Consider the following 253,931-nt stretch of genomic DNA (forward strand, 5'->3'; position numbering starts at 1 on the left):
GGACAGGGGAAGGCAGCATAGCCTCCCCTCGACAGCCGGGAATGACAGCCGCTGCGATAGCCATCCTCCTGGAGAGGATACGTCCGGGAAGAACCTCACCCGGGCCATATAAGGGCCCGCGGCAACATTCAAGTTTGGCGCTATTTCGCGCGGGGCGCGATAATTCGTCGCGTGGCGCGCGAGGCGCCAGGACCTCGCGCGTGTCGGCCGCTAATTGGCCAGGGGTCCGCGCATCCCCCTGCGCGGCCAACGATTCCGCTATCGACCCTGGATCGAGAGATCCAGGGCTCACTTTGTCGCAGCCGCTCGCCTAAGCCAGTCGCGAATTACTTTTGTGTGCGCTTGTGAGACGAAACGAAACTTGGAGGACGAGACCGAGGATCATCCCCGCAGCCGGGAGAAGACTTCATCGGTGAGGTTGCCCACGAATTATTGTACTCCGCGAGCGTGATCGTGTCCGCTCGCCGACCGTTCTGTCGCCGTCGCCATTACGGCTTATCGCGACCGCTCGAGCCTTCTGCCGAGTCGGTCGATTTTGTGTATTTCGGGCGACCGGAGACAAGCGACCGAGGAAGCGCGGACACTGGCGACGGAAGTGCGTATCGTAGGGTAATTCTCGTCTCTCTCCGGGTATCAGGGTGCGTAATACGCGTAGCATCCGACCATCGGGTATCGACCGCGTGCGTCGTAAATCGCGAGAAATGCGTAGTTCGTACGGGCTGTCGTCTGGTTGTCGAAGCCGTGTCTCGCACCGCTGAAATATGTCTCAGAGCGAGTCGGTGGAACGTCCTTGGTCTTGAGTAATGTGTCTTCGTGTCGTATCATGGTCGTTCGTGAATATTGCGTGGAAAGACGTATTATTGTCGCGTCCATTGTGTGCGTGTGAGCTGTTCGTCTCGAAAAGAGAAACGTAATTCCTAGAACTTGTCGCGGTGTGCGGGTATCGCACGATTCTAAGTATCGATATCGGAGGTCAGGAAACTCCGGGCGGATTTTGCGGCTATCGAAGGAGGCGCGGTGCGGGACTGTCGCCCGGCCTTCCTTATTTCCTTGATACGAGAAGATAATTAATTCTCACGCTGTCGAAGGTATCGGGGGTGTGACTCGACCTGGTCGCATCGTCCCGATTACCAGAAATATTTGAGTTGCAAGCGTTGACGAAAAAGGCGGAAAAATCTCCGACCGCCGCCGGCTATCGAACTTCGCCGGTATCGTCCGTCCATCGTATGCGAGATCTCTCGCGGAATTAATATCTTGTCGCTTATTGCGTAGCTGATCGGCTATCTTATTTCTGGGTTGTCGACTTCGAGCACGCTCGGAGGAAATTGCGAGATACGCAGCTAATTATTAAGATCTCCGCGAGGCTGTCGAAACTGCGTATGATAGGCAGGTATTATCGCTCTCTCTCTCTCTCGCGTAAGATACGACCGTTATCGAGAATTCGAATTATCAAGGGTCCGTAAAGAAATTATCGTTCTCAGGAGCTTCGACTTCCGGAAGCTTCCGCAATAGGCGCTCCTTGGTAGACCGCCGTCGAATATCGCGCGTTTTTCTAGCGTTTCGAGAATTATTGTCGGTGCACGTCTAGTACCTTATTTCTGTTTCTATTCGGTATCGGCTGTTATTTCTTTTTGTTAATCACTTCTCTTATTATTTCCTTTCTTAATAAATTTGTTATTATTTTTATTTATTAAATCTCGCGTTCTTTATTTAATTGGCGATCGTCTGTGATTTCTGTGTCCGTCTTTGTCCGTCAATTTAGTAAGCTCGCTCAATCAATTCACTTTTTCCTGCAAACCCCGCCCCTCTACCGTTAGGCGAGCTAGCCAGCCCGTGGCGAAGCGGGCTGTTGTATTCTTTCGCGTTTTTCGAAGAATTTGTGAAACTGGTACGTGAGAGACCGTACCTGGCGCCCAGTTCTGAGGTAACGAGACGGCCCTCGCTCCGCCGCGGCTCGCGCGTGGACACCCTCCATCCCCGTCCCGCCGATCGCGAGTACATAAACCCTTGTGTTTTTGACGGCGCTTCCGCTCCCCCGCGAGAATAAAATATTTAGAATTGAAAAAGCGTCGCAGTGTATACATACATTTGTGATATTTTTTAATTGTATTAAATTGTATTAAATTCTATATAAATTTAAATTGTATGAAATGTATTTAAAATTATTTTTTCATATAACAGCTAAAATATAATAATAGCTAAAATAGTAGGTTTACGAAAAAAATGCATATAACATTTTTTGTAAAGCTTTTCAGCGGCTTTATTTTTTGCTTAAAATTTTTTTTCTTAAATCAATATTTTCGTAGATAAAAATCATTAAAATTGTAAAATTCTTTTGTTAATAACTTTTTAATAAACAACGACCGCCGACTAAAACCTTCAGAATATTAATTAGAGATATAACTTTGACAACATATATCAATGATACCTTTGTGTGAAGGTAGGTCCTTTTTATGCATAATAACCCCACTAGGTTCTTTGTTCTACACTGCTGATTGCACGCGGTATGTAAACCGCACGCGCTGGCGTAGGTGGGGGCCGACCGACTGATAAATAAGCCGACTCGAACGACGAGTCTTGCTCCTGATGCTGGCCGACGAGTTAGTTCAGAAACCCTCTAATCTGATTCGATCATCACCAGATTATGAGTTTTCCATAGCGATGTCGGACGTTCTCCATTTTTGGTGTCCTAACCGTATCGGATGACGGGTGTTCCCGTTGCAGAGCCAAGCATTCCAATGTCCAGTCCGCTTGATTCACCGAGTGACGGCCGTTGTCGTGTTGAGTGTTCTCAGTTTCGGTGTCCGTGACCAGCTTGTATGTACCATTCATCAACAAAATTATCGCATAGGTAATTCCATGTCAAATTTTCGCATAACTTCAAATAAGTATAACTCCGTCAAAAATAATCATATTTGAAAAAATTTGTTTTCATTCTCAAGCTTAAAGCTTCTATTTTAAAAATCATTCAGATTTAAAATTTATCCTCCTTCCTCTCGTCATATCCTTAAAAGTAAGAACGTGTTTCGTTTAAAAAAAGTTGCATAATTTGATGCATTCTACGGCATGGAATAAATTTTTTCCGCAAATTTCATGATAATCGCAATATATAGACTTTTATATGTGAATTAAAAAATGATAAAAATCAATTTAAAAAAATGATTTGTACGATTTTCTCCCCAGAGTTACACATTGAAGTTACCTATACATTTTTGTTCATTTATCACCAACATTAGCATTACCTGATGCACATCACGAAGAGGTTATGTTAAGTTAGATTAGGTTTGCTGGTCGGATTTGCACACCGCGTGTGTGCGTGCGTGCGTGCGTGCGGCGTGCGGTGCGTGCGTGCCGTGCGTGCGGCGTGCGTGCGTTGCGTGCGTGCGTGCGTGCGGTGCGTGCGTGCGTGCGTGCGTGCGTGCGGTGCGTGCGTGCGTGGGGGGGGGCGGGGGTGCGTGCAGTGCGTGGTGCGTGCGTGCGTGCGTGCGTGCGTGTGCGTGCGGTGCGTGGCGTGCGTGCGTGCGTGCGTGCGGTGCGTGCGTGGCGTGGTGGGCGTGCGTGCGTGCGTGCGTGCGTGCGTGCGTGCGTGGCGGCGTGCGTGCGTGCGTGCGTGCGGCGTGCGGCGTGCGTGCGTGCGTGCGTGCGTGCGTGCGTGCGTGCGTGCGTGCGGTGCGTGCGTGCGTGCGTGCGGTGCGTGCGTGCGTGCGTGCGTGCGTGCGTGCGTTCGTGCGTGCTGTGCGTGGTGGCGTGCGTGGCGGGGTGGTGGGTGCGTGCGTGCGGTGCGTGCGTGCGTGCGTGCGTGGGGTGCGTGGCGTGCGTGCGTGCGTGGCGTGCGTGCGTGCGTGCGTGGCGTGGCGTGCGTGCGTGCGTGCGTGTGCGTGCGTGCGTGCGTCGGCGTGCGTGCGTGCGTGGGTGCGTGCGTGCGTGCGTGCGTGCGTGCGTGCGTGCGTGCGTGCGTGCGTGCGTGCGTGCGTGCGTGCGGTGCGTGCGTGGCGTGCGTGGGCGTGCGTGCGTGCGTGCGTGCGTGCGTGGCGGTGCGTGCGTGCGTGCGTGCGTGCGTGCGGTGGCGTGCGTGCGTGCGTGCGGGTGCGTGGTGCGTGCGTGCGGTGCGTGCGTGCGTGGGCGTGCGTGCGTGCGGTGGCGTCGGCGTGCGTGCGTGCGTGCGGTGCGTGCGTGCGTGCGTGCGTGGCGTTGCGGTGGCGTGGCGTGCGTGCGTGCCGTGCGTGCGTGCGGTGCGTGTGCGTGCGTGCGTGCGTGGTGCGTGCGTGCGTGCGTGCGTGCGTGCGGTGCGTGCGTTGCGTGCGTGCGTGCGTGCGTGCGTGCGTGCGTGCGTGGGCGTGCGTGCGTGCGTGCGTGGCGTGGTGCGTGCGTGGGCGTGCGTGGTGGGTGCGTGCGTGCGCGTGCGTGCGTGCGTGGTGCGTGCGTGCGGGTGGTGGTGCGTGCGTGCGTGCGTGCGTGCCGTGCGTGCGTGCGTGCGTGGTCGTGCGTGCGTGCGTGCGTGCGTGCCGTTGCGTGCGTGCGTGCGTGCGTGCGTGCGTGCGTGCGTGCGTGCGTGCGTGCGTGCGTGCGTGCGTGCGTGCGTGCGTGCGTGCGTGCGTGCGTGCGTGCGTGCGTGCGTGCGTGCGTGCGTGCGTGCGTGCGTGCGTGCGTGCGTGCGTGCGTGCGTGCGTGCGTGCGTGCGTGCGTGCGTGCGTGCGTGCGTGCGTGCGTGCGTGCGTGCGTGCGTGCGTGCGTGCGTGCGTGCGTGCGTGCGTGCGTGCGTGCGTGCGTGCGTGCGTGCGTGCGTGCGTGCGTGCGTGCGTGCGTGCGTGCGTGCGTGCGTGCGTGCGTGCGTGCGTGCGTGCGTGCGTGCGTGCGTGCGTGCGTGCGTGCGTGCGTGCGTGCGTGCGTGCGTGCGTGCGTGCGTGCGTGCGTGCGTGCGTGCGTGCGTGCGTGCGTGCGTGCGTGCGTGCGTGCGTGCGTGCGTGCGTGCGTGCGTGCGTGCGTGCGTGCGTGCGTGCGTGCGTGCGTGCGTGCGTGCGTGCGTGCGTGCGTGCGTGCGTGCGTGCGTGCGTGCGTGCGTGCGTGCGTGCGTGCGTGCGTGCGTGCGTGCGTGCGTGCGTGCGTGCGTGCGTGCGTGCGTGCGTGCGTGCGTGCGTGCGTGCGTGCGTGCGTGCGTGCGTGCGTGCGTGCGTGCGTGCGTGCGTGCGTGCGTGCGTGCGTGCGTGCGTGCGTGCGTGCGTGCGTGCGTGCGTGCGTGCGTGCGTGCGTGCGTGCGTGCGTGCGTGCGTGCGTGCGTGCGTGCGTGCGTGCGTGCGTGCGTGCGTGCGTGCGTGCGTGCGTGCGTGCGTGCGTGCGTGCGTGCGTGCGTGCGTGCGTGCGTGCGTGCGTGCGTGCGTGCGTGCGTGCGTGCGTGCGTGCGTGCGTGCGTGCGTGCGTGCGTGCGTGCGTGCGTGCGTGCGTGCGTGCGTGCGTGCGTGCGTGCGTGCGTGCGTGCGTGCGTGCGTGCGTGCGTGCGTGCGTGCGTGCGTGCGTGCGTGCGTGCGTGCGTGCGTGCGTGCGTGCGTGCGTGCGTGCGTGCGTGCGTGCGTGCGCGTGCGTGCGTGCGTGCGTGCGTGCGTGCGTGCGTGCGTGCGTGCGTGCGTGCGTGCGTGCGTGCGTGCGTGCGTGCGTGCGTGCGTGCGTGCGTGCGTGCGTGCGTGCGTGCGTGCGTGCGTGCGTGCGTGCGTGCGTGCGTGCGTGCGTGCGTGCGTGCGTGCGTGCGTGCGTGCGTGCGTGCGTGCGTGCGTGCGTGCGTGCGTGCGTGCGTGCGTGCGTGCGTGCGTGCGTGCGTGCGTGCGTGCGTGCGTGCGTGCGTGCGTGCGTGCGTGCGTGCGTGCGTGCGTGCGTGCGTGCGTGCGTGCGTGCGTGCGTGCGTGCGTGCGTGCGTGCGTGCGTGCGTGCGTGCGTGCGTGCGTGCGTGCGTGCGTGCGTGCGTGCGTGCGTGCGTGCGTGCGTGCGTGCGTGCGTGCGTGCGTGCGTGCGTGCGTGCGTGCGTGCGTGCGTGCGTGCGTGCGTGCGTGCGTGCGTGCGTGCGTGCGTGCGTGCGTGCGTGCGTGCGTGCGTGCGTGCGTGCGTGCGTGCGTGCGTGCGTGCGTGCGTGCGTGCGTGCGTGCGTGCGTGCGTGCGTGCGTGCGTGCGTGCGTGCGTGCGTGCGTGCGTGCGTGCGTGCGTGCGTGCGTGCGTGCGTGCGTGCGTGCGTGCGTGCGTGCGTGCGTGCGTGCGTGCGTGCGTGCGTGCGTGCGTGCGTGCGTGCGTGCGTGCGTGCGTGCGTGCGTGCGTGCGTGCGTGCGTGCGTGCGTGCGTGCGTGCGTGCGTGCGTGCGTGCGTGCGTGCGTGCGTGCGTGCGTGCGTGCGTGCGTGCGTGCGTGCGTGCGTGCGTGCGTGCGTGCGTGCGTGCGTGCGTGCGTGCGTGCGTGCGTGCGTGCGTGCCGTGCGTGCGTGCGTTGCGGTGCGTGCGGTGGCGTGCGTGCGTTGCGTGCGTGCGTGCGTGGTGCGTGCGTGCTCGTGCGCGTGCGTGCCGTGCGTGCGTGCTGCGTGCGTGGTCGTGCGTGCGTGCGTGGCGTGCGTGCGTGCGTGCCCGTGCGTGCGTTCGTGCGTGCGTGCGTGGCGTGCGTGCTGCGTGCGTGCGTGCGTGCTGGTGCGTGCGTGCCGTGCGTGCGTGCGTGCGTGCGTGCGTGCGGTGCGTGCGTGCGTGCGTGCGTGGTGCGTGCGGTGCGTGCGTGGTGCGTGCGTGCGTGGTGCGTGCGGCGTGCGTGCGTGCGTGCGTGCGTGGCGTGCGTGGGCGTGCGTGCGTGCGTGCGTGCGTGCGTGCGTGCGTGCGTCGTGCGTGCGTGCGTGCGTGCGTGCGTGCGTGCGTGCGTGCGTGCTGCGTGCGTGCGTGCGTGCGTGCTGGCGTGCGTGCGTGCGTGCGTGCGTGCGTGGCGTGCGTGCGTGCGTGCGTGCTGCGTGCGTGCGTGCGTGCGTGCCGTGCGTGCGTGGTGCGTGCGTGCGTGCGTGCGTGCGTCGTGCGGTGCGTGCCGTGCGTGCGTGCGTGCGTGCGTGCGTGCGTGCGTGCGTGGCGTGCGTGCGTGCGTGCGTGCGTGCGTGGCGTGCGTGCGGCGGTGGCGTGCGTGCGTGCGTGCGTGCGTGCGTGCGTTGCGTGCCGTGCGTGCGTGCGTGCGTGCGTGCCCGTGCGGTGGCGTGGCGTGCGTGCGTGCGTGCGTGGGTCGTGCGTGCGTGCGTGCGGTGCGTGCGTGCGTGCGTGCGTGGGTGCGTGCGTGCGGGGTGCGTGCGTGCGTGCGTGCGTGCGTGCGTGGCGTGCGTGCGTGCGTGCGGTGCGTGCGTTGCGTGCCGTGCGTTGCGTGCGTGCGTTGGCGTGTGCGTGCGTGCGTGCGTGCGGTGCGTTGCGTGCGTGCGTGCGTGCGTGGGCGTGCGTGCGTGCGTGGCGTGCGTGCGTGCGTGCGTGCGTGCGTGCGTGCGTGCGTGCGTGCGTGCGTGGCGTGCGGCGTGGCGTGCGTGCGTGCGTGCGTGCGTGCGTGCGTGTGTGTGTGTTGGAGAATGGCAATGTGGAAATAATCACAGTGCTAAATCAAATATAGAATAAAATTCTTCAGGCAATAATTGGAGCAACAATATGCATGAGCAGACGCAGAGAGAAGATGAGGCGGCAATACACATTTTTAAATGTGAACATTTCCACATTCTTATTTGTAGTTATATAGGGCCGGTTCTAACCCAGGTCCTTTCGGGGGGGGGGAGGGAGACGCAAGGGGATCTCAGCGGCACGCCGCTACGCGGGAATGATGTCACGCAGGACAGAGGCGATTTCGGTGGCGCAAAGGACGTTTATATTCGACGCACGTGTTGGATGTTTTATCGCATATAAACAATATTGTATACATAAGCCGATGTTCAGTTGATAAACAATATAAACAGCGGTATCCTTGGAAGAAGATTCGATCTTGAGGCTGACTAATGCGTCTGGACATGTTTTTGCAAACAAAATAGCTCTGTGCTCTCGCGGTACACCCCTCTCCTCCAATATAAGTAATTCTAGATTTTTTTTTAATTATGTGAGTAGTGTAACAGGGCCGAATTCTAACTCAGATTTTCTCAGGAGGGGTGAGGCACGAGGGGGAATCGCACTGGGGAGTGACGTCACACGCGGGGAAGGGGGGATCCGCGGTGCAACCGATGGACGAAGGGGTCCGCGCGGGGAAGGGAGATCCGCAGAAAGAAGACGATGCGAAGGTATGAGAAGGATAGCGCTAGGAGGGGAAAAGAATAGCGCTAAGTGTGTGAAGAGGACAGTGCAACAAAGATGTCATCATCGTGCAACAAGGATGGCGTCAACGTGCGACAAGGATGGCGTCAACGTGCGACAAGGATGACGCATTGTAAGATGGCGCATAAGTAAGAGAAGGATAACGCAAAGTGAGTGAGTAACGAGCATATGAAAGAGAGAGAACGATAGCGCGTACGAAAGAGAGAATGATAATATCGCGAGAATAATGACGAATGTGATAGAGACAACGATAAAGACTTATGTTTTATCTTAACTAGCGCGAGAGAGAGATAGTGCAAGGGATGGAAGCGCAATGGAAAAGTGTGTAAATAAATAAATTTTTGTTTTCAATCAAAATACTTAATATAAAATTTATTTAACTGTGTACATTTGTTGTGTGTCATAGCACATGAGAGAGATATTACTTATTCTATCTAAGCGCGAGAGCAAGAGATAGCGCGAATGAACAGTGACCGAAGATAGAGAGAACTTATGATTAACGCGCGAGAGAGGACGCAACGAAGATATCGAGAAACTTACAACTAGCGCGCGAGAGAGAGATAGTGCAAGGGATGGGAACACAAGGGAAAGGCGTGTAAATAACTGCAATTTTTTATAAATTAAAAATATAAAATTTATTAAAATGTGTGTTATACATTTGTGTATGTGTATGTCTAATAATAAAATAAAATAAGAATAATAATATAATAATAATAATATAATAATAATAAAATATCAAATTTTATCCGTTATACGGATGCAAATAACTCATCAAAATTTACATCTTGATCACCATTTTGATTTTCATCTAGATCCGCATTTTGATTTCCATTTGGATCTCCATTCTGATCTTCATTCAGATTTCTCATCTCTCTTGAAACAATCTCCTACAAAAAAAATCACCTAAAATAATTACTTAAATATTTTAAATTAATTTCACAATTATATTAGCAAAAATTATCAGTTACCTGTACATTCTCTTCCTGTTGCTTCTTCTTTTTACATACTTACATACATTTTGTATATAATTTCGGATGGACATTTACATTTACAAGATTGACATTGTGTACAATACCGCGTTATGTGTAATAATAATTTATAATGATTACCAGGAATCCATTTTCTAAAATCATCATATTTAATATTATGTTCAAAATCGTACCAGAATATCAAATCTATATACGTTTAGTTTATACCAGTTGGGATATGTATATTTATACACGGCGTGCATTCACAGTCATTGATACACTTATCTACCCAACTGTAATCAACACCCTGACATCTACAAACATTGTCCTCATATTTAAATATTTGATTACAATATCCTCCAGTATGGCATCTGATACATTGGTATTGCCAAACATTATCAGAGTCTATAAATCGAATAATTTTACGTTTACTACCGAAATAAGAGTTATCATCATCATCGTCTACATCAAGAGATCGTCCCAATTGTACACATTCCCGATCGGACACGATGACATCTCCCGATCGGACACAGACTCGATCGGACACAGACCTGATCGGACACAGTCTTGATCGGACACAAACCCGATCGGACACAGTCCCGATCGGACACAGACTCGATCGGATACATGCTTTCGCCCTGTGCTTTTAATGCGAAACGAAGTCTATTATTGTACGATTCCACATGGGTTTGCAACTTTACACATGAAATGAGTTCAATTCATACCGCCCTCTGCTTTCAGTGCGAAGAGAGGTCTATTATTGTACGATTTCACATAGATTTGTGTTCGATCGGGACTGTGTCCGATCGGGACTGTGTTCGATCGGGACTGTGTCCGATCGGGAAATGTCGTTGTGTCCGATCGAGAATGTGCGCAATTGGGACTCACTCTACATCAATTGAGACGTGTGTCTTCCGAATTTCACGAAAAATTTTTAGTTATACGTGATTGGACCATTCTGTATAGTCATTTTTATACATAGTAATCTCGGCTAGTTTGAAACGTTGCTTACACATACTCGTATGTCTAATTCTCGATTGCGCACATATTGTGTTATCGACATCTGTTTAGTGTTCGATTTTTCATCGCACTATTGTCATTTTGAACAAGGGAATTATGCGTCTCCATTCTTCTATACGTGTTTGCAGATCCATTGTTGTAATATTATTTTATATGCTATAATCCGTCCATATATATATATATATATATATATATATACAGGGTCTACCAAAAGTGTGGAAACCCCTAAATATCTCGGAAAATATACGTTTTACAGAAAAGTGTTTCCAACAAAAGTTGTAGGGTTTAAGAAGATCTATATACTGATTCTATCAGTTTGACCTTGGATGGCGTCGTCAAGGTCAGGTCAAGGTCACATTGACTTTTTTAAATGACACCCCCTACATTTGATTGCATATTCTTATAGCTTAATTCAAGAGCTTTCCAAAACACTATAATAATGTTCATTTTTATTAAGTACTTTGCGAGTTATGAGGGTTGAATGATAGAGTAGCGCCGGTATTAACATTATCCAAGGTGTACTACATGGAGGTTACTCGCTCGGATTTGCATCTGTTGTGTGTGTGATCCAGCTAACTAAGGCAAGATCGGTCGTGGATCCAGTCAGCAAAAGCAAAGACCCAACCAAATTACAATCGAGCATTTAAAGACCTGGAAAGCAATCGACATAGTAAACAGTAAATAAATTTGTGGATGCTCATTTATCATAATAATTGTTCGAAATGTGTGCGTGTGCGTGCGTGCGGTGCGTGTATACAGAGATCAGGTTAGGTTGCACCAAACGATTGCAAATGTGTTTCAATGTGTTAAAGTAAATGCTGAAAGTGGCTGCCATTTACTTCCTGACAATATGCTAATCTTTGGTAGAATGTAGAAATGACTTTACGATTCGTTTCAAAAGGTATCAAAGCCATTTCATCCCTTATTCGCTGTATCAATTCGTGAATGGTTTTAGGTTTTGTTCTGTAAACCTTACTCTTCAGATATCCCCATAGATAATAATCAAGAGGAGTTAGATCTGGTGACCGAGGTGGCCAATCCTCTCCTCCCTCATTTCCGTTCCTTCTTCCTATCCACCGTAGCGGAAAAGTCTCATTTAAAATACGACGTGGTCCTGCACCAAAATGAGCAGGAGCTCCATCATGCTGAAACCATATTTCTTGGAAATTATTTGGAAAAGTATTCTGTATGGCTGGAATTATTTGATCAACAAGTAATCTCTCATACCTTTGAGCGTTCAAATATTCTTCAAAAAAAAACGGCCCTATTAAATAGCCATCTATTATTCCGCACCATACATTTATTTTTTGTGGATGTTGTGTGTGAGTTTCCCGCACCCAATTCGGATTCTCATCTGACCAGAAACGAAAATTTTGATTATTAACTTCTCCCGTTAAGGTAAAAGTTGCCTCGTCTGTGAAAACAATTTGATAAGGGAAGATGGGCCGGACATCTATTAGTGCCATCATTCTTTCACAGAAATGTATACGACGCTCCTCATCTCCGTTTTGCAATTCTTGAACGTATTGCAATTTATATGGATGGAACTTGTTCTTCTTTAAAATTCTCCAAACCGACATGGGAGCAATATCGTGAGTTTGAGCGACTCTCTGAACACTAGAATTGGGATCTTCAATAAATGTCTGCAGAACATCAAGTTGTTTTTCTTCGTTGGTTGCAGACAATGGTCTTCCTGACTTAGAGCGATTTCTTACGCTACCAGTTTGTCTAAAACGTTCTATTGTTTTTAACACAGTGGACTTATTAATTCGACGGTTCGGATACGTGTCATTAAATAATCGAACGACATCAGAGAACGATCTTTCGTTATCACCCCATCCACGCACCATGAGGATAGTGATTCTTTCACGTTCCGACAAGTCGCCAGCCATTTTTAAAACGTTTAATTTTAATTAATCGTACGTTGTATTTGGACGATAACAATTAATTTCTGCTTGCTCAAAGCTGAAGTTAGAAGGTGCTCGTTCTTTGATAGCTTTATACATTCTTAGTTGAATTTTAAATGCGAGTTAGACTGCATGTAGTGCGTCACATAGCGGTAAATGAAGGAACTAACGAGACGTTTCATACACGTTTTATGGAGCAATTTTTTGGCAATTTGACTTCAGCGAAATATGAGGATATGTTGAGGAATCGATCTTGCCTTAGTTAGCTGGATCACACACACAACAGATGCAAATCCGAGCGAGTAACCTCCATGTAGTACACCTTGGATAATGTTAATACCGGCGCTACTCTATCATTCAACCCTCATAACTTGCAAAGTACTTAATAAAAATGAACATTATTATAGTGTTTTGGAAAGCTCTTGAATTAAGCTATAAGAATATGCAATCAAATGTAGGGGGTGTCATTTAAAAAAGTCAATGTGACCTTGACCTGACCTTGACGACGCCATCCAAGGTCAAACTGATAGAATCAGTATATAGATCTTCTTAAACCCTACAACTTTTGTTGGAAACACTTTTCTGTAAAACGTATATTTTCCGAGATATTTAGGGGTTTCCACACTTTTGGTAGACCCTGTATATATATATATATATATATATATATGTATATATATGTATATATATATTGATAAAAATTGTATTTTAATTAATTAATCTAAATTTAAATATTACCCAGTCAGCAAAGTCTGTTCAAACAGATTTTGTCAATTTCTGCTACAAATTTTTGTCGACAGTATGATGGCAGATTGTATAAAAAATTTGTTATATAAAATAATGATAACAGAATGTCAGCAGAAATATTACAAAACCTGCTGACATAATTTGACAGCAAAAACTGAACAGGATTTGTTTAAAATTATCATAACGCAGATTGGTGGCAGAAATTGAACAGGATCTGTGCGACGCAATTTGACAACAGATTGTCGGCAGAAATCGAGCAGGATCTGCGCATATAATCTCTGATAGCAAATTGATGGCAAAAACGGAAGGAGGGGAACAGGATTTGCATAATTCGATAGTTCATTCTTCATTTATCGCTACGTGAGCTGTACTTTCTCGTAATTGAATTTCTGTCAGAAATATATATAAAGTCGCGAATATGAATAAAAGACTAAAAATATAGTAATTATCATTTTAATTTCTATCACTTTAATTTCTGATATCTGATACAAGCAAATGAGAGTCAGAATATTAAACTAATTGGAATCAATATGATAAATAGAAAATTATTCATGTACTGCCTATTTGAGGCATAAAGCAAGAATTTAATTCTAAATAAATTACATCTCAAATTTTACAAGTTACATTTTATCATTTACTTTATTATTAATTTAATTAAATTGAATTAGTCCTTCGCTATATGAGATACAACTACGATATAACATATTACATATATGTCATTTTCTAATAAAATTCTAATTAACTTGCCGATAATATGTTATTTAACACCTGTAATAATCAATTTTGTTGCATTTATATAACATTAATAAAAGTAAGCGCAAATCTTGTGAAGTTTCTGCTGTCAATTTTCCATCGCAAATGCATGTGCAGTTTCTGCTCGGTTTCTGCTGACAATCTAACATCAAATTGCACGCGCAGATCCTGCTCGAGTTCTGCTGTCAAGCTGCTGTCGGTTTATGCTGACAGATTCTGCTAGCAGAACCCAAGCTTAATGCGGACGCAGTTGATGCCAATCTGCCGCAATATTCTGTTTGAATCTGTTCGCATGCTGCTGGCAGACTGCTAACATTTTACTTACTGGGTTATCTTTGTCTAATACTTTTAACTGTTTATATATTACAATTACACACAAGTCCAAGTTTCTCTTTCACTGTCAAATATAAAACAAAATTTGTTCATAGGAATCACATATCACATATCAATTTGATTAGGCGCGATTTCCACACTCCCTATAGAATTATCGCCGCAAGTTGTGGCTCACAAGAATGATACTCTAATGCGACAGACTGCCTCCTCTTCATTACATATCTTTTAATATCTTTTGTCTCATTCTAACTGGAGCATCACGTCTCATCTACCTTAGCATTTCTCTACATCTTTGACGTGTTGAGAAAAGTATCAACTATTCTTATTCGTATTGAAGGAAAGAAATAAAATCACAGATGCAATAAAAATAATTATTTATTGCATGCATCGTAAAGAATATCATTTACAACGCATGTTAATCATTCGCAATCGATTAATGATTCGCTCTTAAAGACATCACGCATATCGTTTTTACAATATCGCATACAGTAGTAATATTGTTACGTTGTAATACAGTTTTAAACATGTTTAAAGAAGAAAAATCATGTAAAATTACATTTTATCGATTCATACAAATTTATTACATCGAGTCTCAATAAATTGCATCATTTTTAGATAAAGATAAACTTAAAATTTTAAAATCGGAATTTCAAAATTTATCCACCCAACATTTCAATTTATTAACACGGAAAGGCATCTTTCCGTACGAATACATCGATTCCGTTGACAGGTTGCAAGATACGTGTTTACCATCGCGCGAATCATTTTACAGTTTCTTGATGAAACTATATCCGAAAACGATTACGCGAACACTGAGAATATCTAGAAGCGATTCTCCCCCCCCCTCCCATCACAGATATCTATACTATAACTAGATCGCTAACTCCTATTAATTTTGTACATAAAATGTCCCCAAAAACTATGTAATATGGTGGTCGCGCATGCGTAATATTGGTGGAAAATTAATATAGCGGACACTTATAGCCAGCTAATATTTAAGTTTTCACCTTAAAACTTGTACTTTTTACATTATAAACTTTAAATTTTGTAATAAAATAAATATTAATATAAATATATACACGGTGGGCCATTTTAATCGATGCACTCGAATATCTCGAAAACAGCACTCTTCAGAAAGAAATGTTTCAAACAAAAATTGTAGGGTGTGAAGGGGGACATAAGATGGTAGCATTGGTTTGACCTTGGAAAGTCATTTGAAGGTCACATAAAAGTCACCTTCAATTTCTTAAATTGAACCCACTATTTTTCATTACATATTCTTGTAGCTTATCTTGAGAGCTTTCCAAAACACTATAGACAAATGTTTTTTCATTAAGTACTTTTTGAGTTATAAGGCTTCAAAGTTTGCAGTACTTCGATATAAAATGCAAAATATCTCGTAAAATATTTAGTTTTCGGTAGTCTTACCCTAATACTTTTATGCACAGGATAATGAGACAAAACTATTGGTGCAAAGAAAACGCATGATTGTTTATAACAAAAAGTGCATTGCAAATTACACATTTTTTATCATAAACAATCATACGTTTTCTTTGCACCAATAGTTTTGTCTCATTATCCTGTGCATAAAAGTATTAGGGTAAGACTACCGAAAACTAAATATTTTACGAGATATTTTGCATTTTATATCGAAGTACTGCAAACTTTGAAGTCTTATAACTCAAAAAGTATTTAATGAAAAAACATTTGTCTGTAGTGTTTTGGAAAGCTCTCGAGATAAGCTACAAGAATATGTAATGAAAAATAGTGGGTTCAATTTAAGAAATTGAAGGTGACTTTTATGTGACCTTCAAATGACTTTCCAAGGTCAAACCAATGCTACCATCTTATGTCCCCCTTCACACCCTATAATTTTTGTTTGAAACATTTCTTTCTGAAGAGTGCTGTTTTCGAGATATTCGAGTGCATCGATTAAAATGGCCCACCGTGTATATATATACAGGGTCTCATTTTAATTTCCTTAGACAAATATTTCGGAAAATAATGAAAAATCGAAAAAGTGTTTCAAACAAGTTGTATAATTTCTAGGGAGACATAAGATAATACATTGGTTTGACCTTGAAAAGTTATTTGAAGATCACATGAAGATCACCTTCAATTTCTTAAATGGAACCTACATTTTCTCATTACATATTCTTGTAGCTTATCTCGAGAGCTTTCCAAAATACTATAATAAAATATTTTTTCATTGAGTACTTTTCGAGTTATAAGGCTTGAAATCATTTCTTAATTTTACATAATCCGTAATATCTAGTAAAATATTCATTTCTCGATTATCTTGCCTCAATACTTTTATTTTTATGTACAAAATAATGAGAGAAATCAATTGGTGTAAAAAAACACATAGTTGTTTCAAAGAAAAAATATGGAATTGTTAATTGCAAATTAACAATTCCATATTTGTGACAATTTATCCATCACATTTTCCAAGTGTTTAATTCACTTCACAACAGATTGAGTTTTACCATTGAATATTCTAATAATTGTAGTATAAATTTCTTGGACACTACTATTATCATTAACAAGAATTACATTGAATTCAATTGGTACAGGACTTTTTCAGGGAGACTTCTTTCATTTTTTTCACCCCACCCTCTGTCACATAAAAGAGGAATGGTTATCGGCTTGACTGACAGGATTTTTAGACTTTCACATCCGCGTTTTCATAACGATAATTTTTCTTTTATCATCTCAATTTTATTGAACAATGGTTATCCGATACATTTCATTTTTCAAACGATTACTCAAAGACTCAAGTTTTTAATTTTTACTAAGAGCAATGACGTTGACTCGCATTTCCATACTCCCTCCTCTCCTACTCTTTCTCCTTTTTTCACCATTCCTTTTTCCTCAAGTTTTCCCAAAAATTTCATTTCGAATATCAAGAAATATACGAATAGAAGATTAGCTTACTCTGTGAACAACAAACTGAATTCTCTCGTCAGATTGCATAAGGATCCTTTACCTGATCTCCACCATTCTAATGTCATTTATAAGATTAGCTGTCTAGATCGTGATGCTTCTTATGTGGGTCAGATGAAGAGAAAACTAATAACTAAGATCAAGGAACACCGCTCTGATATCAACAAGACATCGGGATCTCTCTCGGTTGTGTCCCTTCATAGAATGGAGGGTCATGAATTTGATTGGGCGAACATCTCCATTTTAGAAGAAGAACCGGGATATAAAAAGAGACTAATTGCGGAAATGTTACATATTTCTAATCAGAATCACGGTATAAACGTCCAGAGTGACACGGAGTTCCTGACAAGATATATTTGCCAATCATAAAGAAATCCTCACAATGATTTCTTCGAAATGTTACCTTTCATCATTTCTTTATCCTTCATCCTGATGGGGATATCTCTCTTTCTCCCTCTTTCCTTTTTTTGGGATCTTGCGTCGCCTCTTTGCGTTCTCGTATCTCTCAGTCCGGCGCTGTCGATTAGAGAGTTTGTGTCGTGCCTGTATTGCTCTCTCCTCGAAGGATTTCCGTATTCTACTTACCTTCATTTTAGGGAAGGGTACGCATTTTTAACTATTTCTAATCGTTTCACATCGTATTATTCTTTGTCTTACTTTTGTAATTTATTCTTTATAACTTTTTTATTTTTTTTATTTTAATAAATTGATTCCCGTATTATCTTTTGGGGGTTTTTAATGTCATTTAGGGGGGTTTACACATTTTTTGCTGTTTTTCTCTTTTATAGTATGCCACCCTAATTAAGGTTTAATCAGAACACATTAGGCTCCATTGCATTTTGGCTGGTCATCGACCTAGGCATCTTTGACTGCCTTGTATTAATGAGATGTTTGTGGACCTTGTGACTGGGTTTCCTTGCCGGCGTGCGTTTTTTCGAGGGTGAAGCGATGGTTTTTGTCATGGCACACCAAGAATTTGGATCATGGGTTTGCTCATCATTGCGTTGCGCTTTTTGTGCGTTTAAATTCGCCCGTTATTTGCGTATTTGACTTTGACTTTTTTGACTCTTTTATCACTATTTATTTTGCTTTGCGTCTTTCCGTCACTTATTATTTGTTATGTGAGGGTTTTAATGAATTCACAATCAGGCTGGGAAGGAATACAACTGATAGTTTTATAAAGACTTAAGTATATGGTATATCCTTACACGTACGTATAACCGTCTATTCCGTCTCTTGTTGTGCGTACTCCTTGAGCCTAATCCACAACACCTCCCCTTTTAATTGCATCTTGCCATACAAACTAAACAAAGTAGTACTTATTCCTAACTTACAGATAGATCACATATTTGCCTACATTATAATTAAATTTTTTTTTTTTTTTTTTTTTTATTATAACTTAATCCTATTGTGAGAGTTATTATCGTTATCGATTATTACTGTATTTATTTCTATTTCATATATAAATAATCTTTAAATTTTTCTGGTTTTTTAACTGTGCGTCCAGCCCTTGTTACATACTGTGAACCTTCCTGCTTACTCCCATTAGATCTGATCTTTTCTTTTCCACCAACTGAGTTATTACTTGCATTCTCAATATCACCCGTTCTCTGTACTGACACTTCCGTTTCATTTTTATCAGATAACTTTTCTCTTGAATTTATGTGAATGTTATTTCTATTATATACTCCTCCTTTCTCACCTTGAACTACATATGATCTTGGAGTGGATCCAATTGCTTGGACTGTTCCTGGAGTCCATGTTGCTTTGGGCATTTTTTGAAATAATATTGGTTCTCCAACTTTGAACTTAGTCTCTTTTCTAGCTGTTTTGTCATAATACTATTTTGATAACATTTTATTTTGCTCTAATATTATTTGATCCTTCTTATACGTTATTTTAGGAATTAACATTTTGAATGAGCACGGAATGTTGGTTCGTAAATTTCTACCCATTAGAAGCGAAGCAGGAGAATGGACTTTATCGCGAGGCGTATTTCTTAAATTTAACAGAGCCAAATAAGGATCCTCTCCAGCATCGAATGCTTTTTTAAATAGTTTCTTTATTGATTTAACCGCACTTTCTGCTAATCCATTAGATTTTGGATAATGAGGACTAGACATAATATGGGTAAAACTCCAATTTTTTGTAAATCGTTTAAACAGTTCAGAATCAAAGCATAACGCTCCATCCGTGTATAGTATCAACGGTATGCCATGTCTAGCAAAAATTGTCTTCAATTTCTCAATGACTGTAGAACTTTTCAAATCACTTAACGATACTACCTCAATAAAATTTGATAATGAGTCCACTACTACTATATAGTATTTCTGATTTAACTCAAATATATCACAGCCTACCTCTGCCCATGGCAGCTTTGGAACTTTTTTGTATCTCATTATCTGTTTAATTTGACCATTTTGAAATTTCTGACAACTTTTGCACGACTTCACATATTTTTTTATGTCCTGATTTATTCCTTTCCAATACATCGTCATTTCAGCTCTTTTGATCATTCTATTTATGCCAGGATGACCTGTGTGCAGCTTAGTCAGCATGTATTTTTTTAAGGCTGTTGGAATTAAAATCCTATCCCCTCTAAAGATTATTTCTTTAATGACCACTAACTCCTCTTTGAATTCAAAAAACGGTTTCACCTTCTCCTCAATCTCTTTATAATTTGTAGGCCATCCTTTCAAAATGTATTGTTTTACTTTTGTTAATAACGAATCCTCTAGATAACCTTGTGAAATTAGTTTCCAATTATCCTTTGTTACCGGTATATTTTCAATTAGCATTGCTATTTGCTTTTCTATGTCTTCATCAAAGTCCTTTTGACTATCACTACTATCACAACTAGTTCTTGAAAAATCTCTGGACAATGTATCCGCAATGTACATATATTTGCCTGGAACATGTTTAATGGTCAGACGAAACGGTTGAAGTCTCAACATCATTCTTTGTAATCGCGTTGGAACTTTGTATAATGGCTTATTGAAAATTCCTACTAAAGGTTTGTGATCTGTTTCCACTAGTATTGCATCTCGTCCCCAGATATATTGTCTGAATCTCTCAACCCCAAAGCATATTGCCAATAATTCCTTTTCTATTTGTGAATATCTTGTTTGTACTTCGGTTAATGCTCGTGATGCATATGCAATAGGCTGACCCTCTTGAATTAATGTAGCCCCCAATCCTATCGAACTTGCATCTACACTTAACGTTAACTTTTTATTAGGATCATAGTATCCTAACACTGGGGCTTGAGTAATTAGTTTTTTTAATAACTGAAATGCCTTCCTTTGACTATCAGTCCATACAAATTCATTATCTATTTTTAACAAATCTCTTAAAGGGGCACAAATTGCTGAGTAATTTGGAATAAATTTTGACATATAATTAAACATTCCCAGGGCTCTTTGAAGTGATTGTTTATTTGTGGGATCTTTCATTTCTTTAATTGCTTTGATCTTTTCTTGACTCACCGACATTCCTTTATGACAAAATTTATGACCTAAAAAACTAATCGTTTCTGTACCGAAAATACACTTTTTTGGATTAAACTTTATGCCTTGTGCTCTGGCTGCTTGTAATACTTTAATTAGAACACTATGCAGTTCTTTTTTTGTACTTGCCCACAGTAGAATATCATCCTGAAAGGAAACCACCTTCTCAATATTTTCAAAAGTTTGTGAAATAATTCTATGAAAAATTTCTGGAGCACAATTTAATCCAAAAGGTAGCCTCTTAAAAGCATATCTTCCCCAAGCTGTTTGAAACGTACATAATTTAGAACTATTCTTATCAAGTGGTATCATCCAAAATCCCGATTGTGCATCTAACTTACAAAAATATTTAGCTCCCACCAATTTAGCTGCAATTTCGTCCATAGTAGGAAACATATAATGTTCCCTCTTAATAGCTTTATTTAACGGTTGAGGGTTCAGACAAATTCTCAAATCTCCATCTTTTTTACTTACTATAACCATCTGACTAACCCAATCCGTAGGTTCGGTAATTGGTTCAATAATACCCATTTTTTGCATTCTATCTAACTCTGCCTTTACATGGGGTCGTAATGCGTATGGAATTCTTCGCGCTGGTAATACTATCGGTGCCACTTTGGGATCTACTTTAATTGTGACTTATGTCGGTATATGTCCCACCTGACCATCAAACAGCTCCTTATATTCCGCAGGAACCCAGCAATCTCCATCCTTTGACACTGTCTCCACTCTGACAATGAATCCTAACTGTTCGCTAGTTTTTAGGCCTAGAATATTAAAACAGTCAATATCCACTACGTAAAATTCAACCAGACAATCAATATTCTTATATCTACACGGTACGTTACATTTGCCCACAACCGGTAGCCTATTTTTAGTAAAAGACGTAATTACTGACTTTGTTTTTACCAGTTTTTTAGGATTAATACCTAGCTGTATACATTGTTTGAGACTTAAGACATTAACCTGCGCACCAGAATCGCATTTAAATTCTACTTTTTGTCCTTTAACTAATAAACTTACAATATACCACTCCTTGGAGCTTTGTTTTGTATCGCAAACAGCTGAGACTTGAAGCTCCTCGACCATGTACTCTACGTCTTCGTCTTCCTCCAAATTTCTTTCTTCTATAGTATCCACCGGTCTCTTCTTCTCTGCTTGGCACACTTTAGCAAAGTGATTACGCTTGTTACATTTTGAGCATTCTTTTCCAAACGCTGGACATCTTCCATACCAATGTTTGTAGCTACAGTATTTGCACTCGATCTTCTTTTGTTGATTGATATTATCTCTTGACTTGTTTTTCATATCAATTCTGGTCTCCCCTGTATCTCTTCCTTTACTCTTCTTTAGCACTTCTATATTTGCTTCTTGTTTGATTGCCAGGCTTGCCTCTTCTTTATCATCTAAAGTTTTGATATTTTGAACTTGACCAGCTACTGTCACATGTGTTCGACAAATCTGAAGAGCTCTGTTAATATCAATATCAATCGTATTGAGTAGTTTTTCTTGGATCTTCTTGTCTCGTATTCCACTGATGAATGCATCTTTAACTAAACTGCCTCTTAATTCTCTTAATTCACATGTTAGACTTATATTTTTCAAAGCAGTCATATAATGTTCATATGCTTCCCCTTCTTCTTGCCGTCGATTGAACAAGAGATATCGTTGATATGTCACATTTGTTGCTGGTACATAATGTTCATCGAATTTTCTCAGTACTATCTCTAGCTTCTTTTTATCTTCGTCATTTAGTTGAAAAGATTCAAACACTTCCGCAGCATCCTCCCCGCCGAATGTAGTAATATGGCTACTTTTCTACTTTCCGTTGCCTCCTCGTAATAAGCATTGACAAATGTAAGAAACTGTCTCTTGAATTTTCTCCAATTAATTGCCATATCACCAGCCGTGCACAATGATGTTAATTCAACACAACGATCCCATTGTAATCGTTTCCATTATGATTATTTTTTAGGTTAGTTCGTTTTCTTTCTCTTTTCTATGTCTGTTCTTCAATTTACACCGCTGTCACCATGTTATATGAGGGTTTTAATTCACAATCAGGCTGGGAAGGAATACAACTGATAGTTTTATAAAGACTTAAGTATATGGTATATCCTTACACGTACGTATAACCGTCTATTCCGTCTCTTGTTGTGCGTACTCCTTGAGCCTAATCCACAACATTATTAATGACCGTTATATTGAATTTTATTTTTGCTTACTGGTATTTTGCGATTTGACATTGATAAGGACCCGAATTGGGTCGAAACGCAGCGTTTGTCACTTGATTTAAATAAAAGTTTTATTAGGTTATTATACTAATATAACCGTTTTTATTTTCGCATCTTTTACCTTTGCGTTGGTCCCTTAAGCCTTTTATGAAATTTTGTTGATTTATCGTACGGACCTTTACTGTATTTAGTTTAATAAAAATTAAGATTGTGACGACCCCCTCGCGTCATCACTATAAATAAGTACCTTGTATATAGTATTGTTAAATTGTTCCTCAGTTATATATTCTATTCACTCATTGTTCATATTATTTTGTTCATGATTTATACTGTTCCTGAGTTTATAAAATAAAGATGTTAAATGGAACAGTTCCCTGCGTGTGAAGTGAATTCCTGACCCTAACTCGACGCCTCTGGCACCCACCCGCGATTCCGCCTATGGACGTCCCCACCTAGTCTCACTCCCTCCCAGATGCACGCAAGCGTGGGAGATCCTCGAGCAGTATATAAGCCGGCTCGCGCGACAGACCGATACCTATTCCTCTCAGTTTCCGACCCGATCAGAACCTCGGGAAATAACCGAGGTCTCTCATCTTGACCGTTCCCGCCGACGGAGACGGGAGTGACCTCTCCGCTGCCTGGGTTTGCCCGGCATTCGGCCTCCTGACCGTTCCCGCCGACGGAGACGGGTGTGACCTCTCCGCCGCCTGGGTTTGCCCGGCATTCGGCTTTCTGACCGTGCACGCCGACGGAGACGGGTTTGACCTCTCCGCCGCCTGGATTTGCCCGGCACTCGGCCTCCTGACCGTGCACGCCGACGGAGACGGGTTTGACCTCTCTGTCGCCTGGGTTTGCCCGGCACTCGGCTTCCTGACCGTGCACGCCGACGGAGACGGGCTTGACCTCTCCGCCGCTTGGGTTTGCCCGGCACTCGGCCTCCGCGCACCGCCGTACGGTGAACTCCGCGATCGCGACTGACCGCCTAGGCTAAGCTACCTGTAGTCGTCCATAGACTAAGTTAGTAATATAAGTACTTGCGCACCGTCGTAGAATAAGCTCTCGCTATTCGGATAAGTTCTCGTAGGATAAGTTCTCGTAGGATAACCTGTGTAACCCTATCTAGGATAAGTAGTTGCCTAATAAAGACTGGTTTCAAATAAAGAGGACTCGCAAGCTTGACTCTCCTACCTACTCCCGAATCTTAGAACCGGCGAGCCAGTCTGTGGCGATCGGGATAGGCCGTACCGTTACAAGATTAAGATAAGATAATCGAAAAATGTGTATTTTACAAGATATTTTACGGTTTATGTAAAATTAAGAAATGTTTTCAAGCCTCATAACTCAAAAAGTACTTAATGAAAACTAACTTAATTGTAGTGTTTTGGAAAGCTCTCGACATGAGCTACCAGAATATTCAATAAAAAATAGGTAGTTCCATTTAAAAAATTAAAGATGACCTTCGTGACCACGTGACCTTCAAACGACTTTTCAAGGTCAAACCAATGACGCCATCTTATGGCCACCTTCAAGCCATACAACTTTTATCTGAAATATTTCTTTCTAAAGTGCATAGTTTATGAAATATTCGACCGTCCCGGAACTTTTAGTAGGCATTGCATAATTCTGTAAACATAATTATGTATGGATTTTGAACCTGATCCAATCATATATATATTGTAGGAACTTAAATTATATTAACGACTCATTGTAACGGTTTCTGACTCTAGAATATTCTAGAGTGTTTATGTTTGCTAAAGAGATCGACTTTAAGGACGAGCTGACATGACAGCGGCAAAGCAAACACGTGTAATATTATATCTTGAGAATATACAAGAAATAATATACTATAAAAAATAGTAAAAGTACATCCTGAGAATACACAAAAAATAATGTATGTACTAATAAGAGATATTCAAAGTATATCTTGAAAATATGTATACAAGAAATAGCGGTGGGCGGGGTTTACTCACCAACGTAATGCTGAAGCGCCGCGCGTCGCCATCATGTTTTGGAGAGCACCCTATCCGCCACTTTTTCACGTGCCTAGTATCAAATTACAGTGGGACGGCTTTTCTCCCGCGCACTTCTAGTCATCACGCGCATTAGCAGACTTTTTTTAATTAATGACTTTTTAGTTCAGTTTAATAAGATTTATTTATGGTTTTTCTTTGTTACACGATACCGGAAACACCCTGTATACAGATTATCTTTTTGTATATCCGAAGTGTGAAAGTAGATCTCAAATTAAAAAAGAAAGTCCTCTACTGTTTTGCGATCTTCACAATAATTAGTGAGAAATTAATTAAAGAAGATCGGCAATCTGCGTGAAGCGGCGACGAGAGTTGTCAGACTGTGACCTTATACCAGGCGCGCGGTGCAGCAGTAAGGAAGGAATGGTAAGTGCGGAAAGCTTTTCCTGCTATGTTTATTTCAGAATAATTTTTCCAAAATAAAAAATATTTTTTTTATAAATAGTATATGAAAAATTTTAAAAATATGTAAAAATAAAAAACTTACTAGCTTTAAAATTTTATAGTTTAGAATAATTAAACGTAGTTCGCTTCTAGCTGAATGACACGGTATCAAAAATCACATTATGTTAAAAATTTTTACTTAGTATGAAAAAATGTATATATGTATATGAACTTGAATATGTTATCAAAATCTGCAATGTATAAAAGTTATTTAAAAACATACTTTCAAATCATAACTTGAAAGACGAATATCTTGACAAATGACGTATTACATATACAGAAAAAAAAATTCTGTTATTCTTATCTGCTCTATGACACTAAAATATTATTTACTTTTCCCACGACAATCTGTATCATTTTTTAAAAATTTGTATTTCACTTTTATACTATTTTTTCTAAGGAACGGGAAAAAAATAAAAATTATTATTAATAAATAAATTTATTTAAAAAATACATCATTAATCTTCCATCGAATTGCATATTTGTTGAAGAACACGCATTCCATCTTCGAATTTATGATATCTGTATGATGACTTCAATGATAGTCCAATAGCAAATTTTTCCACTAATATTATTTTTCCATCTTCTTCTTCTGTAAAATTCCAGATATTGCGAAAATAGATTGTTTGAAGGAAATTATTAATAAGCATCGAATTGGTCCAAACACACACATAAACCTATAAAAAAATGATAAAATAAATAATAAATGATAAAATTAGATTTTATTAATGTAAATATGAAGAATAATATTTGTAGATATTATATACTTTACATATATTCTTTACATGTATATATTTTTTAAATAAAACAAAAAGTTAATATTTTCCAATTAAAATATCATAATATTTTAAATAAAATATTTTAAATAGTAATCAAAGGATCAATAGAAAAATTGTAGTCGACCAAACTAGCCAAAAAATTAAGTTTATTAATACGACGTTTCGACCATGTGGTTGTGGTCCTTATCAAGTATACACGATGTAATAATAATCAGAAGACAACATTAATGGTGAACATGTAAAACCACGTAATCACGTAATACAAAAAACGTTATTTAATTAAATTCAAATTTGAAAGAAGCTGATGCGTCCATGTGAGACTTCGTCAATAAACCGTTTATTGACGAAGTCTCTTTTATTGACTTAACTTTTATGTACAAAATAATGAGAGGAATCAATTGGTGTAAAGAAAACACATAGTTGTTTCTAAGAAAAAATATGTAATTTGCAATTAACAATTCCATATTTTTTCTTTGAAACAACTATGTGTTTTTTTTACACCAATTGATTTCTCTCATTATTTTGTACATAAAAATAAAAGTATTGAGGCAAGATAATCGAGAAATGAATATTTTACTAGATATTACGGATTATGTAAAATTAAGAAATTACTTCAAGCCTCGTAACTCGAAAAGTATTCAATGAAGAAATACTTTATTATAATGTTTTGGAAAGTTCTCGAGGTAAGCTACAAGAATATGCAATGAAAAATAGGAGGTTCCATTTAAAAAATTCAACCATTGACCTTGCCCTGATCTTGACGACACCACTCAATGTCAAATGGATATTACAGTCAAATACATCGTTTTAATCCTTACAACTTTTGTCTAAAGCATTTTGTTCTAAAATGCATTCTATATAAAATATTCGATTGTATCCAGACTTTTGGTCCACCCTGTATATTACATACTATATGTTATATTAGAAGAAAATTATAATAACCGATAGCATCTATAATAATCTATAATAGTCAATTTTGTTGTATTTATATTACATATTTATATGAATGATTAGAAGCTGCAAATTCTGCTCGGGATATGCTGCCAATCTGCCGTCAGATTACGCGCTCGCAGATCTTGCTCGGTTTTTGCTGACAATCTGCTGTCAGATTCTGTAAACAGGTTTTGCTAGCAAATCGTGAGCCTATTGCAGACATAACGGTCGCCAATCTGCTAGCAAATTGCGCGCATTTTGCTTACCGAGTACTTACATTCATTTTTAAAATTCGTGAACATGATTTCATTGAATGGGATATCAAAGCACAAGTTCTAGCAATGTGCATAAATGAAACATTTTTAACAGCTTCATCATTGAAGTAATTATCCAAATCGTCTATCAAAAGCACAGAAGGTACAGCTGCATAAGTATGCAATTTCACAAGTTGTTCTATAAAAGTTTCATAAGCTGGCAGATATCTGTAAATAAATATTAAAATGATACGTACATGTATATATTAATAATTGTATTGAATATAAAGTATTAAAGTTTTTATATTATTTATTCTCAAAAAAGATACATTATATTAATAAATTTCCTATTATAATTTGTATATACGTGTATGTATATATGTAAAGTTTTCCATTTTAATAGAAACAGTTACGTATCTCTTAAACTTGATAAAAAATATAATTAATATAATTAATATAATATTATAAAATATAATTAATATTATATTATATAATATAATATAATTAATATAATATTATATAAAGAGAAAATTATAATTATTATTTAATTTAATAGAATGAATACGCCGGTGCACGCGGTTCAATCGCATTTTAACTCCGTTAAAGAAAGAAATGAAAAATATATCGATATCGATATTAAAGCGCGCAAGATGTGTATAGAGACAGCGCGATGTCCCGCGCGGTATATAGCTGTCTCGCTCGCACTCTCTCGTTCGAGCGCCGAGCGAGAGAGAGACGGCTATCGGACACCACTAACTCGATATCACGTCTCATAGTGCTTTCTTTCTCGCTCTTATGCCGTGCGCGAAGGACGGATTGGAATGCTCCCCACTAATCTACTCCCACTTTCTCTCCCGCTGCCCGGCTCGCGTACATGCGCGCTTCGCTTGTGTGAGTGTGACATCAGTGAGCGTCAACACAAGCATAGCGGGACACCAGTCCTGCCGGTGCGTGTACATGATACCGAAAATTATGTGAAATTCGTAAAACTTCTTTTGTTTATAACTTTTTAATAAACAACGAGGAACAGCTAAAATCTTTTACATGTTACTTAGGATAGTGACCTTGATAACATATGTCAAGGTAAAGCTCATCGGAGATGAATCCCCTAATATTAACCTTTACCTTTTATCTATATATTTCATCTGTTTATATATATTATTAAATAGTAGCGAATTATAAAAAATATTTCATTTATATTTGTAATAAATATGGAACACTCTGTATAGGAAATATATAAATCTTACATAAATCTCATTAGATCGAGAGTCGCAACTGCTGGATTATTTCTATCATGACAAACAACTGGTCGTTTTGCTAGAGGGCTTGGCGTAATATAAACGACACGATGTCCCTTTTCTGCCCAATATATTGCTGCCTGTATAAAAAAAAACCTATTTTTAAAAAATCGAAAATATCAATATATATAAATATCCAGACAGCACATAAATATCCGAAGGACATCTATAAGAGGATCATTAAGGATATTGAGGATATCCACAAATGAACCGTTTTACATTCTTCGGACATTCAATGGACGTCCGTGGTATATTTGTTTATGAAATTGGTGGACATGTTTTAATTCCTAAATAATAATATAATTTATCCATTTTATATAAATTTTTACGTAAAAATTTCATATAAAAATTTTATTTATAATTTATACTTGCATATTGCATTTTACATTTTAAATAGATAATGAACGGATTATTTTCGTTTATTCGCCGGACATTTACTTGTCCGACTTATAAAATCAATTTAATATCTGAAACCCGCGCATTTAGATCAGAAATTAAATTGAACAGTATATTTTTAATCTTATTTGTTACCTTTTGCAAACTTTATATAATTCTCATAACTAAAACTTAAATACGAGAAAGATAGCGCATCGCACGTCGCGTAGCGGTAAACGAATGAATTATTAACACATCTTCGCGTGCTCGCGCGGAACTTTGATCTCCAAGACCGGACATCTTGTGGACGTCCAAATATTCGCCGTTAACGGATGTCTCAAATCGGATGTACGATGGACGTTCATTTTATGTCCATGGACGTGCGGACGTAAAATGAACATAAAATGAACATAAAATGAATGTCCATAGGATGTCCTGTGCTGTCTGAGTGAAAAAATATATAATAGACTGGTTTAATGTTAAAATATTGATAGTTTCATAATTTATATTAAATTAAAATAATTTAACGCCTATGCTTTTTGTCACTCATTGTTTATTAAAGTTATTAATAAATGGAAATTCATGTAAAGTAAGTTTTAAATGTAGATTGTTACATACAGAATAAAAAAAACTTAATATATTGAACACACTCTGACGCAAACTCTGTCATAGATTCTCCCAAATTAGGTTGAACAAAAAAACAGAAAGATTGGGAAGCTAGAGAAACTTCCCACTAGATGAAAAGCATCCCATCTCCTGTAAAATAGTAAATTGCACCTAGTAGTGTCAAACCTCGGATAAAAAAGGCAAATTTTATGGAATAACAACTCGCAAAGACACGAAAGAAAGAAAAATAGAAATCAAACAAATACCTTGACTGCTAGAATATACACATTTTGGAATAATAAAAATTAAGAAGTCCTGATGAAAATAAAAGAAGAAATAAAAGATAATAAACATTTACCTGTTATTTGAAACAAAAAAGCAAAGAAAGCGCTAGATTTCAAGATTATATCCATAATGTAAGAAAATAAGGTGTACCATTCCCGACGATGCGCAGTAATTCAAAATAATGACTGCCCTTTGACCAATTAGAGATTTGCCTCAAATCATGAAATCAACATTTCTATTAGCAATATGGCAGATTAGTTATTAAAGACCGCCGTTATTGTTAAAATACGATATTTTACTTTTTTGAAAGAGAAACAAAGATGAGATTGAAGTATTTGAAGAATCAGAAAGTGAAAAGAAGCGAAAAGAAGGACTCATTTCTTATTTATTTAGTTCAATTTAGGTAAGTAAAATAAAAATTATTTAAATTTAAATTTCTCGGTATAAGAACCAGATGCGAATAACAGTACATCAGGTTCATGGAAAATTAATTTTTCGAAAATAATTAATTATGTACTATTAGCACTTTAATCACTTTAAATAATTAATTACTTTAAAAAAATTAATTTTCGATGAATCGCTAACGCACTATCCGCATCTGACTTTTATTTACCGTGAAATTCAAATTTATATTTCACATATAAAGCCATGATTTTTTAATTATTAAAAATTATTTAAATCAAGTCAACTATGCCAAGCTTTTTTTATGTACAACATATTTTATTTGCAGAAACAATGCCATCGTGTTGCATCAAATACTACACTAATCGCACATATTATACTAATCCAAAAGGTATCCCTCTAAAAATAAACCTTACAAAGGTAAAAAAAATACGCCAAGTATTATATATATATATATATATATATATATATATATATATATATATATATATAATCAATCTGCTTTAATACCGTATTTTCGGTGCAGAAATTCCGATCGATTCGAATTACTTTTTGTTTTAATCGGTTTTAATCGACCATTTTCGGTAGAGTTTATTAATGAAATACGAGTTGGCAAAAGATGTTTAATGCAATTCCAAAAGGATTTTATTATGCAATAGATCATTGCTGGAAATGTTTGTACATATACAAGAAAAATACTCGTCTAAAGCATTTGATGTAAAATATATATTAACAAAAAAATTAAATATAATGAAGATTTTTTAGGAAATTTCTTTTTATATACGATACAAGATCTATGGGAAGTGGATATGATCATCCTACACCTATGGAAATACAACAAAAATTGAAATGACATATCTTAAACTCAGAACACGTACTGTCGATGCAAAGAAATAGGAGGAGGATAATAACTGCAAATCATTTATTAATATGATAGATGTACATGGTCCAGATATACATAGTTTCATTAATTTAAAAAATCAAATAAGTGAAGAAGAATACTTATATATATTCCATACTTAAAACAAATAAAAGAACATAATATATAAGAAAAAGTTGCAGAAAGTATTATAAAAAATTTAAATATTTTTTAATTAATAATTTTCATAATTATTTTTTCATAATTTTTCATAGTTATATTTTATAGATATTATAGTAGGCTGGATCTATAAAGCGTTTCCCATGCTGACTAAAGTCGTAATTTTTTAACTTAAAACTTTAAACTCATTTAAAATTTCGAGAATGCGACTTTAAACAGCAATATTAATAGTTGAAATAAATTGTATTATATTAATTATCCACTTTTCTAGTGCTAAATTTAAATAATTACGAACCTGGTCCTGATAAAATAAAATTACTAGAAGATTTAACAGGTTACTTAACAAGAAATATTTTCTGCCTAAAATCGTGCCATAATCAAATCTATCTTACACGTAAAACTGGTAATCTGAGATTTTATTTTCCAATATTTTTTTACAGGATTATTGATAATTTTCGAATGTATGGCATTTTGAATAATCGTAGATATAACTTATCCATTCCATCTTGTACCATTACAACAGACAAAACATTTGACGTTGGAAAGTATTTCGAAGAAAATCTAAAATCTTTAATTCGTAAAGCTATTCATGAATTTAAAGTGAGAAATTCTCCAAAAGATTGTGGAAAATGTTATCAAATTACAGCAAACTGCCTTATCATTACATATCATTTGCTAACGAAAGCGAGTGAAAAAAACAAGTTCAATTTTGCAAATTGATAACTGACATGTTTCAAAAATGAGAAACTCGATAAAAAACAGAATATTTTTATGGATGAAGTTCATTTTTGGTTTAATGGATATGTTTAAAAGCAATTATTAGTTTTGGGGAAAAGTAAGTCTAAATGTGTAAATTGTTATTCCTCTCCTAAAAAACTGATAAATAATATTAAAAAATACACTCGGAACATTTCTATAAACATGTTTGATAATGTGTTTTAAAGTTTCCGATTGTATAATTGTGTGCTAATTCAGATAGACAACACTTTGAAAACGTATATCTTTCTATAATATGTTACTTAAATTATTAAAATACTATATTAACTTTAAATTGTTAAAATATTATATATTTTTTTCATACATATGGTAATAAAACTGACAAGTTTCTTCTATAAAATGGCGTTTCATTTTGTTAGTCTACTCCTTGTGAAGTAATATATACAAGGAATTCCAGCTATCTCGCAACAAAGTAAAATCATAAGTAGATCTCGCTAAATTAAAAAATTCTATATCATTTTACAAGAACTACGTAAAATTTCGAGATATTAATTAAAAAAGATCAGCCAATGCGCGTGGCTAGAAGCGCGTGGCGGCAAAGGCGATCTTCCTATAACATAATGACAGCGCGTGGCGAAGCAATAATTGAAGAGGAGAAGAGCGATGAGTGTGTAGGCGAAGGCTCTTCCCCTCCCCAATCGTCACGCGCCGCCATTATGTTACAGTGAGCGGTCTCACTGCGCCTTCACCGCCACGCACATTGGCCGATCTTCTTTAATTAATTTTTCATTAATTATTGCGAATATCGCAAAATAGTATAAGACCTTTCTTCTTAATTTGAACCAATCTATCTTCACACTTCGGGACTGCGAAACATTTCCTGACACCCTGTATACTTTAATGCAGAGCTCGGCAAGAACTGCACATTTCGGCCGATTTTCAGCTGGCTCCGCCTAGCGCGTCCCCCCTTACCTCGCCGTCCCGCGCAAAGCCTACGAGTCGCTCGGCGCTCAGGAGCGGGCGTATGGCAATAGCTTTCCACGTCACCCATACTATTATCGACGCGTTTTTTTTAAGTGGTATCCCCAGTAGGCCTAATCCACTGATGACTAAAATGACTCTTTAACTAATTACATAAGACGATAAAGTTTATCACGTCTTATGCGATTCGCTACATGCCGTATGCAAATAAATGTTTCTGATCTCTCTTGTAAAAAATCCCGAAAGTCATAAATATTCATCATATCAATTATTATTTATAATTCCGTGCAATTAGTTAAAGGGTCGTTTCATCAGTGGATTAGGTCTACTGAGGATACCACTTCAAAAAAACGCGTCAACAATAGTACCTCATGGGTGACGTGGAAAGCTATTGCCATACGCCCGCTCCTGAGCGCCGAGCGGCTCGTAGGCTTTGCGCGGGACGGCGAGGTAAGGGGGGACGCGCTAGGCGGAGCCAGCTGAAAATCGGCCGAAATGTGCAGTTCTTGCCGAGCTCTGCTTTAATGACTACCTAATTACCTTTCCCCAAATAGGACCTTCCTTTTTAATTTGAGTCAATCTACCTTCACATTTCGAGAACTCGAAGTTTTCATACACTCTATATACAGGGTGTTTCATTTTAATCCGACCACCTAAATTTCTCGGAACCTAAGCAAGATAGAGAAAAATGTTTTAGACAAAAGTTGTATGGTTTCAAAGGGGATATAAGATGGTGTCATTAGTTTGATCTTGAAGAGCCACCTGAAGGACACGCGAAGGTCAGCTCCAACTTTTTAAATGGGACACCCTATATGCTTTTGCATATTCTTGTAGCTCATCTCAAGAGCTTTCCAAAACACTATAATTAAGTTAGTTTTCATTAAATACTTTCCAAGTTATGAGGCTTGAAATCATTTTTTAATTTTACATAAACCGTAAAATATCTTGTATCACCGTAGATTATCTTGCCTCAATACTTTTATTTTTATGTACAAAATAATGAGAGAAATCAATTGGTGTAAAGAAAACTCAGAGTTGTTTCGAAAAAAAATATGTAATTTGCAATTAACAATTACATATTTTTTCTTAAAAATAACTATGTCTTTTCTTTACACCAATTGATTCCTCTCATTATTTTGTACATAAAAGTATTAAGGTAAAATAATCGAAAAATGAATATTTTACAAGATATTTTACGATTTATGTAAAATTAAAAAATGATTTCAAGCCTCATAACTTGGAAAGTACTTAATGAAAACTAACTTAATTATAGTGTTTTGGAAAGCTCTTGAGATGAGCTACAAGAATATGCAAAAGCATATAGGGTGTCCCATTTAAAAAGTTGGAGCTGACCTTCGCGTGTCCTTCAAGATCAAACTAATGACACCATCTTATGTCCCCCTTGAAACCATACAACTTTTGTCTAAAACATTTTTCTCTATCTTGCTTAGGTTCCGAGAAATTTAGGTGGTCGGATTAAAATGAAACACCCTGTATATGAACAGGGTGTGAACATGTACGCAAAATTGAAAGTTGAAGAACCAAAGAAATATTCTAGTATATGATTATCATATTATAGATTGATTACCAATTTTATTCAAACTGTTGGCACTCGAAAGCTTGTACCTACATTGTATCAGAAAAGTGCTATTAGATTTTTCATTTGTAGTTTCAGTTCCTGAGATATTTTAATCGAAAGTTTATTTACCATAAAATTTCGGCTAAGCTACGATATATTGAAAACAATACTCTCAATGATCAAATCCAGTTCTTTTACATATTTGACATTGCGATGCTATCGTGTCACTTGATAAATTATATTATTAAAGTAATTATAATTATGAAAAAAATATAATTATATATATAAAAAATATAATTATATATATTTTTATATTATAAAATTATGCAAATATTTCAATGCTCTCTCATCATTACAAATTCCCCCCATTTATATGTTATATACATATCTTTTACACACACACACATTTGAATGTTAAACTTTTTATTTATTTCTAAAATAAGCAAATGAATAAGCTTCTAAAGTTATATGTATATTTACATTATTTGATATGTTAATAAAAACATACATATTATATCATAAGTTTTTTTTAAATATTTTTTATAACTATACTTTAATATAATTGATTTTTTGCAATTTTATATTTTTTTTTATGTATTTAAAAACATTATTTTAGAAGGCTATTTATACAGAGAATCTATAGCGAATTTTTTATAAAAATAAACATCTACACAGGATGTCCCATTTTAAAAGTTCCACCCTCATAACTTTTAATTTTGATTGTAGAAAAAAATGTTTCAGACAAAAGTTATATGGCTATTTTTAAGAAAAAATATGTAATTAGCAATTAACAATTATATATTTTTTCTTCGAAGCAACTATGTGTTTTTTTTCTTACACCAATTGATTCCTCTCATTATTTTGTACATAAAAGTATTAAGGTAAGATAATCGAAAAATGAATATTTTATTAGATATATTTCGGTTTATGTAAAATTAAGGAATGATTTCAAGCTTCATAACTCGGAAGGTACTTAATGAAAACTAACTTAATTATAGTGTTTTGGAAAGCTCTCGAGATGAACTATAAGAACATGCAAAAGCATATAGTGTATCCCATTTAAAAAGTTGGATGTAACCTTTACATGATTTTTAGGTGACTCTTCCATGTCAAATTAATGACACCATCTTATGTCCCCCTTCAAGCCATATAACTTGTCTGAAACATTTTTTTCTACAATCAAAATTAAAAGTTATGAGGGTAGAACTTTTAAAATGGGACACCCTTTATAAAAGAATAAAAATCTGTTATTTATGTACATACCTCAAACATAAAAGAATTGCTCAGTATTTTTGAACCACACAATAATGTTGTCTTGACATTTTTCGAGAACATTATTTTATATAATCACCTAAAATATAAATTTCTTTCTCAATATATATATATATATATATATATATATATATTGAGAATAAAACATTTCAATAACTGTCGAGGATATTAAAAATTTACTTTAGAGGAAAGAGTGTCCTATTGGACATAATTGTCAAAAATTATTTAAGGAATAATAAACAGTCAAAATTCTATGCTGATGATTTTTCGCAGTTCTAATGATAGTTCTTGACAGTTCTATAAGAGTTCCATATCTTAAAGACACTTTTCACATAGAATTCCGACTATTTATTATTCCTTAAATAATTTTTGACAATTATGTCTAATAGGGTACTCTTTCCTCTGAAGTATATTTTTCCTCTAAAGTAAATTAATATCCTCGACAGTTATTGAAATGTTTTATTCGCATATATACATAATACATGTTTTTATATAAAAACATCGAAAGATTTGAAAAATAAAATCGTCGCCCGATAATATAAAAAGAATTATTACATGTTAAAAATATCTCTTATAAAAATTAGAAAATTTGTTATATTAATGAAATAACGATATAAATACATGCTGCAATAAAAAAGTTCATGAAATTTGAATAAAAATAAACATTTCCAAGCATTTACTATTTATTGTTTATTGAATTTGTATTAAGTTTATCACCTAATTTTAATGCCATGGATTTCTATGATTATATAATTTCACATAGGTTTAAAACTTTTATGGAAAAAATGACATTCAAATGCTACAATTTTACAAATGTACAATTCTATATAGGTATACCTTTCCATATAAAGCAAAGTCTACTCATATCGACCAGTGCTTTCAGTATGTGATGAGATCTAACATTTATATTATATATCATCTTAATATTTATATAATTCCATATGGACTGCATCTTTTTGTATACTTTAGAAGTTTATTCTTGTATATATTTGAATTTAATATTATATTGAAAGTTGCAAATCCATATGGAATTATATATATATTTTATTTTATCATGCATTGAAAGCATTGATCAATATAAATCTTGTTTCATGTGGAAAGTTACAAACATATCATATAATTGAAATTGTATAAATATAAACCTCATCATATATTTAAAGCAAAGTTGAATGAATTTTGATTTATATTGACAGTCCCAAATCTATATAAGATTCTAGATGATCTAGAATTTAGATATGATTATAGACTTCATTGCATTTTATTGTATGTCACTTTGCATGGAATGTTATAAACTTGTGAAATTATACAATTATGGATTTCATTGCATTAAAATCACCATGATATGAACTTTACTAAATAATAAATAAACAAACAGTAAATAATAAACACATGGAAGTATTTATTTTCATTCAAATTTCATATAGCTTTTCATTACAGCATATCGCCAGTATTTCATTGTTTAGACAAATTTCCTTACTCTTACAAGGAGCATTTTTTACACTTAATGACTGTTTTTATATTGTCAAGTAATGATTATTTTTCAAATTTTTTTTATGCAAAAATGTATCGATTCAATATATTTTTATTAAAATTTAAATAGAGCAGATCAAATTAAGTATAAGTATTTACCAAAACTATGATTCTATTTGAGAAAATAAAAAGTCCTTTTTTTCTTCAATCTTCTAAGGAATCTAACAACTTACTTGTCATATAAAAAATTTTAGCTAATGTAACATCAAAGAAATAAATTTTACATTCAATAATTTCATTTAAAAAAATTATAAATTTATATAATTATAAATGTATATAATTTTTATGACAGCATACTTTTATATTTTTATGTTTGATATAAATTATTTATCTAAAATTTTTAAATCATTGAATTTTTTTCACAGTATTAAGCAATTTTACAAACCTTGTTATTCACACAAGATGTTTTTCATATAAAAAGATGTATTTTGAGGAAGTGCACTTCCCTCAAAAATTCAGATAAATAAATTTATTTTCTTAGATTTTGATCTTAATTAAAATAAAATATCATAATATGTTGTTTTGTATATAAAGGCTGCGGTCGGGAAGATGTTCTGGATGCTTTGAAACATCATTTTATCTTTGTTCTACATTCCATGAAAATAAAGATAGAATGATGTTTCAAAGCATCCAGATCGTCTTCCCAACCGCAGCCTACAATGCCTATGTTCCAAAATTCACTGCCAGCGCTGAAAATGGGTCTGTTCGTTTTAGCTGCACTGCTGCACTAGTGCTATAAGTTAGAAAGAGACAAACATACTTTCTTTTACTCTAACTAATTACATTAGTGCAGCAGTGCAGCTAAAACGAACAGACCCAATATATAATATACGTAACGTGAACTATAGATTTTCAGCGCTGGCAGTGAATTTTGGAACACGCCCAGGGACTACGTTTACACGCATGGACGTAAGAAATACTGGACAGAGCATAAAGTACTCTTTTAGACGAGGGGAGTGAAATCTGAGGGGTAAGGGGTTTATTGTCGCGGCCATCTTAAATGCATCAGATTTAGCGTCTATTTTCACGTCGCACGGACGTAAATCGAATAAAATATGAGAGATTCCGTGAAATCATCTATCATCTGAAATCGCTGTGTTATTCCGAATCATTTTTGAATATTAAGAAATTCAAAAATATCACTCCGTGAAATTAATATCCATCGCCATCTTACATGCCTCATATTCCGTTGCAGTAGACATTTCTTTCCCCTCACCCTTTGAGCTTCACCCCCGCAGCAATACACTTTGTCCAGTATTTCTTACGTCCATGGGCAATCCCCTTTGCCGCTGGTTTCCTTAAGGTCGCAGCACACACTTTTGCATAAGTGCATAACCATAAGCATAAGAAAATTGATTGGTTCATTTTCTTATGCATATACTTGGGGACCAATCAATTTCCTTATACTTATGGTTATGCGCTTATGCCAAAGTGTGTGCTGCGCCCATACATGGCTCATATCATACAATAATTACGAATTGGAAATTGTAAGTCAGAAAAACAAATCTCTCTCTTCTTTCTACTAGTTTATACCACAGTAGGTACCTTCCCAGCATCGACATATACACTGGACTGAGCATCGCGATAGACAGGCGAGGGCCCGCTGTAGAGAGAGAAGTTCTACATGGGAGGCCTATGTCTGTCTCTTTTGCTAGTATCTCATTGGTAATTTTGTTTCCTGCCTCGATGATTGGTCAATTTGCCTACGACTTACGATTTAAGCGGCCTTTTCATTGACGCTAAAGGCCGCAGCACACACTTTGGCATAAGCGCATAACCATAAGTATAAGGAAATTGATTGGTCCCCAAGTATATGCATAAGAAAATGAACCAATCAATTTTCTTATGCTTATGGTTATGCGCTTATGCCAAAGTGTGTGCTGCGGCCTTTAGCGTCAATGAAAAGGCCGCTTAAATCGTAAGTCGTAGGCAAATTGACCAACCATCGAGGCAGGAAACAAAATTACCAATGAGATACTAGCAAAAGAGACAGACATAGGCCTCCCATGTAGAACTTCTCTCTCTACAGCGGGCCCTCGCCTGTCTATCGCGATGCTCAGTCCAGTGTATATGTCGATGCTGGGAAGGTATCTACTGTGGTATAAACTAGTAGAAAGAAGAGAGAGATTTGTTTTTCTGACTTACAATTTCCAATTCGTAATTATTGTATGATATGAGCCATGTATGGGCGAATATTTCAAAAATCTAATCAATCAGAAAAGGAAATGCTCTTGGTTATCAATGCAATTATATAACAGCAAATATATATTAATAATAAGAATTATGTTATTATATAAAGAGGTATGTGCAAATTTATTATTAGTGATTCTTCCATACTTGTATTTTAAAGTTGAATTACTTCTTATTCATTATTTTATTTTACAGTTATATCAATGGAGATAAGTTAATTAGAGGTCTAGAGCTATCATGTTATTTATTATTCATTCAACGAAAGTATATCGGCACGTATCATGTAATTTTGTGCCCAAGTTTTCTATCATGGTTTGTACCATTTAACATTGAAGTTAATATAAAATTTGCTATACTGCTCTATATCACTTAAAGAAATTTTAATTCTAGTGTTCTGGCTTCCTAAAGCAAAAATCAATGAAAACTTTGCATATGGAAGAACAAAAACAAATGATGGATGAAAAATATGATCGATTGCAGATTAGTGCAGTAACAACAGTTCCTTTTCCTACTAAGGAAAAAGTTGCATATGAGGTGAAAAAAGATCCAGTAGAAAAAGTAGGAAAGTCAGAATGGAAATCTATAATGGTCAATTATACTATGCTTCATAAGCATTACCTTAAATTGTCAAAAATTAAATTGACATGTATGTAACAAACATATATATCAGATTTTTAAGCTGTAGTAAATTAAAATGTAACGTTCTAGTTAAAACAACATAGTACAATTAAGTCGTAATTATAATAAATATTTATTAAATTAATTATTTTACTTATAGCTCTTGTTGTAGCAACAACTATGGCAGGATATGCATTAGCTCCTGCACCATTTGATTTTTATACATTTACAATGTGCTCACTTGGCACAGGCTTAGTTTCTGCTGCAGCAAATACAATTAATCAATTTTTTGAAGTTCCATTTGATGCACAAATGTCACGAACGAAAAATCGAGTATTAGTATGTGGTCATTTGACGTGAGTTATTTTAGATTTTTTTCATTTTGAAAGGCTTAAATTTATATAATTAATTATTTAATTATATAATAGTCAATTATTATATATTAAATTATGTAATAATTTAATTATTTAAATGATATTTTAAATAATATAATTGAATATATTATTAGGCCTGCTCACGCAGTAGCATTTGCAACAATATCTGGTATTGTTGGATTATCAATACTCTACTATGAAGTGAACAGTGTGACAGCGATGCTAGGTTCTGCTAATATTATTTTATATACACTCTTCTACACTCCTATGAAACGGATCAGTATTGTTAATACATGGATTGGTTCTATCGGTAAGTATGTTTTCTATATGTATATTCTTCAAGTTGTAATTTTTTTTTTTTTAATAGTAGGAGCAATACCCCCTCTCATGGGCTGGGTAGCTTGCACTGGTGATATGCTCATGCCAGCTGCTTGGATTTTACCTGCTATTTTGTACATGTGGCAGTTTCCACATTTTAATGCTCTGTCATGGAACTTGAGACCAGATTATTCACGTGCTGGCTATCGAATGATGGCTGTTACACATCCAAATTTATGTCGTAGAACAACTGTAAGATATACAATAGCATTAATGACTCTGTGTTACTTAGCTCCTATATTGGATTTAACCCATTGGTGGTTTGCACTGGCTTCAACACCAATCAATGCATACTTTCTTTATTTAGGTAACATATATGCTTTGTATAATTTTATAAAAAATATATATATTAATATTATAATTTCATAAATAACTTTCATATCTAATTATCTATATTTAATATATATGTCACAAACTTTACAAATTCAAATTTTCTACAAAAAAATCTAAGTTTTTCTATGAAACAATAATGCATATTGAAGAATTTTATAATTAAGTACATTTTATAAAAAACATGCTACATATATATATAAAATATATATAACTATGTATATTTGTATGTATTTATGTTGGAGATATTTTAAATATTTAAATAATACTCTTACTTTTAGCCTGGAAATTCAATAATCATTCAGACAGTGCTAATTCTAGAAGATTATTTCGATTTTCGTTACTTCATCTTCCTCTATTGATGGTATTGATACTCTCGAGCAAGAAATATTGGACTAATAAGGAAAAAAAGGAGGAAAATATATCTCTTTATGAGAGGCTAAAAAAGAGTAGTTTACTAACTATTTTTGCATCTATTGCTTCAGCAACTTCTGTGTAATGGTAATTTTACATTAATAGACTCGTCAAAGAAATAGTACAAAGTTTTATTACATTATAAACTTTGGATTTATCTGTTTTTTTATAATTTCTCTCTTTTTCTCATTAATTATATAAAATTCAATTATATAAAACAGAACATAAGTTTAATCAAAACTAGACTACTTAAGTTTAATATGAAATTTAAAAAGTTAATAAAGAAAGATAAAATTATATAAAATAAAATTATGAAAATTTGTTCTTATAGGAAGATAATAACATTCACAGAGAACAAAATATATATAGTTTTATTTGAAATATCTTAACATAGCGTTATTGTATTTCCAATACTTTTACGTTTTGCTTCAAATTCTTTTGCCATTTGTCTCCTTGTTTTGGTTAGATTTCTGTGGCCAGCACAGTCTAAATTTTCTATGTAACATTTGTTTCTACAACATTGTCTACATAATTTATATTCACATTTAAAACCCTGCAATTTAAATTATGTACAATATTTCTCAAAATAGTGAAATGAAATGAATTATAAAATTTATATAGAGATTTAACAAACCAAAGGATTTGGACAAGTGAGACATCGATCTGAACTTCTCTTAGAAACAGAAGTTACCCTATTCGGTCTACGTGCTATTCGTTTAAGCTTTTTTGAACGTTTCCGCGATATTTCATTTCCATCCTCGTCTTTGTATTCCCTCTTTCGAAATGCATCTTCCTAAAAACCCATATTGTTATTTTCAAGAAATATTAAATTATGGCGTAATGAAAAAATATTGCATATGAATATATGCTTGTTTACCTGTGATTTTTGTATATGTTCTTGTGGAGGTTCTCGTACATAAGGTTGACACAACCATGGCGGTAACTTCAAATTGTAATCTATAAGAAATATTAAAAGAGACATATGTATAAATATAAATATAATAAATACAAATCATGTTTATTTAAATATCAAATTATTGCCTGTCTTTTCTGTTTGCCATGTCAGATGTCCTTCATGATATGGTAAATAACGATCTCTTAAGGTATATACAACATTTTTGAAAGCTTCCATGCTCGAGTTTGTTGCCAAATTCTCTCTCTCCTCTCGATTTTCTGTTAAACAAAATCTACTCTCTAATTAAAAGCATGCTGTTTGCAATGAGGAATTATGAGATACAATTCATGATTGCTATGATTAAGAATCTAGTCTACTTTAGAGAGTCAAAAAAATCAATTTTTTTATATTCTCTGAAAGTATGATATTTGAAAAGTGTCTCAAACTTTAGTGAAAAATTCACAAAATTAATGGAGTTATAAGACTTTGAACAAAAACGTGCGCATCTTCAAATAGTAAAACTTTAAGTGCACTTTTCCCAAAATATTGCTTTCAAAGTTAGTGTGTCTGATATCATGAAAATTAATAATAAATAATTTCAATTTTTTTAAAAAGAATACTTTTGGGAATACTAATTAAAATTTTAAAAAATTATTATAATATTTAATATTTTCTATCCTTGAAAAAATAGAAAATTTTCACAATTAAATTACCTAATTTAAAATACCTTTTTTTTTTGAGTTTAGTATCCAAAAATATCTTACGGAATAAAACTAGAATTTTTTTTTCATTTTTTTTCATTTCAGACAATTACTCGAAAAGTAATATAATGCACTGCTGAATTATACATTTATGAGCACGTTTTACACACAAAGATTTATATATATGGTATATATAGCGGAGTTTGTGTATATATTGTATAATATATATAGTAAATTTTGTATATAATGAATAAAGAAAAGCTAAATATCTAAGGTTTAAAATATATGCTGACGTACTGTTTAAATTTCTATGAAAACAATTTCAATCAATTTTTAATATTTTCAAAAAAAATTTGCTTAAATTAATTTTTTATTAATCCGCTAGAATAGACTGTAGAATAGTAGATACTAAAAGGTCAATACGTACACATGATGGAATAACTTAAATAAGTGACCGCGAATATATGAAGCTGGTGCTGGATATTGTTCTACAAGTTCTAAATACTCCAGAGCAGGCTCCCAACAAGCGGGATATCGAGATTCGAATATATATGGATTATAAAGATTCCCTTCGGCTGACATCACACCCTGCACTTGGATCTCTTCAATGCATCTTTGTAAATCTTGCATACATTGTATGTTACCATTAGCGATCACGGGAATTTCCACAGCATCTCTGATTTAATATAAAATAATTTGTTAACCGCTTATAATTATATATTTATTTTACTGTGTCAAGTTAATAATGATAAAAAAAATGATAACAAAAATTGATAAAATAATATTTATGTAAAATATTAAAAATAACATTTAATTAAGAATTTGTTTTATAAAGAAATTAAAATAAAAAAATATTCTTTTTCTCTCTGTCTTCTTTTACTTTTCTTCTTCACTGTTTTTTTTCACTTTTTTTCTTTTCTGTTACATTTTCTTTTGTTCCTTTTATCATTATTTTTTCTCTTTTTCTCCATTTTGCATATATATGAATCATTCTTTCCAGCATGACTAATTATTATAATGATATACACACACGGAAAAATTTATCTAATAGATATTTAATAGATATAAATGTCTAAATTTCTATATGAAATCCATATCATCTATAGATAGATAGATCTCTATAGATAACTAGTAAATGTACATATTATCAATTCTAAATATTTCAAGAATCATGTTTCTCTGAATAAAGACAAAATGCGTTTTAATTCCTTAGGGAGAATTTATGTATAATATTTCTACAATGTAAGATTGATTTTATGGCAAATATTATTTCAAATTTACAAATTGCTTATAAATTACTTTTAAGTACTTGACTAATTGTAATTATTTTATATTTAGTTTTGATATTTTATTTTTTAGTATTTCTTTAGGAAAATTATTTTTTGAGGTTTTATTTTTTAGTATTTTTTATAGAAAAATTATTTTTTGGGATTTTATTTCTTGAGGAAAATAATTTTTTGAATGAAAATTACAGTAAATTATTAAAGACCTTTTTAGTTAATATATATTGATTATATATTGTGGAAAAGAATAAATTTCTTGCTCATTTACGATTTCTAATTTTTTATAACTGTATTGAATTATGATGTCAGAAATCATGGATTCTTTTTATGCAATCTTTTTGACTTATTCTTTTCCTATATTAAAAAAATAAATTATTTTTTTTATATAACATTACATTCACATTTGATAATATAAATTATTATTAAAATCCTTCAAATATTGATAAGTTAATAAATAGTTAATAAATAAGTTAATAAATAGTTATAAATCTTGATCAAAAATTTATTTTTGCTGACAACATAGCAAGCAGATTAAGTTATATTTGTACATTTATCAATATAAGATAATGAAAAAAAGTTTTTGATATACTTTAATTATATTTATATTATCGAATGAGGCACAACAATTATTTTAAAGCATAATGTAAAAAGAAATTTTGTATATTTTCTCATAACTTAATATAACTATCTTTAAAAATTAGAGACTAGTATTGAATCAATGAAGAATAAGAAGGAATACCTTACGGCTTTAATATGTTCCCAAGATGCTAATCCAGTTAATGGTCCCTTTTGCTCTCTCGTACGTCCATGAATAGTAAGTAAGCTAGCACCTGCATCCTGTAGCATACGAGCATATTCCACAGTACGATTGATTTCTGAGAACACTCGTAATTTACAGGTGACAGGTATATGCAATCCATTCTTTAAAGTCGACACTATATACAAGAAATATATCATTATTAACATATGAAAGTTCTTTAAATAAATAAATGCATATAAGTATGCTATAAGCCAAAAATATGCATACCAATTCTATTTAACAAAATCCAATCATCTTGTAAAAAAGCTCCATAATGTCCACGTTTTGCAATTGCCTGTGGACAACCAATATTGATATCTATTGCATCACAGTATGGTTCAGCTAAACGTGCAGCTTCCAATAGTACATCTGGATCATTGCCACAAAACTGGAAAAAATATTGCACAAAAATTAATGTAAATATTTTTCTTTCTTTATTCTCTTTCACACATATTTAATCCTTTGCGTTTCATATATTTCTCATAAAATACAATAATATTATCATCCATTTATATATATATTCAACATTAAAAAGATATATGAAAGATATAATTTTATATTTATTCATATTTATACTTTAAATTTCATAGTAAATTAAATTTACTTAAGAATAAATAGATTTTAAAGATTTAAGAATACAAATGCGTAAGATGTATTTGGAGTTTTTAGATTTTTTTAAGGCTATATATATATATATATATAGCCTTAAAAAAATATATATATATATAATAGATACATATATATATAAAGATTAGATTTTTTAAGGCTATATATACATATATATAAAAAATTGTACTTAAAAAAAAATATTTACAATATTCTAAATCATACATATCTGATTAGATAATCGTTAAATATGTACTATGTGAAATGGAAAAAAAAAAGATTCTCTCATTTTATGTTTAAATAAAGAAATTCTATGAAATCGCGATACAATCTAAAAAATAACGAGAAAACAAAAATATTTCTTTAAAATCTTGAAAAACGCAAAGTCCAATAAGAAATTTATTGTAACATAATTGTAATTTTATGATTAATGTAGACCTGTACAATTAAAGGACGATCTTCACTAGTGCTAGCGAGAGCTTCTCGTCTATACTTGGGATCCCGACAAAACACGGTGGAATGTAGCATCGGTGTATAACAGAGCTGGGCACCGTGTCGCCTACTAAGCAATCTCCATGCCAATTCACTCGCATCTACCATCGGTGCAATTATGCAACGCGGTGAACCCAAATCTTCCCAAACGTTAGTTTTTTTCGAGGAAGTATCCTTCTTGTCAAATGACTCCATTATATATGCAAATGACGATCGAGCGATGTAAAGCTTGTTTTTCCTATCTCTTCGACCTAAACTGAAAAAGAGATCTAATTTGGCTAGTCATCAATAAATAAAAATGAATATAAAGCAGATTGAAAAAATAAGAGATTATTTTTAAAATTCTTTTAAAAAGAGGAGAAATCTCAAAAAAGAGGAGAAATCTCAAAAATAAGATCCAAATAAAAAGTATGCGTATGAACTTACCCCGATAGGAACACATTTATAAAATTATATGACAAAATCTTGCATGAAATTTGTGATTTGCAATTATAAGGATATATTTTTAAAAATAGATGTAAAAATATTGATCTTTTATAAAATATTAATAATTGCGCAATTAATTTCTAAATAATATTTCAACAAAATCATAACGATATGGCGAATCATCTTAGCAGTCTATTTGCAAAATTAAATGTAGAAAGAAATTGTTCAATAATTGAGAAAAATATTTCAGCTATATTAGTTTAAAATATGTCGAAATAATTGCGCATAAAGAAATCAAACTAATCCATATATATATAATATTTATAAAAGTACACAATTATTCCTAAATTTTAATATAGAAATATTGCTATATAAAGATTGCACATCAAATATAGCAAAATTTTAAGTAAAGAATCGAAACGGTTTCCATGTAGTGTGTATGTAATGTTACCAGATTCGAGACACGCCAAATCATAAGGTCTGTTCTTTTTAGCTGCACTACTGCACTAGTGCAATAAGTTAGAAAGAGACAAATGTACTTTCTTTCACTCTAACTAATTGCACTAGTGCAGCAGTGTAGCTAAAAAGAACAGGTCCATTGTGAAGAGGATACAGTACTGGTAAAAAGTTCTGCAACGGTTAAAAATCTTGGAAAATATCGATTTATTGAAAAAATGTTTCAAACAAAAAGAATAGGACTTAAAAGAATCTATTAGATGATGATATCTGTTTGACCTTGGTATGACCTTGAAAAGACCGGTCATGGTCAACGTAAAAATATTAAATAAAAATCCCTATTTTTTATTACATATTCTTGTAGCTTAGCTCGAGAGCTTTCCAAAACGCTATAATAAAATTTTTTTTCATTGAATATTTTTCGAGTTATAAGGTTTGAAATAATTTTTTAATTTTACATAAATCATAAAATATCTAATAAAATATTCATTTTTCGAGTGTCTACCTTAATACTTTTATGTACAAAATAATGAGAGAAATCAATTGGTGCAAAGAAAAAACAGTTTTTAAGAAAAAATATATAATTGTTTATTGCAAATAACATATTTTTCTTAGAAACAACTATATGTTTTCTTTACCAATTGATTCCTATCATTATTTTGTGCATAAAAGTATTAAGGTAAGATAATAAAAAAATGAATATTTTATTAGATATTTTATGGTTTATGTAAAATTAAGAAATTATTTTAAGCCTCATAACTCGAAAAGTACTCAATAAAAAAATACTTTATTATAGCGTTTTGGAAAGCTATCGAGCTAAAATACAAGAATATGTAATAAGGAATAGAGGTTTCCATTTAAGATTTTTATGTTGACAATGACCGGGCTTTTCAAGGTCATACCAAGGTCAAATAGATATCATCATCTAATAGATTTTTAAGCTTTATTCTTTTTGTTTGAAACATTTTTCCAATAAATCGATATTCTCCAAGACTTTTAACCGTTGCAGAACTATTTGCCGGTATATACATGCACTGTATATACAGAGTGTCCCACTTTAACTGTGCACCCCGATTAATATCGTAGAAAGTGTTCGAATGAAGAAATGTTTCAAACAAAAGATGTAGGGTTTTAAGTAACGCTTTACGTAACAATATCGGTATGACCTCGAAGAACTTTGTCAAGGACACGTGAAGATCATCTTGAAATTTTTCAATAGAAACCTCTATTTTTGTTACATATTCTTGTAGCTCATTTTGAGAGCTTCTTAAAACACTATAATAAAGTATCTTTTCATTAAGTACTTTTTGAGTTATGAAGTTTGAAATATTATAATTTTTTAATTTTTACATAAACTATAAAATATCTAGTAACATATTCATTTTTTTTATTATGTTATCTTAATATTTTTATGTATAAAATAATAAAAGGACTCAATTGGTGTAAAAAAATACATAATTATTTCGAAAAAGAATATGTAATTGTTAATTGCAAATTACATATTTTTTCTTCGAAACAACTATGTTTTTTCTTTACACCAATTCCTCTCATTATTTTATACTCGCATTATTTTGCAATAAAAAATAGGGATTTCCATTAAAAAATTTCAAGATTATCCTTACGTGACCTTGACAAAGCTCTTTAAGGTCTGTTATAAAATCATTTATAATATATAAAAGAAACCGCTTTTGCGCGTGCATTAGCGCGCGGTTCGCGCTCGCAGCGGCTAGGTTAGGCTAGTAAGTAAGTAAGTCTTTGTTGGCAATACATACCACGCTGTAAAGTATCACGCACGTAAAGTTATCAAATAATGATATTGAATATTCCATCTCAAGCACACATACAAAAGTTCAAGGTCATATCGGTAATGTTGCGTAAAATATTACTTGAAACCCTACAACTTTTGTCTGAAACATTTTTTCATCCCGAACACTTTCTGCGGTATTAGTCAAGATGCACAATTAAAATGAGACATCCTGTATAAAAGCGATAAAAAAAAAACAAAGATTTAACGGTAACGGTGTTTAGTCGTGACTGCCAGTCTTGTTTCTTATTTTTCAAAGAAAGTGTTTTAAAGAAGTTGTTTAATATCTGAACAGATATATTGATGTATTGATTGTATTATCTGACAAGAAATATATTTGAAGAAGTTGGTGATTAAAGTTTGTGATATTTATAAGTTATAGAGTACGAACAAAGTGTCATTGCAAATGCTTTGAAACATTTCGAGTGAGGTCAATCGGGCACTTCAAAGCATTCTAGCAATAGATATGATGTCATAAATACGTCATACATTTTCGCTTTCAGCTCCCCAAAGAACACATTGTAGTCAAAATGACGTCATTTTGATGTCATAATTACATCACAATAGAAGAAATCAAAATGACGATTTTTGGTTACAAAATTTGATGATTTGTTAACGATTATTAATATACGCTATAAATGGATTATTTCTCATTTATATCCACCTAATTTCTCATTTATATCCATCTAATTTCAAATAATCTGTTTAATATTTTGAATTCCAACAAGGAATCCAGATTATTAAATAAATTATTTTAAATTTGGTTTATTAGAAATTAAACTGATAAATAGTGATGCCAGGAACAGGAAGAGAACATTACCCATACGCACACAAGCAGAGAGCTGCTACGTAGTTCTCTGATTGTGTGCTTGTGAGCATCGTCCTCTTTCTGGCACTATTGCTCACAAAAAGAAAAAAATATACTATAAATCTTATCTAATGTTTAGCAGCACTTTATCTATATCCTTTATATACATTCATGATGAAAAATTGAATACGAGTTTAGTTAAGTTTGGTACGCGTAACGGCTAAATGTAGAAACTCATTGTATAAATGTATATAAAAGTAATGATAATAAAAAGACTATTAAATTATAAAAAATGATCCATTGATGACATCGAAGTGACATAAAGCCATATACATTAATAATAATTTTCAGAACTTTTACGCATACTAAACTTAATACTACTATATTAAATTTGCAAGACAAGCGCAAAGTCATTTTTCCGTCACGAGCAGTATATGTTACTGAAGTCAAATTTTCGTCACATGGCTATTTCGAGTCAAAATAAAGTCATTTTGACTTTTTCTTGACTTTAGTGTGTTCCTTGGGTCGCTTTCAATATTATTGTTGCTGAAGAGTAGTGTAGTTGAAGCATTGGCATTTGAATAGATAGAAGGAGCCTTTTGAGAGGGATAACTGATAAATGCAGTAAGGAAGAGTGCATGAACTTCGGTTAATTCCGTCAACGTTTGACTATTCGGCACAATTTGACATTACATGAAGATTCTATTGACATCATCGATTCTCAAATGATTTGAGAAGACTGATGAAGATTTACACAAAAATGTTTAAAGAGTGTTTATTTAAAGAAAATCGCTAACGCCGTTAAATATAAAAATAATATGAAAATAATAATGTTAAAAATAATATTAAATAATATATAAAATATACATACATACACACACACGCGCGCGCGCCGTTAAATATAAAAATAAAATGAAAATAATAATGTTAAAAATAATATTAAATAATATATAAAATATATACACACACACACACAAAATATTATTTATGTATATTATTTAATATATAAATAAATATATATATATATATATATATATATATATGTATATACAGCGTGTCCCAAAAGAATGGACACACCTGATTTTCTTGGAAAATAAGCGTGCTAGAAAAAAACGTCAATAACAAAAGTTTCGGGAAATCAAACGGTGCATCTAAGAGTGACCTTGAGTTTGACCTTGAGCTTGACCTTCAAGGTTATTTGAAGGTCAAAGTGTTTTTTTTAAACAGGAACCCCTATTTTTGATTGTATATTCTTATAGCTGACCTCGAGAGCTTTCCAAAACACTATAAAAAAATATTTTTCCTTCAAGCATTTATCGAGTTATGAGGCTTCAAATCATTTCTTAATTTTAAGAGTGACCTTGAGTTTGACCTTGAACTTGACCTTCAAGGTTATTTGAAGGTCAAAGTGTTTTTTTTAAATGGGAATCCCTATTTTTGATTGTATATTCTTATAGCTGACCTCGAGAGCTTTCCAAAACATTATAATAAAATATTTTTCCCTCAAGCATTTATCGAGTTATGAGGCTTCAAATCATTTCTTAATTTTACATAAACCGTAAAATATCTTGTAAAATATTCACTTTTCGATTATTTTACCTTAATACTTTTATGTACAAAATAATGAGAGGAATCAATTGGCGTAAAGAAAACATATAGTTGTTTTTAAGAAAAAATATGTAATTTGCAATTAACAATTCCATATTTTTTCTTAAAAACAACTGTATGTTTTCTTTACACCAATTGATTCCTCTCATTATTTTGTACATAAAAGTATTAAGGTAAAATAATCGAAAAGTGAATATTTTACAAGATATTTTACGGTTTATGTAAAATTAAGAAATGATTTGAAGCCTCATAACTCGATAAATGCTTGAGGGAAAAATATTTTATTATAATGTTTTGGAAAGCTCTCGAGGTCAGCTATAAGAATATACAATCAAAAATAGGGGTTCCCATTAAAAAAAAACACTTTGACCTTCAAATAATCTTGAAGGTCAAGTTCAAGGTCAAACTCAAGGTCACTCTTAGATGCACCGTTTGATTTCCCGAAACTTTTGTTATTGATGTTTTTTTCTAGCACGCTTATTTTCCAAGAAAATCAGGTGTGTCCATACTTTTGGGACACGCTGTATATATATATATATATATATATATATATTAAATAATATTAAATTATATATATATATATATTTAAAAATAATATAATAAATATAAAAATAATATGACATTAGTCACAACTTCGCACAATACGTGTGAGCTGAACTTTGATGTTAATGAAAGAAGTTGGAGTCGAATTATTAACCGATCATTATCGGGAATAACCAAATTCAACCGAAGTTCATAAAGTCCCCCCTTACTGCGAATATCAAAGCCCCACTCGTCTTAATCGATAGCTAATGCTCCGTCTATCTATTCAGATGTCAATGAGTTGAAGCGTTTACGATTCAAATTTGCAAGCGCGGTCAAGTGTTTCTATCACAAAATCATCTTCGTCATCATCTAAATACGAAAATGGATTTCAAAAAAATTCATTAACGTACATTAATTATTTCTTTTTTCTACCATTTCTTGTATGCTTATTTAATTTCGACATTAGAAACATTTGTAGCGCCACTTTGACCGTACTTAATGTTTGCAACTTTGATAGTATTCAATGATCGGTTCTATGAAAGCGTTAGAATAAAAATGATTGAAGCATTCAGTAAGATCTGTTTGACCGCACCCTTAAAAGGTTAATATGGTTTTACTTCTCGAACAATAACATATATATTTAATGTTTTTTAAATAGAAGTTTTAGAATATTATCATTTATATCAATATAGTTAATATTTTTAATGAATTACACACACACATACACACGCGCACACACACGGTTATAAGTTATAGATTAAGATTAGTCAAATATTACAATTTGTTTTACACATACCCTAACAGCAATGTAGATACTGAGAATGTTCAAAGAATATCGCAAAAGTACAATGCATATATTCTCAGAATATTCAAAATACATATTATGATATACTAAGTATATACTAAGAATACTCTAATGTCTACCTATTTTGGTTAATAGCAAATACTGAGAATATCTTGTAGTATAATTCATATATGTAACAAAGATACTTTTAATAAATGCAGTAAACGCACACACTATTTCTCATTTTAATTTCAAATAATCTTTTTAATATTCTGAACCCCAACAAAGAATCTAGAACAACTAAACTACTAAACATATGAAAAATTTTAAATTAAGTCAGTTTATTATAAATTAAACTGACTAAAAAGAAAAAAGAAAAAACTTTGGAACTCATGTACCAGTCTTTTATATCCATTTCACCAAAAATTAAGTACGAGTTTAGTGGCGCGCGTAGCGGTAAAATGAGGAAAAACAATATTATAGAATATCCTGAAAATATACAAGAAAGAATATACTAATACAAGATAGCAAAGTATATATTCTGAGAATATATGAAAAATAATATACAACAAGAGATGTTATGGGATTATTCTCAGTATATTACATCTGTAACGTATATTTACAGTATGAGTATAAAATATTCGAATGATATCATGTGCTGTTAGGGTAATGGCTACGTGCCAATATTCATTGCCAGTATTGAAAATCTATAGTCTACGTGATGTACAATATAGATTTTCAGTACTGGCAGTGAATATTGGAATATAGCCAATAATATATCATATATATATATATATATATATTTTTTTTTTTTTTCAGCTTCTTTAAATATAAAATTCTGTGAGAAAAGTGATATTTATCAAAGTACTATTTTTGAATATGAATGTTTCTTTATTCATACATATATAATATTGAAATATCATTGCCTTTCTCATTATACATCAAATACATTTCCAGTTAGCAAAATGTTAGCAGGTTGGCAGTAGATTGGCAGCAAATTCGATAAGAATCCCACACCAGAACCGTAGCCATCTGTGTCTGCATTAAGCTTTTGTTTTGGCGACAAAAGCCTGGTTGCACCAACGTTATTTCAACTTTAAGCGAAACTTAAATATATGTCTGTCTTTATTTATTTAGAAAAAAGATAAAGATATACATTGGAATTTTTTGGAGATGAAACTTGTCCTTACTTTTAAGGAGATGACGAGAGGATAAATTCTAAATCTGACAAATGATTTTTAAAACAGAGGCTTTAAGCTTGAGAATGAAAAAAAATTTTCAAATACGACCATTTTTAACGGAGTTATACTTATTTGAAGTTATGCGAAAATTGGACATAAAATTACCTATGCGATAATTTTGTTGACGAGTGTATAATTTAAATTTTCGATTTTTAAATAATTAATGATTTTAAACTTCAATATCAAGAGTTTATGTTTTTTATGATTTTATATCAAACTATTAAAAGCTTTTGTTTCTTATAATTTTATATCTTATTATTAAAAATTTGTGTTTTATAAATTCATTTATGATATCATCATATATAATTATATGTATAATTATATAAGTTCATTTTATGTTACATATTCTATTTATTTCATAAAAATGAAATAAATAAAGCCTTTATTTTGATATTGTTATTAGCTAAATTATTTTCAAAATTATTTCCACTTTTTGTTTATTTAAATTGATGAATATTAAACTAATTTATTAATTGGAATATAAATCTTTTATCTGAAATACTGCTGCAAATATTGCAAAATGTTTTTGTTACATCATATTGCCACAAATATTAAAGACTATGATTTTATATTTTTAAGTATCGAAATAATTATAAAATATTTATACACTAAAATAAATTCGTCTAATTTTTGATAAATATTATTTACAAAATTTTATTCTGGCAAAACTGTTGCGTTATAACGAATCATCTTAATGCAATTATGGAGAAATTTTTTGTCAAGTCATAATGTGAAATGTTCACACATGTTTTCACAATTTTCCTGTCGGGATATTTGAACACCGATCTCGTTTATAGACAAATTCTGACGTATTATTTGCGGTTATGAGAGAAATTTAGAGTTAAAGTATTAAATGATGAATATAGAGAAATTTGCGAAGAAATTTGTTACAAGCTACAATGCAACAATGTCACTTTCAAGTTTTGCAGTTTTAGTAGACAACAGATTGGGAGCAAAAATCAAGCAGTCTTACTACTCAAACAGAATAGTAATGTATGTAATAAATAATTATCTATGAAAACTTAATAAATGAATTCGATCTCAATAAACATATTTATACTAATGTTATATATAAGTGCAATAAAATTGAACTACAGATATTGAATTACAGATAAATAAATATTATCTCTTAGTTATTGGTTAATTATAATTTTCTACAAATAAATATGACATATACATGGTGTCCCGAAACTCATAATCAATCTTTCAAAGACAGATTCCTGAGATCATCTGAAGACGATTTTTCCTCAAAAAATGTCGAGGCACTAATAATTTTCGAATTATAAGTGATTAGAAATAAGGGGTTTTTCGTAAACTAAACCTTGTAGAAATAAAATATTAACAAAACCACATTCTTCAATTAATTTTAAATAGAGTTTACTTTAGTTAAGTTTTAATTTAAGGCTTAATTGCAAAGATATATGATGACAAAAATTGGGAACATGCAAAAAATGATGGCCTTCATCGACATTTTCGCTGAGGAAAAATCGTCTCCAAATGATCCCAGGAATCTGTCTTTAAAAGATTGATTATGAGTTTTGAGACGCCCTGTATATATTATATCATAGTAATAGTTCACATAAGAAACGATTAGTTCAATTTAATTAAATTAACAATAAAATAAATGTTGATAATTAAATTTAACTAATAAAACTCAAGATATCATTTATTTGAAAATTAAACTCTTGTTTTATATATTCAAATAAACAGTAAATGAATAATTTTTCATTTATACTGTTGATCAGATTTCAATATTTTGAATCTTATGTTGAACTTATCAGATATAAAAAATTTAAAATGATAGAAACATTTACTATACTTTTGATTTCTTTTTATTAGTAGACTCATAGATTTTAATTATTTCTAAAGAAATTTAATTGCAAGAAAATACATCGCATAATGATAAACGAAGAAATTAAATCATTATCAAATCAAATACATATATACAGATTCTACTATTAACTTGTCAGATCACGCGTGCACACTCTGTTCGTTTCTGTTGCTCTGACATTAAATTACATATTGCGCAGATTCTGCTGCCAATCTATTATGATAATTCTTTGCAAATCCTACTCAGTTTCTGTTATCGACCTGCTATTAAATTAGCCAAGAGGTTTTGTAACATGCTCACATCTGCTCACATTTTGTTATCATTATTTGATAATGGATTTTACAATCCATGTTCTCCAAGTCCATATCTCTAGTCTTTCTACTGATAATAATTTGTAGCAGACACTTGACAAAATCTATTAAAACAACCTAACTGACTGAAATGAATTTGTACAACTGATATTATATTATACATCTATGATATAATTGTAACTTGTAGTATCATATTCAATCGATTAATAAAATAAATTTTTATTTACAAGTTAAAACATTTTGCATATAATTAATACATATTAAAAAATACAAAATACTCTTGAATAATCTATTATATAAAAGTCTTCGACAAATTTTGAATTGATTGATATTTATCGCTTTCTCAATGAAAATTTCAATAAATTTTTATTTTATTCAACGTATCACATTTTATATAAAATTAAAGATAAAACATTTTATATATTTAACCGTAAAAATAATATTAATAAAAAAGTAGAAAATATTATTTAATATTATTTTTCAATGACATAGTCAATATGAAAATTTGTATAGAAAAAGTAAAAAAAGAAAGAGAGAAAATTAAGAAAAAAAAAGAATTAAATATAATTATTATTATTTATAATTAATATCACATTAAACTTTTTAATATGAATTATAATTTCATCTTTTTATATGTAAACTTTCATAATACTTATAGTTTCATCTTAATAATTAAAGTTTCGCCTTTAGCGTAATTGTAGTCTAAAAAGATTTTGAATTAAAGAAATTGTTTTTCTTTTTATATCTTTTCATATCATTTAATGTTTGTTTAGATACTGTCTACATATTAAGATACGAATATACTGTTTACATATAGAGATACAAATATAATTATTTTAGTATATTTATATAAATTGAGTGAGAATATAAAAAATATGAAAAATTATATAATATTGCATATCTGAATTTAAATATGTATAATTTTGAATATAAATTTCTTGGAAAAACAACAATAATTATGTAATTTTATGCAAATTTACTGTATTTTATTTTAATACTAACTATTTATTAATACTAACTATTTATATTAATTATTTTGAGAAAACAAAACATTATTTTGAGAATGTGAATAATGCACATGTGTGTAAATGTGTATATAAGAAGTAATAAGAGATGGAAAAAAATATTCATAGATATGCAATATAATAAGTATCTCATTTTTTAGTATGAATATGATTATTAGTTTCGAATTTAAATTTAAAAATGTAAAGTTATGAAAAATACTTCGATGGATAAAGATTCATATATTAAATGTATCTTACTAGTACTATTTCGAGTTTTATATTTCTAACAAACGGCAAAACACTTTCGAATAAAGGTGCATTTTCACACACCGCTGGAACAAATAGTTAAAGCAACAGATTTGTCGCTCGTAATCCAGCAGCTACAATTTTGTAGTTTAGATCGATTCAACTACAAAGCATTATCGCTCAAACGATGTGTCAAACGCTGATACATTGCTGACAGTGCTGTATTAATTGTATGTACTAAAATAAAAATGTAGTAAATTTTCCAGTTGTGTTGATGACATACGAAAATAATTCAGAAATCTTGTACTTTCTAATCTCACATTCGGTAAAATAGCTTTGTAAAATCCATATTGAACATGATTTTGAAAAAATGGTGCAACCTAAAAATTTTTTTTTTTGAATAATGTCTTTTTTGTTTCTGATATGTCAATAGTAATATAATAAAAACGATATCATTTTCAAATTATATTTGACGTTTTCGTCGAATTATTTTATTACAATTTGATATCCAATTATAATATTTTCTTCTTTTGGAAGCTACCATTATTGCTTTCTACAACACAACTATCGCTGCAATCTTTTTTCATGTGCACAAGCTGTCGCTGTAATAGTTTAGCGACAAAAGTCGTCACGTGATCATTTTTGTCACTCAAATGATCAGTTTCAGCGGCACGTAAAAATGCACCTTAACAATGTTCCTCGGATACTGTTGGTAAAATTACTCGCGTAATGGCGGGAAGGCGAAAGCAGGACCTGATCTAGGTGTGGCCGGTTTTGAGAACTCAGACTCTGGTATCGGTGATAATTGAGCGGTCTGCGTAACATATGAGCCGAGTTTAAAACGTGGCCTTTTCCTGGAAAAATTTGTACTTCGTCGGCTACTGAGACAGGCTTGATTCCGTTTAGGCATTAGGGAAGGCGATATCGATTCTAAAACGGAAATGTCTCCGGTATTCGAAAACACTTTTCTAATCTTGTGGACGGTATTTGGAAGATCCATAGCGGGTAATCTCGCCGGTGGATGTGGATGATCCGATGATGTTGTTAATTCTGTCACTAATGTTTCGATAATCCGATTTTCATGTTCAGTTATTGTAGGCGCGATGTTTGAAGGATCATCCGGAATTATCTTGTTATTGCAAGAACGGGCAAAAGCCGATGATAAAGTAGTTGCCTTTGATTTGGAGCTTTTTTTTAGACGAGCCTGCAAAAACATCTGTATCCTTCTCATTGTTCCACATGAACGTTTTGTGGATTCGAGACGGTGACCGGTATGACGTTTTCGATCCTTTGCGTCATGTCTACCTTCAGAATAATTCATAATAGAGAAACAACAAGACACCGGGGAAGGCGTGGATGATGATTTTATGTCTGGTGATTCTTCCTTTTCCAACTCTATCCTGTTGATCGAACGCGAGGAGGAGACTTTAATAGAAGTCTCAATGGTGCGTGAGTCATATGAGAAGCAGAGATGGAAATTTCGATTGTCCTTCGTCGAGGGCAATGATTTCGAACAAACACCCTCATCGTTCGCTGCTTTGTCACTGCTACACATTTCTTCATGCGTTGAGGAAACGTATATATCCGTCGTTGTCGTCATCATCGTTGTATCTACACTATTCTTGAATAAAGAACCGTTCTTGCAGAAACGAGAATAGAGGCTTCGTGCGCCAGCCACTTGATTCATATCCTCCTTGTCACTGGTATCACAGTAAGATGCATCGCACAAATTGTTAGAAGTCATTCTAGAGTTAGTGGCGGCGCTGGTAGAGCTTTTCTCTCGCTTTCTACGTACGTATTCGTATGTGGTGAGACCGAGACAAGCAATATAACCATGGAAAAAGCAGAGATGTATGAGCAAAACGGCAGCAATTGCCGAGAGGACACCGATAAGAGTAACAAGGACAAGTGAGCCGGTACCAGGCACCGGCAATGATGGCGCCGTGGCATTATTCATATTCGTATCGTTGTTGTTACCTTCACCCCAATATTCATCGTCCACAACTGAATGCGCATTAATGAGCACCAGCTCGCCCAGAGCAAGCGCGGTGACTGCGAGTGTAATAATTAGGGTTGATGTCAAGCACGCCAAAAATGCCGGATAATTGCGACCGCCGATACAATTGTTTAACCACTTGCAATGGTGATCGAAGCGTGGCACGCACTTGTTACAGATGGAACAGTGCTTAGTGCACAAATCGCGCGTTGTGATATTGCATAAGTGACATCGGCCGTTTTCGATAACGTGCTGATGCTTCGTACGATCAAATTCCGGGACAACTTCGTTGATCGGTCGAGCACGCACTTCAGGATCGGCCGGATCCAGTAGTAGCACCGTCAGATGGGTTAGCACGTGGAGTAGGAACAATACAGCAAACAGCAATAAGAGAATACGGCGCAGATTAGGTAATAGCAGCGGTGTCGTTAACAACACAGTAAAAGTACCGACGAACACGACAATTAGCAATACCCAGCCGATTACTTGTTGAGGATGCAGCGGTAATTGTAGACCATGAACACGGCGAAATTTCCGTTGTTCTGGTGGTATATGTATCGCACTCTGTGAGGAATAACAGCGAATAGTGCGCTTTGCACAGATCTTATTTAGCATTCCTGTTCTCTTTTTTTTCGGATTATTTATTATTTCGGATATATAAACACATCATATATAGATATAATACAACATTATATAATATTGTTATTACCGTTTTCATTTTTATAATTATTATCATTTTTATAAATATTACTTTCGACTTTTCTTTTCTTATGTATTTATAAAAAACCAAAAGTTAGTGTAGTATAAAAACTATATTTTTCTTTGTTTTTGTAAATATATTATAATTCTCTTTAGTTATAATTTTAAACTTATTTTATTAGATATTATTTAATTATATATATGTGTGTGTGTGTGTTGTGTATGTAATAACTAATATGGTTAAGAAAAACGATTTTACTAAAAATTATTATAAAAAATTTTTAAACGTTATATTAAATATATGGAACATATTAAGCAACGCGATGCCAAATACATAAAAATAAATAAAAAGTACTCTACAATTTTACTTTTACAAATGTTTTCACATTATTAACACTAAAAAAATATAACACTTCATTATTAATTGTAATTGCAGCTCCTCCTGCTTTTCATGTTGGTTTTAATATTTTTTTTTTCAATTTTTTCTTATTCGTCTTCGGTATATATTAATAATTCTTAGTTTAAATTTTTTAATCCTAACCCCAGACATATATAATCACTGTGTAATGTAGGCTTATTCGATATCACCCTTAATAACGATACTAAATTTTTGTATCGATGATTTGTTCCTTTAGCAATGTAATTTCGATAAAAGATTTCTTATCTCTTATTTTCTTGTACATTATTTTTATCGCACGGCACAATCGCGAATGATTTCGAATGAATTATGTGTAAGATTTTCTTGAGCCTTTATCGCCTGGGTAAGGCTAACTGACGATACTTAAGCGAATCGATAAATTGTGGTTACCGCGGAAACCAGTCCAGAATCGTCTTGTCGAAGACCTCATCCACGCATGCGATGAAGCAACGTAAACACGCGCGCGCATACTACAGCATATTTCTTATCACGCGAAAAAAAGACACGGAATCGGATGTGTTTAAACACGTAATACGTATCCTTTATTTAAATCATATTTTCTTCTTTTTTTAAGAGGATTTCTCCGAAGCCTCTTATTTTTTTCATTCTTTTTTGCATTTATTTTCACTGATGGCCAGCCAGATTAATCCTTTTTCTTCGGATCAATGTAAGCCAATTAAATATATAGAAAATAATATATAGAAAATATAGAAAATAATATATAGAAATATATATATATATATATATATATATATATATATATATGTATAGAAAATAATATATAGAAATATAAAGAAAATAATATATAGAAAAAAAGAACATCAGAATGTTTAAAGATGTCATACATGTGGATTTTTGAATTTACTCATCTTTTTGAGAAAACTATGAAATTTTGTGTGTGATACCAGTTATTATCTGTTTGAGTGGAAACCATTTCTACTCGTCCGGTTCTATTATAATTTAGAAGTCAAATCGTCATGTAAAATTCGCGAAAGACAATAAGCTAAAATTAGTAATACAAGTAAATAATAACATCGAAATGTTTATAAAAATTTTTCATATAATTATGATATATTAGAAATTTTACTTTATATATTCTTTAGATGTCACTGATAAATAATAAAGAAATTAGTCTACCTATATGTATAATATTGTCATATTATATAATTTTTATTAAATATAATTCAGAAAAAATATTGTATTTTCCAAAATTTCCATTTTACAATAAATTACGATTAATATAATTACGACAATATAAAAATATTTGTAATTTTCTAGACAGCACACGTGTTCCTAAAAAAACAACTTAAAGACGTTTTAGCTTTTAAACATCTTTAAGATGTTTGAGATGTTTAAAAGAATCTTTTAAGCCCTTTTTAGTCCTTTTGTTTAGATTTAATCAATTAAATATAAATAATATATATATGTAAAATGATTGAAGATACTAACCTTACTTTGCATAACCTAATTTTTGCCAAACCACAAATTGGACATGTAAATCAATCAACATCTTTCGCATTCGAATTAGAAGTTTGAATTAACTGAGAACTACACATAATTAATTGATAACTACACATAATTAACTGGAAACTATACACATATTGTATCACTCACAATTTTTTTTTCCTATATATCCTCGAACTCTATTCCTAGGTTACTTCAACCAATCGGGAAGACTAAGGGCCTCCGCACAAGGTGTTCCGTATCGCGTTACATTTAGTATCGATCGTAAACTTAACTTCGTACGTAAACTTAGGGTGACGTCCCATTGGTTCGTATTGCGTATCAGGCGTATCGAGCTCCGACCAATGACAGACGATCCGGTGTTTTTTGATACGCTGATGATCCGCTGAATTCATTAAGGTGTATTTTCACATACCGCTGGAACAAATAGTTGAAGATTTGTTGACAGATTTGTCGCTCGTAATCTAGCTACAATTTTAGGTGCGTTTTCGTTGCTGCTTCCTCGCTACAAGCGGTTGGTTCATGTTTGATGATATGATGTCACAAATAGTAACCGAGAATAAAAACGTTTCGAGCAGGCAATGCGCAAACACGCTAGCGGTTTGCTTCATGTGTCATGATCATGATGGATCCAAATGTGAGGTTATCTGTGTTATTTTGTATAATGGAAGTGATTGATGACAATTTATCACACATTGTGAATATTTGTCAATTACAAGCAGGGTTGTTCTTTTCTTTTTGAAGGATAGAATAACTCATTTCAAAATAGGAATAATTGCTAATGAAGAGTGGGTAACCTGTTACATTCATTCTCTTTTCGCACTTCGCGCCAAACAACCTACCACAACCGCACTATCATCGTCGAGACGAGACAGCTCCGATTAGACACAATACAATTGGACACAACTGGCTTTGATTGGCTAATCGTGCTTGATCGTGCTGGTTACCCTAGGCATCGGTCGATATGATTGGCTGTGTCTAATCGTACTATGTCTAATCGGGCAATCCCCGTCGAGACCATGGGTCTGTTCTTTTCAACTGCACTACTGCACTAGTGCAATTAGTTAGAGTGAAAGAAAGTATGTTTGTCTCTTTCTAACTTATTGCACTAGTGCAGCAGTACAGCTGAAAAGAACAGACCCCATGACAGCGCGGTAAAAGCTATCACGGCTCACGTGATTGCATCGATGACGTCACAACCAGAAACGAAAATGGTCTTGTTTGCCTCTGGTCACTCGTGGTAGCGAAACGAAAACGCACCTTTTGTAATTTAGATCGGTTCAACTACAAAGCATTATCGCTCAAACGATGCGTCAAACGCTGATACATTGCTGACAGTGCTACCATGCTGTATTAATTGTATGTACTAAAATAAAATTGTAGTAAATTTTCCAGTTGCGTTGATGACATACGAAAATAATTCAGAAATCTCGCATTTTCTAATGTCACATTTGCTAAAATAGCTTTGTAAAATCCATATTGATTATAATTTTGAAAAAGTGGTGCGACCCAGAATTTTTTTTTGAATGATGTCCTTTTTGTTTCTGATATGTTGATAATAATATAATAAAAACGATATTATTTTCGAATTGTATTTGACGTTTTCGTCGAATTATTTTACAATTTGATATTCAATTATAATATTTTCTTCTTTTGGAAGCTACCATTATTGCTTTCTACAACACAATTTTATCGCTGCAATATTTTTTCGTGTGCACAAGCTGTCGCTGTAATAGTTTAGCGACAAAAGTCGTCACGTGATCAATTTTGTCGCTCAAATGATCAGTTTCAGCGGCACGTGAAAATGCACCTTAAAGCTAAAATAACGTTGGTGCAACCGGGCCTAATCCTACTGCCATTGTAGACGACACTTAATCAATTCAGCTAAAAAGAACAAACCTGCTAGTGCCCGTCTGCGTTAGTTTCTGTTTACCTTCAGAGAGGAGAAATTGAAACATTGAAAGACATAATGATTCCTTTGCAGATCATTGCTCGAACGAGTAAAATTGGTATAGTATCAATATATATGATATTTAGTAATTTTCACAATTGTGATAAAATTGACTTTGTTGTATTATAAAATGTAATTTTCGAATAGAATATTTTTTTAAATTTTTATTAAGTTTCCAAAAGCTTTGACATTTTATGATACGCTAAAATTATACATCATATTTGTAAAAAAGATTGCGTTAAGTTATCAAGTTATACATTAAAAGATTGCTATATTGAGGTTATATTTTAATATTTTCATATTTTATAGGAATTTTGGCAGTATTATAATTAATTTCTAATGAATATATTTTTATTATAATTAACTTCTAATGAATATACATTTTATTCATGTTTTTTTGCAAGTAGATTACCTATAGACAAAATTGTATTTATTTTATTATTAAAATCATTGTTTTATTTATTTCATTAATATTATCAATAACTGTATTATGTTATTCTTATGACAGTTTGAAATAAAATGAGTTTTTTTGTAATTGTGCAATAAAATATAACATTAATGCCATACATATTTTAATCGTCAGTTTTGATTAGCTTTTAATGACGATTAGATTTCTTGGTTACAGTATGAAAAATTAACTTTGACTTATTAATGCCCAAATTTACCAATATTGTTTAGCTTTAGTTTTAGTTTAACTCACTCTGTCTTTTAAACTAAGATTACTAAGATAAAATTAAACAACATTAGTGAAATTAGGTATAAAAATTTTTTTTATATTTTATAGAAAATTAATATTTATTTTATCTATGCAAAACACTTCTATTAAAATTCTATATCATATGATACAAAGTTTAAGTAAATTTAATCTTATTAGTAATTGTTCTATACAGAATTGTGTAATTATATGATATATAACTTTTAGATGATTTTCTTGTTAAAGCAAAACAGATGATGTCAAACTTTAACAATTAAATTAATACTCATTGATAAATTATATATATATATATATATATATATATATATATAATAAACAAAAAATATTTTATTATAACATGTTCTGTTTTGTCAATTTAAAAAATTTTATTGTATATATTTATTTATTTATTTATTATTTATTTATTATTTTTATTCAGAGTTTTTGATGAATCATTTAAGACATTGAAATAATATGAATAATGTTTATGGTATATTGATATTGATATTCTGTATATTGATATTCTGTAAGCACAAAGGAATTTTTTAACATACTAAGTCCAGAGATTTTGCATCAATTTTCCTAAATAAATAAAGACAGACACATATTTAAGACACTTGCTTAAAGCCAAACATAGTGCAATCAGGCCTTAATATTACAGAAAATTTTAATTTTCTTATATAAAACTGCAAAGACTAACTAAAGTGCTGCTTCCCTTGAATTTTATGCCACTCAATTTGGTGGTTGAAATAGCTGTCAGAAGAAAGTACTCATTGAACTTACAATAGTATAAATTTCACAATAGTATAAATTTTCTAATATTATGGACCTTTTGTTCTAAAGAAAATGGGCTTTCAAAATTTCAAGTCTGCCACTTACTGCTATCAGTTGCTTAGTAGCGCATTGTTAATTTTTTTTACCCATTTTCTCTGAAATAGCAGATCCATTATCCATGCATCAAAAAATTTATACTATTATAATCAGCTTCAGTATTTCTTTCTAAATCATTTTGATCATCAAACCAAGTAATAAAAAATTGAAGAACCTACGGCCATTTGGCTGCATTATTTATTATTAATTTTAAGAATTATATACTTTTGTCTTATGTGTTTATCAGATTTATTTTCTATGAACAAATTTTTACTCTTTTTTTTATGTTGATGAACTAGCTAATATTGTTATTTTTACATATTACTTTTTATTCAATGTATAAAAGAAATTATCATACAAATTTGAGATGACACATATTGGACAGAATCTATATAAAAACTCTATATAAAATCTATATAAAAACTTTTATTATTATTAAATTGTATCTATATTATTTTATATGATATGATATGTAAATAATTTTAAAATTAATTTTGAATATTTCAGCTCCAAAATTTGGCAGGTTTACTTCATATGGTATAAACATATGTTTGAACCGAAGTAAATATTACTATGTAAATGAGCAAAAAGACAAAACCTGGACAGATATTATGGAAGCTACAACCACACATATGTTTTTTCTCGAAATTATGCGAGGAATGGGTCTTATTGTATCTCAAATATTTAGAGAACCAGCAACAATAAATTATCCATTTGAGAAAGGACCTTTGAGTCCTAGATTTAGAGGTGAACATGCATTAAGAAGGTATATTTTCTATAATAAATAAATATATTTACATCTTTTTAAATATATATCATACAATTTTTATAATATTCTGCATACATGCATATCTAATATATAGCTTTATATGAATTTTTTTTATTATTTAAGTGAGATATTTAACTTACAAACTTTCAAATCTTATAAATTATATCTTGTATAAAAAATTGACAGATGATTTTGAGAGGCTCATTATATAATATATATATTTTTTATAATATGAAACGTTTCAAAGAGTTAAAGGTTTTTTTGTTTAATGAGATATTTTTTATATTTTATGAGATATTTTTTATATTACAGTTAAAAATATATTGAATTTTGAATTAAAAAAATATATTATCATTTATTGATTCTAAACATAATAGACAACGTAATAAAGATATTGAAAAGGTAATAGGGAGAGAGGGGGGGAGAAGAGGGGAGAGCGAGCACGGGCGAGCGAACGAATGAGTGAGTGAGTAAGTGAATAAGTGAATGAGTGGGTGAGTGGGTGAGTTTACAACAAAAGTAATCCTTTTATTTTCAATTCAATATGGAACATATATATGTATATAATATATGTATATAAGTATTGCAAAAATAAAATTTAATAATGATGAAAAAATAGATATGCTTCTTATTTATGATGTACATTGAAAATGCATTAATGTTTAATGGATAACAAGTTTGAACAGCTATATAAGGTGATCTATATTAAAGTGTAATTTCTGTATTAAATTGTAATAATAATATACTCTATTGATAATAATAATATATTAAGTTAGAACGAATAATCGATAAGCCTACAACCAATAATATATTTTTTAGAATTTCAATATATTTAATAACTATGACAAAAAATATAATATATCATTTAAAAAAAACAAATTGATCTTCAAATATTTGAAACGTCTCTATTTATAAAAAAAATATATATATTTTATGTATAACAATTTTCTTGAAATCATACAACTGTTGTATGTAATAATTTTTTATATAACACATAATAAATTATTTTAATTAGATTATTAAATTATGTTAAATTATTTAGTTATACAAGTTAGATGCTTTACTCTATGTATGTGTTTTTTAAATTGATATACATATACTTTAATTTATTACTTTAATTTATACTTTGCATATTAAAATTATCTTATTTTATTTTAATATTTTCATTCAAATAATGATATTGAAAAGAAAATATAATAAATAATTCAACATTCTAAAAAATATAAAATATATATGTCGAATTATTTGTTACTTTCTTTTCACATGTTAGATATAATTTCTTTTTAAGAATTAAAGAAGAAAAGTAACGGCATCTTCTTAATGATAGATTCAACACGAAAATCTTAATACACAAATGTCGAGTACTATAGTATATTAATTAATTCGTTCCTTGGCCCCTCTTACGGAACAAGGGAAATGTAAAACTATGACACCATCAGTCAGTAGCGGATAATTAACGCTGATTAATCGACTTAATTATCGATCGCCGCAAAAAAACACTATTTTTAAATAAAATACTAGGTTTTCTATATATTAATATCACTTTAATGTTATTTCTTATATATATTCTTACTTCTAGCGAACTTCTTTGTGGTGATCGTAATTAAGTCGATAAATCGATATTAATTAGCCGTTGTCGACTGATGATGCTATGATTATAATTTTATCATTCTTCTTATTGCGCCAAGGAGCCAACGAACGAATTAATGAAGAGTAGTATACTTTTTAAGTGAAAAGCGATTATATTTTTCGAATAATAGAGTTGAGATTTCGCGTGCTCAAACATGATGAAATGGTAAATAAAAGAAATACTCTTATGAAACTTCCTGATTTAATTACTTTCTACTGGAACAATTACACAATTTGTATTTCATTGCAAATATTTTAAAATATTCCAAAATACAAGATGAATAAATGGCAAATCTAATTCTATTATAATTTATTTAGCTCGTACAACATAGCAAAATAAATATCTTCATATCAATATATTTTATATCTTCAATATTGATTGATCTTTGACAGCTGAAATTGAAACATGCCGCAAATTTTTACTTGAATCATTTTTATGATGTCGTTAATTCTTGTAGCTATTCGTAAAAAGAAGTACTAATTTAATGTATGGAGAAGCAGAAAATATATAATGACAATACTATTGTAAATTTCTACAATAATTATAATATGATAAAAAGGGCATCTTATTCATAGGAGCATTTCTTTCATTTGTCATTTCACCTAAGCGTGTGAAATCTTAGTTTATTATTCATGTGTGAAATATATTCGCTTTCTATTACTTTATGCTTCTTATGGTTTTGCTTCATTACAAAGAAATATTTTAAATGAAATTTTTTAATTTTTCCTTTATTGTGAATATAAAACTAATAAAATCTATAAATTGATGTAATATTATTTTTATAATAGAATTATCCAAACTAGCTATATTTCTTTATTTTATTTAGATATCCCTCTGGAGAAGAAAGATGTATTGCTTGTAAGTTATGTGAAGCAATATGCCCTGCACAAGCTATTACCATTGAAGCAGAAGAAAGAGCAGATGGATCTCGACGTACTACAAGATATGATATTGATATGTCTAAATGTATTTATTGTGGATTTTGTCAAGAAGCTTGTCCGGTAGATGCTATTGTAGAGGTATCAAAGTACTTTTGTTAATAAAATAGAGAAGACGTAAAATAATATAAAACGAAAGAATTTTATAATTATTTTAAAATCATATTATTAAGAAATCATTTTGCAGGGTCCAAATTTTGAATTTTCAAGTGAAACTCATGAAGAAATGCTGTATAACAAAGAAAAACTTTTAAATAATGGAGATAAATGGGAATCTGAAATTGCTAGTAATATCCATGCTGATCATTTATATCGTTAATAGTTGTGTTATAATGTAGTAACAATTAATAATGTAAGTAAACATAAATGTAAAATAAATTAAATAACAAGGAGAATTTTATTTAAATAGAAATATGTAGAAATATATTATTATATGATAAAAATATATACAATATATATTATTTAAATATAATAATAAAAATGTAACAAATAATTACACTTCTGTGTTTAAATATTTTTTATTAGACATGCGAATTCGCAGGCATCGCCACAGCCTCTTACATTTATATTTCGACGATTTATTAGAGCATTTTGTCTTTCTTGATGTGATTATAAATTCCGTTTTTACCCAGTAAGTAAAATGTTAGCAGTCTGCAGCAGCATACGAGCAGATTCAAACAGAATATTGCGACAGATTGGCATCAACTGCGTCTGCATTAAGCTTGGGTTCTGCTAGCAGAATCTGTCACCATAAACCGACAGCAGATTGACAGCAGAAATCGAGCAGGATCTGCACGTGCAATTTGATGTTAGATTGTCAGCAGAAATCGAGCAGAATCTGCACATGCATTTGCGATGGCAAATTGACAGCAGAAACTTCACAAGATTTACTTTTATTAATGTTATATAAATGCAACAAAATTGATTATTACAGGTGCTAAATAACAATATTATCGGCAAGTTAATTAGAATTTTATTACAAAATGACATACATGTAATATGTTATATCGTAGTTATATCTCATATAGCGAAGGACTAATTCAATTTAATTAAATTAATAATAAAGTAAATGATAAAATGTAACTTGTAAAATTTGAGATGTAATTTATTTAGAATTAAATTCTTGCTTTATGCCTCAAATAGGCAGTACATGAATAATTTTCCATTTATCATATTGATTCCAATTAGTTTAATATTCTAACTCTCATTTGCTTGTATCAGATATCAGAAATTAAAGTGATAGAAATTAAAATGATAATTACTATATTTTTAGTCTTATTCATATTCGCGATTTTATATATATTTCTGAGAAATTAGATTACGAGAAAGTACAGCTCGTAACGGTAAGTGAAGGAACTATCGAATCATGCAAACTCTGTTCCGTTTCTGCCATCAATCTGCTATCACAGATTGTGTGCGCAAATCCTGCTCGATTTCTGCCGACAATCTGTTGTCAAATTGCGTCGCACAGATCCTGTTCAATTTCTGCCATCAATCTGCTATGATAATTTTAAACAAATCCTGTTCAGTTTCTGCTATCAAATTATATCAGAAGGTTTTGTAACATTTCTGCTGACATTTTGTTATCATTATTTGATATAACAAATTTTTTATACAATCTGCAATCTTACTGTCGACAAAAATTTGTAGCAGAAATTGACAAAATCTGTTTGAACAGACTTTGCTGACTGGGTAGCTTTATATGAATTTTTTTATTATTTAGGTGAGATATTTAACTTACAAACTTGCAAACCTTATAAATTATATTTTGTATAAAAAATTATCATATACAAAAATTGACAGATGATTTTGAGAAGCTCATTATATAATATATATATATTTTTTTATAATATGAAACGTTTCAAAGAGTTAAAGGTTTTTTTGTTTAATGAGATATATTTTTTATATATTTTATGAGATATATTTTTTATATTACAGTTAAAAATATATTGAATTTTGAATAAAAAAAATATATTATCATTTATTGATTCTAAACATAATAGATAACATAATAAAGATATTGAAAAAGTAATTAGGAGAGAGGGGAGAGCGAACGAGTGAGTTTGAACATTCTATATTATACATTGATAAAACTGATCATTAGTTGTTATTATTTTGAAATGTCACTTATTATATTCAAAATAACTTACTCTTTATATTCTCTTTATATATGTGTCATTTAGAAAACTCGTTGCATCGTAATAGCGGAAAGATGATTTATTTGTAGGAATACCTGCAGCACTATTCCTTTTTTCAATGCTTTGTATTTTCTTAAAATTCCTAGCACCTATCCGCAGTTTTGTTGTCTAATAATAATAAATAAATGACATCGTACAAATAAATAGAGTAATTGAATTTTAACTACTATAAGTATGCTGAGTTAGATTATAATGTTAATTTAATAATAGAAAGAGTCATACATTTCTAACTAACATTCCATGTACAATATGCATATTGTATATGGAATGTTAGAAATGTATGACTCTTTCTATTATTAAATTAACATTATAATCTAACATAACTCAGCACACATATCATAATTACAATACTTACAGACGACATTACATTCCCCTTTTTTAATCAAAATATACAAAACGTTAACTTTATCATAACATTCTCTCTTAAGTGACAGTTAGATATTTGAATTTACACACACGCCGAAGTCTGTTCCGAAAAATAATTACCATGGGAAACCCAGTTTTAAAAAACGGAACGGAATAATGCCGATTGGTTAGCTCCCCACCTTTCCGATTATTCCGACGTCTATGAGACGGCACCCTAACAGATTCTTTATAACAATGAAAAAACAACAATTATATGAATTTCCAGTTTTAATCGAAGAGATTAATAAAATAATATTGTTTTTAAATAAAAATGATATGAAGAAAGCAAGCCAAGCTAATATTAATATATTATTTTATCTCGATTTATTATTTTATTTATATTTATTTATATTTGTACTTATTATTATTAATATTTATTTATGTTTATATCTATTACTTATTTTTATTTATATTTATTATTTATTTTTTTATTTTATTTGTATTTATTATTTTATTCTATTTTTATCTTTTTTTTTACTATTTGACCATTTTCAAATCTCATCTCTCATAAGACTCATAAGAACTCATTTGAGTGCAGTTTGATTTTAGTTTCTGTAAAAGTAACAAAAATTACTACAATCATTAAAAATGGACCCGACGTGCCAGATTCCATATGAATTGCGAATCATTGTGATTTTCTTTAGTTAAATAAACTTACAAAGCAAAATATATCGATTTTCTTATATATTTTCTTTATATTGTATACTTTTATAGAGTGTTTCCAAACTTATGGAGGGTACTGTATATATATCAAGAGACACGGTATATATATATTTAAATAATTAAATGTAAATACAACATATAAATAGTTAAATTTCTATTCATATTCATAATTGTTATCACAATATTCATCTTCAGATGTCGCATGAGATTCAAGTATCTGTCCAAGTGATATTTCCGTAGATTCAGGTTCTTCTTCGTCAAAATAGTCATCATTATCATAGACTGTAACAGAAATAGAGAATTAATAAAATTTATTAATATTTAACACTATTATTTATTAGTACTTAATAAATATTAATCATAGACTAAAAATGAAAAGATTATACAACCATTTTCGGTCATATTCGCTGTAACTGCATCTACCGAATTAATTTCTTTTTTCGTGAATTCTTCATCTTCTTTTTTTAATGTTTTATATTCTTTTTTTGATGGCTCAGTATTCGGTTTAATAGAACGATATTTTTTCGGTAGAGGAGCGTCTGCAGTCTTCAGTGTAGAATTGATCGTTACTCTAATAGATATATAATAATTATTATGTATTTGTCAAGCGATTAAAATTGATTTATCCAAAACTATGAAATAATATATACTAACGGATTATTAATAGTTACGTTGTCTAACTCTAACATGTTTTTTGTAAGTAATTCTTGATTGTTTTGTTGATTACTTTGTTGGTGATTATTTATGCTTTTTAACACTTCATAATTAATTTTGGATGATATTTTTTTTTCTTGCAGCATTTTCTCAATTGCTTCACCTAATGAGAAGAAGAATATAAAAAACCTCAATATATGTATAATAAATATATCAATAAATAAAAACAAAAAGTAAACTTACTAGCGGTATTCGCAGGCATTTTGTTCTTCCTGGAAACTGTCTTTCTTTTTTTCTTTTCATTTTTACCTTCTTCCTTCTCTTTCAAACGCTTTTCTTCTTTTTCCTTTTGCTGAACAAGATAGTCAGCGTTTACTTTGTTCCAAAGAGCAGATTTAGATTGCGATTCTTTTTCCGAAAGAATGTAGCTATCTAATTCTTCATCATCAATGTCACTTAAGTAAATTTCCTTAGAAGACTAACAAAAAAATTTCCTAATTATTATTATAAATGTCCAGTACATAATATTATAGATTAATTAATTAAAAAAAAAAAAATAAAGACAAGTTTTATATTTTATATTTAAAATATAAAAGAACAAAAACAAAGTACTTATAAAGCGAGGCTACAGTTGACTTTTCACCGATTTTAATCTTCTTGTTGTAGTGAATCTGAATATAGTTAGGCCCTGTAAGAGTTTTTCACCTCCATTGCGCTTTTTTAAAGTAATATTTAAAATTTTAATGATCGGCAATATATGTTGTAAAACATAATGAAAGACAGATTTTCAACTAGTGCTGTATGCTTGTATGCTATAGTGAATGAGTGCAAGATTAGTAACAGAGAACCCGGGAGCGAAATCTATGGTTTCGAGCAATTTCTTTTGTTATTTTTTTAAATAATTTTATATGTAATATATAATTATTTTCAGGGAAAGTTACTTTTTAAAAGTAACTCGTTACCGTTACTCGTTACCGAGTAAAAAAAGTAACTCGTTACCATTATTAGTTACTTAATTTTAAAAGTAACTAGTTACCGTTACCGTTACTTTAAAAGTAACGATTCATTACTTTTAATATTAAAACAAGATAGAATTAAATAAAAAATTTACTTGAGTAATATTTTTTATTAAAATATTAATATAAAAGCAACAAATTCTTTATTTTAAATTTACAAAACTGTAAAAAATTTAAAGAGATATGGATTTTAAAGCACTTAACATGTAACTTCACATGTAAATAAAAACATTTTAATTTCCATTAAATTTATAAATACAGCTAAATTTGCATTCTTTTGTGCTCTCGTCCGATATTACGTCAAACTTAAAAGCTGGCCGATCACATCCATTCCTCAGAAGAATGAAATAACTGTAATTGACCAATTATGTCATTAATCGCTCCAGAAGTGTCTGTGAAGCTGGCACGACAATCTACGAATTTCAAAAAAATACTAAGAGTTCTGATAGTACTTTTCATAATTCTACAGTTCCTGATAAAAATTAAAAAGAGTAAAAAATGTTAAAAAATCGAAATCGAAAAAATGTGGTGTTAACTTCAATAAATTTCGTCCGAAATATTATCGAATTTTATATGAATATCGGTCGATTACTTAAAATTGAATATGATAGAAATAAGATGTCATAAGTATTTTTGAAATATGAAAAGTAACGGTAAAAGTAACTGCTAAATTCGTTATCGTTATCGTTACTAAAAAAATGTAACTACGTTATCGTTACAATTAAAAAAAATGTAACGCCGTTATCAAAAAAGTCCATTACCAAAAAAAAGTAACTATAACGGTAACAGCGTTACAAGTAACGCGTTCCTTCTCAACCTTAATTATTTTATATATTATATATACATATAATATATAAATTATTTATTATATAATATTTAGCATATATTTGTGTCATTTATATAACAATAAAATAATTTATTTATTATAAATAACTTATTTATTACATATTTATATTTTACTATTTATATTATATTTATATTATTATTTATATTATATTTATATTATTTATATTATATTATTTATATAATTATATTATATTATTTATATAATAAAAAATTATAGAAAAGGTGTGAATATTTAAAAATAAAAGTAAAAATATTTCTCTATAAAAATTTCATTTATATTTCATTGTCATTTTTATGCAGACAAATATATTAGAAGATATATACGCGTATTTAAATATATGCCAAAATATTTATTTTTACATATAAGTAATTTATATTACACATATATCAAACAATTATACATATATTACATATAAAATAATTTAAAAAAATAAAAAAAAGAAATTGCTCGAAATTACGAATTTTGATCCCAGGTTCCCTCTATTACCCATATAGCACAAAAGCTTGCAACAACATTGCTGCAATGTTACAACATTGCACATTGCAGTGTAATGCTACAGAAATATTGCAGAGACATTATTTTGTAACATTACTTTGGCAATGTTGCAGCAACATTTTAACATAGCGAAAATGTATAACATGTGTTTCTTTACTTGTCGCTACGTGGCGACACCAAACTTAACTAATTCATATTTGAATTTTCATTTAAAATGGATATAAGCTCTATAAAAGATTAATAATTAAAAGTAATTATATTACTTTTAATTTTAATATTAATAATTAAAAATAATTATATTTCTTGTCTTGTATTAATTTAATTTCTGATAACTTGATTTATTTAATATTCTGAATGACTTGATTTATTTAATATTCTGAATCCTAACAAGGAATCTAGATTATTAAACAAATGATTTGTTTAATAATCTGGATCCCTCGTTGAGATTCAGAATATTAAACAGATTTTCTTTAATTTAAATGGATAAATGGGAAATAGTTCATTTGTTGCACGTATTAAAATATTCTGGTGTCGAGGATATGTAAAATAATTGTATGTATATTGAAATAAATATTTAATAAGAAACATTTAATAAAAAAGACACTAATAGATGATTTTTTAAAAGCGTGAAACTTTTTTTAAAGTTAAATGTTTTTTTCCTATCTTTTTTAAACACTTTTTATATTTTCAAAGTTTATTTATTAAATTTAAAACAGTCTGCATTTGTAGCAAAACGCGTTTTATAATATATTCAATATATAGATTCACACAAAAAAGGAAATCAAAATCGGTGAAGTCAATCTCTCCTTATTAGATTATACATATAAATCTAAGAATAATATATAATAAAATACTCGTACTTTATAAAATTGTAGTTTATAATTAGGATTTTGTAATTTTTGAATTCAAAACACAGAGATTAAAAAAAATATTTACCTCTTCCTTAGTATTATCTTTTTCTTTCGATTCATTTGGACAATTGTTCGCAAACATCATCGATGCTATATCCGGACCTATATGATTCATAAAATTACAAATTAGAATGATAAAATATAATGATATTAAATAATTTTATATAGATAGGTACCTAATCTTCTAACAATTGAACTATTACTCTCATCTCTAATACTGTCTCGATAGTTTTCATCAGGATCATCGATATGATTCTCAACATATTGTTGGATTATGTTCAAATGACTCTCTTGAATAAATCTATCTGCGTCTTCATTCTCTATAGAAGATACTGTAAAAGATGTTTATAAGATATATATATATATATATATATATATATATATATATATATATATATATACAAGGTGTTTCAGAACGACCGTATCAGCAGTTTTTTGAGAAAACAAACGCATTTTCATGAAAAATGTTTCATACAAAAGTTGTAGGGCTCTAAGCGTATTATATAATAATATTAGTATGACCTTGAATAGCACCGTCAAGATCACATAAAAATCACTTTAAATTTTTTTAATGGGACCCCCTATTTTTCATTACATATTCTTATTGCTTATCTCGAGAATTTTCCAAAACATTATAATTAAGTTATTCATTAGGTACTTTCCAAAACATTATAATTAAGTTATTCATTAGGTACTTTCCGAGTTATGAAGCTTAAAATAATTTCTTAATTTTACACAAACCATAAAATATCTAGTAAAATATTCATTTTTCAATTATCTTATCTTAATATTTTTATGTATAAAATAATAAGAGGAATTAATTGGTGTAAAGAAAACACATAATTGTTTCTAAAAAAAAATATGTAATTTACTTATGGTTTTATTTTGTTGCAAGATACCAGAAACACCTTGTATATGTAAATAGCAAGTATTTATTTTCATATAGCCTAAAAAAATTTTTGAGTGATATATTTGATCAAAATCATGATTAAATTATAGGCGATTTTTGACGATAGTTTGGTACATGTACCAAGGTACCAAGATTGTTTTTGGTAGATGCGGAGCTTATTCTGGTATCTAACATCTTGTACCCTGCTGTATTTATGGTATAGCGTGATATCAACCAGCTAGATACCAAAATGACTCGCTTCTATCACAAACTACCAAACGCACAAAAATGTTCTGATAGAATTTGATATACTTTGATTGATATACCACAGTGATGCCAAAAATTGCCTTTTGTGAATCATGATTCTAAAAATTTTTAAAGTTTCAAATTTTTAGTCATCATTTGACGATTAGACAATTTAACAAATATTTCTGTTTGTATTTCATTACAACTAAATTCCAATGCAAAAAGTTTTAAAGCATGGTAGTAATTCGTCTTTTCAAGTATATATTAAATATTGTTATTTATATAGAAAATAAGAAATTTTTATTAAAAGAAATATTTATTATTTAAATTAAATTGAATAAATTATATATTGTAGTAAAATTAAATATTAATAACTAAATTAATAAATAATTATCAGAAAATTGATAAAGATCTAAATTTATTTAATTTATTATTTGATCATATAATCTTCTAAAGATTTTTAAAAAGGAACTGAAATATTCGATTTTTAATTTTATGCAGAATTTTTTTATATAATATATTCGTTTTGTGCCTGAACAAATTAAACTCTAGTTCTTATTTGCCGTTTTATTATTTTTCTTTTAAATATTTATTTTATATATTTATAATTGTTATATACAATTATATCTAAATAAGAAAAAATTAATTCTCTGATATTTATAAAATAATATATGACATTATAATTACCATTCTTTCGTTTTCTTCCTTTCCCTATTCTATAATCTTCCAATTGTCTATCAATTTCCGCTTGCAGTTCGCTTATTTCCACGTCTATGTTTTCTAACTAAAAAAAAATACTTTTAGAGTAGTAAATTTTTATATAAGCCCAGTAAGCAAAATGTTAGCAGTCTGTCAGCAGCATGCAAGCAGATTCAAACAGAATATTGCGGCAGATTGGCATCAACTGCGTCCACATTAAGCTTAGGTTCTGCTAGCAGAATCTGTCAGCATAAACCGACAGCAGATTGACAGCAGAAATCGAGCAGGATCTGCGCGTGCAACCTGATGGCAAATGGACAGCAGAAACTTCACACGATTTGCGCTTTTATTAATGTTATATAAATGCGACAAAATTGATTATTACAGGTGCTAAATAACAATATTATCGGCAAGTTAATTAGAATTTTCTTAGAAAATGACATATATGTAATATGTTATATCATAGTTATATCTCATATAGCGAAGGACTAATTTCAATTCAATTTAATTAAATTAATAACAAAGTAAATGTAACTTGTAAAACTTGAGATGTAATTTATTTAGAATTAAATTCTTGCTTTATGCCTCAAATAGGCAGTGCATGAATAATTTTCCATATATCATATTGATTCCAATCAGTTTAATATTCTGACTCTCATTTGCTTGTATCAGATATCAGAAATTAAAGTGAAAAATTAAAATGATAATTATTATATTTTTAGTCTTTTATTCATATTCGCGACTTTATATATATTTCTGACAGAAATTCAATTACGAGAAAGTACAGCTCACGTAGCGGTAAGTGAAGGAACTATCATGCAAACCCTGTTCCATTTCTGCCATCAATCTGCCACTAAGTTATGCCGGCAGAATCTGTTCGATTTTTGCTGCCAATCTGGTAACTGATTATGTTAACAAGTTTTGTTATATTTCTGTTGACATTCTGCCGACATCACATGATATATCAGAACCTGCATCGATTCTGTAATCTTTCTGTCGACAACAATTTGTAACAGATTCCCTGACAAGATCTGCTTTAGCAGACTTGGCTATTAGGGAGTTTAAAACCTAAATTAACTTAAATTTAATTTTGAACTTTTACAAGTGAGAATATTTTCTTTTCAAGTAAGAAAGTAAGAAATATAATTTAAAGAAAATCATATACCCCTTGTAAACGTTCTCTATCCTTTTTACGTGCTGCTTTAAATGCTGGAGGATCTTCTTCTTCTAAATCCACTGTTTCAAATTCATCTAAGGTCAAAGCACTAGATGGTGTGTCGCCAAATTCCATTAATCTACATATAAGAAAAAATTCTTATTAACATATATCTTATTATGATATAAATAACATATAAATATATATTTTACCTCTTGCGTAAGGTGGATTCATGTACTTTAACAATTTTTATAATATCAGCAGGTGATCTGTTAAATTCGTGCAATCGCGCAGCAATCAGTAAAGCTATGGAATAAAAATATATAAATAAATATATAAATAAATATATAATTAAATATATAAATATATAAATAAATAAATATATAATGTGTGTGTGTGTGTGTGTGTACATATAAATACATATGTAATCGCGTATGCAAGCATAAAGAGTGCACAAAATTCAGAATGGCAAAATATTTTGAAGAAAATATTTTTATTTATAAAGTATAAAGATTTTAGGTATTAAATAATATATTTAAAAGTTTGTTAAGTCCTGAATTAATTTTCAAAAGTCATTAAAAAAATTTTAAATAATAATTTCTATTTTTTTAATTCTTATAGTGATTGCTAAGATATCGGCAGATTGATCGAACAGAAATCAATATCTTTCGGAGACAATTTTCAAAAATTCATTGCAATAGTAATCGAAAACAGACTCTTAATATAAGTCATTGGATCTTATATATCTATAAAGTCATTGGATTTATCTCTTTAAAACTTATCAAATGATATTTTTTTTTTTCAAAAGTCTCTAAAAAATTTATTTCCTCTACTTTGTTCTCTCTACTTCACAAAATGAGTTTCGTAGTTGGTTGCTAATTGTACTGTTTTTACTTTTCCGTTTAAGAGATTACATTTTACATAATATAATTGAAGATTAAATCAAACATATTTATACGGGGCATTCCAATACTCCCAATTGAACTTTTAATAATATATTTCTGAGTAAAAACTGAGTCGAAAATTCTAATACAAAAATATTGAGGCTACAATAGTTTTTGAGTTATATATAAGCGATCAAAGTCAATGATATCGTGTGATATCTTATTGATTTTTTCGGATGATATTGATTTTTATTATGTAGCTGATTTCATTTTTTAAAATTTATTTTATAATGATAATAGATAAATTTCTACAAATATTTCTTTGATTAAAAAAATGTATCTCATTTTCCAAATAAATTAAAACATTAGATTTTATAAAGGAAAGCTCAAAATAGATGAGAGATGGAGAAATATATTTTGAAAGAAATGAAATGTCTATATAAAAAAGATAGAAATTTAAAAGATTATTAAAAGATTAAGAGAAGAAGATTTCGAAGTAGTAGAGAGGCTGAGCGAAAGAGATGTAGAGAATCAAAAACAGGCTCAACAGAATAAAATTCAGAATTCTAGATATAAGATATAGAAAGTTATACACTATAGGAATATCAGAATATTTAAGAAAACAATGTCAGAAAGATTTTCAAAAGATCATAGCGAGATTTAGAAACAAGTTTGTGGAAACAAAGACTCCGGAATAAATTTTGGCGTGAACAGGAGAAGAAATTGTGTAGGATATGTAAGAAGAAAGTAAAAACATTAGAGCATTTAGCAACAAATCGTATAGAATATGAGGAATAATAAAAGAATGAATCAAATTAGGAAAAAGAAGAGAAGGAATGAATTGGATATGAGGAATAATAAAAGAATGAATCATTTTAGGAAAAAGGAGAGAAGGAATGAATTGGATGAAGAAAATTTTAAAGTTAAGAAAGGAGAATAAGACCAAAGAAATTATCAAAGACAATCTAGAAGTAATTGAAATTGTTCTAGGATAAGAAACAACATTGTATAAGTTAAGCATATTTTTATGTAAAATATTATAAAATCTAGAATGTATATTTTATGTAAAATCTCTTTCAATGCCGAAAGGCAAGAAGTAAATAAATCTATCTATCATTAGATTTTATAATTCTGTTTAAATGTAATAATTGAACAATTATTTAAATTTTTATTTAAAAAAATGAAACATTTTCTGTATATTATTTATAATTTTTTAATACTAATTAATCATCATAATGTACATAATAAACATGCACGAAACGACAAAATAACATCAGCTATAATAGAAATCAATACAATCTGACATGAAAAAATCAATAACAGATGAATAACAGATAAATAACAGATCAGTACAGGTTACAAAAACCATTCAATATTTATATAGTAGATAGGACACATATTAAAAAAAACTTTAGTAAACGTAGATCGAAAACTCAAAAGTTTCTGAGATATAAACATTTTTATGTATTTGCAGTAAATAAAATGCAAAATTCGGATTCCAAGTAAAGACAGGAATGTATGTAAAGGAGGAGATCAAATGTGTCTATATGTTCATTTGGCCAACAAGCGGTAGAATTCATCTGTGGCAAAAGTACTGACGCATATATCCTGTATAGAGAACATTTACACATTTTTCAGCCGAACATTTATTAACAAACAATTATTAAAAAATAATATTTGTGAACTAAAACAATATGTGAAGCACAAATGGCTGGATCAGGATTCGAATTCAAGTCTTTCGTTTTAAGGGCAATTGCTCTAAACCACTGAGCTATCTAGATCTCACACCTAATGCCGCTATTTAATAATTACTATTTAATAATTATACAGAGTGGCCCCGAACGTTCTAGCCAGACTTTGAGATCTTATAGGAAATTTAATTCTGAACAAAAAATTGCCTATAAACATGGGTCGAAAAAAATGCTTCCTTAAGAAGTTATCGCTCAAAAATCTCTGATGAAAGACGAGTAAAAGGTGAAAAGAAAATGAAATAAAAAGAAAATAAAACTAAATAAATTTCTTCTAAAAAACGATAAAAATAAAAAAATAAAAATCTTTTTCTTTTATGAAAATAAAATAATTTTTTTTAACTAATATTTTAGTAATAGCACGTAATAGTAGAAAATGAATAAAGACGTTTTTCAAGATAAAGAAAGGGATATGTATGTGAGGGAAGAAATCAGGCATATGTTTACGAAGGTTTTTTTACTTAGTGTGTCCTATTTAGTATATAAATACTGATTTTTTTTAAACATCTTATATATGTTATACATGTAGTATTATGTATGTACATATTTTAAAAAATTATTGCGAAAAAAACTTTGAATCAATATATCTTATTTCAATATATCTTATTTCAATTCATACAATTTAGTAAAATTATTTTGTAAAATCATCTCGAGACTAATTATAAAAAATAGAAAGAATAAATTGCTATTTGAAATTTTTTTTTATAATCATAATCTTTGAAAAACTAACTTAAGATCAAATTATTAATAATGATATCATTAATAATATAACTATTATTAATGATATCATTATTAAATTAAATTATATAATATTTTGCTCATTTTTTGTATTTAAAATTATTTCAATATATCTTTTGTCTCCAAAATATTTTAGCGTCAATTTGATTTTTTCTATCCAATTTTAAAAGCATTTACAACATTTTAAAAAACATTGTTATCAAAATAAAAGAAAACATTATTATCAAAATAATATATCTAAAAAAAAATTTGTTTCAACCTGCACCACATAGACCGGATGGTCTACGACCAATATGAATACTATCCTTATTCATTCTTTGAAGTATTCTGGTGGCTGTCCGAGCTACGGCTTTAGTTTCCTTTCCAAATTCAAGTTTCCGCGCAAACTTTTCGATGTATAAACAAGGATCTAAAAAAAAACAGATAAAAGATATTTATCAATTTGTATTCTTTTTTTTTGGTAAAACTACATATTAGCGACGATCTCACCAATTTCGATGATCTTGACATATATTATCAAAAACATGTACCTGAGTAATTCAAAAGATTTTAGCCGTCGCCCGTTATTTATAACAAAGTTATAAATAATTAAAGATAGTGATTAATCAAAATCGAAATCACTCATCGAAATTGATGAGATCGCTAATATGCAGTTTTATCTTTTTTTTATTTTACATCACAAAAAGTTCAAATCTATTTCTTTAGTTCAAATTTTGAGTTATAGTATTTTTACCCCCAAATGGATAAAAAAATCGATTTTTTTAATTTTTATATTTTCTTATAGTATGATATCTTAAGCATATTTTCCTAAAGTTTCAAGCCGAAATTTAAAAAAAAAAATAAAAAAGTTACAACGTTTTAAAGAGATAGATAATCAGTTTCACGGTTGGCGAGAGAACATTACCTGGCAAGCGTCATATTTCTTTTTCTTTTTGTTAAATGTTAAAAAACATTAGTAATGTGTTAATGTCAAAAGAGAAAAGAATAAATATTGGATACAGAATATTGAACTTTACTTCACGATGATATTTGAGTGTGTGCAGTGTTTGCTGGTATCTAGATAAAATTAACTAGATAATTATCTAGATAAAGAAATGGATCATCTTTATCTTTAACTAGATGAAGAAATGCAAAGTATCTTTATCTTTATCTTAGATAAAAAATATATGTCATCTTATCTAAAAATTGACTAAAATGACGTTTTCATTATGCAAAAGAGTTTTCCAGGCTTCTAAAAATCTATCTAAAATATGTAAAATATATTTTTTATTTGGAAAATAATATTACAAATATACTTTATCTTGTACTTGTTTTACTTAAATGTGTGCAATGCATTAATGTATATTTTATAAAAATGATATATGTATTGTTACACATTGATTATTACATAGCTCCACACAAAAAAATGAAAAAATTATCCACTAACACACCACCCTTACGTAAACGACCACACTGAATCCAAATCCGAGGTCTAATTTGCTCATGTCAGGTTTTTCTCCTAACCTCAAAAAATAGGCAAAAAACGGTAAAACTCAACAATATCAACCCGACAACCTAATCAAATCTCATAACTCTATATCCCTATAACCCCATAACCTAAAAACTCATAATCCCAAAACCCCATAATTCCAAAACTCCAAAACCCTATAATCCCAAAACGCAGTAAGCAAGAGACTTACACGCGTTTAAACCCCAAAACTCAGAAAGTTCGATATGGGTTCCAACCCTATAACCCATTAAAAAATGGCGCACTTCTGTCCAGTGCATCCCTACCGGCGGGGTGCGGGAGAAGGGGCGAAGGCTCCGCCTTGCACTCCCTCGCGTGTGTATGGCCACAGCGAAGAAGTGTCGATTAAGTGTACTTCTTGATTGTGTAGACTGTCAATATTTAATTCCGAGCGTGACCGTTTCGAACGTGGCCATTACGAACGAATGGCCATTACGACCGTTTCGAACGTGGCCATTTCGAACGTGGTCAAATTATATCCACTCGATGATAAATAAGATAGTTTTCACAGTTCATTTTTTTTTTTGATACGTGAGAGGCAAGGGGACTCACGTGAGTCAAACACCCCAAACAGTGAGAGGCAAGGAGACTCACGTGAATCAAGCACCCCAAAGGGAACAGAAGCCTGTTACGTCGTTATTCCTGGGTATGGCTGATGTAGATAATTGCAATAAAGGAAACTTCGACCTTACTGGGTTTTGGGGTTATGGGGTTATTAAGTTTATGGGTTATAGGGTTGGAACGCATATCTGGATCGAACTTTCTGAGTTTTGGGGTTTAAACGCGTGTAAGTCTCTTCCTTACTGCGTTTTGGGGTTATAAGATTATGGGGTTATGGAGTTTTGGAATTATGGGGTTTTGGGATTATGAGTTTTAAGGTTATGGGGATATAGAGTTATGAGGTTTGATTAGGTTGTCGGGTTGATATTGTTGAATTTTTCCGTTTTTTGCCTATTTTTTGAGGTTAGGAGAAAAACCTGACGTGATGGAGCAAATTGGACCTTGGATTCGGATTCAGCATGGTCGTTTACGTATACTAAGGATGGTCTGTGTTAATGAGTAATTTTTTCATTTTTTTTTTGTGGAGCTGTGTTATATTATAAATATATTATAAATATATTAAAAATATAAATTAATAAATAGGGACTTCCGTTTCCGTTGCGTAGTCGGGTGGCACGTGTAAGTGTGGAGCGTATTATGGGAGTAAAAATAAGGGTGAAGTAGAGGAGCGAGGAGAGTGAAAGTGTATGAGGGTGAGAGTGAAGGAGTGAGAAGTAAGGTGAGAGCATAAGGAGTGACGAGGATAGAAAGGAAAAGGAGTGAGAGAGTGAAGAAGAAGGCGGTTAAGGTGACAGTTAGGAGGTAGGCAAGGAATGGATAGAGAGGAAAGTATAGAAAGGAGCAGGAACAGGAATCAGGTTACAGTAACTGTAGAGGGCGCCAAGTTAAGATGGCAGAAGTGAAAGGTAAAGGAATGACGGAAGGGAGGGAGAGAAGGAGGAGTTATGAGAATATAGAAGAGTTATTAAAAGGAAAAGGGAGGGATCGGGAAACGAAGAGGAGAAGGGGATATTCAGTAAGAGTAGGAAGACGGTTAGATTGCCGACAAAGAAGAGAGAGGAGAGAGTAGGAGAGAGTGAGATGGTAGAGGGTCCAAGAAGAAAGTAGGAGATATTGAGGAAATGATTAGGGAGTGGAAGGAAGAGATGAAAGAGGTGTTTAAGGTGATAAGAGGGATGAAGGGATGGAGGGAGGAGTTGAAGAAGATGAAAGAGGAAGTAAAAGAGGGAATCAAAGAACAAGGGAAGTTGATGAGGGGAGAAATAGAAGATATGAGAAGAGAGCTGAAGGAGAGGGAAGAGAAGTGGAGAGCAGAAAGGGAGGAGAGATGAGAAAGAGATTAGAAGATATGGAGAGGAAAGTGTTAGAGATGGAGAAGAGGGAGAAAAAGGAAAGGGCAGCAAAAGGGGGAAGGGAGGACACAGGGGTGGGGAGTGTAGAAAGAAAGATAAGGGAGATGGAAAGAAAGATAGAGATGAAGGAAAGAAAGGGGAAAAAGAGGAATATCCTAATAAGAGGGATGGAGGTAAGGGAAGAGAGGAGGAAGGAGATGGTGGAGGAAACCATGAGAAGGAGTAAAGGTCATTATAAAGGAGATGAAAAGAATATGAAGGGACAGGGAGAAGGACCGGGAGACAGTGTGGGTAAGGCTAGGGAGCGAAGAGCAAAGGAGAGGGAGGTATTAATGAAAAAGAGCAATCTGAGGGGCAGGAGAGAGAGAATCATGGAGGATTGGACGTGGAAGGAGAGAAGAATGAGATGGAAATTAGAGGAGATAGCGAGGAAGGAGGAGAGCGCGGGGAAGAGAGTGAGGATAGGTTATGGGAGGATAAGGATTGGGAACGTATGGTGGAGGTGGGACGAAGAAGAGGAAGTGCTGAGGGACGAGGAAGGGAGGGTGAGAGAAGAGGAACGGGGGGAGGAGGCAGAGGGAGGAGACATTGGCTGAGAGTTGAAAAGAGGGGAGGGAAAGAGAAAACTAAATTAGATTGTAACTCGGGTAGGAGGGGAGGGAGCAGAGGGAAGATGGAAGGCGGTGTTTTGGAATGTGGCAGGAGTGGGGGGAAGGATAAGAAAGGGGGGAAAGAGGGTTTGAAGAGATGGGAGGTGATAGTGTTGGTGGAGACGTGGATGGATGAGAGGGGTGGGGGAGGGTAAGAGGGAAATTACCAGGAGGATATGAATGGGGGGACACAGATTGCGAAGAGGGAGGGGAAGAGGGGGAGGTGTAAGGGGTGAATGTTGATGGGGATGAGGAAGGATTTGGTGGAGAAAGGAGGTATCAGCGAGGGAGAGATGGAGGGGATAATGAGAAGTAGGTTAAAGATAGGAGGGAAGGAATGGTGGGTGATAAGAGTCTGTGCAAGCGGGGGGAATAGGAAGAACATTAGAAGGATTGGAGAGATGGGTTGGAGACAGGGAGAGGGAAGTAAAGATATTAATAGGGGATGATTTTAATGCGAGAACGGCGAGCGAAGGTGGAGGAGTAGAGAGTGAGGAAGATGAGAGGAAGGAGGGAAAGGGTAGGGGGAGGAAGTCAAAAGACAACAAAAAAATAGGGAGGGGAGATTACTGATAGACTTTACAGAAGAATGGGGGTTAGGGATTTTTAATGGAAGAATAAAGGGGGATGAGGAAGGAGAATACACATACACAGGAGGAATACAGTGATAGATTACATAATGGGGGATAGGTTAGTGGAGGAGAAAGTGGAAAGAATAAGGATAGGAGACAAGGTGGATTCGGATCATCATCCGATAGAGGTGTGAATAAGAGGGGAGGTAAGGAAGAAGGAAGGAAAGAAAGGAGAAGGAGGGGGTAGAAGGGGGGTTTGGGATAAGGAGGAGAAGAGGATATTTAAGCGGAAAATGGAGGAGTTAATGGAGGTGGAGAGAGGAAAGGGAGAGGGGTTGGAGGAGGTAGGAAGAAAGATAAGGGAGGCAATGAGAGAGACGGAAAAGAGTGGGGGGAAGAAAGGAACCGGGGAATGGTGGAACGAGGAATGTAAGGAAAGGAAAAGAGAGATGAGGAGGGAATTAAGGGAATGGAGGAAAGGGGGACGAGGAGAAGGAGAATTGTGTAGAAAGAAAAAGAGGGAATATAATAAGTTATATAGAAGGAAGAAAGAGGAGGAGAATGAGAGATGGGAAAGAAAGGCGTTGAAAGTTAGAAGGGAGTATGAGGTATGGGAGATTGTGAATAGGGAAAAAAGAGGAAGGAGGAGGGTGAATGAAGAGATCAGGATAGAAGAATGGAGGGATTATTTTATGGAGTTGTTAGGAGGAGTGGAAGACAAGGTAGTGAGGGATATAGGGACAGAAGAGGGGAAGAGGACGGGGAGGAGAGCATAAACAGAGAGGAGTTTACGAGAGCAATGGGGAGATTGAGAAATGGAAAAGCGGCGGGAATGGATGAGATTCCGGGGGAAGTATGGAAATACGGAGAAGAACTGGAAAAGTGGGCATAGGAATTCTTTAATAGAGTATGGGAGGGAGAGGGGTGGCCAGAGGAGTGGAAAGAAGGGATTGTTGTGGCAATAATAAAGAAGGCAGAGGGAAGAGAGGTGAGAGAATATAGGGGGGTGACGTTATTGCCGACAATCTATAAAATATACGTAGCGATTTTGGCGGAGAGATTGAGGGAGGAGATGGAGAGAAAACGAATGATACTGCACAATCAGACGGGCTTTAGAAATAGGATGGGAACGATGGACAACGTCTATGTGTTGAATTATTTGATAGGGAGGCAGGTGGGGAGGAAAGGGGGTGGAATGGTGGCGATGTTTGTTGATTTAAGGACGGCTTTTGATTCTATGGATAGGGGGGTGATGATAGAGGCGATGAGGGAGAGGGGGGTAAGAGAGAGCTTGATAAGGAGGATGAAGGAGATATTGGGGGAGACAAGAAGTAGAGTAAGAGTGATGGGGGAGGAGAGTGAGAGTTTTTGGACAGCGAGAGGGTTAAGGCAAGGATGTCCATTGAGTCTGATAATGTTCAATCTGTTGACGGCAGACCTAGAGGAAGAAATGGGAAGGATGAAATGGGGAGGAATAAGGCTGGGGGGAGAGAGGGTGTACACACTGGCGTATGCTGATGATATTGTGTTATTAGCGGAGGATGAGGAAGGGATGAGGAGCATGATTGAGAGATTGGAGGGGTATATGGAGAGGAAAAGATTAAAAGTGAATACGGATAAAGATAATGAGGTTTAGGAGAGGGGGGGGGTAGAATGAAGAGAAAGGGATGGAGATGGAAAGCAAGAGAGCTAGAGGAAGTAAAGGAGTTTAAGTATTTGGGGTATGTATTACAAAGGAACGGGGAACAGGAGGCGCAGGTGAGGGATAGGGTAAAAAGAGCAATGGCGGTAATGGGGCAGGTATGAGACATAAGGAAGAGAAGATTTAGAAGAAATTGGGCTAGGAGATTATGGATCTTTGATAGGTTAGTATGGACGGTGCTGGGGTATGGGGTAGAAGTATGGGGATGGAGGGAAAGGGACAGGATAGAAAGGGTGGAGGAGAGATATCTAATGTGGCTATTGGGGGTGGAGGGGAGGACGTCAGGATATTTGGTAAGGGAAGAATTGCAGAGGGAGTAGCTGAGGACAAGAGCAGGTAGGAGGACGTGGGGTTGGGAGAAGAGATTAAGGGAGGGGAAGGGGAGTAAAATAGCGAGAAAGTGTATTGAGAGAGATGTGGAACAGGAGGGAGGAGTTCGAGCTGGGAGAAGGAAAGGAAGAACTTATTCGAGGAAAGAGGATGGAGATAGAATCACTAGAGAGGAGGGAGGAGGGGAGAGAACTGGTACAAAGAAATGGAGGAAAGGGACAGAGAAATGCAGAGGAGGGAAAGAAAGGAAAGAATAGAGGGAGCGAGGTATAATAGGTGATATAGGAAGGTAAAGAAGGAGGGCATACCAAGATACCTGAAAAAAGGATGGGGAAAAAGTAAATGGAGGAGGGTAGCGAGGTTTAGAATGGGAGGGGAGGTAAGAGAAAGCAGATATTGGAAGGAGGAGGAGAGGAAGTTATGTAGGCTATGTGGAGGAGGTGAAGAGACGTGGGGGCATGTGTAGGAGGGTTGTAGAGAGTGGGAAGGAAGAAGGGAGAGCTGGCAGGAGAATGTAAGTAGGATATTGGGGGAGGAGGGGGAGGAATGGATGAGAGAATTAGAGAAAGAAAGAGGTCAGGAAGGAGGGGGAAGGGGTAGAGGGGAGGAGAATGAAGTGCAGGATGTAAGGAGGGGGAGGGCGGAGGTCAGAGATGAGTGAGGAAGAGTGGATAGATGGATAGAGTATGGATGTTGGGGATAGGGACGGAAACGAAGGGAGAGAAAAAATGCGATGGAGGCAAGAGGAAACGGAAGTCCACTTTTTGCGAGAGCGTGTGCGTGTGTGTGTGATGAGAGAGGGAGGGAGGCGGTAGGTGGCCGGATATAACCGGGAGGACATCGCCCAAGCTTCCCCACTGAGTTAGAATTAAGCTTAGATTAAGGAAGTAGATTAAGTTATAGGATAAGAGAAATGTATTTCGGATATTTTTTATAACGAGATGTTTTTGTAATCAGTTGATGTTATATACAGTTTGTAACTCTAAGGAGAACGAATAAATTAATACTACTACTACTACTATATAAATTAATAAATAAATATTTATCATATTTATTTATACAGGGTGTCCGTCAATTTTCGATCTTGACGAAATAAGGAAGTAGATTGACTCAAATTAAGAAGGAATGAGTAAGTGTAAGCGTACGTGTGAGTTCGACGCCTCCACATGTCCGCTCAGCTGTAGTTGCGTGTTGCTGGCGTATGCAATCTGGCAACAGCATGCAAGAGCTAAGACTTTAATAAAAATCTTGTGTTTGCGTAGTAAATTAACAGTGAAAATGAAGTATACTCTGCAGGAATATACGGATATGATTGTGGCATACGGACTAGCGAGAGAAAATACTTATCGTGCGGCCGCAATTTACATGGAATCATTTTCCGGGCGTGCACGAAAATTAAGTGGCCGCATAATTTTATGTGTTATGCAATAATTATGTGAAATTGGGTGCATAATATCGGGATAACTGGTCCAGCAGTGCGCTTTCGTGTACGATATGAAGAAAGCATTCTTGAAACATTTTATCAACATACCATTATCAACGTGTGCAATACATTTTATCGAGGGATTTTCAACCACGGATCAATTTTTATAAAGGTATTGTCACCATCAATTTTTTACATTTAAAATACATTCAGCGTATAGTAATGACATTTTGAATAATTTTCAAATTGAGAGTGGAATAGGCCTATGGGGGAAACCACTATAAAAAAGCGCACCATGCTATCTACCGCAAGGTGGTGTGGAAATGATAGCGCATCATTTTCTCGCCACTAAAAGGATAGGTCATTTTTCGGCGCGGTATTGAGATATATCGCAAACCACCATCATGTCTCGGAGAGCGACCCGCCGACCGCTTCGCTGCGCTCGTAGTATCAGATTACAGTAGGACGACTCTCGTCGCCGCGCGCTTCTATTCACGCAGATTGGCCGATCTTCTGTATTTAATTTTTCGTTAATTATTGCGACAATCACAAAACAATAGGGGTCCTTCCTTCTTAATTTGAGCCAATCTACTTCCTTATTTCGTCAAGGTCAAAAATTGACGGACACCCTGTATACCATTTTGTTATTATTTAAATATTCTTTAAGAAAAGAGAAAGAATATGTGTTTATGATTTTAATATCCCATTTATAATCTGCGTCACATTTTTTACAAATATTTATAGTCTTATAAAATAAACAAAAATATCTGGATTATCGCAATAATCATCTCATCTTTCATCTAAATTAAGTAAAAGCAAAATCATCTTTATCTCATCTAAGATAAATTTACGGATTTTTATCTTTATCTTTATCTAGATAATTTTGAAATTATCTACAGCAAACACTGAGTGTGTAAAATGTAAACATTGTGGTGATGATATATAACATTCAACGCAAAAAGTCGTAGATTCGGACTTAAAATTTAAAATTATTGTAAATCATTTCATGCAAGCAATGAACATCACTGCAGAACTAAAATGCACATCAATATGCTTTTCCAGAAAATTCGCGTCGAATAATAAGAGCGAAGCGCACTGCCCAAGACAACGAAGGAGATAAGATTACGCCGTAGACAAGCTAAACTTGAATTGATAGAGGCTGTCATGTGTCTGCAGAAATGTCTACTATGCAAAGAATTAATTTTTGACCTTAACGAAGTAAGGAGGTAGATTGGCTCAAATTAAGAAGGAAGGACCTCTATTGTTTTGTGAATGTCGCAATAATAATTAACGAAAAATTAAATAAAGAAGATCGGCCAATGCGCGTGGCTAGAAGCACATGACAGTGAAGACAGTCCGACTGTAACATAATGACGGCGTGCGGAGAAGTGGTGATTGAGGAGGGGAGGAGTCATCGCCACGCGCTTACACACTCATCGCTCCTCCCCTCCCCAATCACCGCTTCGCCACGCACCGCCATTACAGTCAGACCGCCTTCGCCGTCGTGTGCTTCTAGTCACGCGCATTGGCCGATCTTCTTTATTTAATTTTTCGTTAATTATTGCGACAATCACAAAACAATACAAGTCATTTCTTCGTAATTTGAGCCAATCTACTTCCTTATTTCGTCAAGGTCGAAAATTAACAGACACCCTGTATATTTAGATGTGACTTTATAATATATTATTTTAAATAAAATCATTAGAAGAAATAGTTTTTGATAGATGAATCTTAAAAGTTTATAAAAACATAAAATAAAAAATCTTGATATAAATAAAAGTTTATTAATAATCATATTCAAGATAAGATATTGTAAAGTCATATCTAAATATAATATATTTAGATATAATAAAATCTAAATATACATATTTAAATATGACTTTACAACATATGATAATTATTTAGCTTAGGAGAGTCACCTCGGATAACCTTGACCTTGACATGAATGTTACTCAGGACAGTGACCTTGACATATGTTGTATCTGTATTCGTCCAATGCGCCTTGTAATATTTTTTATACTTAAAATTTTCATGTTTGTTATAGGCCTTAAATAAAGACACATGTTTAATCAGTGCTGCTAGCGCAATGGAAAAGCATTATTTTGAGAACGTAGTTAGTAGTTACTGCATTGGCCACTCTACTACGGTATGGCGCTGAAATCAATGAGAAATGCCGGTCCAGTTTTTATCCAGGCCTTTGGCTATCTTTCTATTAATTTGTGTCAGCGTCGAATTAAACTGGAAAATTTAATAATGTTACCAAACTATTGAGTCCGCTGAATGTGACCCATTGAACTATAGAACTAACTGGAATGAGCGCTCCTTTATTACGAACCGAGCCTGCCTGTGCGACGAAGGCCATCGTTATTTGGAATCGCTTTCTCTGTTACACTAACATACTAGTATATTTCTCCTATAGTTTCATGACATACTACCTTTGTCCATACCTTAGTCAGTGTATGTCCGAATAATGAATATATAAAAATTATTACTGTAATGAAATGGATTATTTAAGGAAATATAATGACGACAATAAACAAAATAAAATAATGTTTTATTTTGCTAAATTTTTGGTAAAAAAATTCCCCAGACAGCACACATGTCCAAAAGACATCTAAAAGACGACTTAAAGACGTCTTAAAATCCTTTAGACATCTTTAAGACGTCTTTTGGCCTTTTTGTGCTGTCTGGGTCTGTACACAACTTTAATGCGCAGACATATATTTTTAGCTAAGGTAATACATGAAAAAGAGAGATGGCAATACCAAATAGATACTATCTCTCTTGGCTCGAAGTCACCGGGCAATAACAAAGGTAGCGCTCGTTCCAGTTAGTTCTATCCCAGACAGCACAAAAAGGCCAAAGGATGTCTTAAAGATGTCTAAAGGACTTTAAGATGTCTTTAAGTCGTTTTTTAGATGTCTTTTAGACATGTGTACTATCTGGGATAGTTCAATAATGCGGTCATAGATACATATGCCAGAGAGAAGACTGAGAGGCCCGCTTTTAGATGATCCTGTAGCGTCCATTCACCCTTCCAATGGCAATTTGGGGATTTCTCGCGGACAAACCACGGGACGACCAATCACAAGGCGACTCGCGACAATAGCGCCACACTAGACACGACACGACGCCACGCTAAGCTTAGCGTCTCTTATGTATTATTCTTTCTTAATTCTACTTCACTTTTTCTAAAAGGATTTAAACACGCTTAAAAAGACTCTAGTTTATATACCAAAGATAATTGTTATTTTTGAATAAAGACTGATTTTCTATTATTGAACGGCGTGCATAAATATATGTGTTGGATACCCAATTTCTACATATATATTTCTGGTGACCCCGACGTGATCAGCAAGATACGCGAGGAAACGCGTTACGAGGCACACAAAAAGGCCGTTAATACTCGGCGGACATATTGCACGAAATCGAGAGAGACCGATTTTATAATGCCGACAACGCACTCACCGCCGCGAGGCAGAACAACGAGCGAGTCAAACACCGGCCGTGTTTCACGCGAAGATGACGACGACGTTTTGTCCCTCCAGCGAGCAGACACCGAGCACAGCAAACCTGAGGCTATAAACGCAGCACGCCTAGTAAAACTGCCGCCGTTTTGGAAAGAAAATCCAGTGTTATGGTTTACGCAGATCGAAGCAGTATTCGCTATATCCAGAGTTACAGGCGACGAGACGAAGTTCAGGTACGTCATAGTTCATTTGGATCGAACTCTACTGCCCTTTGTCTCAGATATTCTGGCCACGCCGCCGATTGCAAACAAGTACGAAACTCTTAAGCAGAGGATAATAGGATCGTTTGATGAAACCAACGAGTCCAAACTGCGGAGATTGCTACGTGGAAACGAGCTCGCGACCAAAGAAGTCAGAGGAAATTGTACGGCAAGCAAATATAAATTATACGCAGCCAATAATACTCTGATAACCATCTATGGGTCAAGGTTAGTTAATGTAGACTTAGGATTACGAAAGAAGCTAGATTGGACATTCATAATGGCGGATGTCAAGCAAGCCATAATCGGAGCGGACTTCCTGGCACATTTTGGATTGCTAGTCGACTTAAAACACAAACTGTTGCGTGATGGAACTACAAGTTGCAAAGTAGACGGTAAGCTGTCAATTTCGGAGATTGGAGGAATTACCACCTTTGACCATGCTAATCCTTTTGCCGATCTCCTGCGGAAATTCAGCGACATCACTAAACCGGTAAGCCTTCAGAAACCAAAGCACGGAGTAACGCATCACATTATTACTACAGGTCCAGCGGTCGCGGAACCGCCGCGCAGATTGTCTGGTGAAAGATTACATGCAGTACGCGCACAAATACAATATATGTTAGATGCAGGGATTTGTAGACCCAGCTCTAGTCCCTGGGCTAATCCATTGCATTTAGTACCAAAAAAGGATGGCGATTGGAGAATATGCGGCGATTACAGGCGATTAAACAACATCACAGTGCCGGACAGATATCCAATTCCGCACTTGTACGATTTCGCACATAAGCTAGAAGGATGTAGCATTTTCTCAACACTAGACCTAGCAAGGGCGTACCATCAGATACCTGTCGCAGAAGAGGATCGTCCAAAAACAGCAGTAATAACATCATTTGGTCTTTACGAGTACAATGTGATGCCTTTCGGTTTACGAAACGCCGCATAGTCATTTCAAAGGCTTATGGATTGTGTCCTTCGCAGCATCGACTATTGTCATTGCTACATCGATGACATTTTAATAGCGTTACCGAACGTGGAAACACACCGCGTACACCTACTTCAGATATTTCAACGATTACAAGAACACGGGTTATCCATCAATGCAGCAAAATGTGTTTTTGGCAAAGAAGAGCTTAGGTTATACTGTCAATAGTCAAGGCACTAAACCTATGGATAAGAGAGTGGAAGCGATTAAGAAGATGGAGAAACGAACGGACATCAGCGGACTCAGACGTTTCTTAGGGATCATAAATTTTTACAGAAGATTTTATTCCTAACGCTGCACTCACGCAGGGTCCGCTTCATGAATATCTGACGAACGCCAAGAAGAAAGATAAGCGCCCTATAGCATGGAATGAACGTGCAGATAAAGCCTTCCAAGAATGCAAACAACAAATAATAGACGCAACTTTATTAGCACACCCGAGAAAACATGCGGTCCTGGCAATAAAGTCAGACGCTTCAGATGCAGCAATGGGTGCCGTTTTGGAACAATATTACCAAGGAAATTGGGAACCCCTCGGATTCTTTTCAAAAAAATTCAGCCCAGCGCAGAGAAATTATAGCACATATGATCGAGAGCTCTAAGCTATTTACAGCAGCTTCAAATTCTTCAAATCAATAGTAGAAGGTCGCAAACTCATAATAAAATCCGATCATAAGCCGTTAACCTACGCCTTCTTACAGAAGTCTTCGAAAGCATCACCAAGGCAATTAAGGCAGTTCGATTTCATTGGTCAATTTTGCACGGAAATCATCTACATCAAAGGTGAGAACAACACAATAGCCGATGCACTGTCACGCGTCGAATTAATCGACATGCCAGTCGTCGTTACAACCGAAGAACTTGCGCAGGCACAGCATACCGACGAGGAACTCAAAAGCCTACTTCAAAATGAAGCTCAATCACTGCAGCTAAAGAAAATTCGTGTAGACAATTCCGATACCGTCGTTTATTGCGACATTTCCAAGGAAGAGGTACGGCCCTATGTACCTAGAAGCTTACGAAAAAGAGTATTCGATGTCACACACGTCTAGCACACCCTAGTGGACGCGTCATTTGAAAAATTATTGGACAACGATTTGTATAGCCAGCAATGAATAAAGACATTACCGAATGGGTAAGAACTTGTTTACAGTGCCAGAAAAACAAGACCCACAGACATAACCGACTTGAATCATAGCACTTCCCAGTGCCTGATACAAGATTCGATCACGTGCACATGGACATAATTGGACCGTTATCCAACATTAAAGGATACCGTTACTGCGTAACAATGATCGATCGTTTCACAAGGTGGCCTGAAGCAGTTCCAGTTCAAGATATTTCAGCGGACACCGTCGTGGATGCACTTTTTCATACCTGGATAGCACGCTTCGGGGCCCACGACAATCACTACCGATCAAGGAGCACAATTTGAATCGCAACTGTTTAGATCCCTGACTAATCTTCTGGGATGCAAACGTACAAGGACTACAGCGTATCATCCAGCATCAAATGGGATAATTGAACGCTGGCATCGTTCTTTAAAAACTGCAATCCATTGCCATGAATCTAAAAATTGGTTACAAGCATTACCAGTTGTTCTATTAGGGTTACGCACCAGCATCAAAGAAGACATTAAGGCCACAGCAGCAGAATTGGTATATGGAACTACCCTACGTTTACCAGCTGAATACTTCTTCAACGAAGATGTTGCACCAGAACCAGAGACTTTTATACAACATTTCCGAGAGCACATGCGGAATGTCAGGTCTACGCTAACAGCTCATCACAGTAAAAAGAAGACATTCACACATAAGACTTTATATACATGTACCCACGTCTTTGTGCGAGTGGACAAAGTTAGAGGCCCACTAGAACCACCATACGAAGGACCGTACCCGTAAGCAAAAGAATTACAGATCATGTATTTAAAGTTCTTATTAAAGGAGAGGCAGTTAACATCTCTGTGGATCGCCTTAAACCGGCATTCATGGAAGCAGGATTTGAGAAGGAAGGCGAGTCGTCATCCACGCAAGCCACGGAAACCACCAAATTGAGAGTCTACCCAGGCAAACGCGTTACATTCGCGGCTCAGTCTTAAGCTGCACCACTCTAGGGGGAGTGATGTAGCGTCCATTCACCCTTCCAATGGCAATTTGGGGATTTCTCGTGGACAAACCACGGGACGACCAATCACAACGCGATTCGCGACAATAGCGCCACACTAGACACGACACGACGCCACGTTAAGCTTAGCGTCTCTTATGTATTATTCTTTTTTAATTCTACTTCACTTTTTCTAAAAGGATTTAAACACGCTTAAAAAGACTCTAGTTTATATACCCAAAGATAATTGTTATTTTTGAATAAAGACTGATTTTCTATTATTGAACGGCGTGCATAAATATATGTGTTCGATACCCAATCCCTACAATCCCTGAAAGCGATCTCTGTTAATCTAAAAAACGTGGATATGAACTACAAAGCCAATGTCCACGAAAGTTCTCAGAGGGTAACATATAATGTGCACAATTTCTGGTTTTGTTCCGTATTATGTGCGGAGACATAGTTATTTTTAAGAAAAAATATGTAATTGTTAATTGCAAATTACATATTTTTTTTCGAAACAACTATGAGTTTTCTTTACACCAATTGATTCTTCTCATTATTTTGTACATAAAGTATTAAGGTAAACTAATCGAAAAATGAATATTTTACAAGATATTTTACGGTTTATGTAAAATTAAAAAATGATTTCAAGCCTCATAACTTGGAAAGTACTTAATGAAAACTAACTTAATTATAGTGTTTTGGAAAGCTCTTGAGATGAGCTACAAGAATATGTAAAAGCATATAGGGTGTCCTATTTAAAAAGTTGGAGCTGACCTTCGCGTGTCCTTCAGGTGGCTCTTCAAGATCAAACTAATGACACCATCTTATGTCCCCCTTGAAACCATACAACTTTTGTCTAAAACATTTTTCTCTATCTTGCTTAGGTTTCGAGAAAATTAGGTGGAGAGATTAAAATGGGTCACCCTGTATATATATATATATATATATATATATATATATATATATATATATATATATATAGTGTACGCGAGAGTTATGTGAGCAAGCGAGAAGATAATAAGAGGGAGCGAAATGGCAGTAAGAGCGAGCGAGATAGGAATAGAACGAGCAACAAAGACTCGAAGATCGAGTCTTTCTTGCAGCCTGGCATATTATTTCTCTCTCACTCGCTCCTATTATTATCTCGCTCGCTCCTATTACTATCTCGCTCGCTTCTGTTATTATTTCACTCTTACGTACTCATATACTGTCATGTTCATCTCGTTATCGTCTGCCGCTGGCAAGCGGGTGATGACAAATTAAATAATGAAAATTTTGCGATTAAAATAACATCAAACACGATATCAATCGAATAAATGTAGTTAAATATATAATTAAACTTTTTATTATCAGACTAATTAAAAATTATCCGATTTACGTCGTGTTTGATATCATTTTAATCACAAAAATCTCAATAATTCATTAAAATTACTTTCATATCGATAAAATAAAAAATAAAAGTTTCAGTTTTTATTTTATAATCTCGTAAATTGCGAATGGAGAGAGAAAGTGAAGAAGCCAATTGTAAGAGACTTCGGAATTCTTTGATGATAGATCATCTAGCTCGCTCTCGACCCGCTGTCGCTCTCACACTTGACAGGTCGGAAAGATAAGCGGACTCGGCTTCCTCGCGAATGTAAACATCTTATAAAATAAAAACTGAAACTTTTATTTTTTATTTTATTTGAAAGTAATTTTAATGAATTATTGAGATTCTTGCGATTAAAATGATATCAAACACGACGTAAATCGGATAATTTTTAATTGGTCTGATAATAAAAATTTTGATTATATATTTAACTACATTTGTCCGATTGATACTGTGTTTGATGTTATTTTAATCGCAAAATTTTCATTAGTTTGTCATCGGCCACTTGCCAGCGGCAGACTTGATAACGAGATGAACATGACAATATATGAGTACGTAAGAGTGAAAGTAATAACAGAAGCGAGCGAGATAGTAATAGGAGCGAGCGAGATAATAGGAGCAAGCAAAATAGTAATAGGAGCGAGCGAGAGAAAAATAGTATGCCAGACTGCAAGAAAGACTCGATTTTCGAGTCTTCGTTGCTCGTTCTATTCCTCGCTCGCTCTTATTGCCATTTCGCTCCTCCTTATTATCTTCTCGCTTGCTCACATAACTCCCGCGTACACTATATATATATATATATATATATATATATATATTCCGTGCTATGTGCACGAAATATCCGTAACACGAATTCTGTAAGGTGTTTATGTATATTAAATATATTTCTATGATAAATAAATTTTATTATCTCTCTCTCTCTCTCTCTCTCTCTCTCTATATATATATATATATATATATATATATATATATATATATACAGGGTGTCAATTAAGTCCCGGGACGGCTGAATATTTTTTCATGTAAGGTATTTTTGAAAAAGGTCAAGGTCATTTCTGAAGTAATTTTCAACGAGGAATTCAACGGTGACCTTCAATTTGACCTTGAGCTTGACCTTCAAGGTTATTTGAAGGTCAAAGTGTTTTTTTTAAATAGGAACCCCTATTTTTGATTGTATATTCTTATAGCTGACCTCGAGAGCTTTCCAAAACACTATAATAAAATATTTTTCCCTCAAGCATTTATCGAGTTATGATGCTTCAAATCATTTCTTAATTTTACATAAACCGTAAAATATCTTGTAAAATATTCACTTTTCGATTATTTTACCTTAATACTTTTATGTACAAAATAATGAGAGGAATCAATTGGTTTAAAGAAAACATACAGTTGTTTTTAAGAAAAAATATGGAATTGTTAATTGCAAATTACATATTTTTTCTTAAAAACAACTATATGTTTTCTTTAAACCAATTGATTCCTCTCATTATTTTGTACATAAAAGTATTAAGGTAAAATAATCGAAAAGTGAATATTTTACAAGATATTTTACGGTTTATGTAAAATTAAGAAATGATTTGAAGCATCATAACTCGATAAATGCTTGAGGGAAAAATATTTTATTATAGTGTTTTGGAAAGCTCTCGAGGTCAGCTATAAGAATATACAATTAAAAATAGGGGTTCCTATTTAAAAAAAAACACTTTGACCTTCAAATAACCTTGAAGGTCAAGCTCAAGGTCAAATTGAAGGTCACCGTTGAATTCCTCGTTGAAAATTACTTCAGAAATGACCTTGACCTTTTTCAAAAATACCTTACATGAGAAAATATTCAGCCGTCCCGGGACTTAATTGACACCCTGTATATATATATTCAAATTCGTCATTTCTCATTTATATTAAAATTGATTTGATATACGTAAGCACCTTGCTATACAGCACTAGTGCTACCGCCATTTTGTGCACATAGCACCATTATATGTTATCCTCTGAGAACTTTCGTGGACTTAACTTTGTAGTTCATGTGCACGTTTTTTAGATTAACAGAGGGCGTATCGCTTTCAGACATAGACATAGTAAATATAGACCGAGCATCCATTGTATAAGCGTTAAGCATACGAAAAGAAAGACAAAAGATGTAAGATGAGTTTCTTTCTCTTTTTAATGCCGAAGAAGTGGGGAGCCCTTCTCCTTATCTCCCCGCCCCTCCATGACGAACCGGCGCGAGAAGATGTGGAGAAGTGCTCCCCACTTCTCCGGCATTGAAAAGAGAAAGAAACTCATCTTACACCTTTTGTCTTTCTTTTCGTATGCTTAACGCTTATACAATGTATGCTCGGTCTATACTTACTATGTCTATGCTTTCAGAGATCACTTAAAAGCGGGCCATGACACCTCTCAGTTTTCTCTCTGTATATGCATGGCATAAAACTGGATCAATGAGCATTTTTGCATTAAGTTACTATAATTTTAATTTATTAAATTAAATTTTGCGCGTTAATATTTATCAAATGCATGAAACCGCAGTAATTTACCTCGCGAAATGAAGTACTCTATGAGATCTTATGCATCGGAAGAAGGGAGCAATATAGTTGAGAATAGATTTAATCATGCATGCACATGAAGAGAAACCGAACGAAAATTCATGCTTCTATGCACATCATGCATGAAATGGAACGCACTCTATATATCGATGATTATACTAAATCGCTAACAGCGATGTTATCCGTGAAGTTAAAATAGATATTTTACAATTGGGCACAATCACTGGTGGCACAGGCTGTGTACGTTGCGTAAACTATAGATTTTCAGTAATGGCGGTGATTATCGAAACGCAGCCACAATATAATTACTGTGCTAATAGGCAAAATATCAATCTAGAATATTAATATTTATCTATATATGAAAATAGCTTATATTTTAATAACTGTCAAAGTGTGAGAAATATACCTTTCCATTAAAATATAAATTAGTATATTAATCCAATCTATATATTTTGCCTAATTATAAATAACTATCTGTCAATGTTAACAGTCTAGATGTAATATGTAAAAATCTATAGTTTCAACGTATAATATACGTAATTAATTATTAATAAATGATCAAAAAAAAATTTAACGGAAATTTTGCGATATTAGAAAAATAATATTGCCATTATCACATATTATTATTATATTATTGTGCAAGTTCAATGATATCCATATTTTTATATATATTTGTTTTGGAAGTTATATTGTCCTCGTAAAACTTCTTCTTAACATATTCCTTAACTTGAATAAAAAATACTTAAATTTAAAAAAGCAGATTTTATAATTTGACTTTGAAATATTATAAATAAAATAGATCATATTTAGTGTATTTTAACCTACGATTAGCTCTTCAGCTTTTTAAATGTCAATTTATTTTTATCTTATATTGATTTTTTTCCTCAAAAACCATTCTTAGCATATTCGTGCGCGTTTTTATTAATTATGAATATTACAATTATAATAAGATTCTATTTATATTTTGGCCGTAATTTGTAAATTAGAATAGTTCCCAATTATTCCAACCAATAATTTCACACTTCATGTTTCTCTTCGATAATAGACAATAATCTGTCCTTTTGAAAATACATACATGTAAATATAGCAAGAATAAAATATCTCAAAATATGCACAAAATATTTTGCTAATGAAGGTGCGATAGAAAAATAGAGAAATTCGAAGAGAAAAAATAAAGAAGAACGACAGAATTATTTATTTCGATTATTTATGCTTATGACATCACGTGGTATTTTATATTCTTTATCCTAAAATGACACAAATAGTTATCCCGTACCATCCGTGCCATCCTTCTCCTTGTCGTTCAACGTCTATCGACCGACAAGCGGCAGCGCTGGCGGTAGCAGCGCCTCTCTAACAACGCCTGTGCGCGAGAAATGGCGGCTGCGTAGTCGATAACTCTCGGACTCGTTTTGTGTGTATCGTACGCGTCGAGGGTGGATTACGACGTGACGAAAAATTAACATCGAACAGGTTGTTGATGATGGCAATGTCGAATCTCTATTCCAAGATTTCTACTAAGCCGATGAAGCGCTTTCAAGACAATGTCACAGTCAAACAGACTAATGCCTGGATGAACGGTGAGAAAGAGAGAGAGAGAAGAAGCGGGAGAAAGAAAGAGAGAGAGAGAGAGAGAGAGAGATAGAATGAAAGAGCTGTATCTGTATGTCATTTATGCGAATAAGCAAATTTCTTATTTGTATGATGTACTTGATTTCGTGAGTGTGAATCTTTAGAGTTTACCGATCGAAACGCGTAAAAATTTCGATTTGTATGTATGTGGAATATATGGTAGTTCTTATATATATATATATATATATATATATATATATATATATATATATATATTGTTATTTAAATTTGAGACACACACATGTGCAAACATACACAGATGTTTCAGGTAGTCTTATATATATTGTTATTTAAATCTGACACATACATGCAAACATACATAGATATTCAGTCAAGATGAGCAATCGCTCGTATGCATGCAGAGCAAATAAAAATAATCCTATAAGTTCTTATAAAATTTATTTTTATAACTCCTGTTGTTATCATCATTTTATTATCATCATCGTTTACTTTCTATTCGATCAAAATGTGATTTTTTTCAAAAACAACTGGATGAAATGAAACAGCAGTATCCCTTTTTTAGAACACGATATGGAAAAACAATCTAAAAACGTATTTAAAAATTTAAAGGATTTTACCCTCAAAATTTTGTAAATTAGAAAAGGCTTACAGTCTGGTTTTCCGATCTAGTATCAAGAAATCTATTACGCTATATATTTTAATGACTTTTATTTCAGAGTAATTATTATCAATTATAAAAATCTACAGAATGATATAAAAAGTATTTTTAAAAAATGCTTGTCAAATTTTATTTTACCAAATATTTCAGTAGAGACGTTATAGAAAAAATTTTATACAAATTTTCATGGGATTATTTTTATTTGTTCTACATACGAGAAATTGCTCTTTACTGAAAACATTAAACGGAATGTAACAGAAAAACACACATATACGGAGCACACTGATCAGATACAAAATAACAATCCCAATCAAAAAGTCCACTTTTTAACCTGTGTTTTCTTTTCGTTTTTATACAATGTTAAAATTATCTAATTAAATGCTGTCTATAGTCTGTTTATAGCCCGATTATCCCGCTATTCTCTGATTTCCTGTCCTATCTTCCCTGCTTTTCGTTATAGATAAGCACTGATTAACTAACTTTAACATCGTATAAAAACGCAAAAAAAAAATTTTAATCAAAAAGTGTCTCAGTATTTTTCAATTTGGATTGTCCTGTATCTAATGATGTACTCTGTATGTTTTTTTAATTATATTCTACACACATACACAGGGGAAATCTAATAAAAAGTTCACCACATTTTTTCGTTTAGAGATAGGGAAAAAATCCATTATTAAAATTGTAAAATAAATAAGAACACATGCTATGAACCTCAAGTAAGTAATCATGAATATTCTTGGTTTCCATGTTATTAACAATAATTTTTTTTTTCAATAGGAAGCTTACTATACTTTTAAGTCATTTCATCGATAATACTCAGTGAACTTAATAATTTTCATATCAGAGTTTTTTTCAAAAAGTTACCGTTTTGCCAAAATATTTACAAAATTAAAATGAATCAAATCAGAGCGAAAATTTGAATCTGAATGATCTCACAGAGATAATCCACGTCTATCTTTATCATTTAGAAACATTGAGCTCTTACTTTGTAATTATTTGAAAATTAATACAATTTTACGAAATGACTTTGGATGGTTTGGAAACCGTAGCATATAAACGCAATATAAGTTAGCTGCTTGAGTAGCATTACATATTTTTTCTTAAAAAATAACTATGTGTTTTCTTTACACCAATTGATTCCTCTTATTATTTTCTACATAAAAGTATTAAGGTGAGGTAATCGAAAAATGAATATTTTACAAGATATTTTACGGTTTATGTAAAATTAAGAAATTTCAAGCCTCATAACTCGGAAAGTACTTAATGAAAACTAAATTATAGTGTTTTGGAAAACCCTTGAGATAAGCTACAAGAATATGTAATAAAAAATAGGCAGTTCCATTTATAAAATTGAGGGTGACTTTCACGTGATCTTCAAGTAACTATTTAAGATCAAATTAATGACACCATCTTATGTCTCCTTTAAAACTATATACCTTTTGTCTGAAACATTTTTTCGTATCTCACATATTGTTCAAAATATTTGCCTGTTAAGATTAAAATGAATCACTGTATATATATATATATATATATATATATATATATATATTCTTTATTTAATTTTTCGTTAATTATTGCGACAATCACAAAACAATAGAGGTCCTTCCTTCTTAATTTGAGCTAATCTACCTCCTTACTTCGTTAAGATCAAAAATTCCCTGCCACCCTGTATATAAAATATGTATATAAATGATATATATATATATATATATATATATATATATATATATTAATATTAAGTAATATTAAGAAGTTATTTAGATGGCTTGTTTTAAGTATCCCTATCCTGTATATATGTATATACAGGATAAGGTTAAAACAAGCCATCTAAATAACTTCTTAATATTTAATAACAGAAAATGTTTCAGACAAAATTTGTTTTGTTTCAAAGGGGACGAAAATGATATGACTTCGATTGAACGTTGGAGGGACAAGAACATTTCAAAATTATCATTTTTTTAAATGGAATAATATATTTTTTCATTTACCCCTTAACAGAATATTTTATGATGTGTACAATGATATATGATACAAGGTTAATCAAAGTCAACGAAAAAAAAACTTATTTTAACAAAGAGATCATGTACTCCCTTATCTTATTGTTTCAGATACATAATGTTAATAGAGATGATCAAAATGATAATTTTAAGCATCGATTTGTGGAACAAACTAAAACAACTATACGATATCAATATCTAAGAAAAATATGAAAGAGTGTATTAGAAGAGCACGTATTCTACAGATATAAATAAAATTCAAAATGCAGTATTTTTTACAAATAATTGTTTTAGGGCATATATTGATGCTCAAAATCATGATTTTGAACACCTATAAAAGCACTACGTATTGGAAGCAATAAGCTAAAACAGTGTTTAACTTTTTCGTTAAAATAAATTATTTTTTCTTCATAGGCGATTTTGATTAACTTGATATCATATATCAAGATGTTTTAAAATGTTCTATCAAGAAATAAATAAAAAATTACAGGTATGCATAAAATTTGCTTTTATGCATAAAAGGGGCCCTCGAATTTGCTTCATTTTTAAATATGTTATAGAGGAGATCTTTTCGAGTAATTTTGTATATATGCAGGGTATCCCAAAAGTCCCGGACCGGTCGAATATTTCATAAACTATGCACTTTAGAAAGAAATGTTTCAGAAAAGTTATATGGCTTGAAGGGGGCCATCAGATAGTGGCAATGATTTGACATGGGAGAGTCAGTTGAAAGTTACATGAAGATCACCGTCAATTTCTTAAATGGAACTCCCTATTTTTTATTACATATTCTTGTAGCTTATCTCGAGAACTTTCCAAAACACTATAATAAAGTATTTCTTCATTGAGTACTTTTCGAGTTATGAGGCTTGAAATCATTTCTTAATTTTGCATAAACCATAAAATATATAGTAAAACATTCATTTTTCGATTATCTTATCTTAATACTTTTACAAAATAATGAGTAATACTTGTACAAAATAATGAGAGGAATCAATTGGTGTAAAGAAAACACATAGTTGTTTTAAAAAAATATGTAATTTGCAATTAACAATTTTATATTTTTTCTTAAAAACAACTGTATGTTTTCTTTACACTAATTGATTCCTCTCATTATTTTGTACATAAAAGCATTAAGATAAGATAATCGAAAAATGAATATTTTACTATTTTATGGTTTATGTAAAATTAAGAAATGATTTTAAGCCTCATAACTCAAAAAGTACTCAATGAAGAAATACTTTATTATAGTGTTTTGGAAAGTTCTCGAGATAAGCTACAAGAATATGTAATAAAAAATAGGGAGTTCCATTTAAGAAATTGACGGTGATCTTCACGTGACTTTCAAATGACTCTCCCATGTCAAATCATTGCCACTATCTGATGGCCCCCTACAAGCCATATAACTTTTGTCTGAAACATTTCTTTCTAAAGTGCATAGTTTATGAAATATTCGACCGGTCCAGGACTTTTGGGACACTCTGTATATTTAATATAACACAAATTTTTCTTTTATTTTAGTGGAATCCCCAAGCAATACATCAGATTCACCACCGTCAGTTAGCCCACTTTCTTCATCCATCGTATTACAACGCGAAGGAACCAATGCAATAAATCAACCATTGAGTGCTCCTGCATCGCCTTTGTCTTGCTTATCATCGCCTATAACGCAATTAAATTTACCATCGCCCGGAGATTGCACTCAGGATCCCAATTGGCAAGCAACAAAACCTACAGTTCGGGAACGGAATGCGGCCATGTTTAATAATCATCTCATGGCCGATATCATATTTATTGTTGGCAGCCCAGGTATTTATCTATTCTCTTTTTCTTACTTTTTATCACTCGTGGAACAAAATGTTAATGTCATAATTATCATATCACAGGTCACACGCAAACAATACCAGCACATAAATATGTTCTTGCTACTGGTAGTTCTGTATTTTATGCCATGTTCTATGGAGGATTACCAGAAAATAAAAGAGACATTGAAGTTCCTGATGTTGAACCTGCTGCCTTTCTCGCGCTATTAAAGTAAGCATAAGCTCAGAATAACTTGAAGAAGTACCAATCAGAAAAAATATAATATCAGAAGTTAATGAAAATATAAATAAATAATATAAAATACGTTTATATATTATAAATTCTTAAATTTTAGAAATTTTGACTTTTGCTCCAGTTACATTATATGCTGTATTATTTGTCAAAAAAAAATAAATTAAAGAAAAAATCTATCACTTTGATTAGAAGAAAAAAATATATATACATATATTCATATTATTATAATAAACTTTTTTCAAGGTATATGTATTGTGACGAGGTACAACTAGAAGCGGATACAGTTCTGGCCACATTGTACGTTGCAAAAAAATACATAGTTCCACACTTAGCACGAGCATGCGTCAATTATTTGGAAACGAGTTTGACGGCAAAGAACGCATGTTTACTTCTGAGTCAATCTCGATTGTTTGAAGAACCTAATCTTATGCAACGTTGTTGGGAAGTGATCGATGCACAAGTAAGTCAAATCCAAAAGCCACTAAAAGTCATTGCTTTGAATGACAAGAATTTGGACGAAACGCTCGAAGATGATTCGAGTCCCTCCAGCGACTCAATCAATCGCGCTTCAAGTTTACATTCTTATGTTTACAATAGTAAATTTGATAATTTTTTATATCAAAATAATCAATATGGCAACAATGGATTGAGCGACAACAATTGTGAACGTCTCAAGGGCAGATTATCAATAGTGCCACATTACTTGAGTCTCTCGGAAAATGACTGTTGTACAAACATCCTCGCAGATGAGCATTTATCGTTTTCACTTTCCCGAACACGAAGTGAGCCTTACTTTTCGGATAATAAATTAGATCATGTTGAGGTCACGCAAAATATCACATATCAGGATAATTTGATAGATGAATATGAATATAGTAAAATTAATCGCAACGATGTCCTTAGGATAGCAACAAATCCTAATCAAATAATCAGCTAAGCGAAAACGGATAAAAATCAATAGATTTTAATGCATATTGAATTGCTTCTAATTGCTTATGATCATAGACAATTTCTAAAAAAAATATTGTTTTGATTATACAATATATATATAGGGTGGACCAATAACTCTGTCCACCTGGAATATCTCCGTTATTTTTAGAGATACAAAAATTTTGTACTTATAAAAGTTGTACGGTACCAAGAGCACCGTAATATGCTACTAATAATTTTTTTGTAGGCGGAGGTGCTTCAGAGATTTCAAGGTCATCTCCATTTTTTTTAATGGAACCCCCCATTTTTTATTACCTATTCTTATAGTTTATCTCGAGAGCTTTCTAAAACACTATAATAAAATATTTCTTCATTGAGTACTTTTCGAGTTATGAGGCTTGAAATAATTTCTTAATTTTATATAAAATATCTAGTAAAATATTCATTTTTTTATTATCTCACCTTAATACTTTTATATACAAAATTTAATACATAAATGTATTAAGGTAAGATAATCGAAAAATGAATATTTTACTAGATATTTTATGGTTTATGTAAAATTCAGAAATGATTTCAACCCTCATAACTCAAAAAGTACTCAATGAAGAAATACTTTATTATAGTGTTTTGGAAAGTTCTCGAGATAAGCTATAAGAATAGGTAATAAAAAATGTAGGGTTCCATTTAAAAAAATGGAGATGACCTTGAAATCTCTGAAGCGCCTCCACTTACAAAAAAAATTATTAGTAGCATATTACGGCCCTCTTGGTACCGTACAACTTTTATAAGTACAAAATTTTTATATCTCTAAAAATAACGGATATATTCCAGGTGGACAGAATTATTGGTCCTGTATGTGTATATATAAATATACAGGGTGGCCCATTTTGATCCATCCAGTCGAATATCTCGAAAACCAAACCCAGGAGAGAAAAATGTTTCAGACAAAAGTTGTTTGGTTTCGAGGGGGCCATAAGATGGTACCATTGGTTTGACCTTGAAGAGTCACATGAAGGTTACGTGAAAGTCATTTTAAATTTCTTAAATGGAACCCTATATATTTTTGCATATTCTTGTAGCTTATTTCGAGAGCTTTCCAAAACACTATAAAGAAATATTTTTTCATCGAGTACTTTTCGAGTTATGAGGCTTGAAATCATTTCTTAATTTTATATAAACCATAAAATATCTTGTAAAATATTCATTTTTCGATTATCTTATCTTAATACTTTTATGTACAAAATAATAAGAGGAATCAATTGGTGTAAAGAAAACAAAGAGTTGTTTCAAAGAAAAAATATCTAATTGTCAATTGCAAATTACATATTTTTTCTTTTAGTTATAATAAGTTAGTTATAATAATCAACTTGACCTTCATATGATCTTGAATACTTCATCCAAGGTTAAATTCTTATCATCATTAGGTGCATTTTATTTAGTCCTACAACTTTTTTCCTTACATATTTTTCATTATAGTTCATCGTTTTCGAGATATTTTAGCGTTCCGGAACTTTTTGAAGACCCCGTATATATATAAATATTTTATTACGTAACATTTTTTTTATAATTATCAAATCTATACGCGAGCCGACCAATTGAGATCTTAATATCATATAGTATTTATGTATAATATTATTTGGTATGATATGTACAGACTTTTTTGTTGTGTGTATTCTTATATCATCTCGGTGTATCATTATCATATAAATGTGAAATGTATTGTAAATCATATATTAAATTGCGGATATACAATCAAAGAAGAAATACGCAATACATTTCTCAGTTTTGATATATAATTTACATGTCTCATGTTTATACGATGATAATATACCAGTAAATACTATTTGTTACAGTAAAGTGAAATTAATAAATAATATAACGCAAGACTCGTGATATAAAATTATGTATATATATATATATATATATATATATATATATATATATAATTTTATATCACGAGTCTTGCGTTATATTATTTATTAATATAAAAATTATATATATATATATATATATATATATATATATATATTATTTTTTGAAACATTACAATAATAATATAACAGAATTGCACAATAATATTGTTATATATGTGTTTATACACTTGTTATAAACCAGACTAATTCATATTCAGTTTGTCATCATGAAATATAAAGCCTATAAAGGTCTTACATAGATCCAAAGTATATCTATTTTCTGTCAGTAATATTATATATTATAATTTTGAATGGGAAATTGCAATTAATTTAATGGTAATACTTATGTATATTACTTATGTATATTACTTGTAACATTCCACATATTGCTTTTACAATATAACAGTGTTTACTGCATAATAAAATGATATAAGAATATACAACAAATTTGTATGCATTTTTAGATAATACAGTCAGTATGGCTGATGTAATGATAATTGACAAAGAACAAGAGAAAACAAAAGAGAGTGAGAGAGAAATTGGAAAAGAGCGAGAAAAAATAAGACATAACGATTGAGCGAGTAAGAGAAAGAAAAATAAGAAATGTTTGACTACTGAACGCTAACGCAATTTTGTATTAAACACTGCCCATACAGAACATAATTTGTATACTGGATCCAAATGTTCGCCATACGAGATTTCATAAATAGGATATAGAATATTCATGGGGTATCCATGGATATATAGATAATATATACACATCCAGTAGATATCCCCACTAATTCGGGGATATACAGAGTGGCCCCAAATGTTCCAGCCAGATTTTGAGATCTTATAGGAAATTTAATTCTGAACAAAAAATTTCTTATAAACATGGATCGAAAAATGCTTCCTTAAGAAGTTATCGCTCAAAAACCTCTGATGAAGGAAGAGCAAAAGGTGAAAAGAAAATGAAATAAAAAGAAAATGAAACTAAATAAATTTCTTGAAAAACGTCTTTATTCATTTTCTATTACATGCTATTACTAAAATAGTTAAAAAAAATTAGTTAAAAAAAATTATTTTATTTTCATAAAAGAAAAAGATTTTTATTTTTTTATTTTTATCGTTTTTTAGAAGAAATTTATTTAGTTTCATTTTCTTTTCACCTTTTGCTCTTCCTTCATCAGAGATTTTTGAGCGATAACTTCTTAAGGAAGCATTTTTCGACCCATGTTTATACGAAATTTTTTGTTCAGAATTAAATTTCCTATAAGATCTCAAAGTCTGGCTGGAACGTTCGGGGCCACCCTGTAGATATTTTATATATCTAGATATCTACTAATTATCTGTAGTAGACATTGTGTAGATATATAGATGTTCGATAGATATCTATTAGATATATTTTTCGGTGGATTTATACATTTTTTAAATATGGAATGAATTCTTAACAGATTTCTTTATACAAAAATTTTCACATTTTGACTTTCATTACGATATTTCCGTTTAAAAAATATGTATAATAAAAATAACATTTTCTTTATATATTTTAAATTTAAGCTGTAAATTAAACCTAGTAAGAAGTCAATTTATATATATTGAATGGTTATTCAGATAATAAGATATTCTCAACTAGTCGATTCTCGTATAAGTGTCTCACTCCTGCTGCGCGTAATTTTTTATTTTAAAATAAAGTTTTGCTCTAAATTCTACATCGGTTCTTATTTGCCATTTTTATTAATTTAATTTTATATGATTATTTAAAAACATTCGTATTAATATCTATTATAATTTAGGTAAAAGTAAATAAAAAGTAAATAAAAAGTATGATATGTAGAACATCTCCTTTCTATATATTTTAAACTCTTTCCAATAAATACTTTTTAGGAATATAATATATGTAAACAAACGTATGAAATTAAAAAAATTGTTATTACAATATTATTTCAGGCAATTGTGTTAATATTAAACGCGTCACACGTTTTATTTACTTATGAATTTTATCAATATTATAAATTTATACGCTAATGTAATTATATTTAAAAAATTATATAATTATATAGTATATTATTTATTAAACAGATTTTTCATATAAAACATTACATTAAGTGTAATAATGAAATAAGACGAGATAATTTCAATAAAATAGCTTTGTGAAAATAAATAGTTGAAATATTATGTATAACTACACTAAATCAGTCTTGTAGCAATATATGAAATTCTCTCTAATACATAAATATAAAATTGTAGAAGTAATGTATATCTTGTTTTTCTCCATTTTTATGTATCAAATTTTGATATTTACTATTTTACAAATTAAATTTATCATCATTATTTCTATAAAATAAATGCCACACATATAATATCTCAACATTTATTCATAATGTAAATATGATACGATTTATATTAAATTTATATTATATATTAATATTTATATATTAAGCAACATTATTGTAAGTATAATATAAATTAAGACTAATATAAATAAACAAACAGAAATATGTTTTAATATTAATACAGAAATATTTTACTCATAACATTAAATCAATTCTAATGCAGTGTGCAAAAATACCATATTAATTAAAGTAAAAATAAATTAATGCTTATTAATTATCAAAAGATATAATTATTATATTGTTGTAAAATTTTATTTGAATGTGTAAAAAAACATATAATTATATATAATTTTTATTAAAGAAAATTTATAAATTATATTTTTAAATAAATTTTAGATTACAAAAGTGCAAATAAAAATAATCGAAAAAATAAAATTAGTAGCAATATATAAAATTGAGTCTAAACATTAAGTAAAAATTGTTGTATGACAGGCAGAAATGGCACTAAGATCCGACGGATTTATGGACATTGATATTCATACACTCGAATCTGTCTTATCTCGAGAGACACTAAATTGCAAAGAAATTCATATATGGAATGCTGCATTACGATGGGCTTCTGCGGAATGTATACGGCAAGATCTTGAGCCTACTCCAGTCAATCAAAGAAAATTATTAGGTAAGAAAAGAATGCTTTACGTGCACGCACACATATGTTCATATATGTTTATTTTTGGAAAAAAAAAAAACCCGGTTTATAAATAAGAGTTATAAAGGAGATATTTGTATGAGTGATGAACATAGTTTAAGTGCAATAGAAATAATCTTCAGACTTCTAAAACGTTTTTTATATTGACTGCAAGATATCTCTTTTACAACTTTTATTGGCAAATTATTTTTTTCAAAAATAAATAATTTCAAAAATATTAAAAATATACAATATTAGAAGTATTAGAATTATACAATTTAAAATAAGCTCTCTAGTGTATCTGTGTATATCTATATTTTTTTAGGGTCTGCCTTGTATTTAATTAGACTTCCTGCTATGAATCTAGAAGAGTTCGCAAACAATGCCGCACAGATAGGAATTCTAACGCATCAAGAAACAATTGATTTATTTTTGCATTTCACAGCTAGTAACAAGCCACAACTTTGTTTTCCTATCAAATCACGTCAAGGATTAAAAACTCAAGTAAGTAAAATCTAAGTAAATATATTATATAGAAAAATGTAATAAAAAATTTCGTATTCTTTTTCGATCGCATTTGTATTATGTCATTTCAATAGTGAGAAAAAATTATAAAACTTTAAATAGTATCGATAATGTAATAAGTTCTGTAAATAAGACATCCAATTAAAAAATTACTAATGTCATATTAATGTATATATGTGTACACATATGAATCTATTAGCTTTCAAAAATTTTCATAAATTATATTGATGACTAAACGTAACTGAATAAACGTAACAACAAATAATAAATAATAAATACAATAAATGATAAATTTGCTTGCTTGAAAGCTTAGAAAGATGAGAAATTCAATGTCCTTCAAATATAAAAACATATCCTATTCACAGAAAGTACTTTTTTATTTTTGATAAATAACCATCATGTCAAGCAAATTTATATACAGGGTGACCCATTTTAATCCATCCAGTCGAATATCTCGAAAACTAAGTCCAGGAGAGAAAAATGTTTCAGACAAAAGTTGTTTGGTTTCGAGGGAGGGGGCCATAAGATAGTACCATTGGTTTGACTTTGAAGAGTCATTTAAAGGTCGCTTTAATTTTTTTGACCTTCGCATGACCTTCAAATGACTCTTCAAGGTCAAACCAATGGTACCATCTTATGGCCCCCTCGAAACCAAACAACTTTTGTCTGAAACATTTTTCTTTCCCGGGCTTGATTTTCGAGATATTCGACTGAATTAAAATGGGCCACCCTGTATATTGTATTATTAATATAATTAACAATAATCAATAATCCTATATTATTTTAGTTATAATTTTGAATAAATAAGGATATCTGTTATTCACAGGTTTGCCATAGATTTCAATCCTGTGCATATAGATCAAATCAATGGCGGTACAGAGGTCGTTGCGACTCGATTCAATTTAGCGTTGATAAAAGAATATTTGTGGTGGGATTTGGTTTATATGGAAGTTCATCTGGTGCTGCAGATTACAATGTTAAAATAGAGTTGAAAAGGCTCGGGAATGTTTTGGCAGAAAACAATACTAAATTTTTTTCTGACGGTTCGAGCAATACGTTTCATGTGTATTTTGAGAATCCGATACAAATAGAACCAGAATGTTCGTATACGGCAAGTGCAATATTGGACGGTGGAGAATTGAGTTTTTTCGGTCAAGAAGGTATGTCAGAAGCGACGATCGGCAGTGTAAACTTTCAGTTTCAATGTAGCTCCGAAAGTACTAACGGTACCGGTGTACAAGGTGGACAAATTCCCGAATTAATTTTTTATGGGCCACCATCCGATGACTGACAGAAAAGTACAATGGAGCATATTGTGTAATTAATTAATAGCTTGCAACAAAAAATATTCAGATTATTCGTTGCAGATCTGCCAAATTTTAAAACATAGGAGAGAACGTGTATTCCATATAAGTATATTCTCTATATGAATTGAATATTCACATTTCACAAATTGAAATATTTCATTTAAATTATCCCCCAAAAAAGCACTTTTATGAAATTTTGAAAGCCTATACTCGAAAAAAAAAATATAGAACAAGATTGTGTATAATATTTTCAGGAATGCAACTATTAATGTTAAATTAATTCAATACAAAAAGCTATTTCCTTCATCTATTGTAGATATAATTAATTAAAAGTTAGCGTAAAATTATGCAATTATTATATTAATGAACAAAATTATTTTTAATGTAGAAATAATCTAATCTCAAATTTGACATTTTATATATTCTTGTAATTTATTAATTTAATAAGATTATATTCACTGATCTTTATATAATTTAGAATACGTCACAAATCTTATTATTTTATTATTATTAATTGCCTAAAAAAATATGATCAAAGTATAATGCTAAAAGTTGTTTCAATATAAAGAATGGTAACAAATTTTAATGCATTATTCAATATATTATTGTCTAAACGTGACTTATTCAGATATTATATTTTCGTAGAAAACAAAAGTCTATTATGCATATTATTATGCAATCTGGAAAAAATAAAAATAACATTTAAAATTAGATTCGTGCTAGTTAAAGTTTTTTTACAAATTTTTAAAAAATTTATATATTTGAGGTTTAAAATTTGTCACTGGCATCATTATTTGTATTGTATAAACGTTTAATTGTATATAAATATTTAATTGTATAAATATTAAATTGTATATAAACATTTAATTATAATTTTTAAAAAATTTTCGAAATGTCCTACTATCTTGTTCGTAAATTTATGTAAACAATTTTAGAAAAGTTGCTTTTTTACACGTATTTTATATGCTTGATTACATACTTTTATTTGATTTGAATACAAAATTGATGTTTTGCCAAATTGCCTTTTCGGGTAAAAAAATGATTGCTTAAAAATTGTAAATATCTGGAATAATAATATAATGTAAAAAAAAGAAATGTTTTATATCGCAAAAACTAAGTATTTATAAAATTAGTCTCTCTCCCCTCCCTCTCTTTCCTATCTCTTCTTTCTTTAATATAAGAGTTATTATGAAAAAATTAAAGATATAAAAGATATTATAAAAATTTTACAAAAAAATTATTAATACTGTATCTATGCAACTAACTATGGATATTGTTAAATAGCATTCTAGACAGAGAGAGAGGGGGAGGGGAGAGAGAGGAAGAGAGAGACAGATAGTATATGTGAATAATATGCTTCTCATCTTTAATTGAATGACGTGAATAATGTCATAATTGTTTTTAAAAAAAAATATGTAATTTGCAATTAACAATTATATACATATATATTTTTTTTTAAATACCTATGTTTTTTCTTTATACTTATAATTTATTTATCTCATTATTTTGTACATAAAAGTATTAAGGTAAAGTAATCAAAAAATGAATATTTTATTTGTATGAATAACTGTAAGAAAAGAGACGTGAGTTGAAGAAAAGAAAATAGTCTTGATAAATCAATCAATAATAATATCTTTGTTTACTAAATTAATAATAAAATCTGACAGGAAAAAAATCAAATCTTAATTTACTAAAGATAATTCATATAATGACTAAATTTTCAACGTATAATCGATTAAAAAGAGAATATTAATAATAATAAATCAATAACGCTTATATTATCTTAACGTTTATATATTAAACTAATGAAATAAATCTGTTGTTACAAGGTTGAATGAAATAATTTGCTGGAATTATTTCTTTTGAAGTAACTTAAATTAAATACATGTAAGAATAGAATTATAACAGCAATGATTTTGTAATATCATAGGCAGAAATAAATCAAATCCAATGATAGATGAGCCGTACAGTATTTCAAAGATTCTGACCATCGGCTCGAGCACACAAAGAACGTTGAGCGTAATTCAGATAGAGAGTGAGAGAGAGAGAAACAATGAGAGTCAATCTTGAAATGAGAGAGAGAGAGAATCACGAGATCGTTCATTAATCTGTAGTGTGAAATCCAAAGATTGTCTATAGGGTCTGCCTAGATGCCGAAAGCTTTCTAGGAGAGAGAGAGAGAGAAGCCAATGACCCTCGGACGAACACGGCTTAGCAAAGCCTCTCTTGCTTGAATCTTGATTTCACGAACGACACAGTTGAGAGTTAACATCCAGAGGATGTCCTTCGTATCTGTAGTAGATTCCTTCCCTTTGAGCTAGCGAAAATATTCTCGTTTGCGCGATATTCTTTACAAAGCACTACTGCGTATAAAGAACGACTACACGAGAGAGAATCACTTTGTGTTAGGGATGGGCGATGTTTACCGATTAATCGCAATGGTCGATAGTTTTTTTTCTAATAATCGATTAATCGGTTCGATATTTTCCTTATCCGATGTATCGATGTTCGATTCTTTATGTCAGACATCGAAGTTTTATTTTTTTTCTTATCAAAACATCTCATTGTAATAAAGCGTCGTCTACAATGAGATTTTTAAAGGTAAAGATTTAATCTATAGAATATAATCTCAAAATTGTTAATATCATCTTATATTAAACTTACCAAACTTTTTTATAGTGATTGTACAAAGAAATTCATAAAAATGCAAATTGTAATTTTACAAACCAAATATTTGCTTCCACTTACAAATTAAATAGTAATTTTATATTTAAGAAAGTTAAAAGTACTTTGCGCAATGTCAGATTTATGAATTAAAGTGTATTAGATGTATTAACTTTTGATATGGATGATTCGTGTAATTCCTCCTTAAAAAACACTCTTTTTGAAAAATAGTCGATTCATCGATTCTTTTTGTTAATAATCGATTAATGAACGTCGATATATTCAAAAATCGATTAATTTAGCATCGATTTTTTTTTCGTACATCGCCCATCCCTACTTTGTGTTCAAGAGAGGAGAACAAAGAAGAAGGAGAAGCGCCCTCTTCCGAGAAAAAGTCAAGATGGATGCAGGGTTGCTGATTTTGAAACCGCGTAGGCGCGGAATTTCAATATTTTTCAAACATTATTAGATATTTTGTGGTTTATATAAAATTAAGAAATTATTTCAAGCCTTATAAGTCGAAAAGTATTTAATGAAAAAATAATTTATTATAAGGTTGCAAAACGAAACAAAGTTCATTCTTAGTGAGGATTAAGATTAGATGTAGAATGAACTTTGCTTCGTTTGCATAGTGCATGCGTGGATGCAGTAGAAGACATTATTACAAATGTTATGTATAATTAAGTTTTATCAATATTAGTTGAGTGCAGTTTATATTCAAACCGTTTTGTGTGATGTGTTTGTTTTGTCTCGTCACTTTTTAGCACCTAAAAACAATTGTGCTTTATCATTCTTCCCTATTCTCTAAATTTGGTCCCGGCTGACTATTTTCTTTCCTCTAAACTTAAACTAAAGTCCAAAGAAGCCGATTTGATGAAACAGATTCAAAGCACCGTTAGACTATTAAACAGCATCCCAGTTTCGGATTTTCAAAACACCTTATACGAGTTGGAGAAGCGCGCCAAATTCTGTGTAGAATTAGACGAGATATATAGGGTATTTCATTTTAATTTCCCCAGGCAAATATTTCGGAAAATAATGAAAAATCGAAAAAATGTTTCAGACAAAAGTTGTATGGTTTCTAGGGGGACATAAGATGGTGCCATTAGTTTGATCACATGAAGATTACATGAAGGTCATTTTGAATTTCTTAAATGGAACACCCTATATATTTTTGCATATTCTTGTAGCTTATCTCGAATTTGCAATTACATTTTTTTTTTCGAAACAATTATGTGTTTTCTTTACACTAATTGACTCCTCTCATTATTTTGTACATAAAAGTATTAAGGTAAGATAATTTAAAAATGAATATTTTACAAGATATTTTACGGTTTATGTAAAATTAAGAAATAATTTCAAGCCTCATAACTCGGAAAGTATTTAATGAAAACTAACTTAATTATAGTGTTTTGGAAAGCTTTCGAGATAAGCTACAAGAATATGCAAAAATATATAGGGTGTCCAATTTAAAAAGTTGGAGGTGACCTTCACGTGACTCTTCAAGGTCAAACTAATGGCACCATCTTATGTCCCCCTTGAAACCATACAACTTTTGTCTGAAACATTTTTTCGATTTTTCATTATTTTCCGAAATATTTGCTTGGGGAAATTAAAACAAAACACCCTGCATATTGAAAAATAAATGATAATGTTGAAGATATAATGACTATTTCTATTTTTGGTAGAGATAGTACTAAAACTTTATAGCCAGACCGAGTATGTCAACATTTGTACAAGAGTGGGAATTTTGTTATACCTAATTAATCGAATCTTTATATGAATTCTTTATATGAATTCAGTTGGATTAACGAAAATTACATAGTATACTTCTCAAACTTTATAATTTTTGAATAAACAATGACCGCCAGCTAAAACCTTCAAAATGTTAATCAAAGATATGATAACATATCAATGATACACTTGTGAAAGACGGGCTCCTTTTTATGTATAATTACCAAAAGAAGTTGCAGAGTATGAAATAGTTGTCATATTCTCATTTTCTATTTTTCCTACATCATATCTTTTTAAAATATTATGTGACGTATAAAGTATCTAACTACACATGTCTCTGTCCTTCAATCTTGTCAGCTATTGCATAAAAATGTGCAATTTTATACAAAATATTGAATTTATCTGAAGCACTCCAAATATCTGTGTTTTTTCATATTAAAAAAATGTTTTAAATATATAAAAATTGTTTGTTACAAAGGAAAAAAAGATAAAAATTGATTTAGTCTTGAATGTAGATGCCAAAGTCATGTAAAAGTTAATCTTATTTTTTAAATGAAATCCTGATTGTTTTACATAAATCGATTTCCCACAATATTTAGTGTAAAAAATTAGAAAGATAAAATAAGAAATTGAATAGTTTAACTTTTAGTTTGAATAGTTTACGAGATATTTTATACCTTAATTTAATAATTTTGCATAAACTGTGAAATGTTTCGTAAAATATTTATGTTTCGATTATCTTATCTAAATATTTTTTTGCATAAAATAAAGAGAAAAATCAATTTGTGTAAAAAAAATACATAGTTGTTTTTAAGGAAAAATATGTAGTTGCTTGTTTACATTTCTTCATACTTTACCAATTGATTCTTTTCATTATTTTATTCTCATTATTTTACAAAAATATTGAAATAATATAATTGAAAAATATTTTTAAAATATTTTAGAGATATTTCACAATTTATGTAAAATTATTTCAAATTAAAATATGGAATGTCTTATAAACTATTTAATTTTTAGTCACCCTACTTTTATAATTTTTACGTCGAATAATACGAAGAATCGTTTAATATAAAAAAATTAGGTTCGATTCAAAAAATCAAGTTAATTTTTACATGATCTTGATACCTATATCTAAGATTAAAATATTTCTATCCTTTTCTTGAAATCAAACAACTTTTCTTTAAAACATTTTTTAATATGAATCCAAAAATAAAAGTTATTTGAGATGCAAGATAAATGGGACACTGTATAAGTTTATGATCTAGATTTAGCACTAAAATTTATTATATAGTAAAACTTAATTTTGACAATATTCAACAATTGAAATTAAACGAAAATTTTTTCGAAGAGAGTAATAGGATATTTTAATTATGAGCAAGATTGCTATACAGTTGCACTTTAAATATATCGTTAAGTTCAACTATGTCGTCATATATGTCCACACGCCTAGTATTAGGTTATAGTGGGACGGCTTTTCTCGCCGCGCACTTTTGCTCACGCGAATTGGCCGATCATTTTTAATTAATATTTCGAAATTTTACGTCGTTGTTTAAAAAATAGTATAGGACTTTTTAGTATGGATTAACGAAATCTACTTGTGGTTTTTTTTTGACAGATGATACGACGGACACCCTGTATAAACATATGCTTAACATAGGTCTTTATTTCTTTTCTTGAAATTATTTTCAATTTTTAATAATTTTAAATATTGTGCATTGTATAGTGGCAATAATGTGATATAATTGCAAATAAAACTTTTAGATTTCTTGTGCAATAATATATAATTGCAATTGACAGTTACATATTTTTTTGTTAAAAATAACTATTTTATACCAATTGATTCCTCTCATTATTTTAAGCATAAAAGTATTAAGGTAAGATAATTGAAAAATGAATATTTTACTAGATATTTTACGGTTTATGTAAGATTAAGAAATTATTTCAAGCTTCATAACTCGAAAAGTGCTTAATGAAAACTAACTTAATTATAGTGTTTTGAAAAGTTCTTGAGATAAGCTATAATAATATACAATAAAAAATAGGGGGTTTCATTAAAAAAATTCAAGGTGACCTTGTTCTGACCTTGATGATATCCTGATCTTGATTTCAATGCTTTTCCTTAAATATGATAAATTGATATTAGGAACATTGAAGTTTGTATTAATCTATTTATTATTTTTAAACTAAAAAAGTTTTTATATATATTATATAATGAGTAGTTACGTGATCATGTGAATATTCTATTAATAATTAGTATTACTTTGTCATAGTGCATAAACAGTTTTCAATATGTGACAAACAAAATATACAAGTAGCTTATTATTTTATTCCTTCTCATTTCAGATAAATAAATATTTCTAAAATGAAAAATAAATATTTTTAAAGTATTTTTCTTGCAAATTATTAATATTATTATTATTATTTATCAAATGCATGCACTCCGTTCCTTTCTCAAAAATATCTTACTTTCCAAAAAATTTTAACTTAAAAAATCAACCTAACTCATAATTTTCTCTAATCATTTAAGAATTATATAATTCATTTCTTAGAGAAGAGTTAAGTTAGATTAGAATTCTTTTGGAATGAAGATGCACGAGGAGGGATAAAACTTTGGTAAATGTTTATTTTAGGTTACACAGCTCCAAAAATTTTGATTTTCACATATGTTGTAGAAGATACATTCCTAAGTAATACACCGTTTGAATTTGTGGCAGTCTCTTTTCGTTTCTGAGATACACTTTTGAAATTTCATACTTTTGTCATCTTTTCGTTATATCCTATTTATATGTGTTTACATTTTTTGTTTACATTTGCTCATCAACTCATATTATATTTTACTTGTATGTTTATATTTTTTTGTTTATGTTTGCTTGTTGTCGCTTCCATATCGCTAAGCTATAGAATTATTGTTTAGTTTCGCTAGAAATCTTGAAATCTAGAATATATGTATTTGTAAACTTTGCTTTGTCTTTCAAAGTACATGCATGGATATCATTTGCCCCCCCCCCCATGGGAGGGCTCCACTTTTGGGAGATATAACCAAACTAATCTGTATCTAAAGTGTGGAATACCTGGCTTGAAACACATAAATAGGATATAACGAAAACATGACATAAAAGTATGAAACTTCAAAAGTGCATATTTCAGAAAAGAGACCGCCACAAAATTCAAACGGTGTACTACTTAGGAATGTATCCTCAACATATGTGAAAATAAAAATTTATTGAGCTGTGTAACCTAAAGTAAACATTTACCAAAACTTCTTCATCTGTATGTGAAAATCATAGACTTTTTCAAGTCCGAAAAATAACACAGATCTACATGATGTTGCGATCTGGAAAAGGAAAATAGTTTTTTATAATTTTTTGTGCTCTGAATTCGAATCTACAAGCAAAAATGTCTTATTAATGTCAAGTTTACAAAAAAATTGAATTGAAACTCCCAAAAGATGCATTTTTGACTATTTTTGACTATTTTTGACTATTTGGAAAATTCGTAGCTGATGAACCTGATGTTCGAAAAATTTTTGAAACAGCTTAAATTGAAGCTTGATCATTATACATTAATATGAAAATACACAGGGTTAGGAAAAAGTCTGGATACCCCTTAATATTTTGAAAAATACGCATTAAAAAAAAAATGTCTCAAAATCAAGAGTACAAATTAGGCAAAGAAAAACCACACAGTATAGATGTCAAAAACACAAATATTTCAAATTAATAATCGTACAAAAATAAATCAAATTAATTCGAACTCATTAATGTGTCTAAAGAAAAATGTCTCATACAAAAGTTATAGAGTTTTATGTGGCACACTACACAGCAACATTATTATGATCTCGAATAATGTTGTCAAGGTTATGTGAAAATTCAGCTTCAATTTTTTAAATGGAACCCCCTATTTTTCATTGCATATTCTTGTAGCTTACCTCAAGAGCTTTCCAAAACACTATAATAAATTATTTTTCCATGAAGTACTTTTCGAGTTATGAGGCTTGAAATCATTTCTTAATTTTACATAAACCATAAAATATCTTGTAAAATATTCATTTTTCGATTATCTTACCTTAATATTTTTATATACAAAATAATGAGAAGAATCAATTCGTGTAAAGAAAACACATAGTTGTTTCTAAGAAAAAATATGTAATTTGCAATTAATAATTCCATATTTTTTCTTGGAAACAACTATGTTATTTCTTTACACCAATTGATTCCTCTCATTATTTTGTACATAAAAGTATTAAGGTAAGATAATCGAAAAATGAATATTTTACTAGATATTTTATGGTTTATGTAAATTTAAGATATTATTTCAAGCCTTATAACTCGAAAAGTACTTAATGGAAAAACATTTAATTATAGTGTTTTGGAAAGCTCTCGATGTCAGCTACAATAATACCAATTATAAAATGGGGGTTTCCATTTTCGATTTTAAAGTTGACCTTCACATGACCTTCAAATGATTTTCCAAGATCAAATCATTGTCACCATCTTATGGCCCCTTTGAAGCCACACAACTTTTGTTTGAAACATTTTTCGATTTAACGCAGTGTTTCTGAGATGTTTGAGTGAGTCCTTTAAAATGGGACACCTTGTATATAAAAATAGAAAAAAAGACGTAAAAAGGAAAAAATATAAAATGTATAAAAAACATTAAAAAAAACATTTAAAAAGGATAAAAATATAAAAAAGAATAAAAAAAGATAAAAAGTAAAAAACAAAAAAGAAGAGTGTAATGTAGGTGGCTTCCACATTGTACACTTTAGTAGTATCAGCAGGCTGTTCTATAGCTAAATGGTCTACATGATATAATACATGCTATAATACATTGTGCCTGTGATAAAAGATTTGACATTTTCATATTAAAGTATGAAGTTTTAATTTGAGCCATTTTAAAAGTCTTTCGGACATCGGGCTCATCAACTGTGAATTTTCAAAAATGGTCAAAAATGCGTTTTTCGGGGTTTTCGATTTCAATCACATTTTTCTCGTAAACTTGATGTGATAGAATCGATTACATTCGAGAACATTATTGCTTGCGGATTTGGATTCAGTGAACAAAAACTACCAGGAACTATTATTCTTTCCAAGATCGCAGAAAAAAAGTATAAGTAAAAGTATAATTTCGCAGATCTGTATGATAGATTATTAAACTTTACTTTGTTATATAAAATTTTAATTTGTTATATCTTCTAAATCAATGCCATTCCTCACTTGATTTTTGTGAGAAGTTATTCAAAATAATCTTCCAATATATCTAAGCAACGAAAAAATCGGTGAAGTGTGATTATGAATATTTATTAAGATGTGTATTATTTAATTTAAAAAATGTTAAAAGTATATTATATTGCATAATAGATTATTAAACAAACTTTGTTATATCAAATTTTATATAATTTACTCTTTAAACATTCAAATATTGTATATAGTTTTTGCAGTTTCTAAAAAACTAAAGAAACTATAAATTCTCTGAGTAACCTGCATATAATATTTCCAAAAAATCGATTTCTGTAAACATATGCTGCATGTTACACGTTATCTTGCACAAAAACATATAATACAAGTCAGTGAGTCTCGGAAACAAGAACCAGAATAGTGATTTCCTATGTAATTCTCGATGGTGAATCCGTAGAATTACACTCTGGCACGTCAAGATTTCGAAATATCCTAATCTAAAAGTACACAAAATGCTATTTTGGCCGTTTTCAACCATCTTTAAAATCTATAACAATTTTTTATTAGCATTCGAGCTGTAATCGCTTTACAATAAAACCATCCAACCATCCTTCCCCGGTATAAAAGAGATTTATACTTAAAATAAAAGACAATTTTATTTTATGATTCAATATCAATTTATAAGCTTTCAAAATGATCTTTCACATGAATTTGATTATTAAATAGCAACCGCAATAAAATCCGCAATATAATCATTCCACATCACTCTGGCATAAAGGAAAATTAAATTTAAAATGAAAAATATTAATTATTGTACAACTAAATATTGTCTTATATTGCATATTTTACATACTTTAATTTAATTAAAGAAAGAATATATACTAAGATTCATCAAAATAAATTAAAAATATGCATATATTTGATTTTTTTTTAATTTCTGATTTACAAGATATGAAAGAATTATTGAATTATTTTGAACTATTAAAAAATTAATATAGACAAAAATATAAATTTGCGTCTTCATGCTCATCAGACCTGATTTTTACTTATAAAATTATGTGAAATCAATTATTCATTGAAATTATCACAAGAGAGAACAACTAAAAAGAATAATTATTTTGATACTTGAAAAGATAAAAGGATAGAACAATTCATCATGATTTAATTTGTAAAATACAATTTTATATGACAAAAGGTTAACATTTTCAACAATACATATAATTGAACTAAAGAATAAATGTTTAAAAATAGTAATTTTGTTTATTTTATCTTAAAAATGAACTGATAAATAATTTTGATAGAAAAAAGTCATTGTTTAACATTGTATCGTATTTAAAGAACTTATTTAAATAATTTGTACAGGGTATATACAGGTTACATACAACTTGTACATAATATATTGTACTGTGTATATTGTACTTGTATATATATTCAAATTTGTAAATAAATTGCCTAAGAATTTTCCAGATATTTTTGTTCAAAATTTCAAATAAAATTGAAGTAGATGCAATTTTAAGATAAGTATTTATTGTACGTGCTTTTTAACATAAATTAAATATATTTTAATATATTTTAAAGAACCCCGCACATTTTATATGAAAAAAGTGACTTCAAATTGGCTGAAATTGAAATATGTTGTAGTTTAGGTAGTGTTGATCGAAAGTTTCCTGAGGCAAAAAGTCCAAAAAACAAAAGTATAAAAGATACGATGATTTGAAGTTTAAAAAACGTCTGTTTTTGAATACATAGATTAAATTAATATATAAATGTTTTAAAAAATTTATATATAAATTTTTATATATAATGTATGTCAATTCTACAATATTTAATGATTCTAAACTCTTTTTGTCATGCGTGTCTGTTACGCAGTGATTGTGTTACGCGCACATGTATACGCACGCATTCACGCATATACAGGGTGGGCCCGAACGTTCCAGCCAGACTTTGAGATCTTATAGGAAATTTAATTCTGAACAAAAAATTTCCTATAAACATGGGTCGAAAAATGCTTCCTTAAGAAGTTATTGCTCAAAAACCTCTAATGAAGGAAGAGCAAAAGGTGAAAAGAAAATGAAATAAAAAGAAAATGAAACTAAATAAATTTCTTGAAAAACGTCTTTATTCATTTTCTATTACGTACTATTACTAAAATATTAGTTAAAAAAGAATTATTTTATTTTCATAAAAGATTTTTATTTTTTATTTTTATAGTTTTTTTTCAAGAAATTTATTCAGTTTCACTTTCTTTTTATTTCATTTTCTTTTTCAACTTCTTAAGGAAGCATTCAATTTATTTAGTTTCATTTTCTTTTTCAACTTCTTAAAGAAGCATTTTTCGACCCATGTTTATACGAAATTTTTTGTTCACAATTAAATTTCCTATAAGATCTTAAAATCTGGCTGGAACGTTCGGGGCCACCCTGTATAACAGAAAGAATTTGAAATCATTAAATATTGTAGAAGTGACACACATTATATATAAATATTTTTTTTTAACATGTATGTATTAATTTAATCTATGTATTCAAAAATAAACGTTTTTTAAATTTCAATACTATCACAATACTATTCACTTCAAATCATCGTATCTTTTGTACTTTTGATTTTTGAACTTTTTGTCTCAGGAAACTTTTGATCAACACCACCTAAACTACAACATATTTCAATTTCAGCCAATTTGACCAAAGTCACTCTTTTCATATAAAATGTGCGGGGTCCTTTAAAAAATTTCATATATTTTATTAATATATTTTAAAATAACTATTTATGTATTAAGTAAAATGTAGATTTTAAAGTATTAACACATGATATCGATTAAATAGATGAAATTTGTGGATAACACATATAATTAATACTATCTAAATTTTAAAAATATCATAAACTCAAGAAATATAGAAATATAGATAAATGCGCGCATATGAGCTTTACAGAATTCGGCCACAATGAGACCGCCTTCACCGCCACACACTTCTAGCCACGCGCATTGGCCGATCTTCTTTAATTAATTTTTCGTTAATTATTGCAAATATCGCAAAACAGTAGAAGACCTTCTTTTTTAATTTAAGCCACTCCAGCTTCACACTTCGGGACTGCGAAAATTTCCTGACACCCTATATAACATGTTATGGTAATTATTTAGCCACCTCGGATAACTTTGACTTTGACATATATTGTCAAGATGGAACCCTGAGTAACATTCAAAAGGTTTCAGTCGGCGCTTATTATTTATTAAAAAGTTATAAACAAAAGAAGTTTCATAAGTTCATTAATAAATTTATCGAAAGAAAAGCAAAATTCACTCTTAACGAGGGTTAAATGTAAGTTAAGGTTAAATATAAGTGAATGTGTGTGTGTCGTTTCATCTTGAAAAATACATGCGTGGACGCAGTGTTCCGCCCCCCCCCCTGCGGGGAGCTTCACTTCCGAAAAATATAACCTAACCCAATCCAGTCCGTGATGTGGGATATACCTCGCTTTGCATAGAAAATTATAAATCCATGGTATTCTACGCATTTATTTTATATTATAGTACGATTTTCGTTAATAACTTTTTAACAAACAACGGCTAATTAAAACCTTCACTATGTTATTCATTGTGGTTGAATTAATTGTAGAGAAAATATATGATCCTTAAGAAAAAAATATACAGCCCTAATACTACAATTATATAATGTATACAATATACAGGGTCTACCAAAAGTGTGGAAACCCCTAAATATCTCGGAAAATATACGTTTTACAGAAAAGTGTTTCCAACAAAAGTTGTAGGGTTTAAGAAGATCTATATACTGATTCTATCAGTTTGACCTTGGATGGCGTCGTCAAGGTCAGGTCAAGGTCACATTGACTTTTTTAAATGACACCCCCTACATTTGATTGCATATTCTTATAGCTTAATTCAAGAGCTTTCCAAAACACTATAATAATGTTCATTTTTATTAAGTACTTTGCGAGTTATGAGGGTTGAAATAATTTCTTAATTTTACATAAACCATAAAATATCTAGTAAACCATTCATTTTTCGATTATCTTACCTTCATACTTTTATGTACAAAATAATGAGAGGAATCAATTGGTGTAAAGAAAACATACAGTTGTTTTTAAGAAAAAATATGGAATTGTTAATTGCAAATTACATATTTTTTCTTAGAAACAACTATGTGTTTTCTTTACACCAATTGATTCCTCTCATTATTTTGTACATAAAAGTATCAAGGTAAGATAATCGAAAAATGAATGGTTTACTAGATATTTTATGGTTTATGTAAAATTAAGAAATTATTTCAAGCCTCATAACTCGCAAAGTACTTAATAAAAATGAACATTATTATAGTGTTTTGGAAAGCTCTTGAATTAAGCTATAAGAATATGCAATCAAATGTAGGGGGTGTCATTTAAAAAAGTCAATGTGACCTTGACCTGACCTTGACGACGCCATCCAAGGTCAAACTGATAGAATCAGTATATAGATCTTCTTAAACCCTACAACTTTTGTTGGAAACACTTTTCTGTAAAACGTATATTTTCCGAGATATTTAGGGGTTTCCACACTTTTGGTAGACCCTGTATAATGCCTACCAAAAATTCCGGGACGGTCGAATATTTTGATAAACTATGCACTTTAGAAAGAAATGTTTCAAACAAAAGTTGTATTGCTTGAAGGGGGCCATAAGAAGGTGTCATTGATTTGACCTTGAAAAGGCGTTTCAAGGTCACGTGAAGGCCACCTTTAATTTTTTAAATGGAACCACCTATTTTTTATTGAATATTCTGGTAGCTCACGTCGAGAGCTTTCCAAAACACTATAATAAAGTATTTATTGAGTATTCATTAAGTATTTTTCGAGTTATGAGGCTTGAAATAATTTCTTAATTTTACATAAACCATAAAATATCTATTTAGTAAAATATTTATTTTTCGATTATCTTACCTTAATACTTTTATGTACAAAATATGTACTTAACATGTAATTGTTAATTGCAAATTACATATTTTTTCTTCGAAACAACTATGTGTTTTCTTTACACCAATCGATTTCTCTCATTATTTTGTACATAAAAGTATTAACGTAAGATAATCGAAAAATGAATATTTTACAAGATATTTTACGGTTTATGTAAAATTAAGAAATTATTTCAAGCCTCAAAACTCGAAAAGTACTCAATGAAAAAATATTTTATTATAGCGTTTTGAAACTTTCGAGCTAAGCTACGAGAATATGTAATAAAAAATAGGGGGTTCCATTTAAAAAATTCAAAGTGACCTTACCCTGACCTTGACAACGCCCAAGGTCAAACTAATGATACCATCTTATATCCCTTTTCAAGTCATACAACTGTATATATGAAACATTTTTCGATTTAACGCAGTGTTTCTGAGATATTTGAATGGATCCTTTAAAATAGGACACCCTGTATATAACATAGCGTAAATGTATGCGCGCATATGCGCTTTACATGGGCATAAAGGAAGAGGCAGCAAAATCAAAGCACTTCAAAATATTTCAATATGGAAATATTAAAAAGAACAGTGAACCATTTGATACGTAAGATTCACCTTGCCTACAAATTCAAAACTTCCCATACAGAACATTGCAGTAATATTGCGCTAATATTGCAATGTTGCTGCAATGTTACGACAATATTAATAATATTGTTGCAATATTCTGTGCTGTATGGGTTTGAGCATTTATTATTGTGAAGAATAAAAGTACATACATTCATAAATTTTATTATCGAATATTAATGATCTTGATTGACTTTGAGTCATAAAATATATTGTTTGATATTGTAAAATATATTGAGTACATCCTAAAAACAATTATTGTTTTGAATAACTTAGAAATATAGCGATCCATTTAAGGAAATAAAATTGGCCTTGAAATCTTTTTAATGCCATCATCTAAAAAAAGGCGTTTTATAACATATGATGTTCCTATCTTAAATTAAATTTAATTGAATATTTTTTTACATAAGGAACTTTTTTATACATCTTCAATTTTTGCAAATATTTATACCACTCACTGTATAAAATTCACCCTCTCTCTCTCTCTCTCTCTCTCTCTCTATATATATATATATATATAAATTTTATAGAAAATTGTTTCATAAATGTTGTAGGGCTTAAAAAGATCTATTTACTGATCTTATCACTTTGATCTTGAGTGTCGTCGTCAAAATCATGACAAGATCATCTTGAATAGAACCCCATATTTTTTTATTGCATATTCTTATAGCTTATCTCGAGAGCTTTATATATATATATAGTAGTATTTAGGAAAGCTCTCGAGATAAGCTATAAGAATATACAATAAAAAATATGGAGTTCTATTTGAAACATTCAAAGTGATCTTGTCATGGTCTTGACGACGACACTCAAGATCAAAGTGATAAGATCAGTAAATAGACCCTTTTTATACCCTACAACATTTATCTGAAACAATTTTTTATAAAATTTATATTTTTCGAGATATTTCAGGGTTCCAACCTTTCTTCCTCACCTTGTGTGTGTGTGTGTGTGTGTGTGTGTGTGTGTGTGTGTGTGTGTGTGTATACATACATACACACACACATACACACACACACACACACACACACACACACACAGATATATACAGGGTGAATCATAATGGTTGTAACAACCTTTTACCATTAGAAATCAATTATCGACTGCAACTGTAATCAATCGAATAATTCATAGATGACAGCTGCTTGGATCGACCGTGTCTGCAGTAACGTACAAGCGAGTTAAATACTGTGAATCAAATAATATACATATTCTATGCATACTTTTCTAATATATTTAACTCTTTTATGTACATATTTTTCTTTCTACACGGTTTTTTTCTAATAACGCGATTTCTTATTATTGTGAAACGTATCTGCCACATAAAAAGAGATATCTTTTGCATTCGTGTATTTTTTAATACGATTTTTTTTAAATAATGGTATTTTAATACATAGAATTTGACGGCGATTTTTTCCATTCTTACACAAATCATTTTAACGTGTAAAAAGAGTTGGATTGGTAAACGATACAAAAGTATTCCTTTTTTATAAAAAAAAATGCGTAATTCTACTTTCTACAAGAAATATTCTGCTGTAGATATTAAGAATGTAAAAGTTATAACTTAGAAAATTAATAATAAGTAGAATAATTCTTGTAGAAAGCAGAATTACGCATTTTTTTTAATAAAAAAAGAATACTTTTGTATCTTTACCAATCCAACTCTTTTTACGCGTTAAAATGATTTGTGTAAGAATGAAAAAAATCGCCGTCAAATTCTATGTATTAAAAAATCATTATTTAAAAAAAAATCGTATTAAAAAATACACGAATGCAAAAGATATCTCTTTTTATGTGGCAGATACGTTTCACAATAATAAGAAATCGCGTTATTAGAAAAAAACCGTGTAGAAAGCAAAATATGTACATAAAAAAGTTAAATATATTAGAAAAGTATGCATGGAATATGTATATTATTTAATTCACAGTATTTAACTCGCTTGTACGTTACTGCAGACACGGTCGATCCAAGCAGCTGTCATCTATGAATCATTCAATTGATTACAGTTGCAGTCGATAATTGATCTCTAATGGTAAAAGGTTGTTACATCCATTATGATTCACCCTGTATATATATATATATATATATATATATATATATATATATATATATATATATAAGATGATTTTTATAGTGATCGTAGTAAATATTTCCAAAAATTAAGGATATATAAAAAAATTATATATCTTTTATTGTTAAATATATACATTGTTTTATTGTTTCAAAAAAGATATTGAAAGAAATTCTATAGAAAATTTCTGTGGTCAAAATATGACAAAAATTATAAATAAGTATCTGTAGGTATTTCATTTTAGAAATATAGAGGATTGAAAAAAAAATTAAATTATATATTTTCCAAATATCTTTTTAAAATAAATATCTCTTTACAATTACTTTGAAAAGTGCAGTAATTACTTAATTTTAGAAAAAAATTGACTTCTTAATATAACAGTTTATTTTTTTGGGGATAAATCTAAAAATTTTGCTTCTATTTATCTAACTATATGTAAAAATGACAACAGTAATATCAAAATTACTCCAGATTATGACCTACACATGTACTATGTATTCTTAAGATTTTAAATTTTAATGTATGATTATAATTTTATTTAAAAAAGTAAAAAGTATTAAAAAAAATAAAAAGTAAAGTATTTTTAAAAAAAGTAAAAAGTATTTTTTTAGCCACACTTTTGCATTTCAAAAATGGAGTATTTTCAGACACATGTTATATGAATATTTTTTATTTTGACTTGGAGAAGTCTCTTACCGTAAATTTTTTAAATATCTGTTTGAAATATTTTATATGTGTGTATATGTTACTACATCACATTAATAGTAATGTTCTAACAGTGATGTAAGGATAGCCATATTTGGAGTAAAATATATTGGATTAATATATCATAGATTTTTATATACTGACCACTAACATGGCTAATGTCTATATTGTTTGCATTTTAGCAGAATACATCAATATCAATTATTAATTGTTCTATATATAATTATCAATTATTAAATTATAATACATATATATAAAATTATATGCAAGTTGCTTACCTGCAAAAACTAAATGGACATCAAGTGCTTGTATAAATCGTAGATATGTCCGTCCGAGTTCATAAACACAAATGTGAAGAATATCACTGATGTCGATAAGCATAATAGAATGAAGAACTATATAAACTGTTAAGAATTTTTCTATTTTTTTATACTTTCCTTTCTTATACTCTTTTATATACATTTGTACTCTAAATGTGACTTAACAAATATATTCAATTATATATTAATAAAAATAATATATATTAATTAAATATATATATTAATAAAATATATATATATATATATATTAATATATATATTAATAAAAATATATATATTAATAAAAATAAACTAATGTATATTAAAAAAAATTTGTACAAATATAGCAAATTTGTAAAAAAAAAAAGAGAAATAAGAAAACTACTAGATTCTAGATAAACTTTTTGCATTACTGTAAATATAAAGGATACGAGGATTGTCTCCATGTCGACAGGTAATATACACACAAGCAGCCTGATTATGTACCTGTTTTCTCCCACGTGTCATATTACGTTTTAAAGCAGATTCATAAATTCTTACAGACATGTTGATATCATTCTCGTCTAAGCTGAAATAAAAATTTCAAATTCTGAAAATTTTACACATAGATCTCATTTAATTATATTAATTATATCATAAAGAGACAAAAATTGTTTACCCTAATTGCATGGCAAGATGTATTATACCTTTCCTTGCATTTTCTAAGGTTTGTTTACTAGATTCCTTTTCATTGAAATAGCCTGCAAATTAAAAAGATTTTAAGACAATTTATAATAATTATAAACAAATTTATAACTTTTGAAAGAAGAAAAAAAGAATATTATTTAAATGACTTACGTGCACCAAAATTTGTAGCACCACCTGTACTATCATTAGGGACAAAGTATTTAGGCATTACTTTACCAGAGGACGATTCCTCAAAAGTTGGTTGACTAACAATAACTGAATCCTCCAATACAAAACCACATTCCATACAAATAGCATCTCCACGTGCAGGGTCGGTCTCAATATTTGTAGATCCACAATTACGACACTTGTTTCCAGACATCTGTTACAATAATACAAATATATAATAAACTTTTATTATTAAATTATTATATATAATTTTTGTTTACTTTATTACAAAAGATTATAGTGAAAAATATTAATATAAAAAATCATACATTATGTCTTTATATGTTAATTTTTTATTTATTATTATATAAACATAACATAATATGAAACATATATATATATATATATATATATATATATGTTTCATATTATGTCATATTTATATAATAATAAATAATAAATTAACATATAAAGATATATAAAGACATAAAGATACATAATGTATGACCTTTTATATTAATATATTTTTCACTATATATATATATATATATATATATATATATATATATATATCCTATTGTATATTCTAATGTAAAATGGAACAATTAATAAAAATTAATAAGTTTATATATATATATATATATATATATAAACTTATTAATTTTTATTAATTGTTCCATTAACTTACATTAGAATGTACAACAGGATGAAATTACATAATTACAATACACAATATATAAAATTAACCAAATAAATTTTTGTAAATAATTTTTGTGCTGTAAAACCAATATTAAATGTGAATTAAATAAACAAATATGTACTAGATTACTACATTTTGCATACCTTGATAATTGTTTATTTATTTACTGAAATATAAACATGAAATTCTCGCAAAGTTAATATCAGAAAGAAGAATGAGAGATGTATCACGTTTTCAGGTAATTCCTGAAAGCGAGACGTCCCTTGTAGACATTAAAAACGTGGACATGAACTACGAAGTCAATACAGTGATGGTAGGTCGGGTGACTTTTTCGCGCATGCGCAGTAGTAATCACAGGAAAGCAACGGTGTATCAGCGGATTATGGGCGGCAAAGTTTTGGCGGGCAAGCTGAGGTCGGTGATCTCAGAAAGAAGTCCTGAGTCCCGAGTGAATGTTATAGTGTTTTCAAATACAGCGAGAAAAGTGATTAGTGAAATGAAAGTATGCTGTTGGCCGCTCGTAAAAATTTTTTAAAAATTTTCTTTCAGAAATTTATTTAAGGGCGACCAGTGACACACCTTTTGCTTCTACTAGATACTTCGTTAACGCCGCATTCGCGGCGCATGTGCGAAATGTTACCCGGCCTACCACCACCACTGATGGCCGCTCTCAGGCTTCTCCATGGACGTAAGAAATACTGGGTGCTTTCCAATTGTTTAACACATCTTAACACAAACATACACAGGAAGGCACAAAGTGTAGCGATGTGCACGACTCAATTGGAACAAAGTTAATGTGCGACTTTCGAGTGGAGGGTTAGGATTCTTCATAACCATGTCCATCTTGATATTTTTTAATCCATGCTAAGGGTGATAGCATCGATATATAAAATGGATTGACCATTGCGTGTAGACAGGCGTCAGCCCGCGGTGAAGAGAGAGATACTACATGCGAGGTCTATGTCTGTCTCTTTTGCTAGTATCTCATTGGTAATTTTGCATAATATTATATAATATATAAATAATATATAAATAAAATATATATATGCATATTATATTAATATATAAATATGAATGAAAATTTAATCAGTAATATATCTAACCTGCAAATATGCAAAAGAGACAATTTTATTTTATTTATTAAATATAATAAAAAAATTAATTGTACAAAAACTCATTAATTTGAATTACTTACTTCAATGATACTTTTAATATTTTTATTGTCCATTTTTGTATTTGTATGGTGTACTTTAATGGTTGTCTTTTAATTAAAAAGGATAAAACGAAAAGAAAATTGCCAACATAATCGCCGTCAGTCTGTAACCGCATATTTCATTTGTCCCTAGAAAACAGAAGGTTACACAAGTTGACTAGTAGCCCTCGAGCTGAGTACGGATGTGTAAAGTTGTGTCGGCAGTTACGGCAATTAGAACGCGACTTGTGTCGCCGTGTGCATAAAAGTGTCTAGGGATATCTCAATTGGAAAGCACCCACTGGATAGAGTGTATTGCTGCGGGAGTGAAGCTCAAAGGGTGAGGGGAAAGAAATGTCTACTGCAACGGAATATGAGGCATATAAGATGGCGACGGATATTAATTTCACGGAGTGTGATATTTTTGAATTTTTTAATATTCAAAAATGATTCGGAATAACACAGCAATTTCAGATGATAGATGATTTCACGGAATCTCTCATATTTTATTCGATTTCGACGTCCGTGCGACGTGAAAATAGACGCTAAATCTGATGCATCTAAGATGGCCGCGACAATAAACCCCTTACCCCTCAGATTTCACTCCCCTCGTCTAAAAGAGTACTTTATGCTCTGTCCAGTATTTCTTACGTCCTTGGGCTTCTCTCTAACACTACTTTTCCCTCATTTCCTACACGCATGCTCGCTTCGTTTTCACTCATCCCATCAGTGTCTCCACCACGAGACAAAAGAGAAGGATAAAGATATCCGGAATCATCTCTCTATCCTTTAGATCTTTCAACGCTGCCTCTTACGGTAGGGGTCAGTCTATTCTATAAGTCTATGAGCAGCACTGGCTGGCAAGATCACATGTCAGCAGGGCATTTAAGGAAGACAGCAGTAGTACATAAGCAAATTATAACTTAAAAATAATATTGCAGAGTTGAGCTTTTAACAGTTTAATTTAAATTTTGAATTTAATTTAGAGTTTAATAATTTCATATAATCAAAAATTGTATCAATGGCACAGAGAATGTGAGAAAACCATTCAAAAACATAATATTGAAACTTTGCGAAGACAAAAAGTTGCAATTGCAGCAGCAGTGCAATTGTAATTTGAGCTAATAAAATTTCAGTGCAATTGTAATTTGAGCTAATAAAATTTCAAAAGGAAAGCGGCATTATAAAAAAAAAGGATTTGGGTGACTGAATTGTTTCAACAACGCTGTAATGGATTTTATTATACAACTTTACCTATATTAAAGTTGGAAGACTTGCGTTTTCGAAATTATTTTCGAATGGATACTATTTAATTTGAAGAATTATTGCAATTTACATTGTTGAGAGCAAATTATAAGATGTATATATACCTATATACAGGGTGTCCTATTTTAAAGGACCCACTCAAATATCTCAGAAACACTGCGTTAAATCGAAAAATGTTTCAAACAAAAGTTATATGGTTTCAAGGGGGCCATAAGACGGTGGAAAAAATTTAAACTTGGATAGTCATTTGAAGGTCACATAAAGGTCACCTTCAATTTCTTAAACGGAACGTTCTATTGTTCATTGCATATTCTTATAGCTTATCTCGAGAGCTTTCCAAAACACTATAACAAAGTATTTTTTCATCAAGTACTTTTCGAGTTATGAGGCTTAAAATTATTCCTTATTTTACATAAACCATAAAATATCTTGAAAACTATTCATTTTTTGATTATCTTACCTTAATACTTTTATGTACAAAATAATAAAAGGAATCAATTGGTGTAAAGAAAACATATAGTTGTTTTTAATAAAAAATATGGAATTGTTAATTGCAGATTACATATTTTTTCTTCGAAACAATTATGTTTTCTTTATACCAATCGATTCTTCTCATTATTGTATTCTACCAAGCAATTTGAAAGATATGAAAGCAAATGAATATATATATATAACCTATAAGTTTTGTGGCAATATAACATCAAAATGATATTATTTTGACTGTAATATAATCCTCGGATCTTTGTTCTCATTTGTTTCATTTCTTTATTTTATCTTTGTTTTTATTTCATAATAAATATACATAGTATACATATAATATTAATAAATAAGTATATTATAATAAATATACTTACCTGACTCAATGCCATTTTTTATTAATGATGATAAGAAGAAAGGAGATAAACTGTCGCGTGTCTTTGCTGCTTTACTGTTCGTTCAATTGAACTTCATAACGATGAAGCAAAATATGGTGAAATTTATTTTGCAGCATCTAGTAACAATTCTTCAACCAATAGCAGCGAACTGCTGTGGCAGCACATGAAATGATACTTTAATGCGTTATGGAACACCTTGGGTCTGTTCTTTTCAGTTGCACTACTGCACTAGCATTAAGTTAGAAAGAGACGAACATACTTTCTTTCACTCTAATTGTACTAGTGCAGCAGTGTAGCCGAAAGGAACAGATCCCTTGTGCGGAGGCCCTTTTAGTCGTCTGTGATTGTTACGCTATTGGATGTACCTATTGTGGTTAAGATTTATGTTTCAAGTGACTTAACTCAATTTTTCTTGCGTGCTATAAATATAATCGTGAAAAGTAATTATATATAATTGTGAATACAGTAATTACACAATTTAGTATTAATAAATATGCCTCGACTGCCTTTGCATCCTTCATCTGGAACAAGTATTATTACGCCATTCGCCAAAGCAATACGGTTCGTTCGTTATGGCTGCACTAATAGACCGTTTTATCATATTATTGTAATTGACGTAAGTTGGCCTGATTATTTTTCAAGAAAATTGAAATTACATATGTCATTTTTTAATTACATTTTTTTTATAATTTTGATAAATGTTTAGTTTGACCTGTTCTAATTAAATTTTAATAAAGGTGCACTTAATCGATGTATGTTTGCATAAAAATAAAGGCTTGAGAAGTAAAAACGCATACTCCCTCCGTCCTTTGCCAACCGTAGATTGGCAGCAGTCAGGAGTAAAAATCATCGCTCAATAATATAAAAAGAGTCATTAAGCGTTAGGACATCGATTAAGCGTATTTTTTATTTAAATGGAATGCAATAAAACAGATATTTAGTATAATTTTTATATTTCTAAAAAAGCTAATTTAACTCATGTTTTTAAAATAGAAAATGAAAATAAATAAGAATATAGTAAAAAATGAAATGCTTGCAATGTCAAGAAATTAATTTTTTTTAATATCATAGGTTAAAAAGCGTCATAAAAAACCACCAATAGAGCAAGTTGGTACTTACGATCCTATTCCAAATATATACAATGAGAAACTAGTATCATTCAATTTTGAAAGAATACAATACTGGTTGACTAAAGGAGCACAAGTATCTAAACCTGTTGCAGATTTATTAGGACTTGCTGGATTCTTACCTGTTCATCCAAAAACATATATGAGAGCATGGAGAAATCGCATAATTATTAAGGAAAGTGCTAAAGAAAATATATTTCAAGAGCAAGCTGCATCAAAGAATTAAGATATATTTCTTTTGCAGTGGACTTTCATTATTTTGTACACATTTTGATTTATTAATAAAATTTTTGTCAAGTACTTGTATGAATAATGTATATAATATTGCAATATTAAATTGTCATTATTGTGTTTTCAATATAAAATAGAATACTCTAATTTATTGGAGTAAACTTTTCTAGTTACAAATGTGTTAAATAGTATAATATATCATTTTATTGTTTGAAAAAAATTAAATACGTATACTTTATATACAAAATTGTTATATATATATATATATATATATATATATATATATATATCATACATACATACATACATACATCCCTCCCTCTATCAAGGACTGTTATATGGATGTATATGGATGTATATTGTTATTAATCGTAACCAACAATAATGTTGTATAAATCAAAGTAATTTCATATAAATAAATCTGTTATATAAACCAAAATATAAAAAAAAAATTTTCCCCAGGTGAGGCTCGAACTCACAACCCCGGCATTGCTCACAGAAATACTGTCTTATAAGTACCGTGCGCTAACCGATTGCGCCACTGGGGACTTGAATCATTGTTTCTTTTATGTAGTAGATCCATTAGTGTAATATATATATACGCATATATTTACACATATACATATATGCATGTGTATATAAATAAATTAATACAATGAGATAAATATATATCTCATTTTAATTCGAACGATCAAATATTTCTAAGAATATTTATTTAACCACATAATGTAAAATATTCCTAACAATATTTATTCAAGTACATAACTATAAGCATAAGAAAATTGATTGATCCATTTTCTTATGCATATATTTATGCATATATCCATTTTCTTATGCATATATTTATGGACTAATCAATTTCCTTGTGCTTATGATTTTACATCTATGCGAAAGCCTATACTCCCGGTTTAAAAGTATTAATCGATTATGAAACCTCTTAAAATATCAAAAGTATAATAAATAATATATAAAAAAAGTTAGGGAAACGCGAAGAAGTTTGTCGGTAATCGCGTCTATTTGTTTTTCGTATTCCGCGTATGTCATTGACGATCAATGAAAGGTGTGAACGTTTTTGAGTTCAGGTATTTGATAATTCGGTACTTCGTACATTGATTTGACAGTTTAATGGCAGTTCGGGCGGTGACACTTCGGGGATTAGATTTTTCGTATAAATTATATTTAAAATGTATTTTTTTTTAAATACACTTTAAATATAATTCTAATTGATTCGTCTAATTGATATCGATGAAGGAAGTCGAACATGAGTGAATGTTATCGAATTCATATGGTTCGTATATCATATGCAAGATATGGCGATCTGAGAACAAAAAGAGAAAAACGAGAAAAAAAAGTTATTTAAAAAGAGTATGTATTCCCTCGGCTTTTTCACACACGCAATTTTTTTCTGCAAAAATTGTGTCATTTTATACATAAGTAATCATAAGTATTACTCTCCATTACTCTGTTCTACCATATAAAATATAATTATTTATATTAAAATTAAGAAAAAATAAAAGCAAGAGATCACATGACAGAGAAAAAGAGATAGAGAGAAAAGAAGATAGAGAAAGGATATTTCATTGAGAGAAGAAGAGGAAGCGAGGGAAGAGAAAAGAGAGAGAAGATAAATAAGATAAAAATAAAAAATACAAAAAAAGAAAAAAGTAAGAAAAGTAAATATTATTCTTTTTCACATTTTCCTTTTATAAAAATTATATATTTTATATATACATTATTTTTTATATATACATTATTTTATATATACATTATTTTGCTTATTACAAATAATCATTAACATGTTATATGTATAATGTATATATCATTATATATACATTATACATATAATATATATAGATGCGTGTACTATTCTGTTTTCAATTTAAATTTTATTTAAACAGGAATTTAATTGATTAGGTTTGTTGAAAATTAAAAATTAGCTTTAATTTTGTTATTATAAAAAATCGATTACAATATAAATTAGTAATTTGAAATTAACTTAAATTTTTATTGCATTAAAATTAATTTTAATTTTCAGATTCAACTTCGTGCTTGAAATTAAACTGATAAACAATGATGTCAGAGATTAATTAAAAGAATAATAAAGTACCTTCTATATTTTCTTATGATGTTTTTCACAATTTTTTCGATCAGCTTGACCGCAATTTCTTTCGATGATTGTTAATCTAATTCGATTACTCCAGAGACACATCATCGATCCGGATTAGTCTAGGGAAATTTAGGAAGTTTATCGCTGAGTATCATTGCTCAGTCCGATCAGAGATCCGATTAGTTGTCGTAAACACCCTGTATATAATTTTACTTTTTTTTATATAAATAGACATGGACTTTTTTTCCCCGAGTATGTAAAATAATTGTATGTATTTTTGAGATAAATATTTAATAAGATACATTTGATAAAAAATACTAATAGATGTTTTTTTTTCAAAGACGGTAAATATTTTTTTCCTATCTTTCTTAAATATTTCTTTATATTTTCAAAGTTTATTTATTAAATTTAAAACGGCTTGCATTTGTAGCAAAACGCGTTTTAATACCCAGGTAGCAACCCACGTAGAAATTTATAAACGGGCCAACATTGGGCGAATACCGCTGCCAGTTGTGCCAATACTGGCTGTCGATAGATACCAACATTGGACCAGTACAAGTCAAGTACAGGAGTGTAACACTATGCCATGATTATAGAATTGCCGCTGCTGGCACAACATAGGCAAGAATGCATGGAGACGTACTGGTCCAATAAAGGTACATAATCCGCACAGTAATACGGAAATACTTTTGCCAGTTCTGCCAGTGGAATTTGCGTTGGTCAATATTAGCTTTTAGGCCTGTTTTTTTTAGCTGAATGGCTGTACTAGTTCAGTTTATCTTTTTTACTCCACATTGAAAGAAAAAAGATAAACTCTGAACTAATGCAGCTATATCAGAAAGCATTTTTAGTAATTTTTGTTGAATATATTGATTATTGCAATTATCACTACTGGCACATTACTGCGCCAATTGTATGCCTTGCATTGGTCCAAATCTGGTGTTTAAAATGGGACGTTATATACTCGACAATTAACCAATAACGGCACAACATTGTCTGCCAACGCTCGGCCGCCCGTATTGAACCAATACTGGGCCGTTTTTTCACTATCGGCAGTTTCTACGTGGGAAGATGATGTCTAAAGACGTCTTTAGACGTCATCTTGTTACCTGGGTAATATTGCAAATACGTTGCACCATAACATTACTACAATTTTATACAGTAATATTTCTGAGGGCGGACGTTTCAACGTTGCTGCAAGCTTGCAGTAATGTTGCAGAAACATTTCGCAACTTCTATGCAATATTACAATGTTTTAATGTTAGGTCTATACAACGTTTTTGCAATTTTTCGATGCTGTATGGGTATGATCAAATTGTATGAACATTTATATGGGAGCGTCCCGTTTGACCACGTTGCGATTGACCACAGCCAATTATATCGACCTGTGCCTAGGGTAACCAGCAACGATTAACCAATCAGAGAGTCCTATTTTGAATTGGCCAATTGGCAACGTGGTCAATCGGGTGCCACCCATTTATATTTATAATGTTTAATTTTCGAGATAGCCACTTTCGGACAAAAAATGATATTCTGTATATCTATAATATCCATGCATGTGATAAAAAAATATTCATATAAAATATTCATGTAAAACAACAAATATTAATATAATAATATATTAATATAATTTATTTGTAATATAATTTGTAATTATAACAATATATTAATATTTTATATATCAAGAGAATCTTTTTTAAGTTTTATGCATCTTTACTTAATTATTTTTATTATATATATATTTACTTAATTATCTATAATATATAAATGTTTCTTTATTTGCATTGTTATTTGAATATATTTTATATTTTAGATGATAAATACAAAATAATTACATAAAGTGTCCTAGAGTTTAATCGATAAATTGCGTGAACATATTCTGCAAGAAAATAAAAAAAATATTATATGAAGTTTGACTAAAAATATTTCATTACAAAATTATAAGTAAATAATGAAATAGAATGGAATAAATAATAATGAATTTTCCATTGTGTAGAATATTAATGAAACAAGTTAATGCATTTTCTCTATAGAATTCACACAAAATTAATATTAATGTATTCCTCATTTAAAGAGACTCTTGACATTTTAATGGCATTTGATAGTTTATTGATGATAGTAATCTAACAGTTAATATAAAATCATATAATCATACTCCGAATCGTTTAAGAAAGATAATAAACGTATGAATGCATAGATAATGGTTGATCTATTGTATTCTGTACAAGGGAAAATCCGTTGTTGTCTATTTTATGTTCCTATGTTCCATTTCAATATTTCTGTCTAACTTCATAATAAAGCATTTTTAGCCAACTTTATATATTTTTTTATTCAACTTTTTTTATTCTAATTTTTTTATATCCACTTTTAAAATATGCTACTGCAATTTGTTGAAATTAATTCTCGGGATATATCCTATATGTATATAACTTAAAACAAATTTAATAATTCACTTTTAAGCTTCAGTTTTAATAAATAAAATTTTTAAAAAGTTAAATAATTTAATTTTTTCTAATTGGCAGATTCTTTATATATACATATACATATATATATACATATATATATATATATATATATATATATATATATATATATATATATATAATGGATATTTTTTTAAAGAAATTTATATTTAAAGAGGTAAAAAAGAAAAAACTCCTTTTAGAAAGAGATTATAATCTATATATCATAAAAATCATTTATTTATTAATTTTAATATAAGCTCTTAATCTTTCATTTAAATAAAATACTTAATTTATATATATTTTATTCTATATTCTATGTATTTCTGTGCATATTGAATTTTGAGGAATAAATTTTATGCATTTATCTCTTCAGTATAATTATCAATAGCAATGCACAATCTATCCCACAATTCCACAAGTTTGTTTTTTGTCAAACCAATTTCGCAAAATTGTTTTAGTAAAGTTCGGTTTTCTTCAGAAAATTTTATTCCTAAAAATCAACAAATTATCACTAAATATTTCCAACTTATTTAACTATCAATGTAATTTCTATTTATACAAATATATTAATTTTTTTACCAATATTTGTGGGTTTTACTATAAAGAAATGTTCAATGTGCCATGTTAGTTCCAAAAATTTCATTGTCCACTGGAATATTAAATAATTTTCTTCTGTTTTCATAGATGAGTGTATATATACTAATATGCCTCCATTTTCCTGAGTATATTGTTGTACAGTTGCATATTTCCTTGATTTTAAACTATTCAGAATCTTAGATCTAAGATTGTTATTTGCAATGTAATCAGAAAGTGCTAAAAAAGAGATGGCTCATTATATAACATTAAAATTGCTATAACTTATTAATGATATCATTATGGTTATTATAATATTTACCAGATATAAGAAGAGGAAAATTTTTTATGTTTGTAATCTTTTCAAACCAAGGAGATATTTCAAGCATATAACAATCATCAATGTTTGTAAAATAACACATTATGTTGTCGATTTTAAAATAATCTAAATGCTAAAAAAAAGAAGATAAAGAATTAAGAAATAACATTAAAAAAATTAGTAATTAGAGCATTGAATTTTATAATTTTCTCATACCAATGTGTGTGTGTCTGCGAAAACTACTGTTAATTCAAGATTGAAGGAAAAGGTTTTTGTTATTACTTTAGCTGTATAAATAAAAGTATTGTTATGTAACCATTTTTTATTGATGTCTTTAAATGTTATTCCCATCACTTGACCCGCAATCTCACATAATTTGGTCTTGTATTTGATGGATTGTGGTTTCGATGATTTATGATCTTCATTATCAGAAGGTAGTGTGCTACAAATATCCGGAACAGTTAAGTTTATTGATTAGAGAAGTTTAATCATCATGAATGAATCAATTAGTTACAGAAATAATTCACATATTATATATTATTACATATTAATTAATGACTGGTGTTTATCTTCTTGATCTTTTAGTTTGTCTTTTAACTGAATCGCTTTTTTTAAAAGTTTTTCTTTTAGCTTGCGCAATTGTATTACTTCTTCATTCTCCATAGTTACACTGATACTTATTTTTTTCTTTTTTTCATAATTACACTAGTACCAAAGAGAAGCCTGAGAAGAGCTACCGTTTTTCATGGAACATGGAACGCTTTTAAGGGCCTATCCAGACAAACTTGCATAGGTGCATATGGATAACATAAGATTAGAGAACCTCTAGGAGAGAGAATGGACAACTGATCATGTGACATGAGATCAAGCTTTTTCATGATTGGCTGGCAGAAAATGTATCAATTTTAGCTATTGCGACGCCAATGCAAAATATGATGACACACAAATAGGTTAATATATGTGTGTCATGTGTGTCCTATTTGTGTGTCATCATATTTTGCATTGGCGTCGCAATAGCTAAAATTGATACATTTTCTGCCAGCCAATCATGAAAAAGCTTGATCAGTTGTCCATTCTCTCTCCTAGAGGTTCTCTACATAAGATCATATGGACCAATGAGTATCGAGTATTATGTTATGTAAGTCAATATAGCGATTTAATTCTCGATGCTCATTGGTCCATATGAGGTGTTTACGACAATTAATCGGATCTCTGATCGGACTGAGCAGTGGTACTCAGCGATAGACTTTCTAAATTTTCCTAGACTAATCCGGATCAATGATGTGTCTCTGAAGTAATCGAATTAGATTAATAGTCATCGAAAGAAATTACGGTCGAGCTGATCGAAAAAAATTGTGAAAAACATCATAAGAAATTATAGAAGATACTTTATTATTCTTTTAATTAATATATCTTTATTTATCAAATATATATTAATAAACAAATGTATTTTACTGGAATAAGATGTTTTCTATAAAATAAGAATAAGTTGTTAATCTAATTCGATTACTTCAGAGACACATCATTGATCCGGATTAGTCTAGAGAAATTTAGAAAGTCTATCGCTGAGTACCACTGCTCAGTCCGATCAAAGATCCGATTAATTGTCGTAAACACCCATGGTCTTATGTTATGCATATGCACCTATGCAAGTTTGTCTGGATAGGCCCTAAGTCGGATCTACATCAGTATTATCAGAGAGAAGACTGAGAGGGGTCACGCTGCTCTTTTTCAGGGAAAGCTTTTTCCCCGCCATAAAGTGGCGCTAACTGGATTCATTTTACGGCCGGCGGTACTACATGGCCAGATCCATTTTTCGCTGCCACGGTAAAACGACCGATTGGTTCATGTCCGTGTTAAATCCATAATTATGGATCTCAAAAGTACAAAACATATCATACATTTATTAATTTTTATTACATATTATTAAGCGCGTGATCTTTTTTCACTGTAGCATATATTATGAAAAAATATATATATATGTATATGCGTGTATAATATATATAAAATTAAAATGCTTATTTTATTTCACATAAAATTTAATGTTTTAATAATTTCAATAAAAGTATTTTAATAAAATATATATGTGTATATTACTCCAATAATAAATATTACCAAAATGAAAAAAAGATCATACGCAATAATGTTTCGTATTTTTTGAGATTCTTTATTTTGAAATTCACAATAATTAATGAATCTAGCACGAACAGACGGTCGTTTTATACACTTATATATATGTATATGTATATGTACCAATAAAATATGACATATATATATATATATACTACACACACACACACACACACACACACACACACACACACACACACACACACACACATTGTGACGTGACGCTTTTGAGTCCCCCCACAGGGCACAAAGACGACTAAAACTGTACATTTTCGGTCGTCTTTAAGATATCTTTTTATTAGGTTTTTAAAGACTTATTTACGACATTTTTTAGTCGTCTAGACATAATTTAAGGGAGAACACCACTGCGACCTATCATTTTCAAGTGCTTAATTTGGTTTTTTTTTGAGGATTGGGTTGGATTTAGAGAAAAAAACTTTTAGGCTATATTTGGCATATATTTAAGTAAACAAAAAAATTTTTTTATGTACAAAAAAATACAAAATGGCGGCGCAAGAGTAGCTTTAGTAGAAGTGATTTTGACTCGAGTCGCTCCACTGCACGCAGTAGAAGTGTCTTAAATTTGTTCCTGGAACAAAAAATAAAATATTTTCATGAAATATATTAGTTTTAGCATCGAAGTACCTGAGGAAATTAAAAAATTCGAAAAAAAAAAATAGAGACAAGTTTGAAGAAAAAGTTTCATTTTTCGACTATAATTTTCGTATAAAAAGTTGTATATCTTTTTTAATTTTTAATGACTCAAAAAGGGATAGTAGACCGTCGTTGAAAGTCATTGTAGCAATATCAGCTGCAATATCGAGCATCAATTTACCGTCAGAACTATTTTTTGGAGCGATCGTCCACACTACCTTGTTAAAGCTCTCATTTGTATTTTGAGTATATCCACCCAAACAGCGCTGAAGCAGATCATCTCTACTAAGATCTTTATAAATCGGCAAGACTGCTTCATATACTTCATCACACATAACTGGCTTGTGATTGTAATTCGCTAAGTCATTTTGAGCTTTCGAGCGTTGCCAAGAGCACCAAGATTCTTCTCCGGTTGGACAATCATCGTGCTGGGGCTTGTCATTTGTCGACATCTTATGCTTTAATGTTGCCCAAATTTCTTTCCTCATCTTCTCTACGGAATCGGCATTTCTGCGAATTGCAAGGTCATAAAAAATCGTTAACTCATCAATTAACTTTCCAGTTAGCTTGCCTTTACCTCCGATGCCTTTTGTTTTTTTTTTTCATTTCTCGTAATCGTGAACCCATTCTTTTTTGTACGTGGTCGACGCACTCCTTTTTTTTTACTATAAAATTTGCGTATGGTTGACTTTCAGCGATTCCTTTGAAGGTTTTACTGTCACCATCGCCCACATAATTAGAATATTTAAGGCCATGAAGCTCTTGCGATCGCGCGAACATTTCAACTGCTTCATCAACTTCCATCTTACCAGAGGAGCCTTCGTGATTGGCTTGGCACTCGTTAGCATGACTCAATTTCCATTCGTCGAATTCAGCAGTACCTTCTTTTGATGCCCATGTATCACAAGCTTTACAATACTTCGACTTTACAATAATATCAAGTACTTTATCAGTGTACCAGCCAATCAATGAAACGATACCATATAAAGACGAAAATCCTCGCTTGCGCCAAGATCCGTCACCAGACACAGTGACACTTTCGGTTTGGCCCTTTTCAATCGACATATTTTTTTCTTGAACTGCAGCTTTTTTACAAGAAATTTCACGAACAGCCGATGTAGCGACAACGAGACTTTTCAAAACTTTATCATAAAAAGATTGAAATATGGGGCGAGGTAAGTCCATGAAAGCACAGAACTTTATAATGCCGTTCAAGCCGACACCAATAAGTCTCATAGCAAATATCACTCTTCTATTTATTTCGTAAGCATTGTTTATCAATGGGCACGAATTAATTGGTACTTGAGCACAATTTGCACAATTAACAACAATTTTGAATCCTAAGCCACGTGCACTTGACTCTGTGAAATTAATGTCCCCGCCACATGTTTTACACTGCACTAACGTTGAAATAGTATTTAAAACCATAGATAGACACACGATCCGATAAGAAAAAGTACTATCAACACTGATATCATAAGCATCTTTTGACAGTTTAATTTTTTTTGAAGAGCTGCTAACAAATTCGTCATTCTTTTCAATTTCACTAGGATTAGGAGGTTTACGATTGCTGATTTTGCTTCTTAGTCTTGATCGATAATTCCCCCGATCACCGTTTTTATTTTCATATACTTTCGGTGGAGACATTACTTAAACAAGTAAAAAACACACTGTTATTCGTAAAAAAACAATAAATATGTACACAAACAGACGCGCACTCCGAAGCAACGGCGTCTTCTCAACGGTTTTACAGACGCTACAGCTGATGGAAATTTTTTTTTTTCAGCGCACCTATAGGTCAAAAAGAGAACTTATTTCAGTCGGTAACTTAATTTCTAAGGATAATAAAATTAAATGAGGAAGAAACTAAAAATAACAGGGTTGTATTGCCGACAGCGTTTTTCGGCTCTTAGAGAGCTCTCAGGAAAATGCTTGAAAACCTTCTAAAAAAAATTTTTTAGCTATAAACGAATTTGTATCATATTTTTGAGGGTCTAAGGGATTTTGTAAAGGCAAAAAAAAAATCGATTTTTTGAAAATCTCACAGTGGTGTTCTCCCTTAATCTTTTTTTAGTCGTCTTTTCGTAGACTATATTATTATACTATTAAAAGACGTCTTAATTTGAATAGAAATATGTCGAGTTTTAGTCATTTTTGAAACTGCTTTGTACTATATGAATATTAAGTTAGGATAGATAGATAGATAGATATTACAAAATATTACATTATTTTAAAATTTATAAATAAAATTTTATTATAATAAAAAATTGTTTATATCTCTTACATGAACATTATACTATAATTTCTTTATTATATGTACGCACTATTTATAAATACTATAATACATCTTTTATTTCTCTCGTCTACATTGAATGCATTTATTAATTAAATAATAATGGCGACCCTGTATTAGTTTAATTCAAAATATATCAAAACACATTTATCACAATGCAATATGCAGCCACTGTCAAATATGATTTACTTAAAACTATATTTCTTCCAATTTAAAGAAAAATATATCACAAAACAAAAATAGAAAAACTATTATTCAATATATTTATAATTTAAGTATCTGTAATAATTATTACAGATGTAATAATGTTTTGTAATTTAAATTACAGTTTCATTTATAAATACGTGTGCATGCGCGCGCATGTGTATGTAGAAAATCGATTAAAAATGAGCGATATATTTGTAAAAACCAATTCTGACCTATTACAGGTCAAATCTGAAAAAAATTGTGTATCTTTTTTTGTCGGTGCATTTCACGGATATAATAGTAATATTACAATTAATCAATTCATACATTTTGATAGAGTTTAAGCAATTAAACGTATTTAATTTTATACATATAATAATATGTATTATATTAAAAGAAAAGCGCTATAATTAATTGATTGCATCATTATATATATATATATATATATATATATATATATATATATATATATATATAACAGTGTAGCTCGGTCAATTGTTACTTGCACAAAAGACGTATTTTAGATGTAGTTTACATATTGTTAAAAATACTTATAAAAACAAATAAAATATCGATATTATAATAATAATAACTATTTATCTACAGAAATAATGTTTTATATAAAAACATAACCGATGCGGACTCTGTCGCCCAAGAATGACAGTCCCAGCACCCATCGGCTTGTTTTATTATTACTGTCGATAAATTTATTATGAAAATATCGATATTTATAATGTTATTATATTCTGTATCGCTCATTTCTAATATGTGTATGTTTGTGGACATGTATTGCCGCTCGTCCTTGATACATAACATTTGTATGTATGTGTATATTATAAAATCTACAACCAAAGAGAAGATAGATGTATATATACTTTATATGTATCTTCTCTCTGTTTACAACTGCGGGCATTGCAATTAAATATGTGCGTGTGTACATACATCCTCCAATCTAAAAAATAATCGAATACGCAATTGCGGGCGCCGCAACCTAATATTTATTTCTTCATATTTTATTCCATGTATAAAGGAATATGTGTATTATATACACGTATTTATTTATATATATACATGGAATAAAATATGAAGAAATATTTTAATATTATTTAATTATATCTATAATAAGACATAATGTAATTAGACATAAAAACCAGACATATTAAAATCAGTGGAACGCAAAAATAAACATATTTTGTATAGAATTTTTTAACATAAACAAATCATTACAAAGAAATTGGAAATTAAGCTTTCTTGAAATAAACATAAACAAATATCGTTAAACTATATGGCATAGTCTAAAATATTTTGTGAAGTTCTGAATTCAAAGATTTACAAAAACAATTTGTAGATACTAAAATAAATTGCACAATATTAAGTCTGACTTCATATGTCTAAAAACTTTAAATATAGTAAATAAAAAAAATAAAAGAATTTACTCATTTATCTATTGTGCCCCGTAATTTCCAATTAATGTTATAAAGAAAAATATTTCACAATAAAAAAAACATTGCACAAATTTCGTAAACAAAACAATTATGATTCGAAAGGAATTAAAAAGGCGTTTTCCTTTCGAAAAACTAGCAAAAAATCGGCCTATTGTACGTGTGACTGTGTGCTTCTTTGTATATGCATATATAAATACCCCCAATAGCCAAGTCTGCTAAAGCAGATCTTGTCAGGGAATCTGTTACAAATTGTTGTCGAGAGAAAGATTTTACAGAATCGATGCAGGTTCTGATATATCATGTACGTGATGTCGGCAGAATGTTAACAGAAATATAACAAAGCTTGTTAACATAATCAGTTACCAAATTGGCAGCAAAAATTAAACAGATTCTGCCGGCATAATTTAGTGGCAGATTGGTGGCAGAAATTGAACAGGATCTGTGCGATGCAATTTGACAACAGATTGTCGGCAAAAATCGAGCAGGATCTGCACATACAATCTCTGATAGCAGATTGATGGCAGAAATGGAACAGGGTTTGATTCGATAGTTCCTTCACTTACCGCTACGTGAGCTGTACTTTCTCGTAATTGAATTTCTGTCAGAAATATATATAAAGTCGCGAATATGAATAAAAGAATAAAAATATAGTAATTATCATTTTAATTTCTATCACTTTAATTTCTGATATCTGATACAAGCAAATGAGAGTCAGAATATTAAACTGATTGGAATCAATATGATAAATGAAAAATTATTCATGTACTACCTATTTGAGGTATAAAGCAAGAATGTAATTCTAAATATAATAAATTACATCTCAAGTTTTACAAGTTACATTTACTTTTATCATTTACTTTATTATTAATTTAATTAAATTGAATTAATCCTTCGCTATATGAGATATAACTACGATATAACATATTACTATAACATATAACTACGATATAACATACTAATATAACATATAACTACGATATAACATATTATATGTTATTTTCTAAGAAAATTCTAATTAACTTGCCGATAATATTGTTATTTAGCACTTGTAATAATCAATTTTGTTGCATTTATATAACATTAATAAAAGTAAGCGCAAATTATGTGCAGTTTCTGCTGTCAATTTGCCATCAGGTTGCATGCGCAGATTCTGCTCGGTTTCTGCTGACAATCTAACATCAAATTGCATGCGCAGATTCTGCTCGATTTCTGCTAACAATCTGCTGTCGGTTTATGCTGACAGATTCTGCTAGCAGAACCCAAGCTTAATGCGGACGCAGTTGATGCCAATCTGCCGCAATATTCTGTTTGAATCTGCTCGCATGCTGCTGGCAGACTGCTAACATTTTGCTTACTGGGACTATATCAATATGCCTCCTTTTTCGTCAATGTCCCTTATGATGAAAAGGTCCCTTTTTTTCATATTCATTATTTCTGCGTTTTTCTCTCGTTCATTGTTATATTAGGGCTGCAGCTTTCCATCTATAAAGATACAAATTTTATCAAAACTACATTCTCACGATATGTACAAAAATGTTAATTTTTTTTCATAAATCTTGCGCGCATACCTTAAAACTCCAAGCAAGAAATAGTTGTATTATAGCAACTTCTTTAATTCATAACGATGTCTATCGCTTCCTCTTCTTAACCATTCGCAGAATTTCTCCTTTAAACTGTACATATCACTTTTACTGTACATGTTTAGAATAGCGTCTGAAAAATTAATATCATGATGAAACACACATATTAAAATTAATATCATGATGAAACACACATATAGGACAAAAACAACTTTTTCAAGAAAATCACAAAATATACGCACATACCTATGATAATATTTGCAAAGACAGTGCTTTTTATTCTCACCGTCTGACGCTGGCCTTCCCAGGTTAACTATTTCGCTAGCTCATTACTTAGAGTTGTAACTAAACAGTTGCGAAGGTGATTTTCTGCCGATTTGCCACCCATACTGCGAATTCTTTTTTGCTACAATAAATGTAATTTCAAAAATATTAAAATATGCATTTTTTAATAGAAAAATAATACAAATACAATTATATAAATACAATTATACAAATTATTTATGTTGTACTTACAAATTGTTTTTGTAAATCCTCTTTTTCCAAATTGTCACAAAATGTTTTAAAATCTGCCTTAGATTTTAATGGAAATAGAGGTAACAAATCCGGAGAAGAATGCGTTAACGGCATTTCCTCATCATGGAAAGCTAAGATAGTATATATCCAACTTTCTTATGACATATCCAACTTTCTTATGACATTATCCAATTTGCCGTTGATCATTTGCAAATACTTTTCTTGTTGCAAAAATCTTGATTCAGTAGAACAATGGTCACCTTAAAAAAATACAAACTAAAAGTTACACGAGTTAATTAAAAAAATATATGTATTATAAAACAATAAAAAATGAAAAGAATGTTGCCCACGATGTCTTGCCCACGATATCTTTATCGGAAAGAAGGAGGGGCAATAATTCGGGAAGAAGAAGGTAACAATTGAAGAGAGAAGTTCAATTATTTTCTATATCTTTTGCCGCTTAAAACGGTTAGGCCGGGTCTACAATAGGTAATTTAAGCCGTAAGCCTTAAGAGATTGACCAATCACAGTCAAGTATGAAGAGAATACTCGATTGTGATTGGTTAATTTCTTAAAGCTTAGGATTTAAATTATCTATTGTAGACCCGGCCTTACGCTTTCATTAAATGTTAAGGCTGCGATCCCAATGAATGCGTCCAAATGCGTAACGTCACAGATAAATCAATGAAAACTTTTCTTTTCTTGACGCTTTTTCTCGCGCAGAAAGAATTTGTTTTTCATTTCAGAACTGTATAGTAAATACACTTGAACGATTGCTTGCTGTGGAAGATCCGTGGAAATAAATATATTATTTGCTAGAAATTATCGTTTATTTTACTTCTATCTATATATTTTAGACATAATTACTATACTTACCTCAATCCAACTTCATGTTTCGCAATGCATTACCCACAGGGCCACAAGGCACAAAATACTAAAAGACGACGAAAAGATGACTTTTTTTAAATTGACTTTTGGACATGGCAAAAAGACGTCTTATAGATGTCTTTTCGACATGTTGAAAAAGACGACTAAAACATGACGTCTTTTCGTCGTCTTTTTTAAATCATTTTTAGGCGTACAAATTCTAGACTTAAAAAAGTTGACGAAAGGACGCCTTATTTTAGTCGTCTTTTTGGAACAACGAAAAAGACGACTAAACGACATCTTCTCAGCTTTGTCGAAAAGACGACTAAAACATGACGTCTTTTCGTCGTCTTTTTTAAGTCATTTTTAGGCGTACAAATTCTAGGTCGGTATTCATAGTCTTACATTTAAGATCATCTTAAGAACTCATTCAACCAATCAAATAGCTATAATGCAGTCATTGATTGGTGGAATGAGAGCTTAAGATGATCTTAAATGTAAGTCCGGACTATGAATACCGGCCCTAGACTTAAAAAAATTGACGAAAAGACGCCTTATTTTAGTCGTCTTTTTGGACACAACGAAAAAGGCGACTAAAACAAGACGTTTTTTCGTCGTCTTTTTAAGTTATCTTTTTGGACGTACAAATTCTAGACTTTAAGAGGTCGACGAAAGGACGTCTTGTTTTAGTCGTCTTTTCGACATGACGAAAAGACATCTATAAGACGTCTTTTTCGCCATGTCCAAAAGTCGACTTAGAAAAGACATCTTTTCGTTGTCTTTTAGTATTTTGTGCCCTCTGTGAGCCGTCACAGCGAGGGACAATCCCCGTCGAAGGGCGAAAGCGAGCGCGGGATTGTCGCACCTGAAAGGGAACTCTAATTATCCGCTAGGATTAGTTTTATTATAGATTTAAGATTCTTGAACAGAGTGCGACGGCCTGGGCGAGCATGCAATACCGCAATGGTTTTTCATTTTGATAATATTTATTATTGGAGTAATATACATATATATATTTTATTAAAATACTTTTATTGAAATTATTAAAACATTAAATTTTATGTGAAATAAAATAAGCATTTTAATTTTATATATATTATACACGCATATACATATATATTACTTCATAATATATGCTAAAGTGAAAAAAGATCACGCGCTGTTAATAATATGTAATAAAAATTAATAAATGTATGATATGTACTTTTGAGATCCACAATTATGGATCTAACACGGACATAAACCAATCGGTCGTTTTACCGTGGCAGCGAAAAGTGAATCCGGCCACGTAGTACCGCCGGCCGTAAAATGGATCCAGTTAGCGCCACTTTATGGCGGGGAAAAAGCGTTCCCTAAAAAAGAGCAACGTGACCCCTCTCAGTTTTCTCTCTGGTATTATCAGGTGGGTCAGGTTTTTCGCGCATGCGCGACAGTAATGGCGGCTAACCAGTGATGTGACATTTCCTCGCGCCGGTTCGTCATGGAGGGGCGAAGAGATGAGAAGAAGTGCTCCCCACTTCTCCATTAAAAAGAGAAAGAAATTCATCTTACATCTTTTGTCTTTCTTTTCATATGCTTAATGCTTATATACATTGGATGCTCGGTCTATGGCCGGAATTCATAGTCCGATCTTATATTTAAGATTGTCTTAAGCTCTTATTCCACCAATCAATGGCTGCATTGTAGCTATTTGATTGGTTGAATGAGTTCTTAAGATGATCTTCAATATAAGACCGGACTATGAATACCGGCCTATACTTACTATAGGTTTGTTTTTTATTCCTACACTGAACTGAACTAGTTCTGCACTAGAACTGAGCCAGTGCAAGCGAGAACTGAGAGTGCAGACGGGAATAGAAAACTAGAGCACTAAATATACAGGTATTCTATACTCCGCCATTTTTAATCCATTCCCCCTCCTTGTTTCTCGTGTCACTCGCCTCGTCGCTAAGCTGAGATTATAGTAGATAGGTTAGTGAGATTGGGGTGGGGAGATGGATTAAAAATGGCGGAGTATAGAATACTCATATATTTACCCTAACAGCACACATGTCCAAAAGATGTCCAAAGGACATCCATAGAATATCCCAATCTCCTATGGATATCCTATGGATATTCTTTGGATATCTTTCGGACATGTGTGCTGTTAGGGTAGTGCCTTAAGAAAACGATACAGTGTAAACTACTGTAAAGCAGTGAAAAATATGGCGCGTCACATTAATAACATAATTTTATCAAATATTTACTGTATCTGCTTTAATAAATATTAGATAATTCTAATACCTTCAGAAATGCATGTTACGTGTCCAGTTTGATCCACTAAAATATTTCCTATGGCATCTTTTTTTATTCTTGCTGTTTCTGTATTTGCCATATTGTTTTTTATTGTAAATATTATATATACATATGTTTCAAATAAAATTATTAAAATTACTATTAAAATAAAATTATTAAAATTACTATTAGATTTCACAGATTAAGATTTTCTAACCTTACAAATTTTATATTTTACTCAACAGTAACGATTTTTACTATATAAATTGTGAACATTATACAGGGTGGGGAAGAAGTATGGAAGCAAACAATTATTTCCGAAACTATTCATTTTTCGAGAAAATGTCTTAGACATAATTTTTATGGTATGAAAAGATGTATTATGTGGCATAGACGGCATGACCTTGAAATGACCCTTACGAGCTGCATACGAGCTAAATAACGTAAAAAATTTCAAATGGAACTCGTCAGTTTTTGTTACAGATTCTTGTAGCTGATGTCGAAACGTTTACAAAACACTGCATATGAGCCCCATTCCCTTAAAAACACTCCCAGTTACGAAACAATTGTGATAATTCGTATTTCCTACTTTTGGCTTATCCTTTACGGAACCTGTTTCATTAAATCGTTGAATTGTCTTAGCAACGGTAGATCTTACTATGCCCGGTTGTCCGATTCGAAAAGTTTCATTAAACAAAACTGTAACTTCATCGTGAGTTCTTTCATTCTCACCCCAACCACGCATCATCAACAGCGATATTCGCTTTCGTTCTGTTAATAGGGCCATCGTGAAAATAACATTTGAAATTACAGAAATGAAAATCAGTAACAATTCCTATGATAGAAAACGACAAAAATAGCAAATTTTCAAAACACAATATCCGAAACTTGTATGCCAATTGACACTACTTTTTTAAGGATAAAATAAATGATAATAATAAATAAGGTAGCGATGATCAAGAAATCAAAAAAATTCTATAAATACTCATAGACAGTGTATCATATGACAGCCAGGTACAATTACATGTTATTAGTGGACGCAACTGAACGTCATGATGCGAAATCAGTAAGCAATGTCAATGTGCATACAAATTGTTTGTATCACAATTGTTTCGTAACTGGGAGTGTTTTTAAGGGAATGGGGCTCATATGCAGTGTTTTGTAAACGTTTCGACATCAGCTACAAGAATCTGTAACAAAAACTGACGAGTTCCATTTGAAATTTTTTACGTTATTTAGCTCGTATGCAGCTCGTAAGGGTCATTTCAAGGTCATGCCGTCTATGCCACATAATACATCTTTTCATACCATAAAAATTATGTCTAAGACATTTTGTCGAAAAATGAATAGTTTCGGAAATAATTGTTTGCTTCCATACTTTTTCCCATCCTGTATATATATATATATATATATACAGGGTGTCCCTGAGCATGTGCTCACTCATTTGTAAAAAGGTAGAGCGCAATAAATTAAATAAAGAAATTCTGTTATATGTAACGATTTTGTAATAACAATCGAAATATTAATTATTGAAATCGGACGAATGAGAGAAGCGCTCGAGCGCTCGAGCTATAGCACGGCTCACCGTGTCAGACATTGCCTGCCGGCACGCGGCGGGAGGAGGGACAGCGCGCCAAACAATGCCAGAAATGAGACGCGAGATGCGAGTCTTGACGCGATGCAATGAAACGTGAGAATGGCGATAGCGGTAACCACGGGTAGCGGCGCGCTGTCCCTCCTCCCGCTGCGTGCCGGCAGGCAATGTCTGACACGGTGGGCCGTGCTATAGCTCGAGCGCTTCTCTCATTCGTCCGATTTCAATAATTAATATTTCAATAATTAATATTAATATTGTTATTACAAAAATCGTTACATATAACAGGATTTCTTTATTTAATTTACTGCGCTCTACCTTTTTACAAATGAGTGAGCACATGCTCAGGGACACCCTGTATATATATATATATATTGAAATATAAATTTTGTAAAATTTTTTTGATCCAAAAAAACTTCTACTTTTATACTTACATTAACCTTTAAATTTTGAAATTGCCGGCTATATTCAGTGCAGGAATAAAAAACACCTCCTTGGTTGCTCTACACTGATTGCACTACCTCCGGACCTAGTGCAGCCAGTTCAGTGAACTCGTGCACTAAGTTTTCCTGCACTGGAATAACGAACGGTATCGGTTACACCAGTTCTGGAATAACGAACGCTTTAGTGTACACTTTTTGAACTAGTGCAGCCAGTGCAGGAATAAAAAACAAATCTTATGTCTATGGATGTATCCATTGAACTATAGAACTAACTAGAACGAGCACTGCTTTGTTATTGTCCGGTGACTTCTAGTGTCCCTAGAATACAGAGTTTGGACAGTTCATAGGCCGGTATTCATAGTCCGATCTTATATTTGAGATCGTCTTAAGGTGGAATTTCATTGACGCTAATTTTTAGCGTCAATGAAATTGCACCTTTAAGATGCGGCCTCATTGACGCTAAAAAGTAGCGTCAACCATTGGTTGAACAATGAAGCAACTATACTTACCTCCTTGTTCAACCAATGATTGACGCTACTTTTTAGCGTCAATGAGGCCGCACCTTTAAGTTCGAGCTTGAAATGCTACGCAGTTATTTGATTGGTTGAATGAGTTGATGGTCTTAAGTCAACCTCCAAGCAGACTTAAGACGATCTTAAATATAAGATCGGACTATGAATACCGGTCATTATATACTCACATCACACATTGACGTCATTTTGAGGGGCCTGTCCAGACTTTGTATTCTAGGGACACTAGTGACCTCGAGCCGAGGGAGACAGTATGGCCGGTATTCATAGTCCGATCTTATATTTGAGATCGTCTTAAGTTCGAGCTTGAAATGCTACGCAGCTATATGATTGGTTAAATGAGGTCTTAAGTCAATCTCAAAGCAGACTTAAGACGATCTTAAATATAAGATCGGACTATGAATTCCGGCCTATCTATTTGGTATAGCCGTCTCTCTTTTTCATGTATTATTTTAGCTAAAAATATATGTCTGCGCATTAAAGTTGTATACAGAATTTTTTTACTAAAAATTTAACAAAATAGAACATTATTTTATTTCGTTTATTGTCATTATATTTCTTTAAATAATTCATTTCATTACAATAATATTTTTTATATATTCATTATTCAAACATATACTGACTAAGGTATGGGCACAGATAGTACGTCATGAAACTATGAGAAATATACTATAGCATGTTAGTGTAACAGAGAAAGCGATTCCAAATAGCAATAGCCTTCGTCGCACAGACAGGCTCGGCTCGTAACAAAGGAGCGCTCTTTCCTTAGTTAGTTCTATAGTTCAATGTATGTATTATATATGGAAGATTTGGCGAGCTCGAGGAAAATTATTTGGCATATAGATATATAGTTGAGTGAGTCACAGTTTATTAAAAGTTTTGTGATATTTAATAAATAATCGTGAATTATTCGTATAGGCCCATATTCTGAATCTTCTTTTATCGATAAAAGTGCCTTCAAAAGAGGCTTATAAGCTTTCTGATTAGCTACAAGCCACTTTTAAAAGCACTTTTATCGATAAAAGAGGATTCAGAATATGGACCATAGTATATGATAAAAATGTGTGCTGTTGATCATCCGAAATGATTTTCTAAGAGAAAATTTTTTCGGGCGACTAGTGGCATACCTTTTTATTTGTATTAGTTACTTCATACCGCCGTAGAGCAGAGGAATTGAATATTTTTGAATTATTCTTTATTAGATAATTTTGGGAATCGTTTGGGGAAGTTTAGGAAAATCATTTTAATATTTAGGAAATAATATTTTCTTTTTAATAATAAAAATGTATCGAACATCAAGTTAGCAGATCGTAATTATGTTATATAAGTTATTTAATATATATTATAAACGGAATCGATGATATATTATTCCCAAATGATTAGAAATCATTATATGTTTCTATAATACTTTTATTTGGGAAAGTTGCTTTTTTGTCATTTAAATAAATTTATGCATTCAAAAAATGCATTATGCGTTATGCATGCGGCATAAAGGATTCAATCAATCAGAGTTCTTTATGTGCGCTGGCCTTTAAGAGCAAGCAAAATGAACACAGGTTTAACTCTATGTAACGTGTGACGTCGTTGAAATCGATGGCGTAGATTTTATTTAACTGAATTTTTGGTAATTATTCAGTTTAGTCACCTCACCTCAAATATCAATAAATTTAGGGTCAATCGACGCGATTTTACATAAAATTAAAGAATCTATCAAAAAAAAACGTCGCTTTGCACCGCAACCTGACTCATTCAACCAATCAAATAGCTACAATGCAGCCATTGATTGGTGAAATGAGATGACAGATATTCTAACTTAAATAGTAGTGAACTTTAATCGTGAATATTTCGGTTCGCGGTGCAGAGCGATGTTTTTTTTGATAGATTCTTTAATTTTATACAAAAACACGTTACATAGAGTTAAACCTGTGTTTATTTTGCCTGCTCTTAAAGGCCAGCGCACATAAAGAATTCTGATTGGTTGAATATCCCTTGAATGTCCTTTATGCCGCATGCATAACGTATAATGCATTATTTTGAATGTATAAATTTATTTAAATTACAAAAAAGCAACTTTCCCAAATAAAAGTATCAATGAATATATTATCCCCAAATGATTTCTAATCGATTCCGTTTATAATATATATTAAACATAATTACGATCTACTAAAACTTGACGTTCGATACATTTTTATTATTAAAAAGAAAATATTATTTCCTAAATATTAAAATGATTTTCCTAAACTTCTCCAAACGATTCCTAAATTATCTAATAAAAAATAATTCGAAAATATTCAATTCCTCTGCTAACTCTACGGCGGTAAAATATTGGTCAACCATTTCCAATATAACCAATATTGAGCCAAGATATATCAATATTTTGCCAATGTATTGTGCTACTAGGAGAGATCAATTTAATATCTCTACTTTTTTCTTCCTTTAAATCTTATAACTTTTGTCTGACATTTCGATGAAAATGCGTCATTTAAGAGATTTTCGAAGTAAACAATTAAAATGAACATTCTGTGCATACATCACACACACCACGCACACATCATGCACATACACGTACACGCACACACACAAGAATCTATTAATTTTACATAAATATTTCTTCAACCAACGATGTACAAATAATTAGATGCAATGCATTATTTTTTAAAACCGTTATCTTTAAGTGAGAAGGTATTATTAATGTTGAATATATATACACTATTATATTTCTATGAAAATTTGTCTGGATAAGCTTTTAATTTCTAAAAAAGTTCTTTAATAGATTCGGTTGTCAACCGGTCCCATGGTGTAATGGTTAGCACTCTGGACTTTGAATCCAGCGATCCGAGTTCAAATCTCGGTGGGACCTAAAAATGTAACTTTTGTTTTTTTTTATGTAAATACAAGTATTTTTTACAAATGTGCAAGCGATACATTTTCAAAATATATAAATAATCAAATAAATATATAAATAACGAAATAAATATATAAATAACGAAATATATAAATAATGTAAGTAAACGATGAAAAGAAAAAGTCGTGTAAATTAGTTTAGATCACTCATAAGAACCAATGTGTAATTTTGTTAAATATATATATATATATATATATATATATATATATATTATTAAATGTAGAAAAATTTTTTTTTCAGATGCAATTTTTGAATTAGACAATTTGTATTGATGAAATAATGTGTTAAATAAAAAAATGTTTAAAACAAAACTTGTTTTTAAAAGAGCCATTTTATATTATTTTATATGATTAATTTTCTTTATGCTACTTTCAAAGTTATTATTATCAACTTGTGGTTCAAATCGGAATTGATAATATCATCATCATTTTTTCACCTCTTAAAAATCTTTTCATTTCTGTAAAAGAAACATTTTCTTGTTACAGCCACAATTTCAACAATATTTCATTATAATATTGAAATTAAATACTCTGTGAGCATTTTTTTCTTTTACAAGTTTCCCTTTCTAAAAAGCATGTAAAGTCGATTACTCGAATATATCGAAGTTTATTATTTTCGCTTTTCCGCGATGCCGATTGGTTCTTTTATTGCGCTCAATTCATGTTGTGAGCAGCTGTCATTTGCGATTATTACAAATTTTGACAGCTTGTGTGACAGTGAGAAATATATAATGAAAGGAAATAAATGGCGTGCGCGAAGCGCGTTGTCTAGTGACTTCTAAAAAAAAATGCGAAAATTATTTTCCTAATTATTTTTCAATTACTCTTTTTATTTTTTATATATACGGACAGAAATTATATAAGAGAAAGAAAACATACGAGGACATATTATATATATATATATATATATATATATATATATATATATATATATAGGGTTTATCAAAAGTGTGGAAACCTCTTAATATTTCGAAAAATATTAAAATTTAAAAAATTAAAAAGAAAATGTTTTATATAAGTTATAGGGTTTTATGTGGCGCATTACACAGCAACATTATTATGACCTCGAATAGCATTGTCAAGGTTATGTGAAGGTTAGCTTCAATTTTTTTTTAAATGGAACCCTATATTTTTTATTACATTATCTTGCAATTTATCTTGAGAGCTTTTCAAAACACTATAATTAAATATATTTCATTAAGTACTTTTTAAATTATGAGGCTTGAAATCATTTCTTAATTTTATATAAACCGTGAAATATCTAATAAAATATTATATATATAAATATTATATATATATATATATATGTGTGTGTGTGTGTGTGTGTGTGTGTGTGTGTGTGTGTGTGTATTTATATTCGTGGATTATACACGGATTTTTTTTTCCGAGAACAAATAAAAAATTTTCACGCATTTTAGACAAAATTAAAATTTGAAACTTTTTTTAGGGATTCAAAACTATTGAGTATAGAAGGATATATAAAACTTTCATACATATACATATGACAATACATTTGCACGATAGAAAGAGTTTCAATAATTATTTTAAGGAGGGAAATGATCTTCTGATTCTAGAAGTTTTAAAATCCATAAATTACACGCGCGTACTATTACTCTTATATAGGAAATAGATTTTTAAAAAATACTTGCCAAAATTAAATGTTTATTTTTTTCGTAATTGCCTTAAAGTGATAAAAATAAATTTTATATTCAGAATAACCCTTATTTATTTCACTTTAAGTAATTACTATAATTTCAGGAAATATTAATTTACTGTCGTTATTTCAAGCGCATTCCTCGAAATGTATAAAAATAAATATTTTATTTCAATATGTATACTGTGCATATGTGTTTGTATATATACTGAACATAAGAATGTTACGAAAGAATATTTAAGCATTCAATTATGGTTAAAGATATATTCTATAGAGAATACTAGCGGTGAAATGATTTAATTAGCAATCAAATAGCTAGTAAAATCAATGCTAGTAATACAACCGACTATTTTCGATAAAATATAATAGGTTACTATAGCATCACAATTCTGCTTGTTCAAATATGTTATCAATTTTAAAGAACTCTAGTAGCACACTTTATTGGAGCAATATTGGCTAACAATATACATCCAATATTTCCAATATTAGTCCAATATTGCAAAGTAGACGCGCTTTCATTTTGAGCCAATATTGAATTGTAATATTGGACGAATATATTATTTTCATCTTTAATCAAGATTGGCTAGTTATACATACCCAAATATTTTTACATTGGATCAGTTTCTAATATATGACGGAATTCGCCATCAAAAAAAATTAACCGTGTGTAGTTAATTTATGGAGCTCTAAAGCTCTTCGCAAAAGGTAGAGGAAGTGCGACTATAATAGTCCACACTTTTCCGACTGATAACTTGTGGGACCTGTGCCGTGACCTTATATACTGTTTTAGATAAAGTTCTACTCTCGGGTTAAGTGTTTTCCTTTTTGCCACCTAGTGGCGACGTGCGAAGCTCACATATAGAGTGTGAACGTACAATATTGGCACACATTTACATTTACTTCATAACCAATATTGAATTATAATGGATGCAACCATATTGGCAACACATTTATATTTATTGCACATTTATATTTAGTAACCAATATTGGTCATCATGGGCACTGCAACATTGGCAGAACACTTGCATTTTGTTAACTACCAATATTAGTTTTACATTGGAAAATATTGGCCAAGACATTTCCAATATAACCAATATTGAGCCAAGGTATACCAATATTTTGCCAATATTTTGTGCTACTAGGGAACCTTACTTCCAATTATGAAATCTATATACTTACAATATATGATATATATGTCAAATGTAATAATTTTCAATTTAAACTTAGACAGCACAGGACATTCATTTTATGTCCATTTTACGTCCGCACGTCCATGGACATGAAATGAACGTCCATCGTACATCTGATTTGAGACATCCATTAACGGACAATATTTGGAAGTCTACACGATGTCCGATTTTGGAGGTCAAAGTTTTGCGCAAACACGCAAGGATGTGTTAATTCATTCGTTTACCGCTACGCGATATACCATGGACGTCCATTGAATGTCCGAAGAACGTAAAACGGATCATCTGTGGATATCCTTAATATCCTTAATGGTTATCTTATGGATGTCCTTCAGATATTTGTGTGCTGTCTGGGAATAAATGAGTGCCACGATTATATACAGGGTGTCAATTAAGTCCCGGGACGGCTGAATATTTTCTCATGTAAGGTATTTTTGAAAAAGGTCAAGGTCATTTCTGAAGTAATTTTCAACGAGGAATTCAACGGTGACCTTCAATTTGACCTTGAGCTTGACCTTCAAGGTTATTTGAAGGTCAAAGTGTTTTTTTTAAATAGGAACCCCTATTTTTGATTGTATATTCTTATAGCTGACCTCGAGAGCTTTCCAAAACACTATAATAAAATATTTTTCCCTCAAGCATTTATCGAGTTATGATGCTTCAAATCATTTCTTAATTTTACATAAACCGTAAAATATCTTGTAAAATATTCACTTTTCGATTATTTTACCTTAATACTTTTATGTACAAAATAATGAGAGGAATCAATTGGCGTAAAGAAAACATATAGTTGTTTCGAAAAAAAATATATAATTTGCAATTAACAATTACATATTTTTTCTTAAAAATAACTATGTCTTTTCTTTACACCAATTGATTCCTCTCATTATTTTGTACATAAAAGTATTAAGGTAAAATAATCGAAAAGTGAATATTTTACAAGATATTTTACGGTTTATGTAAAATTAAGAAATGATTTGAAGCATCATAACTCGATAAATGCTTGAGGGAAAAATATTTTATTATAGTGTTTTGGAAAGCTCTCGAGGTCAGCTATAAGAATATACAATCAAAAATAGGGGTTCCTATTTAAAAAAAACACTTTGACCTTCAAATAACCTTGAAGGTCAAGCTCAAGGTCAAATTGAAGGTCACCGTTAAATTCCTCGTTGAAAATTACTTCAGAAATGACCTTGACCTTTTTCAAAAATACCTTACATGAGAATATATTCAGCCGTCCCGGGACTTAATTGACACCCTGTATATACATATATGTGTATATATACATACATACATATGCAGAGTAGCCCCAAACGTTTCAGGCAGATTTTGAGATCTTATAGGAAATTTAATTCTGAACAAAAAATTTCGTATAAACATGGGTCGAAAAATATGTAATTTAACAATTCCATACTTTTTCTTAAAAACAACTGTATGTTTTCTTTACACCATTGATTCCTCTCATTATTTTGTACATAAAAGTATTAAGGTAAGATAATCGAAAAATGAATATTTTACTAGATATTTTATGGTTTATGTAAAATTAAGAAATGATTTCAAGCCTTATAACTCAAAAAGTACTTAACGAAAAGGTACTTAATTATAGTGTTTTGGAAAGCTCTCGAGATAAGATACAAGAATATGTAAAGAGAAAATGTAGGTTCCATTTAAGAAATTCAAGGTGACCCTCATATGACCTTCGAATAACTCTTCAAGGTCAAACCAATGGTCATACCATCTTATGTCCCCCTCGAAACCATACAACTTTTGTCTGAAACATTTTTCTCTAAGCTCAACAGCATTGGAAATATTCGCCTGGCTAGATTAAAATAAAACACCTTGTATATATATGTATATATATATATATATATATACACTCCCCAGCAAAAAAAGCGGTACACTAAAAATTTAGGAAAAATTTACCAAACTTCAAACGCTTATAAAACAGGAAATATTTATGATACGGGGGTGTTTAAAAAACGAAATTAAAGCTTGAAGCCAGTACTTTGAGAAACTTTTAATGCCGATTAAGTGGCGTGCTTAATTTACTAATGGTCGATGACAGAACGAAAACTTGCAAAATCGATAAGTACAACGTGCAGTTTCTAGAGTTGTGTGGAGTGAAGCAGTTGACGTAACTCAATGAAGTAAAAAGCGCGTGAAAGTTCGAAATTTTCCCTTCAAAATGCGCTTTTGCGGAACTCGATACAATAATTTTTCGCTAAGTTATGCCAATTTGAAGAAAAAGTGTTTTTTACGAGATAATAATGAATTATGAATTGTAATGCCGCCGTTATGAGTGCAAATCATCACAATTCTGTCCAAGTCATGTTGTTAGTCTGAAAACATATCAGTGTGTGTGTGTGTGTGTGTGTGTGTGTGTGTGTGTGTGTGTGTGTGTGTGTATTTGCACACCACAAGGATAAGGACCCCGTGGTTCGTCAACTCTCACAGTATTTAAAGTGTTTCCGAACAATCGCTTGAGACAGTATCTGATCGTATGAATGAAGTAATACGCGCACGAGGAAGTCATACCCATTATTAGTGCACATGTGCGCGCACGTACACACACACCATAAGGAGGGTTTGGAGTCTTTAAATACTGTGGAGTTGACGAACCACGGGGTCCTTATCCTTGTGGTGTGCAAATACACACACACACATACACACACACACACACACACACACACACACACACACACACACACACACACACACACTGATATGTTTTCAGACTAACAACATGGCTTGGACAGAATTGTGGTGATTTGCACTCATAACGGCGGCATTACAATTCATAATTCATTATTATCTCGTAAAAAACACTTTTTCTTCAAATTGGCATAACTTAGCGAAAAATTATTGTATCGAGTTCCGCAAAAGCGCATTTTAAAGGGAAAATTTCGAACTTTCACGCGCTTTTTACTTCATTGAGTTACGTCAACTGCTTCACTCCACACAACTCTAGAAACTGCACGTTGTACTTATCGATTTTGCAAGTTTTCGTTCTGTCATCGACCATTAGTAAATTAAGCACGCCACTTAATCGGCATTAAAAGTTTCTCAAAGTACTGGCTTCAAGCTTTAATTTCGTTTTTTAAACACCCCCGTATCATAAATATTTCCTGTTTTACAAGCGTTTGAAGTTTGGTAAATTTTTCCTAAATTTTTAGTGTACCGCTTTTTTTGCTGGGGAGTATATATATATATATATATATATATATATATACACACACACACACACACACACACACACACACACACACACACACACACACACACACAGGGTGTCTCATTTCAATTTCCCCAGGCAAATATTTCGAAAAATAATGAAAAATCGAAAAAATGTTTCAGACAAAAGTTGTATGGTTTTTAGGGGAACATAAGATGGTGCTATTAGTTTGATCTTGAAGAATCACATGAAAGTTACGTGAAGGTCATTTTGAATTTCTTAAATGGAACACCCTATATATTTTTGCATATTCTTGTATCTTATCTCGAGAACTTTCCAAAACACTATATATAAACTATATATAAACACTATAAATAAATATTTTTTCATCAAGTAAAGAAGAAGTATGGAATTGTTAATTGCAAATTACATATTTTTTCTTAGAAACAACTATGTTTTCTTTACACCAATTGATTCCTCTCATTATTTTGTACATAAAAGTATTAAGGTAAGATAATCGAAAAATGAATATTTTACAAGATATTTTATGGTTTATGTAAAATGAAGAAATGATTTCAAGCCTCATAACTCAAAAAGTACTTGATGAAAAAAATATTTATTTATAATGTTTTGGAAAGCTGTCGAGATAAGCTACAAGAATATGCAAAAATATAGTGTTCCATTTAAGAAATTCAAAATGACCTTCACGTGACCTAACCTTCATGTGACTCTTCAAGGTCAAACTAATACCGGCACCATCTTACGTCCCCCTAGAAACCATACAACTTTTGTTTGAAACATTTTTTCGATTTTTCATTATTTTCCGAAATATTTGCTTGGGGAAATTAAAATAAGACACCCTGTGTATGTATATATATACAGGGTGTCCCAAAAGTCTGGACACAGTCGAATATCTCGTATAGAATGCATTTTAGAACAAAATGATTTACACAAAAGTTGTAAGGATTAAAAAGATATATTTAACTGTAACATCCGTTTGACATTGAGTGACGTCGCCAAGCTTAGGGCAAGGTCAACTTGAATTTTTTAAATGGAACCCCCTATTTTTTATTGCATATTTTTGTAGCTTACCTCGAGAGCTTTCCAAAACACTATAATAAAGTATTTCTTCATTGAATACTTTTCAAGTTACGAGACTTGATGTAATTTTTTAATTTTACATAAACCATAAAATATCTAGTAAAAAATTCATTTTTGGGTTATTTTACCTTAATACTTTTATGTACAAAATAATAAGAGGAATCAATTGGTGTAAAGAAAACATACAGTTGTTTCGAAGAAAAAATATGGAATTGTTAATTGTAAATTACATATTTTTTCTTCGAAACAACTGTATGTTTTCTTTACACCAATTGATTCCTCTCATTATTTTGTACATAAAAATATTAAGGTAAAATAATCCAAAAATGAATTTTTTACTAGATATTTTATGGTTTATGTAAAATTAAAAAATTACTTCAAGCCTCGTAACTTAGAAAAGTATTCAATGAAGAAATACTTTATTATAGTGTTTTGGAAAGCTCTAGAGGTAAGCTACAAAAATATGCAATAAAAAATAGGGGGTTCCATTTAAAAAATTCAAGTTGACCTTGCCCTAAGCTTGGCGACGTTACTCAATGTCAAATGGATGTTACAGTTAAATATATCTTTTTAATCCTTACAACTTTTGTCTAAAGCGTTTTGTTCTAAAATGCATTCTATGTGAGATATTCGACTGTGTCCAGACTTTTGAGACACTCTGTATATGTATATATATTATATATATCACGAGAATGACAATTGAAACCTAGAACCAAATAAAACGTGATCAATAGTTAGAAAATTTGCTCAACGATTTAGTGATTTTTCTCGAAAAAAACTTAAAACTTGCTTAGTCCATTTCGAACGAATTATATGTATACGTAAACTAAAATGGAATATTTTTAAAAGTATTATACATTTATTTTGGTGAAATCTTAATATGTACCATATATATATGTACCTATATGTATCTACAGTATAAGTAACGAGTATCTATAGTACATATACATATTCATGTACACACACACACACACACACACACACACACACGCATGCACACGCACACGCACGCACGCAAGCACACCCTCCCACCCAGCCACGCACACCCACACACACACGCGCGCACACTGTAACCTATGAAGATGAGATAAAAGTAAAAAAAAATATGTGTATGTGTGTGTGTATACCTCAATAAAGATTTATGTAACAATGGTGTATTGACATAAGTTTGCTTTTGCACCAATATTATTAATGATATCTTATAATAAAATACATTCTTGCACATATAGTATACATCTTACAACTAAACAATTATGACATGAAAACTTACATAATAAGAATTATCGCGATTTAATATATCGTAATGATAATATATACACATTATATAAAATATAACGTCGTTATCGAAATTATACGATACTACAACATAGTAAAGATAGACGTGATTTTTCGTGTTTGGTCTTCAAGTGTTATCAAATAAAGCCCTTTTCACCAAGCACAGAACACACATCTCTGAACACTATATTCTTTGGAACAATAGTATATTCTATAAAACCGAAAGTTGAAAATAGAGATAGCATTGTCGCAAACATTACTTTGATGTTTTCTTCATCGATAATGTATATTTACTTATTCATTTCTTTTTTTACATAAAGTTACAACTGGTAAAGTGACCTAAATTTTCATATGGCAAATGATTGTGCAATTAGCAATGAATATATTGTTTCAAATCTCATAATATACATTTTCGATTATTATATGAATGTTTACATATTGATAATGCATTTAATGATATTATATTATTGTTTATATTCCTCTATAATTGAATAACTTGTACAACATAAATTTCCTATATATTATACTTTTATCTAATATCCTTCATGTATAGTTGTGACTTTAATATGTATAGCATAACGCGTACCTGAAGTAATAGTATTCACAACAAATATTAAATAATACTCGTAAATAAATCATAGATTATTGTTATGATCGAAAGAAAAGAAAATCAAAAACAAAGGAAAAATCGAAGAAAAAACAAATCTATCGATTTTGCAAATGATTACTTTTGAAAATATTGGAAGATTTTTAATGAATTATATTTCGAAACCGAAAATACATTATATAGTAATATACAATATAACTTCTTTCTTTTTTTGGATATTTTGAAATGTTTGTATCCGACGTTATTGTCTGATAACTTGCATTCTACATTTCGTTTCTATATGTGATGAAAATACATGTAAGCTTAAACAATACTTTTATATATTATGAAATGTAAAATTTTATCATGCAATTTAACGAATTTTTATGAGTGATACCAATACAAAAAAATAGCATACTGATTAAATTTCAAACATTTTCTGATTTCCCTTGTCGACTCAGTTCAATAGCTAGAGCTAATTCGGCGTCTTCCTTTTCTTTAAGTTTGAGCCTTTCCTCTTCCGCTTTTATACTTTGTTTCTCTGCCCAAGCTAATTGCTCTTCTTCCGACAAGTTAGTTACGTTATTACCATTCCACATCTTGCCGAAATTATTCGTTAGCTTCTCATCGTTACAAGTATTATACTTTGAAGTCTGTACTACATCTGATTCATGCTTCGTGATAGTTTTTGCGTTTTTAATCGAAAATGCTTCATCGAGATCAATCGTTCTCGTCTTGACTTTGGCAAAGTCAGTTTCAATACCTCTAGTGTTTTTGTTATCGACAGAAAATGCTTTTCCGAAATCGACATTGAATTTATTTATATTGCTCTTCTCGACTTTTGTTTTAATGTGCGGAAAAGTGCTCGTGAAATCGTTGTCGAACGTTTTAACCGATAAAGCATTTTTATCCGAGAAAGTGGATGTTGTCCCGAAATCAAAAAGATTTTCCATTCTGTCCGCGCCGTTGTTCTTATTCGCATTCAAGTCCTCTGTCTCATCGGCAAATGGGTCCGTTATATTGAAAAGGTCCTCGTAACGATAGTCCCGGAAAGGATCCTCCGTGAAATCCGACAGCTTCAGTTGTCCCGACATTATGTGCGTTTTATTTGTCAGTCTCGATGATGCAGTCCGATAAGCCGCTGGTTCTGGCTGAAGCAGGATTTTGTCACTGGTCAGTTTTGTTTTACTGAAAAGGTAGAAGAAAATGACGCGGATACCGTCGATCGTCGTTTGGCTGCTGGCTGGATTAGATTATTTTTCCATCATAAAATGTGCTGCAGTGCTGTAATTTTCTGATATTCGAATCGCGTAATCGAAAAATTATTGTAACAAGCAGTGTTTGCTGGTATCCAGATAAAATTATCTAGATAATCATCTAGATAAAGAAATGGATCATCTTTATCTTTAACTAGATGAAGAAATACAAAGTATCTTTATCTTTATCTTAGATGAAAAATATATGTCATCTTATCTAAAAATTGCCTAAGATAACGTTTTCATTATACAAAAAAGTTTTCCAGGCAAGTTTCTAAAAATCTATCTAAAATATCTAAAATATATTTTTTATATTATTATTATTAATTTATTATAAATATATTATTATTATATCATTAATATATTATAAATATATTATAAATATAAATTAATAAATAAATATTTATCATTTATATATCTTTTTGCTATTATTTAAATATTCTTTAGGAAAAGAGAAAGAATATGTGTTTATGATTTTAATATCCCATTTATAATCTGCGTCACATTTTTTTACAAATATTTATAGTCTTCTAAAATAAACAAAAAATCTAGATAATTATCTAGATTATCGCAATAATTATCTCATCTTTCATTTAGATTAAGTAAAAGCAAAATCATCTTTAAAGTAAAAGCAAAATCATCTTTATCTCATCTAAGATAAATTTACGGATTTTTATCTTTATCTTTATCTAGATAATTTTGAAATTATCTACAGCAAACACTGGTAACAAGAAACCTTGCGAATCATTACGTCATTCACACAATTCGAATATCTTTTATATAAGTTAAGATTAATAATGAAAATTATATTAATAATAATGTAAATAAACTTGTGAATTAAAAATGTTATTATGGTTACGTTCCAAAACGTAATTAACCGAGGGAAATTTTACTTATCGATGGCCGATTTGAACCAATCGGAAAAGCTTAAAAGAGTTTCGGAATGGTCATCCAAATAAAATTTCCTCGGTTACTTACGTTTTGGAACATAACTTATGTTAAGTATTCTGAAAATGAACGATATGAAGTTCTTACTTTCAAGCAAGATTGATCGAATAGACTTATATTCATTTATTCGAATAGACTTATATTGTGAATGATTTCGAGCATTTATTTTTAAAACTATTTCAAACAAGAACTGAACACTTCTGCTATTTCATATTGTCTTTTTATTGTATAATTTTGGTTATGTGTAGTCATTTTATTCATTAATAAAAGCTACAGTCATACATAATAGAAAATACATATTGTTAGTTAAAAAAATTAAAGTGTCTTTAAAGACCTTGAAAGACCTTAATGACTTCACTTAAGAAAAAATTGACTTGATCATACCCGCTTCGATACCAAATAATTAATAAGAAAAAGAATTTCATATTTCGTTCAGTTTCAGAAGTATTAGTCTGTAATATCTTTAGTGATCCACCCTATGTGTACATATATACAGGGTGTTCCATTTTAATGTCCCACCCCAAATAACTTTCTTATTTTTAATTTTAGAAAAAGATGTTTCAGACAAAAATTGTATGGTTTCTAGGGGGACATAAGAAGGTGCCATTAGTTTGACCTTGACGAGTCACATGAAGGTTACGTGAAGGTCATTTTTAATTTCTTAAATGGAGCACCCTATATATTTTTGCATATTCTTGTAGCTTATCTCGAGAGCTTTCCAAAACACTATATATAAACTATATATAAACACTATAAATAAATATTTTTTCATCAAGTAAAGAAAAAATATGTAATTGTTAATTGCAAATTACATATTTTTTTAAAAAACAAATATGTGTTTTCTTTACACCAATCGATTTCCTTCATTATTTTATACATAAAAGTATTAAGGTAAGATCGAAAAATGAATATTTTACAAGATCTTTTATGGTTTATGTAAAATGAAGAAATGATTTCAAGCCTCATAACTCAAAAAGTACTTGATGAAAAAATGTTTATTTATAGTGTTTTGGAAAGCTGTCGAGATAAGCTACAAGAATATGCAAAAATATATAGTGTTCCATTTAAGAAATTCAAAATGACCTTCATGTAACCTTCATGTGACTCTTCAAGGTCAAACTAATGACATCAACTTATATCCCCCTAGAAACCATACAACTTTTGTCTGAAACATCTTTTTCTAAAATTAAAAATAAGAAAGTTATTTGGGATGGGACATTAAAATGGGACACCCTGTATAGAATCAACGGATATTCAACCTATAAACTTTCAGAGATTGTCGGAGGCATCCTAAAGATCATTTTTTGCAAATGGATGTAGGATTGAAAACGCGTCGTTACATTGTTATAATGTTGGGAATGTCGATGGCACAAAACAAAGTCTTAGATTCAGACAAACGAAACGTTAATTTGTCTCTGCTTTTTAATTGGTTGTCAGCCATCTTAGACCTGCACTGTAGAGATTTTGAGTTGGAGCTGTTCATATACATAAATTATATATGTCTATGAGCACCATTGATATACGAATCTAAGATGGCAGCAAAATGAGAGTAGAATTGGCGCTTATAATCTAGGACTAAATAAAACAACTTGCCATGTATATGACGTTACAAGCGTTTATTTCGAATAACGCATGATGTACTGTTTGTCGAAAAATACCAATTAAGTGGCCGACTACACTCTCTATACTCAGTACTAAGATTTTTTTCCTTTTCCAAAGGGAACATAAAATGGATTAATCAAGAAGATGGAAATATTATCCTTATGCTTTCTGAATATGTTTAATCTTTCAATATGTTCTCTCTCGTTTCATTCCTCAAAAAGAATGAGGAAATCGCCAATTGTCTTTACTGTTTCCTTTGGCAAGGGGAATAATTTTAGTACTTTGCGCATAAGTTGGTTGAATATCCGAACATCGTATATATATATATATATATATATATATATATATATATATATATATATAAATAACAATAAATAAATAAATTAATAAATTAATTAATTTGGAGACAGCATGTGTACTTCAGAAGACAGCTCAATGGTAAACTAAAAACTGTGCACAGCTTCTACCTAAATATAAAATAAAATAAAATATTATTAGTACATTGATAAAAGTAAAAAACTCAATGACAACATTAGAAAATTGTGTATTTTCCAGATATTTAGTATTAATATATGTATATATTTTACGATACTAAGTTGTTTAAATGAATATCACTTGTTATGATTTTCGTTATTAATCGAGTTTATTCAAAATTTCGTTATTAATCAAATTTATTTTATTTATTCTATTACAAAATGAAGCCGAATTTACTTATAATTAAAAAATAAGAAATTCAAAATAATATAAATGCCATTTTATTTCAAATTACACATCCGATAATATCCGAGTTCGATAATTATTTAATTTGTAAAAATAGTTATTTAATTATAAAAATAATGTTATTTTCATTTATTTCTTGTTATATTTATTTTTAATATTATTAATGTTTAATGCTTAATATTACTAATGTTTAATATTATTTTATAAAAATGTACGAGTCGTAATATTTAAGGAAAGAAATATAAATTCTTCTCTTTCTCCTCCTCTATACGATATTCTTTTAAAATTTAATGTAAATTAAAAAAAAAATATAGGATATTATTAATAATTATTTATAATTAAAAAGAAATTATCTAATATAAATTATATTTCCGTGTATCTTTTATACAATTAATGACTTAAATAAAGATTTGACTAGAGAAATTAATGATTTTACATTATATACATATTTTGAGATGGGAATCTTTTATCTAAATATTAACGTTTTACTAGATATTAAAATAGATTGTAATGCAATTATTAATATTTCAATTTATTTAAATTGTGAAAATAAAATAAATATAACAAATTATATAACATAAATGAAAATATAATTAAATTAAAGGTATAAGTATAATAATTAAAAATGTTGAAATTTTTAATTTAATATACATATATAGGGTGTCCTGCAGCTAAATATCTCTAAAGTAAAAAAGATTAGAAAAAATGTTTCAGACAAAAGTTGTTTGACTCAAAGGGGGACATAAGATGATATCATTGGTTTGACTTTGAATTGTTTAAAGGTCAGATGAAGGTCACATCTTTAATTTTTTAAACAGAATCTTTTAGTTTTTATTACTTATTCTTATAGTTTATCTCGAAAGCTTTCCAAAACATTATAATAAAGTATTTTTTCATTGAATACTTTTCGAGTTATGAGATTTGAAATAATTTCTTAATTAAATAATTTTACATAAACCATAAAATATCTAGTAAAATATTCATTTTTCAATTCTTACCTTAATACTTTTATACATATACAAAATAATAAGAGGAGTCAATTGGTGTAAAGAAAAAACATAGTTGTTTTTAAGAAAAATGTTTAATTGTTAGTTGCAAATTACATATTTTTTCTTCGAAACAATTATGTGTTTTCTTTACACCAATTGATTCCTCTCATTATTTCGTACATAAAAGTATTAAGGTAAGATAATCGAAAAATGGATATTTTACAAAATATTTTATGGTTTATGTAAAATTAAGAAATTTCAAGCTTATAAAATTATTTCAAGCCTCATAACTCGAAAAGTACTCAATGAAAAAATACTTTATTATAATGTTTTGGAAAGCTCTCGAGATAAGATACAAGAATATATAAAAATATATAAAAATAAGGGGTTCCATTTAATAAAAAATAAGGAGTTCCGTTTAAAAAATTGAAGGTAATCTTCATGTGACCTCCAAACAATTATCCAAGATCACACCAATCATCTTATGTCCTCTTTCAAATCAAACAACTTTTGTTTGAAACATTTTTCTCTACCGCTCCCTAGAGTCACTAGAGGTGATAGATTAAAATTGGACACCCTGTATATATGTATGTTCGTGTATGTGTAAATTATTTTTAAATTCATAGATGTATGTCGTGTGTGTGTGTGTGTGTGTGTGTGTGCGCGTGTGTGTGTGTGTGTGTGGTATTTGTTTATCATTTATGTTGTGATTATATGTATACAGGATATTAATTAATTTGGTTCACCAATATATACAATATATTCCTTGATAAAAAATAAAGTAATTATAAAAAAACACATGTATGGGAGCTCCCGATTTCAATAATTCTTATATAATATTCTACATAATATTATACAGGGTGTCAGGAAATTGTTCGCAGTCCCTTAGTTTGAAGGTAGATTGGTTCAAATTAAGAGGGAAGGTCCTATACTATTTTGCGATATTCGCAATAATTAACGAAAAATTAATTAAAGAAGATCGGCCAATACGCGTGACTAAAAGTGCGAGGCTGTGAAGGCGATTTCACTGTAACAGTGGCTTCTAACCACGTGCATTGCTCGATCTTCTTTAATTAATTTTTTCGTTAATTATTGCGGATATCGCAAAATAGTATAGGACCTTCCTTCTTACTTTGAACCAAGCAAATTAAATAAAGAAGTCCTATTCCATGTAACGATTTTTGCATCCTGTATAATAAATCTTATATTATCAAAATCATCATTGTGACTAATGTTGTGAAGGTTTTAATCGGCGCTCATTAATTATTAGAAAGTTAACAAAATACAAAAAAATTAACAAAAAATCATCTAACAAATAATATGTAATTCTATGACTACAATATACAATATAATAAAACTACTATAAATAAACTACAATATACTATACTTTCTAAAATATACATAAATTATATACATATGTATAGACGTTTTCGTATAACATTATTTACTTTCTTATAGTGAAATTAGCTCAATGAAACAAGAATGACTTGTATGTTGTTTTGATATTTCTTATGTCTTTGTAAAAATTATACAGGATGAGCCATTTTAAGTTACCCACTCCAATAATTTTTTTATTTTTAAATGTACAACAAAATGTTTCAAATAAAAGTTGCTTGACATCGAGGGGGACAGAAGATGGTGGCAAAAATTTGACCTTGGATAGTCATTTGAAGGTCACCTACAATTTCTTAAATGGAACCTACTATTTTTCATTGCATATTCTTGTAGCTTATCTCGAAAGCTTTCCAAAACATATAATTAAGTACCTTTTAAACCTATAATTAAGTACATTTTCGTTAAGTATTTTTCGAGTTATAAGGCTTGAAATCATTTCTTAATTTTACATAAACCATAAAATATCTTGTAAAATATCCATTTCTCGATTATCTTACCTTAATACTTTTATATATGAAATAATGAGAGGAATCAATTGGTGTAAAGAAAACACATAGTTGTTTCTAAAAAAAAAATAATTTGTAATTAACAATTCCATATTTTTTCTTAAAAACAACTATATGTTTTCTTTACACCAATTGATTCCTCTCATTATTTTGTACATAAAAGTATTAAGGTAAAATAATCGAAAAATGAATATTTTACAAGATTTTATGGTTTATGTACAATTAAGAAATGATTTCAAGCCTCATAGCCTCGAAAAGTACTTTATGGAAAAATAATTTATTATAGTGTTTTGGAAAGCTCTCGAGGTAAGCTACAAGAATATGCAATGAAAAATTGGAGGTTCCATTTAAGAAATTGAAGGTGATCTTTATGTGATCTTCAAATGACTATTCAAGGTCAAATTTTTGCCACCATCTTTGGTCCCCCTCGAAGTCGAGCAACTTTTATTTGAAACATTTTGTTATACATTCAAAAATAAAAAAGTTATTGGGGTGGGTATCTCAAAATGGCTCACCCTGTATAGAGTGCGATCGGGCAGATGTTATAGATGCTACGAAGCGCGTTTCGAGTATGGTCGATTTAACATTTGGAAACATTTCAACAGTATAAATAACGTCACATATATCCCCCTTCATTTCGCTTCCAATATTCCGGAGAGGTAGTACGGTCGAAGCATTATTTGAATTTTCATAAAGCGCGGGAAGTTGCATGTATTGCATGCTTAGCAGTGTCTAGGTAGCATTCCAATTGTCAAACAATCGCAAGTTACATGATATAAATAAATATAAATTTCTGATTTTTAATACAATATGATAACATACAAATTAGTTACACTAACAATAAGACAACAAATTAGTTATAATAAAATTATTATTAATAGTATTACTTACATATAAAAATGCGATTTAAAGATGCACTATTGAGTGATGTTACTACATATTCAACATAATTTTCAATATTGTAAATATAATTTTTATTATTTTCATTTTGAAAGATTGTAACAGCTATTATATCTTCATCGTCATAGATATAATTATCATGATAGATACAATTATTCTACGTAACTTTTTGCAATACACATTGCAATAATATCCTTTTATTCACGTCTGTATATTAATTATATTTATTATTTACAATATTTATTTATTCAAATTGTTCGATAATATTTAGATAATATTTTAAACCGATCAATTTGACTAATATTAACAACATCGGTAACGCTAATTGATTGCTCCATGGAAGCATTGAAGATGAAAACGAAAACGTTCAAAGTATTCGAGATGTGTCTAGTTGCAGCAACTCGCATCAACAGTGTATTCTACTAGAGATGTAGGATAGACTTCGCCTTATAAAATTAAAAACCTATACTCTATATAGAATTGTATAATGATTCAGTAGAAAATGCATAGATGGAGGAACTTCGTCCTTCCCTCTGCATTCCATCCCAAAAAAATTAACTTAAGCCAAATTCAATATTAGAAATAGTGTTTGCTGGTATCTAGATAAAATTATCTAGATAATCATCTAGATAAAGAAATGGATCATCTTTATCTTTAACTAGATGAAGAAATACAAAGTATCTTTATCTTTATCTTAGATGAAAAATATGTCATCTTATCTAAAAATTGCCTAAGATGACGTTTTCATTATGCAAAAAAGTTTTCCAGGCAAGCTTCTAAAAATCTATCTAAAATATCTAAAATATATTTTTTATATTATTATTATTGATATATTATAAATATATTATAAATATATTAAAAATATAAATTAATAAATAAATATTTATCATATCATTTATATACCTTTTTGCTATTATTTAAATATTCTTTAGGAAAAGAAAAAGAATATGTGTTTATGTTTTAATATCCCATTTATAATCTGCGTCACATTTTTTACAAATATTTATAGTCTTCTAAAATAAACAAAAATATCTAGATAATTATCTAGATAATCGCAATAATTATCTCATCTTTCATCTAGATTAAGTAAAAGCAAAATCATCTTTATCTCATCTAAAATACATTTACAGATTTTTATCTTTATCTAGATAATTTTGAAATTATCTATAGCAAACACTGGAAATACGTTTGAATTAGTTTTTTTGAGATGGAGATGTAGAAGGAGGAACGGAATTCCTCTCCAGCCTACGTGTTTTTTATGGAATCATTATACATTATAAAATGATACTTAACTTTCTCTAAAGATGATTAATTATAAACCATTTTAACTTTTGTTAATTATTTTTAATACATAACGAGCTAATAATAATCAACTGAAACTTTCATGATATTTAGAGTGATGACCTTGATAACATATGTGAGAATTATTGAAATCGGGAGTAGCTCTTTATCTTTGTATAATTATCAAAAATAAGTTCAAAAGTTCTGAATTTTTTTTACAATATTCAACAAAAAAGGAATTAGTTTAAAAAATATATATTATGCAGATGCACACTATCAACCGCGCAACTCATAGACATATCTGTGTAACGAACAATGCTAATAACATTAATTAAATAAATTTTATCTAATAATTTTTTATTTATTAAGCATCGCAGGAAAAAAATGATTGAGAGAATTTTTCGATTAGATTTTTATTAAAGAATATTGTTATGTAAGTATGTCTAGTAAGCCCAAATTAATTAACATCTTGTATGTGTAAAATTTTCATTAATGCTAAACAATATCTTAAAACTAAAATTCCTAGGCATGTACCAATAATGAAATTAAATATGAAATTAAAAAGGGCCATTTTAAGCAATTCACTAAAATATTTTTATAGCTTTTATGTTTGTAGCAAAAACATTTCGGTCAATAATTGTATTCCAAGAAAGACATAAAATGATAACAATAAGTTGACCTTGTATAGTCGTTTGAAAATCACGTGAAAGTCATCTGTAATTTTTTAAAAGAAACTCGATTTTTTATTGCATATTCTTGTAGCTTATATCGAGAGCTTTTCAAAACACTATAAAATATTTTTTTTTTATTAGATATTTTTCGAGTTATGAGATTTAAAATTTTCATAATTTTATATAAATAATAAAATATTTCGTAAAATATTCATTTTTTGATAATTTTAGCTCAAAACTTTTATGTACAAAATAATGAGAGAAATCAATTGGTGTAAAAAAAACACAGTTATCTTTAAAAAAATATATATGTATATAATTTGCAATTAACAGTTACATATTTTTTCTTAAAAATAATTGTTTTTATTAATCAATTGATTGCTCTCATTATTTTATGCATAAAAATATTGAGATAAGATTATTGAACAATGCATATTTTACGAGATATTTTATAGTTTAATGTAAAATTTAGAAATTATTTCAAATTCTCATAATTCGAAAAGTATTTAATAAAAAAATATATATTAGTTTTGAAAAATTTTTAAGATAAGCTACAAGAATTTGTTATAAAAAATAGGGAATTCCATTTAAAAAATTAAAGATGATTTTCAAACGATTATCCAAGGTCATTATTGTCATCACATTATGTCCCCCTTAAAATCACAATTATTGTCTGAAATGTTTAAAACATAAAGGCTATAAGATCTTCTAGTGAATTGATTAAAATGGCTCAATTTAAAAAAAAAATATGTGCCATATGTTGAAACAATTATTTGAAGATGAGATATTAAAAAAAAATAATAAAAGAAAAACTTATAATAGAAATGATTAAAAACCTGTTTAAAAACAGGATATTGCTAAATACATACCTTAGAATCAAAATTGGTGAAATCAGCAAATCCAGTCGAAGATGCGAAAGTATTATTGTTATCGATCGTCGTTTGTTGAACACTAAATGGATCTGAATTTACATTTGTAAATGGATCCGGTGTAGGTGAAGGCGTTGGAGGAGCCGGTGCTGCTCTTAATGGACCAGTAGGACCTTGACTTGGTCGTGGTGGAGCAGGTCGTGGAGGTGGTTGTTTCGCCTTCTTCGGTGGAAGAGCAGGACTAGGGCTTTCAGGACGCGGTGGAGCATGAAGATTTGCAAAAGGATCATCACCGAATGGATCCTTCGCGTTCTTGAAATAAAAAATTATATAAGCATTTTATTTTTTGTCTTCATACGATATAAAATACAGGGTGTTCCATTTTAATTTTGCCATCGAAATATCTCGTAAAATCTAAAAGACGAAAAAATGTTTCAGACAAAGTTGTATGATTTCGAGGGGAACATAAGATAGTGCCATTAGTTTGAAGAGTCACCTGAAGGTCACGTGAAGGTCACCTCCAACCTAACCTCCAACTTTTTAAATGAGACACCCTATAATGCTTTTGCATATTCTTGTAGCTCATCTTGAAACCGTAAAATATCTTGTAAAATATTCATTTTTCGATTATCTTAAAAAATGTAATTTGCAATTAACAATTACATTTTTTTTTCGAAACAATTATGTGTTTTCTTTACATCAATTGATTCTTCTCATTATTTTGTACATTAAAGTATTAAGGTAAGATAATCGAAAAATGAATATTTTATTAGATATTTTATGGTTAATGTAAAATTAAGAAATAATTCCTCATAACTCGGATAATACTTAAAGAAAATTAACTTAATTATAGTGTTTTGGAAAGCTCTCGAGATGAGTTACAAGAATATGCAAAAGCATATAGTGTCCCATTTAAAAAGTTGGAGACTTTCACATGACTCTTCAAGATCAAACTAATGGCACCATCTTATGTCTCCCTTGAAACCATACAACTTTTGTCTGAAACATTGTTTCGTATCTTTTAGACTTTACGAGATATTTCGATGGCAAAGTTAAAATGGAACACCCTGTATATGTATAAAATATATTCATAGATATAGAAATTTTACATACTGATGTCGCAATTGTAGAAGTTTTGTTTTCGTCCTGTTTTCCATTATCAAATGGATCAAAAGGATCTTGCTTAGTTATTGTATTGGTATTGTCAAAAGCGGTAAAAGGATCTGTTGTAAAATTACCCTATAGATTTTTTATATTAGTATAAGTTAAAAATCGAAACGCGGGAGAATAAATATTATAAATGTATGATTGCCAGAACGCAGTTGAAGAAAAACTTACATTAGATGGCTGCGCAGAGAATGCATTTCCAAATGGATCAGATACCGGTGTGCTAAATGCTTCTTTGGCTTTATTCGTTGCAAAAAGATCTTGTTCTTCAAATTCATCTAAAGTAGCAATCCCATCAGAAAAAGTATCCACTTTCGTTTCCTTTGTTTCGTTGGTATTTTTTGTTTCATATCTATTTTTTTTACATATATACATAAATACATACATACATACATACATACATATATATATATATACAGGGTGGGGCATTTATCTTGAGACAAGATAATATCTCGATTGGAGTCGATTATTTTGAAAAAAGTTTTGGACAAAAGTTGTATGGTTTCAAGGGGGACATAAAATGGTGTCATTAGTTTGATCTTGAAGAGCCACCTGAAGGACACGCGAAGGTCAGCTCCAACTTTTTAAATGGGACACCCTATATGCTTTTGCATATTCTTGTAGCTCATCTCAAGAGCTTTCCAAAACACTATAATTAAGTTAGTTTTCATTAAGTACTTTCCAAGTTATGAGGCTTGAAATCATTTTTTAATTTTACATAAACCGTAAAATATCTTGTAAAATATTCATTTTTCGATTATTTTACCTTAATACTTTTATGTACAAAATAATGAGAGGAATCAATTGGTGTAAAGAAAAGACATAGTTATTTTTAAGAAAAAATATGTAATTGTTAATTGCAAATTACATTTTTTTTTTCGAAACAACTATGAGTTTTCTTTACACCAATTGATTTTTCTCATTATTTTGTACATAAAAGTATTAAGGTAAAATAATCGAAAAATGAATATTTTACAAGATATTTTACGGTTTATGTAAAATTAAAAAATGATTTCAAGCCTCATAACTTGGAAAGTACTTAATGAAAACTAACTTAATTATAGTGTTTTGGAAAGCTCTTGAGATGAGCTACAAGAATATGCAAAAGCATATAGGGTGTCCCATTTAAAAAGTTGGAGCTGACCTTCGCGTGTCCTTCAGGTGGCTCTTCAAGATCAAACTAATGACACCATTTTATGTCCCCCTTGAAACCATACAACTTTTGTCCAAAACTTTTTTCAAAATAATCGACTCCAATCGAGATATTATCTTGTCTCAAGATAAATGCCCCACTCTGTATATATATATATATATATATATATATATATATATATATAAATTTATTTTTTTATGATAATTATATCGATATCTTCGTGTGTGTGTGCGTGCGAGTGTATCCAGGGTGTCCCATTTTAATGTCCCACCCCAAATAATTTTCTTATTTTTAATTTTAGAAAAAGATATTTCAGACAAAAGTTGTATGGTTTCTAGAGGGACATAAGATGGTGCCATTAGTTTGATCTTGAAGAGGTCACATAAAGGTTACATGAAGGTCATTTTGAATTTCTTAAATGGAACACCCTATATATTTTTGCATATTCTTGTAGCTTATCTCGAGAGCTTTCCAAAACACTATAAATAAACATTTTTTCATCAAGTACTTTTTGAGTTATGAGGCTTGATCATTTCTTAATTTTACATAAACCATAAAATATCTTGTAAAATATTCATTTTTCGATTATCTTACTTTAATACTTTTATACACAAAATAATGAGGAATCATTTGGTGTAAAGGAAAAACATAGTTATTTTTAAGAAAAATGTAATTGTTAATTGCAAATTATATATTTTTCTTTAAAAAACAACTATGTGTTTTCTTTACACCAATCGATTTCTCTCATTATTTTGTACATAAAAGTATTAAGGTAAGATAATCGAAAAATGAATATTTTACAAGATATTTTATGGTTTATGTAAAATTAAGAAATGATTTCAAGCTTCATAACTCAAAAAGTACTTTGATGAAAAAATGTTTATTTATAGTGTTTATTTATAGTTTTGGAAAGCTCTCGAGATAAACTACAAGAATATGCAAAAATATATAGGGTGCTCCACTTAAGAAATTCAAAATGACCTTCATGTAACCTTCATGTGACTCTTCAAGATCAAACTAATGGCACCATCTTATGTTCCCCTAGAAACCATACAACTTTTGTCAGAAACATCTTTTTCTAAAATTAAAAATAAGAAAGTTATTTCGGGTGGGACATTAAAATGAAACACCCTGTATACAGGGTGACTGAAAACTTTTCGCACATCCGAAGTGTGGAAGGTAGATTGGCTCAAATTAAGAAGAAAGGTTCTCTACTATTTTACGATATTTGCAATAATTAATGAAAAATTAATTAAAGCAGATGGACCAATGCGCGTGGCTAGAAGCGCGTAGCGGCGTGGTAATTGCGAAGGGGAGGAGCCTTCGCCGCGCTCATCGCTCCCTTCCAGCCATGCGCATTGGCTGATCTTCATTAATTAATTTTTCGTTAATTATTGCAAATATTGCCAAACAGTAGAGGACCTTCCTTCTTAATTTGAGCCAATGTACCTTCACACTTCAAATATACGAAAAGTAGTTTCAGTCACCCTGCATATGTGTGTGTGTGTGTGTGTGTGTGTGTGTGTGTGTGTGTGTGTGTGTGTGTGTGTGTGTGTGTGTGTGTGGGTGGGTGCGTGTGTGTGTGCGTGTGTGTGTGGATGGGTGTGTGTGTGTGTGTGTATGTACATAAAGATATCAATATTATAGTATTATTATTATATTTTTTATATATAATTTTCATAAAAAAATTAATTAATATTTAAATGAAACTGCATACGCACTCTATATCTTCGATTTCGGGTATAAATTGTAGACTAGTATCAGGTACAAGATCAACATTTCCCGCGGCAAGGGCGGAATCATAAAGTGCAATGACATCGCTCATTTGACGTTGTTGCTCTTGCAGATGTGTAATCTTTGCTTTTGCTTGACAAATTTCTAATTGAGTATCTTGTAATTTTTTGGTGAGCTCATTTAGTTGGTCCCTGTTTTTATTCTGCTGCTGTTCCAATTGCTGTTCCTCTTGTCGCAATCCCTCAAGTTCTTGTCTCTTGAGATTCAGTTCATCCTCTTGAATTTTTAAAACTGATTCCTGTTCTTCAGCTTGTTGACGAAGTTTATCAACCTTATGAACATAAAATTTAATTTATGAAAATTTTAATTGATTTCTTGTATAAATTTGAAGTATGTATATTTTAAAATTTGTGTGCATAAAAATAAAATAAAATAAAATAGAATAATAATTTATTTTTAACTAATATACTTTTATATATGTTATATATTTATATGATTAATATAAAAATAAAAAAATGTGTGCATTTCAATTTATGTTGATACAGGGTGTTTCATTTTAATCGCCCCAGGCAAATATCTCGAAAAATATGGAAATTATGAAAAAATGTTTCGGACAAAAGTTGTATGGTTTCGAGGGAGCCATAAGATAGTAACATTGGTTTGACCTTGAACAGTCATTTGAAGGTCACATAAAGGTCTCCTTAAATTTCTTAAATAGAACCTACTATTTTTCATTACATATTCTTGTAGCTTATCTCGAGAGCTTTCCAAAACACTATAATTAATTATTTTTTCATGAATTACTTTTCGAGTTATAAGGCTTGAAATAATTTTTTAATTTTACATAAACTATAAAATATCTTGTAAAATATTTATTTTTCGATTATTTTACTTTAATACTTTTATGTACAAAATAATGAGAGGAATCAATTGGTGTACAGAAAACATACAGTTATTTTTAAGAAAAAATATGGAATTGTTAATTGCAAATTACATATTTTTTCTTAGAAACAACTATGTGTTGTCTTTACACTAATTGATTCCTCTCGTTATTTTGTACATAAAATCAAGGTAAGATAATCGAAACATGAATATTTTACAAGATATTTTATGGTTTATGTAAAATTAAGAAATGACTTCAAGCCTTATAACTCGAAAAGTACTTCATGAAAAAATAATTTATTATAGTGTTTTGGAAAGCTCTCGAGATAAGCTACAAGAATATGCAATAATATATAGAATGTTCCATTTAGGAAATTTAAGGTGACCTTTATGTAACCTTCAAATGACTGTTCAAGGTCAAACCAATGTTACTATCTTATGACCCCCTCGAAACCATACAACTTTTGTCCGAAACATTTTTTCATAATTTCCATATTTTTCGAGATATTTGCCTGGGGCGATTAAAATGAAACACCCTATATATACAATATACAATATTTTCATTTTGTATATTTAAAGAAAGAATAAAATAGTTTTCATGCATACTTGCAAAGCACTAATAATGCATTAGCGTTATCTGAACATGTTTTGTATTATAACAATGTAATTTTTTATACATATGATAAAAAATGCAAGTTTTATTTACTTCCATATAAATATTTTTTTTAAATATATACATATATAACGCATATCAATAATATGAATCTCACAAGGGGAACACCTGGTCGAGCGGCTCACACGCTACGCTACGTCACTAGCTGAAAATCTGTCTTTTCTGTACGGTACATAACGAACACGTAAATTTTTAAACGCGTTTTTCTCACAAATATTTGAGAGATGCGTCGTATTAGTTTTAGATGATTTAGTGGGAGGATGGAACTATGATATATTGTAAGTTGAACGAAATCGATGATTCCACTGCTTAATGTGTTCCCCTTGTTAGAAAAATAAGTAAGAAAAAGAGAAAAGAGAAAAGAAAGTTTTTCATCCGAAACTTATTTTCTAAAATTGTGTAAAGGATACACACACACACACACACACACACACGCACGCACGCACGCACGCACGCACACACATACACTGAACATGAATTATAAATGTACTAAATAATTCGCGATGTACTGTGATCTTTTATGTACCTTTTTCAGTTCTTCCTGTATCTTCTCTTCGATTTCACTCAAATCTCTATCTACTTCAGTCTTCTACAAGCCAAAACATAAAAAAAACAAAATCATAAAAAAATGATAAACAAAATAAATAAATAATTAATGCTTTTCTTTATTTTTTTCTTTTTTTTTCAAAAAAATATATCATTCGATTTAATAATTAATCATAATTAATCATATTTTCATATATTAATGTAAAAGAGTATCTGATATATGGAAACAATATGTGGAAATTAAATAATAAAATAATAAAATAATAAAAAAAATTAATAAAATAATAAAAAAAAATAATAAATTAAAATAAATGTAACTACTATTTTAATAGCATCCATAAGTATTAACACTTATATATGTAATCTGTAGTTGTTTCTAAGCTTTGCTCTTAAGCTTTCTATTATTATTTTTTATTTTATATATACATATACACATATACACATATACAGGTTGTTCTAGACCACCCTTACACCCCTTTTCTTTCAAAAACTAAGCATTTTAGAGAAAAGCGTTTTCGACAAAAATTGTATGGTTTTGAGGGGAACATAAGATGGTTTGGATGGTCATTGGTTTGACCTTGGATGACATCGTTAAGGTCAGGTCAAGGACACCTTTAATTTCTTAAATGGAACCACCTATTTTTTATTGCATATTCTTATAGCTTATGTCGAGAACTTTCCAAAACACTATAATAAAGTATTTTTTCATTGAGTACTTTTCGAATTATGAGGCTTGAAATAATTTTTCAATTTTACATAAACCATAAAATATCTAGTAAAATATTCATTTTTTTATTATCTTTCCTTAATACTTTTATGTACAAATAATGAGAGGAATCAATTGATAAAGAAAACACACAGTTGTTTTTAAGAAAAAATATGTAATTGTTAATTGCAAATTACATATTTTTTCTTCGGAATAATTATGTGTTTTTTTTTACACCAATTGATTCCTCTCATTATTTTGTACATAAAAGTATTAAGGTAAGATAATCGAAAAATAAATATTTTACTAGATATTTTATAGTTTATGTAAAATTAAGATATTTTAAGCCTCATAAATGGAAAAGTACTCTATGAAAAAATACTTTATTATAGTGTTTTGGAAAGCTCTCGACATAAGCTATAAGAATATGCAATAAAAATAGGTAGTTCCATTTAAGAAATTAAAGGTGTCCTTGACCTGACCTTAACGATGCCAAGGTCAAACCAATGACACCATCTTATGTTCCCCTCAAAACCATACAATTTTTGTCGAAAACGTTTTTCTCTAAAATGCTTAGTTTTTGAAAGAAAAGGGATGTATGGGTAGTCTAGAACACCCTGTATATATACATACATACACACAGATATATATATATATATATATATATATATATATATATATACAGGGTCTACCAAAAGTGTGGAAACCCCTAAATATCTCGGAAAATATACGTTTTACAGAAAAGTGTTTCCAACAAAAGTTGTAGGGTTTAAGAAGATCTATATACTGATTCTATCAGTTTGACCTTGGATGGCGTCGTCAAGGTCAGGTCAAGGTCACATTGACTTTTTTAAATGACACCCCCTACATTTGATTGCATATTCTTATAGCTTAATTCAAGAGCTTTCCAAAACACTATAATAATGTTCATTTTTATTAAGTACTTTGCGAGTTATGAGGGTTGAATGATAGAGTAGCGCCGGTATTAACATTATCCAAGGTGTACTACATGGAGGTTACTCGCTCGGATTTGCATCTGTTGTGTGTGTGATCCAGCTAACTAAGGCAAGATCGATTCCTCAACATATCCTCATATTTCGCTGAAGTCAAATTGCCAAAAAATTGCTCCATAAAACGTGTATGAAACGTCTCGTTAGTTCCTTCATTTACCGCTATGTGACGCACTACATGCAGTCTAACTCGCATTTAAAATTCAACTAAGAATGTATAAAGCTATCAAAGAACGAGCACCTTCTAACTTCAGCTTTGAGCAAGCAGAAATTAATTGTTATCGTCCAAATACAACGTACGATTAATTAAAATTAAACGTTTTAAAAATGGCTGGCGACTTGTCGGAACGTGAAAGAATCACTATCCTCATGATGCGTGGATGGGGTGATAACGAAAGATCGTTCTCTGATGTCGTTCGATTATTTAATGACACGTATCCGAACCGTCGAATTAATAAGTCCACTGTGTTAAAAACAATAGAACGTTTTAGACAAACTGGTAGCGTAAGAAATCGCTCTAAGTCAGGAAGACCATTGTCTGCAACCAACGAAGAAAAACAACTTGATGTTCTGCAGACATTTATTGAAGATCCCAATTCTAGTGTTCAGAGAGTCGCTCAAACTCACGATATTGCTCCCATGTCGGTTTGGAGAATTTTAAAGAAGAACAAGTTCCATCCATATAAATTGCAATACGTTCAAGAATTGCAAAACGGAGATGAGGAGCGTCGTATACATTTCTGTGAAAGAATAATGGCACTAATAGATGTCCGGCCCATCTTCCCTTATCAAATTGTTTTCACAGACGAGGCAACTTTTACCTTAACGGGAGAAGTTAATAATCAAAATTTTCGTTTCTGGTCAGATGAGAATCCGAATTGGGTGCGGGAAACTCACACACAACATCCACAAAAAATAAATGTATGGTGCGGAATAATAGATGGCTATTTAATAGGGCCGTTTTTTTTTGAAGAATATTTGAACGCTCAAAGGTATGAGAGATTACTTGTTGATCAAATAATTCCAGCCATACAGAATACTTTTCCAAATAATTTCCAAGAAATATGGTTTCAGCATGATGGAGCTCCTGCTCATTTTGGTGCAGGACCACGTCGTATTTTAAATGAGACTTTTCCGCTACGGTGGATAGGAAGAAGGAACGGAAATGAGGGAGGAGAGGATTGGCCACCTCGGTCACCAGATCTAACTCCTCTTGATTATTATCTATGGGGATATCTGAAGAGTAAGGTTTACAGAACAAAACCTAAAACCATTCACGAATTGATACAGCGAATAAGGGATGAAATGGCTTTGATACCTTTTGAAACGAATCGTAAAGTCATTTCTACATTCTACCAAAGATTAGCATATTGTCAGGAAGTAAATGGCAGCCACTTTCAGCATTTACTTTAACACATTGAAACACATTTGCAATCGTTTGGTGCAACCTAACCTGATCTCTGTATACACGCACCGCACGCACGCACACGCACACATTTCGAACAATTATTATGATAAATGAGCATCCACAAATTTATTTACTGTTTACTATGTCGATTGCTTTCCAGGTCTTTAAATGCTCGATTGTAATTTGGTTGGGTCTTTGCTTTTGCTGACTGGATCCACGACCGATCTTGCCTTAGTTAGCTGGATCACACACACAACAGATGCAAATCCGAGCGAGTAACCTCCATGTAGTACACCTTGGATAATGTTAATACCGGCGCTACTCTATCATTCAATCCTCATAACTCGCAAAGTACTTAATAAAAATGAACATTATTATAGTGTTTTGGAAAGCTCTTGAATTAAGCTATAAGAATATGCAATCAAATGTAGGGGGTGTCATTTAAAAAAGTCAATGTGACCTTGACCTGACCTTGACGACGCCATCCAAGGTCAAACTGATAGAATCAGTATATAGATCTTCTTAAACCCTACAACTTTTGTTGGAAACACTTTTCTGTAAAACGTATATTTTCCGAGATATTTAGGGGTTTCCACACTTTTGGTAGACCCTGTATATATATATATATATATATATATATATATATATACAGGGTGATTCATTTTAATCGCCCCAGGCGGATATTTCAAATGCTGTTGAGTTTAGAGAAAAATGTTTCAGACAAAAGTTGTATGGTTTCAAGGGGGACATAAGATGGTACCATTGGTTTGACCTTGAAGAGTTATTTGAAGGTCACATGAAGGTCACCTTCAATTTCTTAAATGGAACCTACATTTTCTCTTTACATATTCTTGTTGCTAATCTCGAGAGCTGTCCAAAACACTATAATTAAGTACCTTTTCGTTAAGTACTTTTTGAGTTATAAGGCTTGAAATCATTTCTTAATTTTACATAAATCATAAAATATCTAGTAAAATATTCATTTTTCGATTATCTTACCTTAATACTTTTATGTACAAAATAATGAGAGGAATCAATTGGTGTAAAGAAAACATACAGTTGTTTTAAAGAAAAAATATGTAATTGTTAATTGCAAATTACATATTTTTTCTTAGAAACAACTATGTGTTTTCTTTACACCAATTGATTCCTCTCATTATTTTGTACATAAAAGTATTAAGGTAAGATAATCGAAAAATGAATATTTTACTAGATATTTTATGATTTATGTAAAATTAAGAAATGATTTCAAGCCTTATAACTCAAAAAGTACTTAACGAAAAGGTACTTTATTATAGTGTTTTGGAAAGCTCTCGGGATAAGCTACAAGAATATGTAAAGAGAAAATATAGGTTCCGTTTAAGAAATTGAAGGTGACCTTCATGTGACCTTCAAATAACTCTTCAAGGTCAAACCAATGGTACCATCTTAAGTCCCCCTTGAAACCATACAACTTTTGTCTGAAACATTTTTCTCTAAACTCAACAGCATTTGAAATATCCGCCTGGGGCGATTAAAATGAATCACCCTGTATACACAGGGTGAGCCATTTTAAGTTACCCACCTCAATAACTTTTTTATTTTTGAATATACAACAAAATGTTTCAAAGTTACTTGACTTCGAGGGGAACAGAAGATGGTGGCAAAAATTTGACCTTGGATAGTCATTTGAAGGTCACATAAAGGTCACCTTCAATTTCTTAAATGGAACCTACTATTTTTCATTGCATATTCTTGTAGCTTATCTCGAGAGTCTTTCCAAAATACTATAATAAATTATTTTTCCATGAAGTACATTTCGAATTATGAGGCTTGAAATCATTTCTTAATTTTACATAAACCATAAAATATCTTGTAAAATATCCATTTTTCGATTATCTTACCTTAATACTTTTATGTACGAAATAATGAGAGGAATCAATTGGTGTAAAGAAAACACATAATTGTTTCTAAGAAAAAATATGTAATTTGCAATTAACAATTCCATATTTTTTCTTAAAAACAACTGTATGTTTTCTTTATACCAATTGATTCCTCTTATTATTTTGTACATAAATTTATTAAGGTAAGATAATCGAAAAATGAATATTTTACAAGATATTTTACGGTTTATGTAAAATTAAGAAATGATTTCAAGCCTCATAATTCGGAAAGTACTTAATGAAAACTAACTTAATTATAGTGTTTTGGAAAGCTCTCGAGATAAGCTACAAGAATGTGCAATGAAAAATAGTAGGTTCCATTTAAGAAATTGAAGATGACCTTTATGTAACCTTTAAATGACTATCCAAGGTCAAAATTTTGCCATCATGTTCTGTCCCCCTCGAAATCAAGCAACTTTTATTTGAAACATTTTGTTGTACATTCAAAAATAAAAAAGTTATTGGGGTGGGTATCGTAAAATGGCTCATCCTATATACTTGTGTATGCAAAATAAAAATACATTTCCTATTTATTATTATTTTATTACATTCATTAAAGATTATTGTCATAAAAAATCGGAATTGTTTTAAAAAGGCGATATACAAAATGTCGTGGTAATTACTAATTAATTATTATTGCGAAAATTGCGACAGGACTTTCCTACTCAGTTTAACTTACTCTATCTGCACATGAGAAATGATACAGTTATTACCGGACACCCTGTATAAACAGCAACTGCATGTGCACTGCAAACAGTTGCATCTAAAAAGCACATTCACTAAGCAAGCCATTAGTGAAGAATACATTACCAAACTGTTGTTTACCTGCGCTTTTAAATCGTTTAATCTCTTCTGCGCCTCACCCTTTTGATTTCCGAGCTGTTTCAAAGTTGCCGCAAGAGTGTCCAATTCGCTTTGAAGGCTCTTAATTTCTCCATTTTTTATTTTAATATCTGCTTCTTTTTGGGCTATATCTTGTTCCATGTTTTGTCTTTCACGTACAAGTTCTGCTATGTCTTTACTTATCATATCTAGCTCTGGATTTGAATAACCTGATATATTATTGTTTTCCTGCAATATAAATATGTTTCAAATATATTAATATCTCTCTGATCATTATATATCTCTTATGCAATACGGTATATATTTTTTAAGATTAATCTATATTACAGAAAAGATATAATTACAAACTACAAGGATTTCAATTTACTTAATATAAAAAAAAATTACAATTAAATTACAATTTTCATTTGTTAATGTTGTAATAATTCATAAATTGTTAGTAATTAATATAATAATTTTATATAAATAAATTTCATATAATTGGGAAAAAATAAATCAGTTGGAAAAAATGAAGAAAATTGTAGAGACAAAAAACATAAAGTCAAAAAATCTAAAAAAAAAAAAGGAAATAAAATAAGTTTAAAAAGCTTTTTAAAGGCCCAAACAGACAAAAAATAAAAATCTATTTATTCATCTATTGGTAATATCTTTAAAAAAAAGTGCAAATTTTAAATTTTATATAATATTATTTTATTTTATTTTAAAGCTTTTATTTAAGTTTTAAGTATTAAAAACAAGTTTATAAAAATTGACAGGATCGACATTTTACTTCATTAGTGAATAACTTCATAGTGGCTTCATGAATAATAATTATGAAGATATATGTGTTATCTGTGTTAGTTTGCTATTTAAGTAATATATCTTTAGTTCTGCAAAGACCAAATTTATTTAATAAATATAAAGAATTGCGAAAAAAGTTGTTATTTCATAACAAACAAGGTAAGGGTATTTTGATACATGGATAATTATATACATTTAAATAACTTGAATTTATTTTATATATAATAATTTTTTATAAATTTAGATGAAGACATATTTCTGAATATTAATAAATATGAATATCCAAGAACTAACAAAACTTTAAGACAATTACATAAACAACAATGGCTAAATTATTACAATTGTTTAAAAGAAATATATGCAAATATAGGGTATGAAAAAATCATCTATCCGCATGCACTCACAGCATTAGAAGGAACATCTGTAACGTGCGTTTAATGAAGATAATCGCGAAAAAATTTATAATATGTAATTATGATAAAACTAAAAAGTTTGTGTGAAATTTAATTTACAGTTTGAAATGTCAAATTTGCATCTCGCCTGTGGAAATACACATGGCTAATTTAATAAAATGGTATTTCAATAGCGATAACAACAGTACTGTTAAAAATGCAATACAAAATACTGATTACATTTTTAATTCACCAGATAGCCAATATATCATCATGTATAATGTCAAAGTAAATTCAAAGTGTATATATATATATATATATATATATATATATATATACAGAGTGTCCAAAAAGTCCCGGACCGGTCGAATATTTCATAAATTATGCACTTTAGAAAGAAATGTTTCAAACAAAAGTATGGCTTGAAGGGGGCCATTAGTTAGTGGCAATGCCACTAAATGATTTGATCTTGGAGAGTCATTTGAAGGTGACGTAAAGGTCACCTTCAATTTCTTAAATGGAACTCCCTATTTTTTATTACATATTTGTGTAGCTTATCTCGAGAGCTTTCCAAAACACTATAATAAAGTATTTCTTCATTGAGTACTTTTCGAGTTATGAGGCTTGAAATCATTTCTTAATTTTGCATAAACCATAAAATATCTAGTAAAATATTCATTTTTCGATTATCTTAATACTTTCATGTACAAAATAATGACAGGAATCAATTGGTGTAAACACATAGTTGTTTTTAAAAAAAAAATATGTAATTGTTAATTGCAAATTACATATTTTTTTCTTAAAAACAACTATGTTTTTTCTTTACACCAATTTATTCCTCTCATTATTTTGTACATAAAAGTACTAAGGTAAGATAATCGAAAAATGAATATTTTACAAGATATTTTACGGTTTATGTAAAATTAAGAAATGATTTCAAGCCTTATAATTCGGAAAGTACTTAATGAAAACTAACTTAATTATAATGTTTTGGAAAGCTCTCGACGTGAGCTACCAGAATATTTAATAAAAAATAGGGAGTTCCATTTAAGAAATTGACGGTAATCTTTACGTGACTTTCAAATGATTCTCTCATGTCAAATCATTGCCACTATCTGATGGCCCTTCAAGCCATACAACTTTTGTTTGAAACATTTCTTTCTAAAGTGCATAGTTTATAAAATATTCGATCGGTCCGAGACTTTTGGGACACTCTGTATATATATATATATATATGTGTGTGTGTGTGTGTGTGTGTGTGTGTGTGTGTGTGTGTGTGTGTGTGTGATATGCAAATACACTAAGATTATATGTAAGAAACAAATCTTCTTTTTTTAAGTTAGAGCAAGCGGGAGTATATTGGTGTGAAATAGGAGATACTGTGGGACTAATTCATTATTTACATGTCGATAGCGAGGCGAAAAACTTATATTCAAATATAACATTTCAAATGCCACAAGCAGCATCAATTGAAATGCTGGATTATAAGTTAAAAATTTACACTAGTTGGACAATTTGGAGTCCCTGCTCTGTGTGTGATGCAGTTGGAATAAAGCTTCGATATGGCTACTGCACTATTTCCCTCTTAGAAACATCAATAAATAGATATTTCATTAATAAAAGTACATTAATAATCGATATATATATTACAAAAGGTAAATAAAAAAATAAACTTTCTTTTAAACTTTTGCTAATTCTACTTTAAGCTGAAACATATAAGTGGGATGAAATGCATGAAAATATAATTCCACAAATGGCAACAACAAATTCAAATCCAAAAGTTCAATTAAGGACGGCATTATTATTATTTAAAAATGAATTACCATGCAAATCAAGTTTTGTACCAAAACAAATACAATTAATGCCGATTATTAAGAACAGAAGCATTGAAATTATGAGACGATTTTGCAAGGTATTTACATAAAACCAGAGATAAGACTCCTAATCCCTTCCTATAACTGTTATGGTATTAATAAAAAGAAATATCGTATTTTTCTTCCTTTCATATTAAAAAAATTTTTAATATAAAAAATTTCTTTTTTTAAATTTTACATAAATAAATAAGTAAAAAACATAATTAAATACATAAATAAAACATAAATAAATAAATAAAACATAAATAAATAAATAAATACAATTTAATTTATGTACGTTATATTTACAGTAAAATATTTTATGACAAACTTTATTTTGTTGAACAAAATTTAGAATTATTTATTAATTCATAAGAAAAAATTTTCAATTCTCTGAATATTTTAGAAAATAATATGAATGATAAAAAATGATATACATATTAAAAAATGACTACAATATAAAAAGAGAAAATTTATGTATACAACCTGCAAAGAAAAAATATTTTCTTAATATTATAAATTCATTGCAATAAAGAACCAGTAACTTTAACAAAAATTTAATGAATAAAAAAAAATAGATAATTATTCTTATACAGATAAAATGCCAAAAAAATATGATATTTGAAGTGCATGATGAAAGAGGTAACATACTCGAAAGTGCAAACAATAGTGCTGATATATATTCCATAATTCAAGAATTACCTCATCCATTACCATTAATCGCACGTAATGTAATTTATGAAAAATATAACAAAAAAATCAAACTCGTCTGTCCAGGGTAATATAAAATTAACTGCAAAGATTATTGAATAATAATAAAAATAAAAAATGATACAAGTTTATTAATACTTTAGAAACTTGAATGCAGATATCCCAATTATTTGGCAGATTGGTGACAAATTGATAATTCCATCTCTTATACAACTTCAATCAAACGGAAGGATTCATATTAATACTCAACTTCATATAATATTTGAATCCTTAAAGTTTGAGGATTCTAATATATATAGGTAAATAAAATTGAAAATCTTTTGAATAAATAGAAGTTGTTGCATATAATAATACGTAAATTTTGTAGAAAATTTCTCTAAAAACTAAATAGTTGTCTATAAAACAATAATTTTTTTTTAATATGATACGAAGTAATTAAAATAATCTCAATTTAATATAAATAATATAAATAATTTATATAAATAATTTATATAAATAATTTTGTTTGTTAATAATAAAAACATTCAATTTTGAATTTATGTTAATCAACCATTTAATTTCTAGAAAAATTAATTTTCTATGAAACTTATGCATTTTCATTTGTAAATGACTTTTATTCACTCAAGAAATTTAAAATTGATTTTTACTTTATATAACCCGTTTTATAAAGAACAGTTTTAATAAATCATTTAATTTCTGAAATCAAATATTAATCAAATCTGTAGACTGAGTAATATTTAAAAATTAATTTTTATTCTTAGCTGCTGGCAAAATAATGAAATTGTTGGAACAATAAAGTTGAATGTAACTGGAGAAATAGAAATCAAACTAAATCACAATATTATTTTAATTGGCGCCATTCTCATAATTGGTATAATTTTAATGATATTTTGGAGAGCATTCAAAGGACGAACGCGACAAACAATCCATTAGAATTTTGTAATACAAATTAAACTACTCATTCTTATCAACAATTTGTAAAACATGTGTGTATATATACATACATATACTTACGAAAGATAATGAATAATTTTCTATAAGTACAGTAGAACCTGGAAATAGTGTACTGTACAGGACTTTAGTCCATTAAAACGAGATTATTTCCATATTCACATTATTGAAAGTAAAACATGCATGCTGCGTACTATTTCGAGATGTCACTGTACAATACATATTGTTACTAGAATATTTGAATAAAGTTACCACAATAGTTTCTCCAACTTTTCTCATAGAAGGTGGTATCATTTCAGATGTTAAATTTGCTGGAGGGTCTATGCCATTAAGTTTTTGCTTAATGAACCACATAGCTAAGGCAAATTGTTCCTTATTCAATTTTCCATTTTGACAAGTATCACATAAACTCCTAATTTACATTAAACATATTTCTATTATGATCATGATTAATAATTTTTTATAAATTGTTATAAGATTATTACTTCTCTCACCATATATGTGCTAATACAGGATGTGGAAGTCCACTTTGTAAGAAGACATCTTTAATTTCTAAACCAGAAACAAATCCATCCCTATCCATGTCAGCTTGTAAAAATAGTTTCTCCGCGATTATTTGATCTTCAATTGAAACGACCCATTGATGCATGTTTGTCTGTAAATATAAAGCACAAACAATTTTTGATAACATGGAAATATTATGGAATTGTTATTATAATGTTTTCTAATTATAATCCAAGAGATAAATACTTTTACTACATCTAATCCAGTTAAATTCTTTGCAACCGTTGTATTTGGCAAAGGTGGAATTGGTGGTGGTTTCGATGACGGTGATGCTATAGCTACTACACTTATTGGTATAGGAGATTTAGCCTTAGGAATTATATCTTTTCTTTTACCAAGTGGCATTAATTCTGGTGGAAGTACATTTGGTATCGCATATTTTTCCAATGCTTTATATACAAGATGCATAGCCTATATACAATAATAATTAGAATTATATAAAAAAGAAAAGAATATATTATTTAATTATGTTTTGATAAAGATGGACAACCTTTCATAGGTAGAGAAAGTGAAAATAATCCCATAAATTCCTATGCAATTTTCTTCTATAATATATCTCTATCAAGATATTTATCTTCAAAATTAAAATTTGAAAAATATTTAAATAATCATTTTAGATCATTCTTATATTTTCATATTTTAATAAATTGTAATAATTATTTTATATTTATTACAATCCTTATATTTTCAGATTTTAATAAATTGTATTAATTATTTTTATATGAAACAAAGAAAAATCATGATAGATTTCACATTGGATAGCCAGGGATGGATTATTTATAAGTCTTCTAACTTACAAAACTTTGAAGTCAATTAGTTTCTTTTATATATTTTTAAATGTTTTTATATTTTTATATTTTTAGGAATTTATAATTATTATTTTTGCTATACATACCTACAAAAGATTGCTCAACTTTACTGAAATATCCTGTATACATATTGTTATATTACAGAAAATAACTAATATAACATCAATGATGCTTATCACTTAAAATATATCTCAATGCAAAAATATATTTCTATACAGAAAGTATATTTCAATGTACAAAAAAATATTATTAATATTACTCAAATTTTAATTATATTCCTCAAATTAATTATATTCCTTGAATTAATACTACAGCAGTCAAAAGATTATTTAATTTATATATAAATAATTAATAAAAGTAACTCTTTGTAACTCTTTATGTTCTTTTACATATTAGTATATACTTACAACTACAAATTCATGTCTATCCAGCATACCATCCTTGTCCATATCTGCCAAATCCCAAATTTTTCCAAGAGTATCTAATGGAAGTTTGCTATCCATAAGAACACCTTTTACTTTATGTCCAGATATATATCCATTGGATGGCTGTAAACTATCAAAAAGTTGATCATATTTTGCCCGTTCTGTAGGATTAATTGACCAATCTCCATTATTGACAGATGTTATTACTGGCAGAGCATTAGTGATAGTCTTTTGTGGAATTGGAATATCTCCCTGATAAAGAAGATATACAATGTAGCATCTGATTCAGTTAAATAGGCAGGTAATAAATAATAAATAAATAAATAAATTATACATGAATAAATAAATAAATTATACGATAATAAATAAATAATAAATAAATAAATTATACATAAATAAATAACTAAATTATACATAAATAAATTTACCATTTTTGGTGGTGGCAATTCAAGACTTAAATTAGACATATTTAAGTCTTTTCCTGTCTGAGCTAGTGCGCATAATTTCAAAGCAACAAAGAGGCCAGATTTATCTAAGAAACCACGTGATTGTGGATCAGCCATATCCCATATTTTACTTAGAATAACATCACTAAGCTGAGATTTCTTAAGAAATCTTGCAGCATCCATTGCTTCAATTTGTCCAAATCCATTTGGATCCACCTAGAAATAATAGATATTTTTATTTATATGTAACTGTTTATATATTTTATACAAATATTTGCTCTTTTTCTTTTACAGATTTCATCACCTGATTATAATAAGCTTCATAGATTGCGCTATGGCTTCCAGCCACCTATAATCAAAAGATATTCATATTCATTCTCTGATATTTTTTGTAAATCAAAGCAACAATATAATAAATATAATAATAAATATAATCTAATGTAATAAATATAATCTAATAAATATAATAAATATAATAAATATAAATAATAACATAAATATAAATAATTCGACAAGAAAATAATCGATAAAAGAGTGGCAAAAAGTTTACGAATGCTTATTTTTATCGAACATAAATGATTGATAAAAATCATCAATAAATCATGAAGAAATAATATAATAAATATAATAAATATAATAAATATAAATAATAACGTAAATATAAATAATTCGACAAGAAAATAATCGATAAAAGAGTGGCAAAAAGTTTACGAATGCTTATTTTTATCGAACATAAATGATCGATAAAAATCATCGATAAATCATAAAGAAATAATCAAATATTTCTTTTTAGACAAGCAAAAATTTATCAGAGACATATATAATCCGCCATCGAATCAGGATAGCTTGAACTATCCGAGATACTATCACGATGAGGGAATGAAAATTCGACGATAAGTGCAATGATTTGGCGCGGATTACGATTAAATTTCATGAAGAGAAATTCCTTCGATGTGTACGAGTTGTATCAAATATTATATCTTCATAAAATCGTCAAAATTACAATGTACCTGCGTAGGTGACGGCAAAGCGGCCATGCTTGCATTAAATACTGGCTTAACCAATCAGACTCTCAATCGATAGCATATGATTTTAACTATTTCGTTAACCATATCGCACAACGGGCGTATATATTTTAACAATTATAGATATTTTAAATTGTTATCACGCTTCTCTATCATAATTGATAACTAACGATTACACGTAATATGGATAAAGAAAAAATTATCACAGAAATATCTGATAATATACACGTTAAAAATTCTTATTTGTCCAAAATAAGGGCGCATTCACATCTTGGCGGAAAAGCAGACATCGGAAAAGTTAGAAAGCCAATCAGAATTCGCGCTGATAATTCTTGGTCACAATTTTGCTTTAACTGACGGAGTAAGAAACTAACCAATCATATTCAATTATTTTTCTCACATTCAACTATGGTTGGTTAATTTCTTAGGGTGCTGTCACATGGCAGTCGGAATTTCGAAAAACGGAATCTCGGAAAAGTATTAGAGTGGTGATCAACCAATCAGAATTTTTGTCCAATCCAATTTTTTGATAGCCTCGCTCCCCATGGAGTGATTTTTACAGAAAACGGAATGTTATTCTAACCTCAAATTGTTTTTCAAATTAAAAAATTTCTTTATTTTATTTTCTGTTAACAATAATAAACAATATATACAAATATCACTTTTTAATATATTTTTCTATTGTATTAATTATTTTTTTTGGTCGGAAAACTATCAAAATAAATTTTTTTATTTTTACTAATTTCCGAAATCCTCCGAAATATTAGTCCATGAACAGCCCAGCCACAAAAAAACACTGGACCGACAAACACGCAACTTTTATTCTTGACAATATGATAACTATTTTATATGATAAAATATTTTAATTAAATATTTATATGTACATTAATAAATATTTATCAAACAATTATTTATTAACAATAAAATTCTTCTTTTAAAGATAAAAATTCAATCCCGTTTAATTCCTTGTTCTAGTATTCTAGTACATACTTTTCCGAGATTCTGGGTGCTTTCCATTTAGCGACACAAGTCGACACAATCGTCATTCTATCTTTTTTCAATGAATAACAATAAACAAAGGGTGCTTTCCAGCTATGGTAACACAGTGATACACTGTGTGACACAGTGTTACACAGTGTCGACTTGTAGCTGGAACACTTTTTAGCTATTTTATTTTGCCACTAGAGTGCAGGGCAGTCACTTTTAATAGTTGTCACTAGGTCTAAATTTTCAGAACGTTCCCACACAACATTATGTCGTCTTAAAGACGTCTAGATGTCTTTAAGTCGTCTTTTAGATGTCTTTTGGACGCAATATCACGCAATACCATTCTTAAAAAAATTAATGATACCAAATATGAAATGTTATGTTGGCACTCACGGGGGTGCTACAAAACGACGACACAGGCGAACACAGCATTTTTGCTGTGTACGATTGTGTCGACTTGTGTCGTAGTTGGAAAGCACCTGTGTCGACACTGTAGCGACACGGTGTCGCCTGTGTTGCTTGCTGGAAAGCACCCAAAGATAGAATGACACTTGTGTCGACTTGTGTCGCTAAATGGAAAGCACCCTCTGTTTTCCGAAATTCCGACTGCCATGTGACAGCACCCTAAGGCCCGTTCTACAATGAGTCGTAAGTCGTAAGTCGTAGGCAAGTTGACCAATCATGGTTGATCATTTTTGAAATAATTATTTTTGAAATAATCAACCATGATTGATCAATTTGTCTACAGCTAGCGCCAGACTATGCGCGATTCGTAATTCGTGATTCATAGAAATTCGTTGGACATTCAGGGAGATTCGTTATTCGTCAGTGTAAACCTTCCACACTATTCGCGATTCGCTATATATCATTCGTAAAGGTGCATTTTCACGTGCCGCTGAAACTGATCATTTGAGCGACAAAAATGATCACGTGACGACTTTTGTCGCTAAACTATCACAGCGGCAACTTGTGCACATGAAAAAAGATTGCAGCGATAAAATTGTGCTGTAGAAAGCAATAATCCTAGCAAACACAGAATATTGTGGCAATATTACAACATTGCAGCAATGTTGCGGCAATGTAGCTGTAATATTTTGGTTTGCTGGGATGATAGCTTTCAAAAGAAGAAAATATTATAATTGAATATCAAATTGTAATAAAATAATTCGACGAAAACGTCAAATACAATTTGAAAATGATATCGTTTTTATTATATTACTATATCGACATATCAGAAACAAAAAAGAATTATTGAAAAAAAAAATTTTGGGTCGCCACTTTTTCAAAATCATGATCAATATGGATTTTACAAAGCTATTTTACCGAATGTGAGATTAGAAAGTGCAAGATTTCTGAATTATTTTCGTATGTCATCAATGCAACTGGAAAATTTATTATATTTTTATTTTAGTACATACAATTAATACAGCACGGCAGCACTGTTAGCAATGTGTCAGCTTTTGACACATCATTTGAGCGATAATTAGGGATGGGCGATGTACGAAAAAAAAATCGAATGAATTAATTGATTTTTGAATAATCGATGTTGATTAATCGATTATTCACAAAAAGAATCGATGAATCGATTATTTTTCAAAAAAAGTGTTTTTTAAGGAGGAATTACACAAATCATCCATATCAAAAGTTAATACATTTAATACACTTTAATTCATAAATCTGACATTGCGCAAAGTACTTTTAGCTTTCTTAAATATAAAATTACTATTTAATTTGTAAGTGGGAGCAAATATTTGGTTTGTAAAATTACAATTTGCATTTTTATGAATTTCTTTGTACAATCACTATAAAAAAGTTTAATATAAGATGATATTAACAATTTTGAGATTATATTCTATAGATTAAATCTTTACCTTTAAAAATCTCATTGGAGACGACGCTTTATTACAATGAGATATTTTGATAAGAAAAAAAATAAAACTTCGATGTCTGACATATAAAGAATCGAACATCGATACATCGGATAAGGAAAATATCGAACCGATTAATCGATTATTAGAAAAAAAACTATCGATCATTGCGATTAATCGGTAAACATCGCCCATCCCTAGCGATAATGCTTTGTAATTAAACCGATCTAAACTACAAAATTGTGGGTGTTTACGACAATTAATCGGATTTTTGATCGGACTGAGCAGTAGTACTTAGCGATACTTTCTAAATTTCTCTAGATTAATCCGGATCAATGGTGTGTCTCTGAAGTAATCGAATTAGATTAACAACTTATTTTATAGAAAACATCTTGACCGGTATTCATAGTCCGGTCTTACATTTAAGATCATCTTAAGAACTCATTCCACCAATCAATAGCTGCATTGTAGTTATTTGATTGGTGGAATGAGTTCTTAAGATGATCTTAAATATAAGACCGGACTATGAATACCGGCCCTTATTCCAGTAAAATACATTTGTTTATTAATATATATTTGATAAATAAAGATATATTAATTAAAAGAATAATAAAGTATCTTCTATAATTTCTTATGATGTTTTTCACAATTTTTTCGATCAGACCGCAATTTCTTTCGATGACTGTTAATTTAATTCGATTACTTCAGAGACACATCATTGATCCGGATTAGTCTAGGGAAATTTAGGAAGTCTACCGCTGAGTACCACTGCTCAGTCCGATCAGAGATTCGATTAATTGTCGTAAACACCCTGTAGCTGCTGAATTATGAGCGACAAATCTGTCGCTTCAACTATTTGTTCCAACGGTATGTGAAAATGCACCTTTATAGAGTGAAAGAAAGTATGTTTGTCTCTTTCTAATTTATTGCACTAGTGCAGCAGTGCAGCTAAAAAGAACAGATGATTTCCATTGACATTCCAGAAAAATAACATTGGACAGGAAATTATTTATGCGCACGAAGATTTATTATTTATATTTTAAACGAAATGGATTCTTATATAATGCAGGTAATATGATAAATTGATGAACAGTTGTATGATACAATTGACGTTTTATCTTTATTTTTTAATTCAGATTCGACGAACATGGCTTAACCAGGATGGGGAAGCATTGGCAGTAAGTTACGAATATATTTTGATCAAAGATGATTAGATCATGTATTAATGCCATTTTTTTTTAAAGGGTTTCTTATCTCTAAGACACAATCATGTTTCAATATCTCAAGTTGGATCAGAAACTGCTATAATCAAGGCTGTAGAACATTTATCTGCACCATTAGATGATTTAGTCCTTTGTCATTTAAAGTAAGATTAATTATTTTTAATATATCCGGGTAGCAAGCATACGTTTTGACGTTTCATATTGGTCGTTCACCGACTATTCTTGACGTCATCAGTTGACATTTTTATGACAAATGTGACGGTCTAATGTCACAGATTCTTGACATCATAACGTGTACTGCATTTTGACATCATAAAATGTACCATATTTGGATGTTTTTTTTATCATAATAATAGCATTTTATTTATCATAATAATAGTATTTAATAGCATTGTCGAATAAAGCAGATTAACTGATTCGAGAGCATCATTAAACAATTATAGCCATTTTATTCTTCAGAAGAATCTTTGATCAAACTTGAATTAAACTGCTTTATTCGAAAAAGCTGGAAAATCCAAATATGATAAGATAATAGGTCACAACTTTTATATTTGTTATTATTTTATTTAAACATAAACAAATTTACATCTAAGATCATATAAAATTTTGACAAATAATGTCTTTTGTTGTATTTTTGCTGTATTTTATAAAAATATATTTTGCCAATCAACTGTAGAAAAAAATGTATATATTTTTTGACATTTTATTTACACTCGATTGATATAGCTAATATTTTCAATGTGTACTAATTTAATGAACACTTGAGTGATTAAGCAATATGAATTGTGCACAGATAAATGCATGTGTCGAAAGAAAAATTGTTAAAGTCTGATTGCGAAAGTCATATAAAAGTTATATAAAAAATTTTAAAAGATTTTTTTATAGGATTGATGTACTAACTAATCACATTAATAATAATATAATTGTCAGTTCATGACTGAAATATGATATCAAAATAATAATGTAAAATAATATTATATCAAGACGTTAATATAAAGTTACATAACAAATCGTTTCGACAACATATAATTAAAAATGATCAGTTTGAAACATCAAAGTGTGCTTGCTACCTGAGTATAATATATATATATATATATATATATATATATATATATATATATATATATGTATGTATGTATGTATGTATGTATGTATATATTTAAAAAATATATATTTTTTACATTATATATTCCTTTTTTCAGAGCTGTATCTGCTATGAACAAGAATGATGCCCTTGCTATATATAATTATCAAAGTTCAGCTGTACAATGTCTTGCTAAGATCCTGCAAATCCAAAAGGAAGAAAACTGGATGTTGCCAGTAATGAATGTAATGTGTCTAGAATTAAGATTATCTGCAATAGGTGCAGAAAATTCAAAGTATAACAAAAATATAAAGCATGGAGAAGTTCTTGAGAAGTGTGCTGAGTGTTTGATGGCTTGTTTCCGTGTTTGTGCAGCTGACAATAGAAGTTCAGAAGAAGATACAAAACGATGGGGAATGTTAGCCTTAATTAATCAACTATTAAAAGTATATTTTAGAATTAATAAATTGCATTTGTGTAAACCTTTGATACGGGCTATAGAGTCATCTCCTTATAAGGACCATTTTGCATTAGCGCAACAAATTACATATAAATTTTTTGTTGGCCGGAAAGCAATGTTTGACAGCAATTATAAAATTGGTAAGTATATTTTTCTATAGCTTAATAAGCACAATTATAAATAGATTTTTAATTATTTCAGCTGATGAATACCTAACTTATGCATTTGAGCATTGTCATATACAATGTACAAAAAATAAGAGATTGATTTTAACTTACCTTGTACCTGTGAAAATGTTATTAGGATATATGCCAAAACAAAGTCTTTTAGAAAAATATAATTTAATGGAATTCTGGGAGCTGATGGAATCCGTAAGAAAGGGAGATTTACGTTCTTTAGAAGGAGTAATGGCAAAACATGAAATTTTTTTTATTGATGCTGGTATATATTTAATTGTGGAAAAATTAAAATTGATTGCTTATAGAAATTTATTCAAAAAAGTATATTTAGCACTAAATACGCATCAAATACCGGTTCAAAGTTTGCTTATAGCATTACAAATAAATGGGATGGAGGATATAGATATGGATGAGACAGAATGTCTTCTTGCAAATTTGATATACGAGGGCAAAATTAAAGGTTACATATCTTATCAACATAAAAAGTTAGTTATATCTAAACAAAATCCTTTTCCTTCATTATCTACAATTGTATTATAAATGACTTTAATTGTAATTATATTTTGTAATTTTTGCAATAAATATATTTTATTTTTTGCAATTTTGTTGTAATACTATTATAAATATTAATAAAAGTCTAACGAAAAAATCAAGTATTTAAAACAAATATTCAAATCTGTGTATAAGATAAGTTTTTTTAGAAATATCTTTATCATGTGATTATTCAGTGAAACTATTGTTAATTGCAAATTACATTTTTTTGTTCGAAACAATTATGTGTTTTCTATACACCAATTGATTCTTCTCATTATTTTGTACATAAAAGTATTAAGGTAAAATAATCGAAAAATGACACATGCGAACACATACATTCTCTCTTTGTCTGCTGTCTGTCTGTCTGTCTGTCTGTCTGTCTGTCTGTCTGTCTGTCTGTTTGTCTGTATGTGTATAGCGATCAGCTGATCGAAGCAGGCGCCCCGCGTCTGACGGGCCTCGCGTTACCCTTGCCTGCCTCTTGTATCCGACCCGTCATGCGTTAACTACTTTCTTTAATAATTCGAAAACTAAGCTTCGGACGAAATTTTGCAAAAGGAAAAATAGTCTTAGAATTGACTCAACAATGTGTCATTTCACGGACACAGGGGGGTTATTTTGAATCACCCTGTATATAGCAAAGAACACAAACATGATTTAAAATCGTCCAGACTCTTTTTTCCTTTTTATGATTATTATTAATAAGTTATTATTCATAGTTCTTATTTACATTAATAAAAAAGAAAAAAATTTTTTTCTATTCTCAAATTACCACGCCTTAACGCTCTTATTTGCCAATTTTAACATTTATATTAATTTTAATAAATAATATGACATTAATATAAATAACATGTATAACATATTATAAATCTAATTTTTAAATTTATATATGTTTTTGTGAAAAAGTAATGTTTTAATTATTATAATCCTATATTTATTTCAAAATCTTATATATGCTTTTTTTAATTGTATAATATTTCAATATAAAGAATTTATCATTCTTTATGCATTTTTACGTATATTTCATATATGTTTAATATTAAATATTTCAAACTGTTTTAGCTAAAGAATATCTTTTTATAATATAATTTTAATGTAACTTTTCATCTTGTTTCTTACATTTCTAAGATTAAATATATAAAAATTGGTTTAATTATTTAAGAATGTTGTTTCATAATATGACTTTAACAGGTAAAAATTTTTACGATAAGTTTTAAAATGTACTTACCGTCCGGTTTGGTTTTCCAAAAATCATTCGCATCGGAAGCGGAAACACCAATGAACACTCCGGTACGCGATTTTTTCAAGGTGGAAAGATTGACACCAGCATCAATCAATGCCTCATGTGTCATTTCTAACATAATGCGAAGTTGCGGATCCATTACATGCGCTTGTTTAGGAGATATCTTGAAGAAAGGAGTGTCGAAACTGTGAAGATTTTTAAGTTTGCCAAATCTAGAAGGTGGACCGTAAAGGTCCGGTTTCCAACGTCGCTCGTCCTCAGTGACCATGTCCGTCCCTTTCATTAAATTCTTCAATGTTTGATGATTCAGGCAGACGGCCTGGAAAAATATCGATGTATTACAAACATTCACCTTATAATAAAATTGGTGTTGTATTATAATTTGAGGTAATATAATTACCTGAAATGCCCGCAATGACAATATCACCTTCAAAATAAGTAGGCATCTTGATCTTCGAATAATAAGATTTTGCTTTAACTTTTCTATCTCTCTATAAAAATAAAAATTCTTTCTTATAATTTTAGATTGCACATATAATAGTTTTATTAAAATTGAATTCTTGTATTTTTGTTTTTATAACTTTTACCTCCTTATCTCTTTTAAACCTTCAAATTTTATCGAAATTTTCAGCAGTAAAAATATATTAATAAAATATTAATACTCGAAATATATTAATACTCGATTTACAAATCGAGAATAATTCTTATTATTTCAAACTAATGCAATTAATATTAGAATATAATAAAATGGATAATAAATATACATAAATATACATAAAAAATATACTATTCTAGTTCTTTTTTAATAGGCGTTTCTATCTACATTTGATTATCGATTTTCATATATACGCTTACACATTTTAAAGTTTCATTAGGAAATAGCTATAAAGTTATCTATATTGTGATATTTTTGTAAAAAAAATTAATATCGGTTGTATTATAATCATCACGAACAACAAATACACAATTGCAATTTTTTGTACAATCGCGTAATGTCTTTCTTTATTGCAATTCTGATGAATAGTTTTAATAAAGCAACGAATTGCATTTGACCTTCATTATTTATATGTTTATTTCACAACAGAAAACTTTGTCTGTAAATCTGCTTTATACGCGACACATGTAAGCAGTTATTTTTTAATAATGTAAAATATGGAGTACCACCATGAGACCGTTTTAGGAATTCTTGTATTGTACATTGGAGTAATAATAATATTTGTAATCTCTGTAATTTCTTATAAGCATCAACACTGTAGCAATTTGGAAATATTTATTTTTACTTATCGGTTTTACTCTAAACAGAACCTCTTGGTATTTCATTTATTAATCTAATCATTTCTTATAAACTAGTTATACCGGTAATTATATCGTTTTGTTGTAATTTGTGTTGCATCAATATGCCACGTTCCATTCCACCAATTTTAAAAGTTTACCATTTAAATTCTCGTATTCTAAGCAAGAGAAAGATCATTTTTAGAACATTGTTTGGTAGGTGTCGGAAATATTGAACTATTTTTAGAACATTGTTTGGTAAGTGTCGAAAATATTGAACAGACTCAAACCAGGGGAGTACCAAGTTGAGAGATATTAAGAAAAACAAACGAACAAAATTGCAATTCAAATGTTCTAATTCACATACAAATTTATTTAAAAAATTTTGAGCAATATTTATTATGGAAAATGATTTGTTCGGAATTTAATATGAATATTGCTATTAAAAGAAGAAGATAATGATTGAAATAATCTTGTCTTAAAATTCTCTTGAGAACTGGAATGGAATAATGAAAGCCATGTTCTTCAATTTTGCTTTCCAGGTGGTGTAAATCTTATATATAACGCGGCATACGATGCATATATTTTGACAGTTTGATTGTCATAAGCCTTCTATTGATGACATCGATGACAGCATACACAGAAAACGGAAAAGTTCGAAATTTAATATCAAACTAGTAATAATATCTTTTTGGCGACACCGCCATTCACGCAATGCATTCTATCAATCCCAATTCCTCCGTTAAAATCTGACATAAGATTTAAAAAAACAATGTGTTTCTTTATAACCATGACAGGATTATCGGGATTTGCTCTATTAGCATATTCAATACATTCATTTGAAAATCTTAATTTTAATTCATTTTCGTAACGATAAATATGTACTGAACCTCTTGGAATAATTAAAACGTGAAAATTTATCTTTACAATAACTGTGAAGTGTGACCATGGTCTCCATTAAATTGAACAAAGTTTAAAAAATCACTTTTGATTGGCAGATCAGCAATTTCCACTAACAGCACACCTCTTACCGTTTTTAACTCAATATTATTACAGAGGAAATATTGCGTCTTTCATATTTCTTTATCCCGACTTGATTATCATATTCTCGAGAATAACATGTAAAAAATTTTAATCATCGCTCATTATTGAAAAATTATTATCAAATAAACTTCCCGATAATAAATTTTTTATGTATATTCATGCAGAATTGAATATAATTTTACAAAACCATATATGTATAATTGTGCAAATATATGTATAATTATAAATAATAGAGTACAGGTCATTATATATATTTACATATAAGTGCAATAACTGTTACATATAATTATATATAAGTGCGCATTTTGCATACTTATACATGAATTTCTGTTAATTTAATATGTAATTATATATAAGTTTTGCGTCATATATAAATATGTATAAATAACATGGATTTCTGTCAGTTTAATATACATGGATTATAATTATACATGGATTTCTGTTAGTTTAATATATAATAATATATAAGTCTTGCGTCATATATAAATATGTATAAGTAACAAATATAATTCAGATACAATCATATAATGGCCACGTTCGAAACGGTGGCGCACTTCTGCCCTTCTATTCCTACCGATGGTGTAGGTGCGGGAGAGGGGAGGGGACGAAGGCCGCCCACTCTTACACCTCCCCGCGCGCGCGCATGTGTATGTGTGTGTGTGTGTGTGTGTGTGTGGGGCCACAGCGAAGAAGTGTCGATTAAGTGTACTTCTTGATTGTGTAGACTGTCAATGTTTAATTCCGAGTATGGTCGTTTCGAACATGACCCTTACAAACGTGTGGTCGTTTCGAACGTGGCCGTTTCGAACGTGGCCGTTTCGAACGTGGCCGTTTCGAACGTGATCAAATTTATCCGTGGCCAACAAAAGTAAAACAATACATTTTGAAAGGATGGCCTACAAATTATAAAGAGATTGAGGAGAAGGTGAAACCGTTTTTTGAATTCAAAGAGGAGTTAGTGGTCATTAAAGAAATAATTTTTAGAGGGGATAGGATTTTAATTCCAACAGCCTTAAGAAAATACATGCTGACTAAGCTGCACACAGGTCATCCTGGCATAAATAGAATGATCAAAAGAGCTGAAATGACGATGTATTGGAAAGGAATAAATCAGGACATAAAAAAATATGTGAAGTCGTGCAAAAGTTGTCAGAAATTTCAAAATGGTCAAATTAAACAGATAATGAGATACAAAAAGGTTCCAAAGCTACCATGGGCAGAGGTAGGCTGTGATATATTTGAGTTAAATCAGAAATACTATATAGTAGTAGTGGACTCATTATCAAATTTTATTGAAGTAGTATCGTTAAGTGATTTGAAAAGTTCTACAGTCATTGAGAAATTAAAGACAATTTTTGCTAGACATGGCATACCGTTGATACTATACACGGATGGAGCGTTATGCTTTGATTCTGAACTGTTTAAACGATTTACAAAAAATTGGAGTTTTACCCATATTATGTCTAGTCCTCATTATCCAAAATCTAATGGATTAGCAGAAAGTGCGGTTAAATCAATAAAGAAACTATTTAAAAAAGCATTCGATGCTGGAGAGGATCCTTATTTGGCTCTGTTAAATTTAAGAAATACGCCTCGCGATAAAGTCCATTCTCCTGCTTCGCTTCTAATGGGTAGAAATTTACGAACCAACATTCCGTGCTCATTCAAAATGTTAATTCCTAAAATAACGTATAAGAAGGATCAAATAATATTAAAGCAAAATAAAATGTTATCAAAACAATATTATGACAAAACAGCTAGAAAAGAGACTAAGTTTAAAGTTGGAGAACCAATATTATTTCAAAAAATGCCCAAAGCAACATGGACTCCAGGAACAGTTCAAGCAATTGGATCCACTCCAAGATCATATGTAGTTCAAGGTGAGAAAGGAGGAGTATATAATAGAAATAACATTCACATAAATTCAAGAGAAAAGTTATCTGATAAAAATGAAACGGAAGTGTCAGTACAGAGAACGGGTGATATTGAGAATGCAAGTAATAACTCAGTTGGTGGAAAAGAAAAGATCAGATCTAATGGGAGTAAGCAGGAAGGTTCACAGTATGTAACAAGGGCTGGACGCACAGTTAAAAAACCAGAAAAATTTAAAGATTATTTATATATGAAGTAGAAATAAGAATACAGTAATAATCGATAACGATAATAACTCTCATAATAGGATTAAGTTAAAAAAAAAAAAAAAAAAAAAAAATTTAATTATAATGTAGGCAAATATGTGATCTATCTGTAAGTTATGATTAAGTACTACTTTGTTTAGTTTGTATGGCAAGATGCAATTAAAAGGGGAGGTGTTGTGGATTAGGCTTAAGGAATATACACAACAAGAGACGGAATAGACGGTTATACGTACGTGTAAGGATATACCATATAAATAAAGTCTTTATAAAACTATCAGTTGTATTACTTCCCAGCCTGATTGGGAATTCATTAAAACCACACATAACATATAGAGTTCTCAAAGACGCAGTAAATGTTTCATAACTCGTATTTTTCGTATTTCTATGCATACGTTTATTCCTTTTATATAGAGTCTGTGGGAATTGGAAACAACTCTTTCAACTATTTCGAATTGATACCAGATTACTTGATACCAGTTATAAAAAAACATGTTTTTTTGCATATTTATATATACTTTTATGATTTTATTTCTAATCAGTAATGCCAGATTCCGGTTTTTCGGTAGTATGTGGTAAAAATCTGCTTATAAATCATCTCATTAAATCTAAAAAAATTAGAATTTAAAACTAATCTAAGTCTAATCAAAAATTCGTAATATGGGTTCTGATGTATGTATAGATTTATACATATTTTTATGATTTTACTTCTAATCAGTGATGCCAGATTCCGGTTTTTCGATAGTATGTGGTAGCATAAAAAGGATAATAGAAAGAGACAAAACATGATTCTCTCTCGCTCTTTTCTCGCAGAGAAGAGCGATAGAGAATCATGTTTTGTCTCTTTCTATTATCCCTTCCATGCACCGCATACCGAAAGGCCGGAATCTGGCATCACTGATTAGAAGTAGAATCATAAAAATATGTATAAATCTATACATACATCAGAATCTATATTACGAATTTTTGATTGGACTTAGATTAGTTTTAAATTCTACTTTTTTTAGGTTTAATGGGATGATTTATAAGCAGATTTTTACTTTAGTTTTTACTTTAGATTAGTACTTCTATGAGATCGCCCCTTTCTCCCATTTATGCTGACTTAGTTTTGCAAGACCTTGAAGAAAGAGCTATTATACAACTTTCTTTTCATCTTCCTTTTTACTTTAGATATGTTGATGACATTGCTCTGATCGCTCCTACTTTTTCTTTGATCTCATTTTGCGAGTTTTTAATTCTTTTCATGAGAGACTCAAGTTTGACTGTGGAAATTGCCAACAACAATTGTCTTAAATTTTTAGATGTGTCCATCATCATTAACAATAACCATATTGAGTTTGAGTATATAAAACCTACGTTCTCTGGAAGATTTTTAAATTTCTTTTCTCAACATCCATTGGCACACAAAAAAGGTGTAGTTATCGGTCTTACAGAAAAGATTTTTAAACTATCGCACCCTTGTTTTCATGAAAGGAATTTCAAATTTATTTTTGATATTTTGCTTGGCAATGGTTATCCTGCAAATTTTATTTTTACTACGGTTACACATTGAGTAAAGTCTCTCATCCACAATAATATCACATCTCCTTCTACTCCTGCTTCTCCTCCGTTTCCTTTTCCTGCTCCTTCTTTTTTTGTGATTCCATATATCAGAGGTGTGTCTGAACAGTTCAAAAACATTGTCGCAAATTTGAATAAATCTTTGGTCTTTGTCATACTAAATAAATTAAATCGGTTTATTAAGACCCATACGGATCCTTTGCCAATGGAAAATCATTTCAATGTGGTGTATAAAATATGTTGTGAGGAATGCACAGCATCTTATGTGAGGCAGACTAATAGACAGCTCGCCACTAGAGTCAATAAACATAAATCGAACATTGATCGACCTTTCGAATCTCTATCGGTTGTTTCCCAGCATAGATTAGAGAGGCACGAATTTAAATGGAATGGTGTAAAAATTTTGGATGAAGATCCTTCATTTCTAAGAAAAATTATCTCTGAAATGATTCATATCATACGACAGAATAATAGCTTGAACGTTCAGAATGACACTATTAAATTTGATAAAGTTTATCTTCCCATTATAAAATCTTTTCCTTTACCGTTATAAAATCCTATCCTTTGTCATAGATTCTCAGACTCGATTCCTAAATTTCTTTCTTCCCTTCTTCCTCCCCGCGGTTGGTATGCCTAATTTCTCGCTTTCGCGTAATTCAAATAACACTACCCAACTGTCACCGATCTGGATGAAACTGCGCACACTTGTAGAACATTGAAAAATATTGAACACATGTTTTTTTATTTTTTCCCAAAACGCTTTTTAAGGGTGGAAACCACTCTTGAAGGGGGTAAGCATCCTTGGAAATGGGGTATCGCTCCAGGATTAATACGCCCAGAGTATACAGGGTGGGTCATTTTAAGTGATACTTACACTCCAATAACTTTTTTATATTTGAATGTACAACAAAATGTTTCAAATAAAAGTTGCTTGACTTCGAGGGGGACAGAAGATGGGTGGCAAAAATTTGATAATCATTTGAGGGTCACATAAAGGTTACTTTCAATTTCTTAAATGGAACCCCCTATTTTTCATTGCATATTCTTGTAGCTTATCTCGAGAACGCTTTCCAAAACACTATAATTAAGTTAGTTTTCATTAAGTACTTTCCGAATTATGAGGCTTGAAATCATTTCTTAATTTTACATAAACCGTAAAATATCTTGTAAAATATTCATTTTTCGATTATCTTACCTTAGTACTTTTATGTACAAAATAATGAGAGGAATCAATTGGTGTAAAGAAAACATACAGTTGTTTTTAAGAAAAAATATGGAATTGTTAATTGCAAATTACATATTTTTTCTTAAAAACAACTATGTTTTTTCTTTACACCAATTGATTCCTCTCATTATTTTGTACATAAAAGTACTAAGGTAAGATAATCGAAAAATGAATATTTTACAAGATATTTTACGGTTTATGTAAAATTAAGAAATGATTTCAAGCCTTATAACTCAAGAAGTATTTAACGAAAAGGTACTTAATTATAACGTTTCGAAAAGCTCTCGAGATAAGCTACAAGAATATGCAATGAAAAATAGGGGGTTCCATTTAAGAAATTGAAAGTAACCTTTATGTGACCCTCAAATGATTATCCAAGGTCAAATTTTTGCCACCCATCTTCTGTCCCCCTCGAAGTCAAGCAACTTTTATTTGAAACATTTTGTTGTACATTCAAGTATAAAAAAGTTATTGGAGTGGATCACTTAAAATGGCCCACCCTGTAGATAGCAATTGAACATGTTTTCAATAAATGTTGATACCATATATTTTCATTGTACTCCAAAAATCATTTTGAAGGTGGAACTCACCCTGAAGGGGATGAAACTCTTCAAAAATGAGTTTACTCTTCAAAAAAAATTAGACTGAGTGTATGGGTAAAAACAAAAATTCCACCCTTGCTTCGGCTTGGTTTAGAAGGTGGATGCTTTTTGCGGTACCTCTGCCTTATACATATAATGCATAATGCCTTTTTTGCGCCACTCTTTTTCCACACAGCTGCGATCCTTGCTGTGTAACATAGGTGAGTGACATGCGGACTCTTAGACATCACTATAGCTGTATACATTTCCATTTCTATGATTTATCAGAGCATTTTATTTTTCTTGATTATAAATTCCGGTTTTAATTCCGAATCGATTGTAATATTATTTGCGCCGACAACATTTGAAAATTTGATTCCTTGTATTGCGATTCTATTTCCTTGATATTATTTCCTTGATATTATTTCTGTGAGCGACTTTACTTCTTTTTATGTTATTATTTTCAAGTACAGCATTGAGAAGGACCTGGAAGAGATCGAAACGTTTGCGCTTAATTTTGTATATTTAATTTTGATGTATATTACGTTCTATATGATGATTCGCTTTTGAATGTTATTATTATGACTTTAATGACTTAATTTACTTGTCTATATTTTTTTGCACCAATGCCTGTGGTTATCTACCTAATTTATTTAATTCTTTCCTAGAATCGTATCGATACAGTATTCGCTCAGAAATATAGAAACTGATTTTTTTCAAAAGAGTCATTCATTCTTTTACTGCCATAATGGCCATATAGGCATGTATAAAAAAATACGTGTCTTATTTTAATTTAGATTACAATATTTCAAAACTCATGAAAATCGGAGGGGGATATTTCCGGTCCTTTCCTTAAGAGGACATTTTCTAACTAAGTGACGCCAAGTAAAAAGTTTTACATACAAATAACTGGATCCGACATTGAGACTATTCTCGACATGACATTACCAAGTAGCTTATCCGAAGTTTTGAGTCTAACAAACTTTGATTAAAACATTTTAGAAACTAAAGCCGTAATCAAAAATCTAACGGCACTTTTATTGCATAACATAAATATAAACTTTTGATTGCGATTAGTTTGAATAAGATTGGTACAATCAATGATTAGTACAGTCCTGGGAAATGACGATCGCATATCAGAATTGTGACATTTTTCGTTCATCTCTTCCATTTTTTCCAGGATTGTCGTCAGATTCAGACTCACGTACATACATATGCTCGCACGCACACACTCAAAGAGAGTGAGTTTTCCTCAAACGACGTTCACACCGTGCATACGATTATTCACTTCGGTGTGCAAATTGCCTTAAGAAACAATATCATATATGTGTAGGTTTGTGCATACACGTGAAAGGTTAATTTATCGTATAATAACAATTGTTCGTGAGTGAAAGCGAATTGTCGCGACAGCGCAGGATTTGAGAGAGCGCGACGGAAAAGGACACGACAATTTTCTAATAGCTAAAGAGACTCTACACAACACGTATTTTTTTGTATTTTTTCTGATTTTTTATTTCATACAATTAAATAAAGTTATACTTACAAAAATGTACAAAATTTCAGGAACTGAACTGCAAGGTCGAGAAGTCCGAAGACTGATAAAGCGTAACTGAGCAGTTTAAGCGAGCGGTTTTACTTGCGGAAAATTTTGTGAACTGCAAACTGCTTGTATATATTGTATTACTGCATATGTGTGTATGAAAAGTATGTAGGAATGTGGGAGTTTAACAATCTATATGCATTACATATAAATACTTAATATAGTTTCTAAATAAAATTTAAAATTGTAAGAAAAATTTTTTCCTGTATCATTAGTCGCATATGTACGAAGGCAACGTTCTTAACAGCGCCGAAACTGTCCATTTTCGAGAATTGTGCCCATTGAGACTTTTGATTAAAATTACTTTTGATTAAATTTGAATAAAATATTTATCTAAATCTTGTCAAAAATTCATACAATTCAACGGAATATATTATTTTCCATTAAATTAGTATAGGATTCTTTTACTTCTAAGAATAAAATAAATGATAAAAAGTACAAACGTGATTTCAAACCATCTGGAATCTTTTTTCTTTTTTAAGATTTATAAGTTATTTTTTTTATTATTTATAGGTTATTATTAGTTATTATTTATATTAATAAAAAAGAAATAGTTTTTTCCCATTGTGCTCAAATTATCACGCCTTAGCTCTTACTTACCACAATTTTAATATTTATATTAATTTGATTAAATAATATGAATGCATATCATGTACCAAATATAGCAAATCTAATGTTTAAACTTATTTATGTACTTGTGAAAAACTAATTTTTTATTTAATTGCTTATTCATTTCAAAATCTTATATATCTTATATACTTTTCCAATTGTGTAAAAAAATATTTTTGTATAAAGAATTTATCACGTATTTTTTATGTATTTTTCGTACATATCTTATATTTGTAATATTAAATATTTAAAAATTGATTTAACTACATAAGAATATCTTTCAAAAATATGATTTTAATGGAAATTTTCATAATCTTTTGTTTCTTTCATTTGTAAACTTTAATATTTAAAAATTGATTTAACTATTTACGAATATTGTTTTATGTACTGATTTTTAACAGACAAAAATTTTCACAATAAATTTTCAAAATGTACCTACCGTCCGGCATTCTTTTCCAAAAATCACTCGCACTCCGAAGAGTAAACACCAATGAACACACCGGTATGCGATTTTTTCAGGGTGGAAGGATTGACGCTAGCATCAATTAAAGCCTCATATGTCACTTCCAGCATAATGCGAAGCTGCTGATCCATTACATGCGCTTGTTTAGGAGGTATCTTGAAGAAAGAGGCATCAAAACTGTGAATATTTTTAAGTTTGCCAAATCTAGAAGGTAAACCGTAAAGGCCTGGTTTCCAACGTCCATCGTCCTCAGTGACCATGTCCGTCCCATTCATTAAATTTTCTTTAAATTATTCAATGTTTGACGATTCAGGCAGGCGGCCTGAAAAAATATCGATGTATTACAATATTCATTTTATAATAAAATTGTGATTGTATCACAACCATTCGAGAGAGGTATAATTACCTGAAATGCCCGCAATATCACCTTCAAAATATGTAGGCATCTTGATCTTCAAATAATTTGAGTTTCCTGAGACTAAACTAATTTTTTTATTCCTCTGTAAAAATAAAAATTCTTTCTTCTAATTTTAGCTTATACATATAATTGTTTTAATGGAATTAAATTACGTTCGTATTGTATAGCTTTATTTTTATTGAAGTTTCTATCGTAATATTTTAATATATAAAAAGACAAGTACACAATGAAAAATTATATTTTAAAAATATTAAAAAAAAATTAATTAACTACTTTGTTAATTTGACATTAATTTTCTTAGAATATAAGAAAAACTTACTGTTTAAAACTTATTTGAGTGATTTAATCAGGAAAAAGCTTATCTGCCACGCTATTTATGTTTTTAATTTTTTCATTCACTAATTTTTTACGATTGAGATGATTAAGATTTATCGAACTTCAATCTACAAGCTTTTTAGTAATGATAATCTTTTTAATTCATCGGTATGCTTAATTCTAAATTTAAGCATACAACAGCAAATGCTACAAATGTATTTACTAAATTCTTATAAGATTAAAAATAAGAATTAGAGATTAACAGTAAAAATTTATAAATATGAAGACTTTTATAGAAGAAATATTGAGAGCAGAATCACATACACACAATGAATGCCTAAATAATTTTGAAATTGCGTTTCTTTTTTATACTTCATTTTGTTATCCCTGCTTAAATGTCCTTGAATGTAAACATGTAAAAAGTTTTAATATCTCATTGTTTATTAAAAAACTTATTAACAAAAGAACAAATGAAATGTACTATTTCTATTATAACTGTAAATATTTATTTGTTTATTTTTTTAAATAAGAAATATTTAATAAAATTTTGAAGTAAAATAAAAAAAAAATTAAAAAACAACAGTTTTTATAGTATTAATATCATGCACATTATAAATAATATTACTGACAAGGAAAGAATCGAAAGAATTTCCTTCCGATTTTGATGAGCTTTGGATATGTTGTAGTCTGGATCAAAATAAAAAACACTTTTGTACGTGCCTATACGACCGTTACGATTAAGGGGATGAATGGCTCTTTAAAAAAAAATCAGTTTTTATATCTGAGCGAATACCGTTGGAACCATAAAAGGTACAAAAAAAATTTTAAATAAAAATTTTATAGTTTTGAATCTATGACAGTGTAATCAGATTTTTTCGATAATGATATATTTTTCGAAATTCGCTTCACCTCTCTTAATTTTGAAAATTTGAAAATTTTTCTTATAGCAAAATTTATAGCAAAGCACATTTAATGCAAAATTCAGCATTGGTAAAGTTGTATTCAAAAACACTTCTCACAAATTCTTCTGTATCGCTATATCGCTATACGCTGCCATTCATCTATGTGTTTCATGACGGGCTTATTATTCATGACACTCTTTATTCAGATATTCACAGAGATAATCATGAATTACCAATAAATAATTTATAATTTTTAATTATAATTTTTTTATATTACATATTTATATTATTTATGTGTTTGTAAAGTATTAATATATATGTCCTTCTTACAAATATTTTTCACGTTTATAAAAAAGTAGTATACTTTCATCATATAATTATATTTTAATTCTATTTTTATGTTATTTTTATGAATTTAATAAAGAGACATCTAAATTAAAAAGAAAGCATAAGTATAAGCAGGTAAAAGCATAGATAATAAGCATAGATATAAAAGCACAAACAATAATAAAAAATGAACTTTTAAAGTATAGTAATTTATATAATACATGCATACTTATTTTTATTCAATCGTAATAGAACAAAATTGTTAATACACTATATATACTAAACTGCTGGTTTGATTCACAACGATAGATAGCTTTTATAGTAATGCGTACGTGTTCCGATGGACATGTACATTGGACACATTTCTAAAATTATCTTATATTAATGTTATGTCCTTGATGTAAGCACAATTTTAGTTCGTTGCATAAATTATTGTTTTTCAATGTTTTATAGCTCGTATTTTTCTTGTCTCATACTTCCAAACGTTCTTTCTTATGAAGTCTGTATTGGATTAACTCTTTGAAATTTATAGAGTTGGCATCAGATTTCTAATAATTATGAAAAATATGTTTCTTTTGCATTTATATATATTTCGAAGGATTCAATTCTGACTACCATAGAATCCATCAAAGAGATTTTTCCGTGTTCGTCTAGATTCAGTTTCAGTGGATAAAAACCTTAATTTTTCTCATACGAGAGAATTAATCCTTTGATCAGCAGTCGAAAGTTTTTTTTTCATTTTTACTACATAAAATTTATAATTTAATGAAACTAAATGTGATTTTACATATTTTCCTGATGTACTAATACTTACTTTACATTTCTTATTGTTCTTGTATTCAAATGTTCATTTATAATTATTTATAAACAAATAATTCTGCGAAAATATGATTTTCTTTATCAGATTTGTTTCCTCGAAAAATATTTAATGTTAGAGGCTGAAAATTTTATTAAACATTCTTTATATATCAAAATATATAAATATATTATTTGATTATATTACGTTCTGTAAAAAATTATACTTTGTTATACATATAAAATGATAATATATTATATAATATTATCACTCTATATGCATATGTATAACAAAGTATAATTTTCCGCAGGCTAGATTTTTTTCTCATAAACAAATTACTTGTTTACTGTGAACTACTTGTTTATTGTAAAACTTTCTTTTTCTATACATATGTTATCCGCGATCAATCAATCACTCGATCGCGAAAGATCTTTGACTATGGAGTAACAATGGAGTTTTCAAAAACGTAGTAGATGTTTACGGAATTTTAGAAATCTTATTTTTTTCATATTTGTATACATACATTTATTTCTTTTTTATGGTGCCTGTATTGGAACAGCTCTTTAAAATGTTTCAAATTGGTCCCAAATTTCTAACAATTAATAAAAATATATTTCTTTTCGTCTCTATACATATTTTAATGGTTTTAATTCTGACTACCATATTGGATTCGTCATTTTGAATTTTTGAAATTTTATTTTAGATTTGTAATCAGCAACCCGAAAAACATAAAAAGTGTAAAATATTACAGAAATCCGTTAAGTAAAAAGAATTCAATCAAAGCGTTAATCAAATAGGCAAATTATTAATTGCCATAATATATAATAATATAATTGTTATAATATGTAGATCTAATATGACAAAATTATAGTATATATATTATTTACTGATAACACAAGCCTGCGAAGGTCAGTTATAAAATGCAGAGCAAGTGAATGTAATTGATTTTTTAACGCTGAAAACGAATGTGACTACAGAATTACCTTAGCACGTTTTCAGATTTTAAGTAAGTTGTGGTTAAACAGTCCAAAAATGGCAATTTTGGCCATTTTCATGAACTTATTATAAGAGAACTTAATATTTGGAAATATTTCTGCCAATGGCATCGTATAGCATTAGTCTTTACCTTTTCTGACTAACATCTCTTATTTTGAATATTACAGATTTAATATTTATAACTTATTTAAATATTCATAATATATTAAGCACATGTCTAAACAAAAAAATAATTCTTTTAACAAAATCATATAATCAATTTAGAAATATTTATTATTATTACAATTATCATAAATTACATTAAAATATAATCATTATTATAATTAAGATGTTAAAAAAAATGGTAAAAAAATTTAAGAAAAGTCATATCATTAAAATTAAAGAATATATTTCTCTTTCTGTAGATTTGCGATCATCTTTGTACTTCTTTAACTTGTTGAAGAATCGTGAGACACATTGTTTTTCGCTAATAAGTCTAATAATTTACTTAAAGTTAAGACATACATCTCTCGGAACGATAATAAGATACCATATTCTCTTTCAAGAATCTGTTTTATCTCCGTATAGCTTAGCGAATCGATGCCGAGATTGTCGAAGCTGTCATTGATATTTGCCGAGATGTTTTCAATACCAAGGATATTAGCAACGATTTGGATGATATCAACTTTGTCGTCGTTATTTGCAAATTTGTGTTTCTCGGCTATCACTGTAGACGATAATACTGGATATGGTTGTTGAAGAAAAATATCTAAGGTCTCAAGACAGCTGGTCATACGTTGCGGTAAAACATATCTTACATCAAAAATTGTATTCTTCATTGTATCTGCAAAAATCAGAGTATCATTTAGTGATATCGAATGTAAAAAATGATTACTGATCGCTTCGATAATCTGGCCAAAATAATTTATATATTTAAATATCTACAATAATTTGCACTCTTATTTTAATAATATTACGTTATTGTTATTAGTTTGCAATTATGTCCTATTAATAATATCTCTACAATTATTGTTTTATATATTTCTTGCAATAAAAAGTTGTTAATGTCTCTATTAATAAAAATAAATAATGTAATAAATTATCCTCTAAAAATCATATCATTATATTGGCTATGTGGATACTTTTTAAAGAATAAAATGGAAATATTTTTTATGTAAAGGATCTTCGATTCTTTTTCGGATCACATTGTTCCTTTTCATTTTATAAATTACGCCTAAATACAAAAATATAATTCCCATTGAATCTCATAAAAAGAAATAGAGAAATGTCTCACCAACAAACAAACCGACATCTCCTATAACACCCCATTGAATAGCGAGACCGGGCAAACCAGCAGTATGTCTTTGCTCTATTATTCTTTCCATAGCTGAATTTGCGAGACCATAATTGGATTGACTGGCATTGCCGCGGCCACACGATATGGACGAGAACACGACAAAATAATCCAATGATGGACAAGACTTTCTCGATATCACGTCCAGATTCTTCGTACCATTGATTTTTGGCAAGGTTACAGTCTCGAAGTCGGCCACTTGTAAGTTCTCGAACAAAGCGTCACGTAGAACGACGGCCAGATTAAATATACCGCCAACTGGAGCCAACCGATTACTCTCGTCGATTAAACATTCGGCGCCCGATAACGTCGTGATATCTGCAGCAGAGATGATGACTTTGATGCCATTATTGCGCCAATGTTGAACGCGGGACGTCTGATAACCAGTGCGTATTCCAGTACGTGACACGAGAACGATGAATCTAGCGCCGCGGGTGATCATCCAATTGGCCAATTCCAAACCAAATCCACCGAGACCACCGATCAACACATACGACTTGTCTGGATACATATAAGTACGTGGTATGGCCGCTACTGTTCTTAGCATTGGCAGCATATGTTTCTGAGGTTCTTCGTCGCGAATCTTCAGCAATACCTTACCGATATGATTGCCTGCCATAAATCTAAATCCTTCCTCGAGGCTTTGCTTCGAAAATACGGTCGTCGGTAATGGACGTACTGCACCATTCACAATTCCCTCCGAGATTAGTCTAACCGTTTTTCGCTTATCCTCGATATTTTCTAATAACAATTCTAAAAGTATACCATGATAAGAAGTATTCTTTAAAAACAGAGACATATCTATGCGATTGCCATTCAACATGTCGTGCTTCCCAATATCGAGGAAGCGACCGTTCTTCGCGAGGCACTGTACACTGGCATGTAGTTTCTCTTCTGACAGTGAATTCAATACTACATCGACCCCACGTCCTCGGGTTTCGTCCAAGATCAGCTGTTCAAAACTCGTATCTCGGGAATTGCCAATGTGCTTGTCGGTCAATTGCGAAAAGGTCTTCTTGAGATACAATCGTTTTTTCTCTGTGCTGACAGTAGTGAAGACGGTGCAGCCTGCGTGCAAGGCAATGTTGATTGCCGCTAGACCGACGGCACCCGCACCAGAATGAATCAGCACGTTTTCGCCCGTTCTCAATCGACCTCGTACAAACAGAGCATAGTAACTGGTCGCATAAGCGACCGGTATTGTCGCCGCTTGCTCCAGTGTCCATTTGTCAGGTACCTTCCAAAGAAAACCGGAATCCGGCAACACGGTGGTCGCCAAACCTCTAGATTTGTCTAATAAACCCATTACTCTACAGCCATCTGCGTCTGTCCCGGAGAATTCAAATCCCAATACATAGTCTTCTGTAACAAGTCCTAACGATGAGAGAACATCCGTTGATAGTTTACCAGTCGCCAGCAGAATATCCCTATTAGTATAAAATTTATCAATAAATATTTATCAACGTGATATTCGTTGTTTATATAATTTCGTCGTATTTTATATAGTTACATCGAATTCGTTATTTTTATCATTTCAGTCGCAAGAAGTGACTTTCGTTGAAACTTGCCTGAAATTTAATGACGCATAGTGCACATTACAAAGTGAATTTAGATATTTGCTCTGACAATACGTTAACGGACTTTGAATCCATGCTAAACTATTTAAATTTCCTGTCGTCAATATATCCACATAAGCGTGCTCTACTTCCGTGTAGTTATTTTTATCTAATTGCAAGTGCCGATAACTACCCCATTGACCACTTTTCAATACGTTAGCCATTAATTCTTTCTCTAATTGCTCCGCATAGAACTGCGAGAATAAATCAAATTTGGGAGCATTATTGTCCTGGATGAAAACGTAACGCACGTTTACCATCTCGCGTCGCATGCAGTTTATGAATCCGACTATACCTGAGAATAAAAAAAAACAAGATCTTTAATGATTCGCTGATAAACTCTCGGATAAAGCTCGAAAAAAAGATTTTTAAATAAATATTTCTAAACATAAATTTTTCATTTCGAAAATTATGTATAAACATGTATACTTACCAAGTAATTCTTCGCTTTGAGATACAAAAAGAACATCTTGTTTTTCACTGTCGCAATTTCTCAATGCCGCTTTCGCATTTGCTAACCATGAAAAATCGTTTCCTGTAATCTGTATTAAGATCGGTTCTTTTCTCACTTCTTTTCGTTTTTTCAATAAGAAATAATTCTTTCCCGTGGAGTCGATTTGCTTACTAATTAACATCAGATTCGCCTCTTCTAGTGCAATCTTTAAGTCGAATATACCAGTCTCCTCTAGAAGAATAAAGCAATTAGAATTTAAGGTAGCCGCTAGATTTTTGAAATTGATGAGAGTACGGCCAGAGAGAACTTCCGCTGCTATGATGAGATGCATATTCTGAGCTGGGAATGTATCATTTGCATCCCATTTAATTATATTAATATTAATGCCCCTTTGATCGAAACTTGTCCTATAATCGCACGCAGAACTGACGGCTACTTGTAAATCAACCTAAAACGATAAAAATGATAGACACGGATTTAGAATGCCGTGCATTTAAAAAAAAGTTTTTTTATATATCACAATTTGCATTTATGAAAATTGTATATATATGAAAAAAATATGTATCTTATACTATAAATCGCTTGAGACTATTTATCCAAGATTTTTGTTCACTTCTTTGACGTCGACAACAATTATTAAAATTATATAACGAGTACTTACAGTCATGAAGGGATCGCAAGAAAGAATATCGTGTACAAGCGGCACCAAAAACTCTTCCGCGGCTCGATTATCCGCAACTTCCATGGCCTTGATTCTCGATGTCGTTACATTTTCACATACAATTTGTAATAGTACAGTAAGTATGTGAATCTTTTGTCTCTTTGGATCTTTCAAGACCAAGCTGCGCGAATTTTCATAAGATACGAAAACGTAACGTTCATATTTAGGTTTAGTCTTCTGCTGTCGCTGAGGTGCGGTATATTTCATATCTCTTAATTCAATACCGCCTGATCTAACTATATTGGCATTTTTATAGTGATATATCGGCAATCCGCCGTTTTTCGGTAACTCATTGATCATTCGTTTATGAAGAACGGGATTGATCATGGCGTATCGACACTTCGAGCCATAAACTAATTTCCGGTCGTTTGACAACATTTTAAATTGAAACATGTTATCAATATACGAAGACCATTCATTAAACCAATGTAACTCGCCAACGGTGGAAGAAATGTCACAGCATTTTATTCCTTTGAAAATACCATTGTATTCGTATCCACGTAATCTCAATTCCTTATAAATATCCTCCGTATTCAATAAAAGCTCGGTAGACGGTATCGGGAGCGGTGGTAAGTTCAACTGATTTATCTCGATAGCTTCAGCGGCGCGGATGTTCCCGCTGGCTACAATGCTATTAGCTTCGAGGACTTCAAAATCTCCCTTTCCTTCGAAAAGTTTTATGAAAAATTTGATTGTTTTATTCTCCGGTAAGAAGGTAATGCGCTGAAGCCATACGTTCTCAAAGATTACTGATAGTCGGTCGAAATCGGTATCGCGTAGTTTCGCAAAGATTTGCCAGACCATGAATATGAAGCCGGCGCCTGGGAAAACAAATCGCCCGTCGATTTGGTGTCCCATTAAATATGCGTCTGTTTCACTCGATAAATTTATCTCTACAACAAGCGCTCCAGACGATTCTTTCATCTGATGCTTCAAATCGGGCACCGTCCATGTAGCAGAATGGTCCCATTTGATCAATGATCCAATCATCGGTGTTCCGCGACTGACAGGAAAACTAACTGACGGATACAGTTTAGAGATGTCGGGCTGCGCGCCGGCTGTGTACATCTTTCCTACATTAGATAGTAAAAAGATCAAATTATTTGAATGATTCTGCTTTTGGAGACCGATATTAGTCACCGTGGATGGTAGGGATTTACGCAGGATCGTCTGTAGCAAGCAATGTGGCGCGATTTCGATGGTTATCGCATTTTTCGGAATATGCGTAATCGCCTCCTGAAAAAGCACAGGTGACAGCATATTGTTCACGTGATACTCCGATGAACAAAATTGTGCGAGTAGACTATCCCATGCGGCCTCGGGTATCGAACTAGAAATCCATCTGGTAGATCTTTTCTTTGGCTTCGGCACAATCATATCGAGGGAAGCGCGAACTTTGGATGTAGCTGGAGCAATGTATTTGCTGTGATAAGCAACGCCACAGCATTTGATCATTTTGGCAAAGACATCTTTGCTCTTCAGTTCCTCTACGAACTTTTTCACAGATACGGATGGACCAGAAATGGTAACCAAATCCTCGGAATTATGACAGGCTGGAACGATATCGTTTAAACACATCTTCTTGACTTCCTCCCAATTCAAATTTGCCACCGCCATAGCGCCTGCTTCCAAATTGGATTCTATAATCGATTTGCCTCTGTAATAGGCTGCCAAAATTGTTTGCTCTAGGGTAAACGCACCATCGGCATACGAGCAACTTATTTCTCCAAGGGAATGTCCAATTATACCGTCTGGTTGCACACCCATAAATATTAACATATCGACGAGAGCGATTTGAATGGCCACGATTGACACGGTAGCAACCATTACGTTTTCGTATGTTTCATCAGTACCGTTAATGATGATATTCATTAGATCAACATCGTGCTCCTTTAATATATCGGCGCATCGTTGTAGACTACGCTGGCACGTTTCGATGTCAAGCAATTCGCGTTCCATACCCGGCCATTGAGTATTCATACCGGAAAATAAAAACCAAACGGGACGTTTCTCGTCATAATTCGCCTCGACAATCTCGCGCGTACTATCATAAGCGAGTATTTCGTAGCCACGAATGTTATGATTCGGTATGTTATCACTGTGCACGGAGTACAGTAGAGATAAAAACTCATTGTCTTGTCGATGCTCGTTTGCCTTGTTCAATAATACTTGTACAGCTTCTTTTGTACGGCCCGATACGGCGACCAGCTTCGGCAATTGCTGCTCGACGGTATCTAATGACATTTTTACCTTGGAATTGCTGCGCAGAATGACGTGCGCATTCGTACCACCGGCGCCAAATGAATTGATACCCACAAAACCGCCGTTCCATGGCGTAGCTTTGTCAAGTACGCGAATACGTCCCTTGGTCAACGCGGGAATCTTTGGATTTGGAGTAACAAAGTGCAGATTCGCCGGAATCACACCTGTTTCCATCGCAATCAGCACCTTGGCGATCGCGCACAGTCCACTGGTAGGTTCTGCGTGTCCCATATTTGATTTAACCGAGCCGATTAACAGCGGTGTCTTTCTGTCTTTGCAAAACAACTTATCGATGGCACCGAGCTCCTCCGGATCTCCCGCTCTGGTACCGCTACCATGCGCCTCCACGTAAACTATGTCTTTGGGATCAATATTCACCTCATTGTATATTTTCTGTAACATCAGGTACTGAATGTCACCATTCGGATACATGACACCTTCGGGCTTGTAGCCGTCCGTGTTTATCGTTGTGTTTATTACTGTAGCATATACTCTGCGCGCGTCTGTCATTTTCTGCAGGTATATTGCGACCACTGCTTCGGCTTTCACGTAACCGTCAGCTGAGATGTCGAATGATTTACATTTACCTTCTGTGGATAGCATATTTTTTTTATGATAATGAAGATAGTGAACCGGATTAAGCACAATATTCAATCCGCCAATGATCGCTGCGTCGCAATCGCCAGTGCGTATCGCCACGACTGCCTCATGCATAGCAGTCAAAGATGAAGAACAAAGTGTATCCACCGAAAAGCTGGGTCCAATTAAATCGAAGGTATAAGAGATTCTGTTTGCCATCATTGCTATGCTACTTCCGAGCCATTCATATCCTACAAAGAGATAATTTACAGACGATAATTTTTTTTATCTTATTTAAAGGATGTCTTGACTGAAGTTTAAAGTGTTCTTGTAGCAAAATTAAAATTTTAATAATGATCGGTACGCCATTATTAAAGGCAACAATTTAACTGAGTCTCTCATCATGTTTACTTTGAATTAATTTAATTAATAAAATTAATTAATAACAAAAAAATGTGTGCCATTAGAGGGTGTATGCTGTAAATGATGTGTAATAAAATTTTACATGTTAAAGAAATATAATAGAATTAATATTTCGATGTTCTGTGACCCTTCTCATTGGTGATAGAAGAACATTAAGTTAAAATAAAAACAAACAGAAAGAGAAACAAAAATAAACGAATTGAAAATATGCAAATCGTTACTTAGTATAAATAAATTTCATTTTAAAGGTCATAATATATATAGCAAAGAACACAAACGTGATTTAAAATCGTTCAGACTCTTTTTTCCTTTTTATGATTATTATTAATAAGTTATTAATCATAGTTCTTATTTACATTAATAAAAAAGAAAAAAATTTTTTTCTATTGTTCTCAAATTACCACGCTTTAACTCTTATTTGCCAATTTTAACATTTATATTAATTTTATTAAATAATATGATATTAATATAAATATCATGTATAACATATTATAAATCTAATTTTTAAACTTATATATGTTTTTGTGAAAAAGTAATGTTTTAATTATTATAATTGTATATTTATTTCAAAATCTTATATATGCTTTTTTTAATTGTGTAATATTTTAATATAAAGAATCTATTATTCTTTATGCATTTTTACGTATATTTCATATATGTTTAATATTAAATATTTCAAAACTGTTTTAGCTAAAAAATATCTTTTTATAATATAATTTTAATGTAACTTTTCATCTTGTTTCTTACATTTCTAAGATTAAATAAATAAAAATTGGTTTAATTATTAAAGAATATTGTTTCATAATATGACTTTAACGGGTAAAAATTTTCACGATAAGTTTTAAAATGTACTTACCGTCCGGCTTGGTTTTCCAAAAATCATTCGCATCGGAAGCGGAAACACCAATGAACACCCCGGTACGCGATTTTTTCAAGGTGGAAGGATTGACACCAGCGTCAATCAATGCCTCATGTGTCACTTCTAACATAATGCGAAGTTGCGGATCCATTACATGCGCTTGTTTAGGAGATATCTTGAAGAAAGGAGCGTCGAAACTGTGAAGATTTTTAAGTTTGCCAAATCTAGAAGGTGAACCGTAAAGGCCCGGTTTCCAACGTCGCTCGTCCTCAGTGACCATGTCCGTCCCTTTCATTAAATTTTCCTTAAATTCTTCAATGTTTGATGATTCAGGCAGACGGCCTGGAAAAATATCGATGTATTACAAACATTCACCTTATAATAAAATTGGTGTTGTATTATAATTTGTGGTAATATAATTACCTGAAATGCCCGCAATGACAATATCACCTTCAAAATAAGTAGGCATCTTGATCATCGAATAATAAGATTTTGCTTTAACTTTTCTATCTCTCTATAAAAATAAAAATTCTTTCTTATAATTTTAAATTGCACATATAATCGTTTTATTAAAATTGAATTCTTGTATTTTTGTTTTTACAACTTTTACCTCTTTATCTCTTTTAAACCTTCAAATTTTATCGAAATTTTCAGCACTAATAAAAATATATTAATACTCGATTTACAAATCGAGAATAATTTTTATTATTTCAAACTAATGCAATTAATATTAGAATATAATAAAATGGATAATAAATATACATAAATATACATAAAAAATATACTATTCTAGTTCTTTTTTAATAGGCGTTTCTATCTACATTTGATTATCGATTTTCATATATACGCTTACACATTTTAAAGTTTCATTAGGAAATAGCTATAAAGTTATCTATATTGTGATATTTTTGTAAAAAAAATTAATATCGGTTGTATTATAATCATCACGAACAACAAATACACAATCGCAATTTTTTATACAATCGCGTAATGTCTTTTTCTTTATTGCAATTCTGATGAATAGTTTTAATAAAGCAACGAATTGCATTTGACCTTCATTATTTATATGTTTATTTCACAACAGAAAACTTTGTCTGTAAATCTGCTTTATACGCGACACATGTAAGCAGTTATTTTTTAATAATGTAAAATATGGAGTACCACCATGAGACCGTTTTAGGAATTCTTGTATTGTACATTGGAGTAATAATAATATTTGTAATCTCTGTAATTTCTTATAAGCATCAACACTGTAGCAATTTGGAAATATTTATTTTTACTTATAGGTTTTACTATAAACGGAACCTCTTGGTATTTCATTTATTAATCTAATAATTTCTTATAAACTAGTTATACCGGTAATTATATCGTTTTGTTGTAATTTGTGTTGCATCAATATGCCACGTTCCATTCCACTTTTAAAAGTTTACCATTTAAATTCTCGTATTCTAAGCAAGAGAAAGATCGTGAAACTATTTTTAGAACATTGTTTGGTAAGTGTCGGAAATATTGAACAGACTCAAACCAGGTGAGTACCAAGTTGAGAGATATTAAGAAAAACAAACGAACAAAATTGCAATTCAAATGTTCTGATTCACACATAAATTTATTTAAAAAATTTTAAGCAATATTTATTATGGAAAATGATTTGTTCGGAATTTAATATGAATATTGCTATCAAAAGAAGAAGATAATGATTGAAATAATCTTGTCTTAAAATTCTCTTGAGAACTGGAACAGAATAATGAAAGCCATGTTCTTCAATTTTGCTTTCCAGTGGAATAAATCTTATATATAACGCGGCATACGATGCATATATTTTGACAGTTTGATTGCCATAAGCCTTCTATTGATGACATCAATGACAGCATACACAGAAAACGGAAAAGTTCGAAATTTAATATCAAACTAGTAATAATATCTTTTTCGCGACACCGCCATTCACGCAATGCATTCTATCAATCCCAATTCCTCCGTTAAAATCTGACATAAGATTTAAAAAAACAATGTGTTTCTTTATAATCATGACAGGATTATCGGGACTTGCTCTATTAGCATATTCAATACATTCATTTGAAGATCTTAATTTTAATTCATTTTCGTAACGATAAATATGTACTGAACCTCTTGGAATAATTAAAACGTGAAAATTTACCTTCACAATAACTATGAAGTGTGACCATAGTCTCCATTAAATTGAACAAAGTTTAAAAAATCACTTTTGATTGGCAGATCAGCAATTTCCACTAATAGTACACCTCTTACCGTTTTTAATTCAATATTATTACTGAGGAAATATTGCGTCTTTTATACTACTTTATCTCGACTTGTTTATCATATTTTCGTGAAGAACATGTAAAAAATTTTAATCATCGCTCATTATCGATCATTTCATCGATAATTTATTATCAAATAAACTTCCTATTATCAAATAAACTTATGTAATTTGCAATTAACAATTACATATTTTTTCTTTGAAACAACTATGTGTTTTTTACACCAATTGATTTCTCTCATTATTTTGTACATAGAAGTATTAAAGCAACATAATCGAAAAATGAATATTTTACTAGATATATTACGGTTTATGTTAAATTAAGAAATAATTTCAAGCCTCATAACTCGAAAAGTACTCAATAAAAAAATATTTTATTCTAGTGTTTTGGAAAGCTCTGATGAAAAATAGGGGGTTCCATTTAAGATTTCAAACTTGCCCCCCCCTCACCGCCCAGGGGGAGGGGTGGGGGGGCTGATTTTAACGTCATTGTACGTCCCCCTCGAAATAACGAATTTTGATTCTAACCATTTTTTCGTAGTGTGCTTATTTTTCGAGTTATTTGGCTGCCTAAGTTAAAATGGGTCACCCTGTATAATTTTTGCGTCATATATAAATATGTATAAGTAACATGGATTTCTGTCAGTTTAATATACATGGATTATAATTATACATGGATTTCTGTTAGTTTAATATATAATACTATATAAGTCTTGCGTCATATATAAATATGTATAAGTAACAAATATAGTTCAGATACAATCATACATAATTGTATACGATTCTATATAAACGAGAAATTTTGATCGAAATTTATATGTATCTTTCCCTCAATGCACTCATGAACAACGGATAGGTGAAACATTTTGTTTTGTGCTTAATGACCCGGTAAAAAAAGTTCATGTCTATTTATATAAAAAAAGTAAAATTATATACAGTCTTATATGATTATATATAATATCATATATGATTTTATTACATCAGATTTTTACGTTTTTGTATATGCTTAGATATGATGTCCATCTCTGACCATTTCTGATCTCTGACCATTTCATAAAAAATTAGATGTTAGATACCTACGTCATTTTGTTCAACAATCAGACATAGTTAGATAATGATATCATATCTAAGCATGTATAAAACCAAAGCAAAGGTTAATTTCATGTACGCTTTGATATAAATTATATATGATATTATATAAATAGTGAGACTAGGCCGGTTCTAACCCAGGACCTCTCAGGGGGGGTGAGGCGCGAGGGGAACCGCGGTGCGGGGAGAGTGACGTCACGCGCGGGGAAGGAGGAACCGCGGCGCGCGGCGGGTGATGTCACGCGCGGGGAAGAGGGATCCGCGGCGCGAGCGATGGACGAGGGGGTCCGCGAGGTGAAGGAGGATCCGCGGCGCGACCGATGGACGGTGGTGTGAGAAGGACAGCGCTACGTACGGGGAAAGGATAGTGCAAAGTGTGAAGAGGACAGTGCTACGAATGCGACAAGGACGGCGTTAACGTGGGACAAGGACGAGTATATTCTAAGCGAAAGAAAGAGAACGATAATATTTTAAGACAACGCTTGCGAGAGAGAACGATAATATCGCAAAGACTTGCAACTAGCGCGTGCGAGAGAGAACGATAGCGCGAAAACGACATGTACAAGGGAGAACGATAATATCGCGAGACTTACAACTAGCGAGTATGATAGAGATTACTAATTCTAAGCGCGAGAGAAAGAGATAGACTTACAACTAGCGCGAGACTTATGATTAACGCGCGCGAAAGAGAGAACGATAATATCGAGATTAACGCATGAGAAATAATGATACTTAAAACTAGCGCAAGAGAGACGCAGGGATGGGAACGCGAGGAGAGGCGCATAAATAATTAGATTTTTTTTTTTTTTTACGGATATAAAATACATTACTCAAAAAAATTAAAAAGGAACAAAAAATTTTAAAAATTTTTTGGGTCATTTTTGAAGCGCTGTAACTTCTAGACAAATGATCGTACAGAAACGAAAAAAAAGCATTTCGAAGCTTGAAATCTCTAGTTTATAAGCCTTACATGGAAAAATTTTTTTGGAGCTTCCGTCGAAGAGCAAACAAAAGAAATATGTCGAAACAAAAAATTTCGAAATTTCTTTTCAACTTTAAATGCATCCACGGACTTGAAAAAATTTTTTGGGACTTTTTCAATACTAAGGTCAGAAAGCCTGATCATTTACCTTTAATTCGCTTTTTGAACGAACTCTGTACGACCATTTGTTCCGATGATATCGACGATTGAGTGAAAAGTGACCATTTTGTCTTTAATCTCTGATATCTCATGAACCAATAACGCTACAGGAAATCTAAGGACGGTTCTGAAAACTTGAATAAATTATCTAAAAGCACTTTTCATGCGTTTGAAGAAAAAAATTTTTTTTCACCTCTCACATTGGTTTGAAAAAAGTACAAAAAAGTGACTTTTTTTGCTTTTTCAGTGAAGCTACTGCACTTTTGCAAATAATCACAAAAAGGCTAATGTTTTCAAGTTTTTTTTAAGCTTAATGTATCCCCAATAGCCCTGTAAAATTTCAATGCGATCGGTTCATTCGTTTTTCTTTCCCGAATGATCAAACTTTTGAAAAAAATTAAAGGAACACGTTTAACGTCACTCTAAAACATCAATTAATGATTATCGACATGGAAAAAACACTTTTTTTTCTGTTTTTCCTCTACGATTTCACATTCGTCACTTGTGAAATTTGGAAAAAAAAAAATTTCTAAAAAATTTTTCAAAATTTTTTTTTCTCATTTCTTTATCAAATTTGACCGCCACCATTAGCATTACCCAAAGCGTACCACGTGGAGGTTGGATGGTCGGATTTACGCTTCTTGTGTGTGTGTGTGTGTGTGTGTGTGTGTGTGTGTGTGTGTGTGTTTGCGATTCTTAAGGATGTGAGACCTCACGGCTCGTCAGTTCCGCGGTATTTAATGACTCCAAACTCAATCCCTAAGATGTGTGTTCGTGCGTGTGATGTTAATATCGGGTGTTGCCACCTCTTGCATGAATCACTGTCCTCAATCGCTCCGTGGATGCATTTAAAGTTGAAAAGAAATTTCGAAATTTTTTGTTTCGACATATTTCTTTTGTTTGCTCTTCGACGGAAGCTCCAAAAAAATTTTTCCATGTAAGGCTTATAAACTAGAGATTTCAAGCTTCGAAATGCTTTTTTTTCGTTTCTGTACGATCATTTGTCTAGAAGTTACAGCGCTTCAAAAATGACCCAAAAAATTTTTAAAATTTTTTGTTCCTTTTTAATTTTTTTGAGTAATGTATTTTATATCCGTAAAAAAAAAAAAAAAATCTAATTATTTATGCGCCTCTCCTCGCGTTCCCATCCCTGCGTCTCTCTTGCGCTAGTTTTAAGTATCATTATTTCTCATGCGTTAATCTCGATATTATCGTTCTCTCTTTCGCGCGCGTTAATCATAAGTCTCGCGCTAGTTGTAAGTCTATCTCTTTCTCTCGCGCTTAGAATTAGTAATCTCTATCATACTCGCTAGTTGTAAGTCTCGCGATATTATCGTTCTCCCTTGTACATGTCGTTTTCGCGCTATCGTTCTCTCTCGCACGCGCTAGTTGCAAGTCTTTGCGATATTATCGTTCTCTCTCGCAAGCGTTGTCTTAAAATATTATCGTTCTCTTTCTTTCGCTTAGAATATACTCGTCCTTGTCCCACGTTAACGCCGTCCTTGTCGCATTCGTAGCACTGTCCTCTTCACACTTTGCACTATCCTTTCCCCGTACGTAGCGCTGTCCTTCTCACACCACCGTCCATCGGTCGCGCCGCGGATCCTCCTTCACCTCGCGGACCCCCTCGTCCATCGCTCGCGCCGCGGATCCCTCTTCCCCGCGCGTGACATCACCCGCCGCGCGCCGCGGTTCCTCCTTCCCCGCGCGTGACGTCACTCTCCCCGCACCGCGGTTCCCCTCGCGCCTCACCCCCCCTGAGAGGTCCTGGGTTAGAACCGGCCTAGTCTCACTATTTATATAATATCATATATAATTTATATCAAAGCGTACATGAAATTAACCTTTGCTTTGGTTTTATACATGCTTAGATATGATATCATTATCTAACTATGTCTGATTGTTGAACAAAATGACGTAGGTATCTAACATCTAATTTTTTATGAAATGGTCAGAGATCAGAAATGGTCAGAGATGGACATCATATCTAAGCATATACAAAAACGTAAAAATCTGATGTAATAAAATCATATATGATATTATATATAATCATATAAGACTGTATATAATTTTACTTTTTTTATATAAATAGACATGAACTTTTTTTACCGGGTCATTAAGCACAAAACAAAATGTTTCACCTATCCGTTGTTCATGAGTGCATTGAGGGAAAGATACATATAAATTTCGATCAAAATTTCTCGTTTATATAGAATCGTATACAATTATGTATGATTGTATCTGAACTATATTTGTTACTTATACATATTTATATATGACGCAAGACTTATATAGTATTATATATTAAACTAACAGAAATCCATGTATAATTATAATCCATGTATATTAAACTGACAGAAATCCATGTTACTTATACATATTTATATATGACGCAAAACTTATATATAATTACATATTAAACTAACAGAAATTCATGTATAAGTATGCAAAATGCGCACTTATATATAATTAACTTATATATAATATGTAACAGTTATTGCACTTATATGTAAATATATATAATGACCTGTACTCTATTATTCATAATTATACATATATGGTTTTGTAAAATTATATTCAATTCTGCATGAATATACATAAAAAATTTATTATCGGGAAGTTTATTCATAAGTAAATCCATATATGGCCAATTTTATATGGACTTTTTTTTCTCGGGATTATAAAAATATATCTTCACCCAGATAGCAAAATGCTAGCAGTATGCCAGCAGTATAACAGCAGATTCAATCATGAATTTGCAGCAGATATCGCTCAGCTGTGTCCTCCTTAAGTTTCTTTTTTCCCAACACGATGTGTCAATATGATGTGATGGCAGAAATGCAGCAGAAATGAAGCACAGTGTGTCGTCATGATATAACAGCAGAAATCGAGCAGGATCTACGCGTGCAATTTGATGTTAGATTGTCAGCAGAAACCGAGCAGAATCTGCGCATTAACAGCAGAAACTTCAACAAGATTTGCGCTTACTTTTATTAATGTTATATAAATGCAACAAAATGAATTATTACAGATGCTAAATAACAATATTATCAGCAAGTTAATTAGAATTTTTTTAGAAAATGACATATATGTAATATGTTATATCGTAGTTATATCTCATATAGTGAAAAACTAATTCAATTTTTCTTTTATTCATATTCGTGATTTTATATATATTTCTGACAAAAATTCAATTACGAGAAAGAACAGCTCACGTAGCGGTAAGTGAAGGAACTATCGAATCATGCAAACCCTGTTCCGTTTCTGCCATCAATCTGCTATCAGAGATTGTGCGCAGATCCTGCTCGATTTCTGCCGACAATCTGTTGTCAAATTGCGTCGCACAGATCCTGTATTTTAAAAATTAAATGTCATCGTATGACGGCAGAGCATGCTCCATTGTTGCTGTGTTTCTGCTGTCATAGCGTGCTTGCACAAGTTTGATATTTCTGATGAGATTTTGCTATTACACTGTGACAACAGATTATGCGTACTCTCAGTATGCATTCTGCCGACACATTATTCCAGCATTGAATTGTTCTATTTATGCTGGTAAAACTCTGCTTTATTTCTGCTGCATTTCTATCATTACATCGTAACGCACGTTATGCTCAACTTTTGCTGTGTTTCTGACAACATTAACTGAAACGGCATATTTTGCTAGAATATTGACAGCATTCTGCTGACATAGTATGCAGCACATAAATTGCAAAACGTGCTCTATCCGATTTTGCTATCTGGGCATATAATAATATACAAATATATATATTCATATCATCATTTATATATATATATATATATATATATATATATATAATTGCAAATTTCTAATCTATACATTATATATTGATGAATAAATTCGAGAAATTACGAGAATTATAAATTAAATTTTTTTAATATGACTTAATGATGATATAATGAATAATTAATAAATCTCTTCCGACATATTATATAAAATGTCACATAAAAAATACCAATAGTGATTATGATAGAATCGAAAATTAGTCATGAGGCAAAAATATCCGTTGGACACGTATTATGCTTGTAATGAACAAAAATTAATAATTTATATTAATTTAAATTAATAAAACTCTTATAATTCTTGATTGTGTAGACTTCTGAAAAAAATTTTGTGTAAGAGGGAGAAGTAAAGACGGGAAAATTTTAAACGGTGATGTATATAAGAACATGATTTATATGAAAACTTATAATCACTTGTAAAGAAAATTTTTGAGAACTATATCCCAACTTAATACTAGGCACATTCAATGTGCCAAGTGATGATTGATGGAACGAAATAAATTTTTTTGGCAAATAGATTTGAAATATCTGAAATACACTGAGATGTAAATTAAATTGTAAAACTAATTAAATAATATTGTATAAACAATAAGAATTAAATATTCGAATATTTATAATAAATGATTTATAAATGCCAAATTTTTTCAATTATTCTCGAGAATATACAATAATAATTGATAATAAATTTCTAGGATCAGTTTCCACATTGATATAAACATATATATATATTGATATATACATATATATATATATATATATATATATATATATATACTCGTATATATATATATGCACAAAGCATGTTTTGGGACATCCCACTTTTATTTATATAATTAGTGCTATGGCACCTCATAAATAACATGCAATTTGAAATTTTGTTTATAGAACAATAAATAAGAAAATTATAGCAATTATGTAGTCATTGCATATTTTGAGATTTATTGGACAAAGGTATTGATTGGGAATTGTCCTCAAATTATACAGTTGACATACCTGACGGAAATGTCCTCATATTAAACATTTGGCGTATAAAAATATATAAAAATCTATAAAAAGCTATAAAGCTGGTTTACAAGTTGTTCAAATACATATTTAAAAGATATTAATATTTTCATAATATTTTATATTTTTTTATATAATATTTTTAATATTATAATAATTATATAAAGAATTTTGCAATTAGCATTTAACTACAATTGTTTTTTTTTTTTAAAAAAGTGCTGAATATGTATGTAATATTTATTTCGAACGTATACTTCAAGACTCTACATTTACGCGCAATTATTGCTTTACGGTTTTTATAAAGATTAATAACGTAAATTTTTAATAACAATTAAATTTTTTAATATTTGAAAAATAATATATTTAATTATAAACAATTATTAAAGATTTATGAATCTTAATTTATATTTCACAAAGTTTAATTTTTCTTTTAAGAAACAAAATCAAGAAATACAAAAGAAATAAATTCAACAAAAGAAATAAGCATTTAAACTGTTTGAAATATATTTGAAAAACATTGAGATAAAATATTTATTTTGAGGTATAAAAAATGTCTTAAAAGTATATTGAGATAAAATGTTTAATTTGAAGACATTTCTCTGCATATCAATTGCATAATTTAAAGACGGTTCCCAATACATACTATCGATATACGGAAATGTCCTCAAATTAAACATTTTATCTCAATGACCCATCACTTTTAATTTATATTCTATGTCAAAATAAACATTTTTCCCAATGTTCAGGCATATTTTTAACTTTTAAATCTATTTTCTTTTGTTAAACGCATCTCTTCAGTTCACTTGAAAAAAAAATTAAATATTGTAAATTCTTAATTGAGATTTATAAAACTAATAATTAAATATATTATTTTACAAATATTTAAAAATATATAATTAAAAATATATAATATTTAAAAATATATAATTATCACAAAATCATTAAATCAAATTTGCATTATTATTTTTTATAAAGAGCCGTTTCTAAAGAATTCATTACATGTCAGCGTAGAATTTTGAAATCTATGTTCTAAATCAGAGCTCGGCAAGAACTGCACATTTCGGCCGATTTTCAGCTGGCTCCGCCTATCGCGTTCCCCCTTACCTCGCTGTCCCGCGCGAAGCCTACGAGCCGCTCGGCGCTCAGTAACGGGCATATGGCAATAGCTTTCCGCGTCACCCATGAGGTACTATTGTTGACGCGTTTTTTTTAAAGTGGTATCCCCAGTAGGCCTAATCCACTGATGACTAAAATGAACTAATTGCACAGAATAATAAATAATAATTGATTTGAATATTTATGACTTTCGGGATTTTTTAGAAGCGAGATCAGGAACATCAATTTCTATATTGCATGTAGCAAGTCGCATAAGACGTGATAAAGAATCATCGCTTAAAGAAGAACGTTTCTCATTCTTTATAAACTTCATTTTTGAAAATGAAGTCTCGCACAAATATGTGGATCCGAACATAGAATAAATTCGGAGTCCGAAATCGCGAAGCTTGGGATAGGATAATTTTGATAAAATTTTATAAAATTCAACACCAGTTTCTTTAACCGTTTTCAAAGAAATATCACTTTGTAAATTACATAATTCATTTTGTAAATCAAGATGTTGTTCTTCGATTGACGCTGTAAGAGGATTCTCGAAAAGAATTAATTCATTTCTAAGTTTTTCGAAACAGGTAAAACGCGTATCGAATTCTTCTATAAGACAATCTACGAAATAAATATATTTTTTGAAATCACAGCTACTACCGTATTCTTCGAGAAGAATCTGGCAAGAAGGGAAAAAATGAAAAATATCGTTATTTAAATGAGATTTGAATAATTGTAATTTTCTTCGGAAAGAATCAACATGACTAACTAATTGGGAAATATTTTGATTAGTTTTTTGCAGCTTTAAATTGAGAAGCCTAAGTTGATTAGTCATGTCAGTAATAAATCCAAGTTCGCTAAGAAATGTGATATCCTCTAAAAGAGATATATATTCTTGAAATTTTTGATTGTTCATTTCTTGCAAGAAAAGGAGGATCTCTTTTCTTATTGCAAAAAATGTTTCCAAACATTTTGCAGCACTAAGCCAACGTACTGGACAATGAAGTGGGACATCTGTGTGAACAGCATTATGTTCATTGAGAAATAATTGAAATTTCCGATGAGTAAGAAATTTATGTCCACCTTTAATTATATTAATTATTTTAGTCACAGTCTCCATAGCTGTTGACAATTTAATAACTTTACCGCTTAATGCTTCCTGATGTATTATACAATGTATAATAGGGATGTTAAAGTTTCGCTGCTTTAATTGACCGGCGAATCCTATCTTCGAACCTGTCATAGCTTTCGCGCCATCCGTCGTAATCGAAGAACATTTACTAAAATCTACATCAAATTTTTTAAGTGAGTCTTCAACTGCCAAAAAAATATCAAGACCCGTTGTTGTATCATGTAATGAGACAAAATCTAAAAGCTCCTCGACACATGAGAAATCGTCTTGCACGATTCGAGTAAAAATACTCAATTGACTCAAGTGTCGAATATCGGTGCTTTCGTCAAGACATAAAGAAAAATACCTACATGACTTTAAAAGATTTCTTAATTTTTCTCTTACAGAATTACTGATATCAGTAATTCTTGACGTTATTGTTTTTGCACTAAGGGGAATACTCATTGCTTCCTCAAGAGTTAAGGAATTACCGAAAGCTTTCACTGCTTCGATGATGCAGTTTTTCACAAATGAACCTTCGGCAAATGATTTTGAATTTTGTGCTATGAGCAAAGAAATAGCATAAGATGCGATTAAAGATTTTTGAGAAGAATTTTCAGACGGTATTGCATCTTCTTGATACACTAATTTCAATCCTTCGATAATACTCAATTTTTCTGAATTCGAATAATTGGAATATTCGACTGAATGACGAATTCTAAAATGTCTCTCTATTGCAAATTTTTTTACTACCGAAGGTTCAAAACCGCAAAGTAAACAAACTATTCGATCGGAAATGTAACTGAAAAAATAATTAAATTCCCAAGATTTATCAAATTTCTGAACATACCTTTTATCATCCATTCTTAAGATTGAAGAATGAAGATTATTAATCCTTTCACTGCGAACTTGATCTGCTATCAGCTGTCAGAGGCTGTCTCGAAATCAGCTGTCAGAGGTTGTCTCGAATCGTCAATGTGTCCACTATGATTGAGAGAGTTTAAAAGACTCAACACTGATAACGAATGCACGTTAGAAAACAATTGCAAAGCACGGTAGCGACTGTTACGAGGTTTTTTGTTTTAATTGTTGATCAGTGTTGAGTCTTTTAAACTCTCTCAATCATAGTGGACACATTGACGATTCGAGACAACCTCTGACAGCTGATTTCGAGACAGCCTCTGACAGCTGATAGCAGATCAAGTTCGCAGTGAAAGGATTAATAATCTTCATTCTTCAATCTTAAGAATGGATGATAAAAGGTATGTTCAGAAATTTGATAAATCTTGGGAATTTAATTATTTTTTCAGTTACATTTCCGATCGAATAGTTTGTTTACTTTGCGGTTTTGAACCTTCGGTAGTAAAAAAATTTGCAATAGAGAGACATTTTAGAATTCGTCATTCAGTCGAATATTCCAATTATTCGAATTCAGAAAAATTGAGTATTATCGAAGGATTGAAATTAGTGTATCAAGAAGATGCAATACCGTCTGAAAATTCTTCTCAAAAATCTTTAATCGCATCTTATGCTATTTCTTTGCTCATAGCACAAAATTCAAAATCATTTGCCGAAGGTTCATTTGTGAAAAACTGCATCATCGAAGCAGTGAAAGCTTTCGGTAATTCCTTAACTCTTGAGGAAGCAATGAGTATTCCCCTTAGTGCAAAAACAATAACGTCAAGAATTACTGATATCAGTAATTCTGTAAGAGAAAAATTAAGAAATCTTTTAAAGTCATGTAGGTATTTTTCTTTATGTCTTGACGAAAGCACCGATATTCGACACTTGAGTCAATTGAGTATTTTTACTCGAATCGTGCAAGACGATTTCTCATGTGTCGAGGAGCTTTTAGATTTTGTCTCATTACATGATACAACAACGGGTCTTGATATTTTTTTGGCAGTTGAAGACTCACTTAAAAAATTTGATGTAGATTTTAGTAAATGTTCTTCGATTACGACGGATGGCGCGAAAGCTATGACAGGTTCGAAGATAGGATTCGCCGGTCAATTAAAGCAGCGAAACTTTAACATCCCTATTATACATTGTATAATACATCAGGAAGCATTAAGCGGTAAAGTTATTAAATTGTCAACAGCTATGGAGACTGTGACTAAAATAATTAATATAATTAAAGGTGGACATAAATTTCTTACTCATCGGAAATTTCAATTATTTCTCAATGAACATAATGCTGTTCACACAGATGTCCCACTTCATTGTCCAGTACGTTGGCTTAGTGCTGCAAAATGTTTGGAAACATTTTTTGCAATAAGAGTAGATGTAGTAGGCCGGTTCTAACCCAGGTCCTCTGAGGGAGGTGAGGTGCGAGGGGATCTCAGCGGAGCGGGGGTATGACGTCACGCGGGGGTTGGGGGGGGGGTCACGTTAATGACAAGCATAAACAAAAGAGCGGTATTCTTTTGAAAAGGATTAGGCCTAATCCTTTTTTGGGTCTAATCCTTTTTTGGGTCTAATCCTTTTTATTGTTCTTTTATTTTATTGTATTTTATTATATTTTGAAAAAGATTTTGGGGACCTAATCTTTTTTATTGTTCTTTTATTTTATTTTATTGTATTTTATTATATTTTGAAAAAGATTTTGGGGACCTAATCTTTTTTATTGTTCTTTTATTTTATTTTATTGTATTTTATTATATTTTGAAAAAGATTTTGCGGACCTAATCCTTTTTATTGTTCTTTTATTTTATTGTATTTTATTTTATTGTATTTTATTTTATTTTTTAAGGAAAAATTTTATTTTTTAAGGAAAAATTTTAATAGCGCTAATGATCGGCTGCTTTGTCTGGGGATTACTCGATTAGACACAATACAATTGGACACAATTGGCTTTGATTGACTAATCGGAGGTGTCTCCCTCGTTTACATATCAGCGCCGATGTTCGGCTGCTTTGTACTCTCGAGGTACACCCGTAATAGATAATTCCAGGTTTTTTTTCCCGTTCGACGTATAAACAATAGAGATTAAGCGGACAAGCTTTCAGAGATTATCGGGGGACACAAAGAAAATTTTCTTGCAAATGGGATACTATAGAAAACCTTTTATACTCTTTTTTTTTTTTACTCTTATACATATTTTTATGACTTTATTTCATAAACTTACATTTTTGAGATATTTCAGTCCAACCTTTTCAAGCAATCTGTGTAATATAATAGCGCATTTTTTCTACGATCCTAGGTACATTTGCAAGAAAATTTTCTTTCGTGTCAACCCCCAACAGTCTCTGAAAGCTTGTTGGTCGAATATAAGAAGGATCGAAGCGCAGCAGATCATAGTACATCATTTGAAAACGCATCGACACGTCGATAGCAAAAAATAGTGTTCTCTCGGAAAGTGTTTTGTCAGAAAAAAGATAGTGTTCTGTTAGTCTTCTGTGATATATATATTGTGTGATAATACATCAAATGGAAAACGAAGACGAAGATCGCGTGTTGTCGTCCGACAGTGACTGTATTAGTGACTGCAGTGAGGATAGTGACTCTGCACTAGTCAGATCAAAAATAGTATCTATCGCAGAAATTAATGCATTAAGCGGACGAAAAAAATATTGCACGATATCCTTTTATTACTCGACTGGCGGCGCTTTAGCAGTATGTGCGTCCTGTATGATTAGGTTGCAAGGTGTAGACCCCATAGAGATGTATGCCGTACGAAAACATGTGATTCAGACATTGGATGCAACGGATGGACGATACTGTTCTAATTGCAGAGATCCGTTATATCTAACATTTCCGTGCAATATGTGTCCACAATGCACGTGAAAAAACATTAAAAAAGTGTCCACAACGTTGTGAAAAAAAACATTAAAAAAGTGAATAAGACTAAAATGTGCGAGCAACGGAATAAAAAATTAATGAACATGTCGGTGGTGGAATATTTAAGAAATCGTGAACTTGGCGGAAGAAATTCTCCAATCGCGACCTCCCATCTAAAATCGTATATAAAGATTAGAAAGAGGGATATACGAATTAGAAAGAGGAACAAATTAGAGGCAACTATTTGCCGAGATTGCTGTTTGCCAGGCGGAAATCGAGAAGCGTGTTCCGAAAGGATGCGAGGAATCCATCAGCATAACTATCTTGAATATATGATCAGTTATGATTCTGATTCGGATTCTGATCAATAATTGGAGGTAGGTCGCATGTGTAGGTATTTATTATCAAATTATTCAAATAATTAATAAATTTTTTTTTATGTGCAGAAAGAGTCACCACTCTTCCACCGGCCGCCCCACCATCGCCTCTCATCGCCGCCCCACCATCGCCTCTCATCGACACCACCACCACCACCATATCGTCGTTGCCATCACCCTCCTATTATATTATATATTATATATTCAATTATATATTATTCATTTTATATTTTTTGTATTCTTTTTTATACTTTTATAATTGTATTATATAATTGTATATATTACGTATTTTAAATTCTTTAAAATTTCATTTTGCACACTATGTATATAATACACATTTATATAATACACATTTATATTTTAAATTCTTTAAAATTTCTTTTGCACACTATGTATATAATACACATTTATATTTTAAATTCTTTAAAATTTCTTTTGCACACTATGTATATAATACACATTTATATTTTGTATATTTTAAATTCTTTTGCACACTATGTATATAATACACATTTTATTTTATTTTATTAAAAATTAATTAATATAAAAAATCTTATTTATTTTCCAAATTCCTCTCTTCCTCTCTTTTCATTGCTCCATTTATTACTAAATTATAAGAAAACTATTAAAAAATTATATTAAATTATCAAAAATATTTTCATTGTGTGATATCTCTTCTCTCACGTGCACCGTATCACTTCTTCTGTCTCTTTCTTTCTTTCCTAGTGTTTGCTCTCTCATGATAATTCTCTCGCAAGGAGCTATGCATGAAAGCTGGGACGGGAGAGCGCGCCAAACGCAAAGAAAGTACACCATGATATAGATTTATAACTATTTATTCTGTTTATATATTTAGTATACAAATATAATTTTTGTCTTACATATTAAGAATTAAAAGCTAAAGATGCCAGCTCGCAATCGACGAGTTCATGCTTGTTGAAAACATCACTCGCGCGTATTACATATGATACTTCTTTCGGATCCGTTACAGTGGACGCGATATTGCAGAATTGTGTAAATTTAACATCAACTGTTTGGATAATTTTATCTAATCGATCAAAAGTTGCATCTATGCATTGATCGAGATCGAACATACGATGTAACGTCGATTCGACCATCATCATGCGTACATCCGAAGTTTCGAGACTTATGAGTTTGACGTCGTTAATCGTACGAACTCTCACTGTTAGCGGTCCAACGCTTATAAAATTGTAGTCATCTTTAGAGTCGTTCCGAAGTAAATTTTGAATATTGCGACGCTGCTCGTAGAGTCCTTTCCATGTTTCGAGAGATAATATCAGTTCCTTTCCTCGATGATCTCCTATGGCAATCTCCATGTAACTCGGTGGACCCACGTTGATACCAATTTCGAGGAATTTGAATTCCGTAGCTGTCAATGCGTATCGTCTACCTAGTATACGAGTCGCACGACGCTCCAACGAAATGCTATAGAAAAATTAAAATTAAATAATAGTAATAATAATAAAATTATAAAAATAGAAAAAAGTCAAATGAAACTTACTCGTCACATTTGTTCTCAAACGAAGTTTTATTACGACTCGGCACGTAATTATTATTCACGCGTCTTCTGACGTCGCTGCCGCTACTGCTTCTTTCGACGTAGTACATTTCTTTGAAGGTTATGAAAAGTGAACCATGAGCGGTTAACGCGAGACTGATCGTACAGGAATTAACCGGTTATACGTGACGCTCATCTTCCAAAAGTATGATGTAGTAGGGGGGATCAATGCTTCTAACGCTTTGAATTTTAGGAGAAGGGTGAAATAACGCTCAGATAAAATATTCTTAGAAACGCAAGGAAAGGTCTAGGGAGGAGGAAATAAGAGATAAAACACATATTAATGTTTACATATTTGTTTTATTTTCTTGCAATTTTTTTCTGGCGTTGCGACCACCAGTTAAATATTTTAAATACATTTTGTAATGCGCAATTCTTAACATGTTTTCCACATCGCATACTATTGATAATATCTAATTTATTTAAAGCATCAATATCTTCGTAATCTGCATCCAAGGTTTCAATAATAATATAGCCATTTCCCGCATTGTCTAGTATATCGGTCAACCATTTTCGCTTTTCAAGTCCTTTAACGTATACGACAGACGATTCTTCTTCTTCTTCTTCTTCGTGTATCGTACCAACGACAGCTGTTGTAATCGCACGCTGAGCCAAGCCATACGGAATGTTTCCGTCTTCCCATTGTAATCCGTGATGATTTCTAATCAGCCATGAGACTTGACATCGCTCAGATTTTGTAAGCGTGTGCCACGGTACGGGACTTGCGAAAAAGTAATGCGATAGAACGTATCCCTTTCTCAAGACTGCCGCTTCCTTCACGACAAAATTTTTCCCAATGATAAATCCTTGCAGATCCACAAACGTTGGTACGGACATGATGAGATCTCTATCTCTCTCTTCGATACGCCAGTCGAGAGGAATGACAAAACTCTAAAACCATCTCGCAAGACTTTGATTTATATCATGCTCCTCTTCCCCCTCTCTCTTGTGTCGATGTTATCGCCTAGGTGATTTTGCGTACAACGTTGGTCAACGGATTGTATTGGATCATGCGATCGTGTATGATGAGACAGTACGCAGTGGTATTCGGCGGCACATTCTCCTTACACTCGAATTCCAATCTCACATCCACAGTTGCGCTCTTAACCGATTCGTTTTGTCGAGAACAATCGATAATCACGAACGGACCGTGTTGCATAAACTTCAGGATGTCGAGATTCGGCTCGAAATACTCGTGTCCGTAATAATTCTTGCAGAAGCGTGCGTACGTATCATATAGAATGGCATATCTGCTTTTATCTAAATCCAGATTCATATCGTCATACGGATAATATTCCGAATTCAGATAGAGTTTCACGTTGATCAATTTGCAGTCGTCGAATCGACTCACATCCTTAGACATGACATTCTTCCGACCTGTCTGCAGAGCGAAGATAACGTATCGTGGTTTCTCCAGCTGAGTCGCAGTCTTAATGGCCCACGAATGCTTGGTTGTAAGCTGCAATAGCGGATACTCGTACAGATCCCATGAGCGAAAAGCCATGCTGAGATATCGTCCGCTTTCCAGAGCACGCAGCATCGACAACTTTTTGATTTCGCTCAACAGCACGTGAGGCATTCGCCATTGTATCTTGAATATGTCGATCACAGGCTCTTGCGCCGAACTTCCATGCAGACAATTGTTGTCGTTGCGCGATCGTATCAAGATCAATTCGTGACGAGCGTTAATCACCACGCGTTTGTAATCCTCGCAAAATCCCAGCAACATGTAGAGCGGTACGCAAAAATTGAAATGTCCATGCGTGTAGGTAAACGGCTCCCAGCCAGCATTTTTCAAAATCATCTCTCTACCGGATGATACTGTTACATAGTTTTTGAGCGCAGTAGTTATTCCTACGTTTCTATTGCGATCAATCTCAACACCGTCGAGTTCGTATCGAATCTCATCGAACATGAATGCGACGAAATTATTTCCCAGTATCACTTCATTTTCTCCTTCAGCTGGTGGTTTGTTTTTCGTTAGTTTTCCCTCGATGTATAGGAAACTCTCATGCGGCAGCGTATACAGATCCTGTTGTTGTATGGGTATTCTATCTCGTCATTGTGCCCAAACGTTGTATTGGCGAACGGGTTGTACGTATGAGTCTCGATCTTGACGATACGATCGTCAAAGATAGGTTCGTCACCGATGTTGAGGATATCGGTCATCGTTCAGCTGTTTCGCACCGCGAATCCCAAAGATTGCAAAAACGCAACGTTCGATGTGTTGAGTTTCTTTTTCTCAGATGATTGGATATTAGCGAACGTCGATGTTGTTGTTGTTGTTGTTGTTGGTGTCACTGATTTCGTAAAGATTGTATTATCTCTCACGTCTTTCGATCCGTTCAACACGAGCATCTCATACGTCGCATACGTACGTTATCGCTGCAACCGTCGTACGTGCAATCTTACGGTGATCTCTTCTCCTCGAAAATCGAGCAATCGTCCGTTTTGGTCGACAACGCGTAACGTTAAATCCGTAATGCTCCGCGCGATGATCGGCAGGTAATGATCTGCGCTGGCGTTCCGATATCTTATATCCCGGCGGTACCCTCGGTGAAAATTCATGTATCGTATGAACGAGTTTGCCGTTGTTGTACCACCCGCGGTCACGTTACATTCTACGCGGATAATATTAACGTTGATAATGTTAATCGGCATGTTCGATTCGTACCATTTTCCCGACTCGAGAATACGATTCGAGAATCCTAGCAGCGATCCAATGTTTGCCGGGTTGCTAAAGTTTAATCTGTATGCGCATTTGGATCTCGCTCCTCATTGTATTGTAATTAGTGCGAACACTATCGGATATTCGTCATCTTCATTGACACCGTTGTCATCTTCATTGACACCGTCGTCAATGTGTTTCATATTGTAATTAGTGCTGAACACTATCGGATATTCGTCATCTTCATTGACGCGATGTTGCCGTGAAATTGCACGTTTCAAAAATTCATGTATATCTCGCAACTCGTACGATCCCTCGGGAATCGTAATTTCCGTGTCGTCTTTGCCAAAGTAAAATTTATTATTCGAGGAATTCACATTCGGTATCGTGTGATAAGTCTCAAAATCCGTTAGACCGAGTTCGTATGCATCGTCTCCAAATCTACGGCGGGAAAGAAGTTTGCCGTGAGAACGCTACTCTTCCCACTCAACGTGAATGTCATAGACATGTCGGCAAAACTGTTTAACGAATACTGAGTTAAATAGCGCAATATCAGTCTTTAAATTCGCACGCATCGACCGTTCGAAGAAACTGCAAGCACAATTGTCCACAGATGCTCTGATCGTAAGTTTGAACAGGTGTGTAATTGTACTGTATCTTCGTTACGTTTCGTCCGAAATATCGCACCAGTTCATTCGGTGGTCGAAGATTGCCGAAACTGTCGAAATATATAACGCGATTTCCCCTCTTTGCGTACGCTACCCAATGAGTACCTGGTCCTTCGACGCTATCCAAATTTACGATGCCGCTCTCGTTTTGATAAATACAACCGATCGGTAAAGAGTTGCGCATGAAAACACCTCTAAAATATGGAATGCGCATACGTTTTGCCAGTTGCAGCAATTGTACGTTGGTAGTTGCACCCTGCGGCATTTTTAGCGTCTCTTTGACGTTTTTTTTTTTCTCGGTGAGGCTCCTCGTCCGTGTTTGTAAGGAGCGAGATATAATCCATGACCTTCCATGGCGCGATTGTGACGTAGCATCTCCTGCAACTGACGTTGCGCGGCTTTTCTGTCGTTCACCACCTTCGCTACACCAGCCGCTCCACCGATCAGGGATCCGAGCGCTCCCAACATTGGTAGAATCGGCAATATGCCGCCGCATTTCGCTACCGGAAGTATCCGTTTCTTCGCCGTTCTTTTCTTCGTCTTCGTTGTCTTCAGACCCATACCGAGCTTCGTCTTAGCTTTCATCGCTGTCCAGACAGCTGTAGCTGCGGCTCTCTCACCAAGAGTCGAATCTCTCGCAACGATGCGATTCCGCGCTTTTCGGCGAGTATCCTATCCGCAGCGTGTCTCTCGGTGAGATCGA

At 31.5% G+C, this 253,931-nt stretch overlaps 16 protein-coding genes, 1 long non-coding RNA gene and 2 other non-coding genes across 27 annotated transcripts; 7 read left to right on the plus strand and 12 right to left on the minus strand.

Moving 5' to 3' along the window:
* Positions 1–18,176: 18,176 nt before the first annotated feature.
* Positions 18,177–21,039, minus strand: LOC112639701 (uncharacterized protein K02A2.6-like). Its single transcript, XM_025414567.1, has 3 exons — positions 18,904–21,039; positions 18,474–18,777; positions 18,177–18,255 (listed from the first exon to the last, which is right to left on the minus strand). Exons 1-3 carry the CDS (start codon positions 20,996–20,998, stop codon positions 18,177–18,179), a joined length of 2,478 nt encoding a protein of 825 aa, XP_025270352.1. The 5' UTR covers positions 20,999–21,039.
* A 4,570-nt stretch (positions 21,040–25,609) lies between these two features.
* On the minus strand, positions 25,610–37,846 carry LOC105250133. 5 transcript variants are annotated; one of them, XM_025414570.1, is made up of 5 exons: positions 37,602–37,846; positions 35,678–35,765; positions 28,380–28,510; positions 27,156–27,360; positions 25,610–25,843 (listed from the first exon to the last, which is right to left on the minus strand). In XM_025414570.1, the coding sequence occupies exons 2-5, from the start codon at positions 35,747–35,749 to the stop codon at positions 25,625–25,627; spliced, it is 627 nt and encodes a 208-aa protein (XP_025270355.1). In that variant the 5' UTR covers positions 35,750–35,765; positions 37,602–37,846; the 3' UTR covers positions 25,610–25,624. The 5 variants fall into 5 exon arrangements, with proteins under 5 accessions (XP_025270355.1, XP_025270358.1, XP_025270357.1 ...); XM_025414573.1 differs by lacking the exon at positions 37,602–37,846 and adding an exon at positions 35,499–35,572; XM_025414572.1 differs by lacking the exon at positions 37,602–37,846 and adding an exon at positions 35,493–35,572.
* A 1,405-nt stretch (positions 37,847–39,251) lies between these two features.
* LOC105250136 (protoheme IX farnesyltransferase, mitochondrial) lies at positions 39,252–42,325 on the plus strand. 2 transcript variants are annotated; one of them, XM_011256089.3, is made up of 8 exons: positions 39,252–39,517; positions 39,602–39,718; positions 39,797–40,052; positions 40,185–40,380; positions 40,533–40,708; positions 40,766–41,083; positions 41,388–41,607; positions 42,142–42,325. In XM_011256089.3, exons 2-7 carry the CDS (start codon positions 39,644–39,646, stop codon positions 41,603–41,605), a joined length of 1,239 nt encoding a protein of 412 aa, XP_011254391.1. In that variant the 5' UTR covers positions 39,252–39,517; positions 39,602–39,643; the 3' UTR covers positions 41,606–41,607; positions 42,142–42,325. The 2 variants fall into 2 exon arrangements, with proteins under 2 accessions (XP_011254391.1, XP_011254390.1); XM_011256088.3 differs by lacking the exon at positions 42,142–42,325 and having other exon boundaries at positions 41,388–41,661.
* LOC105250135 (tRNA-dihydrouridine(16/17) synthase [NAD(P)(+)]-like) lies at positions 41,817–62,118 on the minus strand. Of its 2 annotated transcripts, none has more exons than XM_025414534.1 (9): positions 61,903–62,118; positions 46,249–46,552; positions 45,427–45,586; positions 45,139–45,334; positions 43,544–43,792; positions 42,562–42,707; positions 42,398–42,477; positions 42,155–42,313; positions 41,817–42,073 (listed from the first exon to the last, which is right to left on the minus strand). In XM_025414534.1, exons 2-9 carry the CDS (start codon positions 46,489–46,491, stop codon positions 41,906–41,908), a joined length of 1,401 nt encoding a protein of 466 aa, XP_025270319.1. In that variant the 5' UTR covers positions 46,492–46,552; positions 61,903–62,118; the 3' UTR covers positions 41,817–41,905. The 2 variants fall into 2 exon arrangements, with proteins under 2 accessions (XP_025270319.1, XP_025270318.1); XM_025414533.1 differs by having other exon boundaries at positions 46,243–46,552; positions 61,903–62,117.
* Positions 57,253–60,011, minus strand: LOC112639692. The gene has a single exon (XM_025414532.1). The coding sequence runs from the start codon at positions 59,949–59,951 to the stop codon at positions 58,059–58,061; it is 1,893 nt and encodes a 630-aa protein (XP_025270317.1). The 5' UTR covers positions 59,952–60,011; the 3' UTR covers positions 57,253–58,058.
* A 1,618-nt stretch (positions 62,119–63,736) lies between the features above and the next one.
* On the plus strand, positions 63,737–69,162 carry LOC112639693 (NADH-ubiquinone oxidoreductase subunit 8-like). Its single transcript, XM_025414536.1, has 4 exons — positions 63,737–63,926; positions 65,940–66,198; positions 68,658–68,850; positions 68,957–69,162. The coding sequence occupies exons 1-4, from the start codon at positions 63,887–63,889 to the stop codon at positions 69,086–69,088; spliced, it is 624 nt and encodes a 207-aa protein (XP_025270321.1). The 5' UTR covers positions 63,737–63,886; the 3' UTR covers positions 69,089–69,162.
* A 2,936-nt stretch (positions 69,163–72,098) lies between these two features.
* On the minus strand, positions 72,099–135,183 carry LOC105250138 (transcription factor IIIB 90 kDa subunit). Its single transcript, XM_025414579.1, has 15 exons — positions 135,032–135,183; positions 134,192–134,402; positions 134,013–134,094; positions 133,786–133,922; positions 133,334–133,450; positions 82,578–82,727; positions 79,161–79,254; positions 78,958–79,087; positions 77,781–77,877; positions 76,135–76,290; positions 75,984–76,060; positions 72,933–73,167; positions 72,690–72,852; positions 72,425–72,606; positions 72,099–72,317 (listed from the first exon to the last, which is right to left on the minus strand). Exons 2-15 carry the CDS (start codon positions 134,400–134,402, stop codon positions 72,190–72,192), a joined length of 1,959 nt encoding a protein of 652 aa, XP_025270364.1. The 5' UTR covers positions 135,032–135,183; the 3' UTR covers positions 72,099–72,189.
* On the plus strand, positions 102,499–115,340 carry LOC105250175 (BTB/POZ domain-containing protein 6). Its single transcript, XM_011256138.3, has 7 exons — positions 102,499–102,734; positions 106,924–107,211; positions 107,289–107,436; positions 107,704–107,920; positions 113,111–113,297; positions 113,632–113,810; positions 114,658–115,340. The coding sequence occupies exons 1-7, from the start codon at positions 102,635–102,637 to the stop codon at positions 115,120–115,122; spliced, it is 1,584 nt and encodes a 527-aa protein (XP_011254440.1). The 5' UTR covers positions 102,499–102,634; the 3' UTR covers positions 115,123–115,340.
* Positions 135,184–138,524: 3,341 nt separating the features above from the next.
* LOC105250176 (probable 28S ribosomal protein S16, mitochondrial) lies at positions 138,525–139,610 on the plus strand. The gene is made up of 2 exons (XM_011256139.3): positions 138,525–138,837; positions 139,293–139,610. Exons 1-2 carry the CDS (start codon positions 138,715–138,717, stop codon positions 139,572–139,574), a joined length of 405 nt encoding a protein of 134 aa, XP_011254441.1. The 5' UTR covers positions 138,525–138,714; the 3' UTR covers positions 139,575–139,610.
* Positions 139,611–140,033: 423 nt separating this feature from the next.
* Positions 140,034–140,127, minus strand: Trnai-uau. The gene is made up of 2 exons: positions 140,090–140,127; positions 140,034–140,069 (listed from the first exon to the last, which is right to left on the minus strand). It is a non-coding gene; the product is annotated as a tRNA-Ile (tRNA).
* Positions 140,128–144,428: 4,301 nt separating this feature from the next.
* Positions 144,429–145,873, minus strand: LOC105250177. The gene is made up of 5 exons (XM_011256140.3): positions 145,588–145,873; positions 145,260–145,485; positions 145,047–145,176; positions 144,731–144,964; positions 144,429–144,641 (listed from the first exon to the last, which is right to left on the minus strand). Exons 1-5 carry the CDS (start codon positions 145,704–145,706, stop codon positions 144,505–144,507), a joined length of 846 nt encoding a protein of 281 aa, XP_011254442.1. The 5' UTR covers positions 145,707–145,873; the 3' UTR covers positions 144,429–144,504.
* Positions 145,874–147,662: 1,789 nt separating this feature from the next.
* Positions 147,663–149,562, minus strand: LOC105250178. The gene is made up of 3 exons (XM_025414564.1): positions 148,405–149,562; positions 148,009–148,337; positions 147,663–147,762 (listed from the first exon to the last, which is right to left on the minus strand). Exons 1-3 carry the CDS (start codon positions 149,472–149,474, stop codon positions 147,698–147,700), a joined length of 1,464 nt encoding a protein of 487 aa, XP_025270349.1. The 5' UTR covers positions 149,475–149,562; the 3' UTR covers positions 147,663–147,697.
* A 3,257-nt stretch (positions 149,563–152,819) lies between these two features.
* Positions 152,820–154,124, minus strand: LOC112639699. Its single transcript, XR_003123639.1, has 4 exons — positions 153,848–154,124; positions 153,578–153,737; positions 153,320–153,464; positions 152,820–153,233 (listed from the first exon to the last, which is right to left on the minus strand). It is a non-coding gene; the product is annotated as an uncharacterized LOC112639699 (long non-coding RNA).
* Positions 154,125–162,343: 8,219 nt separating this feature from the next.
* Positions 162,344–162,415, plus strand: Trnak-uuu. The gene has a single exon. It is a non-coding gene; the product is annotated as a tRNA-Gln (tRNA).
* A 9,239-nt stretch (positions 162,416–171,654) lies between these two features.
* On the minus strand, positions 171,655–202,789 carry LOC105251139 (epidermal growth factor receptor substrate 15-like 1). 3 transcript variants are annotated; one of them, XM_025414557.1, is made up of 14 exons: positions 202,557–202,787; positions 201,851–201,895; positions 201,529–201,762; positions 201,083–201,352; positions 200,053–200,277; positions 199,797–199,957; positions 199,555–199,714; positions 194,598–194,843; positions 188,707–188,769; positions 186,613–186,956; positions 183,910–184,090; positions 183,685–183,810; positions 182,572–182,883; positions 171,655–172,585 (listed from the first exon to the last, which is right to left on the minus strand). In XM_025414557.1, the coding sequence occupies exons 1-14, from the start codon at positions 202,581–202,583 to the stop codon at positions 171,863–171,865; spliced, it is 3,117 nt and encodes a 1,038-aa protein (XP_025270342.1). In that variant the 5' UTR covers positions 202,584–202,787; the 3' UTR covers positions 171,655–171,862. The 3 variants fall into 3 exon arrangements, with proteins under 3 accessions (XP_025270342.1, XP_025270343.1, XP_025270344.1); XM_025414559.1 differs by having other exon boundaries at positions 172,443–172,622; positions 202,557–202,789; XM_025414558.1 differs by lacking the exon at positions 188,707–188,769.
* A 3,555-nt stretch (positions 202,790–206,344) lies between these two features.
* On the plus strand, positions 206,345–208,912 carry LOC105251150 (PCI domain-containing protein 2). Its single transcript, XM_011257720.3, has 5 exons — positions 206,345–206,495; positions 206,563–206,604; positions 206,671–206,792; positions 207,852–208,333; positions 208,395–208,912. Exons 1-5 carry the CDS (start codon positions 206,475–206,477, stop codon positions 208,910–208,912), a joined length of 1,185 nt encoding a protein of 394 aa, XP_011256022.1. The 5' UTR covers positions 206,345–206,474.
* A 15,857-nt stretch (positions 208,913–224,769) lies between these two features.
* LOC112639698 (fatty acid synthase-like) lies at positions 224,770–234,891 on the minus strand. The gene is made up of 8 exons (XM_025414563.1): positions 234,795–234,891; positions 233,063–233,153; positions 232,637–232,981; positions 228,457–231,608; positions 227,775–228,243; positions 227,294–227,636; positions 225,666–227,152; positions 224,770–225,215 (listed from the first exon to the last, which is right to left on the minus strand). Exons 2-8 carry the CDS (start codon positions 233,115–233,117, stop codon positions 224,821–224,823), a joined length of 6,246 nt encoding a protein of 2,081 aa, XP_025270348.1. The 5' UTR covers positions 233,118–233,153; positions 234,795–234,891; the 3' UTR covers positions 224,770–224,820.
* A 9,099-nt stretch (positions 234,892–243,990) lies between these two features.
* Positions 243,991–245,020, minus strand: LOC112639702 (general transcription factor II-I repeat domain-containing protein 2-like). The gene is made up of 3 exons (XM_025414568.1): positions 245,007–245,020; positions 244,157–244,958; positions 243,991–244,059 (listed from the first exon to the last, which is right to left on the minus strand). The coding sequence occupies exons 1-3, from the start codon at positions 245,018–245,020 to the stop codon at positions 243,991–243,993; spliced, it is 885 nt and encodes a 294-aa protein (XP_025270353.1).
* Positions 245,021–245,404: 384 nt separating this feature from the next.
* LOC112639703 (general transcription factor II-I repeat domain-containing protein 2-like) lies at positions 245,405–246,460 on the plus strand. Its single transcript, XM_025414569.1, has 3 exons — positions 245,405–245,418; positions 245,467–246,233; positions 246,366–246,460. Exons 1-3 carry the CDS (start codon positions 245,405–245,407, stop codon positions 246,458–246,460), a joined length of 876 nt encoding a protein of 291 aa, XP_025270354.1.
* Positions 246,461–253,931: the final 7,471 nt, after the last annotated feature.

Source organism: Camponotus floridanus, unplaced genomic scaffold, assembly GCF_003227725.1.
Source record: "Camponotus floridanus strain SB8 unplaced genomic scaffold, Cflo_v7.5 scaffold83, whole genome shotgun sequence".
In the NCBI taxonomy this organism is placed as follows: Eukaryota; Metazoa; Arthropoda; class Insecta; order Hymenoptera; family Formicidae; genus Camponotus; species Camponotus floridanus.

Excerpts from the sequence above, each read along its gene's own strand:
- LOC112639698 (XM_025414563.1), bottom strand. The coding sequence starts at position 233,117 with ATGATCAAGATGCCTACTTATTTTGAAGGTGATATTGTCATTGCGGGC. Across the intron at positions 231,609-232,636 it reads TTGGAAAACCAAGCCGGACG|GATATGAATGGCTCGGAAGT; the intron begins GTAAGTACATTT and ends ATCTCTTTGTAG. Across the intron at positions 228,244-228,456 it reads CTTGCGATCCCTTCATGACT|GTTGATTTACAAGTAGCCGT; the intron begins GTAAGTACTCGT and ends TTATCGTTTTAG.
- LOC105250178 (XM_025414564.1), bottom strand. The coding sequence starts at position 149,474 with ATGTCTCCACCGAAAGTATATGAAAATAAAAACGGTGATCGGGGGAAT. Across the intron at positions 148,338-148,404 it reads AAAAACAAAAGGCATCGGAG|AAATGCCGATTCCGTAGAGA; the intron begins GTAAAGGCAAGC and ends TGCAATTCGCAG. Across the intron at positions 147,763-148,008 it reads TCCAAAAAATAGTTCTGACG|GAACAAATTTAAGACACTTC; the intron begins GTAAATTGATGC and ends TTTTTGTTCCAG.
- LOC105250177 (XM_011256140.3), bottom strand. The coding sequence starts at position 145,706 with ATGGAGAATGAAGAAGTAATACAATTGCGCAAGCTAAAAGAAAAACTT. Across the intron at positions 145,486-145,587 it reads CACCAGTCATTAATTAATAT|CACACTACCTTCTGATAATG; the intron begins GTAATAATATAT and ends GGATATTTGTAG. Across the intron at positions 144,642-144,730 it reads AGTAAAACCCACAAATATTG|GAATAAAATTTTCTGAAGAA; the intron begins GTAAAAAAATTA and ends GTTGATTTTTAG.
- LOC112639703 (XM_025414569.1), top strand. Across the intron at positions 246,234-246,365 it reads ACATCAGGAAGCATTAAGCG|ATGTCCCACTTCATTGTCCA; the intron begins GTAAAGTTATTA and ends CTGTTCACACAG.
- LOC105250138 (XM_025414579.1), bottom strand. The coding sequence starts at position 134,402 with ATGTCTGGAAACAAGTGTCGTAATTGTGGATCTACAAATATTGAGACC. Across the intron at positions 77,878-78,957 it reads ATAGAGAACGTTTACAAGGG|TTAGAAAACATAGACGTGGA; the intron begins GTATATGATTTT and ends ATTTTTTTTTAG. Across the intron at positions 72,607-72,689 it reads AACGTAACTATTAATAATCC|AGTAACGATCAATTCTACAC; the intron begins GTTAGTATATAT and ends TATATCTATTAG.
- LOC112639692 (XM_025414532.1), bottom strand. The coding sequence starts at position 59,951 with ATGCTAAATAAGATCTGTGCAAAGCGCACTATTCGCTGTTATTCCTCA.
- LOC112639702 (XM_025414568.1), bottom strand. Across the intron at positions 244,060-244,156 it reads TGTCAACAGCTATGGAGACT|ATGTCCCACTTCATTGTCCA; the intron begins GTGACTAAAATA and ends CTGTTCACACAG.
- LOC105251139 (XM_025414557.1), bottom strand. The coding sequence starts at position 202,583 with ATGGCCGCTTTGCCGTCACCTACGCAG. Across the intron at positions 194,844-199,554 it reads AAGTTGGAGAAACTATTGTG|GAAAACAATAATATATCAGG; the intron begins GTAACTTTATTC and ends TTTATATTGCAG. Across the intron at positions 172,586-182,571 it reads TCACCAATTTTGATTCTAAG|CCAGAACCAGCGGCTTATCG; the intron begins GTATGTATTTAG and ends ATCCTGCTTCAG.
- LOC105250176 (XM_011256139.3), top strand. The coding sequence starts at position 138,715 with ATGCCTCGACTGCCTTTGCATCCTTCATCTGGAACAAGTATTATTACG. Across the intron at positions 138,838-139,292 it reads ATCATATTATTGTAATTGAC|GTTAAAAAGCGTCATAAAAA; the intron begins GTAAGTTGGCCT and ends TTAATATCATAG.
- LOC105251150 (XM_011257720.3), top strand. The coding sequence starts at position 206,475 with ATGGATTCTTATATAATGCAG. Across the intron at positions 206,605-206,670 it reads AGGATGGGGAAGCATTGGCA|GGTTTCTTATCTCTAAGACA; the intron begins GTAAGTTACGAA and ends TTTTTTTTAAAG. Across the intron at positions 206,793-207,851 it reads TTAGTCCTTTGTCATTTAAA|AGCTGTATCTGCTATGAACA; the intron begins GTAAGATTAATT and ends TCCTTTTTTCAG.
- LOC112639693 (XM_025414536.1), top strand. The coding sequence starts at position 63,887 with ATGATTCCTTTGCAGATCATTGCTCGAACGAGTAAAATTG. Across the intron at positions 66,199-68,657 it reads GGTGAACATGCATTAAGAAG|ATATCCCTCTGGAGAAGAAA; the intron begins GTATATTTTCTA and ends TATTTTATTTAG. Across the intron at positions 68,851-68,956 it reads CGGTAGATGCTATTGTAGAG|GGTCCAAATTTTGAATTTTC; the intron begins GTATCAAAGTAC and ends ATCATTTTGCAG.
- LOC105250135 (XM_025414533.1), bottom strand. The coding sequence starts at position 46,491 with ATGGAGTCATTTGACAAGAAGGATACTTCCTCGAAAAAAACTAACGTT. Across the intron at positions 45,587-46,242 it reads ATCGTCCTTTAATTGTACAG|TTTTGTGGCAATGATCCAGA; the intron begins GTCTACATTAAT and ends TATTTTTTCCAG. Across the intron at positions 42,708-43,543 it reads TTTAAGTTATTCCATCATGT|ATTTTGTTTAACAGAAAATC; the intron begins GTACGTATTGAC and ends ATTAGAGAGTAG.
- LOC112639701 (XM_025414567.1), bottom strand. The coding sequence starts at position 20,998 with ATGCAAAAAATGGGTATTATTGAACCAATTACCGAACCTACGGATTGG. Across the intron at positions 18,778-18,903 it reads TCCTGCTTCGCTTCTAATGG|CTAGAAAAGAGACTAAGTTC; the intron begins GTAGAAATTTAC and ends ATGACAAAACAG. Across the intron at positions 18,256-18,473 it reads AGTAAGCAGGAAGGTTCACA|TTTGTATGGCAAGATGCAAT; the intron begins GTATGTAACAAG and ends TACTTTGTTTAG.
- LOC105250175 (XM_011256138.3), top strand. The coding sequence starts at position 102,635 with ATGATGGCAATGTCGAATCTCTATTCCAAGATTTCTACTAAGCCGATG. Across the intron at positions 113,298-113,631 it reads CAATCAAAGAAAATTATTAG|GGTCTGCCTTGTATTTAATT; the intron begins GTAAGAAAAGAA and ends ATATTTTTTTAG. Across the intron at positions 113,811-114,657 it reads GTCAAGGATTAAAAACTCAA|GTTTGCCATAGATTTCAATC; the intron begins GTAAGTAAAATC and ends TGTTATTCACAG.
- LOC105250133 (XM_025414570.1), bottom strand. The coding sequence starts at position 35,749 with ATGTTCTCGAAAAATGTCAAGACAACATTATTGTGTGGTTCAAAAATA. Across the intron at positions 28,511-35,677 it reads GCAATTCTTTTATGTTTGAG|GCAGCAATATATTGGGCAGA; the intron begins GTATGTACATAA and ends TTTTTTATACAG. Across the intron at positions 27,361-28,379 it reads CTCGATCTAATGAGATTTAT|ATATCTGCCAGCTTATGAAA; the intron begins GTAAGATTTATA and ends ATTTATTTACAG.
- LOC105250136 (XM_011256089.3), top strand. The coding sequence starts at position 39,644 with ATGTTATTTATTATTCATTCAACGAAAGTATATCGGCACGTATCATGT. Across the intron at positions 40,381-40,532 it reads TTAGTATGTGGTCATTTGAC|GCCTGCTCACGCAGTAGCAT; the intron begins GTGAGTTATTTT and ends ATATATTATTAG. Across the intron at positions 41,084-41,387 it reads TGCATACTTTCTTTATTTAG|CCTGGAAATTCAATAATCAT; the intron begins GTAACATATATG and ends TCTTACTTTTAG.